Genomic DNA, 288,358 nt, shown 5'->3' on the forward strand with positions numbered 1-288,358 from the left:
TCCCAGTTACACTTTGGTTAAGGCAACAGTAAGACACATAGGGCAGAACTTTCCCCCCGGTTGGGGGGGAAGTTGAAGAGCAGGCATGCAGAGGTGCACCTCCGATTGGCACCTGCTGGGTGGGCAAGGGGTGCCTCAAGGTGTTTTGGGCAAGTGCCATCTGCTGGCATTGGCACCACACCTAGTTGCGCCTCCTTGCCATGGGCGCTAAGACCCGTGCGCTATTCAAATGTGTCCAAGGTGGCCATTGGGGGAGGGGGTTGGGACCAGCCGTACTATCTTCTGGGGACTGATCACCAGTAGTGTGGACAGGAGCTGCTGGAGGCCACAGATGAGCCACTGTGGTTGGGGTGCGATGTGCGTGTGCAGAGTACATGAGCGACCAGCCCCAATAAATCCTCTTCTCTGTTTTGCAGGCAAAAAGTCACCACAATGCCCGGGAGCACCAGAGGACTGGAGGTGGGCGCGCCCTCCTGCAGCGCCTCACGCCTTTTGAAAAGCAGGCCATGGAGCTGGGCAGGAGTCAGGAGGCCAGGGCGGCCAGGGGCGGCGAGGCTGGGGTCCAGCGGCCAGGTATTTGAGGTCCACAGTTCCATCCACTCTGTCTGCCCACCATTCAAACCATTGATGGTTGCTGCATTCGTTAATGCTAAAACAATGCTCATTCACAGACTGAGACATTCTGACATGTGGGTCATACAGAAGGGACCCTCGTCCCCTTGAGGAATCGCGTCTCCACCACCTTCCAAAGTCACCTTATCCCATTTGTGACCACAATCACCATGTTCTAACATGCCATTGGATTGCTGCTGCACAGCCAAAGACTTATTTCATCTTAGGGGGTTTGGGACCTCCAGCACCCTTTCAGCCAGTGCGCCCCACATTACTTTGTCCAAAAGGTCCTTAGCACCTCAGCTGTGGACCTCATGGCACTCAACTTAGATAAATGCCACCACGTTACTCATCCCTGCGCCAAGGGGAAATGTTGCCTTCTGCCCATCCGGTCTATGCCCCTCCTTATGGAATGAAGGCCAATAATGTGATCTCTCAAACTCCTGTGATCGACGGCAAATGTCGCAACTGGCTGCGATGTTTCCTCAGCCCCGCAACTATCCAGGCCACAATGCAACCAGGTCAGGTACCTCTGCACTCTCCCCACTCCTATGGTTCATAACATGCCATGTGGCATTCCTGAGGCCATCTGACCAGCCTGTCTGCATGTGCGTTTAATGGTTGGGGCTCGTCTTGACTCTTTTCCACCCCACCAATGTTCTTCTCCTTAGGGTCTTGAAGGGTGAGCGACTTATGAGGCTGGGGGGAAAAGGGATGAAAGGTTGAACTGAATGTACGCTAACTGATGCACTATCCTTGTTGTTAATTTCAGCATCACCACCAAAGCGACCCGCACGTCGACCCCGCAGCACCCCCTCCACACCTGAGGGCCAACATGTGCAACTTGCAACACATCATTTCAGCCAGCCAGGCACCAGCGCAGACACACACCTTGGTGGGGACTTTACCGTCGGCTAGTGTCCCGGGTCACAATGGAGAGGGCACATCACGATCGCTGGAGGAAATGGTAGGGGCAGAGAGTGCCAGTGGCGCCAGCAGCTGGAAGGCTGCAGGGGACAAGGCACATGCTGAGTCCAGCACTGATGTTGTGCCTCTGGAGTTGTCCCCAATGCAGCTGCTGCAGGACAGGCGGCAGGAAGTGCATTTGCATCTGGCAGGGATGCATGAGGGAATGCTTCAGTTGCTCTCTGTAGTGGAGGATTCCAGGCTGAGTGCACGTGGAGGTTTGGCCCTCAGGGCAGAGCTTCAGGTTTCCTCCAATGAGAGATTGGCGACTCTCATAGAGAGGAGCTTCAATCGAAAGGAACATTTTATGATTGGGATACGCTCTGACCTGCAAGCCCTCACAGCGGTACTGGCCACGGGTGGTCATTCCCAATGTGGGAGATGTTGTGGACACCAAGCGTCGGCACTCGGTGCCCATGCATCTACGGTGAGTAGGGAGGTCAAAAGGGACCTCACGTCAGCGCAGCAGCTGCCTGCCATTGCTGCGAGCTCCTCTCAGGGCGCTCCGGATGAGGGCAGCAGCTCCTCCGCCCATCTGCCAGTCAACGTTTCTTCCGTTGAGGCTGCGTCAACTGGGGAGGTGCCTGTTCTGGAACTGGCCACTCCCTCCCAGGTGGGGCCATCACAGGCTCCACGGGCCAGAGGACGCCCACCAAGGTCATCGAGGCCAATAGGACAGCAGAGTCAGCATGCTGTCTCACAAGCCACTCTGACCAATGAGATGGCACCTAGACACAGCACCCGAAAACGTAACCATAAGGCACCTTAGGCACTCCACGGGTATGTCACTGGTGATTTTGTGTTGGCCTTAGAATAGGGACCCATATTTTTGTGATGGCCAAAAAGTGCTGTGTGCTTTTCTTTTGGACACAATAAAGTCCACCTTTGTAACCATGGCTGAGGGTCTTTTGTTTATGGTGCATTTTTCTTTTTCACATATTTATCATGAGTGTTTGAGTGGACATTGATGTTTCTGTACTAAGCTCTTATTTGCAGCTGAACAGGTGGAAAATGTGGCACCTAAGTGCCACGTGTGGAAGTGCCAGGCAATGCTGTTCCTGCAGATCCATGTGTGTGGAGCTAGCTGAAGGTTCTTTGGATTAAATAGTCGCGGGTGTCCCTGCCTCCTTGGTGTAAATGCGGGTCATCGTTCTGCCCCTCATCATCGCCCTGTGCTTCCTCATCCTCTGAGGCACTACTGGATTCATCATGTGCAGCCTCATCCAGGGCATCAAGGTCTTCATCGTCAACTGCATCTCCCCTTTCCAGCGCAAGACTGTGCAGGGCTCAGCAGACTACCACTATTAGAGAGATGCGATCTGGGAGGTACTACAGTGCACCCCTGAGCGGTCCAGGCAATGGAAGCACATCTTGAGAAGACCGATGGTTCTCTCCACCACAGCCCTTGTGGTGCCTTGGCTCCTATTGTACCGCAGCTCAGCTTCTGTTCTTGGACAGCGTATTGGCGTCATGAGCCACCTTCGCAGGGGATAGCCCTTATCACCCACCAGCCAACCATCCAGCCAGGCCGGAGCACTGAAGAGCCCCGGCACCTGGGAGTGTCTGAGAATGTAGGCATCGTGGGAGCTGCCTGGTACCTTGCACAGACTTGTAGAATCATCATCCTATGATCACACACTATCTGCACGTTCATGGAGTGGAAGCCCTTCCTGTTGATGAAGGCACCGGGCTCACCTGCTGGCGCCTTGATGGCCACATGTGTGCAGTCCATTGCACCCTGGACATGGGGGAAGCCAGCAATGGCCGTGAAGCCTCTGGTTCGCTGTTCCTGACTTGCCTGGTCGCAGCAGAAGTGGATGAAGGTGGATACCCATCTGAACAGAGTGTCTGTAACCTGCTTGACACAAGTGTGGACAGCTGATTGGGAGACACTGCAAAGATCACCCACCGAGCCCTGGAAGGAGCCAGAGGCATAGAAGTGGAGGGCAAATGTGAGCTTCAGAGCCGCTGGCATGGGGTGTCCACCCACACAGTTAGGGGAGATCTCAGGGCCAATCATCTGACAGATATAGTTGACTGTCTCCCTTAAGAGTCGGAGCCTCCTTCGGCACTACACCTCAGTCATATTGAGGTAGCTGCTTCGCCGCCTGTATACCTTGGCGGCAGGATAGTGGCGTCTTCTGCGGCCCCTTGCACCTTGGACAACCTCTTGGCCCTGTGCCCCTTGTGCCTGCGCCTGGCCTCCCAAAGGTAGCTCCCCTGGAGGCTGATTGTCCTGTCCTTGCCTCCTCCTTATTCTATCCCTCTCTTCCTCCTCAGGGGAGCTGCCTCCAGTGGAGAGATCAGAACCCATATCCCCTGGCTAAATGGAGGCCTCCGGAAAGCTGCAGGCCCGAGAAAGATTACTGTCTGCAGACTGGTTTCAAAGTACACAAGAAGCTCTTGGAAATCGATGAGAACTGCTAACAATCACACAGGCAACTTTTAAACAGTTTCAGCAATTAAAACTTTGTGTAAAACATGAACAACCCCTCTGAGTCCATATATCCCGACATTGCATGAGTTTTCTTTAAAAATCTCCTACCCGCCTGCCCATTGGGCCTATGTGCCGACCCCGAGTTCGCACAGGCCCCTCAAAATCCTGGACAATTGGCAAGTTAAGGGCCTTAACGAGCCCTTCAATTAATTGCAGGCGAACGCCCCGCTGCTGAGCACGCCCGCCGACCGAAATATCGCGATGCCACGTGCTGACGTCGGCACGCTCGCGCGACATCAGCGCACAACATTTTAAGCACTGACGTGCGGGCTTTGCCACCTGCACGTCAGCCGGAAAATTCTGGCCATAGGGGGCGGGGCCCACTTGCCAATGTGAAAATGACCCCCAATGTCATCCCGCCCCATTTAAATATTCAGGAAGGCGGGCGGACAGCACAATCAGCTGTCTGCCCACCGACCTGTCAATGGCCAATTGAGGCCATTGACAGGGTAATTAAACCAATTAAAGGTCCTGCCCGTCCAACCTTAAGGCTGGCGGGCAGGCCAGGAGCCCCGGTGGGCTTCTGAAAAAACATGAAACCTCATCCACCGGCGGGATGTGGTTTCATGTCTATTTTTAAAAAGTTTAATAAAGTTTTCGTGATATTTATTAACATGTCCCATCTCGTATGACATTGTCACATGAGGGGGACATGTTAATAATTTTTTTATTTTTCTATTTTTAAAGTTTCAAACACTGTCAGTGATCTCCCTGAGACAGCACTTAGTCTCAGGGAGCAGTGCACTCTTTTGCACGCATGTGCAAAAGAGCTCACTCTGATAGTTGGGGAATCCCTCCCCCCCCCCGCAAAGTTAAGTGCACAGCGTGTCCCGTCAGGTGGCCCGCCCACTTAAAATGGCAGCGGGGCCCATTTCGGCAGCAGCGATGGGCTGCCCACCCGCTGCTGAGCCGGTGGGGCCTGCCCGCCCATCAAGGGCAAAATTCTGCCCATAGATTTTAAAAGAACCAGGCAAGGTGACTTTAAACTGATATCGTCCATCCAGCATCACAAAAGCCGACATCTCCTTTACTCTTTCCGATAACGGTACTTGCCAATATCTTCTCAGCAAGTCAATCTTTGTGATAAATTTTGATTGTCACACCTTCCCAATGCAATCTTCCAACTACCATAAGTCTGCTTTTGTCACCGCATTCACCTTTTGATAGTCCACACACAGTCTTTGTGCTTCATCCAGTTTTGGTACCAGTACAAAAGGTGAACTCCAATTCCTGCAACTAGACTCAATGATGTCATTTTGTAGCATGAATTCAATTTCTTTCTGTACTTGTGATAACTTTGCCGGATTTAATCAATAAGGATGTTGCCTTATCGAACATGAAACTTCTACACACATATCATGTAAATCTAAATTTGTTCTCCCCATCTTATTCCCACAAATAGCTTTGTGTGACTGCAAGAGCTTCTCCAAATCACTTTGACACTTGTTTGGAAGGTAACTCAATATTACATTTAAATTTTCAAGTACCCCTTCATTATCCAATTTGATTAGAGGAAAATCAATTTCAGAATCCTGCATTTCTACCTCTTTCTCTTTATCTACCACCACTAATACCTCCTTCAGGTCCTCTTCCCTGTCAAAGTACTTTTTAAGCATATTTACAAGGCACACCCTCTGCTTCTTTTTTCTATCTGGAGTATTTATTTAATAATTTACTTCACTCAGTTTCTTTTCAATCCTGTACGGCCCACTAAACCATGCCTTTAACAAGTCACCCGGTATTGGTAACAGAACTAGCACTTTTACCCCAGCAACAAAACTACAAGCTGTGGCTCTCCTATCCGCCTTCACTTTCATCACTTGCTGTGATATCTTTAAATGTTCCCTAGTCAACTCACATGCTCTGTCCAATCTTTCTCTGAATTTTGATACATAATCCAGGAGAGCAGTTTCTGAATTTTGATCCACTAATTTCACATGAATCAATTTCAGTGGTCCTATCTCATGACCATAAACTAGTTCAAAAGGACTAAAACCAGTTGATGCACTAGGAGCATCCATAATAACAAATAACAGGAATGCAATTCCCCTAACCCAATCCTGTGGATAATCCTGACAATACACCCTCATCATAGTTTTTAAAGTTTGATGCCATATATCCAAAGCCTCTTGTGACTCAGGATGGTAAGCTATTGACTGAAACTGTTTGATCCCCAAACTGTTCATTGCTCCCTTAAACAGCCATGACATGAAATTTGAACCCTGATCTGATTGTATTTCCCTTGTAAAATAGCGGCTGCGCACATGCCTGCGCCCACTCCTGCACAACTCCCCCAACAGGGAGAAAATTCTCCCCCATATCTTGTAAAAAGATTTTGTCAACTCTTCCACAATTCTCTTTGTTGTAATATTTCTCAAAGGTATCGCCTCAGGAAACCTTGTAGACACCTCCATTATTGTCAGTAAGTATTGATTTCCACTTTTAGTCTTAGGGAGGGGTCCTACAGAATCAATCATGACCCTAGTGAAGGGCTCTTCAAATGCTGAAATTGGAATTAAAGGTACCAGCTTAATCACTGCTTGCGGTTTTCCTATCACTTAATATGTGTGACATGTTCTACAGGATTTGACTACATCTCTATGCAATCCAGGCCAATAAAAATGTTTTTGTACTTTCGCCTGTGTCTTTCTAATTCCTAAATGTCCCCCCAGTTGGAATTCCATGAGCAATCCTTAGGATCTCATTTCTATATCCAAATGGTATAACAATCTGATGCACTTCCCTCCGGTTTTCATTGGCTGAAAGGTGATACAGCCACCATTTTCTCATTAAAATATTACCCTTAAAGTAATAACATTCTGGAATACATTCTGCCTCTGTTTCTGAGTAAGCTGTTTCATAAAACTGTCTTATTTGCATATCCTTTTTCTGTAACTCTACCAACTGCCTTCAGTTAAACACCTCAGCTGCATTGTCCTCTGCTCTTTCTTCCTGAACAATGTTATCAAAAGCAGTGCCAGCTAATTGGACTTCCACGCCTTCTCCCGGCCTTTTTGTTCCTGTTCTTCCAGTTTTAACCTGTGAGCCTGTGATTTTGTTATCACACTATTTGGAAACAATTCTGGATGCTCACTCTGCAACACTTCTGTTGAAGTCACCTCTATAGGCTGCTCAACTACCATAGGTATCATCCACATCTGTGACCCAGTTATATCATTACCTAAAATAAATGGAACCCCAGCAATGGGCATTTTTTCTACTACTCCTACAATCACCTCACCTGTTTTCCACTTACTCTTTAAATTTACCTTCCACAGTGGAATAGATTTAGCAAATCTATGAACCCCATTTATTGTCACCTATTCCTGCAATACTCCCTCTGAACAACAAATGTCACTATCCTACAACATTAAGGATTGACTAGCCTTTTGCCTCTTAAAATTTTAACATTTTTACCTACTCCATCCTGTACACATGGAACGACTTTCCCTTCAGATACAAAATCTTTAAACATCTCTGCAACCTGCTCCTCAGGACTCACTTGGGTAAATTGTGAACACATTCCCACTTTTTTACCTATCACTGATTCTTCCTGCTTTTCCTGTACACAAACCATTGGTTTTTCCTGTGCCTGAACCTCAGAACCCACAGTACTTTTACTTTCAGAACTTTTCCGCACCCCAACAATCCCAAATGCTTTTTCCTGTAATTTCCACTATTACACTTCGTGTGTCCAACTTTATTACAGTGAAACCACCTCAATTTTTGAGTGTCACTTCCACCCTCAGTACCTTCCTTTTTATTCTGAGAAAAAACTTCCTGGGAATTTCCACCTACTCCTTTTCCCTGACTACCCACCTTCCTTTCACCTTCCCACTTTCTATCCTCTGATTTAAAAGGGCGACGAGAAAAATGTTTAGCTCTATGGACTAACTCATAATCATCAGCTATGTCTGCTGCTTGTCCTATTGTTTGATCCCTCTATTCCTCCACATTAGTTCTCACTACCAAAGGAATTGAATCTTTAAACTCTTTCAAAAAATTTACTTTTCTAAGAGTTCTAACAGCACTGTGGGTGTACCTACACCACATGGACTGTAGCGGTTCAAGAAGGCAGCTCACCACCACCTTCTCAAGGGCAACTAGGGATGAGCAATAAATGTTGGCCCAGCCAACGAAGCCCACATGTCATGAATGAATTTTTAAAAAGCTGCATATCTCATCTCTATCTTCAATGCCCTTAACCACTGGTCAAAATTAATTTGTTTTACTCAAACTCAGTATAAGTTTGCCCTGGCTGTTTTCTCATATTCCTAAATTTCTGCCTGTATGCCTCAGGAATCAACTCATTTGCACTCAATATAGCCTTTTTTACCACATCACAGTTCACTGACATTTCTTCTGACAGTGAAATATAAACCTTATGCGCTCTACCCACCAGCCTGGATTGTAACAACAGTGTCCAGTTTTCCTGCAGCCATTTCATCTGTTTAGCTATCTTCTCAAATGAAATAAAGAATGTTTCAGCATCTCTTTCCTCAAACTTCGGAAGAGCTTGTACAAATTTAAATGTCTCCCCAATGAGTTTTAGGTTAAAGGTTTTTACATTATCAGAACTTTCCTCAGCATCTGATGTCTCATTTTTAAAATCCAGCTTTGTAAGCTGGTACTCTTTGTCTCTGTCCTTCATTCTCTCTTCGATTGCTAACTTTTCCCTCTGCAGATCAAGTTTTCATATTTCCATTTCTTTTTGAAATAATCTCTCTTTTTCCCTTTCTTTTTCTGCTACCTCAGTTCCAGCTTTTTCATTTCCATTTCTTTTTCCTTTTCATTTGCCTCCAATTCACGTTTTCTCAGTTCCTTTGCTTGTCCAAATTCAAGCCTCTTCATTTCTAACTGAAGTCTCACTATCTCCAGCTGTGATTCACTAGTGTCAGGTATCACTTCCGACTTTAAATGCTGTGCTATCACTTCACCTATGTCTGCTTTCTTTGCTCCTACAGGTAACCACAACTGCAACTTATCTACCCACTCTGTTAACTTACCCTTTGATACTTTTTCTAACCCAATCAGAGTTATATCTTCTACTTCCAAAAATGTTTTAGCCATGGATACAGCCAGTTTTGCAGTCTCACCACTTTAAAAATACCTCACACCAACTCCTGAATTCAAGGTGCTTCTCGTACTTGTAACCTTGAGATTCACCAACTCCAATTTCAAATATATCCCGCAAAGAGCCCACAATTTTGTTATGGCACTGTGGATGGTAAATGCTGAGCTGCCCAAATCCCAGAGGGAAACTTGAAACAGCTGATAACTGTTTTTTGCAATTTGTATTTTTATTTCAAAATGTGTACCTTGAGTTCAGTAGTAATAAGACCACTGAGTCTCAGAGGTTTTTTACAAAACTAACTTAAACTTTTATTAATAAAAGGAATGATTTTAAGCACATACATAGGGCTACAAATTACTACTATGATAACTCCTAAATTCCCTAATTAATCTAGCTCCCAGTTACACCTCTGTTAAGGCAACAATAAAACAACATAAATTTCAACAGACCCAGGTGAGGCACACAATGCCCTGGACAGCGTTATTTAAAATGAATTATCTTAGCTTTGGCTCCTGGACACAGCAGCTTGATACAAAGAAGCTGGGGGCTTTTCACATTTGTTAGATCTTAGAATGCCTCCTTTCCTTACACATAACCTCATCTCCTTTATACATATTTTACCCTTTTCAATGTAAATCCCATTGTTCCAACAATATGTCTTTGCAACTTTACTTTTTCCATAATATAAATCTTTCATAGCATTCAAATTATCAGTAATCTTTGGGAAAAATAAACACACTGGCTTAGCGTCTGTTGGCTAGGTGTAATATGTTACCATCTCTTTGAAATTCACGACTCTAGTTTAACTAAAAGTGCAAATGTTCTTCACACCTCACTTTCTAAAAGTTCAGCCATGTTTACGTATTTAGCATTTCAAACTTAGCTTCCCTTCTGATACATCAAAGCAGCCAGACCAGCTGCTTCCAATTCAATTAAAACCAACACACACACACCTACACACAAACTAATCCAAACCCTACTATTAACCTACCTTTACAATAAATAACAATGATATTATGAAAATTATTATATCTTTATGACAGGGCAGACATGTGGAAGATGAAACTTATTGCAGGGAAGTGTGAAGTGATACATTTTAGTAGGAAGAACAAGGAGAGGTAATGTAAAATAAAGGGTGCAATTCTAAACTGGATGCAGGAAAAGAGAGACCTCGATATGTGCACAAATCTTTGAAGGCAGCATGGCTGGTTGAGACAGCGGTTAAAAAAGCATACAAAATCCTGGGTTTTATAAAGAGGGGCATGGAGTACAAAAACAAAGCCATTATGATGAAACTTTATTGAGGTTCAACCTCAACTAGTGTTTTGTGCCCAGTTCTGGGCACCACACTTTAGGAATAATGTGAAGGCTTTAGAGAGGATATAGAAAAGATTTATGAGAATGGTTCCAGCAATGGGGAACTTTGGTTACTGGATAGATTGGTGAAGCTGGGGTTGTTCTGCTTAGAGAAGAGAAGGTTGAGAGAAGATTTGATGCAGGTGTTCAAAATCATCAGGGGGCTAGACAGAGTAGATGGAGACAAACGGTTCTTATTGGTGGAATGGCCAAGAATCAGAGGACACCGATTTGAGGACCGAAGGTGACATGAGGAGACTTTTTGATGCAGTGAGTGGTTAGAATCTGGAATGCATTGCCTGAGAGTGTGGTGCAGGCAGATTCAATCATGGTTTTCAAAAGAGAATTGGATCAGCACCTGAAGAGAAAAGTTTTTCAGGGCTATGAGGAAAGGGCTGGAGAATGGGACTAGCTGGTTTTCTCTTGCTGAGAATCAACATGAACATGACAGGCCAAATGGCCTCCTTCTGTGCTATAACTTTTTTATTCTATGCTACTAGAACACTTATCTCAATGCCTACTACTACCACCTTTGTGTTGCCAGATTTGTTGGTTAATATTCAGCTTTAGATGAGGTGCAATTTTCTCCAGTTAAACTCTGGGAAGAATGAAACCATTGTCTTCAGTTCCCACTATATACTCCATATCCTTGACACTGAATTTATCCTGCTCTCGAACCATTGTCTCAGGATAGAGAAGATTGTTTGCAATTTTAGCGTCCCATTTGATCCAGAGCTATTTGGCCTTTATAACATACACCTCAAAGATTGCCTAACTCCATTACATCACCCACCATCACCCTGCCTCAGTCCATCTGCCACTGAAACCTGATCTATACCTTTATTATGTTCAGACTCAATTATTTTAATGCTGTCCTGGCTGCCCTTCCATTGTTCATCCTCTATTAATTTCAATGCATCTGAAGCTCTGCTGCATGGATTCTTTTCCCCATCAAGTTCCACTCACCCTTTTCTCTTATGTTTGCTGAACTACATTAGCCCTGCCCCCTCGATCTCAAATTTTAAAAATCTTATCCTGTTGTTGTCATGGCCTTACCCCTCACTATTTCTGTAACCTGCTCCAAACACCAATCCTCCAAAAACCCTCAATTTCTCTGATTCTAGTATCTTGTCATCCTTCACTTTGTCTAAGTTTCAATAAGATCACCCTGCATTCTTCTAAATTTTAATGGATACAGGCCCAATTTGTCCAACCTTTCCTCATAAGACATCCTCTTCATCCCAGGAATCAGTCAAGTAAACCTTCTCTGCACTGCTTCCAATGCAATTATATCCTTTCTTAAACATGGAGGCTAAAGCTGTACACAGTATTCCAGATGTGGTCTCACCAACACCCTGCGCAACTGCAGCAAAACTTCCATACTTATACATTCCATTTCCCTTGCAATAAATGGTAACATTCCATTTGCCTTTCTAATCACTTGCTGTACCTGCATATTAACTTTTTGTGATTCATGTAGTAGGACACCCAGACTGTACCACAGAGTCCTGCAATCTCTCTCCATTTAAGTAAGGTGCTACTTTTCTATTCTTCCTGCCAAAGTGGACAATTTCACATTTTCCCACATTATACTCCATCTGCCAAATGTTTCTCCACTCATTTATCCTATCCATATCCCTTACAGACTCCTTATGTCTTCTTCACAAGTTAATTTCCTGCCTATCTTTGTGCCATCAGCAAATTTAGCAACCATACATTAGGTCCCTTCATCCAAGCCATTGATATAATTGAGAGAATCCAACCATCACCCCTTGATGTTCAATGGCATTACCATCACTGAATCCCCCACTATCAACATCCTGGGGTTTACCATTGACCAGAAACTGAACCGGACTGGCCATATAAATACTGTGGCTCCAAGAGCAGGTCAGAGACTAGGATTCCTGTGGCAAGTAACTCACCTCCTGACTCCCCAAAACTTGTCCACCATCTACAAGGCACAAGTCAGGAGTGTGATGGAATACTCCCCACTTGCCTGGATGAGTGCAGCTCCCACAACACTGAAGAAGCTGGACACCATCCAGGACAAAGCAGTCCGCTTGATTGGCACCACATCCACAAACATTCACTCCCTCTATCACCGACGCACAATAGCAGCAGTGTGTACCATCTACACGATGCACTGCAGGAATTCACCAAGGCTCCTTAGACAGCACCTTTCAAACCCATGACCATTACCACCTAGAAGGACAAGGGCAGCAGACAGATGGGAACACCACCACTTAGAAGTTCCCATCCAAGTCACTCGCTATCCTGACTTGGAAATATATCGCCGTTCCTTCACTGTCACCGAGTCAAAATCCTGGAACTCCCTTCCTAACAGCACAGTAGGTGTACCTACACCACATGGACTGCAATGGTTCAAGAAGGCAGCTCACCACCACCTTCTCAAACGCAACTAGGGATGGGCAATAAATGCTGGCCCAGCCAGCGAAGCCCACATCCTATGAATGAACAAAAAAAAGATTGTAAATAGTTGAGGCCCAGCACTCATCCCTGTGGCACTCCATTTGTTACATCTTGCCAACCTGAAAAAGACCCAGTTATGCCTACTCTGTTTCCTGCTAGCTAACCAATCCTCTGTCCATGCTAATATGTTACCCCTACTCTCTATGATCTTATTTTGTGTAGTAACCTTTGCTGCAGCATCTTGTCAAATGCTTTCTGGAAATCCAAGAATACCATATCTGCAGATTCCCCTTTATCCATGTTGCTTGTTACTTCCTCAAAAAACTCTAATAAATTAGTCAAACACGATTTCCCAATCGCAAAAACAGGTTGACTCTACCAGATTGCCTTAAGATGTTCTAAGTATCCTTTTATAACGTCTTTGATAATAGATTCCAGCAACTTCCCTATTGCAGATGTTAGGCTAAGTGGCCTGTAGTTTCCTGCTTTCTGTGTCCCTCCTTTCTTGAATAGAGGAGTTACATTCTCTATTTTCCAAACTGATGGGGCCTTTGGGAATTTTGGAAAATTAAAACCAATGCATTTAACATCTTCGCGGCCAGTTCTTTTAAGACCTGAGGATGAAGTCCGTCAGGACCTGGGAACTTGTCAGCCTTTAGTTCTAAGAATTTTCTCAATACCCTTTTCCTGGCGATTGTAATTGTTCTAAGTTCCTCCCTCTCACCTCTTGATTTACAATTATTTCTGGGATGTTATTTGTGTCTTCTACAGTGAAGACAGACACAAAATATCTGGTCAATGCATGCGCCATTTCCTTATTTCCCATTATTAATTCCCCAGACTCACGATCTAGATGACCAATGTTAACTTTAGTTATTCTTTTCCTTTTTAAATATCTGTAAAATTCTTACTGTTTTTATCTTTCTCTCATACTCTGGCCTGAATTTTTCAGCTGGCGGGCAGGCTTAGCGGGAGCGGGCAGGGGCATTCGGGAACCCAACCATCACCCGTGATCGGGTGCGCACCATGATTTTACGCAGGCGGGGCCAGCATAATGCGTGTCTCCCGAGATTAACAGGAAGGGCGGGCGGGGGTGGGAGGCAATGTCCGCCCGGTCTAACGGCGACCCGGCGGCCTATTCAAAAACGGCACAGGCAGCCGTGCTAAGGCTACCCTTGACTTTGCACATCAGCAATGGAGAATGTTGTCGGCGAGCAGGGCAGGCAGGAGGGCAGGTCAGCGGGACAGTCGGCCCCGAGGTTTTCCAATGAGTGGCTCCTCTCAGGGTGCTCCGGATGATGGCAGCAGCTCCTCCCCCATCTGCCAGTGACCATTGCATCCGATGAGGCTGCGGCGACTGGGGAGATGCCAGCCATGCCACTGGCCGCTCCCTCCCAGGCGGGGCCAGCACAGGTTCCATTAGCCAGAGGACGCCCGCCAAGGTCATCAAGGCCAACAGGACAGCAGAATGAGCAGGCTGCCTTCAATGCTGGTGCCAATGAGGGGGGAGCACCTAGATGTGGCACCTGCAAGTGTAAACATAAAGCACCTTAGGCTTATCACTAGTGTTTTTCTTTTGCCTCACTTTTAAGTTACTATTAAGTTGGTGTGATGTTGAACACCTTTTCATTTAGTTTGATTTCTGTATGCCAAGCTGCAAAGCAGTAAATGCGTTTGTGTTCAAGAAGCCTCTGGGGGCTTCATTAGTTCTGCAGGTGAAGGGGAACCCATGATGTTATAAGTGACTTGTTTGTTATTGAGCTTTATTGAAATGGCACATAGTTCATGTTGTTGACCAAGCAAATGTTGCTCTCAGGTGTCGAGTTTGGAGCCTGCAGCCCTGTCATGTGGTGGTGGTTCATCTTCGGTAGGCTAGCTGAAGGAGCATTGGATCAAAGCCTCACGGGTGTCCCTGCCTCCCTGGAGGTTGCCCAGGTCAGCGTCTATCCCCTCAGTGTTCTCCTGTGCGGGCTCGTCCTCGGACTCACTACTGGAGTCATCGTCTGCTGGCAGAGCAGCTGCAACAACATCTCCTTCCTCCATTGTATCCCCCCTTTCCAGCACCAGATTGTGGAGAGCGCTGCATGCAACCACTATCAGTGACACACGATCTGGGGGGTACTGGAGTGCGCCCACTGAACGGTCCAGGCATCGGAAGCGTATCTTGAGAAGTCTGATAGTTCTCTCTACCACCGCCCTTGTGAAGGTGTGACTCCTATTGTACAGCTGCTCGGCCTCTGTTCTTGGATGGTGGAGAGGCGTCATGAGCCACCTTTAGAGGTGATAGCCCTTGTCACCCAGCAGCCATTCATCAAGCCGGGCTGGAGCATGGAGGAGCCTCAGCACCTGGGAGTGTCTGAGGATGTAAGCGTCATGGGACCTGCTTAGGTATCTTGCACAGGTTTGTAGAATCAGCATCCTGTGGTCACAAACTATCTGCAGGTTCATGGAGTGGAAGCTCTTCCTGTTGACGAAGGCACCGGGCTCACCTGCTGGCGCCTTGATGGCCACATATGTTAAGTCGATTGCACCCTGGACGCGGGGGAAACCAGCAATCGCTGCAAAGCCTCTAGCTCGCTGTGCCTGGCTGGCCTCGTCCGTGGGAGAGTGAATGAAAGTCAATGCACGCCTGAACAGAGTGTCTGTCACCAGCTTGACATAACTGTGGACAACTGACTGGGAGAGATCACGCACCGACCCCTGGAAAGAGCTGGAGGCATAGAAGTTGAGGGCAACCATGACCTTCAGCGCCACTGGCATGTGGTGTCCACCCACACAGCTGGAGCTGATCTCAGAGCCAATCATCTGACAGATGGAGGTCATTGTCTCCCTTGAGAGGTGAAGTCTCCTTCAGCATTACACCTCAGACATATTGAGGCAGCTGCATTGCCGCCTGTAAACCCTGGCAGCAGGATAGTGGCGTCTTCTGCAGCCCCTTCTGCCTTGGACCTCCCATTGGCCCTGCGTCCTCGTGCCTGTGCCTGTCCTCCCAAAGGTGGCTCCCCTGGAGGCTGAATAGGGACACCTGGGCCTCCTCCCCCTCTGGCCCTCTCTTCCTCGTCAGAGGAGGTGCCTCCAGCGGAGACCACAATCCCCATTCCCAGGGTAAGGGAAGGCTGTCTGATACCTCGAAAGCCCCAAGTGTTCTGACTCCTCCGGAGTCCTGAACTGAAGCCTGTTATTTCTGTCAAACCAGCTCTGAAGCAAAATTAAGTCGTGCTGTTCACAGAAGCAAGTAGCAGTAAGTAATAACCCAAAGTTCTAACAACTCGCTAGCGAGCCCACTCACCCCTCTTATTCTGCCCATGAATGAGGTTTTTAAAAATGTGGCCTACCCACCTGACCATTGCACCCATGCAACGCCCTGAAAATCGCATGGACTGCGCAAAGTTGATTTCAATTGCTGCCTCAAGGGCCTTAACTGGCCCGTTAATTAACGGCGGGCGGCCTCGGAACTCATAGCGCCCGCCTTCCGAAAGATCGCGATGACACACGGTGACGTTGGGATGCACACCCGGTGTCATCACGCGTCATTTTACTCACATGCATGTTGGGCCCACCCCCGCATGCCAACTGTAAAATCTTGCCCTCTAATTTCTCACTCCTTTCTTTCAATCATTCTTTGTTGATTTTTCTATTCTGTACAATCTTCTGACCTACCACTAATCTTCACAGAATTGTACACTTTTCTTTCAATTTGATACCATCTTTAACTCCCTTAGTTAGCCACAAATTATACATGCTTCTCCTAGAGTCTTTCTTTTTCCCTGGCATGTATCTTTGCTGAATTTTATGAAATCTCTCCTAAATTGTCTTCCACTCTATCTCTATTGGCCTATCACTTAACCTAGGGCGGGTGGATGTGAGAAACGAAGTATTAACCACTGGCTGCAATGGTTGGTTTTTGCATCATATCATCCACTTCCCACCTCATTAATTATGCAGCCACAGGATACATGCCATCTCTAGTGGATATCTTCTAAATTACCTGCCACACTGTTACCTCACCATTTCCTCACTCTGGGTGCCATATCTAAACTGCAGCCATGCATGCATTTCTCAATGCTTACAGCCCAGGACTGCTCCAGGGAAGACATGGCCCTAAAAACCAAAAATAGTTCAGTGACCCGTCACTGGAATGTGTTTTGGTGGCCCGCTATGATGTCATCCACCCTCGCTCTGGCCACAGGAGGTCCAGCAATCTCACCAGTCTGGCTTGGGAGGCAGTGGCAGTGGTGCCAACGCTGCACAGAAGAGGTTGGCCATCCAGCACAGAAAGAACATAAGAACATTAGAAATAGGAGCAGGAGTAGGCCATTCGGCCCCTCAAGCCTGCCCCGCCATTCAATAAGATCACGGCTGTTCTGTCCCAGGCCTCAACTGCTCTTTAGTGCTGCCAGCTCCTCACAGCCCTCAAGAGGATGAATGATCTCAGCTGTGCCACCAGGGTAAGGCAACCATCTCATCACCCTAAACTCACACGGTCACAAGGCCATCACACATTCAGTGGCATCTCATTCACTGCCAGCTCAAGGGACGTCACCATCCACCCTCTCACACAGACCTCACATCTCTAACTGGTCTCATCTCCTCTAGAAACTGCATCCTCAGCCCTCACCACCTTGGGGCCACTTGCACAGTTCAACATGTGCCCCCCACACTCCCTGGGATAACCCCCTTCCCCAATACACTCTGCAGCCTCTTCCCTTGCCTGAGGCCACTTCTCCTTAGCAAGCCCTAACTTCTTCCTGCCTGAGGCCACTTCTTTCCTAAGCAAGCCCTAACCCTGCAGCTGTTGAAAAGCCACCCCCGCCTTACAGCTGATCTGGTAGGTAGAGACCTACCCGTGAGCCCCCCTAAAAGTGATGTGGTGCTGCCTGCGAAGCCCGGTGCTGATGACCATGAGTGCTGCCCGAAGCAAGGTAGGCAAACAAACCTTGTAGTCCTGAGAAAAGTGCAGCTCGCCAAGTGCATGTCGCTTATGTACAGCTGTGAAACACGTCGGTTTGCAATCATGCCAACGTGCCCAGATCATCTAGCGTGTGGGGATGATTCCAGTGAGGAGGGCTTATAATGTGATGCTCAAGTACTGAAATTAGATTCCTGGCCTGCGACAGCAGGAAACGCAGCCCGCCATCGACAGGTGGAGCAGACGATCGCAAACTGGTTTAACGACAGCGTAAAACCAATTTTTGGCCTTCTCACATGTTGTCTGCTCTCACCGTCCAACCTTGCCCGCAGCCAATGGCAGCGGAAAATTCGGGCCCTACTTTCCCAGTTTACTTTAGCCAGCTCTGTCTTCATGCCCTTGTAATTGTCTTTATCTAAATTTAAGACCTCATAGTACCTACCCTTCTCTCCTTCAAACTGAATGTGATCACTGCTACCTCAGGGGTCCTGTACTATGAGGTTATTAATTAATCCTGTCGCGTTGCATATTACCAGGTCTAGAATAGGCTGCTGTCTGGTTGGCTCTAGAATGTGCTGTTCTGAGAAACTGATCTGTAAACACTCCATGAAATCATCTTCCAAGCTGCCCTTGCCAATTTGATTCATCCAATCTATATGTGGGGTATAATCACCAGGATTATCACTGTGCATTTCTCACAAGCCCCCATTCTTTCTTCCCGTATACCCTGTCCTACAATATAGTTATTGTTGGGGACCTATAAACCACTCCCAGAAGTGCCCTCTTACCTTAATTATTCTTGATTCTAAAAATCGATTCTACATCTTGATCTTTAGAACTAAGGTCATCTTTCCCTATTGTACTAACGTCATCCTTAATTAACAGTATTACCTTGCCACCTTTTCCCAGCTTCCTGTCCTTCTGAAATGTCATGCACCCTTGAATATTCAGGTCCCAGCCTTGGTCAACTTGCAGCCATGACTCCGTATGGCTATCAGATCATACATATTTACTTTATTTGAGCTGACAATTCATTTGTTTTGTTACAAATTCTACATGCATTTAGACACAAAGCCTTTAGTTCTGTCCTTTTACTATTTTTGCAATCTCTAGCCTTATCTGCTGGCATATTCTTAAGTTTGTACACTCTGTCCTGTCCTGTCATGCTCTGATTATCATTATCCATATTGCTATCTTGCCCTCTTGTCTTGTCTTCTCCATTTAATTTATCCCAGTTTCCTTCACTTCCTCATCCCCCTCTATTTAGTTTAAAGCCATCTCTACCACTCTAGATAAATGGCTCATCAGAACACTGGTCTCAGCATGGCACTGGTGAAGACTGTCATTAGTTGCTGTACCTTCTATTGCTTAGAGCCTGCCTCTCCTCCTCCTTTCCTTCTTTAAGGACTTAATTAAAACCTACCTCTTTGACAAATCTTTTTATCGTCACCCTCCTCTTCTCTTCTCCTCTTCTATCTGGGACATTTTTGTCTGATTGCAACCCTGTGAGTTCTTATTTTTTTCTACATTAATCGTGTCATATAAATACAAATTCTTGTGGTTAACTTTACACAAAACAATGGTTAGCCTACAGCTATAAAACTATATGCAGGTTTTGGAACCATAATACAGGAAGAACATTAAAGCCATGGAGAACACGTTGCATAGATACTTCAGATTGATATAATGAATGGGAACTTGTTATGAGAAGAGATTTGATGTAGTAGTACTATTTCCAATTGAACAAAGAAGGCTGAGGGGATATTGAAAAATAAATGTTTAAAATGTTGAAGGGTCCTCATAAGATTAATGAGCAAAGACTATTTCCTCTAAGTTTGTGAATCAGTGAAGATTTAACATGAATTTAACATTGTGAGATGTTAGGAGAAATTCCTTTACTCAAATGGTCATTGTACCATAGGATGTTTTGCACAGGGAATAGTTGATGCTGAGAGCTTTGCTTCTTTTAAGGGAAGATTAGACAGACATTTGAAATAATGGAAGATACAAGGTTACAAAGGAGAGCAGGGCACTGGCATTAATTACAAAATGTTTTACTAAAGAGTCAGCACAAACAGATGACTGACTGGCTTAATTCCTTCAGTGCTGTAAACTTTGATGGTTCTATGGGATTTTACTATAAATTCAGTATATTAGTCATATCTCTTTTCCAGAGCTGCATTTGCCAATGATTTGCACATCTATAATTTAAAACTTATGAAAAAAATGCTACAAATTGTGACAAGTACAAATTATTTCAGAGCAGATCTCCATCCAAGTATATTGTTGTTTCAACTCCTTGAGCTGTATATGGTCATTCCTTGCCAAGTTTCCAGGCAGAAAAAAAAACTGCTTTTGGTGGAAAGCAGACTGAAAACATTCAAGTTGATTTATGAATATTAATTTGATAGTGTTAAACCACAGAGCGTTGTTAAAGACAACTTTATGTTTAAGCACTTTAGGCTGCACTAAACCAATACAAGCAATGCAGACGAAATCTTGCCCAAGTGCAATAGCTGTCTGCGGTAATCAACCACAGTTATTCAGCTTTTATTACCTACCACATTTACTATTCCCATCAGACAGCAGTGATGTGATACTCAATGTTACCAGAAAACCATATAGAGCACAATATTCTGATATTATTAAATTTGTGGACAATCCAGCAAGCCACCTTTCCCATCTAAATTGAGGACATCTTGGCATGACCCAATGTATCCCTAGAAGATCTGCTGTAGCTCCCTGCACTGATACTGGATTACATTGCAACCAGTTTGAAACAGTAATTTCTTCTGAATGCACCGACCAATATTTTAATGGAAATTTTAACTCTAAACCCATTATTTTTCAAGTGTGGGATATTAAGAATTGCTTTAAATGAAAGGCAAGGTCAATTTGACCAGCCTATCCCTAATTTCCTGAAAGACTACCACATTATCAAACATTATTACTTAAATATTAAGTCAATCAAAATCATGTATTATGTAGAAATATATTACCTTTGTATTTTTAATGTGAAACATTTCACAGCATATTGAGAACATATATTGTAGAAATAGAATCTAAAATTATATAAACAGTAAATACTTTGCTTGATTTTGACTAAATGAAACCTTAATGGTCATTAAATCTGAATCTGTAAAGATGATGGAGTCAGCGCTACAGATACTAGAGGCAATCAAACTGGCAGATGCAGCACTTCTGGCCACTTCTGGTATGTCTTGCATAGTGCCCAATGCTTGGAAGTACCCTAGTGTGGCCATGCCATGCATGCATGGGAAGGTTTGACAGTGGGCAGATTGTGACATCAAACAACCTCTCAGGCTCAGTTGATGCATGTTCGGCAAACTTAGATCATGCAGGTCTAGTGAATGCCCCCTTGTGAGCACTCATGTAATTCAGCTGCACAATCAGCCCCCAAGTAGTGTTCTTTAAAGGTCCAGCCAACCAACTTGTAGGTGAGGTGCTTTTGACTTACTTTTGCTCTTGCAATGTTTTGATGTATTCTTGGATGAGTTTTGGTGCCTTGTTGTTTTTGCAAAGAAGTGTTGCTGCATCCGAACAGGAAGGTCAGAAGGGTTTTGTGACCATTCCACACAAAGGCTGTTATGATTATGGGGGCTGTGTTTGCAGTCTCTCTTGGGCTGTGACATGACAGGGAGATAGAGTTGAGGCTGCAGAAATGGGGAGCTGTTCAGAGGCAGGTAGAGAGAGGCTCTCCACAGAAGGCCCTACCCTCAGTAAACACTTTTCCCACCTCAGTGTCAGTCAGGAGCAATGCCTGAGGTGCCTGCGATTAAGGTGCGGGTCACAGAACCGTGCCACCTCCTTTGATATGACCTTGAGTCTCACTGCAGGGGAGGGAAGTGCTGCTTGTCCCCATCACTCTCAACTTCTACATAACCAAGTTGTCTTGGGTGGGAGCAGGTGACATTGTCAACAGTTTCCAGTTGGCCATCCTTTGCTGCATTAAGGAGATGATGGAAGCCTTGTATGCCACGAGAGGGGATTTCGTCATCCTCTCACTAACCAGAGGAGGAGGAGCAGATGCATTGCTTTGGCAAGGTAGCAGGATTTCAGTGTGCTGGAAACCATCGACAACATGCAAATAGCCCAGTGGATTCCACATATAAATGAGGAGATGAGGAAGTGCAAAGTACAGTTGGTGTGTGACCATTTCAGACCATCATTTTGGTAATGCCCAATGTTCTGGCAGAAACCACAACATCTTCATCCTGAGGCATTTTGCTGTCTCTTCCATCTTCAGGCCACCAGGAAGAACCATAGGCTGGCTGCTTGGGGAAGAGGAATGCCCCCTACACATATGGCTCATAATTCCCCTCCGCCACCCAACCACATGAGGACAATACACCTACAATGAGAGCCATGCTGCCACCAGGAACATCATGGAACAGACCATTGGGATTCTCAAATAACTCTCCTTGGACTACTTGGGCAGATCTCTACAATACTCGTCAGAGGTATTTCCAAATTCATGGTGGTCTGCTAAGTGCTCCACATGCTATGGTGAACGTATATCCCTTGCCAACAGGTATCTGGAGGCCACCTTGAGAGCAGGAGGAGGAAGAAGAGACAGGGAAGAGGCATCCAGGGCCCTTCACTCTGTCTGTGAGCACCTACGGAGACTTTGTTTCTGTTAGGACATCATCCCATGACTACTTTTGCACCTTTAACCCAATCTGCAATGTTCCATCACAGCAGCTTCTTGGCCAAAACCCTGCAATAAAAGCTACCAACAAAAAGCTTTTTCATAAAAACTTTATCCAACAAAACATCCAATAATATGTACAAAAATAAACTATTCTCCCTAGTGTATCCCCTCAGTGCTTGTCTTGTGTGTGCCTTTGCCTGGCCTAGTGCTCCTACTCAGTGTTAGCCCAGTGGCTGCAGCATGGCTGGTGGAAGATATGAGTTTTCTTAAGATTGTTATGTTATAAACAGTCTTGTTAATTTAATGTAAAATAGAGTAGTTAAGAGAATCATGTGAGCTGCTATGAACCTGAAAAAAGCCTGTGTGGTTTGGTTACCATGGAGACTCGCAGCCCAGTTGACACTTACTGAGAGCAAGGTGCAAAATGTTCACAGCTAAAAACAAAGGCAGGAGCAGCTGGGCTGACTGTGGACAGACTTTCTATCTCAGCAATTTTGGACTAACGGAGAGAGAAGCCTCACAGACACAAATGCTGTATCTGCCGTGGTCAGCAGAGAGAAGAAGACTGCTTGTCTTCTGCGAGCTACCAGGTAGAATGCAGGAAGGAGTGCGGCCTCTGGTCAAAGAGACCCATCCTGTGGTAATCTAAAGACTCTGGAAGATTTGTCCTGGCGAGGCCGGGAGAAGATATCACTGGTGTGGGCCCTATTGTTGAAAGTCAGTTTGTGAATTCTCAGAGGACTGAGGAAGGCGACCTTCGATAATCACTGGACATTATGACTCAGTGAAATAGGAGACATTGGAAACTGGAAATGACGGTGAAATGCTCTCTGTAAAGATTATAATCCTTTGGAGAGAGTGCTGTAAAGTATATATGCACGGCATAGGGTTATCAATTGTATTAAGACATTAATAAGGGTTAGCATTTCTGTAGTTTAGAGTATTAGTTGACTAATAAGCAATGTTGCTTTTAGTTTGTTTGTTACAGTAAAGGTCTTAAAGCCTGAAATCTTGTTGTGTAATGCCTTTAAGTTCGTCACTGGGAATTCAAATCTGTTGTTTAAAATTATCAGTCACTACAGGGATTGTAACACTACTGATGGCCTTGTAGGTTGTTCTTAAGCAGCTCTGGGCATGAGGGTCCATCTTTGGACTGCACCACCTCAGCATGAAGGCAGCAGTCTGAGCTGATGTCTGAGAGGCAGCAGCAAGGGCACTGGTGGAACACTGACACCCTGAGAGAGGACAACAGGTTTGTACTCTGTGAAGCCTGCAACGTTTCCCAGGGGCTGTGCCTCAGCAATCTGAGTAATCTGTTGGAGGACAGGTTGCTAAACTGCTGTGATACCCTATAATCTCCTTTGCACACTGTAATCCACAGGCATGATGGCAGCAGTCTGAGTCTGCATGGCAGCTAGCATTGTTCTCATGACCTTTGCCTGAGCTTCTTCAACTGCAGTACTGGAACATTGATGGCTTCCTCCTGTGCTGCAATGGAAGCTGAGATAGTGGCCACCATACTCTGCATCGTAGCTGGGTCCACAAATGCTGACATAGAGTTGGCCATCAGTTCCATGCTGGAAAGGATAGGCTCCAAGCACTGAGCCAAGACCTGTGCCATGCTGGAGCTGTACACGTCCATGCTCCTTGACAGTGACAGGAAACTGTCTGGCACGCCTGCCAATGTATCAAGCGTCTTGGTATTTATGCTCATCAGCATTTTGCCATGATGTAGGTTGACGGCCAGGGAAGGGGAGTACAGTCTCCTCCAGTTTGCTTAGTCTTTATGTAGAAGAACCCCCCTACAGCCTCGCCCTCCATTGAGATGACACACAAACTGTCCTATCCTCCCTGGTGTAAAAACAGAAAGTGCTGGAAATACACAGCATGTCAGGCAGCATCCGTGCAGAGAGAAACAAAGTTAATGTTTCAAGTTGAATATGACTCTTCTTCAGAACCTATCCCCCCCCCTAGCCTGGCTACAGTCCACTTTATGTCAGGTGACTCATAACATGCAGATCTCAACTCTATACTACCCTCTAAGGTATGTGCTGTGCCAGTATATGAGCTGATGACAGCAAGTGTCAGATCAAGTGATGGTGCTTCTTCTTCAGGGGTCTGGAGCAGTTCTCACCCTTCCTCATGAGGCTTCCGTGGCTGGCTAGGGAGCAGTTCGTGGATAGCTGAAAGCAGAAAATCAGAAGGGAAGGGTTGGGATAAGCTGAGGGGCACGGGATAGAAAGCAAGTGGTCTGTGATCACATGATCTGCAGCTTGCACTTCATGCCGTAGAGCAGAATGAGAGTGAGGTAGTTTTCTCAGGAATATATCACCATTCTGAATGTTCTCAGCAGAACTAGCTGGTCAGGGTGGGGATTGATGCTGAGCACAGTGTCCTCCAGTGGGCTTAGATGCTGCCAGCATGCATATCTCCCTCCAGTTCTGCTCTGTTTCTTACTGTTATGGCCCACCTTGTCCTGCAAGATAGAGGGACGGATGCCAATGAGTGTGTTTCAATGTGTTTGTGTCATGTGCCTGCTATAGTTGAAAAGCTGGAAGTATGTGGAGGCTATGAGAGGTGTGTGTGTGAAACTGACAGCATTTGTATGTGTGTGAGGGTGAGGGGGAGTATCTAAATGTTAAGCCTGAGTCTTGGTGGTCTGGTGGGTAGAAGTTGTCATTTCAAGATGATTTACCTTGACCAAATGCGTGAGGTCATTGAACTTCTTGGTGCCAGGTTCTCAGGGCCAACTCTGGGAATAGACCTTCTTGGCCCCCTGCACCCATTCCCTTCTGAAGGTGTGCCTTAAGGGCCTTTTGGCCCTCCACCCCTGTGGAAACATGGCCTCTCTCCTCCTGGACTAAGACCTCCAGTGGCGCATCTGGGAACTGGGACCCATCTCTCTTGGCTGTTGCACCATTTGGTGTCCTATTCCTTATGGTCACTTGCATTATAGACAGTCAGAAGTGGCTTCTGTGTAGCTCCACTTTAAGAGGAGGCGACTGTGTTCAAAAGAAGTGCTGGCTAGCTGAAATACATGCTAGCCACACACATTACTGGGCCCCCTGCTCTGTGTTCAGCCAGTCAGCATCATGGGTCACATTCTGCTGAATGCTAAAACCTTTCAAATGAGATGATGGCATAAAGTTTGTATGCTGCTTACCTCAAAGGGACAGACTGCAGGCTAATCATGAATTGAAATGCCTGCACCCTTCCAATAGACTCTCTATGCATGCAAACAATATACACAGGAAGTCCGAACCAGGAGAGCAATTCAGTGAAGTGGAAGGGGTCTAAAATTCAATCCATGGAACAGCTCTGGAGGTGGTGTAAAGTGCCACAGTCATGATTCTCAGTCTTCTGAGGAAAGCCTTGAAAGACTCAGGTTCTTTAGCCTAGAATGGAAATGTCTGAGAGATGATCTTAAAGAAGTAAACAGCTAATTACCTTCAATTAAATTACGAGTAGGACAAAGGGTCACAACTTTAAATTAGGGTAAGATAAACTTATGACAGTTTTCAGGAAGTTTTTTTTCTTCACACAAAACATGGTTAATACACAGAATGGACTCTTGGATACAGTTCTGGAACAAATTTCAAGGAATTATTTAAAAAGTGCAAAAAGTACAAGGGAGAACTGAAAAAGGTGGAGGCAAAGAGAGTAGATGAGAATAAACTGATGAGTAACATAAAAGACAACATAGAAGTCTTTTATAAACATATAAATAGTAACCAAAATGCAGATCTTCATATTGAGGCAGAAGGCATGACTGAGGTACTAAATGAGTACTTTGCATCTTTCTTCACTAAAGAAGATTCTGCCAATGTAGCAGTAAAGGAGAGGGTAGAGAGGAACAAATAAACAGAGGAGGTACTTAAAAAGTTCTCAAATTAGAGAAGTTACCCAGTCAGAATAGGATACATCCTACATTGTGAGGGTGGAAATTGCAGAAGGCTTTGGCCGCAATCTCCCAATCCTCCTTAGATATGGGAATGGTGACAGAGGGCTGGAGGCTTATAAATATTACACCCCTGCTCAAAATAGGGGAGAGGGATAAACCCGGCAATTACAGGCCAATCAGCCTAATGCTTGTGATGGGGTAACTTTTGGAGATAATGACAAAATTAATTTGCACCTGGAAAAATATGAATTAATGAATGAAAACCAGCATGGATTTGTTAAAGGCAAATTGTATCTTTGATGAAGTAACGGAGAAAGTGGATGAGGGTCGTGCAGTTGACGTTGTGTATATGAGCTTTCAAAAGACGTTTGACAAAGTACCACACAATAAATTTGTTGGGAAAATTGAAGCCCATGGGATTAAAGGGGCAGTGGCTGTGCAGATAAAAAATTGGCTAAGGAACAGAAAGCAGAGGGTAGCGGTGAATGGTTGTTTTCCAAATTGAAAGATAGCATGCAGTGAGTGGTGTCACTCTAGAGGTAGGTGTTGCAACAACTGCTCTTTTTGATGTATATTAATGACCTGGACTTGGGTTTACAAAATATAATTTCAATGTTTGCCGATGACACAAACTCGGAAATATAGTAAATGGCAAGGATTATACTAACGGGGATCTGGTAAGACAGACAGAGTGGTGAAATGGGGAGACACATACCACTTAAAATTTTATAGAGATATGTGAAATGATTCATTTTGGTAATAAGAGTGAGGAACGGTAATATAAACTACATAGTACCTTTTAAAAGGAGATCCAGGAACAGCGAGATCTGGGGCTGTACATACACAAATCTTTGAAGGTGTCAGGAAAGGTTAAGAAAACTGTTAACAAGATAGATGGAATCCTCGGGTATATAAATTGCAGCATAGAGTACAAAAGCAAGAAAGTTATGCCAAACTTTTATAAAAGACTGGTTAGTCCCCATCTGGAATATTGTGGCCAATTCTGGGCACCACACTTAGGAAGGAAGTCAAGGCATTAAAGACGATGCAGAGGATATTTATTACAATACGTAGTATCATAGATGAAAGACTAACATGGAGGGACTAGAAAAACTGAAATTGTTCTCCTTAGAGCAGAAAAGGTCAAGGAGAGATTTGATAAAGGTGTTCAAAATCTTGAAAGGCTTTGATAGGGTAAATAAGGAGTAACCAGTTTCAGTAGCAGAAGGGTTAATAACTAGAGCACACAGATTTAAGGTAATTAGCAGAAGAACCAGAAGCAGCAAAAGGAAACACTGTTATGTTGTTATGATATAGAATGCATTTCGCGATAGAGTGGTGGAGGCTGGCTCAATAAGAACTTTCAAAAGGGATTTGGATAAATACTTTAAAAGGGAAAATATTGTTGAGCTACAGAGTACCAGCAGGTGAGTAGGACTTATTTGATAGCTCTTTCAAAGAACTGGCAAAGGCACAATGAGCCAAATGACCTCATTCTATAATTCTAAACAGTTGGAGACTGGAAAGTGTGGCCTTTAGGGCCAATCTACATTCAGATGGTCCAGAAGTCTCAGTCATCTGAAATTATCTTGTGAACCATACCTGATTGCATTGCAAAGGTATAGTTCATCTGCAACTATTAGATAAAATGTGAATGAATAATTATCTCAGCTAAGAAAAATTGAAGTAGGGCTATGAAGTAAGCAATGTCAAACTGCAATACAATCAAAAAGTCCAATGGCAAGCAAAGAAAAAGATATTTTAAATAGGTCAAATTTAACTTTTGTTGAATCAATTAAATAGTCAACGAATGCCCAAAAATCTAAATATAACAGTAGAACATGCAGTAAAGCTTAATAAAATGTTAAATTAACTCATCCAAAGCAGTATATTGCCAACACCTGAAATGTTAGGGAAAAAGTGTACAGCATTATACCTGTTTCGTGGCCTAAAATAAGTACAGATTGCCTTCACTCCCTTCCCCACCCCAGAATTATCTCTGACTATGGCAAAATTGGTAAGGCCCCGTAATTTGGGCTACGAATTTGAGAGATGGTGTGCTGTGGTATCCTAGCAAGAGGTAGCACCATCAAGAGAAGAGGGAAGAAAAATGGAGCACATAATTCTTTTTTTTGCTCCTATTGAATCCACACCTTCAATAATTCCAATGCCTTTAACAGAATAAGAAAACCCAAGGTGCATCATAGGAGCATCATTAAACAAATTATGACACTGAGCCACCTAAGGTGATATTAGGTTAGGTGACCAAAACCTTTCTCAAAGAAGCAGGTCTTAATGAGTGTCTTAAAGGAGGAAAGCAAAGCAGTGAGGCAGAGAGATTTAGGGACGGACTTCCAGAGCTTAGCACCCAGGCAGCTGCAAAAAAGGCCACCACTGGTGGAGCGATTAGAATTGGGGATGCTCACAAGGCCAGAATTAGATGAATGCAGATATTTCAGAAGGCTGTGCAGCTGGAGGAGGTGACAGAGAATGGAATGGGCTAAGCATGGAGGGTTATGAAAATTAAGATGACAATTTTAAAATAAGGGCCAGAATTTTCTCGTCGGTGTCGGGGGGCAGGCTCCGCACACTGACGCATAAAATGACATGTGGTGACGTCGGGCGAGCCTCCCAACGTCACCGTGCGCCATCGTGATATTTTGGTGGGCGGGCGCGCAATGGTCTCCGATGCATGCCCGCCATTAATTAACGGGCCACTTAAGGCCCTTGAGGCAGCAATTGATGCCGATTTTTCAGGGCCCGTGCGATCTTCAGGTTGTCGCACGGGCGCAACGGGCAGGCGGGTAGGCCACATTTTTATAAATAAAAGCAAAATACTGCGGATGCTGGAAATCTAGAACAAAAACAAAAATACCTGGAAAAACTCAGCAAGCCTGACAGCATCTGCGGAGAGGGATACAGTTGATGTTTCGAGTCCATATGACCCTTCATCAAAACTAAGACTTAGTTCACATTTTTATAAACCTCATCCACAGGCGGGATAAGAGGGGTGAGTGGGGTTGTGAGTGTTATTTGTCAGACATTTAATGCTTAAAGTTACTGATACTTGCCTGTGTAAGCAGGAATACTTTATAATTCTTCACAGCTGCTTGGACAGGAGGAAGTCCCAGGCGGAAGGGGCCACAGAAGATGCTACTATCCTGCTACCAGGGTTTACAGGTAGCAAAACAGCAACCTCATTATGTCTGCGGTGCAGTGCCAAAAAAGGCTCCATCTCTCAAGGGAAACAGTGACCTCCATTTGTCAGGTGATAGGCCCTGAGATCTGCACCAACTGTGTGAGTGGGCACCCCATGGCTGCCTCAACTTCTATGCCTCCGGTTCTTTCCAAGGGTTGGTGGGTGATCTTTGCGGAATCTCCCAGTCAGCTGTCCACACTTGTGTCAAGCAGGTGACAGACGCTCTGTTCAGGCATGCATTGACTTTCGTTCACTACCGCTGGGACGAGGCCAGCCAGACAGAGCGAGCCAGAGGCTTCGCAGCGATTGCTGGCTTCCCCCACATCCAGGGTGCAATCCACTGCACACATGTGGCCATCAAGGCGCCAGCAGGTGAGCCCGGTGCCTTTGCCAACAGGAAGGGCTTCCACTCCTTATGGCTGCTGGGCAACAAGGGCTATCCCCTCAAAAACTGTCTCATGACGCTCCTCTGCCATCCAAGAACAGAGGCTGAACAGCAGTACAATAGGAGCCACGCCTCCACAAGGGCAGTGGTAGAGAGAACCATCGATCTTCTCAAGATGCGCTTCCAATGCCTGGACTGTTTAGGGGGCGCACACCAGTACCCCCCAGATCGTGTGTCGCTGATAGTGGTTGCATGGTGCGTTCTCCACAATCTGGCGCTGGAAAGGGGGTCGCTGTGGAGGAAAAAGATGTAGACGCAGTTGCTCCGGATGCACACGATGAGTACAGTAGTGAGTCCGAGGATGACCATGCACAGGAGAACGCTGAAGGGGCAGACGCTGTCTCGGGCATCTTCCAGGGAGGCAGGAGCACCCGGGAAGCTTTAATCCAATGAAACTTCAGCTAGCCCACCATAGACGGACCTCTAACACAAGCCAGGGCTGCAGGCTCCATACTTGATACCTGACAGCAACATCTGCCTGATTAGGAACATTAACTATGTGCCTTGTCAATAAAGCTCAATGACAAACAAGTCACTCATATCATGGGTTCCCGTCCACCTGCAGAAGTAAGGAATCACCCTGAGCCATCCTCACATATCAAAATTTAATGAGTTAACAAAATGAAGCAGAAAATAAAATGAATGCAAAGGTGTCACGCATCACACCAACTTGTCATCAACTAATAGCGGGGCAACATAAAACACCAGTGAGAAGCCCGTGGTGTGCCTAAGTTTATGTTTATGGGTACTATGTCTAGGTGCTCCCCTCTCGCTGGCACTGGCACCTGAGACAGCCTGCTCACTGTGCTGTCCTGTTGGCCTCAATGACCTTGGCAGGTGTCCTCTGGCCCGTGCAGCCTTTGATGGCCCTGCCTGGAAGGGAGCAGCCAGTTCTACAGCTGGCATCTCCCCAGTCGCTGCAGCCTCATCAGATCCCATGATCACTGGCAGAGGGGCGAAGGAGCTGCTACCCTCATCTGGAGCACCCTGAGAGGAGACCGCAGAGACAATAGGCTGCTCTTGCACCGACGTGAGGTCTCTTCGGACCTCCCTGCTCACCATTGATGGATGGGCACCCAGCTGGGATACTTGGTGCCCAATCCAACTCCCACACTGGTACTGACCAGCTGAGGTCAATGCCACTGTGAGGGCTTGTAGGTCCGAGCACAACCCCAGGAGGCCCTGATTGTTCTCCTGGAGGAACCTCGCCACGAGAGTCGCCACTCTCTCCATGGAGGAAGTATGGCGCTTGGCCATGAGGCTCATTGCATCGGTGATGCTCCGTGTGGACTCCTCCAGCACAGGCACCATGCCACACATTGCCTCATGTATCTCCGCCAAATGCTCCCGCACACCGTGTTGGACGTCCAGGGTCTGCTGCCTCATGGACAACTCCAGAGGCACATCATCAGCCACCGACCGAGCATGTGCCAGTCCCCAGCAGTCCTCCGACTGCTGGCACCATGGGCACTCTCTGTCTCCACTTGCACCTCAAGCGAGTGTGAAGTGCCCTCACCGCAGTACCCCGGGAAACTAGCCAACGATCTAATTCCCACCGAGGTGCTAGCATCTGCGCTGGTGCCTGCCTGGCAGACTTGGTGTGATGCTGGTGATTCCATTTGTTCAGGGCCCTCAGGTGTCAGAGGTGGCTCCTCTGCCTCCTCCTCCCAGCCCTGCTCTGGTGATGTTGAAAGGAAGAACAAGGACATTTGATTAGTTCAAGTGGAGACAATGTCAATGTGTATGCCTGGCCCCCGGATCAGTGTGTGCTCATCCTTCCATAATCAATGGTCAACCTATGTTGCAAGCTTCAATCACTGAACATTCAGCAGTGGCATGGCTGCTGGGACACACATGGTGACCTCAGTGTACGGCAATCTTACTTCCCCGTGGCACCCCAACCTCACTGCCACTGGTGGACCTGGGCACATGGCACATCTCCAGATCCATTGCCCCCTGCTCGTATCTGGTGATTATGGCCAGCTGGGCCTGGCTTCCACCAGTCTGCATCCGCTCGGCGGCATTGTGTGTGGTCTTCTCCTGAAAAGGAGAGAGGAGCATTGATTAGTCCACCCTGTACCTGGATTCCCATCGCATCCCTGCCACCCCAACCTAAGTGAGACATTGTAGGGCTCCAGTGATTTGTTAGCCCACAGCTGCCGCACACTCACACCAAGAAGCCAGGGCTGACCACCCCTTGCCCACATGCTGCCCCCATCACATTTGCCACCACATGGTCTAACCTTGCAAAGCAAGGATGCACAAACACGTGGAATGCCAAGGGCAGCAGATGGATTGGTGCCCCACCAGCTGAAAGCTCCCCTCCCAGCATATCAGCAGCCTGACTTTGACATGTTTTGTAGTTCCAGCACTGCGCCTAGGTGCAGATCCTTGAGGTTGCCCCCAAAACAGTACTCTGAGTGTCAGTCTAACACATGCTGCTGGTACATAACCCTCTCAGGGTGAACTAGGCATGGGCAGTATCTGCTGGCCCACCCAGAGAGGGAAACATGCCGTGAAGGATTCAATGCTGTAACTGCACTCAGAGTTTGGGAGAGGGGGCACTGGGGGGAAAGTCTACTGCTGTGTTAAATGACCTCTGCCAACATGGTACTCACCCTTCCCGAGCGCAAGAGGTCGTTGAATCGCTTGTGGCACTGGACCCACCTGTGTCGCACCACGTCATGGCACATTTGGTCAGGTGTGTGGGGCCTCCACCTCCCGTCCCTCAGAACGAGGACCTCCCGCTGCGCTGCCACCCCCTCTGGGAGGGCAGCTGGGCACTCATCAGAAAACCGGTGGGGAACAGTGCCCCGCTCCCCTATCCTCCTGCCTGGCCTGCTCTCCAGCAGCGCTCTGATGAACAGCATTTGCAAGGCTGCCTGCGCTCTATTTGAACAGGCTGCCGGGTCACCATTGGACCCGCTGGTCATTACACTCCCACCTCTACCTGCCCACTCCCGCTATTATCAGGAGCTGTGCTTCACGCTGGGCAGGCCTTAATTGGACCACCCACATAAAATGGTGGCACGGAGCCGATCAGCGGCGGTGATCGGCACCGCGCCCACCCATGCCCGCTCCCGAACGGCCCACACGACAGGGAGAAAATTCTCCCCAAGGTGTTGTTCAACTGGGAACCAATGTAGGTTATCAGTGAGCACAGGGGTGATGGGTGAGAGATGCAGATTAGGACATGGGCAGCAGGGTTTTGGATGATGTCAAGTTTACAGAGTGCAGAATTTTACCCTTGGCCGTAGTGCTCGACAGGGGCGGGTGGGAAACCGACCGCTACCTGTGATCAGCAGGACACTGTGGGGTGGAGGGGGGTGCGGGGACTTAATGTCCACCAGGTCCAATGGCAACCCGGCGGCCAATTCAAATGCAGCCTCGGCAGCCCCTGGAAGGCTGCCACCGAAGGATGTGGAAGTCCTGTGAATGGAGACCGTAGCAGGTGGACATGGCAGGCGGGGAGGGCAGGTTGGTGAGGCAGTCGGCCCTGCGTTTCTCAGATGAGTGGCTTGTTGCCCTCCTGGAGGAGGTGGCGGTGAGGAGAGAAATACTGGTCCCCGGGGATGGGAGGAGGAGGCCCCCACCTCACCAAAAAGGCCTGGGAGGAGGTGGCATCCAGGGTCAGCAGCCACGATGTGGTGAGGCGCACATGGGTCCAGCACTGAAAGCACTTTAACGATCTCCTGCGATTGGGAAGAGTGTGTACTGTGTGGGCATGGGTCACTTTGCAGAACAGTTAAGAGCTGCCAATCCTCCCGTGGACCTCAGAGGTGTTAGAGTGTGAGTGCCAAATGTCAATGATGCAGGAGCCGTCCAAGGTGGTGAGCCCTGGCTGCTTGGACTGAGTGCCTACCGGCTCCAGGGTCATGAACTGGCTGAGCCCTACAAGGTGCTCCTCAGGTGGAGTTGGCCAAGTTGCAATGGCAATGCAAGTAGAGGGTGGACTAATCAATGCTCCTCTGTCCTTTCAGGAGAAAACATCCCATAACAATGCTGAGAAGTTGTGGACTGGCAGGGTACCCCCACACCACCTAATCCTCAGTCGATACGAGCAGGAGGCCCTGGAGCTGGAGAGGCACCATGCACCATGGTCAAGCGGCCGTGGTGAGGCTGGGATGCCAGAGGGAGGTGAAAGTGCAGTGCACTGAGGTGAGAATGTGGGTTTTTGCAACCAATCCAGTGTAGTGTCTATATTGATGTGAGCCTCGAACCTGGAATTCCCATTGACAATGGAAAGATGAGGGCACTATGATGCAGATCTCTGTCTCATCAGGGTGCCAGGCATGCATACTGACAGTCTAATGAATTAAACTAATGACATGTCCTTCTTGTCCCTTTTAGGCTCACCAGCAGGCGGTCGCAATGAGGAGCCTGAAGGCCCACCCCTGACCCCGGAGGAGCACCATGCTGAGCATTCATCAGCGTCACACCCTCTCTGTCAAGCAGACACCAGCGCAGATAACAGCACCTTGGTGGGCATAAGATCGCCATCTAGTATCTCGGTGCACATTGGTGAGGACACTTCACACTCGCTTGAGGTCCATGCAGAGGCAGAGAGTGCCCAGGGTGCCAGCAGTCAGAGGACTGCTGGGGACCTGATGATGGGCCTCTGGGGTTGTCCACGAGGCAGCAGATGCTGGAATTCCAGCAGGGTGTGCGGGAGGATTTGGCGCCGATACATGAGGGAATGTGTGACACGGAATCCGTTGTGGAGGAGTCCATGCGGAGCATAAGCACTGTGTTGACCCTCATGGCCAAGCGCAATGCCTCCTCCATGGAGAGAGTGATGACTCTCATGGAGAGGCTCCTACAGGGAATCAATCAGGGGTTCCTGGGGTTGCCCTTGGACCTGCAAGCTCTCACACTGGCAATGACCTCAACTGGTCAGTGTCAGTGTGGGAGGTGGATTGGGCACCCAGTATCCCCGCTAGGTGACCATCCATCAGTGGTGAGCAGGGAGGTCCAACGTGACTTCATGTTGGCGCACGAGCTGCCTATCATCTCTGTGGGCTCCTCTCAGGGCGCTCTGGATGACGGCAGCAGCTCCTCTGCCCCTCTGCCAGTGACCGTCGCATCTGATGAAGCTGCAGCGACTAGGGAGATGCCAGCTGTGACACTGGCCGCTTCCTCCCAGGTGGCGCCAGCACAGGCTCCATGGGCTAGAGGATGCCTGTCATCAAGGCTAACAAGACAGCAGAGTGTGCAGGCTGTCTCCAATGCCGGTGCCAGTGAGGTGAGAGCACTTAGACATAGCACCAGCAAGCGAAAACTTAAAGCACCTTAAACACAACATGGCCTGATCATGGGTGATATTTGTTTCTTCCATTTTTCTGTTCTTTTTTTAATGGTGTGATCTAAAACACTGGTCAATGTTAATTTCTGCAATGTTTGTCAGTCAGCAGTAAATGAGAGGTTTTTTTTTGTTGCAACTGGCCTCTAGATGCTTCATTTGTTCTGTAGGTGCAGGGTAAGCCATGATGTTATGATGGGTGTGTGACTCCTTACACTATGTGCCATTGCAATAAAGTTTATGTTCTTGACCAAGGAACTGGTCTTGTCAGGGAGCGAGTATGGAGCCTGCAGCCCTGGCATGCAGTGATGGTTTTTATTTGGTAGGCTAGCCAGCATTGGATCAAAGTGTCCCAGGTGTCCCTGCCTCCCTGGAGGTTACCCAGGTCAGCATCTATGCCCTCAGCATTCCCCTGAGCATATTCGTCCTTGGACTCACTACTGGACTCATCTTCTGTTGCCCGTGCAGCTGCGTCAAGATTTCCTTCCTCCACTGCGTCCCCCCTTTCCAGTGCCAGATTGCGTAGAGTGCAGCATGCAACCACTATCAGTGACACACGATCTGGGGTATTGCAGTGTGCCCCCTGAATGGACCAGGCATCAGAAGCGCATCTTGAGAAGACCGATGGTTCTCTCTACTTCTGCCCTTGTGGAGGTGTGGCTCCTGTTGTACCACTGCTCGGCCTCTGTTCTTGGATGGCGGAGAGGCATCATGAGCCACCTTTTGAGGAGATAGCCCTTGTCACCCAGCAGCCATCCATCCAGCTGGGCTGGAACACTGAAGAGCCTTGGGATATGGGAGTGTCTCAGGATGTAAGCGTCATGAGAGCTGCACAGACTTGCAGAATTTGCATCCTGTGGTCACACATTATCTGTATGTTCACGAAGTGGAATCCCTTCCTGTTGATGAATGATCCTGGCTCACCTGCTGGTGCAGCCTCTGGCTCACTCAGCCTGGCTGGCCTTGTCTGTATGGTAGTGAATGAAAGTCACTACCTGCCTGATCAGAGCGTCTGTCACCAGTTTGATGCAACTATGGAAAACCGATTGGGAGAGTCCACGCAGATCCCCTACTAACCCCTGGAAAGAACCGGAGGCATAGAAGTTTAGGGCCACCGTGACCTTCAGTGCCACTGGCATAGGGTGTCCACCCACACAGTCAGAGCTGATCTCAGGCCCGACCCTCTGACAGATGGAGGTCACTGTCTCCCTTGAGAGACGGAGCCTCCTTCGGCATTGCACCTCAGACATATTGAGGTAGATGCATCGCCGCCTGTAAACCCTGGCAGCAGGATTTTGGCGCCATTGCAGCCCCTTCTGCCTTGGCCTTCCTGTTGGCCCTGCGCCCCTTTTGCCTGCACTTCTCCTCCCACAGCTGGCTCCCCTGGATGCTGAATAGAAACACCTGGCCTCCTCCCACTTCTGGCTCTCTCTTCCTCATCAGAGGAGGTGCCTCCAGCGGAGACCACAATCCCCATTCCCAGGGTAAGGGAAGGCTGTCTGATACCTGGAAGACCCAATCTTCCAGGGGCTTGGAAGACAACTCTGAGTCCTGACCTGAACCCTCTAAATGCTCTGAATGCAGCTCTGAAGCGAAATGATACTGTCTTGTTTACAGAAGCAAGCAGCAGCAAGTGATATCCAAAACTACTCACTAATTGTTTTGTCAAGGCCACTGACCCCTCTTATCCTGCCTGTGGATGAAGTTTTGCAAATTGTGGCCTGCCCGCCTGCCCGTTTTGTCCGTGTGATGGCCTGAAAATCACATGGGCTACATAAAGTCAAAGACAATTGGTCTCTCAAGGGCCTTAACTGGCTACTTAATTAATGGCGGGCACACCTCCATCTTCATTGGGGGCCTAGCAAAATATCGTGAGAGTACGCGTTGACATCGGCACACTCGGCCGACATCAACACGTTTTATTTTATACTCAGGCATGTACCCAGAGGGTAGAATGTGGGAGGTTGGCCAGGAATGAGTTAGAATAGTCAGGTCTAGAAGTAACAAAAGCATGCATGTATTTCATCAGAAGATGAGCTGAGGCAGGGGTGAAGTCAAGCAACGTTGCAAAGGTGGAAATGTGCAATCTTAGTGATGCCACAGACATTGCTCAAAAACGTATCTCGGGGTTAAATACGATGCCAAGGTTATGAACAGTCTAATTCAGTCTCAGAGGGTTGCCAGCTGGAGAGGGATGGAATTGGTGGCTAGGGAGAAAAGAGTATGGGGGGGCACCAAAAAGAATGGCTTTGGTTTTTCCAATAACTAATTGGAGGAAATTTCTGTTCCTCCAGTACTGTATGGAGAACAAGCAGCCTGACAATTTAGAGACACTGGAGGGGTTGAGAGAGGTAGTGGTGAGGTAGAGCTGAGTATCATCAGGGTTCATGTGGAAATTGGTGTGTTTTCTAATGATGTCACTGAGGGACAGCACGTGGATGGGAACAAAAATGGGGGCAAAGAAAGGTCCTTGGGTGGTACCAGAGGTAACAGTGCTGGAGTGGAAAGAGAAGCCATTGCATGACATTATGGCTATGATTAGATAGATAAGAATGGAACCAGGCCACAGCAATGCCCCCCATGCAGATGACAATGGAGAGGTGTTGGGAAGAGGCTGGTGTGATTAACACCATTGAAGGCTATAGCCTGGTCAAGAGGATGAGGAGGGATAGTTTAGCTTTGTCACATAGGATGCCATTTGTGATTTTGATGCATTCAGTACTGTAACGAGGCAGAACCTGATTGGAGGGATTCAAACATGGTGTTCCAGGAAAGATGGGCAGGGATTTGGGAGGTGACTACATGTTCAAGGGCTTTGGAGAGGAATGGGAGGTTGGAGATGGGATGGTAGTTTGAAAAGAAGGAAGGATCATGCGGTCAGTTTTGAGGATGGGGCAATGATGCCAGATTTAAAGGAGGGTGATAGCAGCCAAGGAAAAAGAACCACTAACAATATCAACAAGTGAACAGGGTACTCAGTCGAGTGCATACATCTGCCTTGCTGTGTTAACTCAATGTTATTACAATTACATAGATCTTCCTTGATGCTTTTCCCTGTCCGGTTAATGCTTTGTAACAACAGAGCTGAGAAAAGAAATCTTTTTATTAAGAGCTTCCATCTCGCTGTGGAAGCTTCGGGCCAATCCACATCCAGCAACCTGCTCTGAAAGCTCTACTTACATTTTGACAGCTGTGACAAGTTCCACAACATTCTTAAACAACTAACAACATTCTAAAAAAATGTCAAGTTCGCTCTATCTCCCAATGTTAATGGATCCTTTAAAAGAATTCCAGGGTACAAATCTATACCTTCACCAAAAATTAATCAGTTCTTCATTGGGCCATACCCTATCTGTGTACCAAGTTTTGTTGAAATCCATCCATTATTTTTTGAGATATATTGTTTACAAACAGAGAAATAGACTAACTAACAGGGGCGGATGCATTACCTCTGCCCACCTTCAGTGGTGGAGGTAACTAACATGGGAGACAGGAAGGAAAGATAAGTGGTCAATAGTTTAGTAGAAATAAGTTCAAGGGAGAAGGAGGTGTGACTTAAGGACAAGATGAGCTCAGAGAGTGCATGAGGGGAGATAGGAGAGAAACTAGAGAAAGGTACAAGTTCAGGGCTAGGGCAAGAGGGAACCTTAGAGAATGTTTGGTCTTGTGAACAAGGAGGATGGAGGGAAATGGTAGAGGCAGCTGATCAGATGGTCATAATCTTACAGACAAAGAAGTCTGTGATCTCCTTGCTCTTGTTGGAGATGAGGGTGGAAGAGACAGAAGAGGAATTTAAGAGGACAACTGCAGTAAAGGAAAGAAGTCAGGAGTTAACTTTGCATTCCAGGATGATCCTAGAATAGTAAACACCTTTCGCAGACAAGAGCAGGACTCAAACTTGTTCTATATGGTCCAATCAGATCAGGTTGTAGATGACTAAACAATTGTTCACCATATTCATTCAAACCTGCATCCCTTGGACCTAAGGGAGCTGAGATGAGGGCCTGCTGGGGGAAACAGCCAAGTTGGAGAGAGTGATAGTTGTAAAGGGGACTAGGCACTGAAAATGGAGCTGAAAGTGAGATCAGTAGCTGCAAAAATGGTGTGGTGAACAAAAGGCCAAATGCTGGACAGTCAGGATTTTAAAAATACAGTTGTAAGTGAATTGGGAGAGAGCTTTTTCCAAGGGCTGATACAGAAGGATGTTGCGTTGGAAGGAGGAAGGGGATGGGAGGATGGAGAGCAATACAAGTAAGGGATCAGAGATTGCCTTATCTGTAATTGATGCTATGGAAGTACCAAGGCCACATGTGATGATAATGTATGATTGAGGGTGGCTGTGACTATAGGTTGGGGATTTTACATAGAGGGAAAGATTAAGAGAGGATAGGACGGCAGTGATTTCAGAGGACAGAGAACATGATGAATTGAGATGGAGGTTGAAATCCCGACAATGCAGAACTGATCAGTGGAGAGACTGCTGTAGAAAACAGAGAAGGTATCTCAGGAAAAAAAAATGACATGTACTTGGTTGAGCAGTAGAGATTGAAGGTTTTAAATTAAAGGTGAGGGGATAAGTCAAGGTGAGATACCCTAAGAAGGAGAAAGTGCCAGAGGAGTAAGAGAACATACCAAGGTGTGATTTTGCAATAAGAACCGCACTGCCTCCATGGTGGTCTGAGCGAGGCAAGTGGTGAAAGGTATAGCCAGGTGAGGGCTTCATTTAGGGGGAAAGTGACATTACCCCTCAGCTAGGTTACTGTCAAGGCCATGATGTTGATGCAATAAACCACAATTCCAACCTGTACCTCAAGGTTATTAGTCATCCATAGTGAATTAAAAAGCAGCTATCATTACACATAAGAGCATGCAGTATGTGGAAGATGCATGGGGATACATGGTGGTGATGATGCCCGGTAGTCCATTAGATATAGTCATGCAGCCTTGCTCTCTAGTAAACTGGGGACATGTGTGCGTGAGGCTGGATAATCAAGAATAGTCTTTAGAATTGAGTCTGCAAAGACCTGTATATTTAGACTACTAAATCGGTGTCAAATTTCAGTGCTCATTTTTTTTTTAATTCACAAACTTGTCACAACGTTGTAATTACAATGAATTATGGACAATTATGGGCCTGGGTTGCAGCGAGAACATTTAGTATCCATAAATAGAGGAATGTGTGGAATTAGAATGTGTTGAAAATGGGAAGGTATTCTCTGAATGGGAATTTCAGTTGGGTGAAAGTATCAAAAGTATTAGCCAAGGTAAACTTTATTAGGAATAAATAGGAATGAGGGGTGGAGTGGGCAACCATTTGATAATAGGTGCTTATGAACTTGAGCCTCCTAGAAATCTTCCAAAAACAGATTCTAAAAATTAGATCTAACTTTAACCATAGAACACATCAGATTGTTTCCAGTCATAATACCTCATAACCTGAAACCAAAGAAATGTGGCATTGGATGAGGAAATCAGATTGTCTGGCTTTCTTCATGAATCAGAATCACATCTTTAACCTACCAGACACTTTTAGCAGTGGTTCCCTCCCCTTCAAATTTGACCACTAAAGCTTAACAAAAAGCTACCACCACCACCCTCCTAGGCTTTGTATTTTTATAGTCTTGTTGTTATTCATTATCTATAACAAAGCTACCCAACTATAAAAGGAGTTAAAGAACTGTGCAGAGAGGGCATTGTTTGCGAGAGTGGCTTGTTTACATCAAGACACCCTAGTTTTGAAGAGAAAATTCCTGAGCATAAATAAACTAATTGCTCTGCACTTCCTTTCCTTTTTTTGTAAGCTATCTGTATTTGCTCTCATTCGCTGCAGCATGAATCATCTTCTAGATAAACCAGCAGGCAGGCAAACCAATCTCAGGCTTCTAATAACTTTGACTCTGTAACTAATCATTTGGAGGCTTGATTTTTCTTGTCCTCCTTTTCCATCTGCTTTCATCTCAGTACTTTCACCTGATGTTTGTGGCTGAAATCAGGAATGCATGATGTGGGGAATCCCAAGAACAAACTAATATCTTACCATTCACTGACTATACTTCAAAAAAGTACGTCATTGGCTGCAAAGCATTTTGAGATGACCACTGGTAGTGAAAAAGCACTCTTTAATTGCAAGTCTTCTCTTCCATTCCATTGTGCTTCAAAATGCAACACATTTTGTGATATTCGCTTCTTTCCTCCAATGTTCTCTTATCCTGCTTCCTGAGGTCACTTACACAGCTGAAATTTGGTTTTATTCATTACTGAATTAATTACTTCACTTAAAGGGCTGTGAATCTTTGGAATTTTCTACCCCAGAGGGCTGTGGATGCTCTGTCGTTGAATATATTTAAGGCTGGGATAGACAAATTTTTGGCCTGTCAGGGAATTAAGGGATATGGGGTGTGGGTGGGAAAATGGAGTTGGGGCCCAAGATCAGCCATGATATTATTGAATAATGGAGCTGGCTTGATAGGCCAGATGGTCTACTCCTACCCTTATCTCTTGTGTTCTTGTCTTCATGCTGGTGGCTCTCCAGTATCTCATCCAGACAAAAGTTCCTCACATTGGTTTAGAGTTATGAGTGTTGAAAAGTTATTTTTCCATGGAGGGTATTACAGCTGAACCTGATTCAACATTAACCTGACACCCACATAGTTCAGAAGCGGAACCGCAATTATTTTTTCTCCTGTACCCAGGTTGGTGGTCGAGTGCGGTTTTTTTTCCCCGAGGGGCCATTAGCCTCTGGAACAAGTTGTTGCATTGTGTGGTGAGTGTGGATTTTCAGTAAGTGTTCAAATGTAGCTCGGTGAGTTCCTGAATCTGGCTGATATCACAGAGTACAAAGGGTAGGTGGGGTTGGGGGGGTGGTGGTGGCGGTGGCGGTGGGGTATGTCTCATGGCCATTGTGGTCTCTTAGAACTTGTCTGAAGTGCACAAGTATTCTGTGTTGAATCAAGAAGAAAATTGCAATGAAACTGCTTCAAGTTTGAGACTGCTTTGAATTAATGAAACCAAGGTCTAAACTACCACCCAGATCCACTTACAGCATTTGGTCCAGAGGTTCAAAAAATAGAAGGTACTTTAAGTCCAAATGAATACATGGGAGGTTTGATCCCTAATCTGTGTTAAAAGTTTTCCCAGCGGAAAGCTGGAACTTGTTTTGATCGCTTTCAAGGTCAGAGAGGAACTTTCCACTGTTTTTTCATTTGAGTTGGCCGAGCTTTTTTTGGCTCTTCTGTAAGATTATGTAGCTGCTGGTGGGTGGACAGCATTGATAATCAAGTTAATCAATTGCAACTGTATGAGATAGATTTGGTGGATCAGCAGGTCTTTTGCTGCCTGTCATTTTCATATGTACCTTTCTGCTGAGGTCAACACATTTAACGCAGATTAGGGATTAAATCTCCCAAGTATTTATTTGGATTTAAAACGCCTTATATCTTCTGAACCACTTGGCCAAATGCTGAAATGTATGTGTGATTATTCAGACCTCGGTTTCATTAATTCAGAGCAGTCTTAAATTTGAAACAGTTTTACAGCAATTTTCTTCTTGATTCAACGTTGAAAGCAAACGCATTTCAGATACGAAATAATGTATATTTGCCTGGCAACACAAACTGTATAGGATTGGAGTCCCACACCCTTAACCTGGGAAGAAATCATAACTTTCATTCATGTTCAGACTTAATAGTTCTGAATGAGCGAGCTTAACTGATTCTGGGTTGGCCACATGAGAGGTGAGGCAGACTGCCCCTCCTGTCGATACAGTGCAGCTGTGAAAATGAGTCAGACTGGCCTGTTCCCACGCACATAGCAGAGATTACGATTGAGAAACAGACATTTTCCCCTCAAAAATAAGAAACGAATAGATATGGGAAAGAAGTTGGATTTGTAACGGACTCAGGCTGACTAATCACTGAAGCACGAGAGGACAGCAAAATTGACCTCCACTCCGCTTTCTGCCGGGGAAAACACAGTACAAAGTGAGCGTGACCCTGCAGCAAAATAATCTGACCAATGAAAAAAAATATCAAACCAATAAAAAAAACTAAAAGTTTGTTTTTTAAAGAATCACAAATCATTTACTCTCATGTACATCAAACGGTAAATGGCGCAAAACATTAACAATGAGAAGTAGCTGAGCCAATGGCTAATGTCACAGCAGCGATGGAACCTGTGACTCAAACTCTATTTCCTCGTTAGTCACATCTTCAAGATTCTCTCACTTCCCATGAATGGGCTTTCCCCAGGCTCCGCCCACTCGCGCTCCTATTGGACCTCCGGAGGAGCGTGAGGAAGTGACGCAGCCCAATGGCACTTCAGCTGGGGGCGGGTGGGGAATGAGAGAGGATCTGTGTCTCTGTGTGTGTGTCCGGGCTGGGGGAGGGGGCCTGGAGTCAGAATGAAGAGCGGGTCCAGGCAACGGTGCTGGGGCAGCTCACACGCAGCGTTCGGCGCCCTCGGAAGGAATCAACCGTCGCGATAACGGTGCGTAGCGCACACTTCTTCTGCACCCCCCCCCCCCCCCCCCAAATCCATCCATCTACTTATCCACCCACCTACCTCCACGCCCGCGAAGACACGAACAACGGATCCGCTTTTCTTTCGGATGAAAAAAAAGCGGTGCCTTCATTACTCTACATTCTGTGCGGTGCCGTCCCACAGGCGGTGCATTGGCAGAGGGGCTGCTGCGGGCGCGAGCGCTGGAGTTGGAACGCCGGAGCAAGAGTGGAGGCGCGCGGACAGAAGGGATAGAACGCGACGGGATTCTAGAACGCGCCGGTCCCGCATTCTGTCCCCGGCGCGCGGTCTGTTACTGGGCGGAGGAGGAGGCGGCGGCGGCGGCTGCTGCTGCTTCTGCTGCTGCATCTTTAAATGCCTCACAGTAACCGTAGCAGTCGTGGTGGGGGGAGCTAGTTATTAAAAATCGCCCACATGCGCTGGAATAACAGGATCTGGGAAAAGAAGAAGAAGAAGGTGTTGAAGTTTTTTCAGTCGGTGTGCAGCTCTGTGGCTGGGGGAAGATGGCGGACTGGAGGTGATCGGCGAGGCTCGGGCTCGGATTTAGTCTCTTCTCCCGGTTCTCCTCCCGTGCGGCGAGCCTTCTGCGGCCGGACACATGCAGGCCAAAAAACGCTACCTCCTGCTCTCAGCCGGCGCCGGTCTCTTGTTGCTCATCTACCTGGCGGGAGTGCGCTTCGGGCAGCTGTCTTCAGCCAGGCGGCAGAACCGGCGGTGGGCTGCGGACGATGGCTCCCCGCCGGCTTCCGATCGCTGGCCCGAGTGGTCCAATTCATTGCAGAGTTTCTCCGCCGGGGACCAGCTCGAGAATGAGGAGTTCAGTCAGCGCGGCTCTCCCCGGCACAAGAGGGAAATTAACACCAGTGTTTACAAGGGCAAGAAATGCCGCATGGACTCTTGCTTCGACTTTTCTCTGTGCCACAGGAACGGTTTCAAAGTCTACGTCTACCCACAGCAGAAAGGAGAGAAAATGTCCGAAAGTTACCAAAACATCCTGGCAGCCATCGAGAACTCCAAGTTTTATACCTCGGATCCGAGACAGGCTTGTCTCTTCGTGCTAAGTTTGGACACTTTAGATCGGGATCAGCTTTCGCCTCAGTACGTACATAACCTAAAAAGTAAAGTTCAGAGCCTCTACTTGTGGAACAATGGCAGGAACCATTTGATTTTTAATCTTTATTCGGGGACCTGGCCCGATTACACAGAGGACCTGGGCTTCGATATCGGCCAGGCGATGTTAGCCAAAGCCAGCATCAGTACTGAAAACTTTAGGAGCAATTTTGACGTTTCCATACCGCTCTTTTCGAAAGAGCACCCAAGGACCGGAGGAGAGAAGGGATACATGCTTTTCAATAACATCCCTCCCCTAAGAAAGTACTTGCTAGTATTTAAAGGGAAAAGATATTTGACTGGCATAGGCTCTGATACCAGGAATGCCTTATATCATGTCCACAATGCAGAGGATATTGTCCTCTTAACGACCTGTAAACATGGAAAAGACTGGCAGAAACATAAGGACGCCCGCTGTGACAAAGACAACGATGAATATGAAAGGTCAGTGTTAGCTTTAGAAAAATGATTGTTTTCCCCCCTATGAGAACGGTAGGTATGGGTTTAGAAGCTGAGTGACAGAGACACAGTGCATTTTTTTTGGGGGGAGGGGGGTGGGGTGGGGCGCTTATCACCTTTTCTACTTGTTGGTTGAGGAATGGTGTGGAAATGTGCTGGTTCAACAGCAGAAAAAGGTGAGTCCAAACAAAAACAAATGTATTGTGTGCCCTACAGGAGCAAGATTTCCCTTCCTTCAGGTGGTGGGTTTAATTGATATGACATGGATTTTTAGCTTTAGCTTGATGTTTTGGAAGGCATGTGATATCATGAAACATTGATGTCACTCAGTTGCCTGGTTCCTTGCATGGACGAATGGGCCAAGTATTCAGAAATAATCAGTTTCTTTCAGGAGAGTGTACGATCTATAGCACAAAGCACCATGCATAATCTTATGTGAACTGTAATTTTCAAATTTGAGATTTTGGAAATGGAGATCATGCAGCACTTACACTCCTTTATTTTAGAATTTCTATTTGATCTGCCTTCCATTGTAAAAAAAAAAATCAATCTATACAAGTTTTTCCACCCTCCTGGCAGTGATTTCATTTTCTTTTTTGCTAACCTGTTTGGTTTTGTAATGAACTTTACCAGAATTATTTTTATCATGCCCTCAGAACTGATTTGTTTCCACTCAGAGAGCAATTAAACAAGTTAGTTCAATTTGGAATCTGGTTTGTGAGTGAAGTCTCTACAGAAACATTGTAATTTTATGGAAGTTGTAATATCATGAGTTTTAAAAGAAAATATTTTGTAAATGTTAACAGTTTTGTAGATTTTTTTGCTTGAGATATCAAGTTATTTTGTGATACGGTAGAATTACATTAATAATATTGTTCTATCCTTGTAAGTGAAATATTGTGTTTCCTGAAGCTCTTGGCTTTATACTTTCCTGTAGTTGTGGAGCTTTTATTGATTGTAAGTTAGCCAGGAGGTGTCAGGAATTCCTTCCATTGCATTCTAGCTGTTACCAAGTTCTTACAAAGTGATTTTTATTCCTGAAGAAATGCTGGAAATTTGTGCTTCTAAATAACTTGCATGTCCATAAATAATTGCTTAAATGTGTCCCATTTTTTCTATCTACACTTTAAAAAGACTCAAATTGGCACATACAGTGCATAGTCTTTTATAAGACTAATGCTTTTGCCTTAACATCAAATTTGCATGTTGCAAAGAGTTAATGGGTAATTTCTTTAGTACTGTGAAGCTGGATGCTATAGGTTTGGCTGGAGTTTTGCTGTTCTATTTTGTGTATAGTCTTGTTTTCTTTGTTACCATGGAAATGCTAACCTTTCGCAAGCCTTAAGTTGGAAGCATTCTTCTCCTAAACATTTCACAATACTTATTCAGATTTGCAGAAAATGATTTATATCAAGGATTGAAGGGTTAAACATTTCTGGTCTTGTGCAATGAGTGAGTGGTTAATGGAATAAGACCTGCAATCTGTTTGACCTTTTATTGCCTCGTTTTAATTTTGCATTTGTAACATTTATGATTGACTGCTATAATGCAGTCATGACACATGGCAGTATATAACCAATTTGCTGAAGTTGTAAAAGTGCAAAAGGTTTTTGCTGAGTATGTGCTAAATTTCTGAATTAATGTCCAAATGCTGACAGGTGAACAGCAGTGAATGCTGTTGCTCCTCCTTGCATGATCCCATTATGAGCTCTCAGGCCCATTAACAGATTAGATACCACGACTAATATTTCAGTATGGCACTTTTAAAAATTAACCCCTGATGTAACTTCATGAATTTAGGCTGTAACAAAGCTTTAGTGCATTAACATCTAAATCGTTTTTAATTTGATTTCGTATGCATTAATACCAGCTTCCCAATCCCTGCTGCTCCCAAGAAATGAGTGTGCGCACATTGCCTTGGAATATTTTGTATATTTCAATTATTTTACAGTTCATTCTAGCCATGCTGTTCTGAACCAGAGTTGGTCTAATTTTTGCCTACATTTGGACAGCAGTAAATGAACTTTTGTGATTCTTGCAATTTGGGAACTAATTTTGTAAACAGGTCTGTATCCAAATGTACGCTATAATTTAAGGTTCTCTTAAGCTGAATTCTCTCGTGCATATAGACCATATTCACAATGTCAAGACCACCCCTTTATGTAGCTGAGGTATACATACTAACAAGGTTCCAAGTTTGATCCATGATTTTGGTCCTTAGTCTGTGCTGGATATCAGGCTGAGTTTGGCCAGCGATCCTACTCCTGATTTCTATCTAGAGGCTGCGGGTGGAAGTTTGCACCAGTGGATATTAGATGAGGACAGTGCATGTATGAATGTCTAATGAGGACAGGATTAATTTAGCTCTGGGTTTTCCCCATGTGGTCAAATAGCTTATCAGTGTTTAATGTCGAAGCTCACACGTGATGATTATGTGGGCCAAGTACCAGTGGGTGACTGGTGCCTGTGGATCCATATAGCAGCAGGGAGAAGCAAGGCGAAAAGTAAAGTAGTGAGCTGGGAAAGAGATTGCTCTGAAATATAAATGTCAGATTTGACTCACTAGCATTTTTGGCACGGAGTCAGAAGGTTGAGAGTTCAAGCTCCACTCCAGAGACTTGAGCATGTAATGTAGCTGGCACTTCAGTGCGACACTTGGGAAACGTTGTACTGTCAGGGGTGATATCTTTTATTAAAACATTAAAATGAGGACCCTGTCTGCTTTCTTAAGTGGATGTAAATGATCCCATGTCACATATCAAACAAAAGCAGTGGAATTATTCCAGTGTCACTAAAATTCATTACCTGGTCATTTGTGTCATTGCTGTTTGTGGAACCTTGTTGTGCATAAATTAACTACCATGCTCCTTGCATTGTAAAGTGACTACACCTTCAAATGTACTTCATTGACTGTGAAACACTTTAGAATATGTTGATGTTGCTATAAGTGTTATCAGAAAATGTAGTGAACTTGCATTTATATATGTGGAGGAGGGGGCTCTACAATAGATACCATAAAGCAGGGGACTCTGAAATTGGTGAGTTCCTAGTTACATGGCATGCATAGCAGATGCTAAGTTGAGATTAGGTATTTCTCACATGGTGGTATAAATATAGGAATGGTTCAATCTGGTACAATGACATTGACAAAGGCCTAAATGTAAATTCCCTTACTTGTGTGCTCTGTCAGGGGTTGAATTCATATAAGGAAAATACATTTGGTGCATTATTTTACTACTTTCAGGAGGCTATTTATTTTTATTGGTGCTTCTGGAAATAAAAAAAGAACGGTGGGAGCAAATAAGATTTTACCCATAATAGCTATGTATGGATGCTTATAATTACAGTGGAGGCCACTTCATTGTGATGTAAATATTACTTCCTTGCCAAAATGCATAAATTCCTTTGTGGCAAACTGTAATCCTTCAATTGTATGGTGTTAGTGGTTCATTTATGGCAGTTTCTCACTTATACATAAGCACAATAACATGGGCCGTGTAGCCAATAAAAGGGTCGCTGTACGGTTGAATAATTAGTCCGCATACATTTTAATAAGAATGTGTTTATCTGACAGATACTCTGCAACTGATACAAACTTGCAGCTGGAATTGAGCTGGTTGATCAAAGTTTGGGAACTGCACAGGCTGGGTAATTTAATGACCTTTAACCTGTGGCATAGGCTAATGTAACTTCCAGTTTTTACATAAAATATGCATTTGTGGGAGCCCAGAGATTTCATATGAAGCTTTGCTGTGGAAAGAAAGAAGCTGTGCACTCATTGCAAATTGTGTGTGTGTGTGTGTGTGTGTGTGTGTGTGTGTGTGTGTGTGTGTGTAATATCAATTGTAGCAATAGTGGAGGGATTAAATATTGCCTGGGGTTGTTAATGAAATTGATTTATTTTTAGATAAATACCTAATATTTAGCTTTCTCCAAAGGAATGGAAAGGGAGATATAGATCAAAATTGTAGGAACTAACTGTGAGAGACTTTCCTAATGCTGCATTTATATCTTCAGCTCACCAGACTCTGATGGAGTATTGGCTCTCACCAGACAGTAGCCCCATTTATACTCCCTAACTTAAACTGTCGAAGGGAAAGCACTGCATGTATGGTTACATATGCACAATGCTCTCTAACCAGCAGTCGAGATTTAAATATTTGGAGAGCAAGGGCTGTAATGTCTGCATTCTCTATGCATTTGTAAGGCATACAGGACTTCACTGCTACATTTTTTTTGTTGGATCCTGACTCGATGTATACTGCAAGTTTAACATGGTTTTAAAGTGGAAACTGTTTCAAATGACTTCAGTTTCTGTTCAAAAGCCCCTTAAGAAAACTGTGCTAAACTTGATTATTTGCAATCCCCACCCCTAATTTTCAGAAATTTGTTTGTAAAAGTGTAGTATGTATCTTGTCTCAAATACTTTTCTTTTTACAAAGGAACAAGTGGGCTGCCCCTTCCTTTGAAGAAAGTACTGACACAGTTTTTACCAGCTCTGCCTTTTTGCGTGGTGTTTTGCTTTCTTCCTAGAAGCAGGTTGCCAGATGCCAACCAAACAAGAGATTATTTTCGAATGAGCCTTGATATGAAGGCAAATTCGATCAATAGTTGCGTTGTGTTGGTAAATGACTTCTAAAATGTATTTACTGTCAAACTTGGGAGCCACTGTAATATCTGAGACAGTATGTCCTGAAATTGCATTGGGGCAATATATTGTACATGTGAAACTGGTGTGAAATTAGTATAAAGCGAACTGAGTACACCAAAATCAAATATTCCTGTCTGGAATTAGTTTGATCCTAAGTAACCATTCTCCGTACATGCAAACTTTTTTATTGTACGGTCCATTTTATTTGAGTTCACTTTAAGTCGTCATAGTTTATTTCATAAAAATGTGGAACAAAGATTTCTTATCTATTTAAAATGTTCTTGAAGTCCGAACTACTTGGAAAGGGTTGCTTGAATAAACCTTTGAACATGAGTATTCAAGTTGTCCAATGGTAAAACTTTGTTCCTGATGAGACAAAATGTATTCAAATCGATTGAAAGCAAAAAATATTGACGCTAGTCACTAGCTTACACACAGCAAATAGAATATGTAATGTTACAGTTATATCAACACCAGTGATTCTAAAATTTCTATTGAAATATGTTGAATGCTCCTTGAGAAATGGTCTATACTATACATGGTATCCAAAATACATGGTATAGTTGTGGTGTGATCAGTTAATTTGATAATTTTGGTGTAAAGGAGATCATGTTAGTGTTGGGTAAACTTTTTCTGTTTCTTGAAAAATTCTGATGCCTACATCCCTAAATGAATGGAGGAATTAATTTTGATTTTATTGGTACTGCCCATTACCCGTGAACTGAAAGCACCCTTAATACATGCAAGAAAGTTGACTTCTGTGTGCACAGTGCACCTTTTCTGATTTGTTTTAATTACTTGAACATTGAAATTTGATTTATTGGAAGTCTATATTTTATGCTATTAAAGATCTTCCATCTGCATACATTTCCTGTCACCTTATTTTAACTTGTTATGTCCATATTTATAATGGGAACTGCCTTTGTAAATTGCCGCACTGTAGCTGCACCCTATTTTGCAGTGCCTCCATTGGCAGGAAGGTGCAAATACAGTGTGATCATTTACATGGAATCCGTCTATTATAAATGTGGGCTTAGTTCTATTTCTGTAATAAATTTCTAAACTCTTAAGCATCTAACTTTAAAATAGTGGTTGAATTATGTCTGTGTGACTTAGCCCATTACTCCCCCATCCATTAATTAGGCTTCACTAGGAGGCTGTACTTTGGTCTTGTGGACGAGACCACATGATTAGGCTAGTACACTATAAAGATAATAAGATTATGATTTGTTTTATTTTCCTCTTTTAAAATGCTCTAGAAAGTTGCTCCTTTGAGTGCAGTAACTGTACTGAAAACATAATCTTTGTTTTATTTGCACAGACTTAATAGTCAAGTTTTGTATGAGTGCGAGGTGAGAGCACATTTTCTCCCAAAAATAAAAGGCAAATACTACTCTAGTTTTGAAGTGGCAGCAATTGTTTATATAAAAATTGGAGAAGGTGAATTTTTGCATGTCATGATAACAGTATATTCAATTTGGTGTTTATGCTTTGAAATTAAGCATTGATTAAATTGCCAGATTTCTCCAAATTTGCTGCAGTTTTTACCAGTTGCTGTTTGGTTGTGGTTTCTCTTGTGAGTGGGTACGTTAGATTCTTCTCTCATAGAAATAGATTTTGAGTTCTGGACCTGCATAGGTGAACTTTTGAAATGGCTCAGTATTTTAAGTGTGTCCATAAGTTTGGAACTAAGCTATTACACGATAAAAATTTTCCCTTTGTATTGTGTCTTTGTGATTGAACAAAATTAATATTTTCTTCACATCTGATTTTTTTTTTCTTGACCTAGTTAAACGAAGGGACGTTTTTGTTGAAGTGTTGGCAGCATTTGAAAGATTTAGCCTGTGTCAGAGAAAATGGGTAACTCCACAGGCTATGTTTGCAACATTTTAGTAAAATAATTTACTTTTAATCATCCTTTGTTTGACAGATTGAATGTTAACAACCTGCCAAATTTAATTAAAAGTACTGGCTGAATATAATTAAATCCATTTCATGTAAATTTGACATTTATAGGTCTTTGATGGATTATAATGAAACGTGAATCAGTTCCACTGGGTGAAGTTCAAGTAATTCATATGTTCTGCTGTCTTAATAATTCCTGGTCACGTTTAGACTGTTCTGTTTTGATTGATTAAAAGCATTCTGACATTCCCTGCTTCTCCTCGTCTTCTCCCGCTCTCAAAATCAAGTTTGGTAATGAGCATATCTGGATAATTATTATTTACACAAAGCATTTAGTATTTCATTTAAATCTGATTAAATTGATCCGCCAAGAAGTTGGGCCTTAAATAGTGTAAGTGTTAACAGACTGACTATTACCAGCAGCCACTCTACCTTGCCACAGATCCTGTTGTCTTGCAACTGTACAATTCATATTGTTTACATAAAAATGTAATTCTTTCCCACTTTGCAGCTGCTAAGCTTTCCCATGAAAGTTTTCAAAATGGAGTCTCCTAAACTTGACTTCATCCCTTTTGTATTCTTGAACAAGATGGATAATTCATTAAGGTTTCTTGTGTGCCAGATACGTCCTGTTAATATTGTGTGGTGAATTTGACAGCAGGGAACTACTGAGACATGTGATTCGTGCATATGTAGATGCTCAAAAGTAGTGACCATTGCTTTAATGTTACTGCATGTATGCAATTCAGACTGTCATTTATGACTTTGTGTGTCTGCTGTGAGCCTTCATTCCCTCAAGAAAAAGCCCCTAGAAGCACAGGATTTGCCTTCTATGGGTTGGATGAAATGACCACCTACACTAAACACAAAATAGCCATCAAACAGCAAATACTGGTAGTTGGAATATTTATAATTTTATCACTGTTTGAAAATTTCGCTGCTTCTGATGTCAAAGTTTGGGTCCTTTATGCTACAGGGTTGTCTTTGTCTGTCTTGGTGTCAGAAACAATTATGCATTAAAGGCAGGCAGTCAGCTACTACTCCTTCTTTGATTTGAGAGGTGAAAAACCTGCCGATTTTTATTTTGTAACCTCGTTCCAGAAAGTCAAAAGGTTTCTGAAGTTTAAAAAGATCACCTTTCATCTTCTACCAAATTGGGAAGTACTTTAATTTCTCTTGACAGAATTAGCCTGAGATCAGAAACACACTACAAGCGAGAATAAAGGAATGTTTTGGAGCATATGGATGCACCTGTATTTGATAATTATGACTGTTCTCAACTTTTGCTAAAAATGAGAATTGCATTTCGGTGCCGTTTCATGCTCCGGTCTGGATCTGGAAAAATTTATTAATTTTGCTTCCAGTGTCCACCCCTCCATCATTTTCACATGGTCCATCTCTGACACTTCCCTTCCCTTCCTTGATCTCTCAGTCTCAATTTCTGGTGATAGACTGTTCACCAATATTCATTACAAGCCTACTGACTCCCACAGCTACCTCGACTACAGTTCCTCACACCCCGCTTCCTGTAAGGGACTCCATCTCATTCTCTCAGTTCCTTCGCCTCCGCCGCATCTGTTCTGATGATGCCACTTTCAAAAACAGTTCCTCTGACATGTCTTCCTTCTTCCTTAACGGAGGTTTTCCACCCATGGTGGTTGACAGGGCCCTTAACCGTGTCCGGCCCATCTCCCGCGCATCCGCCCTCACACCTTCCTCTCCCTCCCGGAACCATGATAAGGTCCCCCTTGTCCTTACTTATCACCCCACCAGCCGTTGCATTCAAAGGATCATCCTCCGCCATTTCCGCCAACTCCAGCATAATGCCACCACCAAACACATCTTCCCTTCACCACCCTGGCGGCATTTCATAGGGATCGTTCCCTCCGTGACACCCTGGTCCACTCCTCCATCACCCCCTACACCTCAACCCCCTCCCACGGCACCTTCCCATGCAACCACAGAAGATGCAACGCCTGCCCCTTTACTTCCCCCCCTCTTCTCACCGTCCAAGGGCCCAAACACTCCTTTCAAATGAAGCAGCATTTCACTTGCACTTCCCTCAATTTAGTCTACTGCATTCGCTGCTCCCAATGTGGTTTCCTCTACATTGGAGAGACCAAACGCAGACTGGGTGACCGCTTTGCGGAACACCTTCGGTCTGTCCACAAGCATTACCCAGACCTCCCTGTCGCTTGCCATTTCAACACAGCACCCTGCTCTCATGCCTACATGTCCGTCCTTGGCCTGCTGCAATGTTCCAGTGAAGCTCAACGCAAACTGGAGGAACAGCACCTCATCTTCTGACTGGGTACTTTACAGCCTTCTGGACTTAATATTGAGTTCAACAACTTTAGATCATGAACTCTCTCCTCCTTTCCGATCCCCCCCTTTTCCAATAACTTATATATGTTTTTCTTTTCCCACCTATTTCCATTATTTTTAAATGTATTTCCATCCATTGTTTTATCTCTATCTTTTAGCCTAGTTCGATTTCCCCCCTCCCCACCCCACCCCCACTAGGGCTATCTGCCCCTTGCTCGTCCTGCTTTCCAGCCTTAAAGTTCCCATTAGCACATTTCTTAGCTAATATCACCACCGTCAACACCTCTTTGTCCTTTTGTCTATGACATCTTTTGGTAATCTCCACCTATCACTGGCCCTCTATCCAGCTCTACCTGTCCCACCCCCCCCCCTTAAACCAGTTTATATTTCACCTCTCTTCTATTTTTTCTTAGTTTTGATGAAGAGTCACTTGGACTCAACGTTAACTGTATCCCTCTCCGCAGATGCTGTCAGACCTGCTGAGTTTTTCCAGGTATTTTTGTTTTTGTTTTAGATTTCCAGCATCTGCAGTATTTTGCTTTTATCTGAGAATTGCATTTGTTAAATTATTTTGTCCACTGCTTTAATTGTCCATACTCCTTTCCTAAGCTGCAGGAGTTTCCGCTGTCCAGCTAAAGCCAGCTGGGGAAACTCCAGTGTTGAGAAACCCATGCTGCAGTAGTTTGCATAATTTTCATTTCGGATAGCCGAGCCAAATGCTGTACTTCACTAACCGAATGCTCTGTAGCCCGCTTCTACAGAAGGGCAAATGTATGTGAAGATATTTTTTTTCCAAAACAGTACCTTTGTAGTGGAATTGGCAGAGAAGTACAATTGGCAGAGATGTGGGAGCAGGTTGCCCACCCTTGTTTGGGAGGCGGTGGTGTATGATTGGAGGAATGCCCAGATCTAGCTTGAAATAAATCCCATCGGTTGGGATGACTGCCAAAAAAAACTGTGGTGCATTATTCAAAATCTTCTGTGACCTCTTTCCAAAAGTAGGCAAATATGCAGATGATATGTTAGGTGTATGGTATAGATTTAATATACTCACCTAGTTGAAAAGTGAAATTGTTAGCTGACTGGGAGCAGGTCAGTTGCCATCAATCTTGGGTGGTGTGTGATATGGGGAACTAGTGAAGCAGTTAATGCGAATTTAAACGTTAGCTTCAAGTGTTTGATGTTTGTTATGAACAGCATGTTTATATTATTGTATTTTTAGAACATGTGTACCTTGTGCCTTCAAGTGCACGTATGCTTTATAAAATTGAAATTACAAAGATATTTTGAGTTAACAGTGCAGCAGGTACCCTCTCTATTTTTTATTACTCCATAAAAGTGCAATATCATTTTGAAAAAAATATGCTGCAAAAATGATGAGCCTAGTTGAATTACATAGAATATACAGCACAGAAATGGGCCATTTAGTCATCACAAACCACCTCCCCACCCATTTTCATCTAACCGTATCAGCATAATTTTCTATTCTTTGTCCACCGTGTTTATCTAGCCTTCCTCTCAAATCTATCTATGCTATTCACCTCAACTGCTCCTTGTGGTATTGAACTCAGTGTTCTCTCTACCCTCTGGATAAAGAAGCTTTTCCTGAATCCTTAATTGGATTTATTAATGCCTATCTTATATTTATGACCTCCTAGCTTTGGTCTCCCCCACAAGTGGAAACAGCTTCTCAACGTTTACCCTATCAAAACCTTTCATAATTTTAAAGACCTCTATCAGATCACCCTCGGCCTTTTCTTTTACAAAGAAAGGAATCTGAAACCTGTTCAGTCTTTCTTGATAGTTACTTCCTCTCAGTTCTGATACCTATTTAGTGGTAGGTGATGGATTAACAAAAGTGAAAACTTGTTTGACTTGGAAGAAATTCAACAGCAGTTTAAAAAAGAAAACCTTTCCTTTTTTTCAGTGCAGCTGTCACTCTTGACCTTAACAGCTGATCATAAAAATAAAACTGTATAGATGCTGTGGTCACGGCCTAGGCACTTCAGAGCCACCAGTCAACAATCTGCTGACATTACGTGATTGATTACATAGAAGAACCAACTTTATAAATGTGCAGCCCTTAGTGCTTTAAAGAATGTTCTATCCTTGCAAATTAACTGGAAACATGAGAATTAACTGAGTTTTCCTATTTAATGCATGTTTTGTTGAGATGGGGGGAACCTATGCCTGTTCAAGCATCAGTTGAGCATTGATGAGTATTGGGCCACGAGGTGCGGTTCCCCTCACTAACCTCCTTCACCTTCTGCAATTTGATACCATTGTAGAAGTACATCTGAAAACAGGAACTTGCTGTTTTTTGCAGGGAATGGCATGTGCTAAACTGTGATCTCAGCACCTTGAAAGAGCTTCTGGAATCTGCAACATCTTGCATTTTGGATCAATGCACTGGATCTATGCACCCCCGAGAGGCCTGCATATATTTGAAGTGCTTTTAAGGCTAGCAAAATCCTGATTAAGCGTCATGTTCAATACCTGGTCTGTTTTGTATTGCTTAGAGTCTTTTAATCGCAAAAAGATTGCATGAAGAAAGAATGGTAGAGGGGCATCCTGAGAATGGTAGAGGACCATCCTGAGATGCCAGTAATGCCCTTCCATGCAAAGTAATTCATTTTCTAGTAACCTGGCTACCCAAAAGCCAAGTGCCACACTGTCAACTTCTGGTTCTTTCACAGTCTGCAGAAAACCCCATTGCAGCCAAGAGGAGGGTCAAAATTAATTCAGTTGACAACAGTAAATTACTTTGGAAAACAGAAATATAAACTATTCCCAACTCCCAACCTCTCTCGCACCTGATTGCTTCCTTCATGAGAATTTTTTCCAACAGCTTTGTTAACCAGATCATATTAGTAATAAATTGCAGACTTGTTTTGTAGCACCTAAGTTGCCTTTATTTTGCAGTCCTCCTCTTATCTTAGCACGCCTCTGAATTTTTAAGGGATGCTTTGGTTCCGTCACTACTACTAGGATGTGCTGGCCAAGATTTCGTGGCATCCTTCTTTACACTCCCTGTGCAGAGTCACAGATTAATGCCGTCAGTGGAAATCATTACTTTCTGGAAAGGCAGATGTTAGAAACGATCTACCAGTGGGCAATGATAGATATGCAACCTCACTGCTGAGCTCCCACTTTCCACTCCTTGCAGTACTTTATATCCCACCAGGACACCCCCCCCGCCCTCCCCCAACCCCCGCCAATGCCCAAGCAATCCAGTTTCAACCTGCAGCATTATAGATTCCTTTGCAGATCCTGAACGAAGTCTGGAGAAGGGTGCGACAGCAAGCGAGAGGTGTGGATGGCACTTTATAAAAGTAATGTACTCAGTTAATACCGCTACACCTTTTTAAAACTAGAATTTCTAGTGTTCCAAAAGTGTTCAGTTCTGTTCCAGAATTAAGACCGGCAGCTGCAGTCCAGAAACTTAGATTCAGTCATTCTAAATTTACTATCCATCTACTTTCAAGGCAAAATGATTTTAAAAATTCCCTTCAAAGTTTAGCCTAACAGTTATGCACCAATTAGCATTTCCTTCCAGTCAGGTTTAAAGGCTGTTCTGATTGCAGAAGCATTGCTGGCAGTCAGTCTGCCAGATTCCCTCACTTTAGCCTGCATGTATCTTCAGCTGCTCATGTTATGAATTTTTCATGTGGTGTTCCCTTATTTCTGTCTGTCACAGGCTGCTGTGTTGAATTTAAATAAGTTATAAATGGTATGTGTTGAGAGGAGGAGGAGAGGCAGAGCAACAGCTCTTTTGAATAGCTTGACCCTCCAGTTCAGTGCCTGGTTTTCCCTTGTAGTAGTTTTGCTGTGAGAAAGTTTGTTGAAATGCCGCTGCAGCTTGGCTAGGCCTTGAGCTTTTTCAGTTGAACTAGTCTGGAGTAGAGTCACTGTCAGTTTGCTTTTGAACTTCACAAGCGCATAAAGCCCATCCAGTTACTTTACTGGGGCTCATTTAAATGAATTCATGACACTTCATGGGTCGTTGGTGCTACTTTCAGAAAGAGAAATTTGAATGTCTGGCCAAGAAACTTGCCATCTTTTTGAGGGTATTTAGACACTGTTTGAGCTGCCAAACTCTGTTCTCTGAACCTTGCTAGCAACAATAGTTTTCCCTTTTTTATAACTTGGCCGGGCAATTTGTTATCTGCCAATGTGATTTTGTTTTACAGTGACTTTATTTTCAATTTGGTATTGAATACTGATGATCAGATTCATTTTGAAAATGGTTCTAGCCCTGGAGTGCATTTATTTTTCTATTTAGCTTCTTTCTAAATGTGCAGAAGTAGTAACTTACGTCAATCATTAGTATGTAGCTGAGCTGCATGGAAAACGAGGTTTGTATTTCTGAACGGCCCTATGTTCTCTGGATTGTGGTGAGGTCAAGGAAGTGAAGATTTCATAAGCACAGCTAGGGGTTTAAAGAAAATAATGCTGAATTTGCCTGAGTGTTGATATTTACCCTGAAATAACGCAGATCAGTAACTTTGTTTTAAAAAAAATAGTTTATTTAGAAATGGTAAATTACTGTTGGCCATTTTGTCCATTATAGGTTTACATCCTGAAGTTGGTAAAATGTAGGGCCTAGCTTTGTAACAGTATGTAGCATGCATGTTGATCTGCATAGTCTGGATAGCTGGAGGGCCAAAGGGTCTGCCACAGTTGCTCAGTATTATATCCAGCCTGTGAAATTGTGATTGCCATGGTTCACTGCCCTGCATGTCGGTGCAATTCACCAGGTCTTACAACCTGCATTGAGATCAGCACTGGGCAGGATGCAGAGATTTTACAAGCTTGTTCATGCAGACTTTTATTGCTGCTTCACAGAATGAAGTTAAACCAATAAAAAAGGAAATGAAGCACACTGTTTGCATGCTTACCATTCTGTTACATGTAAATGTGTTATTGAATGTATTTTGTGTATCCTGTCAGATTACATGAATTGTGTGAGATGTTTGCGTTTTTTAAGAAAGTGGTTATTTTCCTGTTATTTTATGAGCTGCCCAATTTTCAATGCTGAATAAAAAATCAGGGAAGAGGAATATTTTGTGTTCCAAAAACTCTTGCTCATCTATTTTTGTTCTAGTTTTGTTTCATTTCTTTAAGCTATCTATATATATATATATATATATATATATATATATATATATATATTTTTATTATTTTGTGGTGTGCTGGAATTAAAGTGAAAGAAATGTTTGCTGGTTACACCAGTAGCTAAGCCATCACCTGTGTGTGCAGAGGTGCCAAAAAGTATATATCTGAAAAGTCGTGTTTCTTTGGAATTTATAAGAAATAGCAAGTTGGTCAATTTTATGATGAAAATAGGCAATATTCGAAATAGCAAAGACCATTCAAGGGGGGAAAGTCAGGGAGGAGGAGTGGCGGTGGGGGCAAATGCTTTCTATTGGAAAGTATCCTCTGTAAACTTCAGCTCGTTCAAAACTATGTATCTTATCCTGCACCAAGCCCTTCTCAACCATTATCCTGTCCTAAATGATTTGTTTTGATTGTCGGACCCCAGAGGATAAAATTTAAAACTCTTATCCTTGAGTTTAAATTCCTTTTATGGGCTTGCTTCTCCTATCTCTTTAGCCTTCTCCAAACCACAACCCCACCCCCATAATACACACTTCCTATGATTTTCATTTCTTGTGTATCCACCCTCTCTGTCCCATGAATGGAAAATGGTATCTTCAGCTGCCTAGGCTTCTCTGGGGTTCCTTCCTTGGCATCCTTTGTTCCTCAATCTCTCTCTCTGATTTAGCAACCTACTAAAAACCGACCTTTTTGACCAAGCTTCCAAAGGTGCTATCTAAATGCAGGTTGTTCCCCGGTCTCTCTCTCCACCCCAGTATAGTGTAAAATAAGCACAGCAGAATTTTTTTTTGAAGTTTCAGAAAGATAATTTACCAGAATAGAAATCCTTAAGTTGGATCTCCCTCTCTGGTAGATAAACAAGGGGTATGCTTTGTGAAGCATTGCTTCACATAAAGGGCAGTGGAAGTCTGGAACTGCTCCCCCCCGTAAGCCTGTGGACGTTGGGACAATTACGTTTTCAAGGCTGAGATCGATCAGATTTTGTTAGATCAGGGTATTGAGGGGCTTGGTGCAAAGGCAAATGGAATTGAGGTGCAGATCAGGCATAATCTAACTGAATGATGGAACAAACACAAGGGGCTGATTGGCCTGCTATGCTCCCTTTTAAGTTATTGTTGGAACACTGATCATTTAAAAAAAAATGTTTTAATTAAAATATTAAACAAAATCTCTCTCACTCTTGTGCTCCCACGTGTTCGTGCACTCCCTTGCATTTGCATTCCAGTTTTCTTTCTTAATGGGTGGACGACTGCTCGGGACAAAAAAAAAACCTCCCCATTTCTTTCAACGTATTTCAGGAATTTCTAGGGAATGTGTAGAACAACCATAACTTTCATATGTGTATCCTGATTTTATAAGTGGTTATGCCTCTGGCTATAATTGACATTTATGAATGGATTTTTAAAATCATTAATTTTATGCATATTTAATGTGATATCAGTTTTGTCGCTCAGACCCCTATTTTGAAATTTTGTCCAAAAAAATTACATATTTATATCTAACTAAAAATTAATAACTTGCATTTTTGATTCATTCTTCCTGATATGAGCAAAGAGAGAAAATTAAAATACAGTTTTTACTGAAAGGTATTTCTTTGTCAGCAGCCTCAGCTCTCTTGCCTGGTCATGTTTAGCAGCTGGATGCAGAAATCCACTTCATTTTTCAAGGCTTTGGTAATTGTAGTCAAGGCAACTTGGTGACCTTAGTTAAAGAGCTGTTCTCCTGGAAGGGCAGAGAGCTGTTGGCATTTTCAGAACTGTGATCCTGGCTTCCAGCTTACTGTCAACAAGGGACAATGGTAGCAAGGAAACCTTAGAATTAGCTAATACTTTGATCCAGTCTTTTTGGTTTCACGGGGAAACTGTAACAAAGTGCGGAAAGAAACACCTTTACTGTGGAGTGCTAGTTTTTCCAGCTGTATTGTCTAAAGGAAAAATGTATTTAGATTTGTTGTATTGACCCTTTTGATTTGTTGAACTTGATAAACAAAGTTTGCATGCTGAAAGTTGTACTTTGAGTACTCCTCAAGATAATTAATTTGGCCCTCAAATTTGGCCCAGTTTAATTTCAGTTCAGAAAAAAACATAATGTATAGATAACCTTTATGAATTTTTAACATTATAAATGCAGATAACTCAACATTTTTCAGAGAATTTAAAGATATTGTTTTAAAATATAATCTTCAAATCCTGACCATAGTTTGATTGTCAGATAATATTTTATTATGGCCCAAGGAGAAGGTTCTGGCATATATCAAATGTCAGACCCTTCAGACTTATCTACTGCTTCTAACTGTTTCATCAGTGCCTGTGGTCTATCTCAGCTTGCTCTGAATGTACAGCCCAGAGGCATAAGGTAAAACAAATAGTAGAGGACTATATCATGGATTCAGAGCAAAAACAATAAGTAATTTTGGCAAGTTGCGAAACCAGGTTTTCCTAGCATCTACACCATTGACTTATATTTTGTTTCTGGTTTGGGTGTTACAACATGGAGGAAGGTGGAAATTCATGTTGAAGTGCTTAATGGAAATTGGCTAGCTAACTCCACAGCAACAAGCATTGTTGCAAATAAATTTTGTTCTCCTATATGTGTTTATGGGATGTGAGCGTTGCTGGCAAGGTCAGCATTTACTGCCTTTATGAAGATTGTGGTGTTGGTGAGTCATCATCTTGAACTGCTGCAGTCAATGCTGTGTAGGAACACTCAACGTGCTGTTGGGGAAGGAGTTCCAGGATTTTGACACATCTTTTATTTTTTACTAAATGTTAAGTGACCATATTTGTTAACACTTTTGTCAAGCATCAGGGTATTCTTTTAAAATTGTTTCTTCTTTTACAGTAGTCATTTGGGGTAAAAATAACCCAAAGAATTCATGTAGCAGGAGCAAGCCTCCAAAATCAGTGCTATCTTGGGGCATGGCAAACAACAGTACCATTTTTATGTAGGAATGATCACTGTTTTAGTAGATGATTTCCCCAGTAGCTCCTTATTTTACATCTTTGCTTTTCCTTTTCCATGTCACCACTTTATTACCCTCTTGAAGACTGTTAAGATTTTAAAATTAAACCCAGCCATTTTCACAACTGTTGTAAAGTGGGTAACTTAAACACTTTCCATTGATTCAATGCTTTTATATGAGATAGTTCAAACAGTAATAAAATTGCAGTGTTTCATTTTATCACCCCACTATTTATTTACTTGAGTATGTAATCCAATCAGTACTGAGGGGGTGCTGATTGTCATAAGTTCCTTTAGGATGGGGTGTTTAAAAACTGATGAGACTTTCTGCTTCAGTAGACATTAAAATATTGTGTGACACTATGTATGCGAACATACAAATTAGAAGGAGTAGGCCACTCGGTCCCTCAAGCCTGCTCTGCCTTTCAATAAGGTCATGGCTGATCTGATTCTAACTTCAACTCCACATTCCCACCCCCGATAACCTTCCACCCACCCTTGCTTATCAAGAATCTATCTGGCTCAGCCATAAAAATATTCAAAGTCTCTGCTTCCAGTGTCTTTTGAGGAAGTGTTCCAAAGACACTCACCCTCAGAAAAAAATTCTTCTCATCTGTCTTAAATGTGCGACCCCTTATTTTTAAACAGTGACCCCTAGTTCTAGATTTTCCCACACGAGGAAACAAAAGTAAAGAGGAGGAGGGAGTTCCCCTAGTGTCTTTGGTCTACGTTCCTTCCCTGGCCATTACCAAAACGGAACAACTAGTCATTTATCTTGCTTGCTGTTTTGGGGATGTAGTGGAGTTTGCTCAGTGCCCAGGCTTTAGTGCAGGAGAAGGGAAAAACAAAAATTGCCCCGGATTTCTTCTATCCAGCCCATCAAATCAAGGTTGTTATACTTTAGCTACTCATTGAGCCATTGTGGGGAGCTACTACTTTAGTGTATGTTTATGTTGAGACCTCCTGCTCAAATCAATTTTTAGCTATCAAATATGTGGGTGCAGCTTTAGTGGAGATGTGCTGTTAAGTAGCTGAATTAGTGTTTGTATGTACTTTTCATTTCCAAGCCAAGTATGGGTGCCAGATGGTGCATTTGTGTATGTATTTTTTATGAACGGGTTTTCGTGATTGGGAATGTAAATTTTTGGGCAGGATTTTTGTTTTGGGTTCGGGACTATGTGAGTAATGTAAACTTAATTTGGTTACTGTACTATTCACAGGTAATTAATTTTGTTTGCTTTTGTGGAAAATATGTAAAACACTGTTTTTCTTGGTGAAACTTACATAAAATTCCATAACAAGCAAAGCCTTATCAGATTGACATTGGTGAATATACTTGGTGTGCAAGTTTGCATTGCCTTTGGTGACTGTGCTAAGGTTACCAAATACTGATCACTTAAAATTTAATGTTTAGTTGGTTATCACCGAGGGAACAAATAAGGAAAGCCAGCCAGCTAAACAAATGGGGCAGTGGTGATTTTTTTAGACTGTAGATACAGAGCCTGTACAGCCTTGTCCAGGATTCTGAACTAATAAGGTTGTCAACAAAGCTGGTGTTTATCCAGCATCGTTTAATTCCAAAGTGCCAAGTAGTAACTGATATTCTGAGTTGCAGTGCTGTTGATGCAGATCCCAGTCAAGATTTGAGCGCTTAATTCCAGTTTAAAGCACTGAGGAATTGCTGCACTGCTGAAACGCTCATCTTTTGGATGAAACTTTAAACCAAGGCCCCAAATGCCTCCTCGGATGGTGAAAGATCCCATGCCACTATTTGAGGAAGAGCCCTTGCTGATATTTATCCTTGAACCAGCATCACAAAATCAGATTATTGGGTCATGCATCTCATCACTGTTTTGGGATCTTACTGTGCAGAGTTTAATTAGACAATGGAAATTGTGTTTGTACAAAATGCATTAGTGATTCACCGTGATGGATGTCTAAATTAACTTATTTCCTTTACATACTGAATGATAGACTCAGATTTTATATTTTCTACCAATATTTTAGAGGAAAGTTGAAAGGTTTTACCAACTGTACCCATCTGGAATGCAGAAGTTTTTATTAAAAGTCCTTAAAATCTTAGTGAGAGGGCAGGCTGCAAATGGACGTGGAGCTGGGGTGTTCTATTCAGATTCACCCTCAAAGAAAGAAATGTTTTATTCACAGTTGTTCTTTAAAGGCTTCTCAGGAAGGGCAGCATTTACATTTGAATGTGCTATATAGTTGTCATGTAAATCACCCGTAAATCACTGTCAGTCATTTGCTAATGAGTCATTTATACTCCTCCATCAGCAAGGTTTGAAATCTAATACTGCAGTTTACAAACTGGATCCGTAGTGGAAATGGTTCTCCTTTTAAATTTGACCCATTTATGTTCGATAGGTTCATAGCATTATTGAGGACATTAAAGTTTGTGCAATTGCTTAAAAGGTGCATTTGTAGAAATATGTTCCTGACCACAGACCTGCCCTGAGATTGAGATGGTGTGTAAAGACCAGCAATATGCATATTATACTGGAGACTTGCACAGGTGAGCTGTGCAAACAGCCTGTTCATGCCATAACAAAATGCTAGTCCAGAAACATACATCATGTTGCACTCTGAGGTGCTTCAATACAATTATAATACAATTAGTATTCAATGCATACATTTATTGTGTGCCGTATAGCCCGAGGGGTCTATACCTTTCCCAGCCCCTCAGTGCACTATGGCAGAAAGGTCTTAGACAGCGAACTTCCCCATTGGGCCTTTGCGGCGGCTGCCCCAAACTTTACTGTGTCCCTCAGCACATAGTCCTGGACCTTGGAATGTGCCAGTCTGCAACACTCGGTTGGGGACAACTCATTCCATTGGAAGACCAGGCAGACAAAAGAGCGTCTTTCACTGAGTTGCTGATCCTCCAGCTGCAGTTGATGTTTGTCTTGGTGTGTCCCTGGGAACAGCCCGTAGAGCACAGAGTCCTGTGTCACAGCAATGCTCGGGATGAACCTCGACAGAAACCACTGCATCTCTCTCCAGACCTTCTTTGCAAAGGCGCATTCCACAAGGAGGTGAACAACAGTCTCTTCCCCACCACAGCCACCTCGAGGGCAGTGTGCAGAGGGGGTAAGACTCCTGGTGTGTTGGAAGGATCTGACGGGGAGGGCCTTTCTCACCACCAGCCAAGCTACATCTTGGTGCTTGTTGGAAAGTTCTGGTGATGAGGCTTCTGCCAAATGACTTTGACAGTCTGCTCGGGGAACCATCCGACAGGATCCACCATCTCCTTTTCCCTCAGGGCCTCTAAGACGTTGCGTGCCGACCACTGCCTGATGGACTTGTAGTCAAAGGTGTTTCTCTGCCTAAATTTTTCCACGAGGCACAGATGGTACGGCACGGCCCAACTACTTGGAGTGTCTGTAATGACCATGTTGAAATGACTGTAATATTCATTGGTTGTATTGAAGCAACTCATGATCCATGTATAAAAGTTGAATCTGATTGCACTTTTTGTGATGGCAATTTAGAAATGTTTTATGTTCTTTCAGATATTTTATGAATAAAGTATATTTTTCAAAAAAAATGCTAGTACAGAAACACTTCTTCCAGAGGCATGTAAGGGGCTGCCCTGTGAGGTGGCAATGTGTGCCTCCAGATGCATGTGTGTTATCTTATTAGGGTTAGGAGTGTTCTGTCCATGAATTTTTCATTGTCATAAGTATTCACTATAAAAATGTAATAACCCCATTTGTTTCCATTTTGGATGTTTTGGTACTTGAGGTTATTCTTTACAGTTTGATTTCATTGTCATTCGCTGCGCCCTCATTTAACTGGTGAATTGTAAGAAGTGAACACTTGCTCCTTGACAGCATTTGAAAAATAATATTAGTGATACAGAATTAACAAATTGGTTGTCCGTCCTTCTGTTTCTGGACGAGAACCACAGGCTATTGATGGCATGTCAGCCCAATTTTATATTACATTCTACTAAAGCTTCAACTAAAGATTGGTTGCCGCTTTTCTCCTTGTTTTGATAATCTTGCAAAATTGTGCTCTCCATGTTTGAGCTATTTCATAGAATGTCATTTGCAAAACATGGTCAGGGAAATTGTTTCATTTTCATATTTTCATCAATCGTGGGATTAAGTTTAGATTGCTCGGTGGGGGCTGGTGGAGTGTTGTGGTGGAGGGTATCATTTTGAGTCACTGGATTCCATGACATCTTGATTTTACTAATTTAGCCTTTCCCTTCATAGTCCAATGCAAAAGTGCAACAACCCCACCCCACCTCAGCTACAAACTTCCATTTGTTTGACAGCAGTTCCTTTCTGCTGCCGTCCCTTTTGTCAGTTTCTACTTAAATACATTTAGAATGTCTGTATATCTTTTCCAGAAAGTCAAATTTCAAGAATGCTATGAAGCATAGTTAAATATTTTGCAATGAGACATGATCTCTCTAAATGTTTTAAGACACCTCTTGAAAGCATGATGTGGCCTTTTGTAACATCTCCGAATGAGCCTGTTGATTCCGGAGCACTGTTGGCAGGCATAGCTTGGCGTGCCTCGATGAGTTCTTAAAGTTTAGTTCGAGATCCTAATGGGTGCAAATGGACAACACTAAACCGTAAGTAATTGATGCTAAATTTGAAGTCGTTTTTGGAGGCCACGAGGATAGATCTTGTGGGAAGGGAAAATATCTATTGCAACTAAATTGATGTCATCAGTTCGAAGAGGCATTCCAGTTTTTTTCAATGTTTTGAGAAACTGAAATACTTGACCTCTTCCATACTGCAAAATAATGTATTTATGGAAAATAAAACACTCGTGAACATCAAACATTTTGGCCTGAGTTTTAGTTGCTTAATATCATTCATTAGTTTATCTCTGCATTAGTTTTGTAGTTGACATCCTGCTGTTCTCTAACCTTGCACGCACAGCAGTCAAGATGCATCTACTGCAACTAAAGCTAATCCTCAGAAAGCTAGCCAAGTGCAATCATCATGTACAGAGGAACACTTCAAGTAGATAATTGCCTAAAAATGAACACATTTTCCCAGGGAATCCTGTCTGTTATTTAAAGAAATTGTGAGGGAACCACATGGTACAATTAAAGCTAGGTGTGTAAAAGTTTCCTGTGGCCTATGATGCATGAAATTCTAATGACTAGGTGATAACCTCAGTACAGAGAGTTTATTTGTTACTTTGCGCTTGTTATTTTCATAACTAACTTTGTACAGGATAAGATTTCAGCAATTTGGCAAAATTGCTATTGTTAGGCAGTAAAGCAAAATGAAAATATGGGCCAAGTATTAGAGGCTATTGATGTCAGTGGAATTTTACCTTAATGTATGCTAGTGCCTTCAGAAGAGGAGGAGAGAAAACTGAAGTCAGGAAGGAAACATAGCAATACGCTATTTTTATATTGCCATATGCATTTAGCCTGCAGAGGATAACATACCTGGAAGGTTGTGTTTATTCGTGCCACAACACTAGGGGGAGCACTTCCTACACATGCGTAGGTACAGTGTCAGTCGCAGTGCTTCAGTCTGTGACGTAATCAAATGCAACTAGACAGATATCCTAAATTGAGCTTTAAGCTGCAAACTGAAACCTGGTAAGAATCATGTCAGGATTGACTATTACCAAAATGTTCTGCTGCCGAACAGAAAGGTGGCAGAGTCAGCTGCATATGCACTGGAGGCTACAGCCCGGGCCAAATGCGCTTGAGCAACCCATTGCTGGTGCTTTTCCAGTTAGCATCAGAAGTTACAATGATCTGGAATTCTTTTCAAAGTGATTTGCTTTAGCCCTGGAATTTTGCTTGCTTGTATACAATTTAGAACCATAGAAAAATTAAGATGCAGAAAGAGGCCATTCAGTCCATCATGTCTGTGCTGGCCAGAAAAAGATGTGAAAGAAACTAGCCGCTCATTTTAATCCCAATTTCCAGCACTTTGTCCGTAGCTTTGCAAGTTACAGCACTTCAGATGCAGATCCCAAGTACCTTTTAAAATGAGTTGAGCATTTCAGCCTCAACCACTGATTTAGGCAGTGAATCCCAGACGCCCACCACCCTCTGTGTGAAAATCTTTTTCCTCATGACCCCTCTAATCCTTCTACCAATAGCCTTAAATCTATGCCCCCTGGGTAATTCACCCCTCAGCTGGAGGAAGCAAGTCTTTACTGTCTACTCTATCTAGGCCCCTCATAATTTTGTACACCTCAATTAGGTCACCTCTCAGCCTCTTCTGTTCAAAGGAAAACAACCCTAGCCTATCCAACCTTTCCTCAGCTGCAATTTTCAAGCCCTGGCAGCATTCTTGTAAATCTTCTCTGTGCTCTCTCTCTCTCCAGAGCAATTATATCCTTCCTGTAATGTGGCGACCATAAAATTCCAGCTGTGGCCTAACCAGCATTTCATACAGTTCCATCATTACATCCCTGTTTTTGTATTTAATACCTCTTCCAATAAAGAAAGCGTTCCATATGCTTTCTTTACCACCTTATCCACTCTCCTGCCCCCTTCAGGGACCTGTGGACATGCACTCCAAGGTCTCTCACTTCCTCAGCCCCTCTCAATATCCTCCTGTTTATTGAGTATTCCCTTGCTTTGTTTGCTCTCCTCATATGCATTACCTCACACTTTTCCAGATTGAATTGCATTTGCCACATTTCTGTCCACTAACCAAACCATCGCTATCACTCTGAAGACAACAGCTAATCCTCTTCGCTGTCAGCTACATGGCCAATTTTTGTGTCATCTGCAAATTTCCTAATCATACCTCCTTTATGTCCAAATCATTAATATATACAACAAACAGCAAAGGACCCCAACACTTGAGCCCTGTGGAACACCACTGGAAACTCTTTTCCATTCGCAAAAAATTTGAACAAACTGCAGAAACATTTTTCATCCTCGCAATAAATACAATTCTCTTCATTATCAGGTTTGGTTTTCTAGTTACATAAGTGAAAACAATGGCTCAGATTTTCCTCTGAAGTTTCTGCGTTTGCTTCTGACTGCCCAAAAGGAACCAAATTTACCTTGTCCGTGGACTGGAGTGGGAGCTTGCTGCCCTGGCTGCAGCAGGTTATGCCCAAGTCCTAGTGGCCATGTGTGTTCTCAGCCAAGCCACACTCCTATTGACATCGCAACTTGGAAGTCGGGCAGTCAGTCACTCAGGTTGGTACTTTATACTTTATAATGATCGTAAGTAGTTTGCACTTTTTAAAACTTGAGTATAAATAAACTTGAAAGACCCTGAGGGGTCTTAACAGGATCAATATGGAGAGGATGTTTTCTCTTGTGGAATCTAGTAGTAGGGGCCACTGTTTTAAAAATAAGGGGTCTCCCATTTAGGGCAGAGATTAGAATTTTTTCCTGAGGGTTGTTTTTGGAACACACTTGCACAAAAGGAGGTAGAAGCAGAATCTTTGCATATTTTTAAGGCAGAGGTAGATAGATTCTTGATAAGCAAGGGGATGAAAGGCTATTGGGGGTAGGTGGAAATGTGGAGTTGAGGCCACAACCAAATCAGCCATGATCTCATTGAATAGCGGAGCAGGCTTGAGGGGCTGAGTGGCCTACTCCCCCTAATTTGTATATTCATATATATTAAATGCTTCTAATCACTTTGGGGCACCCTGTGAAAGGTCAAATAAAAATTTAGGATATGTGCAGCAGAGGTTTGGGTGAGTTCAAGTTCATTGAAGGTGGAAGATGACAGGCTGACCAGGAGAATTTTGGAATGATCAATGTTGATAGGAACACTGAGTATGCTCTCATTTAAAAAGAAATTCATTCTTAAGATACAGGCAAGGCCAGTGTTTATTGCCCATTCTTAATTGAAAGGATGTTAGTGAGCTGCCTTCTTGGAGTGTTGCAGTCTGTGTGGTAATGTGCTGCCACAGAAATTTGACCCAGTGATGATGAAGGAATGGTAGGTAATGTCTGCCCCATTTAGAATGGTTGACTGGGAGAGGAACTTGCAGTTGATGGTGTTCCTACGTACCTGCTGCCCTTGTCCTATAAGGCAGCAGAGGCCACTGGTTTGGAAGGTGCTGCCAAAGAAACTTGAGTGAGTTACTGTAATGCATTTTGTAACTAGTGTACACCATAGTTTTGGTGTGTCAATGGTGGAGAATGTAGTATATTTAAGTTGATTGAGGATGGGCCACCAATCAAGCAGGCTGCTTTGTTCTGGAAGGTTTTGAGCTTGAGTGCTGGAGCTGTATTCCATTCGCACTCCTAACTTCTGCCTTGTAGATGGTGAAAAGATTTTGAATCACTGCACAATACCCAGCCTGTGACCATTTCTTAATAGCCAATTTAGTCTTGCCCTGCTCTTTCTCCATAGTCTGCAAATGTTTTCAACTATTTATCTGGTTCCCTTTTGAATGTGACAATTGAACCTGCTTCCACCACCCTTTCAGGCAGTGTTTCCAGATCACAGTAACTTGCTGTGTGAAGAAATGTTTCTTCCTGTCTTTAGCCAATCATTTTAAATCTCTGTCCTCTGATTACCAGCCTGTCTGCCAGTGGAAATAGTTATTCCTTGCTTACTTTATGGAAACGCTTCAAAACTTTGTGTCCCTGTCAAATCTCTCCTTAATGTTCTCTACTGTAAGAACAGCAGCCGCAGTTTCTCCAGTCTCTCTGCACAACTAAAGTTTTTCATTCCTGTTGCTATTTTAGCAATCTGTTCTGCACCCTCCATCCTTCCCCAGTTGTTGTGCCAAGAATTAAACACAATCCTGCAGCAGATGCCCAGCCAGTATTCTATAGACCTTCTTTGCATTTGCACTTGATGCCTCTATTCATAAAACCAAGGACCCTGTGTGCTTTTTAACTACCATCTCAATTTGCCCTGCTGCTTTCTCAGGCTTGAGTATGTGCAGCCCCAGAGCTCTGTTCTTGAACACCTTTAAGATGGTGCCATTTACTTTATATTGCGCCTCATTCTACCCACCAAAACAAATGACTTCATACTTGTGTTCAATTTCATCTACCATGTGCTTATCCGTTTTGCCAGTTTGTCAATCTCCTCCTGAAGTCTCTTCTGCTCCTCAGTGTTTACTGCATTTTCAACTTCTGTATAATTTTCAGGAAATTTTGAAATTTATGCCCTGGGTATAGCCAAGTTCAGGCCGTTTGTATCAAAGGACAGTGCTTTAGTTCTGGCCCCTGGGTGACAAGTATATACTCTCTTTCTTTCTTTCTCTCCCCTCCCTTTTAGCCCCATTGACTTCAATTTTCTTATTGAGTCTTATCATGTGGCACCTTCTCAGAACAACTTTTGGAAGTCCATATACACACCAACAGCACTACCCTCATCAAATCTGTTATTGCATCAAATAATTCAATTGAGTTGGTCAAACATGTTTTGCCTTTTTACAAATTTGTACCGGCTTTCATTTATGAGCCCATAATTTTCCAAATGCAAATTAATTTTTTGTCCTGGATTATTATCTCTCAGACTTTCCCCACCACTGGTGTTAGGTTGACTGGTCTGGATTTATAGGGCTTATACCTCACCTTTTTAAAAAAATGGACAATTACTTCCAAGGGTTCAATCCAAATTCAATGGCTATAGCAAAGGCTATATCCAAAGCAGTTGTAATATCAAGTTCAGAAAACCCATGCATTGTAGCCAAGGCCAAGCTGCTACATTGAACCCGTGATGTTGACATTTGCCTTTTAAATGTTACTTTTGAGTCAGTGGAACGATGGTTGGAATGGTGACTGCCAGTGTGTATTGCACTCTGACCTCCGAGAAGGGAGTGGAATATATCTGTGGAGAGGTGGGAAAGTAACAGCTAAGTAGACGAGAGGGTTGCCATCCAGTACTACTTTTCAGGAGCCGTAAGGAGAAATGTGATTTTCGTTTGGGAAGTCCCAGCAGCCCTATAATTCAAGAGCAAGAATTTGAAGGGAGGGTAAGGAGCTGAGCTGTCCATGTGTCTATCTTAGTTGTTAGGCTTACGTTATGTCTAAGCTGCAGTCCAGCTGAATATTCACTCCATGGTCTACAAATTTAACAGTCGTTGCACCCATGATAAACTGCAAAGCAACGTGAGTTGGAATTCAAAATTATATTAATGCAGGATTTACAAAACAGACAACAGGCACAGCAGGAATTTTACTGATGTAGGATTCATGACACTGTCTCATGAAATTTATTGTCACAGGGCTCAAATACAAATAAGTGACATTGTAGAACTTTAATGAATTCAATGGATAATGTTGACAGAACTCTCACCATTCACCCTAATGGCATGTACCAGCTAGGTACCACGTCTCTCTTCTGGAGGAGGCAAAACCCCAGAGGGAATGCCACTGTCCAACTTGAGGAATAACTGAAAAAATCCTCCCTAGCTCCCAAGGTAATCGAGCAAAGCTGCAGGATACTGGTCAGCCACGATATATTGCCAAAACAAGATGTAGTGATAGCAGACTAAACATGCTGGCTGAGAGAGGACTGGTTCTCAGCGTATTGAGCATATGTGGTATATAATATAATAGCTATGTCCTCATATTTGTACATCGCTAAGACACCTATTTCCACCTCTGTAACATTGCCCCGTCTCAGCTCGTCTGCTGCTGAAGCCCTCATTTGTGCCTTTGTTACCTCTCGACTTGACTATTCCAATGGACGCCTGGCTTGTCTCCCACATTCTACTGTCTGTAAACTTGAGGCCATCTAAAACTCTGCCTGAGCCTTAACTCACAGCAAGTCCTGTTTCCCTATCATCCTCATGCTTGTTGACCTACATTGGCTTCCATCAAGCAATGCCTTGATTTTAAAACTCTCATACTTGTTTTCAGATCACTCTGTTGCCTTGCTCTTCCCTATCTCTGTAATCCCCTCTAGACCTACAATCTTCCAAGATAGCTGTATTCCCCTAATTCTAGCCTCTTGTGCATCTCCAATTTAAATCACTCCACTGTTGGTGGCTGTGCTTTCAGTTGCTTAGGCTCTAAGCTCTTGATTATCCTCTCTAAACCTCTGCCTCTCTACCTCACTTCTATTTTAAGACGCTCCTTAAAACCTACCTGCTTGACCAAGTTTTTGATCATCTGGCCTAATATCTCCTTACATGGCTCGATGTCATACTTTGTTTGACACCGTCACATGCTTTGGGACATTTCATTATGTTAAAGGAGCTATGTAAGGTGTGTGTATGGAAAGTACCTGTCCATATTGCACCCATAAAAGCTCAGGTTTGGTACTCAAGTGACTGGGTGGGGTCCTTCAAGTGATAAAAGTGCAACAAGCTGGGGCAGCATTTCACAATGTCGCAAGCCTTTTAACTTCCTTGGATGGCCTCCTTGCTAACAGATATAATTGGCAACTTTTAAGCACCTGGAAGCTGAATTAGACCTAGTTCTTGGGGCTACTCATAGGAGAGTGGGGGCTGTTCAGTAGCTGCGACTGTCTCTTGTGCTGGGCCCAGGTGACATATTGCTGTCAAGACTGCTTGGATATGAGAGGCCAAGTGGTACGCTGGCATACGTTTCTGGAGCCCTCGGCAGGAGGCTTGGGGATAGGAGCTCAGTCAGCCATGGATGGTCGGGCAGTGATGCCCTCCCCACTGTGGAGGGAAACACTAGGGAGAACAATTTAGCAATAGCAGCTGAACAGCAGGACCAGCATCCTCATATGGCAGTACCATGAAGCTGAATGAGCTGTTGTTTGGCTCAGCAGCCCCCACAGTTTTCCACACAAGATACCTCTCCTTGCTGCTGCCTGTGGCTACTGCTTCATTCCATGGTCACCATGAAGCACTCCATTCAACAGATGGTGCAATATGACAGAAGCAGGTTGGTACTTCTCAGTGGTTTTGAAGGGGGCTTGGACGGGCTTCCATTATGACAACATTAGAGCTTGCGACAGCTTGCACATGAGTTTGCCATGAATGTCAATCTTCAAGGAGGCAAGTTTTCCAGTGGTGACCCAGAAACACCTGGACTACATATGCAGATTTGAAAAGGAGTGATTGGTGAAGCCAGAAAGTGCAGTTGCAGATAGCTTGGCCATTAAGTATCTTCAGATTATGTTGCTTGAAACCAGAGGTCTCCATGACTGTATCAGCTTCCTGCTGTTTAATACTCATGTGATCCATGTGCTATTGGTGATTGTACCAGTTCTTTGCAGTGTACCCTATGAATTCTGCATACAAAAAGTGTAAATCTGCTGGCAATTCTCTGAACCACCTGAATGGGGAATGTTGCAGGAACATAGCATAGATGCTTCTCATCTAGGATGTTATTGTGGTGTAACATGTACTTGGTCTGTGCAGCTACACAATCATATCCATGCATTTGTGCAGTTTCTCCTCTTACCGTGCAGATTTGGAAATTTTCTTTTTGATCAAGTTGTGCAGTAAGTAGCTGCTAATCTTTAGGTTTGTCATAACATGGAACAGGCATAGCAAAATGGTGGCGTCAAGCAAATTCTTCCTGTCTGCATTAATTTCCTTAATGTCTTCAATGATAGATTTCACGCAAGCGATGCTCGATGCCATCAGCTTTATGAATGCTTCAGGATATTCATTTCTCAGATGTCTCATTCTCTCCAAAGGTGAGGAAAGCAGCCCAACTCTGCATGGCTGACCTGCACCATGATTTGATATAGGAGACAGCCATGCTTGTTTATCATGCAGGTGCTGTCGCTGAACGAAATCTCAAGGCCTCAAACCAAGACAGCTTTGAAGTTGTTGCAAAGGCAGTGAAGTTGATATTATCTCTGCCAAGGTCAACATGCCTGACTTCAGACATGCTCAAGTGCAACTGTTGGAGCAACCATGGTATCACCCTAGCTTTGAACTGTGCCTTGATGTTCCTGATATTGTTCAAGGTTGCAATTATGTTAAATTTCTGCTGGATGTGTTCCTTCAATTGCTTGTTTTTAGGCTGGAACTTGGCCAAATCCTCTCTTTCACTTTCTGTGGACTGAGGCGCCACCAGCTAGGATAAAATGGAAAGATTTCCTTCAGTACATGTTGTGTGATGTGAATTGCATTTTAACTTTCTTCTTTCCGTAGGCCAAAGTAAATGTGGTCTTGTATCCCATTGAGATACCTGAAACAAAATGGAACCGGGGTCAGGGTTACCAGTTGAACACAATCGATTCATGCATACTCTCAGTTGTAGTAGATCACGAGTATTGTGTCCAAAAACTATTAGTGCTCAATGTGGATCACTTGTTGCAGTATTTGCCTGCAAAATTTGTTCAAGTTTAGGAGAGAACTGAGTGCATTTACATGAAATGACTGCTGTTGGAAATACAAGCCTATGCCATCAGTTTGAGGAATGAGGTCCAGTAGTTCATGGTGGAGGAACTGAAGATGCCAGAGATGGTGGCTGGAACGCATGCAGCCAGCCAAATCTTGATCCAGATGTGGCAACTAAATGCACACAGAATGACCCCTGCACCAGGAAGTAAGAAAACAACTCTCTGCTGCATTAGGAATTAAATGGCAATACTAGGAAAATCACATGAAGGACAACTAACCCTCGTGCAACCTCCGAGAAATGGCAACAGGATGTTATTATACAGTGAACAACAGGGAGCATGTGATGGAATCCTGTTGTATAATGGACAGTGGAGAGCACATGGATCTCATCAAGTGTACTGCAGTTTAAGAGCACCTGATGAAAGGCACAGAGGAAAACGTGGAATAAAACACAACAAACAAATAACATTGGCAGTTTCGCATGGAGCATACCAAATGCATGGAACACGATATGTGGCTTATAGTGAACTACACTCAAACTTTCACACAGCGAAGATAAGACTTGAAGTGTACCTCAAGATGAATTGGGATAATGTACCATACCCATGAATGCGTCAGCCGTGGTTCAGTTGCTAACTCTGTAGCCTCTGAGTCAAGAGGTTGTGGGTTCCCGTTTCACTCCAGGACTTGAGCTCAAAAATCAAGGCTGATACTTCAATGCAGTACTGAGAGTGTTGCACTGTCTGAGTTACCATCTTTTGGATGACATGTAAAACTAAGCTTTGAGCTTTCATGGACATAGAAAATCCTATGGCACTATTTAGAAGAGTAGAGAAGTCATTTCTCATATCCTGGCCAATATTTATCCCTCATTCAATATCACAAAAACAAATTACCTGTTCATTATCACATTGCTATTTATGGGCGTTTGCAAACTGGCTGCAGCCATTCCTACATCACAGCAATAACCATATCTAAAGTATTTCATTAGCTGTAATGTGCTTTGGGATGCCTGGTGGTCATGAGAGGTGTTATACAAATGCAAGCCTTTTTCGAATGCAGTAAAGAAATGAGAGGCCACACAGAGCAAAGCTCTAGTCTGAACACTATGATTAATGCAGCCGTTAGTGATATTTACCACAAGCATTACTGAGGTTAAGGTGCAACTATTTAGGAAGCCACGAATCACTACCGTGATTCAAGCAGTGATCAATCCACAATCGGCTCATGTAGCACTACAAATTGCCAGCAGCTAGCTCACCTACTGTACTACAGGTCGAAAGTCCTTGATCCGTACAGCCAAAAGCCGAACACATCCAAAAACCAAACTTTTTTTGAACGTCAATGCAGTTAATTTGTGTGTTAATAAAGCAATGTAATATTATACCACAGATGTAATAAGTGTTAATAGGTAAGAAGTAGGGTGTGAGAAAGTTGGCAAATGGAGAAACAACCTATAGTATTTGTAGACTATAGCTAGCCTAGGCTTAGGCTATTGTAATGTAAGTAGGCCTATTTTATATACGGTAGATCCAAAACCACTTCACGCAACCAGCAGTTTCAAGCTCCACACACTTCAGACTCCAGGCATGATGAGCAGCTTCAGGCCCAGGAACCACACTTCCTCGGAACTGGCACTCCGGAGTCGGCTTAGGTGCATGCACAGTGGGTGACTGAGAAAGCATTGGTGGTCCCAACACTCTTCAGACTCATCCTCAGAGGGTAAGACTCTGTCCCCATAGAGTGTGCATATACAGAATGCCTCAAACTTCTTTGTGCCAGCAATTATTCCCATAAAAATGCGATATTTTTTCTTCATAAAATAGCCCATGACACCACTTGAAGAATAATGGGGAGTTCTGGTATTTTCACCAACATCCCTCCCAAATTACCACAAGGAAAACATTAACTGGTCAATTATCCTAATGCTGTTTGTGGAACATTCTTGCATAAAACAGCTGCTATGTTCGTATTTCACAAATAACTAATTGTGTGAACCACTTTGAAAATATGTGATAAGCGCTCATAAATGAGAACATTTCCTTCTTTCAAGGGCACTGGGCAGTTATTATCAGCTAACTTTACACAGACTAGGGAATGAGCCCTAGGATGTTGGTCTGCATAAATCAAAACCACAGGAGGTTTTTGTTTTCCTTTTTTTTTTTCACCCTTACCCCAACCCTAGCCATCCTTTATCTGCCAGAATACATAGCTACTCAGAGTTTGTGGAATTAGTGATGGCGAATGTGTTAGCCATTCACTGCCATCACTCTTCTGAAACTAGCAACACCATTTAGAGTCTGCACATGCACAGTTAAGTGTGGAAATCCAGACCCTGCAGTTGGTGATTGTATTCTCCTTCATAGGATGCGCTGTTGAAGTATTCACCCAGCACCACCACCCCTCTCTTCCACCCCCCCCACCACTTAGAAATTACTGAAGAGAACTTGAGAAGGTTGCACTTTGTTGAACCAAGTGTTACTGAGTCTTGAAAGGCATACCAAGTCCATAATTACTGCTGAAAAACTTCTGGCCCTGGGAAACTAATTTTATAATTATGGAATGTCAAATTTCCCCACTTATGATAAAAGTTCTGCATTTTTAAACATTTCTTTTGAGACATGTCTCTGCTTTTTCAGCTTCATTTTGTTCTCTCTACAGTTTAATTAAAAGTGAAGGGTAACCATAGCATTTTATTTCCTGGCTTGCTGTCTGAGATTACTTCAATATGATTGGCTACTTAACCCGCTTGATAACATCATTGTTGCTGGACACGGGGACCCAATTGATTTGGCAACAGATTCAGACGAAAGTCAGGAAAGGGGAATTCCATGCCGCTTAGTTCTGAATAGTGCTCTGCACATGTGTACATACTATACAACCTGATTGCACAATCATTTGACACTGCAATTATCAAAATATTGCACTTGCATTTAGGTGAACCGTTCAGTGTTGTGAATTAATGAAATGTCAAAAGGGCTATAAGATGTATAACATGCACAGGGTTAGTAACATATATCAGTAAAGAAAACTTTTAGGAACAGATGGTCTGGTCTACAGTTTGAGAGTTTTTTTCTTTCCAATTACAGCTACATTTATTGCAGAAAGAATTTAATTTGTAGTCCCAGCTGTGACCTTTGTTAAACTTGTACATCACTGTTGTAAAATGAGTATTATTTTCCCCAGTTAGTTTAGTTAAGGCTGAGGGCTAATAGATGAAAAAAGCAGGAAGGGAAAGTGGTTGTGAAATCCCACTCAGAGTTCTGTAATCCTTTTCTAATAATCGTGACCCAGTCTAAATTGTTATGCACTATTCTCTCAGATAAACATAGCATAGGAAACTTTAGGGAAGTCCAAAAAAGTTAGCCTGGGAAAAGGAGAGCTAGAACAAAATAACTGACCAAATAGCCTTGGTAAACATAAAATACGTAGGAACAAAGGAACAGGAGTAGACCATTCAGCCTGTCGAGCTTGCCCCGCCATTAAATTAGGTCATGGCTGACATCTACCTTAATGCCACTTCCTCGCACTATCTCCATGTCCCTTGATGTCATTAGTCTCCAGAAATCTATTGATTTCTGTTTTGAACATGCCCAGTGGTTGAGCTTCCACTGCCATCTGGGGTAGAGAATTCCAAAGACTCACCACACTCTGAGTGAACAAATGTCTCCTCACCTCAGTCCCCTGGTTTTAAACTCACCAGCCAGGGGAAACATCTTATCTACATCCATCCTGACATGACCTGTAAGAATTTTGTAAGTTTCAATGAGGTCACCCCTCATTCTTTGAAACTTTAAGGAAACACAGACCCAGTCTCCTAATCTCTCTGCAAAAGACAATCTCGCCATCCCAGACATTAATCTGATGAACCTCTGTTGCACTCCCTCAATGGCAAGTAGTTTCTATAAATTGTTTTCATTATCATCTGTCTTGTTAATGCACTCTGAGCTATAATGTTTTTGATCAAAGCATAATGCATATGTGGGTGACAAGATTTTGGATTTGCAAATCTCAGGCAAGATGCTCGATTTCCTGGAATGTACTTTTTATGTGGAAGCCCTTAGTAAAGCTTTGAAACAATAGCTTTGAAATCAATGCACAGAGGGTGATGAAGATTTGAAAGGAGAGGAGTAAAAGAAGAAGAACGTGCATTTATTTGGCACCTTCTCACATCCTAAGGATGTCCTTAGATGCTTCATGGCCATGACAGTTTGGGATGAGATATGCATGGTAAAGTTTGGAAGTAATTGGGTTTCATTGTAAAATGGCATTTAGGTAAACCAGAGAGGTCATTAGGGAAATAGAATTTGACAATAATAGCTGTGGGTGAGATTTTGAGCACTGGCAGGAAATATTAGAGGTTGAAATAGGCAATGTTGTTGACCTGATGTGGAGTTCAATTCAGAATTCATCCTTTTTGGAATTAACTACAAGGTAAATTTTGTACCTTCTCAAAAAGTATAAATATTTTTTAAAAGGTGAGAAGGATAGGCAGGGCAATGAAACCAAGCAGCCTGAATGGCCTCCTACTCTTATGTAAAATTCTGTGATTCTTGCTAAAAGTGTATTTACATTATTTGCCTGGTGTATTAGTGCTTTTTATTTTAATCCTGCTGTGATAACCTTAGGAAAGGTCCATTTGCATTGCTGGCGGTTGGCAAGAGGAATCAGACTTCAAAATAGTTGTCTGGTGAATTTGCACAACAGCATTTTGCTTGGGTACCTGTGATGGTTCATTTTACCTCTGCACGGTTTACATTGCTCATTTTATTCCAGTGGTATCTTTTTTGAAAAAAGGGTATCCCTGGTAGGGCCAGCATTTATTGTTAGTTGTCCTTGTGAAGGTGGTGGTGAGCGGCTGCCTTGAACTAAGTCATTGTGGTGAAGCTACTCCCATAATACAGTTGGATAGGAAGTTCCAGGATTTTGATCCAGTAACTTTAAGGAGCGGCAATATATATCCTAAGCCAGGGTGGTGTGTGACTTGGAATTTGTGGCCTTCCCATGCGCCTGCTACCCTTATCCTACTGGGTGGTAGAAATCATGTATTTGGGAGGTGCTGTTGAAGAAGCCTTGGTGAGTTTCTACAGTGCATCTTGTAGACGGTACATACTACATTAACTGCAGCAGTGGTGGAGGAAATGAATGTTTAAGGTGATGCATATTCCAGAATTAAAGTCCTGTAACTACCATTCATGTTGACACAGTGATACCGGACAGTACATTTATTTGCACTCGTCTTTTCTGACCAAGAACGCCCCAGGGTCAGCTCTTGATGCGTGCTGAGTTAACTGAGCTCCCTGGTATAATGGTGCTTGAAAGTACTTGGCATCCTTGGCCTTGAATGGGGGACATCATTTGCTATGTGATTCCACTCCTGGTCACTGTCCAGTGGCTTTTCTTAATGGAATAGCGGTTAGCTGGAGCCCTGTTGTGATATCCAATTGGCTCCCCACCATGAGGAAATAGTCTGCCAAACCTTTCTTGGACTCTCATGTAAAGAATAGCTGCATAATGAGTTATCACAGGGCAGCCAGCACATTTTGTAGAGTACTTCACTGAAACTTGTTATTTTAAGGAAAGTATGGCAGAAAGTTATGGAAGAAGTGAGCAAATTCCGCTACTGGGACAGATTAGGGCTGTCATTCTTGCAGAGCTAAATTACTTCCAGGTGCATTAAGTTTTCGCTTTTGATTATTAAAGCATGACTAAATCACAAATTCGTAGATAAATATCTGCAACTTACCAAGTTATCAAAATACAGTGGTTCACGATCCCACTGGTAAGCGTTGGAAGCACCTGTTTCGGGTGTTCAATAAAATTAGCTGTTCCTTGACCCTCGTCTGCACAAGGTGGTGTGACAATTCTGGTGTCCAGGTGGAATTTGTTTTTCTTGCTGATTTCCTCGCAGTCAGATACTGGTAGGAATCCAGGAAGAGTTATTAGTAGCATTGAGTCTGTGTTTAATTTGTAGATGTAATGACAGTTAGTAGGACTGTTACTGTTAATTTTTAAAATCTGATCTGGTGCCATAGGTACCAGAGTTAATTCTGTGGTGTCAAAGAATATTTTTACACTGAGCAGAGAAGTCACATTTACAGCTAGAAGGTTCAATAAGTATAGAATTATATATAGGAAGTTTTGCACCTTCTAAGGTTAGCAATATGCCTAGTGTTGTATTAGTTTCTCGTTGATATTCCGTAATTTTTTTAATCATTGCATGCTTCTTTCGTTTTTTTTCCTTCTGGCAGTGCTTTAGCTATTAACCCTTTCACAAGTACAGATTCTGGAGAGATGGTGTTGACTTGTATTTCTGTTTGGCCTGTTTATAACTCTGTCATATGTCCACTGATTGCCACTTAAGTTAAAGGTGGAATTTTTCTTTTTACATTAGCCAAATGATGTAGTGTAACATGTTTAAATTAAGCAGATTTGAACAGTGTGACAGTAACTGTCCTAGGGATGAGATTAAAAAGTCGCAACTTAACAAATATTTTGGCCAAAGCCAATGAAAAGTGAACTTTGCCGCAACTGGCCAGTGAAATGGCTAATCAAAGTACTAATATCTTCCCAAAGATTCTAAGTAATTGTGAATTCAAAAAGGGAGGGAGACAGAAAGCAGGAAACTACAGGCCAGCTAGCTTAACACCTGACAAAGGGAAAATGTTAGAAGCTATTATTAAAGATGTTATAGCAGGACACTTTAGATAAATTCAAGGCAATCGGGCAGAGTCAACATGGTTTTGTGAAAGGGGAATCTTGTTTAACCAAAGAAGTAACATGCTGTGGATAAAGGTGAACCAGTGGATGTACTGTACTTAGATTTCTAGAAGGCATTGTTAAGGTGCCACGTCAAAGGTTATTGCGAAAAATAAAAACTCATGGTGTAGGGGATAACATATTGCTATGGACAGAAGATGGGCTAGCTAACAGGCAACAGAGTAGGCATAAATGGGTCATTTTCTGGTTGGCAAGGCGTAAAGAATGGTGTGCCACAGGGATCAGTGCAGGGGCCTCAACTTTTTACAATTTATAGAAATGACTTTGATGAAGGGACGGAGGTATGGTTGCTAAATTTGCTGATGACACAAAGATAGGAAAGTAAATTGTAAAGAGGACATGGCACAAAGGGATATAAATAGGTTGAGTGGGTGGGCAAAGATCTTGCAAATGGAGTATAATGTGGACAACGGTGAAATTGTCCATTTTGACAGGAAGAATAAAAAAGAAGCATATCTAAATGGCGAGAGATGCCTCTTACTCTTCGAAGCTCCAGCGGATACAAGCCTAACCTGTCCAACCCTTCCTTATAAGACAATTCACCCATTCCAGGTATTAGTCTAGTAATCTTCTCCTGAACTGCTTTCAATACATTTACATCCTTCCTTAAAAAAGGAGACCAGTACTGTAGATAGTACTCCAGATACTGTCTCGCCAATGCCCTGATCACTGAAGCATAACTTTTGTATTCAATTCCCTCACAATAAATGATAACATTCTACTAACTGCATACTAACTTTTTGCAATTCATGCACTAGGACACCCAGGTCCCTCTGAATCTGAGTTTAGAAGAGTGAGAAGCTACTTAGTTGAAACATATAAGATCCTGAGGGGTCTTGCCAGGGTTGATGTGGAGAAGATGTTTCCTCTTGTGGGAGGATCTAGAACCAGGGGTCATTGTTTAAAAATAAGGTGTCATGCATTTAAGACAGATGAGAATTTTTTTCTGTGGATCGTGAGTCTTTAGAACTCTCTTCCTCAAAAGGCGATGGAAGCAGAGCCTTTGAATATTTTTAAGGCAGAGCTAGATAGATTTTTGATAAGCAAGATGTGGGGGTTGGGGTAGGTGAAAGGTTGTCGGGGGTAGTTGGAAATGTGGAATTGAGGTTACAATCAGATCAGCTATGATCTTACTGAATGGCGGAGCAGACTCAAGCGGCCGAGCGGCTGAATTCTCCGAATTCGTATGTTCCTTTTTTTATATATATAAGCTGACAGGTTACAACATGTGAAGAATCAAAGGTTTTCATACAGCACTAATCATGTATTTTGGGAAGTGTATCAATGTAAAGGCAGTGGTTGGTTACCATTTCTGAAATGTTTTAACACAAATTTGCTTATGCAGTGTCAATCAACTCATATTTTTAATTTTGAGCTTATGAGAATTGTACTTTCAAATACGATTGGTTCAATTACCTATTGGGTGATATTTCAGTCACAGCCTATTTGTAAGTTTTAGAAATCCCATAAATCAGTCCCGTCCCCACCCCCCAAGCTCTGTATCCTTCCAGATCATAAAAAAAAACTTCTAATGCATGGAGTTGTAATGAATCTTCACCCTTTGTAAATGCTTTAAAAAGCAGTGGCCCATAGAGTTCTCTTGTCGGCATAGGTATTTACCTAAGCTGCCTCAGCTCAATCACCCTTTTCAGTGAGGACCTAAGTAATGCTCACCCAAACAAAACTGACTTGTGGATACTATAGGGAAATATACAAGACAATGGAGACAAAACATCAAATATTGAACCAGAAACCATACTGAATTTCAGTGATTTGTTTCTTTTTCCTTTCCTCCACCTCCTCTCCCAACAATGTATCATTTCCTAGGTAAGGTAGTGAGGCAATTTGTTTCTTTGTATCTGAGTTTTTAATCTCGATTACATAACAAACCACCTGATGCTTTTTCAAAAGTCTCGCATTGCTCTTTTCTTTTTGCAAAAGTGAAATTGAGCTAATTGACATGATTTAAACTATATTTAACCTGTATCTTGAAGAAACTTGTAACTACAATGTAAGACTGGAATGATTATTTGGCATTCCTTATAATTTTGATTAAATGAGTAGCTTTTGTTTTCCCCATAAGGCTGTTCTGCTGCCAAAAGCCATGCTTTTATCGCGTTTTAAATTAAAATTTTCCAATATCCTTCTTGCCAGCCTCCTACCTTCACTCTCTGTGCATTCCAAATAATTTGAATTCTTGCTATCATGTTCTGTCCAGTAACTTGCATTTCTGTAGCACCTTTATTGTAGAAAAATGTCCCAGGGCATTTCACTGAGTTGTAACTTTTTAATCATGCCTACTGTCATGAGCAGATTAATGTCTATAATTTTAATGGAAATTATTTTTTAAAAATAGGGTTTAGTTGTGTCTATTTCTTAATTGGATTAAAGCCAGCTGGTCTAGAACTTTGATGTATAGAAAGAAGTAGGTTTGAAATGGTAATTAGATAAACATAGGGAAGCTTAGAAACATAGGTGTCAAGAGGGTACCTTTGTATTTGTTGAATAAACCATTCAAGACTGTGGGTGAAATCTTGCACCTAACTAGAAGACATCAAGCACTGTGTTTATTTTTTTCAGCTTACTCATAAAATTGGTGGAATCAAAGGATGTTATTATTAGAAGAGGTAAAATTAAAAGCCTACTGATACAATGGAAAATTCACATTCAAAGATGTGTATAAAGGAGAAAGGTTGTGTGTAAGGCAGAGGCATTTTAAGATCCACCAGGCATGAGAAGCCTCCAGCCTGTAAATCTCAAGTCTATCTGCAAGGACCCAGAGCTGAAAGAAACTCCTTTTTGAATGTGACTGTCCAGGGTGTGCTCTGCCAGGTGTGTCTTTAAATCTGAGTTTTACTGTTGCCTTACTGGGGGGTGTAACTGAGGGGGATTAATTAGGAGATTTTTGTAGTTAATATAGTAGTAATTTTGTAGACATATGTATGTGCTTACAAGTTTTCTTGTATTAGTAAAAGTTTAATTTAGTTTTATAAAAACGTCTTGTGACTCGGTGGTCTTATTACTACTGAATTCAAAATCTGCATCTCGAAACATACAAATTGCAAAAATGGGTTATGACAGTTATTTCAAGTTTCCCCTCTGGGTTTTGAACAACTCAGTCGTTACCATCGGCTGTGTCGTAATATTACTAAACCTCATCTCACTATCTTGCTGAAGCTCAGTGGCTTCATGCCCCTCAACATATCAGATGTAATGTCACCGTCGTCATCATCACCATCATCACCATTACCATCACCACTCTACCTACTTCTGCATCCTTGCTCCCTCCCTCCCTTTCACTCTCTCCAGTCCCCTGTCTCTGGCCTCCTGTATATTCCACCTCCCTTTGCACTGCTGGTAATAGTGCTTCCAGTTTCATTGACTCTACTCTGGCACTTCCTCTGTAAACCCTTATGTCTACTTGCACTCCTGTCCCTCTCTTAAAACATCTTAAGACACTTCTCTTCAGTCAGGTCTTTGGAAATTCCTCTGAACCTTCTCACAAAGACTTTTGCACCTTTTCCTCTTTCTGTTAAGCTTTTACTGATTTTGTTTTAACATCAGTGGCACTATATAAATTACTGTGAAGATGGATGTTGTATTAATATTTTTGGGAGTATTATATTCTGTAAAGAAGGTTGTGGGTGTGTAATTAAACTGGGGGAAGGTTAGTAAAGTCTGTGGGAGCAGAGAGATGAAAGCTAAAGGTTCTAAATGCATGCATTTGTAATGGAAGGCTATGGTGAAGTTGAATGTACAAGTAAAGGTTTGAAATTTGCATTATAAGGTAAGTAGGAATTTGACCTTTTAGCTGTTAAATTTCAAAGGGAGTTTAGAAGTGACAGGGGACTTTCGCAACATACAAGGATTTCATAGGTAAACAAGGGAAGGTTATTAAATTTTATTTGACCTGAAAGTGGAGGCAATAGGAAAACATGAAAGATTTTTATATTTTGGAAAATTGAGTTCAAAGACGTGCTTAGAACAATGGATTCGAAGAACAAAGTGGAAGAAGATATTTAAAGGAAGATGATTAGTTGAGTTGAGGTGGCTGTGTGGGTACGATGTCCTGAGACCAGCCCTGTGCTGAGAAAAATTATGAATATGAAGCAGCCAAAGGCTTCAAGCCAGAAAAGTCTTTGTTTCCAGAAAGCTGTCTGTTTCTGAACTTCCTTTGGTTTTCCACAGCAGAGTGGAAGAGTGAGAAGTCATGTGGTATACTTTATTAAAGTAGCAGCAGTTTTTGCCTTTGGTAATATTACTCTATTTTTATGGTTAAAAATCTGTAAGGGAACTGTTGCCAAGTAGTTTACCTGTGTGGGATTTTTGCCGGTGGGGGGAGGGGAGAAATGTTTTGTAAGACTGTTTTAACTGTGTAACTTTTAATCTTGTGCGTTTTAAAGTTTTTCTTCTTGTTAAAATGCCTCTTAATTTTAGAATCATAAGTGTTACTGGGATTCTGTGCTTCTGGGGTCAGTAGTTTTCCCCTCGTCTTCAAAATACAAAAAAAGTTATGATTAGTAAGACAAGTTTTCCTCTGGGATTTGGCTTGCTCAGCGAATAACATCAGCTGCAGTCGTAGCACTGCGCTATTGTCTTTGTCATCCATGCTCACCGACACTGATAATATTCAATAAGTCTTAATTGTACCAGGCAAGATATATACCAATCGTGTATGTTGGGTGTTCTCAATCCTTCAACAATACCACCAACAACTTGCATTTATATAGCACCCAAAAGATCCCAAGCCGCTTCACAGGAGGGATTATCGGACAACAATTTGACTCAGCCACATAAGGAGATATTGGGTCACGTGAGCAAAACTTCTACAAGGATGTAGGTTTTAATGAATGGCTTAGAAGAGAGAGAGGGAGGTAAAGAAGCTTGGGGAGAAAATTCCAGAACTTGAGTCAAGGCAGCTGAAGGCATGGCTGTCATTGATAGAGTGATTAAAATCGGGGATGCACTAAGAGCAATTAAAATCAGGGATGCACTAAAGGCCAAAATTAGAGGAGCGCACAGATTGTGAAGGCTTGAAGAGCTGGAGGATCCAACAGAAATAGGGAGCGGCAAGGCTGTTGAGGGATTTGAAAGTCAGGATGAGAATTTCTAATTGAGGCTATGCCAGAGGGGGAGCCAGTGTCGGTCAATGAGCACAGGAATGATGGGCAAACAGAATTTGGTGTGACTTAGGATATGGCAAGCAGAGTTTTGGATCTGCTCAAGTTTAAGGAGGAAGATGGAAGGCTTACTGGGATAGCATCAGAATAATCAGACCTACATGTTATAAAAGGCATGAATCAGGACTTTAACAGCAGATGAGCTAAGATGGGCAGAAGTGGGCAATATTTGAGGTAGAAGTACACTGCCTTTGGGGTGGAGTGGATATATGTGCAGAAGCTTAGCAAAAATGGCACCAAGGTTCAGCATCAGACAGTTGTAGGGAAAAGGGATGGAGTCAATGGCTAAGGAACAGATTTGTGTTAGGGACTACTGTTTTATTCGTTCTTAGGTGATGAGTGTTGCTGGCAAGGCAAGCATTTATTGCCCATCTTTAATTGACCTTGGGCAGGTGGTGGTGAGCTGCCTAAAACTGAGTGGTTTGCTAGGTCATTTTGGAGGGCTTTTAAGAGTCAGCCACATTGTAGGCCAGGCTGGGTAAGGATGACAGGTTTCCTCCCCCAAGGACATAAGTGAGCTGGATGGATTCTTCGAAAATCTGGGAGTTTCCTGACCATTATAAATGAGACTAGCATTTTATTCCAGATTTAGACCATAAGACATAGGAGCAGAAGTAGGCCATTTGCCCCTTCGAGTCTGCTCTGCCATTCAATGAGATCATGGCTGATCTGATAATCCTCAACTCCACTTTCCTGCCTTTTCCTGACACTCCTTGATTCCCTTACTGATTGAAAATCTGCCTAATTAATTAATGACACTGGCTTTGATTTTAATATTTAATTGGATGAAATTTCTATTTATCCAGCACTGGATGCCAGACGAGCAGTGTAATAAATCAAACAATGGAGGAGCTGTCGGAGGTGGCTGTGAAGTTTAGCTTTGTGTCCTCAGAATAATGTGGAAACTGTTATGTTTACAGATGAAGGGCAGCATATAGATGAGAAGTAGGAGGGGTCCAAGGATAGATCCACGGGGACTCTAGAGGAAAGTGTAGGAATGAAAATAGAAGCCATTGCAGGTGATTCAAAGGGAACAGTACTAATATGTAAACTCCTTGGCTAACTCACTTGGCATGCACACATCATTCATACTCTCTGCTGTTTTGTCTATTAATCCAAGGAGTCAGATTTCATTGATGAAATGAAAGACGTTTTGAGTGATGAACAAAACTTGGTAACTTGATATGGTACTGTACAGCTCAATAAATTGATGGAATATTTCATTAAAACATTATGTATGCACACGTTTGCCCATTATATTTGAGACATTGTACACTGCCCAAGGTATTTTGTAGAGGGCGGGAAGAATGCTAAGAAAGAGTACAAAGAAGCAAAAGCAGTCACTTGGAATGTACATACAAAAACACCATTGGAAAATACTGAACTATAGCTCCTGCAACTATTTTATTGATGCGTATAAGAATCCACACAGTTAAAGATCAGTTAGATTTTGCAGCTTAAAGTGATGCACAGAATAATGCATTGTTTTGCAGGTTGTAGTCTTTCAGTCCATATAGTACAATGTATTCTCTGATTTACTAGAAATAGGATTGCAGAAGACCGCATAGGATTTGAAATGGGAAAATGAAGTGCATGCATATATAAGATTTTAATGAAATATGTAGATATATAATATATATATCTGTTGAGTCTTTCAGGCCCGTGTGTATTGCATCTAAAACATGACATGTATGTTACAATTATAACTTAGTGGTTCAGTATAATTTCTGGATGATGGAACCAAAGGAAGTAGCCGGAAAGTGTAGAATGAATAATTTAGCAGGCTGAACAATGGCAGATGAAATATAATACAGATAAGTATAAAATATCGGACAAAGGAAGGAAAATTGGATAACAAACCTGAAATATTTTACAATGAAGTTGAAAGATGTTGGAGTCTTTGTAGAGTTAATACTTAATGTGCCAGCCAATACAGAACAGCAGTTAGTGATGTCAGTAGAATGTTGAATATATCCAAAAAAGTATAATACAAGTTAGAAGAAGGAGTCCTCAAACTGCATGTTGCTAGTCAGGCTGTACCTCTTGGGTACTGTGTCCAGTTCTGGTCACTGACAAATTAGGAAGACAGTCAAGTGTTGGAGGCAGCACAGAGAATGCTGAGTCCTAGTATCAGGAGCCTGAGATATGAGCACAGATTGAAGAGTCTTGGGCTTTACAGCCTGGAAAGTGGATGATTAAGCAATAATTTTATAAATAGTAAACAGTATGGAGCATAGTAGCTTGAAAGATTACTCAATTATGGAAGAAGGGCAGTGGAACACAGGTTTACACTAGTAAAAGATAGCTTTAAGGGCAAAGTCCTTTATCTCAGTTTGTGCAAAACGCTTTGGATAGAATAGAGCAGTGGAGGCAGAAATAGTTAGATGTATCAGTGGGTGGAATGTAGTATTTGCTCTGAATGGATAGTTTAAGATGGATCGATTGGCTTTTGTCTGCTATACTTAACTAGTGAGCTTGTTTGTTTGTAATCTGAGGATATATTAAAAAGTAACATTTCTATCAAAATTTTAAACACATAACTTAAGTAATTCGGGGAAAAAATATCCACATTTACCCATGTACTTCCAAATACTGGTTGAATTAATTTTTGCTGAATTAAGAATGTCATATGATAAATCCCCTCTGGAATAGTGATACCAATGTAAATAAGCCCAGTGACATCAGAGTAATTATCATAAACCGCAAATACAGTCTCTACCCATATGGATAAGAGGTAGATTTGAACGCTAGGAAAAAATGTTTCACCTGAATGTAGTTCACAATGTTTCTGTGGATTGAGATCAAGTAGCTTGTTGAACGTAAATTGAAATGCTCACCACTGACCTCGCAATCTTTAAATTAGGTTGTGTTGACTCAGTGGTCATTTATGTGCGAGTCTTGGTACCCACTTCAACATAGGGGGACAGAGATTTTCTCTGCATCTCATTGCTCTGTTGTTGATGATGGCAACAGAGACATTAGGCTGCTTACAAATCCATATGGCTTTAAAAGGATGCTTACTATTGAAAGAAACATTTGATCATTGTTGTCAGAATTTGGTGAGTGTTATGCATCCTTTAAATCCTGAATTTGCTTCAGGATAATATGTGGAGTTAGAATGTAAAGGTATGAACAAATTTGCACTAATTTAGTTCGAATACCAGCATTCCAAACTTATTGAACATCTAAGTGTAAGGCTCAGAAAGCTTAAAGGAGTGATACAATTTTAAAAATATTTTCACAAGTTCAAATGTGTAATTTTTATTATTCCACATTAGCAATTCATCATCCGTGCTGCTCATATTATCGCACCCATCCTTTAAGGAAGCCCTGGTATGTTGCCCGAGCAGCCATTCACTGTGTGAGTGGAAAAACGGATTAGAGAGAGACTTACAATTTGAAGGGGAAAGGATGGATGTCAAACCATATCCTTCACCTAATATTCACACAGTTGCCTTTTGCCAATGGAGTCATTTTACTAATGAATCCTCTTGCTTGTTATTTCCTTTCCAATCTGGCAACAATGAGAAAGATTCCCAATCAAGTTGTGTTTTGCAATCTACTAACTTAGAATCCAACCTGAAACTTTCCTGCTTTCTGTGACTCAGTAGCACATCATATGTTGGAGCTGAGCCTTTTCTTCCTTGCCTTCTATTCAAGGTTAAATGTAGGTATTTGGTGAGTTCAACCAGAATTTGGTGAGTTCTGAGAGATTCTGGTTGCATGGTGCAGTTTTATTGGTGTAATTGTGCCCCTTAACCATCTGCTGCCTAGAAGACTTGAGGCATCCCTGGACTGATACTTGTGCCGAATGACAAGCCATTAAACTTCTTGTTTAAAGCTTATTCTCTCTCAACTTGGTTCTTACAATCCCATTCAAGGTCACAACATAAAACCTTGCTTCACAACATAACGTAAATGCTTTGATGGTATGTGTAAATTGTTATTCATCAGAGCTTATGTTCCTGTGTATGTTTTTTTTAAGTTAGCAAGTTTGACGGTTTTCATTGCCAGCTAGTTCTAGTCTGCGCAGAATCCTGTCTCACTTCAGCTGAAATATTTTGATGCCTTATTGCTAAGCAAGTGAATTGAGACAGTTATTTTAATTTGAAATACTGAAATAGTATTTCCTCGTGGGTTCTAATTTTCCAAGCCTGCATTAAATCTCTCTCAGCCTTCTCAGTATAAATAACCCTAGTATCTTGAGTCATCTCATGACTATAGTTTCCTATCCCTGGTATTAACCTCGTGAATCCACGTTGCATTTTATTATATGATTTTATTGTCCATTCTGTTATGGGACATGGTATTCTAACTGTGGCTTAACCACTGTTATTTACAAATTTATCATTTTTTTTACATTTGAATTTTGCATGTGCATAATTATGAAACCCAAAGCTTCTTTGACTTTACCTGCACTTGAACTTCAGAAAATTATGCATTAAGTCTCATGCTCTTCAGCACCTTTCAAAATATCTCCATTGAGTGTATACTCCAGTTCCTTGTTTTTCTACATACACAATTACCTACATATTGCCTCACCCTTAACCACATTAAATTATATTAGTATATACTTTTGTTGAATTTCAGTGAATGATTTTTATATGTCGCCACAGTTTGTAATTACATTGATATAGGACGTTTTCGTTAGGAATACGGACAGTACATTCACAAAATTATTCATTGATTCTAGATCATAGGACCTGTGATTTGGGGGTGCAGGAGTTAAAGGGACCATCATGAAAGTAATTCATTTTTTTATAATGAAGCAAAATATTTCAAACATTTTACCATTCTACCGTGTTTTTCTTTGGAAAGCTTGTTTGTAAAATGCAAGAATGTAAGGCACCATCCTGCTTCTCCTTTTGTTCCTTTGCCACCAGACTCTCCAAGACATTTGCCAGCTGCGGGATTTAAGCATCAGCCAATTTTTAAAAAGCTATGGGTGTTGTTTCTGGGTTGGACATGGTTTCTGCTGCTTTTTATTCTGGCTTTTTTCCTCCTTCACTGCAGGCACATACTCAGCCTTTTTTAAATGTCTCCCCATAGGCAACTTGGAAGGGAATTTTAGTGCTTCCCCACATTCCAGCTCAGACAGGCAACTTAGCAGAACAGAATTTGTGCTTATCACTGCATAATCTAGTATTTTTGTTTTGTATTTCATTTTTAGTATTGGTAATTTAAACAAAAATTTTGTTTGCGCTATATTGCTGCCCACAGAATGTGATTGGATTTATCTGTAGATTTTAAATTATTTTCTCTGTAGAATACAGATTTGAGTTGCAGTTCATTGATTTTAAGGGAGGCGTTTAATAACATGCTATGGTCTTTTTCTATAAGAGTTCATAAGCTCACAAGACAGACAAGGTGATGTAGGGCATTTGTCTCTTCATAGTTATCCATCCGGAAGGACTGAATAGTTCTCCCCTCTTCATTGCAGTATTGAATGGCTTTGTAAATTATTTGGCGCTTTTACCTCCACGGTTGCACCTGAATTCTATTCTTGATCACTGTTTACGTGAAGAAGCTGCATAAAGCCCTCACCATTCTAATCTAATCTTCAATGCACATTTTCCTATGGCGGATTTGATTGTTGACCCTGTGAACACGGAGCTTTCAGGTTTAGATCAGAGACCAAGTTAGGGTCACTTTAATGCCCTAAATAGATGTTGAATCTAGCATTGTTCGTTCATGGATTTAAACTTTCTGGAATATCAATATTTAAGGGATACTTTATTGATTCATATTAAAAATAATAGTGCAAATTTTTGTTGCTGGGTTTAATCAAAAGACTAGTTATCCTGCAGGGAATCTTTTTGGACTGACCTGAGCTATTGCGCAACATAGGATTCTAGTATTGAAGTTAATACCGCCCTGGAAATTGTTTGCTCACATGCATGTTAAACTATCATAAAGGATTTTGTCCCCTCTTAATTTCTGTGAAACTGTCACAACTTTTCAGGAAATTGTCCTGTGGTATTTGTGAATCAACAGAAATTTACATGATCCAGGGGCATCACTGAAAAAATGAAAGAGCTTCTTATAATGCAAAGATAATTGAAGTCAAAGAAGGATTGCGCTTGGAATATTATGAAATATAGACTCTTCAAAGAGCTGATTAATTTACCAGCAAGTAAGAGTATTTTTTAGCAATTATTGGCTTGTTAATTTCTGGCTAATGGTTATAAACCAGAATAATGACTTGCAATTCCACTCAACAGGTTTCTGAAATGATTGTTCACTTGCTTTCTTGGGCTGTTCTGATAATACTTATGGTATGATGATACAAATGGATGGGGCTAAGGAAAGGGAAAAACCTAAAGTATCCAATGTGAAATAGCCTAGAGCAATTATGGGAGCATAACAGTTTCTTTATAAATATAATTTCTACAGATTGCCTAAATCCTGTCCACTTTTGGGAACACTAAACAGTACGTGGATCTTTAAAACCCAGGTTTCTTAACTTTGTCTGCATTGGACTGCACCCCGTAATGGGGACAGTCTTTTGTAACCGTTTTACCTCTTCGGAGCTGCGCTTGTTAACATGTATCCAAAAAGTTGCAATTTCTCTATTTTCACTGTTGCGTTTGTGTGACAAGTAACTCACCTCCTGACTCCCCAAAGCCTGTCTACCATCTACAAGGCACAAGTCAGGAGTGTGATGGAATACTCCCCACTTGCTTGGATGAGTGCAGCTCCCAAAACACTCAAGATGCTTGACACCATCCAAGCCAAAGCAACCCGCTTGATTGGCACCCCATCCACAAACATTCTCTCCCTCCACCACCAACGCACAGTAGCAGCAGTGTATACCATCTACAAGGTGCACTGCAGGAATTCACCAAGGCTCCTTCGACTGCACTTTCCAAACCCACGACCACTACCATCTAGAAGGACAAGGGCAACAGATAAATGGGAACACCACCACCTAGAAGTTCCCCTCCAAGTCACTCACCACCCTGACTTGGAAATATAGCACCGTTCCTTCACTGTCACTGGATCAAAATCCTGGAACCCCCTCCTTAACAGCACTGTGGGTGTACCTAAACCACGTGGACTGCAACAGTTCAAGAAGGCAGCTCGCCACCAACTTCTCAAGAGCAACTAGGGATGCGCAATGAATGCTGGCCCAGCCAGCGAAGCCCACATCCTGAGTGAATTAAAAAAAAATTGTTTGGAGGTTTGCATTTTTCTTTTTAAAAAACATCCTTCATTAGTGGAGTTAAGATTTGTACATTATACGTTGTCAAATACAAGCTGTGATTTTTTTATTGTATTGTCTTGCCTCAGGATTTGAGAATGAAATCATGTTTTATTAGTCATGTGCTGTAAAGCCCACCAGTTGTTTGAAATCACTTTTGTTGGTTGATAGGTAGTCACTTGAATAATTAGCGGTTATTAGCAGTTCCCTTTCCATCTTTGAAATTCTTTTTGTGGTACTTTAATATGTTAAAGGTACTACATAAATACAAGTTGCCATTATTGTGGAATACAGAAGGATGTTACAAGTCTCGTCATGTGAACTATCACCAAAATGATATGAACTGTTTTAAGTGGTTACTTAGTATGATGTGGCTTTGGAACCTCATAGACCCTGTGATTATGTTGTGCAAACCCTTAAGATGAACCACATCATTCCCTAGTGAAGGGAACAAATGAAACCTGGGTACTGAGCAAATTGTCGTCTACTTGGTTTATTGTCCCTTCCTGATTATCAAAGAAGGAGAGACAAATGACTCAATTTATTAATTGCCGCTCCCTTGCACTGGATCTACTGAAATCCTTAACGGTTTGAGCACAAAATAACACCAAACTTCAGTAGCATTGGTTGGTTAAAATATTACACTGTCCACAGATACAAATCTTTCAGCAACCTCAACAAAACATTTTTTCCTTTCTAGTTCTAATGTACAACGTACCTCCTTTGAGCTGCTTTACCCCAGAGCTTATAGTTTGTTTTAGCCAGGAGAGCAACATCATCTGTGCATGAGGACTAATCTGTGGTTGTCTTCAGAGTTTAAGCAGCGGCTCCTGCAAACATCTGATTGTATATTTAGTATGACTATTTGAGGCCCAGAAATACTCATCATTAGGCCCTCTACCAGAAGAGCATAAGAGATAAGAGAAGGAATAGGCCATTTGGCCCCTCAAGCCTGCTCCGCCATTCAATAAGATCATGGCTGATCTGCTTGTGTTTTGAATTCCACATTCCCATTTACCCCGATAACCTCTGATTACCTTGCCTAACAAGAGTCTATCTACCTTCGCCTTAAAAATACTCAATGACCCTGCCTCCACCTCCTTCTGAGGCAGAGTTCCAAAGTTGCACAACCCTCAGAAGAAAAATTCTCCTCATCTCCATCCTGAAACGGTGTGCCCTAGTTCTGGACTCACCCACAAGAGGAAACATCCTTTTCACATTCACCTTGTCAAGATCTTTCAGGGTCTTATGTACTTCAATCAAGTCACCCCTCACTCTTTTAAACTCCAGTGGAAACGAGCCCAGGCTGTCCAACCTTTCCTCATAAGACAAACCCGCTCATTCCAGGTATCAATCTAGTAAACCTTCTCTGAACCGCTTCCAACGCATTTACATCCTTCCTTAAATAAGGGGACCAAGACTACACACAATATGTGAGATGCTGTCTCACCAGTGCCCTGTATAACTGAAGTATAACATCCTTACTTTTATGTTCAATTCCTCTGGTAATAAAGGATAGCATTCCATTAGCCTTCTTGATTACATACTGTACCTGCATACTAACTTTTTGTGACTCATGCACGAAATCACCTAGATCCCTATGCACCTTGGAATTCTGCAATCGTTCTCCATTTAAGTAATACTCTTTTTTTTTCTTTCTTGCTGCTAAAATTAACAACTTAACATTTTCCCACATTATACTCCATCTGCCAGATTTTTGCCCACTCACTCAACCTATCTATATCCATCTGCAAACTCCCTATATAAAAGCAAAATACTGCAGATGCTGGCAATCTGAAATAAACACCGAAAATGCTGAGATTTTCCAGTATTTTCTGTTTTTATTGCAAACTCCATAGGTTGTCTTCACAACATACTTTCTTACCTATTTTGCGTCCACTGCAAATTTAGCTACCATGCCTTTGCTCCGCTCACCTAAGTCATTGATGTAATTTATAAAATGTTGAGGCCCCAGTACAGACCCCTGTGGGGACTCCACTAGTCGCATCCTGCTAATCAGACAAAAACCCATTTAAGCGTACTCCGTTTTCTGCCAGCCAGCCAATCTTCTATCCAGGGCCAATATGTTACCCCTTACACCATCAGCTTTTATGTTCTGCAATAACCTTTGATGTGGCAACTTAGCAAATGTCTTCTGGAAATCCAAGTACAACACATCTACAGGCTTTCCTTTATCCACAGCGCATGTTACTCCAAGGAACTCCAATAAATTTGTTTAAAATGATTTCCCTTTCATCAAAACCATGCCGACTCTTCCCGATTACCTTGTTTTTCCAAGTGATCAGCTATAACCTCTTTAATGGTCGACTCTAGCATCTTCCCCACGACAGACGTCAAGCTAACTGGCCTATAGTTTCCTGTTTTCTGCCTCCCTCTCCTCTTGAATTAGAGGGGTTATACTTACTACTATCCAGTCTGATGGAACCTTTCCAGAATCTAGGGAATTTTGGAAAATTAACACCAACGCTTCTCCTACCTCATCATCCACCTCTTTTAAGACGGATGAAGTCCATCTGGACCCAGAAACTTGTCAGCCTGCCGCTCCATCGGTTTGCTCAGTACCGCTTCACTAGTGATTGTAATTTCACCAAGTTCCTTCTCCCCTTCACCACCTGATTTACAGCTATTACTGGAATGTTTTTAATATTCTGTTGTGAAGACAGAAGCAAAATATTTATTCATTTCACCCGCCATTTCCTCCTTATCTACTATTAACTCCCCATTCTCACTCTCTAGAGGACTAACACTCACTTTACCTACTCTTTACCTGTTTAAATACCTGTAGAAACAGGCATTTCTTCCCCTTGTACTTTGTGGTTAATCAAGAGAAAAAAATTGGTCAGAATATAAAGAACAGCAGAGAATGACTAATCATCTGACCAGCTGCTCATCTTTGCGCAGTTATATGCTTTTTTTTCTGAAGTTTGATGCTTTCCCTAACTTTAGTTAGTTAACTTCAGCTAGCTCAGTTTTCATGCCCACATAGTTACTCTTATTTAAGTTTAAAATACTAGTTAGACCCATTCTTCTCTGTTTCAAACTGGATGTAAAATTCAATATTGTGGTCACTGCTACCATGGGGTGCCTTTACCCTAAGGTCATTAATTAATCCTGTCACGTTACACAATACCAAGTCTAATATAACCTGCTCTCTGGCTGATTCCAGAACATGCTGCTCTAAGAAACTATCTCGAAAGCATTTTATGAACTCCTCATCCAGGCTACTACTGCCAATCTGATTTTTCCAGTTTATATGTAGATTAAGGTCACCTATGATTATTGCCATGCCGCCCCTTTATCACAAACACCCAATGTTGTATATTTTGTCCTACGTTGTGGATACTATTAGGGGGCCTGTAGACCACTCCCACTAGTGACTTTTTTCCCCTACTATTCCTCATCTCCACCCAAACTAATTCTACATCCTGACCTCCTGAACCAAGGTCATCTCTAACTATTGCACAAATGGCATCCTTGTTTAACAGTGCTATCCCTTCCTGTCCTCCTTGAAGGTCATATACTCCTCAATATTCAGGACCCAATCCTTGTCATCCTGCAGCCACGCCTCTGTAATGGCTGTAACCAGATTATTTATTTTCTTCAATATGCGCTATCAATTTGGTTATGAACTTGGTTATGAATGCTACATGCATTAGATACAGAGTCTACAGTTTATTCTTTGTTATCTTTGTGACTTCTAGCCTTGATTCTTGGTGCATTCTTAGGTTTTTTCCCTCTGCCCCTTCCTGCCATTTTCCAACCCTCATTTCCCATATTAATATTTTCCTCTCTTACTATGCCTCTGCTCTTTGATATACCACATATTTCCACACTTAATCCCTTGGCCCCACTATGTAGTTTAAAACCCTCTATTTGGTTAGGTCCAGGTACATCATTAAAATGTCATCGGGTACAGAAAGCAATCAAATTGGCTAATGGAATGATGGACTTTATATTGCAGAGTAGAATACGATGGGGCAGAAGTCATGTTTCATGTGAAGGCCTGCTTAGATCACACCTGGAGTATAGTGAACAATTCTGAGCACTACACCTTACGAAGGATACATTGGCCTTGGAGAGGGTGCAGCGTAGGTTTACTAGAACTGGACTTCAAAGGTTAAGTTACAAGAAGAGATTATACAAATTAAGGTTGTATATTCCCTGAAATTTTTAAGGTTACAGGGTGATTTATTTGAAGTTTTCAAGATATTAAGGGGAATAAATAGGGCAGAAAGAGAGAAATTATTTTTGTTGGTTGGGGAGTCTAGTACTGGAGGCACGGTTTAAATATTAGACTCAGACCTACAGGATTGAAATTAAGGAATGCCTCTGTGCACAAAGGGTGGTAGAAGTTTGGAACTTTCTGCAAATGGCAGATCAGTAGCTAAATTGTAATCTGAAATTGATAGAATTTAGTTATCCAAAGGTATTAAGGGATATGGGGCCAAGGCGGGTATCTGGAGTTAGGTTGCTGATCGGTCATGATCTTATTGAATGGCAGAACCTGCTTGAGGGGCTAAATGGTCAACTTCTGTTCCTATAAACCCTGATGAATTATTTGTTGAGTTGTCGTGCTTTGATTAGGACATGTCATCATACACATTTGCTTGCATACAAGTTCTTATAATTAGGTTTGGTACATTAATATTCTATGCTTCAGTCTGAGGTTTGGTGTGCCCTTAACTGTTGTAACTGAAGAATGTACGAAAGTTTGAGAGGCCCATGGGCCCCTTGGAATGGGAGGAGAAAGGAAGGGAGAGTGGATTTTCTCTCCCATTTCTTTGCTTCAGGGGACAAAAGAATTCTTCATAGCACCAGTCCCCCCATGTGTTACTTTGGATCAGTGTAGCAAGCAAGTATGACATGCAGAAAAGGTTCATTCTTAATTATTGGTATTGTTACTCAGTGCACCTGATTCTTTTCACATTTACTTGGATTGCCAAAAAAAAAGCCAGTTTTGTGCTTTAGCTTAAAAGCTTAATTATGAAATTTAACAATGATATATCTGACGGATTATTTTAGGACTGCTTTAAAGAAATGATTGTTGGATAGACTTCAGTGAATTGTTAAGTTATGTTGTTATAGAGCCATAGTCATTATGGCACAGAAGGAGGTCTTTCAACCCATTGAGTCGTGCTGCCTCTGTGGAGCAATCTAGTCAGTCCCATTCCCCTTTCACCATAGCCCTGCAAGTTTATTTCCCTAAAGTCCTTATCCAAGTTGGTGTGGCAAAACTGTAAGCACAAAAGAAACTAACCTTACAAAAGGAATGATCCTTGGTAAATAAGACAATCTAGAGTGAGATTTGATTCATTAAGCTCCTTCTATCCAGATCTCATGTACAATTATGGGTTTCTCTCTTTACACCACATGCTGATCCTTTAGGGATATTAAGGACAGGATTTTGGTGAACAAACCGTGCCAGCCACTTGTTATATGGCTCACAGACTTTCTACAGAATTTTGCATTGGAATGTAGTGCGATTAGAAACCCATTTTGGTGTAGCACCTTCTTGAACAAGGGCTTCACTAGTCCCCATCCAACACCGCATGTCTTCCACCTGGTTGAATGTGTTCTTGCATTGAATAACTTCTCCCTTGACTCCATTCACTTTCTCCAAATATGGGAACTCGTATGGGTTCCACCTATGCCTGTCGTCTTGTGGGATATGTGGAACGTTTTTTGTTTAACTCCTACTCATGCATGCTCCCTTACTACTTTTTCCAGCACTGTCACTATTGTTTATATTTCTTAACCCAAACTGAAAATTTTCCTCAACTTTGCTTCCAGTTTCCATCCTTCACTTATCTTCATGGTTCATCTCTGACTCTTCCTTTCCCTTCCTTGACTTTTCTTCATTTTCGGAGATAGGCTGTCGACTGATGTCTACCATAAGCCCACCTATTTCCAGAACTACCTTGACTACACTTCCTCCCATCCTGCTTCTTCCATTCTCTCGATTTTTCTATCTGTTCTATTTGCTTGGCGATTCCATCTTCCATACCAGTGTTTCTGACATGTCTTTTTCCTCAACTGAGGATTTGCATTGTGCCATGGTTCACAGAGCCCTTAACTGCGTCCATCTCATTTTTCACACTTCTCTCACCCCTTCCCTTGCCTCCCAGAACTATGATAGGGTTCCCTTTGTCCTTACCTTCCACCCTACAAGCTTCCATATTGAACTGATGTATTTTCTGTCATTTCCACCACCTCCAGTGTGATGCCACCACCAAGCACATTTTCCCTTCCAGCATTCTGAAGAAATAGTTCCTGCTGCAACACCCTGGTCCAGTCCTTAATCACCCACAACACCACCTGCCCTTTCCATACCACCCTTCTATGCAAGTGCAGGTTTTGCAACATCTGCCTTTTTACCACTACCTTTTCAGTTCCAGGGCCCCAAACATTCCTCCTTCCAGATAAAACAGGGATCTAGTTGGTACTCCTTTCAATTCAGTATATCACCTTTGCTTTGCAGAACACCTCCGTTCAGTCCACCAGCATGACACTGAGCTTCTGGCCGCCTGCCATTTTAATTCCTGATCCCACACTGATTTGGAAGCCTCTGTCCTTGACTGCCAATGAAGCGCAACGTAAACTCAATTAGGCACTTTACAACTTTCTGGACTTAATATCGAGTTCAACAATTTCAGGTGATAACCTCTGCTCCCATTTTTTGAGGGGGGGGGACACAATTCCCTAAACAAGGATTGGGCAGTTTACCAGCTGCTGCTATTATACTTCCTTGATCTGCTTTAGAATTAGTTGTTGAACGTGCTCATTTAACTTGGTCTGTTGAATTATTCTCTCTGGTGATGTGCTTCACCTATGTAAGACACCTTCCCTCACACAGCCCAGCTGAGATCACTAGCCCGTGGTGTGGGAAATTGTGTGTAAACCCGTGTTCTAGCACTTTAGTTCAGTGTTGATATGCCAGCAGATGGTGTCACAGGGCCAGCTGTCACTAGTTTATTTTGGGGAAAGGTTCATCTTTACATATGAATTGGCAGCTCCTTTTTTTCCCCCAAGAGGACACTTTACATTTTTTGTTAATTTTAGTTCACTGAATGTAAATACTGTATGCTAAGATGTTTTTTTCTAATGCACACAAAGTATTAGTACTTATCAACTAAATTTTAATAGATTTGATTATCCCTCTTACCTGGTGGCGGGAACTTAAAATCATCTTTTGAGCTTCAGGTAATTGGGGTTCTATCCAATCAAGGAGTCTTTTTTTACCTGCCTGAAGCATTTTTGTTGCCCTCTCCCCATTTTTTCTTTTCCTCTTCCCTCACTGGGGGCGGAATGACCCATTCTATCCTGCAGGGGTGAAAAGGAAGCGAAAAGCACTGTGAAGCTAATGCCGTGTAGCTATTTCCTATTATTGCATGATTCTGTCTTTGGTATAAGTTTTTTTAAAAAATCCATTCTCTAAACTAAGCCTGAAAGCTTTTTGTTGTTTATTCTGCTTCCCCCCCAACGCACCATTCCATTGGTGGAAAATGCAACTTAGGCAGTGGTATAGCCTCTCTTTGTGGGATACTTTCTACTTCACTAATCCATAAAACAATATGTATAACTGAGTATCTTTCAATTGTATCTTTTGGTTAAATGGTGCCTTTTATGTAGGACTAGAAAATGAACCAATTGAGACTGTTGCAGGACAGGGCTAAACCTTTCTGAAATCAACTTGCTTTTTGCTTTCATGCCCCTTTTGTATCTTATGCCTGCAAGGAAGAGTGCTTCATGGAATTATCACAATAGAGTCATAGGTTTAAAGAAACCTAATCTAATTCTCTAGTATTGAGCTGCACACAGTGTTCTGGCGGGTAATATACTAACTTGGGTGCTGATGTTTACGTTGAAAATTAAAGTGCTGTATTTGAAGACAAACTGGTGGTGGTAAACATCAAGTCTCAATTATGTGGTGCAGTGACCTAGCCAAGACAGTAAGCTCCCGCTCTATCCACTTAGCTGTGCGTATCATATTACAATTGTCCCAGAAAATCAGGAGTTTTTATTAGCACTAATAAAGGGTCATGGTGACTGCTGCTTCCTCAGCCAGCTAGTTTTTAGAAGTAAAAGGAAGCTCCCAGCTGTGTAACTTCAAAGTAATTGAGTAGGTAAGATTTAGTTTTACATTTTTTAAAATCACCTGAATGACTTTTGAGAAGTCCCTGAGGTCCCTTTAGTTTTTTGCTATTAACCAATAAAACCTCAACAAATGCAAAATGTTGGCAGTGGTGTTTTACTTCATCAGTAAACACCAATGAAAATATAATGCTCCCAGTCCATAAGGATGATTTGTTAAAGAATATATTAAAAAATCTCTCATGCTCATTTCTGGATGATTTGCATGATAGCTACTTCCAATCTCTAAAACATTGCAAAATAATTGCATCAATCCTGTGTGTGAAGCTTTTCATAAACCTATCATACACCCATTTTAACTTTTAAAGCAAGATATAAACTGAAGGATCCCCGAATTTAGGAAATTGCTAAAAATACTGGACCTTAGGTCATTGGGTTGGATTGAAGAGGTAGAGAGAGGATGAAGCTTATGTTAAAACAAGGCTAATAGAGAGACAGAATTACACTTCAAGGACCACTTCCCTTCAGTGGTGAAGCTAATTTTATTTGTGGAGCATTTTCGTTTTTAGAAAAAGGTCTCTCTTTTTCTTGACACATCCATTTTCAGTTTAGGGTTGGTAATAAATTGCTAATACAAAAAGTTCAAAACATTTTTTGTTCAATAATTCAAACTTTTTAATTTTACGTAATTGTTATTTTCACGGCTATGTTAATAAAGGGGGAAAATGTTATTGGTAATTTGCAAAATAGTCATTTTTGCATATCTTACTATGTGTGAAATTGAAGTTTCTGGATTTTTTCTTTGATTTTTGTCTTTGCTGTCTTACACATTTTAAAACCATCTGTCTGCGCTATCTAGACTGGCTTTCAACAACTTTCCTTGACCCTTCCACTTTTGTTTACGTTTTTGTTACATTTGTGGAACTGTGTGGCCTAACATAAAGCAAAAATGGTTTTAAAAAAAAAAAATCCTTCAGAGTTTCTGTTCCAATTTCAACTGATAAATATTTTAATGTTCCATATCATCTCTCCCTCCTGCACCCACCAGATCTGTCATCAGTAGTTAATGGTGTAATGTTCTATCAGTGCTCATCGTGCTCAGGAAACTCATTTGTAGTCTTTCTTTACATACATAAAAGGATGCTATTGAATTATGGTGGATATGAGTACTGCTGCTGAGTCAGTTTTTCTTTTTCTCATTCCTAGAATTTGTACAATGGTACAGATTCCAATGGAATCGAGTGGATTTCTCCTCAAGTGTAGGTGTGACTGGAGAATAGATTTTAGCTCCTAGGTGACCAGCTGGCAGAGCATGTGATTTGGCCAACAAGAAACCTCGTTCATTTCATTACCGTGATGCCAGCAAGTTGGCACAAGCGGGTTCAATGACAATTCAATGCTTCCAAGAGATTGAACCTGGTACCTGACTGGGAATTCATTGGAGACACTGTCTAACAGACTTTGGATGTGTTCTAGGAAGTACAGTCACCTTAAAATTCCAATGCATTATTGTGTAGACACAGTATTCTGATTGCAACATTCCTGGGACTACTCGGTGCTTCTGGAATTCGGGAAATAATCCCAGGAAACATTAAGCCGAGGGACCCGCACACACGAAGCTGGGTTATGGGAGGAGGGTGTATCTTGGAAACCGATTGCCAGCGAGGTGCAAGCTCCTTGTATTTTGGGAATTTGAGCCCATCCTGTTCTTTGGCTCTTTTCTCAGCTCAAAGACACCAGATGGGCTGAAAGTCAAGCCAGTGACATCACCAGCAGAGGCTGGCTCCAGCATCTAGGGCCAGCATTAGCCACAGGAAAAGCGGTGGCTTGTGATGGCCAACAGCACAGTGTTCCTGCCGTGGCAGGTACAGACCCTGCAGCATCTCCAGGGCTTCCACCTCAACTGCACTTGGTGCAGCCTCTACGCCCAGTTCCAGTGTGACAGCATCTAAACTGGGGGTGGCCTGCTAGGACTACCTGGTCAGCGATACAGCATGGACCACATCTGCTAGGATCGCGACAGGTGAAAACACACTGAGGTCTCTGTTGAACCCACTGCAAAGGCTCACTTTACACCAGCTAAAACTTCCCATACAATTTGTCACTAATTCATTTCATATTGTTCTATTTTTGAAAAAAAAATCAGCTAAGGCTAAAATCAATGCTCCTTTTAACTTGGGTTTCAGTGGGAAAAAAAAGCTTTCTAGGCTCATATTTTTCTAGCCAGCAGCGCAGCACTTATTCCCTTTACGTCCTCACCTGGGGCCACTCCTGTATAGGTACCCCACTGACACTCACCAATTCGGCACTCACATAATGTTGAGCAGCCTTGGGGGCCAGCAGGAAGATGGATTTCGGGCTGGGAAGGGTTCAGCCTCTTCAGCGCCTGGTGCAAATATATGCAACGTGCAATGGGGATCCAGTTGCACTTTGTCATTCCAGCAGTCTACTATGTCCTGGTATAGCCTGATACAGGTAGGCACCACGTCTACCTAGCGAGAATGGGCAATAAGTTCACAAGTGATTTTAACTTCCACCTGTCACTGCTGAGCAGGGTGAATTATAATGGCCATAGATCTTCAACCCAAAATGTTCGCTTATTTGCAATAGTATGATAGTCACGTGGTGAAATCTGGTTCCTATCTTGTCTTATAAATCTCATTCGCGCTCTGTAGTATCAGATACCTTGCCCATGCCCATGTGCTAAAATGCGGTCAATGGTTGCACGCTGAAAGCATTAACAAATTTTCCATTTAGTTTCCACTGAATTTCTTTTTGTTCTTATCTGTTCGAAAATGTTCTTTTATTGTAAAAATATTATCATCACCATTCATAAAGGGGGGAGGGGGCAGGAAGAAAAAAAACGGAAGGTCTCTGATAGGATGGAGGGCAGGAGAGATTAAATGACCAAAGATTTCATGGTTGCTGACACTCTACAGCCTCCTGGACTCAATATTGAGTTCAACAATTTTAGATCATAACTTCTGCCTCCATCTTGTTCTGTATGTTTTTTTTTGCTGAGTCGGTCTTGCCTCGTTCCTTTCTTTATCCCCTCACACAGCCACCCGAATGCAGCATAGCCATTCATGCCTCATCTAGACAGTTTTTCTTTCCTATACCTATTACCACTCTCTTTGGCTTTTGCACTATGAAATCTTGCATTATTTAACCTATCCTGCCCTCCACCCTGTCACAGACTTGCTCTTTTGTTTTTCCTGCCCCTTCCCTGCTTCTACCGACTCAACCTATTTCATTTCTCTCTTTCTTCGGTTCAGATGACAGGTCATCTTGACCTGAAATGTTAACTCTGTTTCTCTCCATTGATTGCACCAATGTGGCCATCAAGACACCCATCGACTGGCCAATGAGATACATCAACAGGAATGCTTCCACTCCCTCAATGTTCAACTGGTCTGCAACCAGGCAAGAGCTTTCTCCTTGTGTGCATACTTTCCTGGCAGCTGCCATAAATGCTTGGATGGATTCTAGGGGACAAGGGAAACCCCTTGAGGTGTCTACTCACCCTTCTCTGGGAACCCCAGACAGAGTCATGGAGGCGATGCAATCAATGCCACCTGCTCATCAGGACAACCCTTGAGCAGGTGTTGGACTTCTGAAGATGCCACTTCGGTACCTTTACCAGCTGAGTGGTGCCACCCAAAACCATCCTGCAGGGGCCTCAGTCATTGGGGTCTGCTGTGTTCTTTGTAACATGGCCCTGCAGAGATCTTGAGGGTGAGGCCCTGGAAGGAGACACCTCATTGGGGGTGGGGAAGGAGGTAAGAGAGGAGAAGGAATTGGAGTAGGGTTGCCAATCCTCCTGGAATGACCAGGAGCCTCCAGGAATCAGCACCAACCTCCCAATAGCCAAAGAAGGCACACCGGGAGATTTTAAAGCATTATTTTAATAATGATAAAGTAATATGCACAACAATTCATATACAGAAACTCACTATTCATTGTGATGATCTGATGACATGAAACATTAACCATGCTGACACTGGTCGCGCACATGTATTGTGCTTGTGAATTTCGTTCCTTGTTCTTTCCCACCGAGCAGGAGTGACCCCAGGTGAGGACGTAAAGGGAATAAGTGCTGCGCTGCTGGTTGGAAAAATATGAGCCTAGAAAGCTTTTTTTCCCCACCGAGACCCAAGTTAAAAGGAGCACTGATTTTAGCCTTAGCTGATTTTTCTTTTTTCAAAAATAAAACAAAATGAAATGAATTAGTGACAAATTGTATAGGAAGTTTTAGCTGGTGTAAAGTGAGCCTTTGCAGTGGGTTCAACAGAGACCTGTGTGTTTTCCCCTGTCGCGCTCCTAGCAGATGTGGTCCATGCTGTATCGCTGACCAGGTAGTCCTAGCAGGCACCCCCAGTTTAGATGCTGTCACACTGGAACTGGGCGTAGAGGCTGCACCAAGTGCAGTTGAGGTGGAAGCCCTGGAGATGCTGCAGGGTCTGTACCTGCCACGGCAGGAACACTGTGCTGTTGGCCATCACAAGCAGCCGCTTTTCCTGTGGCTAATGCTGGCCCTAGATGCTGGAGCCAGCCTCTGCTGGTGATGTCAGTGGCTTGACTTTCAGCCCATCTGGTGTCTTTGAGCTGAGAAAAGAGCCAAAGAACAGGATGGGCTCAAATTCCCAAAATACAAGGAGCTTGCACCTCGCTGGCAATCGGTTTCCAAGATACACCCTCCTCCCATAACCCAGCTTCGTGTGTGCGGGTCCCTCGGCTTAATGTTTCCTGGGATTATTTCCCGAATTCCAGAAGCACCGAGTAGTCCCAGGAATGTTGCAATCAGAATACTGTGTCTACACAATAATGCATTAGAATTTTAAGGTGACTGTACTTCCCAGAACACATCCAAAGTCTGTTAGACAGTGTCTCCAATGAATTCCCAGTCAGGTACCAGGTTCAATCTCTTGGAAGCATTGAATTGTCATTGAACCCGCTTGTGCCACATTGCTGGCTTTCCGTGACGTTACTTTGGGTGACATCTCCCAGAATATGTCCATCCAGAGTTTGGGGGTTGGGGGGGGTGTGGAGAGGAACAGTGGTGAACAGAGAGATACCCCTGTTGCATGGTGAGGTGGCCTTTTTCTACCATCCTCCAGGAAGAGGACATCCCTCCTCTTTCTTTTAGCCTCCAACAATAAATTCAGGTCAGCAGCTATGAAGTGAGGTTCTGCCCTGCCCTGCCCTGGGTGCAGGCCACTGGCTCCCTTGTGACATATCAGTTCCCCCTCGGATTATTTCTCCCTCAGGACAACCAGCAGCTGCAGCGATGGTTGCCATATGTAGTCGAACTGAGTCTCACTTTACCTAATCCACCTCTGTCCCTCTGAAGTGGGCAGGAAACCCATCACCATAACAATGAAGAGCTCACCCCATGAAAATCTGAACTTTAATCAGTTTTTCAACAGAGGCGGGCTTCTGATCGAAAAACAGACCCAGCTCCTGATTCCTACCTCCGTGAGTAAAATTCAGCCTGAGGAATCTGAAGAGCCCTGGCCTGATGAGCATTCTCAAGGTTTGTGCATGTGCACACCTTTTTATTTTGTAAACCAATGCTTTTGATGACTAGGTTCCATTGTGTGGTTTTTCAGAAGTTGTGCTGCCATGTAAATTAAGCTGCCTGAGATTCATCAATATTGTGGAAAATTTGGGATGTGCTGTCTAAACTGACTTTCAGATGAATTCTGATAACGGCGATAAAAAAGCAGCCGACTGGCATTGTACAAATAAATCATTTGCCTTATACTTACTCAGTAACAAACTGCCATTCAGGTGAATAATCTGTCATGCTTCACTTTAATTTTGTTAAATATGGCCAACACATTTTTTTTTATCAGCATTACATTAATAACATCATAAATCATTTAATTATGCTAAGTGCCAGTGGCTGTGCATATCCACTACTGCATGGCTAATCAATAAAACAGGGCAAAAGCATTTGATTGAAAGATAACTAGGGACAGATTCCCCACCCCCACCGCCAACCCCACACCCACCACTGCCTTGTTGAAATTGTAGAGTTTTTGATTATGCTCACCTTAGTTTAAGCTTAATGAATGTGTTTTTTTATAAGGCGTGTTTCATTTTAGCTTTATGCTGTGCCTTTGGCTTTTATGTGCGCTGCATGTTACAATGCTGAGAAGCCCAGATATATTGCTGTGGTTTTGCAAAATTTTGGGTAGTTCGCATTTATTTTTAAAGTCCAACACAAGGACCTTGCCAATAATTAGTTTCTACGTTTCTATACAGAAGGCTGTGGAGGCCGGGCCACTGAGTATAATCAAGAGAGAAATTGATAAATTTTTGGACATTAGGGGCATCAAGGGGTATGGAGAGAAAGCGGGATTATGGCGTTGAGATAGAGGATCAGCCATGATCATAATGAATGGCAGAGCAGGCTCGAAGGGCTGAATGGCTTAGTCCTGCGCCTAGTTTCTATGTTTCTAAACTAAATTGCCCCATGTTAAGTATTTTATAAAAAATGCAGGACATCATTTATGTATGTAAATTTGAAGTATTTCTTCATCTGCACTCGCCCCGTTGCATTGGAGGAAATGTTGGGCTTTGAGGATAATGCACTAAACAATAAACCCTCATTACTTAGCAAATTGTAATTTTCTAATTGAAAATATCTGTCCAGTTTTAATTTGGTACTGTGTTTCTCCCATCATTTAATGCATCCCAAGCCCATTGGCCAGCTCTTGTAAGAAATAGGCATACGACAATTTTTTAGACACTTAACATATTCTGAGAGTGTAAAAAACAAGAGTTTAAATATTTAAAGAACACATGTTGCCTCATACCAATAAATCTTCATTTTGACATACCCCATTATGTATTGTTGAACAAAATTCATTGCACAAGCAAAACAACTTTTTTAAAAATACTTCTATTAACTCCATGAAATTACTATTCGCCCTGCAGCATGCTGCAGCAGCAGATTTGTACCATTTCAATAAAATGTTAAAGTCCTACCTCACTTAGCTCACTGTGAATAGTACAATACTTCACAAATATCTGCTGTTGTCTTTAATCACTGCTCAGCTTAATAGTTGCCAAAACAAGATTGTTGAGCAAACACTGTCATTTGAGTAAAAAAGAAACTTATTGCTTGAACAATTAATTTAATGTAATTAATTTTGAAAACTGTCTTCAGTACTTGTGCTTTGCTGAGCTGTAAATTGCTAAGAGCACCCATTCAGTTTGGCTTAACCGTAAATAACAGGCGTGATTTGAGAAAATTCACATATCAAACTTGCCAATAAATTTGGACCACTGCCAAACATTTTTTCTTGGTATTTTATCCACTTGTTTGCAAAGATGCTGAAGAAAACATGAGCATGCTGTAGTCAAACAGCAGCCACCCCAGTACCCTAGCTTTGTGATAAATTCTTTGCTAATTCTCTAATACAGTATCTTATTTTTTACATACGTGACTCTGAGGTTACGGAAACCAGATTAATGAGAATATTAATCAGTGACTGATGTTGTATATTTCAGAATATAACGCCTCATTTCCAGATACGTAAGCTAGGCAGTCTACATCTTGGTAGACATACCAGATAATGAAAAAAGTAATCCACTTTAAAACAACACTTTTATTATGTTAAAGCTGTCACCAACACTTTTTGTGTAATGACTTAACAGGAAATGGATTTTCTCATTTATTTTGACTCGCATTCTGGGAATTTTTCATTTCCCACCCCCTACCACCACCTCCCCAGCCACAACAGCTTGTATGCATTGAAAGTTAATTGAAAACTAACTATCCTTGTGCACAACATGAAAGAAAGAACTTGCAGTTAGAAATTGGAGATTCTGCATAACACTAAATCCTTGAAGATTAGCATATTCTGTTTGCCTATCTTATGATATGTAGGCAAATGTTAAAAAAATGTAATCAGTCAAATATTTTACTGTTTAATATTTTTGTAGATTATGGCCAATGGTTATTGCTAATAGCATCATGCTTGATTGAACCATGTGTTAAATTGGGGGAAAAACAAAAGCTGATTCAACAGAACATGTGATCCACAATTTAATCTGAGTATAAGCATCATAGTATAAAGTTTTGTTGAGAGGGACAGTGAATAATTGTCACATCAATGGTGCATTTGCACTAACAAATGTTTTCACCATTCCCAAGTGCTTTTGACTTAAAAGCTGTCAAAACTGACAGTAGTTCAAGCAGTGATCATTTGTATCCGTTAAATTGGATAGTTGTTTGAAACAAAGGAAGATATAACGTTATGAGAAGGGGTCAGGGCATGAATTTTGGGTTGCTCCAACAGATCAAATGATAGACCAAATAGCTTCTATTTGTACTGTAAATTTCTGAGGTTCTAAAGGCAGGAAAAAAACTGATCCAAAGTGAATTGTTTGAGACTGTGAGAACCATAAGTAGTTAATTGTGTATCCAGGGAAAGAAGCTCAACTGGCCAAAAGACTAGTGATAGATGAGCAGACTTAAGCTTTTATAAGTCCTGATGAGATCTATTAAATGGTTATGCATAACACTCCTTTCTGTACCCAAACTCATGACTCCCCATGCTAAAGCCAAGGCTGTTTTGTCTCCACCCTTGCCTACAGGCCATATCCCAGGTCATTACTTTGTGTCACTTTTTGAAACTTGTCTCTGGTCAGGACGAGAGTAAATACTTCAGCTGCCAGGAACACCCCACAATAAATACATTGCAGGAATTACCAACAATGGAATGTGGCACTGAAATCAACTGAAGCAAATCTAGTTATTAGGGAGAATTTTGTCCCCATTTATGTAAGCATTTTCATTTTGTGCACCTCCCCCTTCCCCCACCACCACCCTATCATAATGAAGTAGGTTGATTTTTGCCTCTTAAGTGTCGCCAGCATGTCCAGATGTGTCACAAAGGAAAGATATTTGTGTATGTCTGACAAATTTTGCTTTGTACTTTCCTTAGGAAAGTGTTCAGCTTTCAAACATCATTACTTTTGATTGTTAGCAGTGGCTTTACAGTGTTGTTAATGTGCACAGCTATTAGAGGAAAGGCGATTGATTGCCCTATTAAGTACTCTTTTTGGGTACTCCTGCTGCTGGATGGGTAGCTGTTACTGCTGAGAACCTGTCACATAAGAGGCAGAAATATGTCACAGAGCTGACCTGACGCAATTCCATTGAAATTTCCATGTCCCTCCACTTTCAAAGCCACCTCTGCGGGGCTGGGAAAGTTTAGCCCATTTCTTTGCCACTGTTGCCTCCCAAAGACACTGCCATTTCTCTGTGCCTTGCTGTAGTCCTGTATGGGCTTTGGTGGCAGGTTTGAAATCCTTGTCTGATGCACATGTGTGCACTTGGTACTGGCTTTTATCAAACTGATGGTCAAAACTTGAACCTCCCTTGTCTGTTCAGCTGACAGACTTCCTGGTAAAATATGATCTTTTGGAGGAATTGTTGACCAGCTGGATAGCCTGGGAGTTGGAACAAAAAAAGGGTTGTGGCAGTAATATCAGCAGCCATAGCGCCAATTTGAATTGCTTTCGTGCTCTTAAATTGCAAGAATATGCATCAAAATGCTTAATGTTAGGAGGACTAAATGGGGCATCAAGTAGGAAGGGAAAAACATAAAGGTTTGTGAGATGGAGAAAATCTAACCTGTTAGCGGGGAACGTGAACAGTTTAGCCAAACTGCATTCTATCCAGACCTGAAAATACACCCCTTCCTGCAAAACTACTGTGTGCTAAGCTCAGTTGCAAATTTCAGCTGAGTTGCACTTCATTTCCCATTGCCATGACCGTTTTCTTTTACCTCTGCAACATTGCCCACCTCCTCCTGCAGTGTCTTCCCCTCTCCCCTGTCACAAGCTTGAGTGCATGCCGTCTTCATCACGCCAAGGTTCAGCATTCCTAATGTACATTAATAATGCCCTGCTTCAGCCCTCAACGAGCTTCAACTCATTCAAAATGCTGCCGCAGCCTATGTACGAAGTTGCAAAAACTCGTCAATTCCATCCTCTCCAAGCTGCTCTGGCTCTCCATGCCCTAGCAAGTTAACTTCAAAACCCTTGTTCTCATTTCCAGATCTTACCATGACCATGCTCCGCTGTACCATAGATCATCTTCTGCCTTACAACCCACTTAATGCCGGGCTTCTCTTGTTTCCTACTCATTGTGCTCTAACATTTGTGGCTCTCTATTCAGCCAAGAAGCTCCTACTCTCTGCCCACCTACCTTTTTAAAAACCTCTCCGATCTCTTGTCTTCAATTGTAGCTTTAATAGATCCAGCTAGTTAGGTGCTAGACTGACTAGCCATGGTAGCAGGGGTTATCTGATTGGAAAAATCTGTTTCTTAGCTAAACTAAGTTGGGAAATTGACTTTTTTCCCACTCTGTTTCTACTGTTGGAGCTTTTGGGTGAATTTTCATCACATTACTTAAACAATAGTTCTCCAGAATATATTTTTCTGATTTTACACCACTTTCCTTCTGGTTCCTGTCCTTTCAGACCCTTCATAATAGCACTTGAATTTGAGTTAAATTTATTTGTGACTCTACTCATTCTGTCAGATTTGGCTGAAGGGGAATGTTTCCTTTCATCAACTTCTCACCCTTGCACTTGCCCCCTTCCCCTTAAATTACAAGATTAATTCATTTGATCAGTTAGAATTATTTAACTTGACATTTAAAAACCACATACTATAATTTTGATATGTACTTGGAAAAGAAAAAAATGTTATGGGGGATTTGGGAAAAGAGCAGGGGAGTGGGACTAATTGGCTAGCTTTCAGTGAGCCGTTGGGATGTTGGGCCAAATAGCATTTTTTTGTCCTATGAATCAGTACCTGTGTGCAATTAGACTTCAGAGGTGCCAAGAAATTTGTTAGAAATTATCCAAAGTTTTGTCATGATGTATTTTTGTTCCAAAATGTGTCACTGCTGAAGCAATTAACATGTAATTGAGCAAATTTTGAATCTTGTGTTAACAATGCGTAACTGAGAAAATAAATATTGAGATTGAAATGAAATTGCTAGTAGGAAAGTAATTCAGTCTTATTGAGGGGAAAAAACAGAATTATTCTAAAGTACATTTTTATAATATGAAAATGCTGATGTTGAATTATCATTGTTAGTTATTAGCCTACAGCTACAACTGTTATACTAAATCCATTAAAAGATTTGGTGCAGTAATGGTGAAATGATCCCATTTTACAGCTCAAGATGATCAGAAACAGATACCTCTGTATTTGAACCATTATCTTTTCATAGCCTAAATTATCCTATTCAGGTCGGCAGTTTGTTTTCAATTGAAGAAGCCCAATGAAGTTGAATGAGTTTATCACATGCATAGGCATCCAAAACACACTTGTCTTGGAAATACTTTCCTTGTGTTCAAAAATTGAATTGGCTATCAACTGATACACTAACCCACATTAATATTTAGTCACAATGCCAACCAGGACTTAGTGAATAGATCTTTTGCCGCTGAGTCAGAGATTATGTATTCAAGCCTCACTTCAGATACTTGAGCATAAAAATCTAGGGTGGCACTCCAGTGTAGTACTGAAGGAGCGCTGCGTTGCAGTAGGATGCTGTCATTTGGAAGAGATGGCAAATGAGGCCCCAGCTGGAAGCCATAAAAGATCCCATGGTGCTATTCAGAAGAGCAAGGGAATTCTCCCTGGTGTGCTGGCCAGTATTTATTCATCCAGCAGCATCAAAAACAGATGACCTGGTCATTACTTCATTGCTATTTGTGGGAGCTTACAATGCGCACATTGGATGCTGCACTTCCTGCATTACAGCAGTAACTTCACTTAAATACTTCATTCACTGTAAAACACTTAGGGATATCCTGTGATTGTGAAAGATGCTATGTAAATGCAAGTCTCTTTATATCCATTCATTTTATAACGTGTAATGATGTTTCTGCACTGGCTGGTTCAGCCAGACTTGTTGGACAATGTGTGTTGTGTTCTAACCTTGCTTCAAAGCATGGTATATTTAAACCTGTATGTGCATTTCTTTTTATTACCCAGTGTAGATGTAGGAATGAAGCCATTTAAGGGCAGGAATTCCATTAAGTTTGTGTATCCGTGGTATTTCTTACAGTTGCCAGTAGCTTCAGTAACACAGCCATTATTTATGGTTCCATGAGCAGTATCTTTTGCATCATTATTCTATTTTTCAGTGTCACTTTGTCTGCTCTGTAGAGCATACAACAGGAGGCCCAATAATTTCCAAGCCTTAGCCTAAATAAAATTGAAATCTTTATTAAAGTCATGTTAATAGTGTTCTCAAATTTTTGCCTACAAGTAAAATATTTGGTATTTAGATGAAAACTTACTTCTGTTATTAATTGTTAAACTTCCAAGAGCTGTTAAGTTCTGATCCTCTGCATATTTGTGCAATAGTGGTATGTATCAGAAAGTTCACTGGTTTGTGTACTCATGCCAACAGATCTTTGCTCCTAGCTTTTGGTTCTATAATTGGCAAGGAGCCAGAGGTGAAGAGTTGGAGGTCAGCACTGTGAAAATACAAAGCTGTTCATTCTTTAAGTTGATCTCTACTAGTAAAAGTTGAATATCTCCCAGTTGACACCAGGATGTGGGTGAGTGAGTGGGGTGGTGTTATAGCTCCTACATGTTTGTGGAGCACCACTGTGAAATTTGAACTCCTGAGACATTAGTGGTGATGTAGCATAACGATGTGTGAAAATGCACTCAACATCCAGGGGCTGAATATATATTCATGTTTGTTGTGGTACTATTTTTTTTGCTCCCACCTTCCAACTGAGCTACTGAAAGAAGAAATCTATTTAGTTTTATTCTTTTCTGCAGCCGGGGGCAAGAATTTAAACACCTTGTGATAGGTGGTTTTTTTTGTGTATCATTTATAAGGGCTGATTTTGTGTTCTAGACAAACCTTGATAGCAGTTCTCCCCACAGAGTGTGGATCATGCACAAGCTGTTTAAAGTATATTACGAAATGCCAAAACCATAACTATGGTTCTGTAATTTGAGGCTTTATAGTTTATTATCCTATGTTTTCCTCAGATACTTTGAGAACTCACTCCTGAAGCGAGCTTTGCAAACAGTTGTGTGGAATAATTCGGTAAAAGCTTGAATTACTGGTTGTACACATCACGTTGGTCAGCATCTTTAAAGAGAAAAGGCGACCGATGACGTTTTTTGATGTGTATCCTTCATTAGTTCTCTTTACAAATGCTGGCTGGTCTGCTGTGTATTTCCAGCACTTGAGTTGCAGAATTTTCCATTTTTCTTTTTTAAAGAATAATTCATATAAGTTTTACTTTTACCTACTGTATAAGATGTAAATTAACACTTGTAGGGCTATCAAGATTGACTATGCAGAGCTCTATTTGCTGTTCTCAAATTGTAAAATGCTCCAATGTGGTTAAGCAGCAACCGTTTTCCTTTGATATTCTCAGTCAAACCAAAGTGTGTAACTTTTTTCCCGTATATGCCTGAGACTGCCACTAATGAGCAGAGGCTGCCACAGCTTCACGTATACCCAGGTCTGCAGGTATTGCTGTTTGAGTTTTCTTCTTCATGCATCTCCTCCTAACCCTTGATCTGAGAACTTTGTGTGATCTTTTCTTACCTCACTTTCACTGAGCAGCAACTCAATCCAAACCTGATTATTAATATTCTGTCGGCCAAAGTGACCGCATGTTTTTATATCATGAACTCTTTAATGATGCCTCAGAAGGATATAGGACAGCTTACAGCTTTTCACAAACCTTGGGTAGCTTACTGAGCTATAAAAATGCATTATCCAGAAAGTGCAGGTGTAATAAGTGTACAATGCTGTGATGTGAGATAATCTTACACCCCAAATGTTTTGCATCTCATGCCTTTCAAATAAACTTAGGGATTATCTCCCTCCAGGGGAATTTGAATGTTAAGATACATTTATGTTCTGAGACAGCTTCTGTGGCATTACTTATGTGCTTTTTTTGGTTTTAAAAAAAAAACGGATAAACTTTACTGTTGCATGTTTCTACCTTGGCTGATCCTTTAAGGTAGAACCATACTTGGGAACTAACACTTTGAAGATTCAAACTGAATACACCATTTTACCATGTGTAGAATTTAATTTTAATGTGTCCAAATGTTGATTTACCACAAATGGAAGTATTTCCTCTTTTAAATTAGTCAATTGAGGTAATGATTATCATGGTGGGGGGAGTGATGTTTAATCACACTAAGAGGTGGTTTTAGCACAAACTTAAGCCAGTAGCTTTACCAGTTGTAGCCTTGATTTTTTTTAAAAATGCAGAGATTGTTTCATCATTCTCATTAGATACTGAGATAATTATACTGTGTATTAAAATGTCATTGTGTTTGTAAAAGGTTCAGTCAGAGTTTGAAAATATTCTATAATGAAGTGTTACAGGTCTGCAGTAGCCAATTATAACATTTGTACCTTTTTTTCTTATGTCATGTTGATCATTTTACAGTTAAAAGCAGTGTTATACTGAATAAAATGTGCTATGCTCAATTAAAACTTCAACAAATAACTATCAATCACAGTGTCAATAGTTATATGAAGGGGAAAAAAATAATTACTTTGAGGTGTCGTCTTTATCCTCAAAATCTGGATTTTTAAATAAGCTCCTTTGTAGAGTTAATGTTAATTGAATTTCTTCCTACGACTGAGGTTTCTTTCTGTTTGAATTATTTTATCCTAAGCAGTTCTACATCAGCATAAGTTTTCACAAAATTTGGACTTAAATAAGATAATTTCACCATTTTAAGATGGAATCCCAAGTTGGAAATCTGTCAGAAAAAATGAGATGCTGAGAACCCCATTGAAACCTGCAGATAAGTCTGAATTCTTTGTTCAGTAATTAAATAAATTAACCTCAGGTCAAGCTGGTTTCCTTTACCCCCAGCTAGTCATTCTGCTGATGTGAGTTAAATATTTTGAATTCCTTTTGAACGGGTACAAATGAGATCAGAAAAGGGCACTACTTGTCATTGAATTCATATGATGGTTCTTGAGAGGCATATGGTCACAGGAAAAGAAAATGTTTGTCTTTCCAAGCATTATTACTTCATATGTCGACCAAGCTGACAATTGTACATTAATTGATAACGTAACCTATGACTCCCAAAACTCTACCAGTGGGGGTTTTCCTTCCATCGTGTCTGGGCCTTTTGTAAACAAGTTGATAGAGGTTGATCGCTGTGGTTAGTTAACAACTCTATTATCATTTTATCATGTGACTACCAGGATAATAGATGGCAAACTAGATGGGCTTTGGTCTATTTTAGTCTAGAAGTTCTAATATTCCTAAATTGTGTCAAGGAGGCAGCCATTTCAATTTATATGTCATTGTTTTTAAAATTGCTATTTGCAGTAAGTATCTTGAAAGGTTGCCTGAGTTCAGGAGAGGCGGAGCACAGTGAAACGAATGCAACTTAGCAACTTTGGTGCACATAGGAGGCTCTTTACTCAAAATGTGAGTTTATTTAAGGAAATGTACCGGATTGGTTAGGCTTGTATTTTAGGCTTTTCTGGGTCAATTATTAAGTACCCACTTGCAAGGAGAACACTGAACACCTAGACAAATGCCTTCTCTTTCATATGTAGAATATCGCAAATGCCCATGTGAAACTGAGAGTTTGAAACAAACAGTATCCACATAAATTTCAGCAATTAGTTCAAGGGCAAGTAAGCAACCAATGTCATGGGAGATTATTCCAGAGCATGTAATGCAGGAAGAGTCCTGTTAGACTTTGACTATTTTGCACTTCTGGAACTGACTGGGATGTTTAGCTGAGGTCTAGTTTCAAAAATGTAGATTTGACTATAGGTTTTCTCCCACATACAACAACATGAGAACAAACTAAACCAGAACAGTGGTTTTGCTCAGTGTTAGTATAATTGCTTTGGGGTTTTAAGTTTCACAATCCAGGTGGAATTTTCAGTGATGTAGATTATATTACCCTGTTTTACTTTTTAAAAACATACAATCAGGACAAGTATTAACTAGCTCAAAATAGAGATTGTACAGTATAATTTTGTTTTCCCTTCTACTTAAATAAGTACATTTTTAATTGGCTTGTTTGTTTCTTAGATCATTCTCTCTTTTTTCTCCCCAAAATGCATTATAAAAATTAACATTTGCATTGACTTAGCTGTGGTTTGCATACCTTTGCATATATTTTTATTTTAAGCCTATTTTACTCACTTTGGGATTTTTAATTCCTTCATGGGACGTGGGCTTCGCTGGTTGGGCCAGCATTTATTGCCTATCCCTAGTTGCCCTTGAGAAGGTGGTGGTGAGCTGCTTTCTTGAACCACTGCAGTCCATGTGGTGTAGGTACACCTACAGTGCTGTTAAGAAGAGAGTTCCAGGATTTTGACCCAGCGACAGTGAAGGAACGGCGATATGTTTCCAAGGCAGGATGGTGAGTGACTTGGAGGAGGACTTTCAGGTGGCGGTGATCCCATTTATCTGCTACAACAACAACAAAAACAGAATTACCTGGAAAAACTCAGCAGGTCTGGCAGAATCGGTGGTCGGTGGAGAAGAAAAGGGTCGACGTTTCGGGTCCACACGACCCTTCAACATTTATCTGCTGCCCTTGTCATTCTAGATCGTAGCGGTTGTGGGTTTCGAAGATACTGTCTAAGGAGTCTTGGTGAATTCCTGTTTCTTGTAGATGGTACACACTGCTGCTACTGTATGTCAATGGTGGAGGGAGTGAATGTTTGTGGATGTGGTGCTAATCAAGCAGACTGCTTTGCCCTGGATGGTGTCAAGCTTCTTGAGTGTTGTGGGAGCTGCACTCATCCAGGGAAGTGGAGAGTATTCCATCACACTCCTGACTTGTTCCTTGTAGATGGTGGACAGGCTTTGGGGAGTCTGGAGGTGAGTTACTTGTCGCAGGATTCCTAGCCTCTGACCTGCTCTTGTAGCCACAGTATTTATAAGGCTAGTCCAGTTCAGTTTCTGGTCAGTGGTAACCCCCAGGATGTTGTTAGTGGGGGATTCAGTGATGGTAATGCCATTGAACATCATGGGGCGATGGTTAGATTCTCTCTTGTTGCAGATGGTCATTGCCTGGCACTTGTCTGGCTCAAATGTTACTTGCCACTTGTCAGCCCAAGCCTGGATATCGTCCAGATCTTGCTGTATTTGGACATGGACTGCATCAGTATCTGAGGAGTCACGAATGGTTTCTGTATGACCTTTGTGCCTGCCCCTCAGTTCGATTTTCTGGTGGCTTTCATTTTAAATAATGTTTCTAAAAGCATAAACTTGTCCAATATTTCTGGTGCAGTACTTCAAATAAAATACGCACTTGACTTTTGTGTATCAGGTTGAATGGTGTTTACATGTTGTCAACAAGGTCTATGGTTCTGATTTCAGAATACTTGGAAGTGCATGGTAAAATAGGGCAAAGTCAGCATGGTTTCATCAAGGGGAGGTCATGCCTCACAAATCTGTTAGAATTCTTTGAGGAGGTAACGAGTATGTTAGACAAAGGAGAGCCAATAGATGTTATCTAAAAGAAGGCCTTTAACAAGGTGCCGCACAGGAGGCTGCTCAGTAAGATAAGAGCCCATGGTGTTAGAGGCAAGGAACTAGCATGGATAGAAGATTGGCTGTCTGGCAGGAGGCAGAGAGTGGGGTTAAGGGGGTCCTTCTCAGGATAGCGGCCGATGACTAGTGGAGTTCCGCAGGGGTCAGTGTTGGGACCACAACTTTTCACTTTATACATTAATGATCTAGATGAAGGAACTGAGGGCATCCTGGCTAAGTTTGCAGATGATACAAAGATAGGTGGAGGGACAGGTAGTTTTGAGAAGGTGGGGAGGCTGCAGAAGTATTTGGACAGGTTAGGAGAATGGGCAAAGAAGTGGCAGATGGAATACAACGTGGGGAAGTGTGAGGTCATGCACTTTGATAGGAAGAATAGAGGCATAGACTATTTTCTAAATGGGGAGAGAATTCAGAAATCTGGAGTGCAAAGGGACTTGGGAGTCCTAGTCCAGGATTCTCTTAAGGTTAACTTGCAGGTTGAGTCGGTAGTTAGGAAGGCAAATGCAATGTTGGCATTTATTTCGAGAGGAGTAGAATATAAAAGCAGGGATGTGCTGCTGAGGCTTTATAAGGCTCTGGTCATACCACATTTAGAATATTGTGAGCAATTTTGGGCCCCGTATCTCAGGAAGGATGTTCTGGCCCTGAAGAGGGTCCAGAGGAGGTTCACGAGAATGATCCCAGGAATGAAAGGCTAGAAAAGCTATGAGGAACGTTTGAGGACTCTGGGTCTATACTTGATGGAGTTTAGAAGGATGAGGGGGGATCTGATTGAAACTTACAGAATACTGAAAGGCCTGGATAGAGTGGACGTGGGGAAGATGTTTCCATTAGTAGGAGAGACTAGGACCCGAGGGCACAGCCTCAGAGTAAAGGGAAGATCTTTTAGAACAGATGAGGAGAAACTTCTTTAGCCAGAGAGTGGTGAATCTATGGAATTCATTGCCACAGAAGGCTGTGGAGGCCAGGTCATTGAGTGTATTTAAGACCGAGATAGATAGGTTCTTGATTGGTAAGGGGATCAAAGGTTATGGGGAGAAGGCGGAAGAATGGGGTTGAGAAACTTATCAGCCATGATTGAATGGCGGAGCAGACTCGATGGGCCGAATGGCCTAATTTCTGCTCCTATGTTTTATGGTCTTATAACGCTAACGTGTATTTTCTACTGGATAGTTGGAAATAGTACTGTTTTGTAACAAAAGGCCAGCTGATATGGAATTAATTTGCATTTTTTGTAATTTTAAGGAATGTTGTGAATTTGAAATGAGCAATTACATCTGCAATTCATGACTATAAAATTGTGTATTTTGGGTTTTGTGGCATTTTTCTCCAGTTTACAGTGAACTTTTCCATGTTTTTCCTCAAATAGTAATGGAATCAGAATTTTTGTCCCCTTCTATTCTCGAGTCATTTGTGCGTTTTAAACATGTCTTGCCTGTTGATTGAAGGATTTCATTTGTCCCTGTGTTTTGTTTAACCCCTTAATGTGCACTTGTGTCTAAAATCTTTCAAACGGTGGCATTAATCTGGAGAGTATTTTTTCTGGTCATACTTGGACCTGAGAGTTTGGCTTTGTAGAAGAAAATAGGGTATTAATCAGCTTTACTCAGACATTGCAGTTTCTAGAAAGGCCCAGCTGGTGTTTTAACATTCATATTTGTTCTTTAAGCTGTCAGAACTTTGGCTAGCAGGAATTGGCAAATTACTGCAATAATAGTTGCTGGAAGTCTGCAAATCTTTTCAAGCAGGTGTGGCGTTGACATAACATTGGAGCAAATGCTAGAGTTGGTGTTATCAGAGGAAAGTAAAATGCTCTGCTATGGATTTCTGTTGATCTAATTAGGGCAATCCATTTGTGTAGTTCCAGAAAATAGCACAAAAGTCTTGAAATGGCAAGTCATTGATCTGCCTGTAAATTGCTCTGTCGCATTCAAGTTCTAAATTTCAAAGAAAATAAGCCTTGGTGATATAGTGAGAAGCCATGCACAGGTGCATGGTCATAGCAGCTTTGATAACTGAAGTTCTGATTCTGTTAGAATTTTTTGAGTAGCGTAGGTGTGTGGCCTGGTGGAGTAGCTGCAAGACTGAATAGGGGACTGTGAATGAAGATGCTTTCTTGATGAATTTCCTCTTTCAGAAGAATTATATGCTCCATTTCCAACTGGGAATTCTGTGAAGGTTTGCTGACTAACTGGGTCAGGAGAAACCTATGCTTGAGTATAGTCATCATCTGGTTTTATCATCCCTTTTCCTGTCTTAAGCATTAAGCCACAAGTCGTGCAAGTTGATCAATTTCTCCTAAAGTTATACCAAACCAAATTATACTCAGTTATACCAAGTCATTATAACAGATCATAATGAGAATAAAACTGGATGACCACCTGGCATTGACTTCGGATTTGACAAAGGCACACCCCCTGGTCACCCTTCCTCACAACCAGCTGGGGCTTGTGCCAAAGTTGGGGGAGCGGCCCCCCAGGTTACTGGAGCAACAGCCTAACAATAGTAATACTCACAGAATTATACCTTTCAACCTGTGTTCTAGACTATTCCATTGCCATCCCTGCTAATGTCCTGTCCTAGCAAAATGGACCCACCAGAGGTGGTATACAGTAGGGATGGAGCAGCCCTGGGAGCCCTTAATAATTTTGAACACCTTGAAGTCTCATGGCATCAGGTTAAACATCGGTGAGGAACCCTCTTGACCATTACTACTTACTGCCCTTCCTCAACTGATAAATCCATGTTCCTCCATATTGGACCATTCAACACTTCAAAGAAACACCGAGGGTAGCAAAGGTACAGAATGTTCTCGGACTGGGGAACTTTGATGTCCTTCACTGAGTGGCTTGGTAGCTTATATGACTGTTCAAACTGCCATGTCCTGAAGAACAGAGCTGCCAGACTGGGTGTGTCTGCAGCAGGTGGTGAGGAAACCAAACGTGAGCAAAATAAAACCTAGCTGACCTCGTCCTCTCCAGCCTACACATCGCAGATGCATCAGTCCATATCAGTATTGATAGGAGTGACCACAGCAGTTTTGTGGTGGTAAAGTCCTGTCTTCACCCTGAAACCACCCTCCATTTGTCAGGTGACACTGCCACCATGCTAAGTGGGATACATTCAGAAGAGACCTAGCTGCTTAAAACTAAGCACATGTGAATGCTGTGAGCCATCAGCAGCAATAGAATTGAATTCCATCATGAGCTGTAACCACATGGCCTACCAGCTCCCTCACTCTACCATTATAATCTACCCAGAGGATCAAATCTGGTTCAACAAGGAGTGTAGAAGAGCGTACCAGGAATTGTACCAGGCATACTTTGCTCTGGGGTCTTCTGTCTCTCTTGATCTGGTGTCTTCTGTCTCCCTCACTCTGGTGTCTTCTGTCTCCCTCACTCTGGTGTCTTCTGTCTCCCTCACTCTGGTGTCTTCTGTCTCCCTCACTCTGGTGTCTTCTGTTGCCCTTGCTCTGGGGTCTTTTGTCTCCCAGTGTGCTTTATTAGGGGTGTTCTAGACCTATTTTTTAAGGTCTGCGCTCTCCACAACTTGAACTTACAACACAGGACCATATGCATACTAAACAGTGAAATGGCATGCTATAGCCAGAACCAAGTGATCTGACATCAAACAAATCCGATCAAAGCTCTGCAGTCCTGCCACATCCAGTCATGAATGGCGGTGGACAAGTAAACAAATGGATGGAGGAGGAGGAAACTCCATGAACATCTGCATCCTCAATGATGGTGGGCCCCAGGACATTTTTTTTTAACCCATTCATGGGATGTGGGCATCGCTGGCTGGCCAGCATTTATTGCCCATCCCTAATTGCCCTTGAGGTGGTCAGCTGTTGTCTTGAACCACTGCATTCTATCTGGTGTAGGTACACCCACAGTGCTATTAAGGAGGGAGTTTGGGATTTTGACCCAGCAACAGTGAAAGAACGATGATATATTTCCAAGTCGGGATGATGAGTGGCTTGGAAGGGAGCTTGCAGGGGGTGATGTTCCCATGTGTCTACTGCCCTTGTCCTTCTAGATGGTAGTGGTCGTAGGTTTGGAAGGTGCTGTCTAAGGAGGCTTGGTGAGTTCCTGTAGTGCATCTTGTAGATGGTACTGCTACTGTGCACTGGTGGTGAAGGGAGTGAATGTTTGTGGATGTGGTGCCAATCAAGCGGGCTGCTTTCCCCTGGATGGTATCAAGATTCTTGAGTGTTGGAGCTGCATTCATCCAGGCAAGTGGGGAGTATACCATCACACTCCTGACTTGTGCCTTGTAGATGGTGGATAGGCTTTGGGGAGTCAGGAGGTGAGTTACTTGTCACAGGACTCCGAGCCACTGACCTGCTCTAGTAGCCACAGTATTTATAAGGCTAGTTCAGTTCAGTTTCAGGTCAATGGTTAACTGCCAGGATGTTGATAGTGGGAATTCAGCGATGGTAATGCCATTGAATGTCAAAAGATGATGGTTAGATTCTCTCTTGTTGGAGATGCCTGGCACTTGTGTGGCACAATAAAAGCATTTGCAAGCATCTTTAGAGAGAACTGCTGAGCTAGCTCTGCCTCCTCCTGGGGCCTCCACCATCACAGAAGCCAGTCTTCAGTCAGTTCGATTCACTCCACATAATATCATGAAACAGCAAAGTACACTGGATATGGAAAAGACTGAGAGTTCCAGCAACAGCCTCCATAATTATTGTGCCCCTAGTCAAACTGTTCCAGTACAGCTGCAACACTAGCATCTACCTGACGTAGTGGAAAGTTGCCCAGGTATGTCCTGTCCACAAAATGAGGCAAATCCAATCAGGATAGCTACCACCCCATTAATCTACTGTAAATCTGTGATAAAAGGAATTGTTGACAGTGCTGTGAAGTGGCATTTGCTCTTTAACCTGCTTACTGATGCTCAGCTTGTGTTCCACCAGGAACACTTTGCTGCAGACCTCATTGATCTTCCCTCCACCATAAGATCAGAAATGGGGATGTTTGTTGATGATTGTGAGTATGGTGTCCAGTTTCATTTGCACCTCTTCAGGTAATGAAGCAGTCCGTGCCTGCATGCACCAAGACCTGGACAACATTCAGCACTGGGCTGAGGAGTGTCGAGTAATATTCATGCCACAAGTGCCAGGCAATGCCCATCCCCAATGAGAGGGACTAACCACTGCCTCTTGACATTCAATGGCATTAGCATTGAACCTCCCATCATTCTGAGGTCACCATTGACAAGAAACTTAACTGGACCAACCACCTAAAGAGCAGATCAGAGCATGAGTTTTCTTTGGCAAGTGACTCGCCTCCTGACTCTCCAGAGACTGTCCGACATCTGCGAAGCACAAGTCGGAAGCGTGATTGAATACCCTCCACCTACCTGAATGCATGCAGCTCCAACAGAACTCATGAAGTTTGACACCATCCAGAACAAAGCAGCCAGCTTGATTGGACCCTTTTAATATTCACTTGCTCCACCACCAGTGTATTGTGGCTGTAGTATGTACCATCTGCAAGATGCACTGCAGTAACACCTTCCAAATCCACAACCATCACCATCCAGAAGGGCAAGAGCAGCAGGCACATGGGCACAATACCAGCTGCAGGTTCTCCTCCAAGCCCCATCATGAATTGGAAATATGTTGGTGTTCCTTCATCGCCAATGGATCAAAATCCTGGAACTTCCTCCCTACACCAGACTGCCTGCAGCAGTTCAAGGCAGATCACCACCCACTAGCTTCTTGGGCAGTTAGGGATGTGCAATAAATGCTGGCAGCCTAAGAACGAATAAAAAGAAGTTCCTATCTTCCCTTGCCCAAACACAAGTTGTGCTGCAAGCAAAAACAAAAATACCTCGCAAAACTCAGCAGGTCTGACAGCATCTGCGGAGAGGAATACAGTTAACATTTCAAGTCTGTATGACCCTTCATCAGAACTAAGGAAATAGAGAAATGAGGTGAAATATAAGCTGGTAGAGGGGGGTGGGACAGGTAGAGCTGGGTAGGGGGCCAGTGATAGGTGGAGGCAAAGAAGGGATTGCCAAAGATGTCATAGACAAAAGGACAAAGGGGCGTTGATGGTGGTGATATTATCTAAGGAATGTGCTAATGGGGACATTAAGAGTAGCAAGCAGGACAAGCTAGTGGCAGGTGGCCCTAGTGGGGGTGGGGTGGGGGGAAGGGATCAAATGGGCTAAAAGGTGGAGATAATAAATAAATAAATATATTTGTTGGAGGAGAGAGTTCATGATCTGAAATTGTTGAACTCAATATTAAGTCTGGAAGGCTGTAAAGTGCCTAGTCGGAAGATGAGGTGCTGTTCCTACAGTTTGCGTTGAGCTTCACTGCAACATTGCAGCAGGCCAAGGATGGACATGTGGGCATGAGAGCAGGGTGGAGTGTTGAAATGGCAAGCGACAGGGAGGTCTGGGTCATGCTTGCGGAAAGACCAAAGGTGTTCCGCAAAGCAGCCACCCAGTCTGCGTTTGGTCTCTGCAATGTAAAGGAGACCGCATTGGGAGCAGTGAATGCAGTAGACTAAATTGAGGGAAGTGCAAGTGAAGTGCTGCTTCACTTGAAAGGAGTGTTTGGGCCCTTGGACGCTGAAGAGGGGGGAAGTAAAGGGGCAGGTGTTGCACCTTCTGCTGTTGCATGGGAAGATGCCGTGGGAGGGGGTTGAGGTATAGGGGGTGATGGAGGAGTGGACCAGGGTGTCTCGGAGGGAACAATCACTGCGGAAAGCCGCTGGGGGTGGTGAGGGAAGATGTTTGGTGGTGGCATCATGCTGGAGTTGGCGGAAATGGCGGAGGACGATCTTTTGAATGCGGAGGCTGGTGGGGTGATAAATGAGGACAAGGGGGACTCTATCATGGTTCTGGGAGGGAGAGGAAGGTGTGAGGGCGGATGGGCGGGAGATGGGCCAGACACGGTTGAGGGCCCTGTCTGTGAGCATTCTGGATGTATGGCAAGGCGATGTGACTTCATTTTAACTGCTTTCTTTTTGAATTGAAACCAGGATTGTAATTGGACTAACTTTACAGCAAAGGTGAGGGGATGGGGGCTGATTATTTCTGAAATTTCTCTGCACTTCTACTGTTACTGTATGCATTTGATTCAACTGCTACCTTAGTAATGAACTGTCAGATGACATTCTATGAATGAGAATTGTGTAAAACAGAAGTGCTTGAACAGATTGTGTAAAATATTTGTCTGTTGACGCAAAGGGGAAGTGAGGCTATATTCAATGAGAGCATCATAAATAAAGCAGCTTTTTATATCAGAGGTGTTAGTTTGAATTCAGGAGATGTTTACAGCGCTAAAACTGGCTACCAATGGCAGATTAGCTTTGAGACTAACACTGGGTAAGGGGAGTCGGATTTAGCAGTCTAGGTTCCAGGAACTGGCAAGTGCTGATCTCCTGCATTTAGAATGGAAACAACTTATACGGTGCAACCTCTTTTTAGAAAAGCAATTATTTTCAAATATTTAGCAAATAACTTTTTTCGTAAGTTGCTAAAACTAATGACACACCACATGCACTTAATTTTGAGTAGGTTGTGAGAGGGTCAAATTTGGTTGTGGTCATTCTTTTTTTCCACCCTCTGTTAAACAATCCACAGCATTCAAATCAATAAGACAGCCTGGATGGCAGCAAGCCTTTTCTTAATGGGTATTATTTTATTGAACGTGGATAACCCTGTTATCTCAAACGTTAAGTTCATTTTACAGCATATACAATTTATTTTAAGTGTATTGTCACAACTACTATTAAATCTGCCTACAGCGCTACCAGAACCATGGTGTCATGCATTCGGTTTGCACTTGTAAAAATTACTTCCTTGCCACAGTTCCCTGTTCTCTATGATACCTCACTTAACCTACACTATCTGCACTTCACCATTATGCATTTAGTTGCTTGGTAGTGCAGAAATTGTTTGGACTCTCATCTCAGTTTATCTTCCCCAAGATTGCTTATTTACACGGGAGACTTTGAGAGAAAATTGGGATGTTTAGTCAGGCCATACACTGACCATCCAGTAATGAGTTCAGACTTCATTGGGTAGCCTAAGAGTGGCCACCCTTTTGGGTGAGAAATAGTATGGAGCAAGAATTTGAAGAGTGGGGAGTAAGGTAATTTATAACAAGCTAAGTACAGAAATATTTTTTCCCCAGATGGGAAAGTAGGGTAACAACTACATTTGTGGCCAAGTTATTTTGTCCTTGTTCATACTTATTCATCGTATGCTCAAGTGAAATGGAAAAATCATTACTCAATTAAAACTATTCATTAAATATCGAATTGTCATCTCTTTATTTTTCTGCCTACTTAGTAGCACCTCTTGCCCGAGTCAGACGGTGATTGATTTAAGTCTCATGCAAAGACATTTTGCACGTAATTGAGGCTAACACTTTAAATCCAGTGCAGAAGAAACATTTCTTTATTGGTGAGGCCTACAAGTGAATGGAGAAAATTCCATGACAGAGTGTTCTTCTATTTTCCTGGCTAGTAATAAACCTTCAAACAATATTGTCAAATCAGATTCATTGGCTACTAAACTCAGTGCATTTTAAGGAACCTTGCTATGCACAATCAGCTTCCACGTTAGCCTAAAAAGTAATTCTGACTATAGTTCCGACAAAAAGTCATCGACCTGCCACGTTAAGAGCTTTGTTCTTTGCTCACTGTTCCTTTACTCTTGCCCCTTGGCTCTTTTCTGCTCTTTCTTTGCTCTTTGTTCCCACTCTCTTCTCCTCTCTCTCAAGTTCTCATTTACTGGGTGCTCTTTCTTGCTCTTGTCTAACTTGCCTTTTCCATATTATTGAGCTGCATTTACATTTTACCTGTTGGTAGAGAAACAAGAATATTGCATATTTCAGTCAGCTTCATTGTGTATATATTTCTTTTTGAGCACAATAAGTACTTAGCATGGAATGAAAGGTATGTTCTGCTTCAATGCACAGGCAGTGCACCTGGAATTATTAACTTATTGCCTGCTGCCACTTTCACTCTTGTGATATACGCTGTATTGGTACAGCTGCATTAGCCTGTGATGTTTTATGATGAAGTGCGTTGAACCTTTATTAACTACTTCATTACTAAATAATCTATTTGATAAGCAGCCAATATGATGCCTGGTCTGAGCAAAAATCCACATGGCACTGTCTGTTGATGTATCCTCGAATGGATGCTGTAAGAGCCTTTCCCTTTATTTCATTGTAACCACAGTTGCTTTGATTGCACTATGAATGTCGTTTCTTTGGTCAAAAAGCTAGAGCAAGTGCTCCCACTGTGATAATGTCAGGCTGTTCAATGCCTTGACATTTATTACAGGTTTTGTCATCCTACTGGAACTGATTGTGGTGTTTCACCACACATGTAATTGTCAGTGATTAGACCTAACAATATAGGTATTGACATTCCAAGCACTCGGTCATAGAGGGGACAAGTGGTTGTCACTTGGCAATAAGCAGCTTGTAATGGTCAGTTCATAATATTATTTCTCAATTGCTTTGCTATATGTTTTTAACAAAGGTCCAAATGCGTCTTGTAATTTTTGCATTAGCGCATTGACGAATTCAGTTGAGTTGGGACATAGGGCACTTTATAATGGGGCTTATATAATTTAATATCTTGTGGTACTCATGGATAAAAACATTACTCAGAATTTTGCAGCACAAAAACAGGCCTTTCAGCCCAACAGGTCTATCCTGATGCTTATGCTTCACATGACTCTTCTCCAATGTTACTTTGCCTCACTCTATCATCATCCTTCTATTCCTTTTTCCCTCATGTACTTAGCTAACCTCTTAAATGAACCTGTGCTATTTGCCTCAACTACTCAGTGAGGTAATGAGTTCCATATTCTATACTAATCTCTCTTACTGCAAATCACACTGTTCTTTTCCCATTGTTTCACTCTTGTCTTCCTTCTAGTGTTTGTGTTGTGTTCTTACTCTTTCACTCTCCCTTCCCCACCCTACCATCATCACTGCATCATTTTTATTGTACATTCCTATTCTGCCCTACCTTTTTCTCTCTTTTTGTGAATTGTTTCTTCTATCTGTTTCCCTTCTGTAAATCTCTGATGGTATCCACTTGGTTCTCATGCATCTTTTATGCTTATGTGCTAAATTGTTTTGTCTTATTTTTGTCAAGGCATAATGGCAGCCATCATGTAGTGGGTATCGTGGTCAGGTGGCAATAAACTGCATAATCATAGAATGGTTATGGCACAGGAGGGCATTCGGCCCACCATATCCATGTTGGCTCTCTGTAAGAACAACTCTGCCAATCCCACTTCTTTGCTTGTTCCCCATAGCCCTGCAACATTTTTCTCTTCAGATGTTTATCCAATTCCCTTTTGAAAACCAGGATCAAATCTTCCTACACCACATCCTCAGGCAATGCATTCCAGATCCTAACCACTCGCTGCATAAAAAATGTTTTCCTCATGTCGCCATTACTTCTTTCACCAGTCACTTTAAATCAGCGTCTTCTGGTTCTCAACCTTCTACCAATGGAAGTAGTTTCTCACTATCTCCTATATGTTGACACCTAATGATTTTGAACACTTCTATCAAATCTCCTCTCAACCTCTTTTAAGGAGAACAGTCCTGGCTTTTCCTATCTATGTAACTGAAGTGTCTCATTTCTGGAACCCTTCTCGTAACCCTTTTCTTCACTTTTTCTAATGCCTTCACATCCTTTCTAAGGTGCATGCTCAGAATTAGATACTATATTCCAATTGAAGTTGAGCCAGTGTTTAATAATGGTTCACCATAGCTTCCCTGTTTTTGTACTCTGCGCTTCTATTTGTTAATGCCCAGGATCCTATATGCCTTTTAAGCTACTTTCTCAACCTGCCCTGTCACCTTCAATGATTTGTGCACATGCATGTACCCTCAGATCTTGCTATTTCTGCACACCCTTTAGAATTGTACCCTTTATTTTTTTTGCCTTTCTTCGTTCTTCCTACCAAAACGTATCTGTTCACACCTCTCTACATTAACTTTCATCTGCCATGTATTCACCCAATCCACCAGCTTGTCTCTGTCCTCTTTAAGTTCATCACTACCCTCACAGTACTTCCAAGTTTTGTGTCATCTGCAAATTTTGATATTGAGCTCTGGACACCCAAGTCTAGGTCATTAATGTATATCAAGAGAAGCAGTGGCCCTGGTTCCAAATCCTGGGAACTGCACTGTAAAACCTTCCTGCAGCCTGAAAACTAAACTTTGTATCCATGCTGCACCGGCTTTTTTATTCCATGGGTTTCAATCTTTTTCAACCCCTTTGTTACTTAGTCAAAAAAAAAACCTCAATTAAGTTAGTTGAACATTAGTTGCTGTCAACAAATCCATGCTGACTTTCTTTAATTAATCCACACTAGTGCAAGTTGCTGTTAATTTTGCTGCATTTTTGCTTCATTCTGAAAAGCATTCCCACCACTGAGGTTAAACTGACTGGCCTGTATTGCTGGCTTTATCCCTACACCCTTCTTCAAAAAAAGGGCGTAACATTTGCAATTCTCCAGTGCTCTGGCACAACCCACGCACATAAGGATGATTAGAAGATTATGGCCAGTACCTCTGCAATTTCCACCTTTACTTCCCTTAGCATCTTCTGATGTACCCCATCTGGCCTTGGTGACTTATCAACTTGAAATACAACCAACCTATCGAATACCACCTCTATCAATAGTTAGCCCATCCAGCATCTCAACTACTTCCTCTTACTATGCCTTCAACGGTGTTGTCTTCCTTGGTGACAGCAGATGCACCTTAGTCATGTCCCCTACTTTTGTGCCTAGGTCCTCTTTTTGGTCTCTAATTGTCCCCACCCCTCCATTAGCTACCCTTTTCCCATTTATTTGCTTATTAAAAAATTTAGATTCCCTTTTATGCTAGCTATCAGTCAGTCTCTTCTCAAACTCCTTCTTTGCCTCCGTTTTTTCCTTTTCCACTTCCCCTCTGAATTCTATTCTTTTCATATGTATTATCAACCTGACATCTTTAATGTGCCTCCTTTTTCTGCTTCACCTTATTCTCTCTCTTTCTTTCATCACCCAGGTAGCTCAGTCTTTGGTTGCCCTGTCTTTTCCCTCATGGGAATATACCCAAACCATCTCCTCTCAGCCCAGGTCCCTGTTATCATCACACCATCATATTCCCTTGTGGTTATCTGCACCTGCAGCTCACAAGTCTAATGTGCAGGAGAGGCTGAAAACATTGAAGGTTGGGCCCTGTTCAGAACTGTGGAATAGAGTGTATTGCAATAACACGGGATTCTTACAGAAAGAACAAAGTAGAATTTGTGTAGCGCCTTCAGTGTTTCAAGTGTGTTCCAAAGCACTTTGCAGCAATTGAATTACTTCTGAAACGCAATGCTACATCGGTAAACACTGCTACCAGTCTGCACATAGCAAATGAAATAAATGAGCTATCAGTATGTCTTAGTGGTTTGATTGAGGGATGACTGCTGACCAGGACACTGGCAGAACTCCTGTGCTGCTCTTTGAATAGTGCTATGGGATTTCTGGTGCATCTGAACAGGGAGAAGGGCTCCAACTTAATGCCGCATCCAGCAATGCAACTGTTCTTAACCTTATTTGACTTTTCAGTGAAATTCTTATGTGCACAGCAGCTGGGGTGGGGCTTGAATCCCTGACTTGTTCAGGGGAAAGGATGCAAACCCTGAGCAAAGCTGACACTAGCTGGTCATAAGTGCACAGCCTGTAGCTGGAATGTGTCTGGTATGTAGCACTTGAGAGGCTTGGGGTTGCAAAATTTGGATAGGGGAGGGAGGAGGAGAGCTGATTTTTGAAATTAATGAGCGTGGGTGGGTGATGTTGGTTTGGCAGGTTGTCAGCAGAAGGGTGTAAGGAAGCAAACTCCAGACCAAGACATTGTGGCTGATTTGGAACCCAGGGTAGACCAGCAGAATTGCAAGGATTGTTACTAAATATCCAGAAGCCAGTCAGTAGAAAGGTCTGATACTAATTTTGTAGAGATTGGGAGCATAGCAAGAATGTATGCTGCCTGAGAGAGTTCAGTGAAACACTGGACAAGATGGAACCCAGGTTTTGTATGTGCAGATCGGCACCAAGTGACCATGAATGCTCAGAGGCTCCAAAAGAGGCATTGAGAGCATTGACCTTCCATATGTATGGAGTGTTCGAAGTATTAGCAAGGGGCTCGACAGTTCATTCCAAGAATGTGACGCAATTATGAATACTTGGGAAAGGGTCGGGTGTGAAGTTAGTGCCAGGAGCTCCAATGTAGAAAGGAAGCATTTCTGGGTGAGGTGTAATTTTTCATGTATTTATTCTACTTCAAATTTAATTATTAAGGATATAACTAAGGTGGACTGGAAAGCAAGTGAATGTTGAAATAACCTTGAAAAATTTGTGGCCAGTTTGGGGTTTAATTTGATTTCTGGTTGAAAGCTTTTCCGTGCTGTTTAGTGAATGGAAGCTTTTTTAAATTCCTTCACAATTAGTCAATGGAGCATTTGTATTGCTCGCCAACAACAGCTTATAATCTTTTGTTTAAAAAGTCAATACAGTATTTGAGCCAATTACAATTTTCTTGTCTTAGGACCTTCTCACCTCTATGGATATGTGCTAAATGCAGAATTATTAATTGCGTCTTTAGATAAATGTTCTTAACGCTGAAGTTACCAGAGGCAGATATTTACTGCAGTCACTTTTTTTTTCTTGATATGAAACCAGTGCAGAGGAAGTGCTGTATTATCAGATTAAATGTCGAACCAAAGCACATGTATCTAGCCCTGTGGCTACATTCCCCTCAAGTCCACATGCCATTACATTTGCTGCAACAGAAAGAACTGGATTTACATTTTGTCCTAAGAAATGGTTCTTAAATTTTTGCTTGTTACATGTAACATGGCTTGGAAATTGGTCATCTGATTCTCCTCTTATATTTTGTATTACTGTAGCAATTTGCCATACAAGCCTTTCACAAGCTGGATCTGTCTAGTGTAACCCTTCATTTCTGAAAGCCACCCGTTCATGTATTTTTTGCTTGGTCCTAAACTGCTCAATCTGAATATAGCATTGCAGCCTCCAAGTACATGGCATAATTTAGTGTTTTATATGACGTACAGAGTGCTGTTGGTACTGGATGTCAGCTGTGGCTCAGTGGTAGCATTCTTGCCCAATTTAGTTGTGAATTCAAGAACTACTTCAGACACACAGGGCTGGATTTTAACTGAGTTGATGCACTAGGAATCGTGGAGGAAGGCTAGAATGCAGGAACCCGGACATTGGGACTCCTTTCCTCTTCTCTCTCGCTCTCGCTACCCCCCCCCCCCCCCCCCCCCCACCCCCCAAGTACTATCGAGCTTTAATCAACAGGTTCCTTGTCCAGAAGCCAGCCAGTTTACCAGGTTTACCTTCCAGTTGGGCAGGAAATATTCTAAGGAGACTGCAGGCCCAGTGAAGTCTCACTCTGGGTGGGAGATGTCAAGGTGGGATGGGGCGTGGTGGGCATGCAGAGGTCTGGTGATGGGAGTTGGACACCTGGGGTGGGTGGGAGTTGGAAAAGAGTGGGGGAAATCAGAAGCCTTGGGGTGGGGTCAAAGGTATTGGAGGGCTGGAAAGGTCAGGATGAGTCTCTGATCATGGTGGGTACATGGGGTGGGGTGAGGCTGTTGTCCAGCAAGTAGCTGGAAAGAAGTTATCTCCTGGATCCGACCCAAGATCCGGGGAACCCCAACATCCCACCATTAAATTGAAAATGATGAATACAAGTGAGACCTGCTGCCTCGTTATAATGTTTATAAGTACCAACTCTGCTTCTGTGAGTGAGTTGATCGCACACTAATCCTCATCCTTCCTCTGTTAGGACCAAAAGTGGGTGGGTTGAAGGACATTTGGGTTTGGGATTCAGATTTTTACATCTTAACCTTCCACCCAAATCAAACCCATCAGTATTTTTTAGATTAAAATTTCTCCTCTTAATCTCAGTTGGCACTTCAATGCACTATTGAAGGTGTACTGTATTGTTGGAGGTGCTGTCTTTGAGACATTAAACTGAGCCCTTGCTACCTCTTGGGTGATGTAAAAAATGATGTGGCACTGCAGGAGGAATGGCTGGGGGCTTCTCCATGCCCTGGGCAACATTTATTCCTGAGCCAGCATCACAGAAACAGATTACCCAGTCATTATCGCATTGCTATTTGTGAAATCTAGCTTGGCACAAATTGACTGCCGATTTTCCCTACTTTACAAAAGTGAATAGACTTCAAAAGTACTTAATTGACTGTGAAACGCTTTGGAATGTCCTGAGGTTGTGAAAGATACTATATAAATGCAAGTTCCTGCTTGTCTTCCTATCAGCTTGAACCATGTACAGTAATGAGTTCCATGAGCATGACTCACTTTAATAGTTTGCAACATGTTTTCAGGTTCTGCATATTAACTTTTGAAAGTCTGGTTATTTTAACTTTGAAAAATTTCAAGGTAATTTTGTATTTTTTTTTAACCAAAAGGGGAGAAAAAGAACATCTTGCTGTTTATCTCTCTACCACTTTGAACAAAAAAGCATCTAAATTCAGTACAACTCAATAAAGATTAGCCCAGAAATTATTTAAAATGAAGAATGCAAAATTTAATTCACATTATTAAGGTTGCTTTTTTAATGTCAGTTGGTATTTGTCATATCATAAAACTTGAAGATACTAATTTGAAAATTGAAGTTATCATTGAGAACTTAGAGTTATACTTGATTAGACCAGTCACGTATTGGAGCAGTGAAGTGGATTGTAACTTTTGTATTGGAAAATGTTCTAAAAGCCAGTATTTTGCTTGGACTAGGGACCACAACAGTACTGCAAAGAATCAGGATTTTCCTTTTTAGTCGAAAATTCATGCATCTTTTTACAAAGATCTTCTTTTCCCAATAGCATGAAACTGCTGCAGAATTCCACCAGGCTTCCAATAATTTGAATAACCAATGTTACAAAGTTCCACTAAGTGTTTGATTTAAAAAGTCAAAATGTCACTGTTCACTAAATTTAAAGAAAAATCATGCGTTTAATACAGTAAAGCATCACACAAGAGTAATCTACTTGTCCAAGAGTGGTTCCTAATGCGTAACTAAAATCTACATTCCTGGAATAAGCTCAATTGTTATAGCTCAGCAAATGAGTCGCAGTTTTTTTAAATCTGCTAGTTACCGTGAATGGTCCAGCATATTTTGTTGTGGGCTGGAGGATGTTGAGGTGATTAAAGTACCACCTGTGCCTCATGCTTTTAATTAGTTTTCATTCTATTTTCCAGCATAAAGCAAGCTGGACAGAGCAATATCGCCATGATATTTCCAAATTCCTCCATGTCCTTGCCTCTCACCACCTCTGTAATCTTCCCCAATCCCACAACCCTCCAAGATATCTGTGCTCCTTTAATTCTGGCCTCTTGTGTAATCCCAAGTATAATTGCTCCACCTTTACTTGCCTGGACTCCAGCTCAGAAATTCCCTCCTGACACCTCTTTTCCTCTCTACCTCACTTTCCTCCTTTAAGGCACTTCTTAAAACCTACATCTTTGACCATGCTTTTGGTCATCTGACCTAACATCATCTATTTGGCTTGGTGTCATACTTAGTTTTATAATGCTCCTGTGAAGCTCCTTGGGACATTTCGTTACGTTAAAGGTGCTGTATAAATATAAGTTGTGATGGTGCTGATAAAATGACACGAGTTCATGTTTGTATTGTGGCTTATGGATCTGTTGCTTAATCACCTAGAGAGAATTAACTGGCAAGTTTATTCTTTGTGCTTCCATGTTATTGAGGCTCTTATTTGGAATGCTGTCTGTAGAACTGGCTAGCAGCAGTGGCTTGTTTTAAGTCTCACTGCATTTGTGCTCATGAAGGGTAGTTCTAAGCACAACTGTAGATATATTGAAGTCACACTTTTGTCACTAATGCTGTTGTGTTTTTGTACTAAGTTACTGTACATTATATCTTCAGTTTACATCTGTCAGCACAAAGCCTTGGCCTATTGTACACTAATTAGCTACTTCATTTGTTTAGCACACAGTATCCACAAGATTTCAATCAAAATGTCTGCATCAATCAACAAATCTCAGTTCTATGATGTACAAGCCTTCTTAATTGCATTAATCCTGTTGTTCTCTTACAATCACTCATGCATAGCCTGTTTAGGAGCTTTTTGATGAGTTTGGGCAGCCTGTTTCAAAGAAATGATTTTATTGGATTCTATACAGGTTATAAAATTATCTGTTACAAAAAATTGGTGTATGTTAATTTAATAATTGTTGATCAAATATCCCTCTTGTTACACAATCTCAAGATTGTTGAGAGTGATTGAAGTAATGTTACTGTTGGAATGATTTAATTGCCAAGACAATTGCTTCTGGTTTTGCTATATAACTTGAGGTCAGTTGATTCTGTATTTTCCAATTATCCCTTTTCCCTTCATGGTAATTCAACTCTATTTGACTTACCAATTCCTCATTCCTTTTGAATTCTTAGTTCATCAGAATTCTTCCTGAGATCAGACTGATACTTGATCAGTACAGTAATGTATGCTCCTTACAGGGGAGATTACAATGTTGTTCACCTTTGTAAAAGGCATTTTGTCTAAAATAAGTAAATAATTATTGTGTTTTCAAAAACTTAACTGAAAGGCACACAATAGGCAAAGAAGCGATAGCGAAGTGGTATTGTCGCTGGACTAGTAATCCAGAGACTTGGTAATGCTCTGGGGACCCGGGTTTGAATCCCAGCATGGCAAAGTATAATGATGACCATGAAACCATTGTCGATTGTTGTAAAAATCCATCTTGTTCACGAATGCCCTTTAGGGAAGGAAATCTGCTGTCCTGGTCTGGCCTACATGTGACTTCAGAGCCACAGCAATGTGATTGACTCTTAAATGCGCTCTGAACAAGGGCAATTAAGGCCTAGCCAGCGATGCCCACAACCCATGAATGAATATAAAAAATAAAGCATAGCTATCTAATGACCATTTCCATAACAATTCATATACAACTATTCATTCTTCATGATTGTGAATTTTATGGCTTGCTTATCAGTAAACTTCTTCCCATTATCTACACACAAACTGTATTTGCTACAAAATATGACCATCTCTTTTTATTGTGAGGGCACTTCAGTTTTTAATTATCCATGGTTAAACATTTGTGTAGAAATGGCCAATAAGTTGTGGAAATGAATCAGTTGGGGAAGATTCTGTTTTTAGTTGAAGAAAGGTATCTGCTGCTGTTCAGATACATTACATTAACAGTTCAACTGCCTTGGATATTTTTCCCATTCCTGCTCCTGTCTGGAATAATTTGCTATGCAAACTCTGTTAACTTTTTGTTTGGAATAAATTTGACCACGAAACTGTTATCAAGTTCCTACATTTGCAATTACCACAATCTAATACTTTAGCTTACACCTTAACACTCCAGTAAAGTACCAAGGGAATGCTGCATTGTTGGAGGCTCTGTTTTTCAAATGAGACGTTAAACTAAGGCCCTATTTGCTTGCTTGGGTGGATGTAAAAGATCTCCTAGCACTATTTCTAAAAAGAGAAGGGAGTTACCTCGGCTGTCCTGGCCAAATTTTATCCATCAATCAACATCATAATAAAAAAAATCTGGTCATCATCATGTTACTGCTTGTGGGAGTGTGTGTGTACAAATTCGCTGCTCTGTTTCTTACATTGCAACAGTAACTGCACTTCATAAGTACTTCATTGGCTGTAAAGCACTTTGAGACATCCAGGGATCATGAAAAATGCTATGTAGATGCAAGTTTTGCATTCATGCTTTATTTAAAAGCAAACTGCAAATTGATTAAATGTAGTACTGGAAAGATTTGTGAGATAACCAATGCTTCAGAAAATTCTGAACAAGGCATAAGAGGGTAACTATTTTCATTTGGAAATGTACTTTGTTTATTTGCAGCATCTCTCCTCTTGAGTCAAGAAGTTGTGGCTTCACGTTCCACTTTAGAAATTTGAGCACGTAACCCAGGCTGACAGTCCAGTGCAGTACTGAAGGAATGCTGCATTGTCAGGGGTGGATGAGAAGTTAAACTAACTCTGCCCTGTCATTTGGATGTTAAAACTCCCATGGCAGTATGTGAAGAAGAGCGGGGGAGATCTTCCAGTGTCCTGGCCAACGTTTATCCATCAACCAACATCGTAAATAAATTATCAGATCATTATCACATTGCTGTTTGTGACACCTTTTGGTTGCAAATTGGCTGCAATGTTTCCTACATGACAACAGTGGCTATACTTCAAAAGTACTTAACTGGATGTAAAGTACTTGGGGCATCCTAAGATTGTGAAGAGTTATATATAAATGCAAGTTTGTTATCTCTTTTTCCTTTATCCTTCAAGGTTTAAACCTGGGATAGTGGTAGGAGAGTAGGAATGTAGTGGAATGGGTTGGGCAGGGTGAAGTACCTGAGAGGGGAGAAATTAAAGGTTGCGTGGGGGTAAGGGAGAAGGATTCATAGGGACCGAGGGATAGGGATGGAGGAAGGGGAGCTGGAAGTAATGAATTTGAGTCCAAAACAGCAGCAAAAAATGTGCACACAGGTAGACTCGTGGAGTTTGGATTTCACAGGCATGATAGAGATTGGGTCGTAAATGGAAAATAGAGAGGAGATTATATGAGAGCAAATTTCTAATGTGGAAATCTCTCTTAACAGCACAGCAGATATCAAGACCCCATGGCTGATGGTCACAAGTTAGTGTTGTATAATATTACCAGAATAAATCTCAATTGACTGCATTTCTTAAATCTTTTCATAAAGAAATTAAGCAAACGTGAGAGCTGAAATACCACTCTTCAGTCACACTGTGGCCAGTCATTTTCCAGCTTATCGAAGCATCAGTCGTTATCCATTTGCTTCATGCAGTTCTTAATTATTCCACTGACCATCTCCTAATTGATAGCTCTATCTTCTAGAATTGAACTTCAAGTGAAAATTAAGGCAGATTCGAAAGTGCCTGTCAAAAGGCATGAAGTCGTTTTGAAACCCTTTTCTAATACTCCAGACAGAACATGTCCTCTGCAATAAATATAACTGATGAAATACAAAACCCAATTTGGATCACAGTAGTGCATGCCAAATTTTCTTAATTGCTTTTTGCTTCTTGTTATGCATTTCTTTGAAAGATTTTGATTCAAAAAATAGTTTTTCTGAGGCACTTAAATACCACCCCCCTCGAGTGTACCACCTCCAAATTTGCATAATGTTATCTGGCTCTATGTGTTTCACACATTCTGTCATTTATATAGGACCTTTGGGGAAAACTAGTTCTTTTTGATTGAGTTCTTGAACTCTCATATGTAAAGCTGGTATTTTTTAAGTCATTATCCAAATGTAGAATGTAATTAAATGAGTAAATACAGCAATTAATCATGCCCAGAAGGCATAGAGCAAGTTTTGACAAGATGAGCAGTTTTGAGAGAGATTACCTAGACATGTTGTACTTAAAAAGAAGCTGAACCACTCTACTGTGAATAGCAGAGTAAAGATGATGCATGGAATTTACAAATGTACTTGACTATTTAAAATTAGTATATCCTAATGGATGTCCAGTGGCAACAAGTTATAAAGTGAAGCAAGTTCAAATCAATTTGATGGCATCAGTAAATTATGCTTTCATTCCTCCAATTCCAAAGTCTAGAATATTCATGTGTTAATAGATAAAAATAGCTCTGATACTGACTCTTCTGAAACACCATATTTTCTGTGTCCAAAATATTTCCTTTTACCTTTCCCTATCACTTTATGCCTTTTGACCATCTCTTCACCCATGTCACAACATTTCCCTTCGTCACATGTGCCATTGTCCTTTCTGTAAGTTTCTTATTTGTTACCTTATCACAAATCCTTGTAAATCATATTTGATTATACTAAATTTATCAGTTAGAGAATTGGTTAAGCGCAATCTTTTTTATTTGAAACCATTGCCTACTGGCAATGATTTATTCACATTTCCCAAATCGGGTGTTTTCAGACTAGTATGGCCATAGGCAGAGGGAGGGGGTGATGTCGTGGTGTTGTGACTGGACCGGTAATCTACAAACCCAGGGGTAATACTCTGGGGACCCGGGTTCGAAACCCACTGCGGCTTAGAATTTTTTTTTTTAAATCTGGAATTAAAAATCTAACGATGTCTCTGAAACCATTGCCAGTTGTCATAAAAACCCATCTGGTTCACTAATGTCCATTAAGGAGGGAAATCTGCCATCCTTGTGACATGTGACTCTACATGTGACCGCAGACCCACAGCAATGTGGTTGACTCTTAAATGCCCACCAAACAAGGGCAATTGGGGCTGGGCAATAAATGCTGGCTGAGCCAGTATTGCCCACATCCCATGAACAAATAAAAAATAATGCTTTACAATTTCATCTCATGCTATAGATCACAGCAGCTGGTTAACAGCCAAAGTAAAACTAGCCGATTCTCCAATATCCTGGCACAATTATCTTTTTCCACATTGTTTTGGTAAATTATCATGAGTGTTTGTTACTTCATCCTTGGCTTCCCACAGGATCCTTGAGTGTAAATAATCAGATCCCATCTTTGAAGTTCTGCTGCTTAATTTACCTCCTAGCTCCCAGTACTGTTTTGGTAAAACCTGAATATTGTTCCTTTCTGCAGTGATCAACAGCTTTCAACTGATTTTTTGCCTTTGTCTCTCTCCGCCACCCCCAAAGTGCTCTGCTAGGTCCCTTATCCTGATGCCCGGGAAAGCAAGTTACAGTTCCAAATTCCAGAATTGAAAAAAATTGGGTGCTTTTATTCAAATTTAACCTTTTTAGAAGATTCTTTATTAAAAGAAAAGTATAACTAGGTCACCAGATATGTCTTTAAACATATCTAATATTTGTTTTAAGATAAATATCATTCTTAATTGATACAAACCCTGTTGACTAAACTTATTGCTTTGAATGAAGTTAACTCTAATTGATTGTCTGCTCATCATTCATGTAGTTTTACAGATTCTTTTATAGCCTTTTCATTTAAATTTTGACAAGTAACTGACGGTTTCTCTGTGAAGGAGCAACGCAATAGCTATTGTTCACTTTGGTTTATGTTGTTAAGCTGATCTCTGTTCAGGGAATGAATAAATAATAGCCTATTTAGAAACCTGTGATAAGCTCAAAGTAAAAAAAAACTTTGTTTTATCTTTACAGTGCATTACTCGGAGCATCCGTTTTGATTTCAAATGGGCTTACAATGGGTTGGCAAAATAATAAATCATTTCTGTGGATGTTTGGACTCCTATCAATATGTCACTCAAAGGCTTGTGTAATTTACCACTAAGAATTCCAGTGCTAGCAGTCAGGGTAACTGTCCAGAGGCTGCAGCATTTGTACTGTTGTGAACCGTAGATCTATTTTCACTAAGTACTTGTGTAGGAAGCATGCATTTAGAGTCTCCATCAACCAGTTTTAACACGAGAACAATTTTAAATTCTGTCAAGTTGCTTTTAAAAAAAAATTAATCTAAATGTTGCCGTTGACTATTATATGAAGACTTCAAAAGTGACTGAGCACAGAATAAATCTAGTGTCCATGGTGAAAATTATTCTACATGTGGTTCAACAGGTGTGATGCACAAATGGCTTTAAATCTACATTTTAAAAATGTGGGTGTTAAACATGGGAAATTAAGTAGAGCAGATTAACTTTTTTCTGAGTGCCAACTGTCTTTTGAAACTTACATGTTTGTTAACTGCTAAAATGAACAAATATTTCAGATCGAAAAACAGAAAATGCTGGAAAAACTCAGCAGGCCTGACAGCATCTGTGGAGAGAAAAACAGAGTTGACGTTTCGAGTCCATATGACCCTTCAGAGCATTTCAGATCATCAGCCAGCAACAAGCTAATATACTGCCTGATCATGAGTCAATGAAAGGTTAAAATATAACTTGTTAGAGCCACTGGTATATGCTAAGGCAGATACAGTATCTCAATGGCTAAACCAGAATTGTTGAGGTTTGAAGGAAGGATTAATGATGAGCTGTCAGTATTTTTTTTACATGGTTAGGGATTCAGCAACAGTAGTGCATTTTGCTGTCACTTAAGCCGTCGTACTCTGGATTTAAGCTTTTGCTCTGCAGAATGCAAAATACGAATTAGGAGCAGGAGTAGACCACTGCCCCTCGAGCCTGGTCCGCCATTCAATAAGATCACGGCTGACCTGAATGCAACCTCAAACCCACATTCCTGCCTACCCCCGGTTACCTTTCACCCCCTTGTTAATCAAGAGTCTATCTAGCTCTGCCTTAAAAAATATTCAAAGACTCTGCTTTCACCGTCTTTTGAGGAAGAGAGTTCCAAATCTAGCCTTTATTCAGAACACTTGCTGAGTAAAGTTTAATTGAAATTAAAAGCCTTCCAACAAATTTAATAGTCAAATCCAGAACTGATAAAAACATACAGGATCTGCTTCTAGATCATGCTGCAGGACCTGAAATGAATTTGATTTTTTTTAAAAATATATACTTTATTCATAAAATGTCTGAAAACATTTCTAAATGGCTATCACAAAAAGTGTGTAATCAGATTCAACTTTTACACATGTATCACGAGGTGCTTCAATACAATCAATGAACATAACAGTCAGACAGTGCAATGATATTGGAGTTATCAGCATACATCATGTTGCACTCTGAGGTACTTCAATACAATTATAATACAAATAGTATTCAATGCATACTTTTATTGAGAGTTGTACAGCCCGAGGGGTCTATACTTTTCCCAGCCCCTTGGTGCACTATGGCAGAAAGGCCTTAGACAGCGACCAATCTGAATTGAATTTGATTATTTGGAAGCGCCCTCCTGATGCCAAAAAAGACTCGGAATTCTCAACTTTTATCCTTTTTTTTGATAGTCTCTGGTTCCTTGTTAGGGCAAAGTCAGAATTAACCCTTTCCATTGGTTAAGATTAAGGGTCGCCTTGTGGCACCCCACCCCCGTAGCCCCTGCCATGTGGATCTCACAGGCTGAGGCAAGTGTCCATCTCCTGTTCCTAGGCACCCAGTGTTTACATTCCATTGTGAACAAATGATATCCTTTTAGATACAGATTGCAATTATACAGTGTGACTTCCCCTTTTTGATAGTACAGACTGTTGTAGGCAGTTCGCATAAACCAACCTAATCTCGCAGATACTAAAGAAATTCAGAGCAGATGTTACTAGTGAGTCGTAGCAGGATGTCATGAAAGGGTGCCTTTTTAAAACATACATGTTCTATACTAGATATGATTAATCGATCAAAACAGTTAATAGGCTAAAACCTAATTAAAATACATGGTTCTTGTTTAACAAATATAGAGATATGGTGTCATGCTGAGTTCAAGCTGTTGGCGAGAAACTGCTTATTTCTTTAAGGCTGGTATAAAGAAGCCTTGAAGGAACAGGACATAATTGAAGTAGATTTTTGACACCTTTAAGGCCATTAAGTTGTCAAGAAGAACAGTTTCTCAGCTGCTTTTCTGTTCTTAAGCTATTTTTAATGGTGTTAATGTCTCACTCAGGTAAGAATTCAATCTAAACTATTAAAAGGTGGTTAGAGTAAAATCCATAAATGTTCGTTCAAACCAATATAAAACCCTAAAAATTCAGTATTGTTATCACAATCTTATAACTTTAAGACCTGACCCTAGTCTGATCAATCTCAGAAGTGAACTTGGATCATATGCTAACCTCCCATGACTGCCAGAAGGTGGTGTCCACTGTGGCAAAGACAAGGGTTAACTGGTCCAAAAACTAGCAAACACAAGCTGGGAATCATCATCAATGCTTCAGAGATTTGCAATGGCCCTTGTGTACCCTGCAGCCAAGGACTATGCATTGGTATGGACTAGTCACATTTGACTTGATGTCCAGCTGAACACTAGAATGCAATGTATCATTGTCACGTGTCATTCCCCTATCCATTATTCCCCTATCCATTCCCATGGTGCCACAACCCTCCAGGAAGTCCAGTAGATCAAGGAAGATGTATGTGTCCCCATCCATCAGGATCTCAACGTCGTCCCTCAACACTTTGAAGTTGTGCATGCACAAGGTAAAGTGGGAGTGACTGCCCTTGACATCAAGGCAGCATATGACCAAGTGTGGCATCAAGGAGCCCTAACAAAACTGGAGTCAATGGGATTCTTGGGGGGGGTGGGGAGGAAATACTCTCCGCTGGTTGGAATCATACCTAGCACAAAGGAAGATGGTGGTTGGAAGTCAATTATCTCAGTTCCAGGACATCACTGTGGGAATTCCTCAGGGTAGTGTCCTAGGCCCAACCATCTTCAGCTGTTTCATCAATGGCCTTCCTTCCATCATAAGGTCAGAAATGGGGATGTTTGCTGCTGATTGCACAATTTTCAGCACCATTTGTAACCCATGGGATACTGAAACAGTCCATGTCCAAATGCAGGAAGACCTGGACAATATCCAGGCTTGGGCTGACAAGTGGCAAGTAACATTTGCACCATACAAGTGCCGAACAATGACCATCTCCAAGAGAGAATCTAACCACCGCCCCTTGACATTCAGTGGCATTACCATCATTGAATCCCCCACTATCAACATCCTGGGGGTTACCATTGACTAGAAACTGAACTGGACTAGCCATATAAATACTGTGATTACAAGAGCAGGTCAGAGGCCAGGAATCCTGCGACGAGTAACTTGCCACCTGACTCCCCTAAGCCTGTCTACCATCTACAAGGCACAAGTCAGGAGTGATGGAACACTGTCTACTTGCCTGGATGAGTGCAACTCCCACAAACCTCAAGAAGCTTGACACTGTCCAGGACAAAGCAGCCCACTTGATTGGCACCCCCTTCACAAACATTCACTCCCTCCACCATTGATGCACAGTAGCAGCACTACTAGATGCACTGCAGGAATTCACCAAGGCTGCTTAGACAGCACCTTCCAAACCCATGACCACTACCATCTAGAAGGACAAGGGCAACAGACACATGGGAACACCACCACCTGGAAGTTCCCCTCCAAGCCACTCACCATCGTGACTTGAGAACATATCACCATTTCTTCACTGTCGCTAGGTCAAAATCCTGGAACTCCCTAATGTGTACCTACACCACATGGACTGCAGCGGTTCAGGAAGGCAGCTCACCACCACCTTCCCGAGGGCAATTAGGGATGGGCAATAAATGCTGGCCTAGCCAGCTATGCCCACGTCCCACGAAAACTTTTTTTTTTAAAAAAACCCTTTTGGGCTCGTGCACTTAACCTTTGACAATGTGACTTCAACTCTGAGGAAGTTTGAAAGCCAAATGAAGTTCACAAGAAGTCACATACATCTCATGAAAAACCTGATGCAGAAAATCCCTGGCTTTTGCAAAGCTTGTGGGCAACTCTAAATCACGCCGGTGTAAATCATGCCAGAAGTGGATACTTGGTGCACAAATAGAAAATTTAAAAATTCCAGTGTGCAACTGTGATCACCCAGAGCATGGAACATATAACAACTCAGTACCTGGTTCATGAATATAAAAGAGGTATCATAGCGAAACGCTCCACTACTGATGCAGTTAACTGGCTTAACCACATAAATATAAAATTATAGTTTTTGCTCTACATCTGCAACAGCCAGATGAACGAAGAACTGTAAGCAATCATGATGAATGGCTGCTTTGTTGATGAAAGTCACTCGTGTACCCAAACTGATCGTCCCAGTAATATACTCTAAATTCATTGGTCTTGTAGCATATACTTTTATACTCCTGTTTATAGGATCATTCGGCTGCAAGCAAGTTTGAATTTTGTGTTTATAACCAACTGTTAGTATTTTTAGGATGTTAACTAAATAGTTTCAAGACTGTTAATTCTAATTCCGCCAAGTTATACATTGGAGTCTGCCATACTTGTCAATAACTAGGCTATAATGCTTTAATCATCTGAACTGCACCGCCTGAGGATCTTTTTAACTCTGTTGAATTGCTGACCAGGTGTAATCTATGTATTGTATATTTTCATATTCTAGTCTATAGTTTTGCAAGCTATGTCAATGGCATTTTATTTCCTCTATTTTAAATCATTGTCTGGTTACATTTATGGTCCTTTTTTATAGTGTGGGGGCATCCTTTAATTAATGAAAAAGTACCTTGAAATAACAGTTCAGTGCTTAACTCCAATATCTTTTAAAACTTTCTTTGATAATGTGAATCAAGCCATTGTTTTTGTCCTTTCCTCTGTGTAGGTCTTTGCCAGGATTACTGCATACCTATGCTACCGTTTTTGAAAATGTTGCTTAGTTACGAGTGGACTGAACATGACCTTTCACATAGCTGAGATGTTTCCCATTGTGATTTGTTTCAATCCAGGCGCTGCTATATAAAATTAGTCTTTGAGTTGAGATTTACTTTTCATGCTTTATTTTCCTTGTGGCCACTTCGGAAAATCGTTTCCATTTGCTACTAAGATTTATCCTTCATACTTCATAACAAGACAATCCAATGTACACAAATGTTTTTCAAAAGCCAAAAAGACAGTTAATAAGGGATTTACAGCAAGAATAGTCAATCCGTGACTTTGGCAATCTGCAGTATTGCTTGCATTCCAGTTCCTTGTGTTAAAATTGAGGCTTATAAGATTATGATGTTTTGGGACTGTATGTTTAAATTTAGGGTAAAATGAAGGGGATCAAGTGACTTGTTTTTTTTTATTCATTCATGGGATGTGGGCTTCGCTGGCTGGGCCAGCATTTATTGTCCATCCCTAGTTTGCCTTGAGAAGGTGGTGGTGAGCTGCCACCTTGAACTGCTGCAGTCCATGTGGTGTGGGCACACCCATGTTGCTGTTAGGAAGGGAGTTCCAGGATTTTGACCCAGCGACAGTGAGATAGTTCCAAGTCAGGATGGTGAGTGACTTGGAGGGGAACTCCTAGTTGGTGGCTTTCCCACCTATATGCTGCCCTTTTCCTTCTAGGTGGCACTGGTTGCAGTTCTGAAGTCTGTCTGACAGTAAGTCTGGGTGGTTTGATTGTTGGCGATCAAAATAAAGCTTAGATTGTTTTACTAGGAAGAAGTTGCATGATATTTACACTTGGAGGCAAATACAGCAGCCTGTGCATTCACAGTGAAGACTGAGCCTCAAAATCCCAGAAAAATGTTGAGAATGTCAAGATGTAAACAGCTGTGGTTTAAACTGTCCATTTAGTTCCAAGGTGAAAGGGTTAGGCCCTGAAGGATAGCTGATAGGCTTTGTATCTAGGTAGAAATGTTTATGTGATTCACATTGCCATGGTGAAAGATGCAGAGGAAGCCGTTGTAAAGATCAGGTTACAGGCTTTCCTAGAATTTAACATTGAATATCACAGACAATGTTTTTAATCTGCCTGGACCTGGGAGAGAGGAAGCAGCTAGCGACCAAAGCAGTCTCTATGATTCGCCAAACAGGAATGCAGTGGAAGCTCGCGTGTGATTGAAAAGACCAAATTTGTGGGGAGTTAAGACATGGCTGGAAGAGTCAGCTAGCTTGAACTAGAGGGAGAGTCTCCAGGCTAGGAAAATCTCAGTGCGAAAGACAGTTCTGGGATTGCAAGTTACCAGCCTAAGGAAAGAAAAGAACAGGAATAAACCCTTTGGAGCTAAGAATCATTTTGGATTGGTTCTGGGAACATTGAATGCCTACGGAAAGGTCAGTGTGAAGTATATTTGCGAAGTGTTTTTTATTTGCTTGGGCTAAGAATAGAAGGGGGTATTCCATTCTGTGACTTAAAGTTATCATGATGATGTGATTTCTACATGCGTGACATTAATCTCTAATTTGATCAGCTGGTCAAATATATAGCGAACTGTTTAAAAAGGACTTTTAAAAAAGCAAGTAAAGATACTGACTTAAAATGGCTGCCATAGTCATCTGACATCTGGTTTTACAAGTTGACTAGTTTTCTGGAAGGTTCCAATGTGGAATACAATTGAGACATGCCAAGACATGCTCCTATGGAATTTTACAACTGCTGATGTCAAAAACTACTTCAGAGGCTCTACTGAAACTGTACTGGACCTCACATTTGTATTTCTGTAAGGCTACCTTTCAAGTGGAGACAGAAAAGTCTACCAGGACAATAGCTAAATGGAAAGGTGTTTTACCTATCTTCATCGAGATGGATAATTAATCATTGCGAAGTTGATGGCTGGGACATTACAGAATCTAATTGCCTCGGCCATGAGCTAAGCATATACCTTCTGAAATCATTGTGGGGAGAGAGGTCATGTAACTGGAGTAACCATTTTCTGAATGTCTTTTATTCCAGCGCGCAAACTACTAAACAGCCTGGAAGAAACTGCCAATGGGGCAGTAACACTCTCTCCCCTTCTCTCCTAAGTTAAGACCCTATCTCGGTTACATTTTGAAATCCAGCAAAGAAATTTAATTTTGGCCAAGAAAGTAACTTCCTAATAGATAACTTATAATTCTGCATGCTTGTGCATGGGATGTGTGTTGCAAAGGTCAAGACACGGGGTTTACCTTTTTAAAATATTTTTATATCTTTACCTGGGTGGATTTTTAACTCAATAAAAACTAACCCTTTTTGCTTTAAATGCAAGAAAGCCTGCCAGATAGTTTCTTTGCAATCAGCACATAAATAGTTAAGCACAGTGAGTGAGTAAATACCTTCATCCTTACAAATTCTCAAAAAACCCTATTACGGTCAAACTTGGAGTGGTAGGATAAGGGAGTCATTTTTCCCCCTGCTCGCCTGGCTGTAACAAAGTATATGTTTCCTACAAAGATGGTGTTTAGTTAATAGTGTTTAAGTCAATTGCTACAGTAAATGGCTCAAATGTGAAATCTTGACGTTCTTTCATTCCTTCAGCTATTAACTGGAAGTTCGAATTTCTTTTTTAAATGTTATCAGTCTCTACAGAGATCATAGCAAAATTGGGTGTTCCTTGCAGGAGTTAGAATCCTCAGGCTGAGACGAGTACACTGGGTTTGCCAGAGTTTACACGTACAAGATTTCAGTGACTTTTGCTGTATTTATTGAAGAGTCAAAAATACCTACATCTATTGCAGAAGCTTTTCTCAAAAGAGAAGATTTGTCTTTGGGTGTTTTGCAGCAGCTAACAAAGGTTGATTTCAAAGTTATCAGTCTCTACAGGGATTGTAACACTAGACCATGACAATGAATAAAGTAATTTTTACCATGAGCACAATGTATTTTTTATTGTTAAAACTACAGGATTTCCAGATGACCTTGGAGTCAAATGGGGGGTAGTCAACACTGAGGAGGACCGTAAACATTAATAGCCTTATAGAATTGGCATATAATTGGAAAATGAATTTCAGCACAGATGAATGAGGTGTTACATTTTGGTAAGAAAATTAAGGAGGTCACATATTACTGGGAAACTAAGAATGTAAATGGGGTAGAGGAACAAAGGGATCTTGAAGTATCATTACAGGCCGCAAGGCAAACTGAACACTAGGATTCATTTCAAGATGAATTAAATTGAAAAGTACTGTTGTCATATTATAAAAACAATATAGATCCATTGGCGAGGCTTTGAATGTTTTCAAGATTAGCAAAATAGGCCAGTTAACATAAGGTATTATCAGTGACCAAGTGTGCACACAGTAGCATCAATGTTTCTGGTTATAGTCTTGAGTGCAGTGACGAGCTGCTTGCTGAATGTGCAGTAGCTAGTAATTTTTGTTTACAATAAAACTAATATTGATGCTATGTGAGTAATTTAATGGGACTGCCATCCATCACTACAATGGCTTGAGTGGTAGTGCTGCGGTCATGTGATAAAATCTAAATATTTAATTCCTTTTGGTTCAAGATTAAAAGTACTTGGTCAGGTTCTCCTGAATTACTTAAATAAATTCCTGGGTATGCTCCTTTGCAATATTGAGAATTATTGCCTCTTCATAGTTAGGGCTACCATTGTGCATTGCACAAGTGTGGCTGTCTAGGCTTGCCATTTAGGCCTCTCAGCAGTCATGTAAAAAGCTTATGTTTTGCAAAAACAAACTTGCAGCAGTGCTTGAAGCTATGTGACATGCCACTCGACATTGAGACCTGTTTGTTAATTTCAGATGGCTTATTTTACCTTCCATTGCTGAAGAATATTTACAAAAAAGCTTGTTTGCATATTAATCGACAAATTAATTTAAACATGTTGAAGGGACCTTTACACAACACATACTTAAGCTCCTGGTGGATTTTAATTGGTTATCTATCTGTACCACCTTGGCAGACCTTGTAGTTTTCATAAAATTACACAGACATCTAAGTGACAAGTGTTGATTAAGTGCAGGTGACCTAGCTCATGAGTAAAGCATGTGAATGAATTAGAACTTTTTTCATGTGATCAGTGAAAACAAAACTTGTTTTATCAGTGCTTTTCCTGCCTCCTCCCATCCCCATCAAAATCTATACATTAAAAAAGTACATTGAGGTTACAATATGGAAATAAGGCTATTTTGCCCATTCAGCTGGTTGAAAGACAAAGCCGCAAGTGGGGCAAAAGGTAGCTTTTCAGAGTGACAGAAGGTGGAAAGTGGGGTCCCACAAGAATCGATGCTGGGAGCAATGTTGCTTACAGTTACTATTAACAGTTTATACTTTGGAATCAAAAACAATTTCTAAGCTTGTGGAAGACACCAAATTGTGGGATAGTCAATACTGAGGAGGACTGTATACCATAATCTTACAAAATTGGCATATAATTGGAAAATGAATTTTAACACAGATTAATGTGTAAGGCATTACATTTGGTAAGAAAATTAAGGAGGCCACATATTACTTGGAAACTAAGAATTTAAATGGAGCAGGGGAACAGAGGGATCTTGAAGTACAAACACATAAATCACCAGAAGCATCAACACAGGTCCTAAAAAGGCAAACCAAACACTAGGATTAATTTCAAGATGGATAAAATTGAAAAGTAGAGAAATTATGCTAAACTTGTATCAAACCTAGGTTAGATCACATTTGAAGTACTGTGTACAATTTTGGTTGTCATATAAAAGATATAGATGCCATGGAGAGGCTGTTTAAAAAGAAAATTACAAGATAATACCAGGAGTTGTACAGTATACCAATCAGGAGAGGACAAACAGGCCGGCTCTCTCTTTTCTTGAACAAGGAATGTTAAGGGGTGATGTAATAGAGGTCTTTAAAATTATGAAAGATTTTTGATAAGAGTAGACAGGGAAAGTGTTTCCTCTTGTGGGAAAAGCCAAACTAGAGGTTATCAATAGAAGATAGTCATCAAAAAATCAAACAGTGCATTCAGAAGAAACCTCTAGTGGGGAAAATGTGAAACTTGCTACCGTGGAATGTTTGACACAATAATATAGATGCATTTAAGGGGGATGCTAGATAAGCACATGAGGGAGAAGGCAGTAGACAAGCAGTGCTGAACATATATAAGGAAAGATAGGACATAAACATTAACATAGACTGGTTGGGCCAAATGGCTGTTTCAATGCTGTAATCTTTGTTATTCCACCAATGATTTCCATCTACTTTTTATCTCATTTCCTGGCTTATCAATATTTTTGTGGCTTTCCTGTCCTTCTAAAGAATTACCTATAACTCTGAATTTGGCATCTTCTGAAAATTTGGACACCACTCCCGCAAGGCCTAAATCCAAATAATTGATATATGCAGTGAACAGAAGTGGCCCCAGAGCTGAACCCCAGGGAACACAAGAACCAGCTACTCTAGGAAAACTGCCTTTAATTCCTGTTTTATCTCTCCTAGCCAATTTTAAAAATAGCTTGCTATCTGCCCCTAATTTCGTACCCCATAATCTTCTCCAGTAATTTCCCATGTGGCACCTTGCAAAATGCATTTCACCCACTGCCTTTCCTTCTCAACCACGTCTGCTTGCTTAAAGAATTTCGAGGTTTATCAAGCACGCTCATCCTTTTGAAATCTCTGCTGGCTATTTCTATTTTCTCCTCTTCTAGACACAATTTCCTTAATTAAAGACTTTTTTTTAAAAAAAGGAAAATATCCCTACCACAGATGTTAAGCTAACTAGCCTGTAATTACCTGGATTAATCCTGTCTCATTTTTTAAAAAGTAGGTTCTACATTAGCCACTCTCCAGTCCTCTAGCATGCATTCACACTCAGTGAAGCCCTGCAATTTATTTCCCAGTGTTGCTGCAGTTTCCTCCCTTATATCCCTCAGGATCCAGTCAGGCCCTGGAGCTATGCTTTTTTAACTGTAACTAAGCAATCTAAAATGTTCCTTTTATCCATCACAACTCTCTTCATTCTTGCTCTCCATGACGACAGAATTCATCTCTGTTCAAGCATTCATTCATCCCTTTGGTAAAGATTGATGAAAAGTACTTAATAAATACCTTATCCATTTTGGGATATTCATTTCAATTTTGACAATTCTATTCTTACAGTACTGATACTTTAATACTCCTATTGATTTTTTTTACAAAAATTCTTCAGACCCTAGTCTGCTCATAACCTCTTATTTTCTCATTCCTTTAAAAAATTCATTATTGCTCTTAGGTTCTCTTTTTCAATTTTCCTTGGTTTCCAACCTCTTAATCCATAATGTTCTAAAAATACTAGTAGTTTCCTTTGTGCACGGAATATACTAATACTGTACCTTTTTGAATCACTTTTTAAAACATCCTACTGTTGTTCCTGAACTCTCCACCAATTTCTACCTCCTCCTCTTTCCATAATCTGCCCAAACTAATAAGGTGTTCTAGTTTTTGTACTGACCTTTGTTTCCAGTTAAATCTTAAATTGTATCATAAGTTGCACTACCCCCAAGGCACGCTTCACATTTAGCTCTTCTACCTGATCCATTTTATTATCCATAAACCAATTTGGTATTACTTCCACCCTTGTGGACCTATTAAAAAACCTATTTGAGGAAGGAGTTCTTTACACATTTTGGGAATTCCAATCCCCTTGATACTTTACTCGGTACTTGAATAACTGGCTAATTGATCTTAGTGGTCTTGCATTGTTAAAATTCTAGATAGACTGTCATTCTCAGGTTGCATCAGTGATTCAAAGTAAACTTGAATTCCTAATGACCAGTAATTTAGTCTGATTGTATAGAATTGTGCTAAGAAAAAGTAGAAAATCTGGCTAGTGGCAACCTTATTTATAGTTATGGAATTTGCAATGACACATTCAGTGGATAAGGGGAAGAATGTTTCACGCATGTTAGTTGGTGTATCCTTTGTAGAGTTTTAGTCTCCTTATTTGAAAAAGGATATAATTGCATTAGAAGCAGTACAGAGAAAATTCACTTGACTCATTCCTGAGATAAAGAAAGATTGAAAAAGTTGGGCCTATACCCACTGGAGTTTTGAATGAGACGTGATTTTTTTTATTCGCTCGTGGAATGTGGGTGTTACTGGCTAGGCTAGCATTTATTGCCCATCCCTAATTGCCCTTGTTCAGAGGGCATTTTTAAGAGTCAACCACATTGCTGTGGGTCTGGAGTCACTTATAGGCCAGACCAGGTGAGGATGGCAGATTTCCTTCCCTAAAGGATATTAGTGAACCAGATGTTTTTTTTTAAAACAACAATCGACAGTGGTTTCATGGTCATCAGACTTTTTAATTCCAGATATTTATTGAATTCAAATTCCACATTCTGCCGTGGTGGGATTTGAACCCAGGTCCACCAGAGCATTAACCTGGGTCTCTGGAATACCAGTCCAGTGGTAATACCACTACGCCACCCTCTCCCCGTCTTACTGAGAGGACTTACTAGGGTGGATAGCGAGAGGATGTTTCCTTTTATGGGAGAGACTAGGCCTAGGGGACTCAGTTTTAAAAATAAGAGGCCTCCCTTTTAAGATGGAGATGAGGAATAATTTTTTTCTCTTGGAGATCTGTTAATTTATCGAATTCTCTTCCGCAGTAAGTCATGGTTGCTGGGCCCTTGTCTATCAAAAATCAAAATTCAAAGGAGTCGAGGGTTACAGGGGAAAGACAAAGTGGAGTTGAGACCAGAGTGAGATCAGCCATGACCTTATCGAATGGCAGTGCAGGCTTGAAGGCCCGAATGGCCTACTCCTCCCAAGTCCTATGTTCCTATAAACATCACATTCTTCTGCAGCTCTTAATGGGTCTCATTCTTGCAAAATAGTTATAAATCAACAGTGAGAGAATTTATTAAGGAAGTTGAAGATTTAACGCAAGCTAATGGAGGAGCTGAGCGTGAAGTTATTCTCATTTATATTCAACATTGTCCAGTCAGATGACGCCATCACTCAGAAGCTGTGGAGAAGTGTCTGGGAAGGATGTACACATAGCAGAAATCAGTACTTGTGCTCGATTCTCCTCCATTCTGAGTAACTAGTTCCTAAATGGTGCTTTATCATTTGTGAAGTTTGGAACGTTTAACTATGTTAACTGTGCTATACAAATCAAAGTTGTTATTGAGGGGTACTGAGTAGAACACCATTCTTTTAGTGGGTGAAGAGAAAGAGATGGATGGGTCCGCATGGCAAGCTGCAGTATCTGGTTACAGGCTTGAAGTGGTAGTGGCTTGAAGATTGTCCTCTCAGCAGCATAATGGTGGATGATGAAACCATGGGAAATAAAAGGGATTTTTATGGTAAAAGATGAGCAGTGAGGGGAGGATAAGAAATTTAGAAACAGCTTATGCTAAATTGTGATATTGTAGTCAGACTTGTATATTCATTTATTTGGGAGCAACTTGATTTTCTACCAGAAGGCTGTCCCTGTTAATTTTGTGCACTTGACTGCTATTCAATTTGTTGAGTTTAAAAGTTTGTACCTGAAGAATATATATTTAGTTTTGGCCCACAGCAAAGAGATACGTGAACTGGCTGGCCAAAAAAAAATGATGCTATTACACACAATGGAGTTTCTCCTAGCTGCAATATGCACAATCCTGTGCAGGTTGCATTAAATTGTGGAATTCTTGACCAATCCAGAAGCACTTGTTATGGGTGAAGTCAGAATGTTCAGTACTATAAACTAAAATGAGGCCTAGAAACAGATCACTGGTCGGGCAGCATCTGTGGAGAGAGAAATAAACTTAACATTTCACCAATGAACTCTCGTCAGAAGTGATGTTCCCAGCATTTTTGTTTTTGTTTCAAATTTCCAACATCTACAGTATTCTGCTCTTGTCTAAAAAGGAGTCTGTTGTCCATCGTGGAACCTTTTTTGTGCTTCGAGTACTTTCATAATTAGTATTCATGTTTTACTACATTATAGGTGCTTCATAACTGCAAGTTGTGTCTGATTTCAGGTAGGGAAAAGTGTTGAACAGGTTGACTTTGCCAATTCTGCAGATGCATGCTAGCTTCTACAGCTGTTTGCAGATTACTTCATCCAGTTTAGCGACCATCCATATTTAATACCGATTTTCCTTTATCATTGCTTTCACCACCCTCACCCACATCCTCACCCACGTGATAGCAAATGCCTGAAATGTATTGCTACAATCAGGTGAGGGGGAGCAGAATGGCTCTCCTCCTCTCTCCTCATTTGACCACAACAGGTTTATTTGGTTTGGGAGAGGATATATTTGCCAATTTTTAGTGAATGCTTAATTGTTTATTTGTTGTCAGACCTGAGTTTTTCCAGCTATTTTTGTTTTTGTTTATTTGCTGTGATCATTAAAGAATGAATCGGGCAGGTTTTCTTAAGTTTAACGAAGAAAGGGCTTGGCTTTATTATACTTAAACTGATCTAAGTAAAAGAATAAATTTCCCCTGACAGCCACGTGCACACACTCGAAGTTCACACAAGCACACATACAGATTAGAGTGGGGAAGGAGAGGTTGGCCAAATTAGTCTACAAAAAAAGGGATGTACAGTCTGTAGTTTGGTACCTCGGCTGGCTTCAGGCTGTATTTGGTATTCTCAATGCTTCCTATTCAAAGAAGTAGACGACTGAGTTGGTTGTTCTTCTGGAGATGGTAGTGCTGGGTTGAATTCTTTGAAAAAAATCTGTCTGCAGCAAGGGTGACCCTGGCTGTTCATAGTCAGCAAACAGGGCTGGAAGCTTGCCAGGTGGGTTGGAGAGAGAGGGGAGGCAGGAGGGACTCCACTTTGTAGGATTGCCAACTCTAGCTGGACGTATTCTGGGAGACATCCGTGAAAGTGACGTCGTGGAAAGCCAGTGGCGTGGCCTAAGCGGGTTACAAAAAAGCGCAAGATCTCCAGGATTGCTTTCTTTGGCCGCCAGGAAATTGATGCCAATTTCTGCATTCTGGGAGTATTGGCAAACTTACCATTTGGCTTTTCTCTCTCAGCTTGTTAGCTGCTTGTCCTCAGCTGTGCTGAGAAAATATGTGCTTAAAAAGTACGAAGGGTTAGCTTGCCATGTGACCTTCCTTCTGCAATTGATGGGGGCGGAGGGAGATCCAAATTAGGTAATTGACTAAATTGATTAGCTTATGACTGGAAAACCATCTTAACAAGGGCCCATTGTCCAAGTGATTAGTCTTAATGGTCTGTCTCCAACAGTTGAATAATAGGATGGGCATGACATGAGAGGGGGAAATGAGCTGGAATGGGGAATTATTGAAGCATTGTTACAATAAAGATACTAAATTCACCGCAGATGCTTTGTGGGTGGCTGCTGGTTTAAATATTAATGAAAACAAGTGAGGATGATGTCCAGGCAGGTGGTCGGGAGTGGGAAATGGGGCAGGCCTGCTGTCCAAAGGGTGGGGGTGGGTGGGTGCAGCATGTGCAGGGGAAGGATAGGTGCGGGCCTCAATTTCCTGTGCTGGAAGTTCCCACCATTTGGGTTCAAATTAATGGATAAGTAATGTCAGCAAGGGGAGGTCTGGGGTGTGCGTATCCCAACATTTGCACAAGGTTGTGTCTCCCTTACTCTTTCCCATGGAGGATTGTTGGCCCATAATCAATTGTTAAATATTAACGTTTCCACTAGTAATAATGCCACCTAGGTCTGTGGGTTCATGCCACATTCTAGAAATGACCTAGAGCCTACTGGAGGGTTAGGATTTCATCAGAATCCAGACATTTGTTTTCCCCTTATGCATTTTTTTTTAAAAAAGGATGCAAAATGGAGACAATCCTTCCCATTAAATTCCAAATGGAAGATGTATACTCTGAGTTAATAGCTAGCTGGTGCAGAATTCATTTAGAAGGCCGGAGGACCGGTTTCAACAGTTTGAAGTCAACAAGATGGGATTAATTGGGAAGCATCTACTTGAATCAAATGTCCAATGATTGCTAAGGTATTTGGAAACCTATTTTAAATCATAAAATAGTAATTGGCATAATTGTTACCAGGTAAGATGACATTGTTCTGTTAATTCACACAAAACTGACAATCCTCAACAGTTGAGCTACTACATCAAAGAAAAGACTGCCTTATCAGCCAGGGATAAATCTGTGTGAATGTGACGCAGCCATCTGAAAAAGGATCTATTGGTGCCTTACCAACTGATCCAGTTTTGTTGTGTGCATGCGATGCAGTGTTGTCTGATGTACTTTTACTTTATGGAAATACAATTGAACTTCCACTATAACAAACCCCCTAAGGACTGACCCAAAAGATTATGTTGAGGTGTTCACAATAGTGGAGTTTGCTGATTTTGCTGCATAGAAAAATAAATAAATTACCAATTTGAATTGAACATGTTCTTTTTAAAAAAAATAAAATTAAGAATGTACATTGCTTCATGTCATTTGTGCTTTTCTCAATGGACACTGTTTCCAACTCATTAGCCAATTCAAAAATATCCTCAGTTCCAGGTAATGACTAAAATTTTGTATAGTTGTAATTGCCTTCTATCCAGTGAAGGGGTAAGTGGTTCTGTACCTTCAAGTCCTACACACCAGAAGTTTCCTAATTTTTTCCCAATCAACGTCACTGATTTAGTAATGTCCTCATTTCTTATAGTTGTTGATCCAGGGGTTTGCTTTACTTCAAATTCAATTTCCTTTAATTATGTTTCTGCAATTCCCAGCATATCACATTCCTCTCTAACAAATCCTCCTTTTGATCACCATTTTCTGCAGACCATCCAGCATGTTTAAAGCTGTTCAAAAAACATATTTCTCACAACTGCTACCCATCTTTACATTTTAAAGCACCTTGAATTAGTTGTTTTACCAGTGAAAATAAGGGAAAAGCAACATGTTCCATTTTGCTTGCAGACATCACCAACATCATCCAGAATTTTACTGAGAAAAAGCTGATTTGAAAAGAAATCCAATTATATTGACATTATAACTGTCCCTTGGACTGAAATTCTGTAAGAAATAGCAGATCATCCATCATTCATTCACTAGTTACCTCCATTTTAACCCACCCTTTCTGTTGACAGCTGTCATAAATTTTAATTCATACCACAGCTTAAAGCAATTCAACAATCCATTTGAAAGTTTGAAATTTACAGTGCCTAAAGAACAAGCAGATTTTTGACCAATTGTGCATGGCCGAACACTACAATGTTACTCTCTCTGGCTATTTTAAGCCAGTGATGACCTTTGCTACCAAGATGTACATGAGCCGCAGTACGGATTTGTTTTCTCTGAATCAAGGTTTCATCTTAGATGATAGCAGAGTTGATTTTTACCTCTGTTGGCCCTTACAGCTGCAACAATGCCCTTTGCTGAACCGTGATTTTTTTAGATTGAGGCGTAAAATTTTTCTTTACAGTCCAGTTGAAGCAATTAATGGGCCTATTAAAACCCCTCTTCCTTGATGAATTTCTGCCACCAAAATAGCCATTTTTATTTTCAAAAGGCACCCTCTCTCCCTTACCTGCATTGGCGGGTTTCCACACTCTCTCTGCTGGAGGGCCGGCTTATGGTCCTTCAGTGTCAGGAATCCATCTACCATTTGTGATGAAACTTAAATACTTACCACCTTTAGTTCATAGATCAAACCCTGGGCCTCCTATGCATATGCCGGCTGGGAAATGGCTGCACCGTTCGGTGATTTTGCGTTCTTCAGGCTGGGGACTGGCCTTGCGTGTCTGCGCAGAAGAAGATAAACAGAATGATGCAAAATTGCAGCTCAGATGATCTGGAACAGAGTGCCATTATCTTGTAGATGCCCCAGGGACCAGGACATAGGAGGGGGAAAGGGAGGAGGTCCTAAACCAGGGGGGTGGGGGGACAGGGTGAAGCCCCAAAAGGATGTCCCTGGGCTTCCCTGTATCAGTAGCTGATAAAGACTTTGGATTTGATTTTTAAGAAGCTTAGAACTATTTATGAAAACCGTAGGCAAAGCATGAATGCAAGAAGAGGGGGGAACTTAAACCGTGAGAGCTACCACACCCAAAACGATTTTCTTGTACTGAATGCTCGTCATTTATTTACACAGGTGAAACGTAACATTTCCCCAGCAGGTTAGACTGGGAGCATTGCTGCGCTGGCCGCAATGAATAGCATATTAAGAAAGAGATCAACAAGGTGGGAGGATTCAACCATGTATTTATTGTACGACATAACGTCCAATCTCTCTCCTGAAATTATGCATCATTCTTGACAGAATATCAAGTTGTGTAGCACAGTAGTAATGCAAAAATCAAAGTGCCAAAATAATTGCAGCACGTGATAAATTGCTGTATAAAATATAAATACTGTAAAATCTATTTCAATGGTAGTAAAAATCAGTGTTTATTGTTTTTGAACCTTTGGTTTTTACGGCAATTATGTCCATAGGAGCTGCAATATCAAATACTGTGATTCTTTCTCTTGTAAGCAAATATAAATTTTAAAATATTGTTCAAGATGGGATTCAAATGCTAAGATTTCCATTTACACTCATGACAGTAATACTAAAGCTGTTAGATCATCTTGCTTGTGGATCAATATTTGAAATGTTCCCCAGTTATGACAGAGGCCTACATAAAACATTTTCTGAATTAATTTATTTCTTTATATGAACCAATGCTAGAATCATATCGAAATTATGCTTTCATACAAGGAATTTGAAAAAGAATCAAGGCCTGGATTTCCTGTAGCTTGACATCAATTGTCATTTTATGGTCCTGCATTTACATAGTGCCTTTCACTTCCTCCAGATAACCCAGGGTACTGCACAGTAAATTAATAACTTTTGAAGTATACACTTTGTTATGTAGGCAACATTGCAATGAATTTAAATATACACAGTGAGCAATGAGATAAATGACCAGTTTGCCTATTGTGTGAGGGATAATTGTCGGCCAAGGCACTGTTGTTGGAATAGTGCCACAAATGATGGCACCTATGGCAGTCTAGCATGCTAGCACTCCATCATGGAGTGTCATCCTGGATAGCGTAAAAAATTTGAATTAGTGGCAATTTTGCAAAAACACACTACTGGCAGGGAGTATCGGGAAATCTTGAGCCTGGTGCCCATGGTTTTCTGATACTTGTAGCTGGTGGACGTGGTAAAGATGGAGAAGTTAGAGTGAAATTGGAAAGAGTGGTGGAGGCGAGGTCCAAACCACCATTTCTACTGTTTTTGACGCAACTTCTGTTAACATTTAGGAATTCATTTTCAGTTATGTTCAGGTCAGAAACAAAATCTTATGGCAGTGTTATTTATAAACTTTATTGGCGGCTGGAATCTGGAGCATTGTGTTGCTTAAGGACTATTCTAGGGAATGCTGCCTCACACTGTCACCGAGCAATGGTACCAAGTTGGTGCCTTTTGATTTCAAATGAACTACCTAATCAATAGCTAGTCAAGGTCAGGCATTTGCTCACAAGAACCAAGGTGGGAGAGAAACTCTTAAGTTCATTCTTATTCTAGTCCTAATTTTAATGGTTCCTGTAGTTTTAAGAGCCTTTTCAATTATTCAGTAGTTGCTTTAATGAATTGCCCTCCTGATTTAGAATTCACAATACAAGTATGGATAAAAAAGGTCATTTGGCCCATTTTTGCTTCTTATTTAGAATTATTTTTAAATCCCTTCTATTGTAACATCCAGTTGGTGGTTCATTGAATTCCAGGAGTCTATTCCATCTGCTGATCTCTTCCTTTGAAGAAAAACTTACTGATACCAGCCCTAAAATTATCTTTTTATAGGTTTAAACCTATGGCCGCTTGTGCAACTCAATTTGTACCTCTAAAATCAACTCGCAGGCATTCCCTCTCAAGAATGAAGTACCAGGCTTCCTTCGTAAATGAGATCTCTTAAGACTGGGAATCATTTTCTCGGCTCTTCTTTGCGACACCTCCAAGTCTTGAATGTTTCCTTGGCACCTGACCAGCATTGGATGTAGTGTATATAAGTATCTTATTTTAAGCGCCGCTGCTCAAAGGAAAGCAACAAGTGAATTTAAATATCTTCACCGATAAGAACTCTGAAAATAAATGAGAAATATGTTGCAAATCTAACGTGTTAGGTATATTCATATTATATATTACATTTGCTAGGTGGGTCAAAATGTTCTATATAATACCTGTTAATGTCTGCTGGCCCTGTGATAGGTAGTAGCAATAATGAGAAGTAACATAATGGCCCGGATTTTGCAGAGGGAATAACAGTGAGGCTATCAGCGCTCGCTGTTATTGGGAATAAATTGGATGACAAGTTCTAACCTTAGGTGAGCAGTTAAATGCAGAAATCAGGAAGTTGCTGTCCAAGTGGGCCTGCTGCTCCCTCAAGCTTCACTACACTGATATCTTGCAAAGAGGAAACATAAGAAATAGGAGCAGGAGTAGGCCATTAATTCTCTTGAGCCTGCTCCGCCATTCAATTAGATAATGGCTGATCTACCTCAACTCCATATGCCTGCACTATTCCCATATCCCTTGATATCTAGAAATTATCGATCTCTGTTTTGAAAATACTGACTGAGCCTCCACAGCCATCTGAGGTAGAGAATGCCAAAAATCTACCATCCTCCTCAACTCAATCCTAAATGGCCTACCCCTTATTGTGAGAGTGTTCCCTGGTTCCAGACCTCGCCCTCCCCCCACTACTCACCCAAGCCAGGGGAGACATCCTTCCTGCATCTTGCTTTTCAGGCCCTGTAAGAATTTTGTATGCTTTAATGAGACCTTCTCTCATTCTTCTAAACTGTAGAGAATACAGGCCAAGACTTCTCAATCTCTCCTCGTTGGATAATCCTACCATTCCCAGGACGAACCTTTATTGCACTCCCTCTATGGCAAGTATATCCTTCCTTTGGTAAGGAGACCAATACTGTTTGCAATACTTCAGGTGTGGTCTCACCAAGGTTCTATACAATTACAGCAAGACATCTTTACTCCTGTACTCAAATCCTCTTGCAATAAAGGCCAACATACCATTTGCTTTCTTAATTGTTTGCTGTACCTACATGCTAGCTTTCAGAGACTCTGGTCCCTTTGGACATCAACTCTTCCCAATCCCTCACTATCTAAAAAATATTCTGCGTTTCTGTTTTTCCTAACAAAGTGGATAACTTCCCTTTTGTCACATTTTTATCAATTTTCCATGCCCTAGCCTGTCTAAATCCCCTTGAAACCTCTTTGCATCCTCCTCACAACTTGCCTTGCAAAAGGTCCCCTCATGCAGACTATGATTCACAACAATTCTGAGGTGCTGTGAACCATAACCCATTCAAAATCTGGCCCGATTCCATGAAAGCTGTGGTGGATTAGGCATTGCCTATTCCTGCAATGGAGCCAGCCAGGTTAGGAGTGCAGGAGAAATCAGTTAACGTTTCGAGCCTTCATGGCCCTTCGGCAGAACTTAAGCATAGTTAGAAGAAGGGAGAAATATAAATTGGTTTAAATATAATATTAAATATATTTATATATTTAAATATATTTATATATTTCTCCCTTCTTCTAACTATGCTTCAGTTCTGCCGAAGGGCCATGAAGGCTCGAAACGTTAACTGATTTCTTCTCCGCCGATGCTGCCAGACCTGCTGAGTTTTTCCAGGTAATTCTGTTTTTGTTTTGGATTTCCAGCATCCGCAGTAGCTTTTAGCTTTTTGTTTTTATCTTAGGAGTGCAGGGGCTGGCTTTTGACCCAAACAAGCCCACGCCCTTAAAAGGCACTCCTGAAATTCGGAAACCCCGGGAATGGGGTCGGGAATCCCAAAATTGAGACCCTCCTGCCATTTTTAAAGTGCTCCTGAGTTATCCCCGACTCGGTGAAAATCCGGCCTCTCAGTGTCTCAGTAAAGATTCTTCAATCTGATTAGTTAAGGGGACATAGTTGCATTGCTGTACTCAGGTTCAAGACCCCTCAGAAGGTGCTGCGCTGCTTTGACTCTAATTACTGCAAACCACAGTGCATAAGCCCACAAGAAACCTGTGCACTGAATGGCTAGTGCCTTTCATTATCACTGACCACCTAATCTGAGCTAGTGTTACCAGGCAAAAAGATATACAGCTCAGCCTGGCAATTCCAAAACCTGTGCAGTTTTGTGCTCTGACCACTAGGGGGAGCAGCGGTGCCCATCCTGCAGGAAATGCAGGATGACCTAGTTCTAATGACTATTCTGAAAGGATACTCTATTTTAATTTGCAAAATAGCTCTACTTTCCTGATATGAAATATTTAAGTCTATAAAGTATATAACAATTTTTTTCCAGGTATGGGAGAGAATGGTTGGCAGAATCCATGTTGACTTTGTGTCTGAGGTGCAGAGGGATCTGAGTGTCCTGGTACATGAATCACAAAAGGTATGCAGGTACAAGAAGTGATTAGGAAGGCAAATAGAATGTTGTCTACTGCAAGGGGAATGGAATATAGAAGTAAGGATGTTTTCCTACAGTTGTAAAGGGGGTTGATGAGATCACATCTAGAGTACTGTGTAAAGTTTTGGTCTCATTTAAGAAAGGAATAAATGCGTTAGAAGCAGTTCAGAGAAGGTTCACTCGACTGATACCTAGGATGTGGGAGGGAAGGGGTTATCTTATGAGGAAAGGCTGAACAGGCTGAGCCTGTATCCATTGGAGTTTCAAAGAATGAGGGGTGATCTTATTGAGACATATAAGCTCCTGAGGGGATTTGACAAGGTTGATGCTGAAAGGATGTTTCCCCTTGTGAGACAGTCTAGAACTAGGGGACACCGTTTGTTAAAAAAAAAAATGTCTCCCATTCAAGACTGAAATGAGATTTTTTTTTCTGAGGGTCGTTAATGCTGAGTAAGTACTGGTGCGCACAAATCTTTCAGCTCTGTTGACTATCCTAATTGACTATGACTAAAGTAAATATTCAGTTATACATCAAGCTTAGATGTCAATTTTACCTCCTAAAAGTAATGGCCAAAATGTGGAACTTTTCACAGCTCCTGGAGTTGCTCTCAGTTTCATGTAGTGCTGAAGGGAAAACCATCCGCATTGTGTGAAATAATGGACTTGGAACAGCTCTGAGGAAAAGCACTATTTCAGTAGCAAAGATTCCTTGATTTTCTTTTGCATAACAAGGGTGCTTCCATCTCTGTTGCTGACACTGTTAGAAGCATTTTATTTGAAAAGCTGAGCTGTGCAATTTTTTTTCCCCAAAACCAGATGGAATGCTTAAACATAAAATTGCTAAACATCTGTTTAAAGCTACAAAAGGGAAACTAGTAAACTGATTTAACATTTTCAGAAACCTAGAGTATTAGAAAATGTATTTTGATTGAAATAGTGATTATTTGATACATTTTATGACAATAAGGTAAAAAGAGCCCTTTCTAATGAAATCATAAAATGCAAGTCCACTGTTAACAAGGATGTAATAGCAATTGGAATATGTCCAATAAAACCTTTTCTAAACTGGAGAGATTAGTTGTGAACAATATTATGCTGTAGTTTGGTAGTACAGAACTTGAGTATTACTGCGAAAAGAGACGTTACTAAACTTTTCGTCTTGCACTCATCAGGGCACTCTCTCAAACTCATGAACAGGTCCTAGGCTGTCACTTTCAGCCCTGAAAAGTGCCCAGTCTACTTCAGATTACCCTGGAAGAGCAAGGTATCTCAAAAATTTGAGCACCAGGCGAAGCTAGCTGTTTCACGCTGCTCATATGCAGTAGCGACATAAGTGGTATTTGCCACTAACAGAATGCTGCCGTCAAGCCAAATAGATGTTCTGCCTATCACACAAAGGAGTAATGTGGTATATGAATTTCAGTACCAGCGTGATGCCAAGTATGTAGGCCATACATCCCAAAGTCTGGCAAATTGTATCAAGCAACCACTGTTCACAACAGGCAGGGTACAGATCATACCCAACCAGCTTGTGCTTGCAAAATTCAAAACATAGTGTCCAAAATTCCCACAATTGGACAACATTTGCTAAATAATCCTCAGTGTGCTAAGAATTACAATGACAGCCAATTTAAGATTCAGTGGGGCGCTCAATGTGGCGCATTTGCATGGACTGGAAGCTACACATTAATACACAGGGTCCTGTTCTTTGCAGACAGACAGACACAACGTGTACATACATTGCGCTTGTTTCAGCTAAACAAAATAAGTGACGGCCATTCACTGACTCATTCCTCAGGGCAATGCCTTGACCGATTAGGGTCGAGCTGCCTGGTTTAAATTTCAAACCATGATTGGCAGTTAACTGTCATTCACCATGCATTCTCCATGGCAGCGCCACTTGCCAACCCATCACACTCTTCACATACAGTATAAATTGTTGTTTTCCCCTTATATTGGTATTCTTGTGAGTGCCTTGATGAGCGCAAGAGGAAAAGCTTAGACATGTCTCTCTTTTCAGCAATATTATACTCATTCAATTGATAGCAGAAAGAATTGGTTGAATGCACGGGACCTCCAGTAATGAAGCAGGGCCATTGTTGAGGAAGTCAAAATGCAGAATGGAACAGTCATTTCTTAAATTGTAGTGTAACTCCATCTATTGCAGAGTTAATTCATACTAAGATGCAGCTGAAGAGCTCAAGCTTTCGGGGTGAATTCTCAGTTTAAATCACCATTCTTGTAATCGGGTTCAATCCATTCCATACTTTATATATAATAGACTCAAAGCCCTAAATTGGGTTTAAGCATGCTTTTTGTCTGTGTAAATGTTCAAATGGTAATGACTGATTACTGCAAGTGGTACTTGTTCACAACTGAAGTGTGTTACGACCGGTCCCCAGACAAGGTCCCCCAATTTATGATTCCGGACAAGATACCCCAAATTGTTAACTTTTTGAACGGGACCCCAATTTTGTTATGATCCAGGGCGAGGAGGAATGAGCTGGCTCCCCTTCTTTATTCAACCTCCTCGGATGGTTGCAACAGGTTAATTTAAAAGAGAAAGGCAAAATACTGCAGATGCTGGAAACTGAAACAAAAATCTGAGGAGTCATACGGATTCGAAACATTAACTCTGCCTTTCTCTGCACAGATGCTGTCAGACCTGCTGAGTTTTACCAGCATTTTTTATTTTTGTTAACTTAAGAGAAGTCCCTCGAGAATACCTTTTCCCAGTCCAAATGTATATATTTTTTAGAAGGAGCCAATTTAACCAGACTTTCTTGAGTCAAAGAAAGAGTAAGTTTATTAGTTATTAAAAAAACCCCAGGAAAAAGTAATAGAAACGCAACACACAAAAATATAGATCAGAAATGAGAAGTTGAGTCCAAATAAAAATATGAATCAGTCTTTGACTTGTCCGTAAGGCATAGATGGCAAAATGTTGAGATTGTTAAGTTGGGTGATTTAGTAGAGCTGACTTTGGCAGTTTAACAGTAAGTTTGGAGACACTTGGTTTTTGCAGATTAGCAGAAGAAGCTGTCCTATTTCCTTTTTTGACTGTGGCTTTGTGGACTTGCCATCCCCCGCCCCCAGCCACAGAGAGCAAGGAAAGAGCCTCTGCCTACAAGCTGCAAAGGGGTGCCTAGTCGACCTTCTTTGCGACTCTTACTAGCACACCAGAACTAGAATACACAGATCAAGTTGGCAACTAACTTTTTAACCCCTCTCTTAGTATATTTCAGGAATGGAAAAAGCAAATGTCTTGTTCCTAGTGTTCATTTTCTTTTTACTTGCATCATTTCCACATTCTGAAATACAACTCAGAATGCTGAGTTTCTGCTGAGATGTGGTAATCAGTCTCCATTGTCTCCACAACCACAGGAGATTAAAGTTCAGTCTTCTGCATTCACCTCTTCTTCTCAAGTGTCTCTGCCTGAAGCAGGCCTTTATATCTTTTTATGTGCGACATTCCATGGTCTCTCTGGACTAGTCAGTCAAGTATAATCCACAGGAATTTTCCAGAAAGTGATTACCTTCTCAGCCAGCTTTTGTTTGTATGTCTTTTTGCAAAAAAAACACATCTTCCTTAAAAATGCAATATGCCTGTAAGTAATGTGAGACTGTGATCCATGATCATGACCAATGTGAATTTATTGGTTAGTGAAGTGACATTGTATTTGATGATTATTTGTATATAAAGTATATTAGCCTTGGACAGAATCTAATTCTTGCTTCTACTAGCAATGAGCCCGAATCACTAAGTATCCCTAATTGCCTCACTGAGGTCACAAAATAGCTGGTTTGAGAAGTGGGACACATGCACAACGCTGCTTCCACCCCTGTCGAGTGAGGCATGGCTGGCCGCAGCGTATCCTATTCGTAACTTGATCAATGATGTGTCAGAAATAACAGTGAAAAAAAAACAGGCCAGGAGTACCTTGTACCATAGCAGTATTGCAGCATTCATTTTTGCTCATGATACATTGTTGGGAAGGCCACTTCAGGATCTAGTCCACCCTGCTTAACCACTTAGCTCATTTTCCAAGAAAGTTATGTTTCTAGTTGGTACCGAGGGACCCGGATCAGCATGGACGCTGTCTTTTGACACTTCTTTTCAATCAACACTGTCAGGAACAGAGTAATTGGTCATTTATACCCATACTATTTGTAAACCTTTGATTTATACAAAATGGCTGGCATGTTTAATCACCTAATTATAACAATGCTATGATTTATTCCATATCAAACAGGTTAGGATGCTTCTGAGGGACACAATGAGGCCCTATATAAATGCAAGTTTGTCTTTTTCTTTTCCTGCAAACTGAATTATGAAGGTCATTCTTTCTAAAATAGGCCAACTACCAATAGTTTTAAGTTTTAAAATATAAATGCACAAGTGCCTGATTTGTGCCTCTTTCTTTGATTTTCTCCATCTGTGCTGTGATCAATAGGAACAGATTACTTATTTTAAAATAAAATGACTTCATTCTCTAGCTCTGTGCACACCAAGTGGATTTTTTACTTGAAGTAGAGGTGAATAGTGATATCACCAACAACCACTTCTCTATGCTTGGCTCTAATATTTAGCAAATTGCATTAGGGCTCAGTCTGAATATTTGCATATAGTAGTTTTATATGAATCAGTGAGTTTTTGAGGGGTTAGACAGAAGAGAGGAAGCGAAGAAAAGGACCAAGCTGATACATTCTTACAATAATCCAACAGAGGTGCAGTGGAGAAAATAGATTTTCTTGTTTATTTGGTCGTTAGTGTAAATGCCACACACAATGTGAAGTATCGTTTGCTCAAACATTGCAAATCAGTTTGAGTCCATATAAAGGTCGATACCATACAATCTAATAGACCTCCTGTCCAGAAACAAATTGAGTTTTATGATACTAAATGGATAAATGTAAAGTATTTCTTTTCATTGCAGTGCAAAGGCTCAGTTGTGCTGTAAGCAGATTTCTTTGTTTAATTGGATGCTTTGGATCCTAGTTTGAAACTTTTCCCTGGAGAATCTAGAAGCTTTTGGCCTTAACGCCGCATTGGGCTAATAGTATTGGGTAAAATGGTTAAGAAAATCTTGTGCTTTAATTTGGAAAGGAATGCATGCAATTGCAGATTACTAACTACACTTACATATTGCCGACATACAGGAATGCTAGACATGAGCAAAGTATTGGCAGAGGGGGAGATGTGAGAGAAATGTGTGTTTTAACTCTTAAAATCATAGCCAGCATACATTGACCAACATTCCTGATTGTTAGTAGACTTAGTAATTCTGATTCATTTCCATATATTGAAACATCACATACTACCTTTTAGCTTATGCACCAAAAGTACTGAGTTAAGCAGATGGTCTAACTTTATTTATTTTTAAAATGTCATAGCATAAGTTCAGTTACCACACAATATTTTTATGAAGCCACCGTTAACCAGCCGGCTAGAATCGTTGGAGAATATCTTGGGATTAATGCATCTTTCTATTTCCCACCCCTCCCACTCTTTCTTCCTTTACTATTAGAGATTTGCCTGGCATCCATTCAGCACCACCACCTGACAGCTGATGGAAATGGAGAGTTTGCTGTGTCAGTCCAGTCTCTTCCACTTTTAGTCCATGGTGGTGCACTTTTTGTTGCTAAGTTTTTATTTCCTATATTTGGAAAGACTGAGAGTCGATCCAAATGAACAATGATAGTGGTGAATAGAGAACAGTTTTTATTCTTTTACATCGAGTTTCAGCATTAAGTGTTCCTAAGTCTGTTACCGTGAGAGCTAGATAAAGAGGAAAGCTGCTTCTGCTTAGCTCCAACTTCATGAGTGGCCCTTCCTGCAAGAATGTCCAACCACAATTAAGCTTTCTAGTCCACATAGAGTTTGAAGTAATGCCACTATTAATTTGAATATGTCTCATGCTGATAGTATCTTGGTGTTGGTCACAGCAAATGCTTTTCTGTCTTCTAGGACTGTGAAATTCCCTTCTTTGTTTTCTGTTTCCTGCAGTCACCACCCTTATGGTATCTCTTAATATGACAGTTTTCTTAGACCAAATTAATGAATAATTTTATGCTGAGGGTCTGTGCCACGAAAGCTTGTTTAAGACTGTCTTTACTCATCACACGTACAACTCCTGTGCTTTTGGCATGTTAGTCTAGAGCTGGATTCTAACTTAAGTAGAGATAAAAACAAACAGTCCAAGGGCCCAAACACTCCTTTCAAGTGAAGCAGCATTTCACTTGCATTTCCCCTAACTTAGTCTACTGCATTCGTTGCTCCCAATGCGGTCTCCTCTACATTGGAGAGACCAAACGCAAACTGGGCGACCGCTTTGCAGAACACTTGCGGTCTGTCCGCAAGAAAGACCCAAACCTCCCTGTTGCTTGCCATTTTAACACTCCACCCTGCTCTCTTGCCCACATGTCTGTCCTTGGCTTGCTGCATTGTTCCAGTGAAGCCCAACGCAAACCGGAGGAACAGCACCTCATCTTCCGACTAGGCACTTTACAGCCTTCCGGGCTGAATATTGAATTCAACAACTTTAGATCTTAAACTCCCTCCCCCCATCCCCACCCCGTTTCTTCCCCCTCCCTTTTGTTTTTTTCAATAATTTATATAGATTTTTCTTTTCCCACCTATTTCCATTATTTTAAAATCTACAACTAATACTGTGTCAGTCTTTCCACCCCACCCCCACTAGAGCTGTACCTTGAGTGTCCTGCCATCCATTCTTAATTAGCACATTTTCTTAGATAATATCACCACCTTCAACACCTCTTTGATCCTTTTGTCTGTGACATCTTTTGATTATCTGCTCCTATCACTGCTTGCTTGTCCCTACAACCACCCCCCCTCAACTTCTCTCTTCCCGCCCCCCACCACCACCTTAAACCAGTTTATATTTCACCCCTCTCCTAACTATACTCAGTTCTGTTGAAGGGTCGTGAAGACTCGAAACGTCGACTCTTTTCTTCTCCACCGATGCTGCCAGACCTGCTGAGTTTTTCCAGGTAATTCTGTTTTTGTTTCTAACTTAAGTAGGTCTGTAGACAGTGCACTAACCAAGAGCCAACCGTGACTTTGTCCTTAGTTTATCCATCCCAGTTTATTACAAAATTACAAAGTATTCACATCACAGAACCGGGCTGTTTGACCAAATATTGTGTTTATGCTCCATACTGGTCTGCTCCCAAATCTCTTCAAATAATGCCATCTAGCCCTACTGCTGATTTATGTTTGCTTATGGTCCGATGGGAGCCAAAGGCCCTTCACTACTTCATTGAAAGTGGTCATGCGTCAGCCTTCATATTGTGTTGTTTGATGTGGGGCTGGGGTGGTGGGGAGGGTGCAGGGGGTGGTGGGGAAGAGGATGTCTTCTGAGCAAAGCCCAATCCCGCCCTTACCTAACCTCCTTGCAGGTACGCTCTCTACCTGGGTTCATTAAGAAAAGATTGGGGACCACAACCCTGTTTTTTTTTAAACTCCTACCCCACTCCATCAGTATGTGATCATTTGTAGTGTCAGTACTGCTGCCTCAGCTGTCAGCAAATAACGGTACAGATTAAGGGTTAGATTTGAGGGCACCCTGCTCAGAATTCTGCTCTGCTCACCTATCCTTGGGTGTTTTTTTTTTGGATCATGATATTGTAGCCTTGTATTGAGGCATACTGCATCTGAAGGAGTTTTTGTTTAAAGGTCATGATCTTGACCTTTCCACCTTTCTTAAGGATAGTCATTAATCATGGTGCAAAGCTGCCAAAAATTTGGCATGTTGTCAATATTTTCTTGACTCTTGGGTTAATACTAGGAACGCAGTCTGAAGGTGTCTGCATTGCAACTGGCATACTTCCTGATACCATAGGCATCTAAAAGGTCTGCACCTGATGATCGAAATGATTGATCGAAAGGTTTGCACCATGACCTTTTGAGTGTGCAAATGTGGGTCATAATTTCAGCTTGTTGCGCAAGGGGTTTAAATCATAATGCATACTATATATGTATTTCTGTGGGTTCTCAATAAAATGCCTGGCTAGGTTTGAATTTATTGTTCTTATCCTGAGCCATAGGGAGTTATTTTGGTGAAAGGTGAGAGCAGATGCTGAATGGGTCCTGTGCTAATAAAACGCACCTATCTCAAAATGTGGTTTTAGCATGCACTTTTGGTCCTAATTGATGATTGTCATAATTTAAACTTACTTGGAGGTGCTAAAAGAGATACCTGTAGGTTTAGTACTCAGATATTGGTTAGAAGCAATTTTCTTAGTGATATGTGTGTGTTGCATTCTCTCATTTCCACTGGAGGTATGGACTGGGGTAGCTGAAATATAGTGGCAGGTTTCAGGATGACCCAGGGATCAAGTGAGTGTGCGCACAGGTTATCGAAGGTCCAGAGGAGGAAGGATGTCTTTACTTGCTCTGCCTGGCCTCATCTCCTGCTCCCATTTTCCTAATGGCAGACCAAAGAGGTTAGGGAGACCCCTAGAAGGATTCCAATGACCAGACATTCCCTTTCTCCCACTAAAATGTCCAATAACTTAGAGCATTACAGCACTTAATCTTTTTAGTGAGGTGCTCAGATAATTTCTGGAATAAATATTTATAGAATGCTGGTGAAGTCTTGAAGTGACTCCCAATGTGTTTTTAAAAATCCTCTTTAAACCTCCCTTGGCAAGTGAACAGAAAAACAATATATACTTTTTAAGTAGTGCTCCAAAACCTCTGCAACTAGTCTACTCCAAATAAAAAAAAGACTCGCATTTATATAAACACCTTTCATGACGACCAGATGTCTTAAAGGGCTTTATAGCCAAAGAGGCACTTTTTTATTTGCAGCATAGTCATTGTAGTGTAGTAAACACAGCATCTAATTTGTGCACAGCAAGCTCCCACAAACAGCAGTGATGACCAAATCATCTGTTTTTGTGATATTGATTGGCAGATAAATATTGGCCAGGACACCAGGGATAACTCCCCTGCTCTTCTTCACAATAGCGCCATAGTATCTTTTACATCCTCCTGAGAGAGTAGACCTCTGTCTCATCTGAAAGACAGCACCTCTGACAGAGCAACACTGTCTCAGTAGGAGAGTAAGGAGAGGACATTAGATAAAGTGCCAGCCATCAAAATGCCAGGCAGCCTCCTTAGGAACATGAGAAGGCAAGTTAAGTGGCAATCAACCTTAATCTTCTGGGAGGCTGTTCCTAGCGGAAGCTTCAAACCTTTTACCAAGGTGGTGTCTAGCACTAAACACAGGCTAAAACAGCACTCTAGCTTAAGGCCACATCTTGGCCACCCTGGAGGCTCTTTAGAGCTTTAATTGTGGAGGGAAAATTGTGCCTCTCCCCACTCCACTTAGTTTTTTATTACCTAACCAGCCCCCACTGACAAACTGAAGGTGTAGGTGGATAATAAAAATATTGCGTGCATGCTTTTTTTTAACACTAATTTGTCAGATGAGCTTGCTTTCCAGAATTACAGAATGGGTGAAATAGTTTTTGACTTTGATCTTCATTCTTGACATCCATTCCAAATGCACTTGTCACTGATGACCGTACAATGTTTGAAGAAAGGGAGGCAGGTGGTTGTGGGGGGTGGGGTTGTTACTAGATGTGATCAATCCAAATGGAGGCTGTATATGGGCTCTTCTTTATGAGGATATATGGGTTTTCTGATGTGTATTTATAGAATTCGGTAGCATGCCTGGAGAGGGGTAAAGTGCCTGGTGGGCAGTAGAGGGGATAGAGTGCCGAGGGAAGGGGTGGAGGGAGTAGTATGCCTGAGGAGTGTGATGGAGGTGGGGAGGGTGTTGGAGTGGGCAAGTGGCTCTAAACTGGAAAATGGGATGGGAGAGGGGGCAGGAGAAGTGTGACTGTTAAGATAATCTTTGGGGGAAGTAATTGGTTGACCGGTTAAATATCAATAAGCCATTGTCAATTATATTTAATCTTCTTTGAATTGAAGGTCTATCAATATTGTTGTTTAAAAGTGTTCAGAATTAATCAGAATGCGCATTTTTAATGTAAGGTCTAAATCTTTCAGAAAAGGAACCAGACCACACCCTACCACAACCCAGGATGGGAATTTCAAATGGCAATAAAATTCTAGATTTGCTGACTGCAACCCTCTGGTAATTTTCTGCACAAACCTTCATTCCCAAATGAGAGACAGGAATAACAAATAGAAAAGCCTAAAGTAATAAAGTTCTTTTAATGTGTAGTTAATTTTATTGTACCTTGCAATGTGGCACTTTCTTGGGGCTCTTACATGAAGTCAACATCTCCACTGATTTCCCAGGAGTTACTATAGGTCAGGGATCAGCACTGGCAGCACAGAAGGAATCATAGACATTGTAGTAAAGCTCAGACCATCATCTCTGTGCCAGTGCTAACTGCTCAACTGGTACTAAGCAATTCAATTTTATTGTCCTTTTTGTGAAATTGGGATGAAAAGCATAATTTTAGCCTGGAATAAGTTTCTGAGCCTGACCTCTATTTGTATGAATTATGGAAATATTGGAATTTGCATGATTAATATAATTGTTGGAATGCTTTATAATAAGTAATGGGTAAGTTTACATTTAAGTATCAAGTATGCTTTATTTCACCTTTCTAATAAGATCATGCCTTTTTTGCTAGGCCGCCTAGTGCTAATTTAAAATAATTATAAATATGGACCTTTCCAAATTAGTTTTTAACCAATTTCCACCAATTAAATTCACAAATTTATTTTGGGTGCTAAATTAGTAAAAAGAATTTACTCCCAAGTTGGAGAATTTTTTTCCCCATGAATTGCAACAGTGATGTCGCCAAAAGTGGTGTATGCTGTATGTGCAGTGGCATAGTTACCACACTGAAAGCATTGCTTACTAAAAGTAAGATTACAACTGATTTTCTCTATATAGCATCCAACAATTCTGAATATCATACCATCACCGTATTAGGTAAGGAGCTAGAGGCAGGACAACAAACATAAGGAAGTTGTTTTTCCACTTTGAGCGTAGTCAGCAATTTTGGTGCACATTGTGCCTGTTCTGAAAAGTGGTTCTTCCCCTCCCTACCACCCTCTGAGTTTCCACGAAAATATTTCCACATAGCCAAATGCAAAATCTGTCGTAAGCCAGTGCAATCAGGCAGCATTTTAGAATATATCTTGAAGAATATTTTTAAAGCAATCTTTTTTTATGTTTGAGTGGTAACTTGAAGTTTGATTAATACAGCTGAAAATGGAATTGCCACAAAAATAAGCAGTTTTAAATAGTGTCAATCCACTACCTGTGTGTGACCCAACTTTACATTACTGACTTTAAAAAAAAATGCGGGAAACTATTAGCTGTATTTGTATGCAGTAGTCAGTTCCTTTAGTATTTTAAAAATTACATTCAAAACTTTTTGAAATGCACATATTAAATATGCTTGTACCCATAAGACCCAGCTTAATTTTTGGAGCCCCCGTGCAATTAGCTCCCAATGATGATTAATTCGAACTTGGAACATGGCCATTTAGTGTGCATGGTCACTTTGTGAGCGGGACCTGCTTCTAACACATGGTTTTTGGAGCTAATGCAAAAGATCACAGAAACTCAATTTGCACTCTTTTCTCAATTCTGCAATCTTTTGCGCTAGTAGCACCAATTTTGGGTGAATTGCACCAGTAAACAGTATAATTGAGTGGAAACTCCAGGTCTAGTTGTAAGTTCCTTTCTTAATATCTTGAGTTCTAGCAATGTTCAAAATAAAATGTAATTTTTACTGATTTTCTCCAAATTTACCCAATTTGTTGAAGTCTAATTTCAACCCATTTATTAGCACTAAATGTAAAGTTGAAATAGCATGGTGTTTTAAATTGGCAATAAAATCTAACATTAAAGGGCCTTGTTGTAACTTTGATAGCTCTTCAGAAAGGTTTGGTCCAAAATGATGATTATATTTAAAAAGAACCTGTGTTCTAGGAACAACAACTCTTGGCAGATATACATAGTTGAAACATTAAAAAAAAAAGCATCCTAATTTTGAAAAAGCTGTTTTGTAATATTATTTATATGTGACACAGAGGAGCTGATCAGATCAGCTGTAAGCTCCAGTCTTCATAAACCCTTTTATTTCAAATTTTATTTGAAAGCAGTTTCATCCTTGATGGGATGAGCGTTGCGCTAAGTGGAGTGGAGCTTAATAAGACTCTTTATAGTAGATATCTTTGTTGTGTAAATTTGAGGATTTGTTGATCTTTAGTAATTTTGGGATGCATTATATGCATTTAGCAAAAATTCCTTAGGCCAGCACTAGATGTTGTCCAATCTATGTAAAAACAAAGCTCTATTCTTGTTGAGGTTCACTTTCTCTACAAGGGACGTGGTGGCATTAGTGGTATTGTCACTGGACTAGTAATCCAGAGACCCAGGGTAATGTCCAGGGGACCCGGATTCTAATCTGGCAGGTGGTTGAATAATAATCAACCATTATTGATTGTCGTAATAACAAACCCACCTTACCTGGTCTGTGACTCCAGACCCACAGCAACCAGTAAACCTAAAAGGAGTGAAACCGGATGGACCATACATAGACTGCTCGGTCACCTGCCCACCACCTTCTCGAGGACAATTAAGGATGGGCTATAAATGCTGGCCTAGCCAACAATGCTCACATCCCCTGAACGAATAATAAAAGCCTGTTTGTTTAGTAGTTTAGGCTAATGTTAATGTGAGACCAGCAGCACTATTTGCTGTGGCCCCTTTCCTCCTTCAACTAATACCACATCAAATTCGATTAATTGGCCATTGACCTCCTTGCTATTTTTGGCTTGTTGCTGGTACAGAATAGCTGCAGTATTTGTTTATATATATGTCTGTGGACTTCATAAGTAATTAGTTGTGTGAAGCACCTTGTTCTTTTTGAATGTGATAAGGTACTTTAAAAATGTAAGTACAAGCTTCATTCTCTCCCCATCAGGAAAATAAGTGAACAGTTTTGTGGTAACCTAGCCGCCAGTATTATTGTAATTAGCATCTCCAAGCCAATATAATCACATCATAAAGATAACCAGACTTTGCTTTTAATTGTTTTTTTCAACTACAGGATGTTTAAGACAAAGTAAAATCAGTGGCTTGCATTTATATACCTCGGTCTTCACAAGAATACCTTCACACAAAAATTGCCATCAAGCCAAAGTATATTAGAATGTGTGATCAAAAGTTTGGTTAAAGAGGTAGATTTTAAGGAGGAGCGAAAGAAATGGAAAGGTTTAAGGAGGAAATTTCAGAGCTTAAGGCTTATACATCTGAAGGCATTCCTGCCAATGCTGAGCAATGTCAGGGGATTGCAAAGCTGGAGAGGATTGCAGATTTAGGGAGGGTGAGTCAAGGCTATAGATGGATGTGAACACTGGGGTCTGAATTTTCGCATGACGGAAAGGGTCACTGGCTTTGTCAAAATTGTGCTGGTGCCCAGATTCCGCAAGTTATGCCCCCGAACCCGGTGTGCAGCATTTTCACTGGGGGGTGGAGGTGAAAGGGGCCGGGTTGTCGTTTGCACACTCGTGGTTCACAGAGGCAGCTGCACGTGTAAAAGTGCAGCTGCCTTCAAACAGATTTTCATTAGTGGGGTGTCCAAAACATAATCCCGGCAACTTTAGACCTTTTTCTCAAAGGTTCAAAGCCCACGAGTCATTTGGAGAGGTAGAATACCCCTTTGGGCTAGGCCCAGGTGCCCCTCTGAGATTGTTAAGGTATGAATGTGCACAAAAACTGGATAAACTCAATGTAACTGTCAAGACATTTAAATTCCATTGGAAAGGCCAAGCTGTTAAGGCATTTAAATCTCTTGCCCTTGAAATGTAAAAAAGTCTGCAGGTTTAAAAAATTCAGTGCTTGCTATTTCACTGTATGTTGTCATAAGCCTGAGGGCTATAATTATAGGATTTGTGCTACACAACTGATTTCGCAATCTATCAACACAGCGAAGCGCCTGTCGGTTCAGTTTGATCGGCAACTCCGAGTAGTTATAAAGCCTTTGATGTGGGGCTATGAATACAAATGCTTGTTTTTATGAGGGCGTAAGCACTTGAAAGAAATGTTCACTTTTATAAAGAGATTATGTAGTTAAAGGAATTAAATATAGTTTTTTTTTAAGAATGAGCATTCTATTAAAAAATAAAGTCTGCAGCAGACGCTTAGAACTTTACTTAACCTCAGCATGGCTCCTGAGTCTACTTATGTTAGATACGGGGTGAGTTGGCATGGATGGTGTAAGGGCAAAGGGTGGTGAGTGAGGGCATGGGTTGACATGAATTGGCACTAAATTGACATAGGGGCTGTAAAGAGCTATGGGTATAGGGACATGAGTTGGCAAGGATGAGGCATGGGGAATTGTGGCAGGTGAGGGAGTTTGAGGGGGCGGGGTGAGTGCTAGGGGGCTGTTTTATGTTTTCCTTTCTTTTGCAGCTGAGACAGTCTGGATCACTGGGGCCGGCCTTATACACGGTCCGCCTCTGCACCTTGCTGCCCCTGGGACTGCCTCCACACTGTTTCTGGGGCTATCCAACTCTTATTAACATTCTCTCCTCTCCTCCTCTCCTCCCCCCCCCCCCCCCCCCCCCCCCCCCCCCAACCAACCACCACCACCACCACCAAAATGGGGAACGGAATCCTGATCATCCAGGACATTTTCTCCCTAGTTAGGTCTGTAGAGCCTGGACTTTCCCTGACTCTGTGCTCCTAACTCAAGAGTGAAAATCCAAACCTGGGATACTGATAGATGGAGAGTGTTAAGAGCAAGTGGTCTTTGTGATAGAGAGGATGTAGTGGTGGAAACTCAACTCGTGGCCAAATAGTACACCACAGTTGTGAACAGTTTGGTTCAGCCTAAACCTAAGTTCAGGGAGGGAGCTAGAATTGGTGGTGGAGGCTGGGATATCAAAAACAATCAGTTTGGTTCTCCTAATACTTCATAAATGAAGGTGAAAAGAACTACAGAGTGTTTATCTTAGTCTTTACTGAACTGCAATCTTTGAAGGATCCTATATAGTATCAGATTAGGGGAAGGCATGGTGGGACAGGACAACAAGAAGTGTTGCCCGCGCATGTATGTCAAGAGGCAGCAGGGAAGGAAGAGGCTCAAGTGGTTGAAGGTGGGAAGCAGTGAATGAAGGAAAATTATTCCTCTATCTCAGCTATAAGATGTAAAAGCCTATAGGGCTTTCCAATACTACCCTGAAAAAAATAAAAACAAAAAAATGCTGGAAATACTCAGAACAAAAGGTCCTTGACCTGAAACGTTAACTGTTTCTCTCCCCACAGATGCTGCTAGACCTGCTGAGTATTTCCAGCATCTTCTGATTTTTTTTTTTCAGTATTCCAGCATCTACAGTATTTTGCTTTTGTTTTGCTAATCTACAAAACCCTGTTTTTAATCAATAAATAGTGCTCTTTTTAGTAAAAGGCCTGTTGGTCAAACACAGAGGTAGATACACATGGTTTTGGTTAGTGTGGAATGAAATTTGCTACAGGGGTTTCCCACATTCTGACATCAAGGAGTCCCAGCAAAATTCAAGTCAATGGGAATCGGGAAAACTTGCCACTTGTTGGAGTCATAGCTAGAAGATCGTTGTAGTTGTTGGAGACCGATCATCTCAGTCCCAGGACATTGCTACAGGAGTTTTCAGGGTAGTGTCCTCAGCCGAATCTGTCATTTGCTTCATCAGTGACCTTTCTTCCAACATAAGGTCAGAACTGGGGGTGTTTATTGACAACTGAACAGTGATCAGTATCATTCGGAACTCCTCACATACTGAAGCAAGCTGTGTCGATACACAGTGAGACTTGAGCAACATTCAGGCTTAGGCTGATCAGTGGCAAGTAACATTGGTGTCACAATAAGTGCCTGGCAATGACTATCTCCAACAAGAGAGAATCTAACCATCTCCCCATGACATTCAACAGCATTAACATTACTGCATCCCCCAGCACCAAGTTCCTGGGGATTACCATTGATCAGAAACTTAACTGGAACAGCCATATAAGTACTGTGGCTACAAGAGCAAGTCAGAGGCTGAGTATTATGTGGTGAGTAACTCACCTCCTGACTCCTCAAACCTGTCCACAATCTACAAGGCGCAAATTACTAGTGTGTTGCAATACTTCCCACTTGCCTGGATAATTGCAGTTCCTACAACACTCAAGATAAAATAGCCTGCTTGATTTGTACACCATCCACCACCTTAAAACATTCATTCCCTCCACCACTGGCTCACAGTGGTAGCCATGTACAAAACACAAGGAACACTGCAGCAATTTGCCAAGGGTCTTTGACAGCATCTTTCAAACCCGTAACCTCTACCGCCCAGAAGAACAACGGCAGCATACGCATGGGAACACCATCACCTACAAATTCCCCTCCAAGAATTGACTCATAGTCTTGGCGCATATGACCACATAAGTTGGCTCCAAAGTACTACGGAACCCCGGAGCCCAGAAAATGATGCTCTCAGCACACCATGCTTGGATGGAGGTCAGCTTGGGTGTACTGTGTGTGAGCCAGAAGCATTGAATAGTTGCTTGATCATTGTGTCAAATATTGCTGAGTGCAATTTTGGCACTCAAGCTGCCATTTTGAATCTCACCAGTCTTGTTACCACCCTCTCTTTCATGCTCCCAGCTAAACGTATATTCAGTTGCATGAGGGATTTTCTCTTTCTGCTGCAGAATGAGTGGAAGTACTGTATTCTATGGCTTGGGAGAAATTCTGTAAAGCTGTTGGAGTCAGAAGGGCACAATGCTGGCTTTTGTCAAGGAGATCAGAGGACTTGAGGCCTGTCAACAGAAAGCCTGGGGCTATAGTTGCAGTCACTCTTGGACTCGAGCATGACCAGGACATGGTATACAGGCAAGAGAGGGGAAACTGTGCAGAGGAAGTAAGAGGAGAGATCTCAATAGAAAGCTCCACCCAACGAAGATCTAAGGGGAGTACTTCTCCTACCTCCAGAAGCGCTATTTTTCACCAAGAAGTTGATCACTGAACTATTCTGTCTCCTCCAACCAGACCTGCAGTTGCACAGGATGAATTGGCACTGTCAGTGGCTGTGAAGATCACCATTGCTCTCATCTTTTATGGAAGCAGATCCTTCCAGGCTGATGTCAGCGACACAGCCAACATATCATAGTTCATGCATCAGGGAGGTGACAGGAGGCCCTGTTTGCCAGGGGACGGGGGGGCTAGAGGGGGCCTTCGTAGTCTTCTATCAAACCATAGAAGAACAGGAGGAGCAGGCAAGTGACTTTTTCAGACTTGTGGGATTCCCAGTACTGCATGGAGCCATCTACTCTGTGGGTGCCACATATTAGCAAGGAGATTACTGCAACTACGAGGGCTACCGCCTGGACTAAAGCTTCCAGTGCCACATTTGAGATCTTGGGGTCCCTCTCTCCTGACTGTTGCTCCAGCGGTGGTAGCCTTCCTTCCCTCAAAGACTCAGAAAATTCCCATTAAAAGGGCCATGCTGCATTTAGTAAGTGCAATATAGCTGTATGTCGTGTTAGCCATGCATGTAGCTGGGCCCCCTGCTATGCATGCAGCCTGTAGGCAGCTTGTTTCGTGCTGGGCTGCATGTCACAGTTATTGAGGTGAAAAGGCAACATGAAGTTTGTATGCTGCCTGCGTCACTTTGAAAGGGAGCAGAGAAATAGTGCATTGTGATCGCATTGTGTCTGCTGACAGGCCGAATTCAATTTTTAGCCCTTTATCATTTAAATGCTTCTGCAGTAGGGCTGCTGTTCTTTTTAAGCATTGCCATGCCACTCCCATACCCTTCTCTTCCCCCTCTTTAACTCTGCCCAAACTTACAGTATTGATGTTATTGACTACGCAGTGTGGCTGCTTCCTCTTGGGTCCAGTTTTACGCTGATGTCAAGTCATTTTCCTTTCTCTCTGACCTGCCAGCTCTCCTCCATTCACTAATCCTGTTCTACCTTACACCCCACCCCTCACCCACAACCTCTAAACCTTCATGCTCTATCCTTCCAGTCTATATCCCTATTCTATCTTACCCCAAACTTATAACTCTGCTACACTTTTCTCCCTGTACTCTCTACTTTTCTCTTTCCACCCCACAAACATGCAGGCTCTACTTACCCTTTCTGGTCTCTTGCTCAGCCCTGGTTCAATTACCCCTTCCATTTCACCCTAGTTGACCTGGAGACTGCAATTAGTATTGAATCCTTGTTCAAAATGTCAACTAATATTCTTGGAAAAGCCTTGCAGAAGGAAATTTGATTAATTTTTTTCCACAAAGTGACAAGATTCAGGATGGTCTACCAGAAACAGTGGTGAAATACATATTAGCCTTTATTTGCCAAATATAGTTGAAAGACATCTAGCAGCATGTTCTTGCTTTCAAAATTATATCTGAAAATAATTGGAAAGAGTTCATGCTTTACATAAAGATGCTGTTTAATGTAAAAGAACATTGGTTAAATCTAAAATAGTTTGTGGTTGTGGGGTTCAGTGTGGAAATGATTTTGTGGGTAAGTTTACATATTTTCTTGGAAATTTTGTAATTTTATGCCCTATGTTGCAAGCTTTACAAAGTGCTCAGCTTTGTGAAGAACCCAAGATGGTGACTGAAAGGATGAACAAAATATATTTTGAAGAATTTGGTTTGCTTTTTCCTTTTTCCTTTTTCATTAGAAGCTGTTACTGCTGCCCATTTTTGATTTATCAAATTTCAAGTTCCAAGCTTCTTGAATTTAGCTGTTGAGTTGTGATTGGCTCAAATATGTATATGTCAAACGCAAAAAATTTGTGTATATGAACATTTGGCACCCGACGTGTAATATTGAAACCACTTCCCACCACCCCATGAATCGTCTAATAACATGAAAAGTAGAGAATGGATGTATTCTTTCTAACTCTTAGCACTAGGCTTTGTTCCATTGTGTAAGGGGGGAACAAGCGCATTATGCCATGGATGCCCTCTAGCTACATTGTTCATGTTGCTCTTTTCTGATGCTTGAAAGAGATGGCTATGATGAAATGAACACATTCTCTATGTTACATGTAATCATACTTTAATGGGCAATATGAAAAGGGACCATAAGTAGCTGTGGAAGGTAGTTAACTGCTGCTGGTTTGGGTCCAAATGTCTTGGAAATAACCTGTTGGGTTGTGACTGTCTCATTGTGGAATCAGCTGAATGTTTCCAAAATAAACATGTGCTGCTGCTGTAGATTTTATTCAGCAAATTATTGAATCTGAAATGTCAGACCAGTCAATTTACTGACTTCTCTCATTGAATTTGCCAGATGAATAAAATTCAGAGTGAAACTTGATTTAGAAATAACTCTATCCAGTTCCAGGCCATGAACTTTCTGCTTGTAACTATGACTGAAGTCATCAGAGTCTGTACTTTCAATTATTTTTGAGCCCATATTTTTAAAAAGAGTATTTCTACTTTGAAGTCAATTTTGGTATTTAATTAACACAGCATGGTTCTTTTTGTATGTTTAAACTGTGCAGGGACACCCTTAATCCATTCACCGTGACCTTTTCTCCTGCAAATTAGCTCTACAGGGTTGTGCCAGCAAATGGTTCTTAAGCAGTGCATTCGCACAAATTATTAGGTATTCTAAATAGAAAATTGGCTTACTCCCTTGTGCCTATCCTGTGTGAACCTAAAATAGTTTTACCTTTTTTTTAAAAAAAAGTTTGCTTTTCCTTGCCCGTGGGCTAGGATTAAATCGGTGCTGGGAAGAGCAAAGCTCCAAACTCTATCGGGAATGCCAGGGAGTGGGACAGAAAAGCAGCTTACCTCTCAGAGCAGTGTGAAGCTCATAAAATTGACAACGTTTCATCCTGCATTTCTTTGAAGCTCGAACAGTTAGGTAGGATCAATATGAAGCCTTCTTGGTGACTAGCAAGCTGGAGTTAATGCTCCAGACTGAACTAGATACCCTGGTTTACACTGCACTCCGACGTGGATTCCTGGACTATTATTTTATACTTTCTCCTCTCTAACCCAGGGGTACCCAGGATCATTGTACCTCTACCAATGCCATGTCTGAAGCCAGGTAACTCAGCCGGACAGGGAATTGAACTGGCACCGTATTGTTCGGAATTGCTAGGCAATTCACTGGGTAAATTTCCTGAGCCATTTGGGGGGGGGTGCAGCGTTACCCATTTTTCAAGAGCTCAAGGACAGGTTTAGTAGTGTAGTGGCTGTTTTACTGGGCTAGCAGTCAGAGAATATAAAGCCTGCCATGACAGTCTGAGGATTTGAATTCAGTTTCAAACAAATCTGGAAATGAGAAGCTGATATCAGTAAAGTGACCTTGAAGCTACTGGATTGTTGTCATAACCCAACTGGTTTGCAAATGTCATCTTAGAGAAGGAAATCTACCACACCTATCTGGTCTGGCCTGTGAATCCTGTTCCAAAATAGTGTGACTCTTAATTGCCCTTTGAACTGGCCTTGCAATCCGCTTGGTTAAGGCGTCTAGGGATTGGCAGTAAATGTCAGCCTTGCCTTATCCTGAGAATGAAACTTGAAATGATTAACCACTTTTGTTCATTGAGTTGATAGAATATGATTTCGTTTTTTAAACTATTCACTCCCATTTATTCTTTCCTAGATATGATTATCGTGAGATGTTGCACAATTCCACCTTCTGTTTGGTTCCACGAGGCCGTAGACTGGGATCTTTCCGGTTTCTGGAGGCTTTACAGGTAATTGATGTACAAAGGATATAGATGATGCTGTGCTTTTTTGTTAATGTAAACTTACGGTGAAAAATATGCAGCGCTATTGGCATTTTTCTTCGTTGCTGTGTGTATTTTTAGCATTTACACAAACAATATCTGGTTGCTATCACATTGCTAATTGATGGAACTTGCAATGCACAAGTTGGCTGTCATGTTTTCTTCATTATAGCAGTGACCATGCTTCAAAAGTGCTTTGGGATGTCCTGTCATTGTGAAGGAGCTATTGAAATGCAAGTCTGTCTTGACGCTCAGTCGTGATGCTCACTTTCATTTAAGGATTCGTGGAGGGTTGGGAGGTGGAAACAAAAGCCAATTCTAAACCTATTATACTCGAAGGCAGTTGTATTTGCCTTTTTACTTCAGCCAGACTAAGTGCGCATTGCTTTTAGTGAGAAGTTGACCTAGAAGTTTTTCTGCTTCTCCCCCACTCCACACACAACAGTAATCCTATTAACCGTGACCCTGACGTTGAGCAATCCAGTCCTTAAACCCAAGAAATTCAGGGCTATTTGTACTTGTTTTATAATATCTGGTTTTATCCTGTTTGAATTTTGTGGTTTGGAAAGAACAATTATTAACGCTGTGTCACTGATGAATAAATCCTAAATTAATTGCATCATATTCTGTTAGTTCTAATAACTTATGGTGCATATTAATGACAACATGGACTTAACCTCTATATATGGCCTCTGAAATTCCCTGATACACATCCATGCAATCCAGGAAGCCTGAAAAGGGTGGACACTCTTACAAAAGTGAATTGGATCGGTCTAGTTATGAACTTATTCCATGTGAGGTCTGACCACATTAGAACATCTCAAATGTGACCTTGTTAGATTTACACTCAGCTGTTCTGGCACCTCAATTTCTTAATTATATTTTATAATTTTTAGCATGAAGTAATTGAAATATGATTAGCAAAAGCCTGAAGGATGCTACAATTAAATTTAAATTTTAGATTTACACCCACTTTGGAGTTAGTTCTGGCCAGTTTTAAGTCTGGGTGAAATGTAGAACATTGAAGACCAGTAAATAAGTAAACCTAGAACATTCAAATCTTTCCATTGTTAACCAGAATTTCAATGTGAGCGAGCATCTTTTAGAGCTACAGATCAATTGACTACTTTGTGTACTTAAGGTAGAGGCAATTGGAAATACAGGAGGTACAGGTAAAGGCTTGGCAGTTGAACGGCATTAGACAAGCAAGAAAGTTGATGGAGGTCCATTTCTAATGATCCAAAATCAGTACTTTACTGAGAGCTATCTTTCTAAGGGAACCCACTTACTAGTTTATGATACGCTGAACTTCAGATGATGGCAGATGGTTTATGGTTCATGGCTTATTTTTGTAACTATTTTTAGACCTCTTCTGAGTCCTTCCCCTCCACTCCTATCTCCATTATAGATCTAATCACTGCTACCTGTTCCTTTCTGTATCTAATAAATGGAAAGTGGAACATTGCATTGTTACAGGTTCTTAATATTAAACGTTAGAATTAAATATTTAAAGTGTTGATGAGTCACAGAACTACCATGGGGTGTTCGGCTAGCGTCTGTGTTATGGCACAGCGGATGGTAAATGCTGAGCTGCTCAAATCCCAGATGGAAACTTGAAACAGCTGCAACAACTGCTTTTGCAGTTTGTATTTTTATTTTGAGATGCGTGCCTTGAATTCAGTAGTAATGAGTCCACCGAGTCTTAAGTTAGCTTTGTAAAAAAATCTCTTATTATTTCTTTTATTAATAGATGTTTTTTAAGCACATAGGTCTACAAATAATTCCTAGCTCCCCTAGTTAATCTGACCCCCAGTTACACCCCCGTTAAGTAAAACAACATAGATTTCAACAGACCCAGGCAAAGCACACAATACCCTGGACAGGGATATTTACTGAGTTTTCTTAGCTTTGGTTCCTCGAGACATCACCTTGGTACATAGAGGCTTGGAGGCTTTTCACACTTGTTGGATCTTAGAATACCTTCGGCTTATATATAACCTCAGCTCCTTTATACATATTTCTCCATTTTTAATGTAAATTCCACTACCCCAATATGTCTTTGCATCTTTACTTTTTCCATAATATAAATCTTCCATAGTACTTATATTAGCAGTAATCTTTAGGGAAAAATAAACATACTGTTTGACTTAGCCTCTTGTGTCTAAGTGCCACATCTTACCATCTCTTTGAAATTCACGACTCTGGTTTACCAAAAAATGCAAATGTTCTTCACATCTCATATTCTGAAGCTTCAACCTTGTTTAAGTATTTAGCATTTCAAACCTAGCTTCCCTTCCGGTAACTCAAAACTCCAGACTAGCTGTCTGCAATTCAATTAAACCCCACCACCACCCCACCCCCCCCCCCTCCCCCCACATGCAACCTCACAAAGAGGACAGAATTTTGCCCTTGGCATGCAGGGGCGGGTGGGGGCAGGCGAGCCGGAAAGGCAATTTCACACTGGAGGGCCAATTAAAGCCCGCCCAGCCTGAAATGCAAGCGGCAGCACTAATGGTGGCCTATGCGGGCGGGGGGAGAAGTGCGAGCCAGGTGAGCGCGCTACATAATCTCTGAGGTAGAGCGCTGTCTCAGGGAGATGAACTGATTTGAAAACAAAAATTAAAGATTTGATAAATGTTATGAAACATGCCCCTTCATGTGACTGTCACATGAACAGAGACCTGTTATTTATAAAAAATTAGTTTTTATTTAATTTTTATTGGCTTTTGGAAACCTCATCCCGCCCATGGATGAGGCTTCCAAAAAAGTTCAAAGGCCGCTTGGCCTTTCTGCCTAAGCGAAAAATTGACTTCAATTGCCTTTTTAATGGCCTTAATAGGCCTTTTAATTGTCGGCGGGCGTGCTGCCAACTCCGGTGCATGCCTGCCGACCAAAATATCACGAATGCGCGCAATGATGCCGGAACGCACACCAGACATCATCACGCATCATTCATTATATGCTCGGTGGGGTCGGGTGCGCACCCGCCCGCCAAGCTAAAAATTTTATCCAGAGAAACTAATCCAGACCCGACTATTAACCTACCTTTACAATAAATCATCATAATATTGTGAAAGTTATTATATTTTCATGGTAGTCTGTCTCTTCAGGCGAAGTATCCTAAGGTACTATTGAAAGAAGATCACACAGTTCTTCCTATGCCCTGGCCAACAGTTGTTGCTCAACCAAAATCACTGAAGCAGATTAAGTGGTCATTTATCACATTTGCTATTTGTGGGGCCTTACTATGCCAAATTGGGTGCCACATGCCCTTACATAATAGTGATTATACTTTAAAGTAATTCATTGGCTGTGCAGCACTTGGTATGCCTTGCAGGTGTGAGAAGGTGCAATATAAAAGTAAGTTTTTTTCTTTCTTAAGCTGATGGTGATAACTAAATATTTTCAGGGCGGTGAGTGCAGTAGTTAATAAGAAAGGAAAGAGTGAACATTATTTTTAGCACCAACAAATGGTGTCATGCTGCGGTTAAGATATGAGTTTGAGCCAGGGATCTCCCACACGAAGTTCCCCATCGCAGCAGTGTTGCTGTTGAGAAGTGGAAACGTCTCACCGGGGAAACAACAAAATCAGGAGTACTGCTCAACTTACACTCAAGTCCTAAATGTTGGTTTTAAACCAGCAGCTTGGATGTAAGATGCCAATGGATGGTGTAAGGTACATCGTCATATTTACTTTTTCTTTCCCTTAAAAAAAAATATAGCTGATAGCTGCTGTTCATTTCGTTGACACTTAATAAAAGTAAATGAAAACAGAATTTTGCAAAACTTTAAAATTATGGCCGGGATTTTCCGGCCTCGTTGCGGGTGGGACCTGCCGCGGGGGAGGCGGCGCCTCAGCCAGAAGTCCATTGACTTGCGGCAGGCCCGGACGATCCCAGTGGCGGGTGGGTGCAGAAAATCCCACCCAATATAAAATAAAATGAAGGAACTTGCACACCTTTATCATTTTATCTCATTGCGTTTTGCCAAGTTCCTGTTTTCTTTTGCTTACGCAAGTTACTTCAGTGATGGAAGTTTTGTTACTGAATTGTTTGGTGGATACTTTTAGTTCTGCTTTTACCTGAATGTTAACAGTTCACAAATTATCAGAATGTTTGCATTTTCAATATTATGTATCTTGTGACAGGGTTTTCTTCCTTTTTAACACCCTCTGGAATTTAACTATAGTTTTTCAATATACTGGTCATACTGATGATGCATTTTGGTTTTTAAAAAAAACACAGCAGTAATTATACGTTAAATAGAATTAGATTTGGTGCTGTGGAAGAGCAAAGGGACTTGGGGAAAGAGGTTCACAGAACAATAAAGGTAGCATCTCAGGTTTTTTTTAAAAAACTAATAGAATTCTAGATTTATCTCAAGAGGCATAGGGTATAAGAGATAATGATGAGCCTAGTATATGACCTTACTAGGACTGTGGTACACTATTAGGCTCCACGCTATAAGATCAATATTGAGGCTTTAGAGACGGTACAACGCAGACTTACTAAGAAATTTCCCAGTACAAGGAAATGCAAATACAAAGACTTGGAAAAATTGAACTATTTTTCATTGGAACAAGGCAGATTGTGGTGTAATATGTGTTTGAAATTCTGAAAGAATGGGACAGAGTTGGGTAGAAACACTGTTTTCAGTAGTTGAAGTTGCTAAAATAAGGGGCCACAGACACGGGATTAAATGTAAAAGAATATAGAACAGAGGGCATGAGAAACTTCTTCTAGACAGCTGTGAGGTGGTGGAATTCACTTCTTGAGGTTAGTGTTTGAGGCAGAAACTATGAAAACATTGAAAGTTAGAATCAATAGGTGAATTTAATACGAGAGAATGAAAGGATATGAGTCAGAGTAAGTAACAGATTTAGAACAATTTACTTGTATGCTAAATGATGATACAGACTGGCTGTGTGCAATGACCTGTTTCCATGTTATTTCCAAATGTTTTTTGTGTTTCAATGGGTATGGTAGTGTAGTGGTTAGTAACCTGACCAGAAACCCTGACCAATAGCCCACAGAACGAGCCCCATACCTATTTGACTCTTAACTGCCATCTGAAGTATCCAAGGAAACCAAACAGTTGTGCCAGACCTGCAGAGGCTTAAGAAGGCCCCCACCACCATCTTGTTCTTGGGACAACTTAGGGGCAATATATGCTGACCTTGAAAGCAATGCCTGCATCCTGAAAGTGCAGTTAAAAACCTGTAGTCTTTAATGTTGTGAATTGTTCTAATGTTCAAACATAAATCTGTTTCTTCCCTATTTTGTCCTCCAGAAGAGGAAGACATGGTTTCTCACGTAATGAATAAGGGCTATGTATATATTAGACAGGGTGCTTTATGCAAAATGTTCCCAGGTCTAAAATCTTACCATAGATGCAATGAATGTTCCTTGAATTTTTCATACTTATAAATTACATTTTTATCTTTGATCTATATTTGTACATTTTCTATTATAACTATCACAGGCTGCATGTATTCCAGTGATGCTAAGTAACGGATGGGAGCTGCCATTTTCAGAAGTCATTGACTGGAACCAAGCTATTGTCGTTGGAGATGAAAGGTTGTTACTGCAGGTAGGAGAGCTGTATTGTAGCAATATGGATTTAATTCAGTAATCATTCATTAGTTTTAGATCGATATTAAACTGTTTTGAAGAGGTTTCTGAGCAATGAGAGTGGTGGAGGGTGGCGATTGTAGGTGAATGGTACACAATCTCTAGGTTTTTATTTATATCATCTGTGATTGTAGAGCAAATACTAAAGACCCTTGCAATAGCAAAATGTTAAATTCAAAAGATCCATGCCCTGCACTCCAGTTCCACAACGATGCAGTGCTGGGGTTCAAGTCTGCTCCATGTTGCAGGCACCCTACAATTGGCCATAATGTCTCCAGGTCAGAAGAAGAATACAGCCAGGGTGAGTGTTATCTGATTGTCCTCGCTGAACAATAAAGGCCAGATGATGAACAACTTGGGCCCAGCTGTGATGACCTCATGATCAAATTGTCTGTGAACATTCATTGCCTGGGCTGATTGGATACTTTGTTGAAGTACCAGAAGGATACTCTCTTCATAGAACCATAGTCTACCTTGCATCACAGAAAAGTTATGGAGAATTAAGCCTCCAGGTTTTGCTGTATTAGAATAATTTGAAGTTGAGGAAACTGCTAGAGAATTGACATGCAGATAAGGATAAAGGTTCTGCTGAATGTAGTTGTGTGCTGGGGGGCTGGTGAGTGGTCAATGATAACCCTTTTCAAAAAGGGAGACAGACCTAACCTGGGTAATTACAGGTCAGTTAATTAGGGAAAGCTTTGGATTTTAAATATGAAATTGCTAATTATTTAGATGAGAAAATAATTAGAAGTACCCTGTACAAATTTCAGAAAGAAAGATTGTGCTTAACTGACCTAATTAATCGAGGAAGTTTCCCATCGGTTGGATAACAAAGCACTGGCCATAAAGGCCCTTGAACTTTTTAAGATTAATGTAAAACCATGTATTTGGACTTTTATAAAGCCCTTTATAAGGCACCACACAAGACTATTGGTGAAGATCAAGTGGTATGATATTATGGAAAAGGCAAAAGATTGGATTAAAAGCTAGATAGAAGGGAGGAAGCAGAGGAATTGAATTCAGTTTTCAGAGTGGCTGGAAGTGGGTATTGGAACCAACAGGTTTCTGTTCATTATAATCTGCCAGGGCCACATGGCTCCTGACTTCATTAAGGCGTTGGTCCTGAAGTGAGGTGAGAGTGGAATCAAGGCCACATTGACCGAGTGTGGCATTGAGGAACCCAAGCAAAATTGAAGTCAATGTGAATCAGTGGGAAAACTCTCACTGGTTTGAGTCATCCCTAGCACAAAGGAAGATGGTTGTGGTTGTTATATGCCAATAGCTCCCAGACATGGCTGCAGGAATTCCTTAGGGTAGTGACCTAGGCCCAACCAGCTTCAGCTGCTTCATCAGTGATTTTCCCTCCATCCAATTGCAACTCCTCAGAAACTGAAGCAACCCATTGCTACATGCAGCAAGACCTGGGCAACATTCAGACTTGAGTTGATGTGACAAGTAACATTCACGCCACATTCAACAAGAGAGAATCTAACTATCTTCTCTTGACATTCAATGGCATTACCATTGCAGAATCGCCCACTATCTCTTCCTGGGGGTTACCATTGACCAGAAACTGAAAGGACCAGCCATATAAATACTGTGGCTACAACAGCTGGTCAGAGGCAAGGGGTTCACTTCCTGACTCCCCAAAGCCTGTCCATCATCTACAAAGCACAAGTCAGGAGCATGATGGAATACTTTCCACTTGCTTGGCTGTGTGCAGCTGCAGCAATACTCATAAGCTCAACACCATTCAAGACAAAGCAGCCCACTTGCTTTGCACCCCGTTCAGCAGATCAAGCATTCATTCCCTTCACCACTGGCACACAAGGACAGCAGTATGTGCCATCTGCAAGATGCTCTGCAGCAACTCACCAAGGCCCTTTGATAGCACCTTCCTAACCCATGACCTCTACCACGCAGAAGAACAAGGGCAGCAGAAATGTGGGAACGCCATCACCTGCAAGTTTCCCTACAAGTCACAGACACCATTCTGACTTGGAACTATTTAACCAATCCCTTCATTGTTCTTGAGTCAAAATCTTGGCACCCCCCTCCCTGACAACACGCTGGGTGTACCTATATGACAAGGACTGCAGTGGTTCAAGATGGTGGTTCACTACCACCACCTTATCAAGGGCAATTTGGAAGGGGCAATAAATGCTCGTCTGGCCGGCGATGCTCATACCCATGAATGAATAAAAAGTACATTAATAAGTTTAATATAAGACCAGATTTGCAAGCTAGCACTAAAATAGGAGACGTGGTAAATAAATGACCAAAAAGAATGATATGGAACATTGATAAGATGGTAGAATATGCAAAAACATGGCAGATGAAATTCAGTGTCATTAAGTGTAAGGTGGTATATTTTGGTTTTAAAAAAATTAAATTTAACAGTTATACTTGGGTGTAGGGTATTGGATTTTGTGGAAGAGCAGAGGGATTTGGAGTTTGAGTTCACAAAACATTAGTTCTAATGGTTAAAACGATGAAACAAGGTGATGGAATACTGGATTTCATAGCAAGAAATGTAGAATTTAAAAGTTCAGCTGGAATGGTGAACATATATATAGATAGATATAGATATAAACCATAATAAGATCACGTACGCAGTTTTGAGCCCCATGTCATAGGGAGGATGTTACATTAATAAAGAGGGTACCGTGCAGGTTCACTAGGGTGCTGTCTAGTATCAGTAAGTACAGAGACATGGAAAATTGGTGCTATTTTTGTTAAAAATGTAGGATATTAAAGGGTTTGATAGATGTTTCAAATTATGAAGGGTTGGTATATGGTAAATAGGAACAGGCTGTTTCTAATGGTATTGGGAGGGTATCAAGAATAAAGGGGCATAGATACAAGGTTAAATGTAAAATGTACAAGAATAGTAGAAATCTTTGAGCTGTGAGACTGTGGAATGCGCTACTGGATTTACTGATTGAAGGAGAGACTTTGTCAATGAATAAGAAGATAGTTGAAAGAATGAGAGATAAAAGGATATGGGAACAGGTTACATCATAACAGGCACTTGGGGTTAGGACTGCTGCTCGTGTGGAGGACAAACAGAAGCATGAACTGATGGGCTGTTTCCTTGATGTAAATTGCTATATAGATGGTCTTCATTGTCAAAGATATGCAGCACTTAGCTATAGCATAATTGAACATTGTGATGTTGATTCAGAACAAAATGCGAGCATAGGATATTCACAGTTATTTGTCCCCTGTCCCCATACCTTGTACTCCCTCTAAGTGTATGGCTAGGGCCTTGCTTTGCCGGTGCACATGTGGCATAGGATGTCTCCTACCAAAGTTTCACTACTGTTTTCTTTGGCATTTGTAGCACTTTTGTGGTTCAGCTGGGTATATTTCAAGATGTTTCAAATTTGTATTGAGAATTGCTCAAATGAGCCATCATATTGCCATTGCACTGATGTAACAAGAGGCGTACAATAGCGTGATGTCTGCAAATTGCATTTGTTTCAGACATTCAGTGCTGAATATTTGTCTGATGTCTCTTTTACAGTTTTTGATCCAATTTTAGAGGTTGAAAATTAATTCCTTTTGTCTCATGGCTTATAAAATGTAATTTGAATTAAAATGAAGTGGACTTTTGGTGTATTCTCCTCATCACGTTATATGTTAAATGGGATATTGATTTCCAGCCAATAAAAGTTAATAAAATAATGTTTTTAAGACTAAGTTAACACCTAGCTACTCTACAAATAGTCAGAGGAAAGTAACTAAGGGCTTAAAAACTTTGAATTAGAAAGATAAAGGCTTACTTGAAGAGTAATTACTGTTGTATTTCCTGTGGTGGATAACAAATATTTGTAATAGAATCATAGAATATTATAGTAAGAAGAACAGGCGAAGTTCCCCATCATGTTTGCTTCATTGGGCATTTGTGATGAAGGTGAAAATGAATTATTGTCAATTACGTATAAGTTGCAGATAAGAAATTGTGAAAGTGCATTCAAAGGAGTGCAAAATTCTTAGTTCTGTTTCATTTCCCGCTGATGCATTGCTTTTGACAAACACGTCAATGTCCTATGATATCAGTATTTGTCACTGATAGCAGCACCCTATGGTTAGCTCTGCAGTCAGTCACTGTTGTATTAGGAAAACAGTTGTCTCTGCTCTACCTACATAACTTGAGTCTGACATCTTTAGCTACATATTTAGTAAGATTGTATTAAGACTAGTTTTAAAATTTGACATTACAGCTTTGTGTTAACTATTTAAAATCTAGCATGGTACGAGTCTGAACTACATATTTCTAAATTGATTTGTAAATGGGATGTATCAGGTCACACAAGTACACATGTAAGCTATTTTGCACTCAATAAAGGAGCATGGGTATTCTAACTCTCTCTCCGGAATTAATAATGCTCTATAATTATTTGGAGAATTCTGTTGTGCTTTTTTGGTGGGAATAGCTCACAAACCAATTCTTTCCCAGTAATTACATTTAATGCAGGTTAGCACACAGATTTTTCTATATTGCATTGCTTCAGTTGATTCAATTCCCAGCTGGAATTTTATTTCATGCTTTGATTAGTTTGGATCTACAGTTCACACAAACATGTTACTGCAGGAGACCAATTATAGACTTCCTGTGATTCATCAAAGGTTTTTTTAATTTTATTAAGTGCTGTTAAATATTAAACAGTCAACTTTTTGCATACCAGATGATTATACATTTTTCATAATTATTGTACTCTTCAAAACATCTAGATCAAATACATTTCGTCATTGACTTGGATCCCAAATATCAATCTACAGTTTTTAAAATTTGTTTTGTGAAAATCTCCATATATTGTTGAGATAAAAAAGTAGTTGTGAAATCCAACCTCTGACAATACTACTGTATACCAGTCATTTGGTTGTGGGTATCATCCAGATTGACGTACCTTCTTTTCTTCACTCACCATTACTCTGTCCTAATGAAGTGCTAGATCAGGATCCATCTGAATGGGGAATTGTAGCCCTAAGTCTGGATGATACATTCAGTACAGCTTTTAAAAATTTACGTCTTGTTTTAATCTCTATGTATGTTAATTGAGTTTTGCTGCCCCCGAACAGAACATGTCAATAGATGTATGCCAGCATCTAATGCTATCATACTTGCACAGTTCTGCATATTAACCTGAACCTTTTGTGTTGTGCTGGTTAAAGGTCTAGGTTGCATGTGACTGTTGCACAAGCTCCTTGCAAATTCGTTACTGTAATGAAGCAATAAATTGGCAGATTTTCTCACTGAATGTTATGTAGATTTATTCATCAATTAGTGGATTTAATTAAAAGGTGCACATTTGCAGTTATTGCTTATTGTTCATTGTCTTGTCTTACAGATACCTTCAACAATAAGGTCTATTAATCAGGACAAAATCCTAGCACTTAGGCAACAGACGCAGTTCTTATGGGAGGCTTATTTTTCTTCCGTTGAGAGGATAGTATTGACTACATTAGAAGTGAGTATGACTTGGGGTAATACATGCCAATTTGTCCTTTTAATCCAACAATGAACTGTTTCTATGCCTTATTCTGAAACCTTAAGACTAAAATAATTTCCAAATGGGTTTTAACACCCACCAAACACCTACAGGCGCTTAGAATTGATTCAGAATGTCCAAATCCTCTATTACTCATTGCTTGAAAGATTTCAGAATCATGTGGATATGTGGGACTGATTTTTAAATTAATTTCTGCTCATCGTGATCAAGTTGTGTCTATAATGAAGTTTTGACTTAATCAATGTAACAGCAATGTCAACAGTAAATGTGGAAGGCTTATCCAATTCAACATAATTTCATCACTTATCTATACACGGTGCAAATAATTGACTGTTTAGATTATTTTGTGTGTGGGGCTTGAATGGTGGCGTTTGTGCTCCATATAAAATCTAGAAAACAGTGATACTACAAATGCAAGGGTTGGATCCAAGAAGATTTGCAGCTGAATACATTTTCTGCACTGTGCTAAACTTAATCACAAACAACCCACTGAATGGAAGAGAGCATTGAATATTTTAACTTCTGATTCTTCAGAAATCCTTTGTATTTATTGGCTTGCCATTTAGAAACCAAAATGAACATATCAACATAAAATCATGGTGTGAGACACCTATTTCACATTCCCATTCACTTTAATCAGATAATTTCACAAAATTTTGAAGTTTGTATAAAACAGGTCTTAAGATGACTTTGAAAACCCCTTTAAAAAGCTGATTTTAAATTAATGTTTTAATTATGAATAATTATGCTGTTTCTTGCCAACTTTCTCTACTGGTAATGCTATTTTGGTGGGGTACACTGTACAAATATCAGCAGCCCCTCTGTACCATGCCCAAGTATTTTACCGTACAAGATTGGACAGAGTGTATTCATCAGGGGCCATGTAACAAGAATGTACTTTGGTCTTCTGAAGTTTTTGATGTGTATTCTTTAAGGTTAGAATCAGGATTTAAGGAGTTAAAATCTTACATTTCTTAATGTAATGTAATGCTAATTCTTAACCGAAAGACCATTACCTCAGGACCCAAACAGGCTGGCTGTAGGGGGTTCACAAGGTGAAAGTTCCTAAGGCAACCTCATTGGTTGCCTAATGTGTAAACTAATTTTCCCTTCTTACTGTCCAGGCCCAAACACTCCTTCCAGGTGCAGCAACAATTTATTTGTACTAGTTTCAATTTGGTATACTGTATTTGCTATTCATGATGTAGTCTCCTCAGTGGGGAGACCAAATGCAGGTTGCAAGAGGGCTTTGTGGAACACTTTGTTCAGTTTGTATGCATGACACTAATCTTCCAATCACCAGTCATAAATTTCCAACCCGCTCCCACTTTGACCTCTCTGCCCTTGGCCTCCCACACTATTGTAATAAACCTCAAGGTGCAAAACCTCATCTTTCAATTAGGCACTTTACAGCTTTCAGACTCAACATGGAGTTCTATAATTTCATATCATAACCATTGCTCCCATTTTGTTGAACAGCAGCTGTTGACAAAGATTTTGCCATTGCCATTTACGCTTCCTCTAGAACCATCGTTTGTTTCTTGTTCCATTACCATCCACTTTTGCCTTACACCATCATCCCTTTTGTCAACTGATCTCTCCCACCTTCCACCCTGTCACAGCTCTTTCCTTTTGTTCTTAACTCCACTACCACCCTCTTCCCTGCTTCTATATCTCCTTAAACTCTGTTACATCTCTAACTCTTTCCAGTTCTGATGAAACATCATTGACCTGAAACATTAATTTTGTTTCTCTCTCCACCGATGCTCCCTGACATGCTGAGTGTTTCCAGCATTTTCTGTTTTTCTTTCAGATTTCCAGCATCTTCTGTATTTTGCTTTTGTAAGCTGTTTTAGATGACCTAAGCTCCAATTAAGTATTTAATCACCCAAATAACCTACACCACACAGACTGCAGTGGTGCAAGAAAATTGCTCACCACCTTGAGAGCAATTAGGGATGGCAACAAATGCTGACCTTGCTTGCGATGCCTACACCCCTTGAAAGAACAAAAAAAAGCCCAGAGACATTACGGAGCATCATAGCTTTCTAACCTGCGTAACTGGATAGCAATCAACAGTGAGACGCATGGTTTATCTCTTCCCTTACTTCATCCACACTTTAGCCTACAGCCAAATAGTTGCATTTCAATTATTTCTCTAGCTGGGATAACAAATTATGCCTGAACTGGGAATCAAGTCTGGAAATTTCTGGTTCAGTGTGACTTTGTGCTTTTCTCATTAGGTTGTTGAATCTCATTAGATTGTATCATGACCGCTTAAAACACTGGATTAAGTTGTTAATTCATTTTTTTAAATTAAAGCTTATATATTACCTTTATAAATCATCTCTTTTGCAACTTGACTGTAGATTTTATTGTAGTGTATTTTTATCTTAAAGTTTTAATTACATCTTCAAGCAATGTTTAAATGTGATGTTGCAACATTTATTGCAGCTGCATAGAAATTAAATATATTTGTGTCACCGCTCAACCCGAAAACATTTTGTACAGAGTTGTTCTAGAAACTAAACAGATAGCAATCGCTGAATAGATTATGAAAAATAAATTATTGTTGACTCTTCAGTGTTTACGAATTATCCATACCCAAGGTCAAAGGATCAGTCTATATTAAGAAGTCACTAGCATCGTTAACTATATTTTTTATAGATAATTCAAGACAGAATCCTGAACCATATATCTCGCAATGGCTTAATTTGGAATAAACCTCCGGGAGGATTATTTAGTCAGCCACAGTATTCTTCACATCTAGGAGATTTTCCTTTTTATTATTCTTATCTAGGTAAGTAGAAGGCAAAGTAATTCAAGCTTATATGAAAGCATTGATGAATCTTAATATGTTGGTAATCCTTTACATGTTGAATCCTTTTCTTATACAAAATATAATGACAGCATATTTATGGTACAAAATTTATAATGCAATGCTTTAATCATATATTATAGGAAAATAAAATTGAATCTGAATGTTAGATTACTTCCTTGTATGGTAATGATAGGGTAGGCAAACATGCCAAAATGAAATTTCACTGTTCACTGATGGCCTGAACTGAGGTAGTTGCAAAAAAATTTTATGAATGTAGCAATAATTAGAGTCGCAATCTTATGCTTCTACTCATTTTTGATGTTTTAGGATATCTCCATATGATTAAATATAGTAGAAGCCAACTTCTGCATTATAAAATAATTATTGATTCAAACTTATGGAATGACCACTGCAAAGTTGAATTCCTTTTTATTTTATTTCCAAAATGAAGCTACAGTAATGCAGATAAGTGATTTTATGATCTTTGTGTTCTTTCACAGTTGCATTTACCTAGAACTTCAATGGAACATAACAAAGGGTTTAATGTACACACTACTGGATGATTTACACATTAGTAGTAATTTGTGGCTTGGGAGAGATACCCCATGAGTTGCGAATTGGCACAAATTGCTGGACAATTTGCGCTGCTATGCCATTAGCCTTGCAAAAACAGGAACTTGCAGTCAACCTCCCCATGAGTTTCAAGAAATTGCTGCATTTGTGCGTTATTTAAGAATTAAATTTGCCCCAGTTGATTAGGGCTGGCACTTAACCACGTAAGAACCCTCTTAATAATGATATTTATGTTCCTGTAGTGTCACTGAACTTTTCTGGCCCAGAAAGACAATAGTTGAAACTCTGGAGTTTCATTACTACAGAAAATAAAGGCTTATTTTCTTTTCCTTTCTGTCCCTCTTTCCCCTCTCTTTCAATCCAGTTTTTCTTTCCCTCCGTTTCTCCTCTTGAAGCTGATTTCACCCTATTTTCTTTTCTGTTTCCTTTCCTCTGTTTCTTTCTCAACCCCATAACCTCATGAATCCTATTATTCATCAGGGCCCCAAATTCCCCATTGACCTCAAAGCATCATTGTCAGCTCCACCTTAGCAACTTGCGGTTCACAAAGTTCCCTCAGCCTTCAACTCAAAAATAAGCCTAATTAATAAAGCATGCTGCAAAATGCCCCACTCAAAATTGTGGGATATTGGATTGGATTTTCTGATGTAGTTAACCAGCATTCACAAGATCTAGTGACCTGTAACGTATATATGTCAAACACATTGGTTAAGTTGATGCCTTAGATTTCTGTGCAAGAGTTGGCAGCTTAGGTTATTTGAATTGTTTTGTGAGTTCAGGCACTGATCTTTAAGCTTCTATGTTTTTGGTTTCAGGTATAAAGTCTTCATCCAAGTTTACTGCCGTTATCCACGTAGTGACTCCGCTGGTTTCGCAGTCACAGCCAATATTAAAACTCCTAGTAGCAGTAGCGAAGTCCCAATATTGTGCCCAGGTAGATTGACCATTTTGCTGTTAGAGAAAAAAAAATTGTTTTTTAGAGGCTGGGGTGGAGATTTGTGTTTTGTTAAAAATCCTTGTCAATTTTCTTTCCTGCCCTTCTGGAAGGCATCTTTGCTGCAGTCCAGTTTTACAGGCGTGAAGTGCCTTACTGGTACCTCATCAAATTGATCGTTATTTATGTATGAGTTTTGATGTCAAATGTGTCAACAACTGTTTGTCTATGGTGTTCCCACAGTTGTTTTACCACAGAAGTCTATCTCCCCCATTGTGCGAACACACCCCATCTAGTCAGTGTGGTTAGAAAGTAATCAAGAGTTGGAATAGGTCTGATTTGGTATTTTCCCACCTTCATTCCAAACTTGTGGCTGTCTCGTGAATTATCATGCCCCTGCCATTGCAGCAGTTGAAATCAGCTAACTCAGCACTGACTGGGGGGGTTGAACCTTGACCTTCCTGCTTTTGTGGGGCTTGGCTGCTTCCTGGATAAACACCCTGTCTGTTTGTGATGTGTAAACCATTAATATGGTGATGCACATTTTTATGGAAAAGCTGTGTTGCTCCAAACACCACAGTATCCGGATGTAAATTGATGATGGCAGACCTGCAAAGAAAATACTTACTACTTTCATCGTGGTTCACAATGTTTTGGTTCTCTCCATATGTTCATACACGCATACATTCGCACTTTCCGTGTGCTTTTTTTTGTTGCCCCTTTTGAATTGTAATATTTTACCCAAGATTTATAGCTCTATGATCATGAAACTATTGTCAAGATATGTTTTACAAATCAAAGGCTGAGAAATATTCAAGTATTTTAAAAATTAATGACTATAATTTTGAAGTATGTAACTCTGTTGTCAATGAATAATGTGGAACAGAGTATTTTAATTGACACTAACTTAGTGGCAATGTAAATACTGTATATTAATCACAGTGGTGCTTGGCTGTTTGCAGGTTATTGTGTTATGGGACTGTGACAAACCTTTGCCAGCCAAACACCGGTGGCCCTCCACTGCTGTCCCTGTACTGGTAATCGAAGGGGAAAATAAAGTAAGTTTTCTTTTTCATAGAATGCTTATCTTCAATTCACTTTGCCCTGTGAGTTGACAGAGTGGGGAGATTGCTTATATAGGATTTGCTGACTTTGTGTACTTCTGAATATAATCTTTGATATCTTGCCAGGAAAAGATGATTTAAGGGGACAAAAAAGACTTGCAACATGCACCAGAAACTATCAAGTGGCATTGGGCCCAGTAATTTGACCCCAGTAATATTTGTGGTTTCTATGGTCTGCATCCTGGTTAATTTGTTATAACTAGAATCTTCATTGCAAATATAAGGCTTTTTTAAAAAAAACTAAAAACTTTACATAGACTTTCATGAATTCTACTTGTAGGTGAATCTTTTTTGTCATTTTGTGCAGTGGCCATATCAAATGGCTTGGTTCATTAGGACTTTCATTGAAAAGTAGTTCAAGCTGTGGCTCACATGAAAGTATGTAAATCAGTGGATTGAATCAGTAACAGTAAAGCTGTGGTATCAACCAGACAATCCAGTTCAAATTCCTAACCTAGACTGCCATTGATAGTAGCTCTCATATTGTAAAGTAAAGACTGTTAAACATGCCGTCATTTTTTTGCTCTTTCTCCTGCCTCATGATGATGATCTACTGGTACATGTAGGAAGTTCTAACCCCTGCTAGAAAAGTATATATAAATTCTAATTTATGATGCAAGTGTATGTAGGATACGGTCAAGTTATGTAAACACTTCAGTGTGTCCAAAATTAAATCCATATTTGACATTTAAAATTATTTAATTTTCCAAAACGATGTTTGAGTTTAATGTTTAGGACATCTCTACACTTCATGCCATGGCCTTCATGTGTCTCTCCAATAACACCCTGCAGCTGTAATTTCTGTAGGAATCTATATAGAACTCTATAGTGGTTTCCATTGTTCCTTTATTTCAGTTCAGCTGAGATGTTTCTCTTTGGAGCACATTGGGTTTTCACTTTTAAAAATGGCCAATTTCAAAGAGTCCACGTTGGATGAAGCTTGTACCTTGAAGGTTAGGAACTTTGACTTTAATTTTTCAGGCCGGTTAAATTGACTTGTCTTCTAAAATAAGCACTTGGAGATCTTAAGCTATGCTGTACGCTATATGCGTGTCCTCTCCACCCCTTCCACTTCCATGACACTGTTCATCTCTGCCCCACCTCGGCTTCTCTGCCTCATCGATGCCCTGTTTGCCTCTCTACGCAACTATTCCAATGCTCCTGGCTGGCCTCCCACCTTGCATCCGTTCTGAATTTCACATCCTAAACTCCGCCCTCATCCTAACTCGCACCAGCTCCATTCACCCATTGCCCCTGTGCCCACTGACCTACATTGGCATCTTGTCCAGGAACAACACCGTTTAAAATTCACATCCTTGTTTTCAAATCCCAACAATGCTTCACCCCTTGCTGTCTTTGTAGCCTCATTCAGCCCTACAACCCTTAAACATTTTTGCACTCTTCCAATTCTGTGCTATTGGGCATCCCTGATTTTCTTTTCCCTCACCATTCATTGGTGGCTGTGCCTTCAACCTTCCAGGCCCAAAGCTCTAGAATTCACTCCCTTAAACTGCTCAACTTTTCTCCTCCTTTAAGCCTCTTAACACCTACCTCTTGACCAACATTATGGTAACCTCATTGTCACGTCCAGCAAAGACATAACCTCAAACTTTACTCAATGTAATTACTCTTTGTAATTAGCCATTTTTAAAAAAAGAAAAGCCAATGTACTGCAAAGATGTTTGCCAAACGTCAGATGACCTGGCTTGTGTATTAAAAAATTGCTTCACTGTCCAGCTGCCTCACTGTTTATCAGGGACAAAAGGTGTTAACTACACATATCCTGAGACCATCAAGAGACATTCCTGAACTGAATGGATATTTTTTTTTTTTGAAACAATGAAGGTGATCATCTTAACTCCCCCCTCAGGATGTGTCTTAAAACAATCAACCAAAATGTGGCTAATCAACCTAAAACATCCACCATATTTGGAAGAGGTACTGCCATTGTGAGGCATCACATTGTAAGGCAGCCATGTTTGTCCCTTTGTAATCTTTAAAATGCTGACTGCAGAAAGTAGGAGCAGTAGCAGTAACAGCAGTAACACCTATGCCCTAAAAGAACCTGAGGCCGTAACATGACAAGGCCTCCAAACCTGTTCCTTTTTGGGTGTACCAATATATGAAACTGACCTCCTAGTAATGAGACTGCAAGCAACTAACTTTGTGACCTGCAGAAAGTCCATCTTTTTGTGAGAATCCTGAAATGACTTTGGCATACGACTTCAGCTTTTGAATTTATCAGAACTACCCTTCATGATTGAAAACGTCTTCTGTATCAGGCCTGCACCGTGTGTTTTCGAGAACAAGTCAATCATGTGAATTATGAACTATTCGTTTGCTTACAGCCTGTAAAAGTGCACTATTCTCTTCAACTGTACTTTCCTTGAGTATATCTGTGTGGTTGTGTGACTGAGTGAGTGCCGTAGCATTAGATTTCAGAGTCAGCGTGTAAATAAACAATCATTTTTATTTAAACCCACAAAAAGATTGTTGCTGGTTCTTCAAATTGTTCACACGCTCGGGTTTAAAAAAACACACGCACATCTTCCTCTCAAAAGCTTACCAATTGCGAATAGTTGGGAAGGGAACAGGGATTTCAACAGTTCTCCCTCACCCTGTCCCTAACATCAGTTGTGTCAGATTTTGTTTGACGATCATTCCTGTGAAGTGGCCTGGGACAATCCAAAAGGTGTTTGTTTGTTGTAGCACAAAGCATCTTTTTGACCAACGAGTGCTCTTTAAAAATTATGCCTGTGTATTCTCTGTAAAAAAAAAAACAATGAACATTAGCCCCATTTGTCCTGGAGTATACACACTTCCTGCTGCTAGGAATGGCATGGGTGGATAAGTGTTTTTGTCCTTCATTCGTTTGCTTTCTATTATAATAAGTAAATGATCATGTTTTCCTTTCTCCCTAGAGTATTTTTAATACTGTACCATTTTATGTGGTACTTCTTTTCACTAAAGGAATCTTTGTTGAATGATACCTTGACAGTTAATTAGAATTTACAGTCTGACCTGGTAGACAAAAGGCGTTGTATTATAAACCCTAGAAAATGAAACACCACTGAGCGAGCTGAGTTAATGGACCTTGGCATAGCCAGAAATTGAATTGCTTCAATGGTCTGTGTTCCTCAGGAAGTTGGAAAATGAGGGATGTTCCCACTCTTTATATGGAACAGAACAGAATTAGACTGGTTTTCAACAGTCATAAGCCCATTTATACCCACCATCTAAGCATGCACATGATCAGAGGATCAGCAACTGGGTGGTTGCTGCTGACTGAACAACTATACTCCAGCAAAAGTCAGTTTCTTTAGGAGCCACATTGAGGAAAGTTGGTGAAAATTGCACAGTGAGTTCCTCACTCACTGAGCTTTCTGGCTAGACTCTTATTTTTAAAAAAACATAACTTTAAAAACCTGAGAAATATCAAGAATAACCATTTCCCAGTTTGCACCAGAGCATGTCTGGTGGACACCCAAATTTGTGTCCCTCTTGTCCCTCAATTTGAGCTTGATGTTGCCAAGACTAAACTTTATTTTCAGTGCAGTATACATTGCACCAGGAGTCCTGTATTTTATGGAGAATTAAATTTAAAGAATGTTTGCTTGTATTTGATGTATACATTTTAAAATTTGGAAATAATGCTAAACGTTTAAAGATTCCCAAAATTATGTAGCTTAATGGGACACAGCAATTGTAATTCAACTGTTGTTATTTGTAGAAGTGAATGGCTTCCTCCGTGAAGAGGATGAACAAGAAGAAACATAAAAGCCTTTCAGTAGTCCTATGTGCAATTTCCTATGATTGCCAACTTTTACTGAACCTTGATTTTGTGACTAAGTCAAATAATGTTGCATGTTACCTCTTGTTTAGAATAATTTGGCAATGTTTTGTAGAGTCTGTTATTGCATTTCGTGTGAAGGAGGTACCTTTTGGAGATATGGGAGGAACGCACAGCTGTGTTTGAATTAGAACCGTCAGTGCCGGAATGTGTTAATGTAGATTCAGCAGTGATGTTATCTAATGCATGTGATAAATATCAATTTAGCAACAAACATTTATCAGGACTTTCTGTAAGACCACACTGGTCTTGTGTTTACCACCCATGAAGATGCGAAACTAGTTATCTGCTTTTTTTCTGCATTATGTACAGGTTATGAGTAGCCGTTTTCTTCCATATGATGCCATCAATACACATGCAGTACTTAGCCTTGATGAAGACACTGTTCTTTCTACCACAGAGGTAAGGATATTTAATGTACACCGGCTTTCCCTATTAGCTCAGTTTGTAAATGCAATGTCGAGTTTGGAAAGTCTTGCAGTTCAAGAAGGTGCTAGATTTGATCCCTGTCTGTACAGAGTTAGTAGATTTCAGTCAGGATAGAGATGGGGGTGCTGCAATTGGCTTCAGTGCAGTTGGGCTAAGTAGACAACAATTCAGCTAGGATTCCTGTTCCTGATTGTTATTAGGTGTCCTGTGCTAGAGAGCACTTGTGCAGATGTTAAACAAGGTCAGGATTAGGCTTAGTTGAGATGTTTACAATTATCTGCTGACATTTGTTGCCCATGCACATACAAACAATGGTGGATAAGAAAGAGCCCTTCCGCCCATCCCGCCTGTCACACAACTGCAATGCCTTGTGCGTCACAATATAAACGAGTGCCAGTGCAATAAATTGTCATTACAGACAAGATTTGTTAAATGTTCTATATTTAAAGTTATATTTAGGAATTATAACTTATATTCATTTGTATTAATTTAATACATTTCTAGGGAGTGTAGTGAATGGTTTGCGAATATGTTGGGTCAAAGACCAACTCATGGTAGCCATGTTGCATACATCCATTTATGGTTATGGTGTTCATTCTCCTCCGAACACAAGTGGACTCAACTATTGATGAGCTTTATTTAAATCACAGTGGAGTTTTGATAGCAAATTTGGAACAATTCACTATAGATTTATTTTGATTCTGCATCACGCTTGCAGGGAAACCCACTAAATGGATAATGTACTTGATAAATGACATCCTGCTCAAAGAATTTTCTTTAGATCTCCTACAGAGTGAGATTAGGAGAAACATTTTATGTAGAGAGCTGTTGGAGCATGCTTTATCACAGAGAGCAATCAAGGCAGAGATCTTTGCATGTTTTAAGGGAAAAGTGGGAAAATATCTGAAACGAGAAAATATATGGAAAAGGCTAGTTATGGGATTGGTTTTGGATAGCTTTGGCAAAAAGCCAGCACACATGTGGGCCTGGATTTTCGATGAGTCAGGTTGACTCCAGAGGTGTTTAAAAATGACAGGCCTGACTCCATCTTGCCCCACCTCCCTTAACGAAAATATGGCGAGCGAGGGCCCTTTTAAAGGAGACGGATCTGCCAAGTTGAGAGATTTCCCAACTTGAGCTTCCCACCTCTGGCAAAATCTGGCCCATGATCTCCTTATGTGCCATAAACTTATATGATTATGATATACAGACTGAGAGCCAAGTGGAGGCAAAACAGGATGTGCTGACTGAGACACATGCAGAAGAAGAGGGTCAGGTAAAAATGAGGCCCATAAGTGAAGAGCAACCGTGCTTCTTTGGTGGTGGTCAGTGGAAGATTATCAAGCTTTTGTGTTTCAAGGGCTGCTTGTTTTGATCAGTAACTGAACCTTGTAATTGTGTGTGGATTAGGGTTCCCAACCCTCCCAGAATGACTGGGAGATTTCAGGAATTGAATGGGGTTGGTGGGGTGGTGGTGTTGTACTACTTCCAAGCTGTATCTCAAGCAACCTGGGAGATTGGCTACTTAAATTTCCCTGCTGTATGCACCACCCCAGATCCTGAGTTGGCACTGCATTGTGCATACCTTAGATCAATGCTGTCCAGTGGAAATCACTGATTTGCCGCAGATGTGGCTACGGCATCGTGCTTTTAACCGCATGCAGTAATTTCAGTAGAAAATGCCTTGCACACACTCGCTCATTGCAGGTAAATATATTTCATGTGTATAATTACTTAACAAACATCGACCATCATTCAGTAACCAAGAAAGTAAAACACTGGGTAGAGAAAATACTCGCACACTCTGCTTTTTTTGTCTTGCCATTTTACTGAAAAATGGAGAAAAGGGTTAAAGTTCACATATATAGCTGTGTGGATATGAGTGTTGAGATCACATGCCTAACAACATTTTTCATTTGATCGTTATTTATCAAAAATGCAATTAGCCATGTCTGGATTCCCAATTAGCCATATGTGGCCATTGGCTAGCATATTGAACAACACTGGACTTTGGGCAAATGGGGACTTTGTGGAGTAACCTACAGGAGAGAAGGCTGCTGGGTGCACATGTAGAAATGCTTGGTGCATTGGGAAACCTGCCAAAGAGCCTGTTGACACTGTCAAGGAACTTGGAGAAATCCAACTCCAACTTGGTACAGGGCTTTGCAATGAGCTAGGAGCCCATCCTTTCCAGAATGGCAGACCCAACTGTGGTGCAGCGTCTGATGGCAGATGCCTCTGTTCCATTGCAGTACAGGCATAAGTCACCCAGTGCTACAGTGGAAGCTCAGACAGAGGTCATGAGATTTCTGCTTGTTGACGTGCAAGCCAAGCTTGGTGCCATGCAGACTTAGACTACTGCCATTATAGCTATGGATATCTGTGCTCAATGGGGCATGCAGAGTCTCACAGCAGTCCACCTGTCTGTGCTCCAATACATTGCTAAGTTTGCTGAGGGTGTCCTGCAAGACCATTTGCACTCTTTCCCCCATTAAAAGTCAGCACCAGGCCAACAAAGGCAACCCACAAGGGTGAATAGTTAAGAATTTTGTGTATTATTGGATGCCTTGTTGAATAATGTTAGCATGGAACTGGTGTTTTGTGGTGTCTTATCGTTCAGGAGTTTGATCAAGAGGACACTGTAATGGTCTATAAGAGGGATGATAAGGTGGGGAAGTGTGGACCAGTGGTGATCTGGGTATTTTCCATGGGAATTGGAGCCTGATGTGATGCTCATCGACAGCCCATCCAGAGCAATAATTTCCCAGATGCCTCCTCCCTTCCTGTTGAGGTGGTCCCTACAGCCCTGGTGGCAGGGCTGCGCCCTTATAATGGCCAGGTTGTGGAGGATTTGGCAGACCACAATCAATCAGGAAACGTGCTCTGGCAAGTACTGGAGGACTCCCCTAAGCAGTCCAGGCAGCAGAACCATTGTTTCAGGATGCCAGTGATCTGCTTCATGACAACCTTAGTTGCTGCATGACTCATTGTAGGAGTGCTATCCATGTGTAGTCGGCTGACAGAAGGCAGTCATCAGCAATGTGTACAGTGAGTAGTCACTGAGCAGCCACTCTTTAGTTTGATGTGACCTGAAGATGGCTGAGAATGGAAGCGTCATGACTGCTGCCAGGATAGCAGGCATTCACCAATTTGAAGGTCTGACCATGGTTGCACACCAGCTGCACATTCAGGGAGTGGAACCATTTGTGGTTGCGGTACATCCCCTCATGGAATTGAGTTTCCTGCAGAGCCATGCGATTGCAGTCCATACCTTCCCACACCATGGGGGAGTCCACTATCCTGGCAAAGCCATATGTCCACCTCTCTCTGCTTGGAGAGATGACAGTGAGGCCTTTCCTTCTGACGTACAGAGCCTTGGTGATCTCCTAGCGCAGGGATGGATGATGAACTAAAGTATGTTGGCGATGTCACCAGCTCCAACCTGGAAGAATCCACTGGTGTAGAAATTGTGGACCAAGGTTTCCTTGAGACCACTGGTAATGCCATCCTCATCCTGCTCTGCAGCGTTGGGTCCAGTTGGAAGAGGGGGCATTGTTCTATGACCATGTCTTGACTGAAGTTTAGCTGCCACAGACACTGCTCCTTGCTGAGATGCAGATAGGACAAGTGCTCTCCAAAGACCCTCTGTGATTATGGCCACCTGCTGAGAGGCCTCCTTCTCCCCTTCCTTCAGGGGTCAACTTCTCCTCTCTGATGCCACTGTTCTATTTCCCTGTATTACTGCAACCATAGCCCCCATGACTGAGAGCAAATGGTGCACTGAGATTTTTCAAAAGCACACCACTCCTTCCAAAGGTCCAGCACCACTCCCTTCTCACTGAAAGACTTTCCGTCAACTGCTCAAATAACAATAGTACGTGACCTGGATGGTGATGTCTTTATATAGTGCTGGTGGAGGATCTCTCATGCAGCTAAGTATATGGATGTAGTATATTATCATGGATAGAGGATTGGCTAGCTAACAGGAAACAAAGAGTAGGGATAAATGGGTCATTTATGGGTTGGCAAGCTATAACTAGTGGAGTGCCACAGGAATCAATGCTTAGGCCTCAACTATTTACAATCTATATCAATCACATGGATGAAGGGACTGAAGGTATGGTTTGCTGATAACACAAAGTTAGGTAAAAAAGTAAGTTGTATTGAGGACAGAAAAGGTTACAAACAGATATAGCTAGGTGCAAAAAAAGATGTTGAAGCTTTTTGTCTTGCACTCATCAGGACACTTTGCAAGAATACCAATATAGGGGGAAAAGAACAATTTATATAATGAGAAGAGAGTGCTGATTGGTTGGCAAGTGGACTCTGATAGAGGCGTTGCCGTGGAGAATGCACCAATTGATGCAGGCAGGGTCATTTGGTGCATTCTCCATTGGTATTCTTGCCAAGTGTCCTGATGAATGCAAGACAAAAAGCTTCAATATGTCTCTTTTTCAGCAATACTCAAGTTCTGTACTACCAAATGACTATTTTGATATAGATAGGGTTAAGTGAGTGGGCACAAATTTGGCAGATGGAATATAATGTGGTAAAATGTGAACTTGTCTGTTTTGGAAAGAAGAATAGAAAAGAAGTTTATTATTTAAGTGGAGGGAGATCACAACTATGAGGTACAAAGGGATCTGGGTGTCCTGGTACATGAATCACATAAAGTTAATATGCAGGCACAGCAAGTGATTAGGAAGGCAAATGAAATGTTTATTGTAAGGGTTTTGAAATATATAAGTTTTGCTACGGTTGTACAGGGCATTGGTGAGATCACATCTGGAGAGCTGTGTACTGTTTTGGTCTCCTTACTTAAAGGATATAATTGCATTAGAAGCAGGTTCACTCAACTGATTCCTGATGAAGAGGTTATCTTATGAGGAAAGGGTGGACAGGTTGGGCCTGTATCCACTAAAATTTAGAAGAATGAGATGTGGTCTTATTGAAACAATTAAGATCCTCCGGGTGGATGCTGAGAGGATGTTTCCCCTTATGAGAGAATGAGGAGAGACAGTTTAAAAATAAAAGGTCTCCCATTTAAGACGGAGGTGAGGAGTAATATTTTCTGAGGGTCTTGAATCTGTGGAATTCTCTTCCCCAGAGAGCAGTGCAGGCAATTTAATATTTTTAAGGCTGAGTTAGACAGATTCTTGATTGACAAGGGAGCCAAAAGGTAAAAGAGTAGACAGGAAAGTGGAGTTGAAGCCACAACCAGATCAACCATGGCCTTATCAAATGGCAGAGCAGGCTTGAGGGGCTGAATGGCCTACTCCTCCTAATTCATATGGTCAGATGTGCTTGCTTAAGGGAGGGCATTAACATGACAGCGAAGTTCAAAATGGTAGGTCAGGCGCCAAAGCAGCATTAAACACTGATTAACATCACAGTCTGTTTGGAGTGCTTCCAATGTGCTCATGAGACCACCATGCTGTCACCCTCCACAGCATATTGATTGGCATGGACAGTGTCAGAAGGTCGTCGGGAGCGGGCCACCACCATTTTTTTCCTAGCTGACTTCCATAGCACCGAAACCAGCGTGCTATGGAGTTGAATTTTGCAGCCTAAATGTTTTCTGATGCTCTGATGCGGAAAGCAGGAGTTTCATGGATTTTCGAGGAGTATTTGCATTTTGGAAAATTGCACACCAGTATTATGTATGTGTTCTTTTTCAAGTTTTCACCACTCCTATCCTATCAGCTAAAGATGTAAAGTTAAGCCCCGAGTTAAATCACTGAGAGTCAGCAAGCTTTTCAATCATGGAAAGCCACAGAACTGAGCCCAGCCCTGCTCCCACTTGCGTCTGCCTACACATTTTTCACCAGTGGATCACTGAACTGTAATTATCAGGAATCATGGATGTATTTTTCTGTCCCTTTTCAGGAGCTCTAAGGGCCAATTATAATCCAACTGTTGACCCGGTGGACATTGGCACTTTGGGGAAAAAATGCGACTTTGTACTCTGTTAGACCATTACTGCAACATGCAATATATGTGTTCATTAGTTTATCCAGCAGCCTCTTTATCCTTCTGTTTTTTGGAAGTTGCCATTCTTATTTTTAAAACTTGGGCATGTTTTTTGCTCAGTACCAAGCTGCAGCTGACTGTTTGCAAACTGGATTGCTGCTGCCAAAAGGATGGAACAAAAATTATGGCAAGTTTCATTCTACTGAGTGGATAACCATCATACACAGTAATATAGTCAGTGCAACAAAAATAATTTAATTGTAGTTTCAACTCTGTGAAAACTGTTTTTAAAAGCAAAGCCAATAAGAAGAAGAGTATTTGGTTTAGCCAAAAAGCTGTTTTCAAGCATGTTAATACACTTCTATCGCCATGTTGTAGTAATGGTCTAACAGACTACAAAGTCGCATTTTTTCCCCAAAGTGCCAATGTCCACCTGGTCAACAGTTGGATTACAATTGGCCCTTAGAGCACCTGAAAAGGGACAGAAAAATACGTCCATTATTCCTGATAATTACAGTTCAGTGATCCATCAGAAGATTAATTTTGAAAACTTTTTGAAGGGAAGAGTCAAATACAAAAAGAAAACTTTTCCATTTGAATTTAGTTGTGCTGAGTTATCTGGGTAATTAATTATTGGGATTTTAGCAACCATTTTATTATATAACATTTACAACAAAAAGTCAACCAGTAATCCATAATCATCTTTCCTTATCTTAATTACGATGTCTGCTGCCAGGATAGCTTTGAGGATAGCTCATTTGAGTGACATTATCATGTAGATAAAATTGGTTGGATTTTAGCAATGGGAGGAATATTGTTAATTAAAATCCTATTACTGATCTATCGACAATATCTGTAGGGTGTGGGCAGATTATGCAATGGTAATAAGGTCATTTGATCATTTTGTCCTTAATTACTTTGGTGTTTTAATTATGCAGAAGAATCAATTTTCCTTACACCTCCCCAGCTCTTCCATGAGATTTCAATACTATTATTAAAATCCTAAATCTGAACGTGTTATTCATTTTTGTTTTAAATATTGAAATTGCTAGATTAAAGTGCCATGCATTATGAATGATGAAATATATCTTGTCCCAGGACAGTGTTTTGTGAACTTAGTTTTTCCATAAAACACTATATTCAAATATATCTATAATGGTTATTGTTTGCACACAAGTTTGAATAAAATGCACTGTTATTAGCCCTTGGTATATCAGCGAGGAGGCTGCAGTTGTGCATCACTACAGTAAGCGACCTGCCAGCATCTTTTATTCCAGTATAAACCATATGTAGTGTTTAAAATTCCCTATAGTTTAGCTGAGAATGGTTTTTCGTGAAAAAGTATTTTTATAAAATAGGACGTAGTCAGGAATTATAAAAGGATTGATAAATTGTATTTATATGTTGCCTTTAATTTAATAGAACAGTCTCCAGGCACTTCACAGAGCCATCATAAAGCAAAATATGACAAAAGGGGACAGTAGGGCAAATGACAAAAAACTTGGTTAGAGTTAGGGTTTAAGGAGTAGGGAAGGGAAAGCAAACTAGAGAGATGGAGAGGTTTAGGAAGTGAATTCCAGAGCTTAGAGCATAGGCACCTGAAGGCGCAGCCACCAGTAATAGAGTGATTAAAATCTGGTTGCTGAAGAGGCTGGAATTAGAGGAGCACAGATATCTCAGAAGGTTTTAGGGCTGGAAGAGATTACAGAGGTACGGAGGGACCAAGCCTTAGAGGGATTTAAAAACGAGGATGAGAATTTTAAAAATCAAGGCATTGCTTAACCCGGAGCCAGTGTAGGTCAGCGAGCACTGGGGTGATGGGTGAATGGAATTTGGTGCAAGTTAGGAAATGGGCAGGAGACCTTTGGATGGCCTCAAGCTTACAAGGGTAGAATGTGGGAGGGCTTCCAGGAGTGCATTGGAATAGTAAAGTCTGGAGGTAACAAAGATGAGGGTTTCAATAGCAGTAAAGCTAAGACAGGGTGGAGTCAGGCGATGTTACGGAGGTGGAAACGGGCACTCTTGGTGACAGCATGGATATTTGCTTGAAAACCCATCTCGGGGTCAAAATGACCCCAGGTTTGAAATAGTCTGGTTCAGCTTCAGACATTTTGCCAGAGAGAAGAATGGAGTTAGTGGCAGGGTCCAAAGCTTCTGTCTTCCCAATATTTAATTGGAGGAAATTTCTGCTCATCCAATACTCAATGTCAGACTTGTCTGACAATTTAGAGACAGTGGAGGGATCACAAGGTAAAACTGATAAAGGTAAAGTGAGGATGTCATCAGCGTATATGTGGAAACTGACATCTTATGATATCGTCGAGGGGCATCCTGTGGATGAGAAATAGGAGGGGGTCAAAAATAGACCCTTGGAGGACACCAGAGGTAACTATCCGAGAATGGGAAGAGATCCACAATGGAGATTCTCTGGCTACGATTGGATAGATAAGAATAGAACCAGGCGAGTGCAGTCCCATCCAGCTGGACAATGGTGGAGAGGTACTGGAGAAGAATAGTGTGATCAGCTGTGTAAAAGGCTGCAGACAGGTCAAAAAGGATGAGGAAGGATAGTTTGCCTTTGTACAGTCACACAGGGTATTGATTGTAAATTTGATAAAGAGCCATTTCAATACTGTGATAGGTGAAAGCCTGTTTGGAGGGATATAAACATGAAATCCCAGGAACGATGGACTCTAATTTGGGAGGCAACCACATATCCAAGGATTTTGGAGAGGATTGGGAGGTTGGCAATAGGATGGTAGTTTGCTAGAATGGAATGGTCAGAGATTGTTTTTGTGGAAAAAGGGGTGAAGACGGCAGAGTTGAAAGAGAGAGGAACAAAGTCAGATAATAAACTGTTAAGTGTCATTTAGCATTGCGAGCCAGGAAGAGAAGCTATTGGTCAGTAGTTTAGTGGAAATAGGGTCAAGAGAGCAGGAGATGGGTCTCATGGATAAGATGAGCTCAGAGAGAGCATCAGAGGAGATGGGAGAGAAACGAGAGAGATAAAAATTCAAGGTTGAGGTAAGAAGCAGCCTTAAAGAATTTTGGGCTAGGTAAAGGGAGGCGACAAAGAAATTCAGGAGCTCCTCGAACTCGTTTTTTTTTTTAATTGCCATAGGTATCCCACATTGTTTTTGAACAGGGATTGTGGATATATTTCTAAACTGGACATAAGCCCTTAATGTTTTTGACCTAGAACAGCATGAAACAAAACGGTCTCCCACATCATTCTGTGAAACCTTGCCTTAAATCTTACGTAAGTACGTAAATAGGAGCAGCAGTATGCCTTACGACACCTAGTTTTCTCTGTCATTCAATAAAATCATGGCTTAACTTCTACATCAACTTCATTTTCCTACACTACCCTCGTCATCCCTCGATTCCCTTAGTGCCTTAAAAATCTATCGACCTCAGCCTTGAATATACTCAATGACTGAGCATCCACAGCCATTTGGACTGGAGAATTCCAAAGATTACAACCCTCTGAGTGATGTAATTTCTCCTTATCTCAGTCCTAAACGGATGACCCTTTATCCTGAGACTATGACCTCCTAGGTCTAGGCTTTCTAGCCAGAGGAAGCAACCTCTGAGAATCTGCAGCCTGCTGTCTTAAGAATTCTGTGTTTCAATGAAATCACTTCTCATTCTTCTAAACTTCTCCAAAGACAGGCCTGTTCTACTCATCTGTGTTGGAGCAGTTAAAAATAAACATTACTGTAGTTCAAGGAAACCTGAATAAATGCCCCATGCTTTGTACTCTGTTATGCTATTTTATATAATTCGGGTTTACAGTTGTGCTTCGAAAGTTTTGTATTTGCACTATGTCTTGAAAATATTAACTATCAAATGTCATCCAATCCCCTCCATGTATCATAAGAGAACAGATTTTGCAGAAATAGATTGATAAGGTATTCAACCTTAGAAGAGAAGATGCTTCACCTAAATTTTGACATAGCTTATAGTCTAGGAAAAAAAACTGTTGAAATATGTTCTACAGATTTATTTCCCTGGGAATTGAATGTTTTTTTTTATTTTAACACCCCTGCTAAGTGACAGTTATCTTTGTCTATTTCACAGTTTTTAAAAACAAAGATTATAGCCCTCATGAACCACCTGCACATGAATTTAGCATTTCCTCTTCTATCATTATTATGAAGGTTGATTAATCTTAATTTTTAATAAATTGACTTTGGCTTCATCTTTTTTTAGGTGGATTTTGCCTTCATCGTGTGGCAAAGCTTCCCTGAGAGAATTGTAGGATACCCAGCTCGCAGTCATTTCTGGGACAGCACAAAGGAAAGATGGGGGTACACATCTAAATGGACCAATGATTACTCCATGGTCCTAACAGGCGCTGCTATCTACCACAGGTATGTACATAGGCAGGCAGCAAAACATTGCTTACAAACTCCCTCTCTTATACAATAAACATTTGTATGTTTTTCCACAAAGCTGAATTCTACCATTTGGGGAATCCAGCAAGTCATTATCCAACTAATCTGTGGCACAGTGTTTTATATCTTTCTTTTAATGCACATAGTCATATATTCATAAATCTTTGAAGGTTGCATGGCAAGTTGATAAGCAGTTAAGGAAGCACAGGAGATGCATGGATTTTTTAATAGTGCCATTGAATACAAAACCAAAAAAGTCATGCTAAACCTTTACAAATCTCAGTTCAGCCTCAGCTGAAGTATTGTGTACAATTCTGGGCGCACTACCCTTTAGGAAGGATATCAAAGCCTTGGAGAGAGTAGAGAGGAAGTATACCAAAATAAGAGACTTCAGTTATGTGAAGAGGTTGAATAAGCTGAAATTGTTCTCTTCAGAGTGGAGAATGTTAAGGGAAGACCTAACGGAGATATTCAATATTAAGCTTTAATAATGTGGGTCGGTAACTAGAGGGTCATAAATTTAAAACCCTGTGCAAAAGAACTAGAGGAGAAGTAAGGAGATATTATTTTATGATCTGGAATGCACAATCTGGAAAGGTGTTGGAATCAGATACTCTAGGACACGTAACTAGTCTTAATAAATTTTAAAGTCAAGATTTTATACATAAAAACTGGAAGCTATAAATTGCCCTTTGCTCAAACCAGAGATAATGGGCAGAATCTTCTGGCTGGCGTGCGAGTGGTGGAGCCCATACGCCAACGCTTAAAATGTTGCACGAGCGTTCCGACGTCAGCATGCGGCATCGCGATATTTCGGTCGGCGGGCGCGCACAGCAGTGGGACGCACGCGCGCCTTTAACTAAAGGCCTCATTAAGGCCCTTAACTTGCCAATTGTCGACGATTTTGAAGGGCCCGTGCGAACTTAGGCTCGGCGCACGGGCCCAACGGGCAGGCGGGTAGGTGATTTTTTTACAAACCTGATCCAGTGGCGGGATGAGGTTTGATATCGGTTTTAAAAACATTTAATATAGTTTTTGTTTATTTCATTAACATGTCCCATCTCGTCTGACATTTTCATTTAATGAATTTTTTATTGCTCTATTTTTTACATTTGCCAGCCTTTCAGCGATCTCCCTGAGACAGCACTTTGCCTCAGGGAGATGTGTGCTCTTTCACGCGCATGTGCAAAAGAGCTCACTCTGACAGTTGGGGAATTCCCCCCCGCCCGCATAGGAAGCGCATAGCGCTTCCCGTCGGACAGCCCGCTGGATGGGCTTTAATTGGCCCGCCCACTTAAAATGGCGGCGGGACCCATTTCGGCGGCGGCGATCGGCTGTCCGCCCGCCGCCAAGTCAGTCGGGCCCGCCCGCCCATCAAGGGCAAAATTCTGCCCAATGAAAGGGAGCCCTATCAGAACGTTGTAGGATCTGAAGTTTTTCTTCAGAGGATGCAGCAGAAAAGTTTACGTTTACATTTTTTGCAAGGTCAATGATCGGAATATTTTTCGCATAGCTTCCCTTTTGATGCCAATTGAAGTTTAATTGAGAATTTTATAATCTGCTGGGCACTGGGTGGGAAACTGACAAAACTTGAATAACAATCCATATAAATTCCTTACAGCTTTTCCCATGAAATCTGATGAGGGAAAGAGTGTTACAAGGGGTTGATTTCTTTAAGACCAATCAATCATTAAAAGTTGCCTTTTGAGCCAGAATCATTATAAACTTAATTACAAAGAATGAACTGGAGATTGCTCTTTTAAATATGCCTGTTGCTTTCACTTGCAATGCTTTAGGTTTAGGGAATAGATCAAATGAAGCCCACTGTAACAGCAGACAAATTCACGAACAGCCCTTAATGGCAGGCGATCACACTTTAACAAGGTGCAAACAGCTGCTGGTTCAAAATAGCCAGTACGCTTAATATGGTTTATGCCGTGCCTTTGTAATTGACAAGAATCATAATGAGAAATGGTTTGCCCACTGTAGGCAGCTGTCCAGGGTAAACGGGAATGGCTGAAGTTGTGGGGGTCTGTAATGGTATCCACCTCAATGCTCCATTACAGATGGGACTAATACAAGACCTGGGCTATAATCACAAATGCAAGCTGCAACCAAGTCTTGATACTGCTTGATTTCTATAGTGCCTTTTATGATGAAAGACAAGATTTTGGTTGTTTTTGTTAACTTCAGTGTATGTGCATCACAAATCTAAATGTTGAATGCAGCAGCTAGGAAGTTCCCACTGATTTTGTCAGAGTTAAATAAGCATTGCAAATCCCCATGCCTGTACGACGGTAGTATAAATAAGCATATGTAGGATTTATTATAGTTGGGCAACATTTGTGCTGACTTTCTGTTACTCTGCAGAGCTTCGAGTTAGCATTACAGTTACACTTTAAATCAAGTGACATTCCTGTGTCCCTTTCAGCTAGTGTATTGATGAGAATTTAAGTTAAAATATAATTCTGTCTCATAGCTCACATTTCAAATTAAGTATTTTTTTAAAATGAAAACTTCTATTTCAAGTCTACTTAAGAGGTAGAGTTTTGAAATTCTATTGCAATTTCCTATTAACTAAATCAACCTCTTAACAATGTTAACCACACAACATGAATTTCATGTTTCTCTTCTACACTTGTGAATTATCCAGTGACCATGTTACTCAGATTGGTTTCTGCTTTGCACTTTTAAATTCTACACTTCGGTAAAAACTTTTCAGTCTTAAACTTTGAGCAACTAAGTTATCATTAATATTCTTCACCATTCACCCCTTCTCCTGCCTCTTCCTCCCTCTACCCCATGAGTAACTTTGATGTTTTCTTTCATTGATTTTTCTGCTTAAATAGTTCTTAACTAAGCAACCTAGTGTCGGTGAAATTGCTCTAACACAATTTTATCAATGATTATGGACCTCTGGTGTCAAGGAAACAGTCTTGAGTATGCTCCCTTTTCACCAATTAATTTTGCAGTTCAGCCAGATTATCGAGTTGTACTTAAGTAAAGTACATGAATTATGAATCATTTTACTTCTTTATATAAAAAAGAAACAAGATGTTCACAGTTGTAAAGTTTTAAAAGTAATTGTATGGATTTTAGATATTTATGATTAATTCCATGGCATATGCTTTTATTGTTGTAGGTACTACCATTACCTGTATACATATTACCTGCCTTCCAGTATAAAAAACATGGTGGACCAACTGGCCAACTGTGAAGACATCCTAATGAACTTCTTGGTTTCAGCTGTTACCAAGCTGCCTCCTGTTAAAGTCACTCAGAAAAAGCAGTATAAAGAAACAATGATGCAGCAGGTAACGTAATTGTGTGAAAAGTGAAGGAATTCAGGCATCATGGATTTTATGGTCTGAGAGTTGGATTTGTTGAATTTCAAGCCTGATGCAATACCTAGGTTTAGAGGTTGAAAGAAAGACTTGCATTTATATAGTGCTTTTCAGAAGAACACAAGAAATAGGAGCAGGAGTAGACCATTTGGCCTGTCAAGCCTGCTCCGCCATTCAGTATGATCATGGCTGATCTTGCGCTTCAACTCCACTTTCCTGCCATCTCCCCATGTCCCTTGCTTCCCTGAGAAACCAAAAATCTACCTAGCCTAGCCTTAAATGTATTCAACAATGGAGCATCCTTGAACACCGGATGTCTCAAAGTGCTTCACAACCAATGAAGTACTTTTGAAGTTTAGTAACTATGGTAATGTAGGATATGCGGCTACCTATATGTGCACAGCAAACTTCCGCCAACAGTAATGTGATGATAACCAGACAATCTCTCTTTGCGATGTTGAGAGATGAACATTGACCAGGGCACCAGGGATAATTCCCTTGCTCTTCTATGAAATAGTGCCAAGGGATCTTTTATATCGACCTGATCAGGCAGATTGGCCTGATCCAAAAGCGCAGCGCTCCCTCAATATTGCACTAAAGTGTTAGTCTTGACTTTTGCACTCGAGCCCTGGAATGGGACTGTGACCCGGAGGTGAGAGGGCTACCCACTGAGCCACAGGTGACACGTTGGATGGATATTATAAAATAAAACCCAAGTTTGTGGCTTTTGTGAAAAATAAGAACAGGAGTAGACCATTCAGCCCCTCGAACGTGCTCTGCCATTTAATAAGATCATGCTGATCCCCTTGTGTTTCAACTTCCACAATCCCATCTAAATCCGATAACCTTAGATTCTTGTTAGGCAAGGGAATCAATCTACCTCTGTCTTAAAAATATTCAATGACCCCGCCTCCACCACCTCCTGAGGCAGAGTGTTCCAAAGTCGCACAACCCTCTGAGAAAAAAAAATTCTCCTCATTTCTGTCCTAAAAGGGTGACCCCTAATTTTAAAATAGTGCCCCCTAGTTCTGGACTCACCCAGAAGAGGAAACATCCTTTGGACGTCTACCTTGTCAAGGCCGTTCAGGATCTTGTATACCTCAATCAAATCACCCCTCGCTCTTCTAAACTCCAGTGGAAACAGCCCAGTCTGCCCAACGTTTCCTCATAAGACAACCCACTCATTCCAGGTATCAATCTAGTAAATCCCCTTTGAACCACCTCCAATGCATTTACATCCTTCCTTAAATAAGGAAACCAAAACTGCGCACACTATTCAAGGTGCGGTCTCACCAATGCCTTGTATAACTGAAGCATATTTTATGTTCAATTCCTCTTGTAATAAAGGATGGCATTTCATTAGCCTTTTTAATTACTTGCTGTACCTGCATACTAATTTTTTGTGACTCATGTACTAGAACACCTAGATTCCCCCCTCCGCCCCCATCGCACCTCCGAATTATGTAGCCATTTTCCATTTAAGTAATACTCTGCTTTTTTGTTCTTCCTGCCAGAGTGAACATCACATTTTCCCACATTAAACTCTATTTGCTAGATCTTTTCTCACCCACTCTATTTATCTATATCCATCTGCAACCTCCTCATGTCCTCTTCACAACATACTTTCCTACCTATCTTTGTGTCATCTGCAAATTTAGCTACCATGTCTTCAGTCTCCTCATCTATGTCATTGATGTAAATTGTAAAAAGTTGAGGCCTCAGTACAGACCCTTGTGGGACGCCACTCGTCACATCCTGCCAGTCAGAAAAAGACCCATTTATGCACACACTCTGCTTTTTGCCAGCCAATCTTCTATCCAGGCTAATATGTTACCCCCTATACTATGCGCTTTTATTTTCCATAATAATCTTTGATGTGGCACCTTATCAAATGCCTTCTGGAAATCCAAGTACAGTACATCTACAGGCTTCACTGTGCGTGTTACTCCTTCAAAATGTTTTGAATTCAAGGTTTTTTTTTAATATTGTCAATTGTCTTCTCTCTTGAAGATAATGGCCATAAAATTAATTCAAGTAGCGCTATTTCTCGCTATGCAGACTCACCTTGATTCCTTGTGGGGCAAGTGGCACCACAGGCCACTACTCGCACAGCTGGCGCAGCATTTATCTTTGATATTGCCACACACAAGTAACACCTGGAAGCAGCAATATCCTGACATCACAGGCAAATGGTGTGATGCAAAATTGGACAACACAGGTCCTGGAAATGCCTGCTTTGTCCACAGCAAGATGGACCCTGCAGCAGCATTTCCTAAAGACCCAGGCAACCTGATTGTAGACGAGTAAAATTTATGGAACAGCTTCTATTGGAAAGTGTCTGATGGCACTCGAGTGTTTTTGGAGGTGTTTTAATGCATTTCCCAAAGAATGTTGTTTCATCTGCACAGGGATGGCAGAACGTTAGGTGGCATGCCCATACAAAGGCTGCAACAGCAGGTATGGGAGCAGTAATGGCAGTATTGCTGGGTCTGTAGCATTGCAGGGGAAATGAGCACAGGCTGGAGAGAGGGCAAGATCCACGTCATACCCTCTGCCAAACTGGAAGCAGAGTCCTCTATGCTCCTTGACAATGACAGGAGGTTGTCAATGCCTTCAACATCTTGATGTGCATGTCCATTCGGCGTGCTCCTGTATGCCGCCCCATTAATGTCCTCATCTGAGTTCTGTGCAGCAGTACTTGCCTGTTGTCTGCCACTTTGCACTCTGGTGGGCTGGTAAATAAACCATCCTTTACGACTGGCCTGGCTCCAGCCCACTGCTGCTCAGTGACTACAGTGTGCTGATTTCAGCTCTATACTAGCCTCCAAGGTAAGTGGAGTACCAATGTCTGAGCTGGTGGCTGTAAGTATCAGATCAAGTGATGGGGCCTCTTCAGTGCAGTGCTGTTGTTCTCTCCTTTTTACCTTGGGCTCCTGTGGCTACACAGGCAGCAGTTCTTGCATATCTGAAAGCAGGAACTCAGAATGGGGAGGATGGGATGGGAGGCAAGCAACCCAGAGCGACACCATCAGCTCGCTTAGCATGCCAGACAGTAGGATGAGAATGTGCTGGGAGTTGAGAAGGAGCATAAGGCTGGAAGTTGCCATTAGTTCTCGGCGATATCGAATGCCATGGGCTTGTCACAACCAGCACCATGATAGAGCCATAGAATGTTTACAGCGCAGAAGGAGACCATTTGGCCTGTCGTGTCTGTGCCAGCTCTCTGCAACAACTCATCTAGTGCCACTCCCTGCCTTTTACTATTTAGATGCCTATGAGAAAACTTTTGGATTCCCTTATATGTTAGCTGCCAGTCTCTTCTCATACTCTTTGCTTCTCATTTTTTTTCCAATTCCCTTCTGAGCCTTCTATATCAATTCTGATTCTCAGTTGTATTATTCACCTGACATCTGTCATATGCATCCTTTTTCTGCTCCATCTTACTCTATCTCTTTCATCATCCAAGGGAGCTCTGGGTTTTTTTTTTGCCCTACTTTTCCCCCTTGTGGGAATGTACCTTTAAAGGCAACCTGTTGTTCAATTAGTTTTGTCTGCCAATCTTTGATTCAAGTTTACTTGATCTAGACCCATTCTCACCCATTGAAGATGGCCCTCCCTCAACTATTCTTACTCTGGATTGCTCCTTGTCCTTTTCCATAGCCAACCTAAACCTTATGATACTATAATCACTGTCCCCTAAATGTTCCCCTGCTGACACTTGATCCACTTGACCTCATTTCCCAAGAAACAGATTCAGTAATGCCTCCTTTCTCGTTGGACTGGAAACATGCTGCTGTAGAAAATTCTCCTGGACACACTCTAGGAACTCTTGACCCTCTCTGCCCTTTGCACTACTATTACCCCAGTCTATATTCAGATAATTAAAGTCCCCCATTCTAACAACTCTACAATTCCTGCACTTCTCTGTAATTTCCTCGCAAATTTGTTTCTCTATATCTTCCACACTAGTTGGTGGCCTATAGAACGCACCCAGTGGCATAATGGCAGCCCTATTGTTTCTTAGCTCTTAACCAGATAGACTCTATCCTTGACCCCTATAGGACATCCCCTCTCTCCAGTACTGTAGTGCTCTGGGTAATCAATACTGATACCTCTCCATCTTCCTGTCATTCCCAATCTTTCCTGAGCACCTTGTATTCAGGAATATGTAGTACCCAATCCTGTCCTTTGAGCCAGGTTTCCGTTATCGTTGCATCATATTTCCACACGGCTATGTGCACGTGCAGCTCACCAACCTCATTTACCACACTCCAAATGTTCATATACATGGACAGTAACCTCAATTTAGACATCATTACTCTGACCCCCAACTAATACCTTCCTATTTCCTGCTTTAGTGCTGTCTCTCCCAATTCTTTGTGTACATTAGCTCTTGGTTCCCCCACACCTGCCGAATTAGTTATATCCCTCCTGAAGAGCACTTCTGCAAGGAAATTGGTCCTGGCTCTAGTTGGGTACAACCCTTTCTGGCCTGTACGGGTTCCATCTCCCCAGAGCTGGTCCCAATGTTCCAGCAATCTAAAGTACCCCCTCCTGCATCATCTCTTCAACCATACATTCATATGCACGATCCTCCTATTTCTATATTTGCTTTATTTGATGTTGAGAGTCATCTCTTTTGGGCTTAGGAAATGCAGGTATCCTTGTTTCCACTTGCTCTCCCCAACCCCCTATTTCTGCTGAGCTCCTTTCTATTGTGTGCCACCTTGCCCTGCAAGAAAAAGGGCAGAATGCCAATAGTTATTTAACACAAAAACAAAAATACCTGGAAAAACTCAGCAGGTCTGACAGCATCTGCGGAGAGGGTTACAGTTGACGTTTTGAGTCCGTATGAACCTTCATCAGAAATAAGACATATAGAAATGAGATGAAATATAAGCTGGTAGAAGGGGGTGGGACAGGAGAGCTCGATAGGGGGCCAGTGATAGGTGGAGGCCAAGAAGAGACTGCCAAAGATGTCTTGTCCCACCCCCCTTCTACCAGCTTATATTTCATCTCATTTCTATATGTCTTAGTTCTGATGAAGGGTCATATGGACTCGAAACATCAACTGTATCCCTCTCCGCAGATGCTGTTAGGCCTGCTGAGTTTTTCCAGGTGTTTTTGTTCTAGATTTCCAGCATCTGCATTATTTTGCTTTTATCTTAATAGTTATTTAACCTTTGACTGATGTGCCTGCCATTGCTGAAATAGTTGGAGGTATGTGCAGACAGTGGGAGGTGGGTGTGAGGCTGGCAGTGTTGGGAGGTTTGTGAGGGTGAGGTGAAGTACCTAATTGTTAGGCATAATCATGACTGTCTGGAAGTGCTGCAGGGTGAATGATGGGGATATGGCACATTGAGTGGTGTGAGAGGCTGGGGTTGTTGTAATTAGGAGATATCATGTAACGATGCATTCAGTGACATTGACCATGCAGATGAGGTCATTAGACTTCGTGGCATTACTGCGAGGTAAGTCCAGACTCTGGGGAGTTGACACTTCCTGGTCACCTGCTCCCATTTCCTTCTGAGGGTGGTCCTTGAGGGTTTCCTGGTCTCCTGCAGGACCATGGCATCGTCCATAGTGCTCATCTGCACCACTATTGCCTCCAGAACCACATCACTATGTCTACGCTAGCATTCAGTTTGAAAGAGTTTACATTGCATCAATCCTTGTTTCTCCCTTCCCTTTATGAGACAACTTGCCCTTTAAGATTTACCCACCTCAATCTGAACAGGTGTAAGCATGCCATAAGCTGCGCCCCCATGACCAGAAATTGGGACAGATGAATTTATAGCCCTTTTTCTCTGTCTCTGTGCTGGCAAATTGTCATTGATCCTTCCTTGTGTGGGAATCTTAACAGTGACTATATCTGGTTACTGAACTGCAAAGGTCTCCAGAGCCAAGCCAGTCCTGCACAAACAAATAGATTTCCATCAGTCCTCACTGCATTATGTTCAGAAGAAATCACTGTGGCCAATTCTCTCTGGATCCTCCTGCACTCCTTTGCAACTCACGGGTCCAATTGTAACACCTTTACCATCACCCCAGTTGAGATGAGCTAACTCAGCACAGATATGCAATTGAATCTGAGACGCTCCTTATTTGCATGTTTTACTTCGCAAAGACAAATAAGTACAAATGAGAGGGGCAATTCTGCTGCCTCTTTTCTTAGAAACTTGAAATCCATCCTCTTGGCATCTAATTACAGCTTTCATCCAGTGACTGCTGATGGGAAGTGTATGTCTGGACATAAAATGAGTACAAGATCAGGCTTGACTGTGATGCCCTCTATGATGGGATAATCTGTTATACAGATTGATACTGTCGAGATTCGGTACCTCCTAGCAAGAAAGGGGGAAATTGGAAACAAAATGTAAAAATCTTGACATGGTAGATGAACAACTTTATTTTTAAAAAAAAAAAGGAAATGAAAACAAAAAATACAAATTCCGCAGTCATTCAATCAACACCCAAAAATGAAATACAAGTTAACAATTTTGGCATAGTCCTTTAATTAGAGATCATTTAGCAAGTTGTCATGAAAAATATAATAATTTTCATAATATTATTGTGATTTATTGTAAAGGTAGGTTAATAGTGGGGTTTGAATTAGTTTATCTGTGTGGGAGGATTTAATTGAATTGGAGGCAGCTGGTCTGGAGCTTTTGAGTTATCAAAAGGGAAGCTAGGTTTGAAATGCTAAATACATAAACATGGCTGAAGTTTTAGAATGTGAGGTGTGAGGAACATTTGCATTTTTAGATGAATTAGGTTAGTTTCAATTTCAAAGAGATGATAAGGCGTTACACCCAGCCATAAGAAGCTAAGCCAAATAGTGTGTTTATTTTTCCCAAAGTTTACTGATATTATGAGTACTATGAAAGATTTATATTATGGAAAAAGTAGTTGCAAAAACATATTGGAACAATGGAATTTACATTAAAAAGGGAGAAACATGTATAAAGGAGATGAGGCTATGTGTAAGGAGGAAGGCATTCTAAGATCTAATACAAGTATGAAAAGTCTCCAGGCTCTGTGCATCAAGTTGCAGTCTACAGGAACCGAAGCTAAAGAAACTCACTTTGAATATCATTGTCCAGGGTGTTGTGTGCTTTGCCTGGGTCTGTTGAAATTTGTTCGTTTTTACTGTTGCCTTAACAGAGATGTAACTGGGAGTCAGATTAATTAGGGGATTTAGGAGTTATTATAGTAGTAATTTGTAGACCTGTATATGTGCTTAAAATCTTTTAATGTTTAATTTAGTTTTGTAAAAAAAACCTCATATCTCGGTGGACTCATTACTACTCAATTCTAGGCATGTATCTCAAAATAAAATAAAAATTGCAAAGCAGTTGTGGCAGCTCTTTCAAGTTTCCTTCTGGGATTTGAACAGCTCAGCACTTACCATCCGCCATGCCATAACAAGGAGAAGAGAGCATTGATGGGGAATGTAAAACAATAGCTCACATTTACATATAGCCCCTTAAATATATTAAAATGTCCCAAAGAGCTTAGCAGTAACAATGTGAAACAAAATTTAACATTGAACTATATAAGGAGCTATTGAGATAGGCTTTAAGGAAAGCCATAAAGGGGTAGAGACAGTTGGGAGAGGCTTAGGGAGAGAGTTCCAGAGCTTAGGTTCTGGACAGATGAAAGCACATAACCAATTGTGAAGGGATTAAAATTGGGGATGTTCAGGAGTCCAAAATGGAAGCAGTGCAGACATCGGAATGTTCTGTGTCTAGAGTTGGATGGAGAGATAGAAACTGCAAAGCTATGGAGAGATTTCAAAACAAGGATGAAAATTTTAAAATGAAGGCATTGCCAAACTGGGAACCAGTGTAAGTCAGCGAGTACATAGGCAATGTGTGAATGGGATTTGGTGCAATTTAGAATATGGGCAGCTTAAGGTTATGCAGGATGGAAGATGAGAGGCTCAACAGGAATACATTGGAATGTGTGTTTCAACAGCAGATGAGCTGATGCAAGGGTGGAGTCAGGTGATGGTACAGAGGTGGAGGTTGGCAGTCTTGGAGATGAAGACGATACATGAACGTTCATCTTAGGGTCATGTAGAACCCCAAGGCATAGTCTGGTTCTACCTCAGACAATGAAGGAGAGGAATGGAGTCATTATCTAGGGAATGAAGTTTATGGCAGGGAGCGAAGAGAATAGTCTTCCCAATACTTAGTTGGAGTAAATTTATGCTCATCCAGGACTGGATATTGGACAAGCATCATGGCAAATCAGAGACAGTGGAGGGATTGATGGCGGTTGTGCTGAAGTAAAGCTGGGTATTATCAGCATACATGTGGACCGTTACGTGTCCTGGATGATGTCAGTGACAGCAGGTATATGTGGAGGACGTCTAGGATAGAACCCAGGGGTTTGGGGGCCAGAAGGGAAGCCATTGCAGATCATTTCCTGGCTTCAACTGGTAAGATAAGAATGGAACCAGGCAAAATTATTCCCCAACCCAGCTGGAAAACAGAAACAAACATGAAGGAGAACAATGTATTTTTAATACTAACAGTCTGAGAAGAAAAGTGATTGTGAGGAAGGAGTAAAGATAAAAAGGATGTGTTGACAGAGCCGATGCCTGAAAGATTAACCTGCCTTTTCTCTCTTCAGATGTTGATGGGCCTACTGTTTTTTCTTTTCTCCTCTTCTATCAAGCTGAATGCCTATTGTGTATATTGTTTTTTAATTGTAACATGTAGATGACAACTCGGTTTACACCCTACATTTGAGTCCAGGTAAATATGTGATTCATCTTTTACTTTTTAGTCCTCCAGAGCTTCCCGATGGGCTGATCCTGATCACTTTGCTCAGCGGCAGACCTGCATGAACACGTTTGCAAGTTGGTTTGGATCCATGCCATTGATCCACTCCCAGATGAGACTTGACCCAGTTCTCTTCAAAGACCAGGTCTCCATACTGAGAAAGAAGTATCGGGACATTGAGCGACTCTAACAAACACACAGTCATTGATTGTTGGACAGCATTACGATTAAAACCAGCCTACAGAATGTCCATCCTGAGCTCAGTAAATAACACTCTGTGCAAGGTGACTCTTGGCTATTACCCTTTGTTGCACCCGACAGACTTTCCTGACTCGAGAGGATTTCGGCTGTCGGCTTATTGACTGACTGAGATCTATATGACCATTAGGATTTAATTTTTTTATCGGTTTATCAATCCTGAGTGACAGGCCTGATACTCTGACAGGCGAAACATAAATCAGAAGTCCATAAATTGAAAGTGTGAAGATCAATGAACAATTAATTTCATCAGCACTGTGAAGAACAAAGTGAAACACTATTCAGTTAATCACAATCGAGTGTCTTAAATTTTGGCCTACACTTAATTTAAGGCTAATTTATACCACTTAAGCTGAGTTTGCATTAGGAAAAGTGAACAATGTTTGGAGTGGGTAGCCATCAGGCTTGTATAGGAACGGGCACTGGGGCTGTCATGACTGAGCGTGTGGTTGCCATGTTTACTGTTAGCATGCAAAAGTTTTTTTTTAAAAAAACAACCATACTCACTACAGGATAACCCTTTACTGTGTATGTAGGAACTCCATCCTCATCAGCTAAGGGGGCGGGGGGGAGGGGTGCGGGGGAATCTGCCACGCAAATAGAAATTGCTAATTGAAATATGTGCACATATCTGCATGTTAATATGCCTTACAGATGACTTCCTGTATGGCTTTTACAGGGTCACTGGGCTGACCTTTGGAGTTAAAACATTGGCTGTGTGTATTTTAAAGTGAATGGCACATATGGTGCTCATGCAAGGGGTAGATCCTTGTTTCTAAATAAAGTTCTATTTTTTAAATGGCAGGGCTATGTTAGCCTTTGCTCACAGGTACTTGAATGTCTGAAGACTTGAAGGAGTGCTGAGTGTGGCCTTTTAATCACTTTATTTTGGTTAATAATGGTTCAGCCTAGTTTTTATATCTGTAATTCATTTATTTTAATAGAAATCCCAGTTCATCTCGCGTGCTGAATCTCCAATCAACATTTAGACATTTCATAATTAAGGATGTGAAAAATGGGCCTTGTTATAATGTACATAATCTTGTATATTTATTAATCTGACAGAATTATGTATAGTGTACGGTTCTAAACTGATCGACAAAGCAACGTGGGAATAATTAGATGGTTAACTGTAAAGCAAAACAAAAAATTATTTTGTATAAGATGTACATTTCTGAGGTTTTCTAACATATTTCCAATGTTTTTCATAGTGTCTCATTGCTTTATATATAAAAAAAAAATTTCCCTACTGGTTGGAATAACACAACTACACACAGTTAGTGGGATTAAACCTACGGAGGAGTGGAGAGAATACAAAGCCATATATTGTGATTTACTGCATTAGCTTTCAAACCGTTATAGTTCCATCAAAAGTAGCCTTTGTATAGATAGTATCACCAAAGACTCTTCCATCTGATACACAGATATCTTCGTTAATTTAATTGTATTCTTAGAAACTTTTGCAAGTTAAATATGTCTGTGCTATTGAACATGAATATCGTAAAATGGATTTTTGTTTTTTCACTACATTTCTGCTGCTTTTCTGTTTTTCATTTTTTTGTGTAGCTTGGGAGCTTTTGCACACTTCCTTTTGGCTACTATTCTTTGTGTACATTTACAAATGTAAACTGATGTAATTGTATGTCACAATTATTGCTAGCTAGCTCTGGTAAAGGAGAGTTTACATGCTGGACTGCAGTCACTCCAGAGGCATTACAGTTGCAGTTTTCTTTCCCCCACATAATCCCTTTGCTATTTGTTGATCCATTTTATGCATTTGGAATGTCTATTTTTCTTCTGTGCTTTGGACTAATACAATAAAATTTACAAACAAAGCAGAGAGGAAAGTAGAGTTGCAAAAAAGCTGGCAAAATTGAGGACTGATTGTTATAAATTCAAGAAAGAGAGCAGCTTTAGATATCAAATCCCTAGATTATTTTATTACCTATTAACTAATTTTCCATATTTAATTCTTTTACATTTCCTGCAAGTTATTGGTTGCATAAGTGACAGGTGGTGGTTATCTGTGGTATAAAAATATGAATCTTCAATTAAATAATCAGTGCAATTGAAGAAATTCTGGCAAGTAAATGTGATTTTTTTTTAAAAAAGCACTGAAAGGTACTGTAAATTATATTCAAAAGTTGTAGATTTAATTTGTTTGAACTTTAAACCAACCTTTTAGAATTTTACATTTTTAGGTTTAAGGAGTAAACATTTATCAGGTTATCTGCTGAAGTGGGTTGAGGTTGCTGTTACCAAGTTTGGAATAACTTCAGTTATGAAAAAAATATTAATTCCGATATATTTAAATGTAAGGGCCCTAATAAAATGGCTTCCTACTGTTATTGTTGAGCAAAGTTGAAATCTTTTAAATTTTTCGGTGTTGTGGGAAGGAGCTAGGACTTGATTTTTTTTAAAATAAATAGTCATATGAATCATTTCGCTCAGTGAATTGCAATCAAAGATTTGGGTTTGAATGTGGCCCTTTTCACTGTACAGAAAACTGGAACTGTATCTCTCTGGAGCCACTCCAGTGACGCAAAAGCTATTTAAGACCTCCATAGCACATACAGAAAAAACTTTCTATGTAAACCTTCAATCCAGTCCCACCGTGTTTTCAAGTCTTACCCAGAGGCAGAAATGGCTATATTAGGGCGATTCAGAATGTTGTGTCGTTAGTTCTTTTTCCCTAAGATGGACCTTTTGCTTCAAGAGCACTGGAATAATTATTAGATGATTACTGACATTCCTGGGGTGTTTTTCTTTTCAGTCCCAAGGGTACAGGTTCTAGTGCTGCATGTTTCTTTACGGTTATTAATTTTGCCTATTTATAATGAGTTTGTCCACACACAAAGTATTCCATTAACCCTCATACCCCACATACCCCAAGTTTCTGCCTCTGTAATTAGTAGTATTACATTGGTTCACTTTTATAGATATAAATGATTAAAAAAAAACTAGAAAATAAGTGGAAATTTTGTAAGATTTGTTTTTGTTAAAAATAAATGATATTTGATAATACTCTGTGATTTGATATTTTAATTTTCTTAGTCACTATTGAGGATTAGTTACTATTTTCTTTGGACCTCACTTATGCTTCATGTGGTTTTCTAGTAACTTGTAAGCAAATATTCCCCTTGTTCATTTTGTTCTTCAGGCATTGTCTTTTATAGGTGGATCTGGGAAGACTAATCATATGGTTTGTTTATTTTGTCTCCTCAGGTTGCAGAAATGACTGACAACCTCCTTTTCTGATGCAATAGTTCCATATTTCAACTTTTTGTTTCCCCTTAGTTTCTTGTGGAAAATTATAAATGTCAGTTTAACACCTGTATTGCTAAAGAGATGACACTCTTTTGGCTGTTTGTCAAGCATCCTAATAAACTTATTGCAGGCTGAGGGATAGATTATATGGAAGGTAAGCAGCTAACTTGTTAAAATGGAATCATACAATACAGCACAGAAGGGGGCTTTCAATCCATCGAGGCTGCGCTAGTTCTTTCAGTTAGAAATCCAGTCAGTCCCACTGCCTGCCCTTTCCCCATATCCCTTTAAATTATTTTCTCTTTCAAGTATTTATCCAATCTATTTTTGAACGCTACTATTTAGTCTGTCGGGCAGTGCATTCCAAATCCTAGCTATTCATTGCATAAAAAAGATTTCGCTCAAGTCGACTCTGGTTCTTTCGTCAATTACTTTGTCTGCCTGGTTATTGGCCTCTTTATTTACTCTTATCTTGCACAGTAAAGGCAAGTCATTTTCATAACTTTAAATGTGGTCTCTATTCAATATAGAATTTTTGGGAATTGCCTTCTTTAAAAAAAAAATGGAAATCAAAAGGCTGTTGAGACGGCTGCCAAGAGTCAGGTGACTTGCAATTTCTGCACAGGCTACCTCAAGTCACCGGAAAGTTCCTAATTGATTGACCATGGGTGGAGTTCCCCCCTGAATGGACATGATGGATTCTCCCATTGCTTCGACAGATGAGTATTCAACAAAGAAAAAGACCGGTTTACAGTCTAGGTTGATGTCGTCTCATGTGACATTAGGCCCAATTTGTGCAACCGGTTGCAAATACTGCACATGAAGTCAGTGTCGGAGGAATGGAAGGAAGCATTGGCTTTGTCAATGAAGGCACTGGGCTCTGTTGTCCTCAAATGTCAAAATCTCTTGATGACGGTCCTTTCCATTTGGGTCTGTCCAAGGTTATTTCTTTAGCATGTATTGAGATCCAGCTTGCAAGCTCTGAAGATGGCTTTCAGATTGTCTTTATTTCTAAGTTTGGACGTCCTGTGCTGCAGGTTCCTGTGCTCAGCTCGCTGTACAGAATGGCCTTTAGTATGTGGGAATCCTCCGTGCAAACCACATGACCAACCTGGTGAAGCTGAGCTCTGAGCATGCTCTCAATGCCAGGTATGCAGCACTTTACAAGAACCTCAGTGTTAGGGATTTGGTCCTGCCACCTGATGTTGCAAATCAATCTCAGATAGCGAATTTGGAATGTTTCTGGTTGTTTTATGTGATGCCAGTAGGGTACCCAAGTGTCTCCCACAAAGAAGTGATGTATGAACCACTGCCTGGTAGACTTTGATCTTTAATCTGAGACAAACTCCATGCTTTTTCAAAAATCTGTGAGTGAACCTGCCAAATGCTGAGCTTGCTTGTACCAGACGACAATTGATTTCATCATCCAGCGTGGCGTTATTGGAGAGGATATTCCCAAGATAGCAAAAGGCAAGTCATATTCATAACTTTAAACATGGTCTCTATTCAATATAGAATTTTTGGGAATTGCCTTTTTAAAAAAAAATGGAAATCGAAAGGCTGCTGAGATGGCTGCCGAGAGTCAGGTGACTTGCAATTTCTGCACAGGCTACCTCAAGTCTCCGGAAAATTCCTAATTGACCATGGGTGGAGTACTGAAGAGCGGTGTGTTGATGGTGACTGTGGAATCTTGGAGTATGTGGCCAGGGGCAGGTTGATACCAGACCTGTTTTTTTTTTTCAGACTTATTGTCAGGCCAAGTGTTCTGAGGCTAGGGCAGAGTGATCAACAAGCAGCTGAATGTCCTCAGGAAAATGTGTCATGAGAACGCAATTGTCCGCAAGAGTTCATTCAGTGGCTGTTTGTATGAACATATGAATTAGGAGCAGGAGGAGGCCACTCAGCCCTTCGAACCTGCTCTGCCATTCAATCAAATAAATGGCTGATATTATTGTAACTTCAACTCAACATTCCTGCCTAACCTTGATAACCTTTCCCTCCCTTATCAAGAATCTAGCACTGTCTTAAAAATATTCAAAGACTCTGCTTCCACCACCTCTTGAGGAAGAGAGTTCTAAAGATTCCCAACCCTCAGTGAAAATATTTCCCCATCTCTGTCCTAAATGGCCACCCCCTATTTTTAAACTTTGGTTCCAGTACTAGATTCTCCCAAAGAAACAATATACTCTCTACATCGGCTCTGTCAAGACCCCTCAGGATCTTATGTTTCAATCAAGTCACCTCTTACTCTCCTAAACTCCAGCAGATACAAGCATAGCCTGTCCAATCTTTCCTCATAAGACAGCCCACCCAATCCAGGTATTAGTTTAGTAAACCTCTGAACTGCTTCCAACGCATTTACATCCTTCCTTAAATAAGGAGATCAATACTGTACAGAGCACTCCAGATATGGTCTCACTAGTGCCTTGTATAACTGAAGCATAACCTCCCTACATATGTTTTCAATTCCCCTCGCAATAAATAATAACATTGTTAGCTTTCTTAATTATTTGCTGTAACCTGCATACTAGCCTTTTGCGATTCATGCACTGCAACACCCAGATCCCTCTGCATCTCAGAGCTCTGCAATCTCCCACCGTATAGATAATATGCTTTTTTATTTTTCCCGCCAAAATGGACAATTTCACACTTTCCCACGTTATACTCCATTAACCAGGTGTTTGCCCACTCATTTAACCTATCTATATCCCTTTGTAGCCTCCTTGTGTCCTTTTCACATATTACTATCCTATCTATCTTTGTGTCATCAGCAAATTTGGCAACCATACCTTCGGTCCGTTCATCCAAGTTATTTATATAAATTGTAAAAAGCTGAGGCCACAGCACTGATCCCAGTGGCACACCACTCTACATCTTGCCAACCAGAAAAAGACCCATTTATACCTACCCTCTGTTTCCTGTTAGCTATCCCATCTTCTATCCAAAGCAATATGTTATCCCCTACACCATGAGCTTTTATTTTTCACAATAACCTTTGATGTGGCACCTTATCAAATGCTTTTTGGAAATCGAAGTACAGTACATCCATCAGTTCCCCTTTATCCACAGCAGATGTTACTTCAAAGAACTCCAATAAATTGGTTAAACATGATTTCCATTCCATGAAACTATGTTGACTCTGTCTGATTACCTTGAATTTTTCCAAGTGCCCTGCTATAAGGTCCTTTAATAATTGCTCCTAACATTTTCCCTATGACAGATGTTAAGCTAACTGCCCTGTAGATTCCTGCTTTCTGTCTGTCTCCCAATTTGGATAGAGGAGTTATATTCACTATTTTCCAATCTAATGGAACCTTACCCAAATCTAGGGAATTTTGGAACATTGAAGCAGATGCATCAACTATCCCACGAGCAACTTCTTTTAAGAGCCTAGGATGAAGCCCATCAGGACCGGGGGATTTGTCAGCCCGTAGCTCCAACAATTTGCTCAGTAGCACTTCCCTGGTGATTGTAATTTTTCTGAGTTCCTCCCTGCCTTCCATTAGTTGAGTTACAGCTATTTCTGAGATGTTACTTGTACCCCCTACAGTGAAGACTGGTGCAAGATACCAGTTCAATTAATCTGCCATATCCTTATTTTCCATTATTAATTCCCCAGACTCACGGACCAACGCTCACTTTAACTTTTTTTTCTTTTTAAAAATATCTATAGAAACTCTTACTATCTGTCTTTCTATTTCTAACTAACTTTCTCTCATATTCTACTTTTGGTCATTTTTTTGCTGTTTTTTATATTCTGCCCAATCTTCTGACCTGCCACCCATCTTTGCACAATTATATGCTTTTTCTTTAAGTTTGATACTATCTTTAATTTTTTTAGTTAGCCATGGATGGTGGGTCCTCCCTTTGGAATTTTTCTTTCTGGCTGGAATGTATCTTTTCTGTGTATTCTGAAATATCCCCTTAAATGTCCACCACAGCATCACTATTGACCTATCCCTTAGCTAAAGGGAGCTGGCAAATTAGGTTAACTGCTTTCATGCCCTCATAATTGCTCGCTCTTAAGTTTAAAGTACTAGTCTTGGGCCCACTCTTCTCTCCCTCAAAATAAATGTAAAATTCAATCATATTATGATCACTGCTACCTCGGGATGCCTTCACTGAGGTCATTAATTAACCCCATCTCGTTGCACAATACCAGGTCTAGTATAGCCTGCTCAATGGTTGACACCAGAACATGCTATTCTAAGAAATTATCCCAAAAACATTCTGAATTCCTCATTTAGGCTACCTTTTCCCATCTGATTTTCCCAGTTTATATGCAGATTAAAATCCCCCATGATTATCGCCGTACCTTTCTGACAAACTCCCTTCATTTCTTCCTTTATACCCTGTCCTGCCATATGGTTACTGTTAGGAGGCCTGTACGCCACTCACACAAGTGACTTTTTGCCTTTATCGTTTCTCATCTCAACCCAAACTGCTTCTACATCCTGGTTTCCTGAACTTAGGTCATCCCTCTCTAATGTGCTAAAACCATTGTTAATTAACAGAGCCATCCCTCCACCTTTTCCTAGCTTCCCATCCTTCCTAAATGTCACGTACCCTTCAATATTCAGGTCCCAATCTGTCATCCTGTAGCCATGTCTCTGTAATGGCTATCAGAACATACTTATTTTTATTTGCTCTATCAGTTCATCTGTTTCATTTCAAATGCTACATGTATTCAGATACAGAGCCTTTAGTTTGTCCTTTCATTATTTTTGTAATCTCTAGCCTTATCTACTGATTTGCTCTTAGATTTGCACTCCCTGTACTCTGTCCCCTCCTATCATGGTCTGTTTATCATTTTCCAACATTAATATCTTTCTCTCTTGCCTTTTCTCTACTCTTTGATTTACCACATATTCTCAAACTTGATCCCTTGGCCCCACTATTTTGTTTACCCTCTCTTCTTCCCTAGTTGTGCAGCGCACGAGAACACTAGTCCCAGCACAGTTCAAGTGTAGACCGTCCCAACGGTACAGCCTCCACTTTCCCCCATGAACCAGAACCCACTTCTCCTGCACCGTTCTTTGAGCCACATATTCATCTCTCTAACTGTATGTACCCTATGCCAATTTGCAAGAGGCTCAGGCAATAATCCAGGGATTATTAGCTTTGAGGTTTGGCATTTTAATTTAGTGCCTAGCTTCTCAAACGCTGTGTAGAATCTCTTTCTACCTATATTATAGGTACCTACATGGCATGATAACTGGATCCTCTCCCTCCAACTGCAAGTTCTTCTCCAGCTCTGAGCAGATGGCCCAAACCCTTGCACCAGGCAGACAATACAACCATCTGGATTCTTGCTCTTTGCTGTGGAAAACAGTATAAATCCCCTCAGTAATCTTTGTGCAAGCCTCGAGCTTCTGCAAGTTGAAGAGGTTGCCATTTGCCAAGAATTGAATGTGTACTCCTATGTCAAGATCTTTGCATACAAGAAGTCGAGAAGTAAATAGCAAAAAGTTGGAGCCAATACACAGCCTTATTTGATGCAATTGCTGACAGGAAAGGCATCAGATGATGTACTTTGCATGATGACCAGTACGATGCAATCGTGAAATGAGCAAATGACACTGATCACCTTTTCAGGGCAGCCATATTTTCACAAGTATTCCCAGTTTATTGTGTCAAAAGCCTTAGTCAGGTCAATGAACCATAGAGAGGTCCTTATTCTGTTTGTGGGACTTTCTTGAATTTAACATGCTGCAAAGATCATGTCTACTGTTCCCTGCCCTGCTCGGAAGCCACATTATAACTCTGGGTACACAGAGTCGATGAGGTGAATGACAATCAGATTAAGAATAACACTTGCAAACAATTTTCCTGCTGTTGAAAAGAGTGATATTCCATGATGATTGCCACAGGTGGATTTGCTCCCTTTTTATTTGTAGTGATGAGTTATGGAGCACATCACCCTGATTCCAGATTAGGCAGAAGAGTCTAGTGAGTTTCCTAACAATGAGTCCCTTTGTACTTGGATACTTCAGGTGGGATGCCATCAGCCCCTGGCGACTTGCCCATAGAAAGCTACTTTAGGGCCGCCTGCTTGAGAAGGATCAAGAGTAGGCTGTTCCAGAGTGTGCTGTTGTGGAAGTGACCCAATAGTATAATGGCACACTATGGTTTGTTGGTTTAGAAGACTGCTGAAATGTTCTGCCCAATGAGAGAGAATCTCACGCCTATTTGTTAGGAGCTGAGCAGATGGGTGCCACACCATTGGTTTTGGGGCCATAAACTAGTTGCAGACCTTTGTGTAGAGTCTTCAAGTCATTTTTATTGACAACTGCTTGAAGCTCATCAGCCCTGTTTTCCCACCATCGGTTCTTCATCTCTCTTGGTTTGGCCCACAGCATGTGTTTTTGTGCGATGGTGTCTGGCGTTCCTTGCTGGTGATTTCTTATCAGATATTTAAAATCTGAGAACTTCGTGCACATTGTCTAGGAGTTTCTCCATGTCTTGGGGGTTGTTGTCGAACCAGTCTTAGTACTTCCGTTTAACGAATCCTAGGACCTCAGATGCCATGCTGTAAGTGACATCCTTTAACTTTTTCCAAGAATCTTCAATGGCAATATTGTCCTCCGGGATATCGGCAATTCCTGTGGCTAGTTTGTGTTCCAGTCCTTGCCTCTTGGCCTTGTCTTTAAAGACAGTTACATCAAGCTTCCTTTGTGGCTTGACTCTATGCCGAAGTGCCTTAGATTTAGTCTTCAAAGGCACAATGCTCCTGACAAGCCAATGGTCAGACCAGCATTCTGCACCTCCTTGAGACCTCTGTCGTACAATAACATAGTCCAATGTATGCCAGTGTTTGGATCTGGGGTGCATCCATGTTGTTTCCAGCTTGCCTGCTTGCTGAAAGACTGTTTGTGATGGTTAGGTCAAACTCACCGCACTAAAAGAGTAGGAACTGACCATTGGAGTTTGCTTTGCCAATACAATGGTGTCCTATTGCTCCTCTCCATGTATTACAGTATGTTCCGCCCTAATTACCTTGCTGAGGCCATCAGAGAATGACCTTGCCTGTATGTGTCACTGTTGGAGCATACGTGCTAATAAGAGTTGCATGCTGGTTACTGGCAAGAGTTTAACAGAGAGCCATGAGTTGATCACTGATCCCTGCAGGAAGCTTACATGCCAGTTTAGATTGAATCACAAAGCACACACCTGAATGACTAGGCTGGCCCTTGGACTTGCCAATCCAGCACAATGCGTAGCCTGCACAACCACCTCAAGTTGAGACTCCTCAGCACTTAGGTCCACTATGTTATACGGTGTTGTACCTGCCCAGCATTCTGGCTATGAGGGCTGTTCTGCACTCTGGTCTCATATTGTTGCCTAGAAATTTTCTAACATTCCATGAACCGAGCTTCATACAATGACTAGTAGTCTTGTTCTTTACATTTTGATCGCAGTGAATGGATGACCAGCCAGGAGTGGTAACTTGGCAGGTGCAGGTAGAGCAGGCTGTATTTAGGATTTCCTTTCATCCCCTTCCCCGGATTGGGGAGAGCAGTTCTGTACCTGAAAGGTCTGCTTTGTTGCCTCACAAGGACCTGAACTTCACATCTGACCCAATCTGTGGAGACCAACTGTTGCCCTGAGGCCATATGGGTGCAGGGTTATTAAAGAGGACTTGCTAGTAACATCCACTACCTGTCCCTATCGTAACTTCCCCAACACCAGGAGACTTGGTATGTTTGATGTTTTGGTTGATAGCTGAACAATCTGCACTTTGAGCATACTTAAATGGGTGGGGTGTGTGCAGAGCTTGTCCCCCATTCCCTCATCCAAGGCAGTTAATACTACGCTGGTGCACTGCACAGCAGCTGAAAGGATGCAGGTTTGACTTTGGAGTTGTTGTTCTCCCAGATGAGCTGCTGAGCATGCTGAAGAGCCTCATCCTGTATGAATGTGCAAACCGAGACAAAAACCAAATGTGGAATTAATATCTTCTACTTTTTGTGGACTTATTCAGAACTCAAGTCCAGACTTCATGTCTCCAAGTTCGAAGCTTAAAGAGAGCTGTGCAGCAATTAGTTCTTCATAAGTAAATGAGAATAACCCATCCATTTCCCTATTGTGTAGCAATGGCTTTGGACTTCCAAATCATCCTGGATGGATGAGAGAAGAATTGGTCATGTGATTGAAACCGTCTTCAGATAACAAATCTTTTACCCTAAAAGCCAGGGGGGAAACCAGTCAACAACTGCAGAGACAGCAACAGAAAAGGGCAGCAACATTTTTGCCTTTTAAAACCAATGGACTGCAATATCTTAAAGTCTCCCAGATTGTCATTTTCAAATCCACCAGTACAGAAACTTGACCTACTGGTAAGAAGACTTCAAATAACTAACTCCATGACCTGCTGAACAATCCATCTCTTCGAGGGAATCCTTCAATATAGCCAGCAATGTGAAAAATTGCCCAGGCATGTCCTGTACACAAAAAGCAGGACAAATCCAAACAGGCCAATTACCACCCCATCAGTCTATTCTCAGTCATCAGTAAAGTGATTGAATGGGTCATCAACTATGCTATCAAGCGGCACGAGCTTAGCAATAACCTGCTCACTGACACACAGTTTGGGTTCCGCTAGGGCCACTCGGCTCCTGACAGGCTGGGCTTGTATCCATTGGAGTTTAGAAGAGCCTTGTTAATAAAGCTGAATGTCCCACAAAACACTCATTACATTATTGGAAACCATCCACCTGCGGGAGAAAAGAGGCACCCTTAGCCAAGGTGACATGTCTGAATTTAATATTGCAACCAAAGAAGCTTAATGAAACAAAATGACAAAAGTGTTAAACAATCACACCAACTCATAAAGACTTCATTGCGGGCCAACACAAAGGCACCAGTGATAAACCCGTTTTTGGGTGCTACTGCTGACCCCTCGCTGGGAGTGGCATCTGAGACAGCCTGCTGTCCTGTTGGCCTCGATGACCTTGGCAGTCGTCCTCTGGCCCGTGAAGCCTGTGCTGGCCCCACCTGGGAGGGATTTGCCAGTTCCACAGCTGGCATCTCCCCAGTCGTCGCTGGCATCTCCCCAGTTGTCACTGGCAGAGGGGCAGTGGAGCTGCCACCCTCATCCAGAGCTCCTCAGAGGAACCCGCAGAGACAACAGGCAGCTGCTGCACCGACATGGCTTCAGACCTCCCTGCTCACCATGGATGGATGGGAACCGAACTGGGAAACTTGGTGCCCAAACATCTCCCACACTGGCACTGACCAGCTGAGGTCAATGCCAATGTGAGGACTTGCTGCTCAGAGCACATCCCCAGGAAGCCCCAATGGGTCTTCTGGAGGAGCATCTCCACGAGAGTTGCCACTGTCTCCTTGGGGGACGCATGGCACTTGGCCATGATGCTCATTGCATCGGTGATAGTCCGCATAGACTCCTGCACCACACACACTAAGCCAAGCATAGCCTCACGTATCTCCCCCAGACACTCCCACACACCCAGCCGCACTTCCTGCGTTTGCTGCATCGCGAACGACTCCAGAGGTACTTCATCAGGCAACGACTGAGCATATGTCTGGTCCCCTGCAGTCCTCCAACTGCTGGCGCCATGGGCACTGACTATCTCTGCCCGCTGTTCCAGCGACTGTGAAGTGCCCTCACCGCTGTGCCCTGGGACACTAGCCAATGTTCTAATTCCCACTGAGGTGCTAGTATCTGCACTGGTGCCTGCCTGGCAGAGATGGCGTTATGTTGGTGAGACTTCAGGACCCTCAGGTGTGAGAGGGGGTCTCTGCTGCTCCTTCTCCCGGCCCTGCTCCGCTGATGCTGAAAGGAAGAACAAGGACATTGACATTGTCTCCACGTTAACTGATCCAATGTGCATCCCTGTCCCCCGGATCATTATGTGCTCATCCTTCCATAAGCAATGGTCAAGCCATGTTGCAAACTTCAATTACTGAACATTCTGCACTGCCGTGGTTGTTGGGAGAACAATGGTGATCTCACTGCTGGGCAAACATACCTGCCCGTGGCACCCCACCCTCACCAACACCGGTGGACCTGGGCACATGGCGCCTCTCCAAATCTAGGGCCTCCTACTCAAAGTGGCTGAGAATCGCCAACTGGGCCAGCCCTCTGCCAGTCTTCACCCGCTCGGCGGCATTATGTGCATTCTTCTCCTGAAAAGGAGAGAAGAGCATTGATTAGTGCTGCTTGTACCTGGATTCTCTTCGCGGACAGCCCACTGCCACCCACCTCGAGGAGGGCAGCAAGGCAATCATTGGAAAAATGAGGGGCACAGTGCCCCCCTGCCCTACCCTCCTGCCAGGCCTGCTCACCAGCAGCGCTCTGGGGGAGCCCTTCCACTGGCCATGATTCATAGCCTTTCAAAGGCTGCAGCAGCTTTTTAAAACAGGCCGCCGGGTCGCCATTGGACCCGGTGGTCATAGCAGTCTCACCGCCGCCCGCCCACTCCCACTGTCCTCTGGAGCCATGACTCATGCTGGGCAGGCCTTTATTGGCCCACACTCGTAAAATGGCGGCACGGACCTGATCGCAGGCAGCGATTGGGTCCGTGCGCGCCCATGCCTGATCCGCCCCCCTGCCAGCCAGAAAATTCTGCCCCAAGGCTCCTTAGGCAGCACCTTCCAAACCCATGACTGCTACCATCTTAAGGACAAGGGCAGCAGATACATGGGAAGTTCACCTCCAAGCCATCCACCACCCTGATTTGGAAATATATTGCAGTTCCTTCACTGTCATTGGGAACTGCCTAACAGCACTGTGGGTGTACCTACACCATGTGGACTGCAGTGGTTGGAGAAGGCAGCTCACCACTTAAGCGCAATGCTAGCCTAGCCAATGACACCCACATCCCATAAGTGATTTTTTTTTAAAATGCTGACATGACTCCAGCTATTTGAATGCATCTAGACTACATTTCAGGAGTGAAAACTCCTCCTTTAATGGGCCTGTAAAATATGCTTCTTTCCTAGGACAAGCCAAACACATGAATTACAAACTGTTCCTTTGTTTGTAATTGGTAAAAGTGCACTATCCTCTTGAACTGTATTTTTCTCGAGTGCATGTGCGTGTATGAGAGTGATTGATGTAGCATCAGATTTATGGGGTGAATAAATGAATAAATAATCCTCTTCATTTGAACACACAAATATATGCAGGTGGCTATTCCAATTGACCCTACACTCTGGAGCTGACAATCACGCACACATCTTTTTCACACACTGATTACAGACAATAAAGGAAGGGAATTTGGGTTTCAGTTCTCCCTCATCCCTGTCTATAATACTATCTAAACCATTCAGTTTTTTTAAACACCACTATTGAATCTCTTCTTGGCCTTCTGTGCACTAAGGAAAACAACACCAGCTTCTCCAACTTACCCACATAAAGCCATAAAGGAACATTTTGAGGGTTAGGAAAGAGGCAAACATTAGGTAGGAAAAATAATGGAATCCTTACTAAAGGAGGGAATAGAAAAACATCTAGAAATCAGAAATATAATACTGAACAGTCAGCACGGATTTCAAAAATGAAAATCTTGCTTGTTTTTTTTTGAGAAGTTAACAGAGAGTGGACTATGGTAATGTAGCAGATGTAATCTATCTGGATTTTCAGAAGGCCTTCAATAAAATGGTCCATAATAAACTAATGAATAAGGTCAGAGAATGTGGAGCTGGGTATAAGTAGTGAAATGGATTGCTAGTTAGAAAGTGGGAATGAGTGTAAGCGGTAGTTATTCAGAGTGGCAGATGATGGAAGTGGTGTTCCACAAGGATCCATGTTGGGGCCATTGCTGCTCACAATCTTTATTAACGCTTCGCACTTTAGAAACAAAAATATCATTTCTAAAATTGCCGATGACCCCAAATTGTGGGGATAGTCAATACTGAGGAGGGCTCCAATGAATTACAGGAGGACAATAATAAACTTGCAGAATGGGCAAATCAACACAGATACATGTGAGATAGGACATTTTGATTGGAAGAATAAGGATGCCATGTTACTTGGAAGGTACAAGTCTAAGTGGGGTAGAAGAAAGAAGGGATATTGGAATACAAATACACCAATCACTAAAATTTGCACACAGGTTAGCAAGGCTATAAAAAAAAGGCAAACCAAGCATTAGGCTTTATTTTTAAGTAGGGAAGTTATGCTAAACCTGCATCAAACCTTGGTTAAACCATACTTAAGAGTAGTGTGTACAATTTTGTTTACCATATTGGAGAGGGTACAGAGAAGATTTACAATGATGGTACCAGAAATGTGCAGGCATGCATAGGAGGAAAATTGATTAAAAAAAAGAGGAAAAAAAAGAATGAGAGGAAACTACCCAGCAATTAAAAATACATTGTAAGAACTTATACAAGTATATAAAAAGGAAGAGAGTAGCTAAAGTAAACATTGGTCCTTTAGAAACAGACAGGAGAAATTATCATGAGGAATGAGGAAATGGCAGAAATGTTGAGCAAATATTTTGTGTCAGCCTTCTTGGATTCCTGCAATATGAGAAGAACTCACAACACCATCTATTTAAAACTTTATCCTTATCGCTACTTTTAAAAATGGATGGTTTGCTGAGCCAAAAAGATGGCTGCTACACGTCACCTTACCACAGGTTTGGCCCTTTGTCTGAGATCCACCACCAGGAGTTTCAAAAACAAATGAATTCTTTGCTCAGCTTCTGCAATCTCACACCTCATTGTATAGGCCCATTGTAATTACAAAAGACCAGGAGATATGCACATCAGGACTCATTATGCCTGCAAAGCTGCTAACAGACTCATATCACACCTGGGACTGATCAGGTCCATTTCAAAAGGGATATCATTTTGCATCTAATAAGTTCACCTTGCTAGTGGAGTCAGTGGGTCTGCCTAGACAATGGCTCCCAAACACCAGACCCTCAACATAGATGGTATCTTTCTCAACAACAAATGACTGGGACATTATCAACCCTGAAATTGGAGCCAATTCCAGGTGCTAGATAAACGTCCCTTTTGAAGTCATTGTGGAAAAGGGAGGCTATATGACTCAAGTGACCATTTTGAAATTCACGTATGCCTTTAAGAACTGAGAACGAGTCAGTCTACTGTAACATCCAGCTGGGGAATCACCAAGAAGCAGAGCCCTCCGAGCAGAACAGCAGCCTGCACCTCAAAACCTGTCTCTGCTGGAAGATTTTGTACCATCACCTACAGAACTGGCCAGGTCATTGCATATTTACTTCATCTTGTGGTCAGCACAAGCTGAAAAGTGAACTGTCCAACTCCAGACTTCAGCCATCTAAACTCAAACTCCTACGTGAAAGAATTGTTCATTGGACTCTGACTTGGGACTCTGGAACTGATGTGAACTAATATTAATTTTTGCAGTTCTTGTACTGTAAAACTCCTTCTTTCTATCCCCCCCACCCACCACCACCTTTATTGTGTGAGCATGGAGTGGGGTGTTGCAGACACTCCTCCCCTAGGTTTTAGAAAGTGAAATAAACTTAACCTCTGAGTTTAATCCTAACTTGAGTTTGCTGCGGTTTATTAATAAATTGGATCACAAAAATCGAGGGATTGGGAAAACACGCCACTGCATATCTTTAAAGACTAAAAAAAAATTTAAAACACCTTCTGCATATGGACAGATGGTAAAAGGAAATAGGTACAGTTTTCCTGTCTCTCTTGTCCGCAACAGAAATTAGGAGCTTAGGCCTGGAATAGAGCCATTTGAACTAAGAATTGATCAAACGAGATAAGATGAGCCAAATCTGTTTTAAAAAAAAACTAATTGGAAGCCAAGACAGAAAAATTCAGCAGCTAGAACAATTTTTTAAACACAATAAGATTATTGCAGGAAATTCTTTTGCCTTAACACTGAGAAAATGGCAACTTTCAATACGCAGATGTGGGTAAAGCAAGGAGACCTAAACAACAAAACACTAAGCACGGAACGACTGAGAGCTGTAGCCGGTGAGGGGAAAGGAAGCAAACTGACCCGGTTGCTGGCCCAGAGCAGGTAGATGAGGGGTTCAACCCTGACTCCGAATCCCTTCCCATAGCCAAATTTGAGCTGGAAAAGCTCAGAATGCAGCTAGACTTTCAGGAGAGAGAAAGAGAAGCTCAGGAAAGAGGAAGAAGGGGAAAAGAATTCCAGCTGCAAAAATTGGAAATGGAGTTAGCATCCCAAAGGGAGAGAGAGAGACCATACAACTGGCAGCTGTGAGGGAAAATCTCTCTCTATCCGGTAACAGCCCCTATCTCCCTACCCTACCACTCTCTGAGGCCCTTAAGTACACTAGGTTCATTCCCTAATTTGAAAGAGTGACATGGAATCCTTTCTCACCACTTTTGAGAAAGTAGCAGGGCAGCTAGAATGGCCACCTGGGCATTTTTAATTTAAGGGCAGTTGTCAGGGAGAGCCTGAGAGGTTTACATGCTGGCTCCTGATGTGTCTTCTAATTATAAACAGACCATGGCTGCCACCCTCAGTGCCTGTGAGTTAGTCCCAGATGAATATCGCTTGCAATTCTGGAACACTTGTAAAAACCCATGCAGACCTACATTGAGTTCGAACAGCTGAAACAAATTGCGTTCGACGGGTGTGTCCGCTCTTTAAAAATCGTGCGCACCTACGAGGGATTGCGTGGTTTGATATTGTTGGAGGAATTCAAAAATTGCTTATCCTCCAAACTACGGATGCACTCAGGGGAGCAGAGAATCCTCACAGCCCGGGATGCAGCTGTCACAGCAGACAGCTACGATCTCACCCATAAGCCTGGACATCAGGCAGACCCATTCCAAACTATCCCCGTGACCATTGGAAAGATAAGCAGGGTGACATAGATAGGAAAGGTCCTCCACCCCAGAAAGGAAAATGCAAATGTGGGTGCGAGAACCCCTCCCGCAGCCTGAAAGGAGAACACCCAGCGACCGGTGTGGTCTCATTGTAAGAAAATAGGCCACTCCAGTCCTGAGTGCTGGAGGTTGAGAGGGAAGCTTAATTAGGCTCCATAAGAGTAGTTCCCTGGTGGGCGTCCCAAAGGGCAGTGCAGCAGAGCAGGCAGGGACCCTTGCTGCAGAAATTTACCACTTGGAGGGCATAGCCCTATGTGTGGCCGAGACGGACAAACTCCCACCGAACTTTCGGAGTTTTGTCTTTTCGGGGACAGTATCCTAGTACCCATCCCAGGATGTGAGCAAGTCCATGGTACTGTTCCAGGGCAACAGGGGCCTCTCAATCCTTAGTGTTGGAGGGAAGCTTACTGTCCCTGTCCCCCCCAACTGAGTCCTCCCTGAAGGCCAAGGCATGATCAGTGGAGCGGGGGGAGGATCCATGTCTGTCCTCCTCCATAGGGTCCGCCTACAGTGTGACGTAGCCTCCAGCCTCCTAACAGTGGGAATTGTCCCCGAACTACCAGTAGCAGGAATCGATTTCCTCCTCAGAAACGATTTGGCTGGCTGCAAAGTGGTAGCTAGCAAAAGAGGCCAACATCAACCAGCAGGAATCTGCAGGAGTGCTGGGAGCTGTAGAATGTTCTGAGGCCCTAAAGGATGAAATAGAACCTGTAGCAATTGAGAGAGAGGGCTTCGTGGATTTAACAAGGCTGAAGTTAGGCCAGTAGAGTTAGAGGTCCGGAAAGGAGCAGTAGAATTTAAAACAGACCCACAGAATATCCCAGGATTTGGGTTGGGAGGTACATCCGTCCCAGAATTAAACAGGGACCAGAGAAGTCCCAGAGCAGGAAAAGAGATCGTGAAGGAGATGCCCCACATTGTTGAAGAGCCTGAGGGAAGGCAAATTATTAAAACGGGAAAGATAAAGGCAGAAGAATTGTTTGAAGTATGGCTGGTAGAAACTTTCTTTCCAGAGTAGAATCCCAGGAATAAAGGGAGTTCCCAAACCGACAAGCAGATAGTGAGTGAGATGCCTCACTCAGCTGAAGAGCCACAAGGGCTGAACCTCCATTTGAGGACAGAAGTGTTCCAGGGGACATGGAACAAGTTAGGGGAATGCCCCTTCCCAAGCCAAAGGAACGAGCTAATGAGCCAATGATTGGTTTAGTCAATAACTTCATGGCAGATTTGAATGGGGACCAGGGAAGTTCTCAAATCGGCCGAGAAAGAGTGAGGGTGATGCCTCACTTTGTTGAAAAGCCACAGGGGAGTACAGTAGGAACTGAACATCACCAGAGGGCAGTAGTGTTCCAGAACACATGGAACAGCTAAGGGGAAAACCCATTCCTGAAACCAGAGGGTAACAGTAAGGATGAGTTGCAGGAAGGCCTAGGTGAAGCCCACATTGAGCCCCCTACTATCCGACTAACCATTGGAGAAATTCCAAAGAGATTGGAACTGTCTCTTTAAAGGCTGCCCATTGTTCATTACCTTTTTGCCTCCTGCTCTTTGACTTCAATTTACCTGGGCCAGATCTTCCTCAAATCACTGAAATTAGCACTCCATCAGTTTTAAGTATTGAAGATTTATATCTCTGACCCCTTGGTGTCTTTCCATAAGGATTTGTTAGTGTCAGCTGCTATTTTATGCCAAGAGATTATAGATCCATACAGCAAAATAGGAGGCCATTCAGCCCATCTTGGCTGTTCTGGATCAATCCTAAGGTTGCTATTATCAAGTTTTGAATAAATTGTATTATGGGAAAATATTAATTTGCCATATATTTAAGTGCAAATGCTCTATTAAGACATGATCAGACAAATAGCTTCTCACAGTTGTTGTTACAGACTAAACCCTAAAATTTTTAAGTTTTAAGAAAAATGTATTACTTTGCTTATATTGCTTGCATTTAAGTCATTAGACAATTCAGATGGCAATGCAGATGAAATACTCAGTGCTAAGAAATCTTGAACTTGAATTTTCACCAGGCCTAACCTTGCAGCTACTTGGTTAAATGGCGTCACAACTCTTTGGCCTGAGCAGCATCATATTCGAGTTCCATGTGAGCCCAAAGTAATGCAACTTTCAGTGCATACATACCTCATTGCAGAAATGATGCTTATGGCTTTATGAGGCATAATTGATTCATTATTATTTCTTTTTTTGCATTTCATTGATGTATTTTCATGCTTGTCAAACAGAAATGGTGCAAGGAAATTAATCAGTAAATTATGTATTGTCCACCTTGGAAATACTATGCAACCAGAGCTTTCATTTTTGGTGATATTTGAACGAGTGCCTGATTGAGGTCAATGAAACAAAAATTGGAAGAGGTGTATAATGTCTAGGCCTATTGATGACATCCTATAGCACTGCTTTACATGGAAATTAACGTATCCGGATTTCACCCCTGCCACAGCTCATCTGCTGCTGAAATTCTCATTCATGCCTTTGTTATCTTTAAGGTTGATTATTTCAACACATTCCTGGCTGGCCTCCCATCTCCCACCCTCCCTAAATTGGAGGTCATCCAAAATTCTGGTGCCCGTGACTTAACTTGCACTAAATTCCATTCACCTACCATGCCTGTGTTTGCTGACCTACATTGGCTCCCGGTCAAGCAACACATAATTGTAAAATTCTCATCCTTGTTTTTAAATCGCTCCATGGACTTGTCAATCCCTGTGTCTGTAATCTCCTCCAGTCCCACAAGCCTCTGAGATACCTGCGCTCCTCTAATTATGGCATCTTGAGCATCCCCGATTTTAATTGCTCCATTGGTGGCTGTGTCTTCAGTTGCTTAGGCCCTAAGTCCTGGAGCGCCCTTCCATAAACCTCGCCAACTGTCTACCTCTCTCTCTTCCTTTTAAAGTGCTCCTTAAAGCCTATCTCTTTGACCAAGTTTTTGGCCATCTGTCCTAATTATCTTATGTGGCTCATTGGCTCTTAACTTTATAACGCTCCTGTGAAGCGCCTTGGGATGTTTATTATGTTAAAAGCACTATATAATTATAATTTGTTATTAAGTAACCAATAAACCTAATTTCCTCTGGCACCTTTAAGTAATAATGTGGGCAATGTTACCAGCTCTGGATTTGTAGCTCATCTTCCTACACTTGTTTACAATATTGTTTACAATATTTACAGAATTATGAGTTAAAAAATATCCAAACTGGTGAAAGGTAACAGAATTCACATGCACTGAAGTGGGGGAGGGGGTGGAAATCAATTGAGTTGCTACTCAAAGGGTTGCTATGGTAAGAAAATAAGTGCTATCTCTTGCAATCTTTGGTACAATTTGTGTGAATTGATTTCAGTACTTTTTTTGTTAGATAAGCATGAGCTATATTTATGGAACGCCTGGAGACTGGGGAGGGGGTCAATATGCATATTTTTTTCTCTAGTAAATAATGGAAGCCATGGGTTGGCAAAGGTTGTTTCCTTTGAGACAGTAAGAATGCAATTTAATATAGTCCTCCTTGTTTTGTTTTGTGAAAATTGTAAATTTTGCAGCAGCTGACAATTTGAAGCTGCTTCACTATTATCAACACGAGGCAGAATTAGTGCATTGTACGCTGGTAATTGTTATTCTTTATAGGCCTTCTAATTGCATGTTTCTCTTTCAGAAAATCCTATTATCCCCAGTGGACTTTGTTTCTTGAGGTAAGCTGTTGTGTACCAACATTTTCAGAAACTGGAAAACTGTAATTCAAAATCTGATATTTATCAAAAATAGAATTTAAATATATTTCACTGCTGTGGGGGGGAATCCTTGAAGGACAGTGTTCCTCTCTAATTGCATTATACTCCTCACCATCTGTTGAATGAGGGGAGATAAAAAAAACTCCCTCAGGCAAATGAGCATTTTCAAAGCATATAAAAAATTCTTGTCTTGAATCATTTACAAAATGCTTCATGATTCATACCAGAGACCGTGCAATGCTTGCCTATTTTCCCCCCACCATTCTTCTCCCTTTGCTTCCTTTCCTGAAGATATTAACACTTGTTAATTCCACAGTTGGCAGTCACTATTCTGTACTTTCCCCAAGGGGCCTTTATTCTTGTGTGAGCGGGCTATTTTGCCAAGTGGGAGGCCATTTGCAGCTGAGTATCGACACACTTGCACTTTCAATTGAGGCTATTGAATAATGTTCAGGATTGGAACCTGACTGATTTTCTGTTCCCTAGCCCAGGGATGCTGACACCAATTGTAAATCCCTATTACTGTGACAACTGAAGTTATCTAATTCAGCATAAACTAGGAAATGAACCTGGAACCTTGATCTTTATGGCTTAGATACTTTATTTTAACATTTGTTCTTGGCATATGGGTGATACTGACAAGGCTGCATTTATCCTGAGTAACCATGAAGAGGGCAGTGGGTTTTGTCTTTGAGTCACTGCAGTTCTAATGATGTTATTCCCATGATGATTTTAAGTAGAGATTTCACTCAATAACATTGAAAGAAAATTGATAAATGTTCAAATCAAGATTGTATGAACTTGGAGGTTTACAAATGTGAGGCTTTATAACATGGTTATGTTTTAAACTGTCTTTTTTAATTTAAAGTAAAACAATAGAGTGCCCTGGAATGAGGGAATTGTGTGACGATTTACCGAACTCTGTCCAGTGACAGATCCATGTGACAGGGTTGCCATAAAGATAGGGGGCCCAGGTCAAGCCCTATTGAAAATAAGGTGCGAGCTTTAACAACTGAATGCAAAGGGTGAAGCAGCTGGCCTTGCTTCCCATAAACTCTTAGAATCAGTCATATTGGAGGAGTTGGGAAAATAGAGCCTATAACAGATGCTGCTAAACCAAGTTGAAGAAAAGGACAGCTTTTGGGTTCATCACCAAGCAGAGTGCTGGTGAGGATGGAACTCTCTTCGTAGGAATGAAGCTTATTGTGGAGAACTGAAGAAAAAGTCCATTCAAGCATGCTCAGGTGATTGAGTGAAGGGTCCTGTGGTTAGAAGGACACTGGAAGATTCACCCAGGTGGGGCAGAGAGAAGAGAGCCTGTTGAATCACTGGAAGACATTTGGGACATTTAATACAAGGCTACTTATCTGCTGAGAATATACTGTAATGTATAAATATGGCATGGGCTTTTCAGTTGTGTTAAGAAGCCACTGGGGATACCTTTTCAGTAGTTTAGCATAATAGTTGCCTAACAAGTAATATTAGTCAATGTTGATTTTAGGTTGTTTGTCACAGTAAAAATCTTAAAACTTGAACTCTTGACATACGATTCCTTTGCGTTGGTCACTGGGAAATGATGCTCCTTATTATGATCTCCATAGAGACTGATAACATTTAAAAAGAAATTTGAACTTCCAGTTAAGAGCTGAAAGGATGACATGATGAGATTTCATGTTTAAGACTTCCTGTGCAACAAAAGACTAAAAACACTATTGAGTAAACACTATCTTTGTAGGCAACTTATACTTTAAACCACAAAATAGAGCATTCCCCTTTTTCTCTTAGCACAACTGAAAACACACTTCACTGATATACTTTGCACCATCCTTTAAGTAGGCATTTAATTCTCCTGGAACCAGTCCAAGGTCATTCTTAGCTCCAGAGGGTTTACTTCTTTCTTCTCAATCAAACGTAAACACCCACCTGCTTACCTGCATGGTGAATCAGAGAGACTTAAGGCCTCTAGTTGCTCTCTCTCTCTCTCCTGGACCCTGACAGACTACCCTTATTATGAGTTCTCAGGGATACTTTAGAAACCCTTCATCTCTCAAAGCTCATCTCTATGTCAACATGAATCACATGGGCTTTGTATCTATGTAGAAATGCTGATTAACTATCCCTGAGACCCCAACTCTCTTTTATCTTCGAAAGAAATGGACAGTTTTAGGCACAACTGTTTAGAACTCAACATTCTCAACATTTTTCTGGGACTCTGAAGGTTCACAGTATATCCACTGTTTGCACACAGACTGCTTCAATTGTCTCCAAGTATGAACACCATGCACCTTCTTCCCAGTAAAACAATCTGGGCCCTCTTAATCTCTAACAATCACACCACCTAGGCTTGCTGTTAGGAAAAGTTCAGAACAGATCATATGGCCCCCTTCATTTTACCTTAAATTAAAGACACAGTTCCAAACGTAAACCTCATAATTGTAACATTTTTTAAAAAAAGTTGTCAGTCTCTACTGGGATCATATCAGTATGGCCTGGTGGTAAAGGTCACAGGGGAAAGAGGTGCTGCAGTGCGTCGTTGTAATACTGCAGCCAAAGTGTACCTGTTGTGTAGAGGATGGTAGGGGTGCTGACAGGTGAACTGCTTTGTTCTGGTTGGTGTTGAGCTTTTTATGTGTTGCTGCGGTTGCATTCATCCAGGTGAGTGGTAACTATTCCATCATACTCCTGATTTGCACTTTGTAGGTTATGGAGAGATTTTATTGGTTCAGGAAGTGAACCACTTTCCAAGAAGATCAGTTAATCTGCTGGTCAATATTGACCCCAAGCTTTTGATGGTTGCAAGTGGTGGTGTCATTGAACACCAGAAAGTTGGCTCAACTTTCTAATAGAGACATCTGGAAGCTGCACACAATTTTTCAAGCCATTTCTCATGACATATCCACTTAAAGCTTAGAAAATCATGATAACTTCTGTTAGGCATTTGTTTTCCAAGTTAATGATACAAAAATAATTTTTAACCAAGTATTCAAATTATACTTTAACCTCAGGAATGTCAATTTTGTCAAACATTTAAGTTATTTTCAATTGCTATTAAAAGGATTTTTGGCATGTTGCCAGGATGAACCAAACATTTATAATCTTCTGGAAAATATTTCACCCTTTTTCCTCAACGAATTCTCTTTCGATGGATTTAACTCATTTCTGATGGCGAGTATATTAAGACTGTTCAAGTGTATTATGAAAGGATGGGCACATCTTATGGATATCATTATTTCAACAAACAGGTAGTAAAGGTCCAAAAACAGACCCTGCAGAATAAAATTCAACTTGTTTTAAATTACGTCTTTTTGAATAGAATTCATTTTGAGGTACATCTGAACCACCAGACCAAGCTCCCCCCGACCCCCAGCCCTATCCCTGAACACCCATTGTCCTCTAGCTTTTCTCTTATGTCCTCTCCAAGCTCAGCTTGTCCATGAGACACGCCTCCTGGTTCCTCGACCCTATTCCCACTTGACCGTCCCCAATGTCCCTTCCTAGCTCTCATGTTAGCTGATATTGTTAATGGTTCTGCCTCCTCATGTGTTGTCCCTCTCCCCCTCAAATCTGCCTTTATCACTCCTCTCCTCAAAAAAAACAATTTTTGACTCCCTTGCCCTTGCAAACTACTACCCCATCTCCAACTTCCCTTTCCTCTCCAAAGTCCTTGAATATGCTGTCGCCTCCCCAAGTCCATACCCAACTTTCCAGGAACTGCATGTTTGGATCCCTTCAGCCATGTCTCCACTCCATTATATTACTGAAAAGACTCGTAATAAAGTTACAAATGACATCCTATGTGACTGCGACAAATGGAAACTATCCTTCCTCCTTGGCCTATCAGCAGCCTTTGGCACAGTTGACCACACTATCCTCCTCCAACACCTCTCTGCTGTTGTCCTGCTGGGTCGGACTGCCCCCATGCCTGGCTCCATTCTTATCTATTTAATCATAGTTAGAGTAACACTTGCAGTAGCTTCTCTTATCACCGCAACACTATTTTTTCTGTTGTCCACAAAGGACCTATCCTCAACTTCCTCCTGTTTCTCATCTACATGCTGTCCCTTGACAATGACAAAGGAAAATACAGTATCAGTCTCCACATATGTACTGATGGCACCCAGCTCTACCTCACCAGCATGTCTCTTGACCCTTTCACTGTCTCAAAATTGCCAGAGTTCTTACATAAGAACATAAGAAATAGGAGCCGAAATTGGCCCTTTGAACGTGCTCTGCCATTTATAAGATCAAAGCTGAATTTCTACTTCAACTCCATCTTCCCACACTATTCCCATATCCCTTTAAGCCTTTAGTACCAAAAAAATGTACTGACCTCTGAGTTGAATATACGCAATGACTGAGCATCCACGGTTCTGAGGTAGAGAGTTCCAAAGACCCAAAACCATTCGAGTGAAGAAGTTTCTCCTCATCTCAGTCCTAAATCTTATGCTGAGTCTGTGACCTCGAACACAAAGCTGCCCAGCCAGAAGAAATATCCTCCCGGCACTTAGCCTACCAAGCCCCAGAAGAATTTTATATGTTTCAATTGGTTCACCTCTCATTCTTCTAAATTGTGCAGCAACAAACTGACTTGTATTTATATGGTGCCTTTAATTTAGTAAAACGTCCCAAGGTTCTACACAGGGACATTATAAGACATGATACCAACCCATGTAAGGCCTTTAGGGCAGCTGATGAAACTATTGGTCAAAGAGACAGTGCCTTAAAAGAGGAAAGTGAGGTAGAGAAGTGGCGCAAGGACAAGAGCCAGAATTAGAGGAACACGAGATATCTTGGAGGTTTGTAGGGCTGCTGGAAAATACAAAGATAGGGAGAAGTGAGGCCATGGAGGGATTTGAGCACAAGGATGAGAATTTTCAAATCAAGTCATTGCTTGACTGGAAGCCAGTATAGATCAGTGAGTACAGGGGTGATAGCGAAACAGGACTTGGCGTGAGTTGAGTCATGGGTAGTAGAGTTTTGAAAGACCTCAAGTTTATGGGGGATAGAATACGGGAGTCTAGGCAGGAATGCGTTGGAATAGTCAAGTCTGGAAGGAACAATGGCATGGGTGAGGTTTTCAGCAGCAGATGAGCTGAGGCAAAGGCAGATCAATCTGTGTTCCAGAGGTGGGAAATAGGCTTAGCAGTGGTGCAGATAGGCAGCTGGAAGCTCATCTCAGGGTTGAGTATGATACCAAGGTTGCAAACAGTCTGGTTCAGCCTCAGAAAGCTGCAAGAGAGAAGGATGGAATTTGTGGCTCGGGTGCAAGGATTGTGGTGACCACTGAAGACAATGGTTTTGGTATTCCAAATGTTAATTGGAGGAAATTTCTGCTCATCCAGTGCTGGATGTCAGGCAAGCAGTATGATAACTTATAATTGTAAATTCTAAATTCTAGGGAATATGGGCCTATTCTACTCAATCTCTCCTCATGACAATCCTTTCACCCCAGGAATTACTCTAATGAACCTAATGAATGCTTATCTGACTTCCAAAAGTCACAACCTCTGACTATTCTCGAGTTATTTTTCTCACATCACCAAGAGCAATTCTTTGCAATAGATGAAACAGTCTCTGATCTTTCCTGCTTTGGAGTCAGTCCATTGATTCTAATTTGTAGCTTTGGTAATCTTCACCTCAACTCACCATTCTGCTGAAAATGTATACTTTTCATCACAAGAAAATAATTTATTTTACTTTAAATTTAAAAATACCTTGCCATGTTACTGTACTAAGTTTAGGATTGCCAACTCTGGCTGGACATATTCTGGGAGATGTTGGTGGAAATGACATTACTGAAAACCGGCAGCATGATGGTTGACACCTCTGGGGAGTATGCAGGAGAAATTGTTTAATAGTGAATTTAAGGTATAATGCAAACAATGAACCATTTTCTTCCTTGTTGATATTTTTAATTCATTATATTCTCATTGTAAGCAATATAAAAAATAAAAAGTTAGGATGCTTCCTGGTGAATGTTTGCTCTGCCTGTTTTATTTTCCCCAAATATAAGAGCATGCAGTACCCTCCTGAGATAGGCTAGTGGGCTTGTCCCAGGGGACAGACCTCTGTGCCATTTAATCAGCAGCAACTCCTCAGCCCACTCTTTGAGCTTCCTAGAGGAGGTCAAAGTTCACCAGGGAGGACTCATCCTCTGCCAGACTACTTGGACCTTACAGGGTCACCTGGAACAATGCACCTTTCAGGAGGGGAAGATGTCCATCACCCTCTTTTTCCTGGCCTTTTACCTGGAAGAGTGAGACAAGTCACTAACTGCTAATGGTTTCCTGACAGTGTGAGACTCCGGGCTGGAGATGGACTTGTGGATTTTGGAAGAGCGGGGCCTATCAACTGCTCCAGACCATTGATCTCAGGAGACCCCCATGTCTCCAGACTAGTTCTCCAGAGAAGGAGGAGCACATCGTTTGCCCCCTCGGGGAGTCTCTACAGGGACCTGTTCCTCTTCTGATTGGGCGGCGCTGCTGGATGTGATGTCACAGAGTGGAAATGCCTCATAAAGGGAGTTTTTCCTTTTTGGTGGTTGCCGATGGAATTATGGGACTGATTTGTTTAAAATAATATTTTAAAACCTCCCAGATTGCTTTCTTTGGCTACTAGGAGATTGATGCTGATTCTGATAGACTCGGCCATTCCAGGAGGGTTGACAACCCAAACTAACTTTTGAATATCCTATTGCCCTTTTTAGAAACTGATGGATTACAATAGAACTTTACTCTTTTTGATGTACAACATCAAGGATGACGCATACAGTATAGTTCTGTGCAGTAGAAGCCAATGTTTCACACCTAAATTTCTAAAGAAGCAAAAATATTCCAGATGAAAAGGGCATTTGTTTAGCCTGACAGCGTCATAGATTGTCAAATTCGTTACAAGGGCCGTGATCCCATATGCCCCAAAGGAGCATGAGGCTCTTCTGTGCTCTAACAGAAGTTAGATCCAATTGCAAGAATTTTCTGCCTGTCGGGCGGGTGGGCCCGTCCCAATCTCCAGTGGGTGGGGAGCCGATCCCCGCCGGAGAAGCAGGCCCCGCCGCCATTTTACGTGAGCGGGCCAATTAAGGCCCGCCCAGCGTGGCGTCCGGCGGGAAGCGCTATGCGCTTCCTGTGCGGGAGGGGGGGATTCCCCAAAAGCGAGAGTGCGCTCTTTCACGCATGCGCACGAAAGAGCGCACTTCTACCTGACGCTAAGTGCTGCCCCAGGGAGATCACTTCCACTTTGAATAATATTAAAAATGGGAAAAAAAAAATTCCTAACATGTCGCCCTCATGTGACAATGTCACATGAGATGGGACATGTTCATAATTTACAGATTAACTTGATTAAAATTTTTAACACCCTGCATGAAACCTCATCCCGCCTGTGGATGAGGTTTCATGTTTTCTCTATTTGCCGCTGGGGCTCCTGGCCTGCCTGCCAACCTTAAGGTTGGACGGGCAGGTCCTTTAATTGTTTAAATGATCCTGTCAATGGCCGCAATTGGTCACTGACAGGTCGGCGGGCCCGCAGCTGATTTTGCTGTGACCCCGCCTTCCTGAAAATTTAAATGGGGCGGGATGACATCGGGGGTTCCACCTAACGTCATCCCGCATCATTTTATGCGTCAGCGAGCGGGCCCCGCTCCCTGATCGCTGACCGCAAAATTCTGCCCAATATGTTTCTTTCAGCTCTTGAAGGCCTTAGCAAGTGCTAAAAATAGGGTTTCTGTCTCAATGGTTTCTGGAATCAGGATACAAATGTCCTCCTAAAGTTGCTCTGACAATATTATTCACCCATAGAAGTTAGAGCTGTCCCCAGTATGATGTATGATTTATGACCCCAGGTAGTTGAAAGTTCTTGATTAATGTATCTATTCTGCTGACATAAAGACACAACAACAATTTACATTTAGTGTCTTTAACAATACCTTCCGAACTGCTTTACATAAGGAAAACATGCTCAGGTGGAAAAAGGAGAGAGGTCGAACCAATGAATTTAGATGTTTTTAAGACGGTATGGCGCATCGGCTTATGGAAGGAATTCAACAGCAGACGCCAGCACCTAGAGACTGTGCTCCCAATGCTGGGATGGAGGAAGGCTACTCAAGAGATGACTTCGAGGAATGGAGAATTCGGAAGGAATATAGTGCTGGAGGAAGTTGCAGAGAGAGAGTGGAGAAGGGCATGGAGGATGGGGATTATAAAATTACAGTGTTGAGGGCAGGAAGCCAATTTAAGTCAACAAGGACTTAGATAATGGGCAATTAAACTGGGTGTTGTAAAGTTTTGGAAAAGTTGCTAATGTGCATCCAACTTTGTCATTCTGAGTAAAGCATCATTCTGCATAGCACTCCGAAGCCATGCAGATCTAAAATTAGTTTTCCTAAATGCTCTGCTGAAGATCGTCCAAAAGAGAATTCCCTCATCGTGGTAATTAGCTTGAGATAGTTTATGTGCTGTTTCAAATGGCCAAGGGGAAAACATCAGAAGATTCTATGATTTAAAAGGAGGGCCTAATAACTTCCATTCATTTCTTGCTTCAGAGACTTGGCATGTTCCATGCAATGTTGGTGAATTGCCCAGCAGGTAATGGATGCACTTTGATATTAACATCTATTAATGATGTAAACTCCAAGATAGATTTTTCTTTGTTTATTCATTCATGGAATGTGGGCATCTCTTGCTAGGCCCGCATTTACTGTCCATCCCTAATTGCCCTTGAGAAGGTGGTGATGAACAGCCTTCTTGAAACGTGGCAGTCCATGTGGTGTAGGTACACCCACAGTGCTGTTAGGGAGGGAGTTCCAGGATTTTGACCCAGCGACAGTGAAGGAACGGCGATATATTTCCAAGTCAGGATGATGAGTGGCTTGGAGAGGAACTTCCACGAGATGATGTTCCCATCTATCTGCTACCCTTGTCCTTCTAGATGGCAGTGGTTGTGCATTTGGAAGATGCAGCCTAAGGAGGCTTGGTAAGTTCCAGCAGTGCATCTTGCAGATGGTACACATGCTGCCACTGTGCATTGGTGGTGGAGGGAGTGAATGTTTGTGGATGTGGTGCCAATCAAGCGGGCTGCTTTGTACTGGATGGTGTGAAGCTTCTTGAGTGTTGCACTCATCCAGGCAAGTGGGGAGTATTCCATCACACTCCTGACTTGTGCCTTGTAGATGGTGGACAGGCTTTGGGGAGTCAGGAGGTAGGTTACTCGTTGCACGATTCCTAGCCTCTGATCTGCACTTAGTAGCCACAATATTTATATGGCTAGTCCAGTTCAGTTTCTGGTCAATGGTAACCCCCAGGATGTTGATAGTGGGTGATTCAGTGATGATAATGCCATTGAACATCAAGTGGCGATGGTTAGATTCTCTCTTGTTGGAGATGGTCATTGCCTGAGACTTGTGTGGAACGAGTGTTACTTGCCACTTGTCAGCCCAAGCTTGGATATTGTCCAGGTCTTGCTGCATTTGGACATGGACTGCTTCAGTATCAGAGGAGTCATGAATGGTGCTGAACATTGTGCAATCATCAGCGAACATCGCCACTTCTGCCCTTATGATGGAAGGAAGGTCATTGATGAAGCAGCTGAAGAATGTTGGGCTGAGGACACTATCCTGAGGAACTCCTGTGGTGATGTCCTGAAGCTGAGGTGACTGACCTCCAACAACCACAACCATCTTCCTTTGTGTTAGGTATGACTCCAACCAGCGGAGAGTTTTCCCCCTGATTCCCATTGACTCCAGTTTTGGTAGGGCTCCTTGATGCTATACTCTGTCAAATGCTGCCTTGACGTCAAGAGCAGTCACTCTCACCTCACCTCGGAAGTTCAGCTCTTTTGTCCATGTTTGAACCAAGGCTGTAATGAGGTCAGGAGCTGAGTACCCCGGCGGAACCCAAACTGGGTGTCAGTGAGCAAGTTATTGCTAAGCAAGTGCCGCTTGATAACACTGTTGATGACCCCTTCCGTTACTTTACTGATGATGGACAGTAAACTGATGGGGCAGTATTTGGCCGGGTTGGATTTGTCCTGCTTTTTGTGCACAGGACGTACCTGGGCAATTTATCAGATAGCCAGTTAGATGCCAGTGTTGTAGCTGTACTGGAGTAGCTTGACTAGGGGCTCAGCAAGTTCTGGAGCACAAGGCTTCAGTACTATTGCCAGAATATTGTTAGGGCCCTTAGCCTTTGCACTATCCAGCACCTTCAGCCGTTTCTTGATATCACGTGGAGTGAATCAAATTGGCTGAAGACTGGCATCTGTGATGCTGGGGACCTCAGGAAGAGGCCGAGATGGATCATCCACTCGGCACTTCTGGCTGAAGATTGTAGCAAATGCTCCAGCATTAACTTTAAGGATGGGGATATTTGTGGAGCCTCTTCCTCATGTGAGTTGTTCAATTGTCCACCAAAATTCACGACTTGACGTAGCAGGACTGCTGAGCTTAGATCTGATCTGTTGGTTATGGGATCGCTTAGCTCTGTCTATCACTTGCTGCTTATGCTGTTAGGCACGCCAGTAGTCCTGCATTATAGCTTCACCAGGATGACACCTCATTTTTAGATATGCCTGGTGCTGCTCTTGGCATGCCCTCCTGCACTCTTCATTGAACCAGGGTTGATCCCCTGGCTTGATAGTAATGGGAGAGTGGAGGATATGTTGAGCCATGAGGTTACAGATTGTGTTTGAGTACAATTGGCCCACAGCGCCTCATGGATGCCCAGTCTTGAGAGCTAGATCTGTTCGAAATCTATCCCATTTAGCACAATGGTAGTGCCACACAACACGATAGAGCGTATCCTCAATGTGAAGGTGGGACTTCATCTCCACGAGGGCTGTGCAGTTCTCATTCCTACCGATACTGTCATGGACAGATGCATGTGTGGCAGGCAGGTTGGTGAGGATGAGGTCAAGTATGTTTTTCCCTCTTGTTGATTCCCTCACCACTTGCCGCAGATGTAGTCTAGCAGCTATGTCATTTAGGACTCAGCCAGCTCGGTCAGTAGTGGTGCTACTGAGCCACTCTAGGTGATGGACAGTTCTTGCAAATGCTTCAGCCTTATCTTTTGCACTGATGTGCTGGACTCCCCCATCATTGAGAATGGGGATATTTGTGAAGCCTCCTCCTCCAGTGATTTGTTTAATTGTCCACCACCATTCACGATTGAATGTAGCAGGACTGCAGAGCTTAGATCTGATCCATTGGTTGTGGCATCGCTTAGCTCTGTCTATCGCTTGCTGCTTATGCTGTGTTGTAGCTTCATCAGGTTGACACCTCATTTTTAGGTATGCCCGGTGCTGCTCTTGGCATGCCCTCCTGCATCCTTCATTGAACCAGAGTTGATCCAATGGCTTGGTGGAAATGGTAGAGTGGAGGATATGCCAGGCCATGAGGTTACAGATTGTGGTTGAGTACAATTCTGCTGTTGCTGATATCCCACAGTGCCTCATGGTTGCCCAGAATTGAATTGCTAGATCTGTTCAAAATCTATCTCATTTAGCACGGTGGTAGTGCCACACAACACAATGGAGGGTATCCTCAAAGTGAAGGCGGGACTTTGTCTCCAGGAGGACTGTGCAGTTCTCACTCCCACCGATACTGTCATGGACAGATGCATCTGCTGCAGATGCGTTGGTGAGGATGAGGTTGAGAATGTTTTTCCCTCTTCTTGGTTCCCTCACCACCTGCCGTAAACCCAGTCTAGTAGCTATGTCCTTTAGGACTCGGCCACTTCGGTCAGTAGTGGTGCTACCGATCCACTCTAGATGATGGACATTGAAGTCCTCCACCCAGAGTACATTCTGTGCCCTTGCCACCCTCAGTGCTTCCTTCAAGTGGTGTTCAACATGGAGGAGCACTGATTCATTAGCTGAGGGTGGATGGGGGAGTGAGTGGTGTGGTGTGGGGGTGGTTGCAGTACCTGGTAATAAGCAGGAAGTTTCCTTGCCCATGTTTGACCTGGTGCCATGACACTTCATGGAATCGATGTTGAGGACTCCCAGGGCAATTCCCTCCCAACTGGACACCACTGTGCTGCCACCTCTGCTGGGTCTGTCCTGCTGGTGAGGCAGGACATACCCAGCGATGCTGATGGTGATGTCTGGGACATTATCTGTAAGATATGATTCCATGAGTATGACTATGTCAGGCTGTTGCTTGAGTAGTCTGTGAGACAGCTCTCCCACTTTTGGCACCAGCTGCCAGATGTTAGTAAGGAGGACATTGCAGGGGTGGCAGGGCTGAGTTTGCTGTTGTCGTTTCCGGTGCATCGGTCGATGCTGGGTGGTCCATCTAGTTTCATTCCTTTGTAGACTTTTTAGTGGTTTGATACAACTGAGTGGCCTGCTAGGCCATTTCAGAGGGCATTTAAGAGTCAACCACATTGCTGTGGGTCTGTAGTCACATGTAGACCAGACCAGATAAGGACGGCAGATTTCTTTCCCTAAAGGGCATTCATGAAGCAGAAGGATTTTTATGACAATCCACAGTGGTTTCATGGTCATCATCAGACTTTTAATTCCAGATTTTTATTGAATTCAAACATTACTGGTATCACTTTTGGCTTTAAATTTTGTTCCATTTCTGCTGCACAGCTTTACTGCATCTAGACTTGACAAATCTAATGCACTCCTAGCTGAATTCCACTCTCCATAAACTGAAGTTCATCGAATACTCTGCTGCTTGCTCCTAAACTCACACCAAGTCCCCTGTTCTCACTGTCCTACATTGGCTCCAGCTTAAGTATCACCTCAATTTTAATATTTTCATTCTTAGTTTCAAATCCCTCCACAGCCTTGCTCCCCGCCCCCTATCTCTGTAACCACCTGCACTCTCCAAGATATCTGCATTCCTCTAATTCCGACCTCTTGCACATCCGGTCCAGCACTGCCGGTGGGCCCTTTAGCTGCCTGGGCTGCAAACTCTGAAATTTCCTCCCTAAATCTCTCTGCCTCATTACCTCAATTTCCTCTTTTAGGACACTCCTTAAAACCTATTTGACCTGCCTTCTGCCTCATGTCTTCTGTGGGTCGATGTGCAACTTTGGTTGATAACATTCCTGTAAAGAACCTTGGGATATTTGACTATGTTACAGGTGCTATATAAATGCAAGTTTTTGCTGCTGCTGCGGGCTCTGCTTCTGTATGCCTTCAATGATGTATTTGTAAGTCTAGCAATGCCAACTTTAATCCTATTTCCCTTCCCTTACCCATTCTCTACTTTTTAAATATTTAATCCAATTCCCTTTTAAATGATGTTATACTCTCTACTTCAATAGTTATTTGTGGTAAAGCATTAAAGCTCTAATAACCTTCTGTGTAAATATATCCTTCTAGCTTCCCACTTAATTCTTCTTGTGACAACTCAGAATCTGAGCTGAATTTTCCAAGCGCAATGGCCACAGGTTGGGAGGTGGGAGGGCTAGTAATATGACAGGAGAAGGCACCGGGAAGGGAGCCTGACATCTTCCTGCAGTGGGTACCTCAGTGGCATGGCTGCCCACAGGGCCACTCCCCACCTCTGCCAACATTTTGCCCGTGCCCAGAGGGTCCACTGCTGCAAGGGGAGGCTGCTTGTGAACCCTGGTGGCCTCCCAGTAGCTTTCAGGTTGGGTGGGGGGGCGGTGCTTTATGGCTGCTCCATGGCCATCTGAGGGTTCCCTGGTGGCAATTGGCTAAGGCACCAGCTGGTGCCCTCCCCAGATTGCCAGGGCCTCCTTGCCTAGCCCTAGCTCTTTAAAAACCTGTTTTTGAGCACACCCCAACATTGAGGCACCCTCTCCCTCATGTTGCAGCCTCAGCAGTAGCCTCCTGTAATGATGGAACTGCCGAGGCTGCCGACCTTTGATTGAGCTGGCAATTCTAGGAGGTGGGCCACCATCCTCAATTGGACAGCGTTCATGGCAGCAGCCTTTGTTTATTATCCCACTGCTGGGCCATGCAGGGTCGGATCCCGCTTTCAGTTCCAACGGCGCGACTTCACAACTTGCAAGAAAACTCAGCCCTATGTCTGCTTGTTACCTTTTGGTCAATCCTGGGAACAATAACCACCCTTTCCAAATCTTTTACAGTTTTGAAATTTTATTTTGATGAGTTCAATGGTGTACCAGTAACAACTATCTATAATACAACAAGCCATGATTCAGTACTGGATTTTATGTTCATTGATTTGGACTTGGATTTCTATTCCACCTCTTTTGTGATCTATTACAAGCTCAGCTGTGAAAAGCCTGAAACAACTTCCCATGCTCCTGCCAGATCAGACAGCCCTGATGACCCTGTGCACCACATGTCATATGGTACTAAAGAAACCACCAAGATATGAAGTTAAATCCTTCAGTGTTAATGATGTTAAGATTCTTTGTTGGTGTGCAACTGGAACAATTACAATAATAATGACCAGTGATTGAGGGAGGATAAAGAATGGCTATAATTCGTGTTGCTTGTGACTCTTGCTGGAAGTGCATGTATAAAGACAACAAGGGAAGAATCTCCTCACTGCATTCATTGGAGCAAAATCCTAAACTTGTCCTTTGTAAATGCCCATACAACCTTGGTGCACCTGGCACACAGTGAAAATGGTCCCGCAAATCAGAATAGCATGCAAACACTCAATGTTCACCCTCATTTGTAAAGAATGACTACTTGGAGATGTACTGCAGGGCTGCTGATACTCATGAAACTATATCCCATGTGAGTCATCACCTTCAGGAGAGAAAGTAAAGGATAAGATTGCGGGAAAGAAAAGAGAGCACCTATAACCCAGCAAGAGAGCACCTATAACCCAGCAAGAGAGCATCCATAATCCAGCAAGAGAGCACCCATAACCCAGCAAGAGAGTACCCATAATCCAGCAAGAGAGCACCTATAACCCAGCAAGAGAGCATCTATAACCCAGCAAGAGAGCACCAATGGCCCAGCAAGAAAGCACCTATAACCCAGCAAGAGAGCACCTATAACCCAGCAAGAGAGCACCTATAACCCAGCAAGAGAGCAACTATAACCCAGCAAGAAAGCACCTATAACCCAGCAAGAGAGCAACTATAATCCAGCAAGAAAGCACCTATAATCCAGCAAGAGTGCTGCCTCAACTTCTCTGTTGTGGATCACTTGGTAATGTAACAAAGTGATAACAACAAAGCCCATGTTTCTTGAGGTTGAATGCTTGAGTTGAAGAAGTATATTTGCAATAAATATAGCCTTGCCTGTGTTTCCCATAGCCTGACAACAAATTTAAAAATAGCCTTGATTGCAGGCTGAATTTATAGCTAAACTGACCTGTGCGGGATTATAGCAATAATTATATGAAGACTTCAAGCATCCCCCCATTTCTACTTAACCACAGTGATGCAAAAAAAGAACACTAAGGTATTTTAATTTAAAATTAGGCACAGAAACATGTAAAGAAATGCACATTAGTATAGTGTTGCATTACACCAAATTAATCAGTTAGGATGCAGTCAACATTTGTCACTTATGCCTGCTGTATTCATGAGTTATATGGCTCCATGTTCTCTAATGAGTTACTTTCCATAATCTGTCACTTGCTGACATATCTCTAGGTATTTAGAGACAGATTTCTGAAGTGTGTCATTAGGCTTTAAATGACTGAGACAGTAACTTGGTATCAACCTGGTCTGTGTAAATTGTGGTGTCTGCAAAAAGCTTCAGAAAATGCTGTGGAGGAAGAGAAATGTGATTTTGTAAAAGTTGAAATAATCCACATAAAGATCTCAAATGCATTTTAACTAGTGTTGTGAGAGTCGGGTTCATGGTTCATGCTACTATTTTAAGGGATGATTTTTAGTCCTGGGAAGAATAAAGTTGGAAAGGAAAGGTAATTAAAATTCTGGGCTTTAGAGACTGCCGAAACTTCTCAAGAAATGACAGTTTAAAAGGTGGCCCATGATTATTTAATGAAGTCAGAATAGAAGCAATAGAGCAGGGGGGCTTATTTAGCTAAAGAGCTAGAGATGTGATGCCTGCAATGCTTGCAAAGAAGGGCATTCCAGAGAGATGCTTTGTTTTGGAAGTTAGGGCTAAATTAGTTTAAAAGCATTTTGAAAACACTGAGAGGTTATAATACCAATTTACTTAACCAGATCAAAAAAGAAAATTGCAAATGAGTGACAATTAACTCAAAGGTCAGTTTGAGGACAGCCCAGAGCAGACTATGCAACATGAAGATGGGTTGAGATTTGGAAGGTTCTCGGGTTTCAATTTATCTGGGTGATTTCTGAGAGCATTTTTAGTTGCAGTGGACCTCATGCTGTTTGCAGCTCACTGAGAGAAGTTAGCCAGAGTAAATGACACTTAGCTAGACCTGCACTCTAAACAGATAAAGAAATAATGTCATAATTGGCCATGTGGAACATGGATGAGGCTTAATCTCAGCTTGAACCTTGTGTGGGAACAGAATTGAAGCTAGTGGGAGAATCTACAATGGGCCTCATGGTGTTTTATTGCAAAAGAAAGTAATCAGCTCAATTAGCTTGGAAGTATTGAGAAGTAACCAGAACAAGGGACTGTCAAGAGATTGTAAATGGCAGTTATACCTCTGAGAATAGCTGGAGCTGAGGAGAATTGTCTGTTATGCATTGTCTTCCATCCTGATAACATGGTAATCAAAAGATTAGAGATAGAGGATAGACCTGTCATCCAGACCTTACATTCCAATATTTTTATATATTTTACATTGCGGATTGTTACATAGTGAGAATTATTTGCAAAGAAAGACACCAAGATGGCCAGTTCTTGTGTTTCTGTCTCATAATGCATAGTCTAAGAATGTGCCAAAGTTGCAATGTAATGATAAATTCTTCAGTGCTACAATGTACTGACCAACTGTTCTGTTCCTTTCCTGGTTTCCGGTTCCAAATTTAGCCTTCCGCTATCTCTAGTGGTTTAGGATTGAAATGTTTCTCCAACTTGGTGATGATTGCTTTGAATGGCACATCATTTGTTTTGCTGCAATAAGGTTTGTTAGCCTGCCATATACACCTGGGCTAATCTCCATTTGTAAAATTGTTTTCTTGCGCTCAAGAATTGCCTTATTCAGAGTCTGAACCACGACACTTTCACAGCCTAGGTATAACAAACTCACCCAAAGCCAGTCTAGTCAGTAGTTCAATCCAAAGGGCACTAGGACCCTGCAGTAGCCTGTCTGGCTGAGTGTGGCCCTGCGATTTAAGGAAGAGTGAAGCTCAGCACAATCTAGTCAAAATCCCTGTCACCCAAGCAGGTTGGTCACCAGGAGTCAGCTGATCTTGTTCATCACAGTCTCTACTGCCATTTGCTGCAATATTGTTGTACTTTCATCCCTCATCACCAAAATCTATTACACCTAGCTGAGCAGTTCACGTGTTAATAACCTCATTTCAGGAGGGCAAACTGTAACTAGTAGAGCAGCGCAGGGATCAATGCTGGACCTTAATTTACTATTTACAATCTACAATAATGACTTGGATGAAGGGACTGAATGTATTGTAGCCAAATTTGCTGATGATACAAAGATAAGTAGGAAAGCGAGTTGTGAAGAGGATACAAAGAATCTGCAGAGAGATATCGATGGGTTAAGTGAGTGAGCCAAAATTTGGCATATGGTGTATAACATGGGAAAATGTGAGGTTGTCCAATTTAGCAGGAAGAGCAGCAGTACAAAATATTATTTAAATGGAGAGAGACTGCAGAATGCTTAAGTACAGAGGGACCTGGGTATCCTTCTACATGAATCACAAAATGTTAGTATGCAGGAATAGCAAGCAGTTAGTAAGGCAAACAGAATGTTGACTTTAGTTGCAAGGGATTGGAGTATAAAAGAATATAAAAGTATATAACTGTGCATGGCATTGGTGAGACCACACCTCTCTTTACTTAACATACTTGCATTGGAAGCAGTTCAGAGAAGGCTCACTAGGCTGATTCCTGGGATGAGGGGTTTGTCTCCTGAGGAAAGGTTGGGCAGGTTGGGCCTATACTGATTGGAGTTTAGAAGAATGAGAGGTGATCCTATTGAAACATATAAGATTCTGAGGGGGTTTCACAGGCTAGATGCTGAGAGGATGTTTCCCCTCGTGGGAGAATCTAGAAATAGAGGGCACAGTTTAAAAATAGGGGGTCTCCCATTTAAGATAGAGATTAGGAGGAATTTCTTCTCTCAGAGGGCTATGAGTGTTTGAAATTCTCTTCCCCAGTGAGCAGTGGAAGTTGAGACATTGAATGTATCCAAGACTGAGTTAGACAGATTTTGATTGACAAGGGAATTAAGGGTTATGGGGGGACAGGCAAGAAAGTGTAGTTAAGGCCACAATCAGATCAGCCTTGATCTTATTGACTGGCGGAGTAGGTTTGTGAGGCCGAATGGCCTTATCCTGTTCCTATTTCTTGTGTTCTTATAGTGCACTGTACATGCTCATTACATTTATATACATTACAGGGATGCAGATTATTGCATGATAAACTTAGAGTAACAATGTCCTGATCATTAGTCCTCTTGCAGCAGTATCATGGAGCACACTGACTGTTACTGCTAGTATAAAATCAATCAAAAATAGAATAAAACATAATGGCCTGGATCTCCTATAAAGGAGGAATCATTGTCAAATTGTCGCTCTGCTCACACTTTTCAACACCTGATGGTGCTCTGTATTTGTGGCTAGGTCTTCTGAACTCAGCTTCTTTAGAAATGTGGAGCGTGCATTCCCATGAAGAACTCCATCGCACCACTGTAGCGTTAGGGGGGAGGAGAGCGGGAACAAGCCACTCCCCCTTTTTAGGCCACTGGCTGCCGTATGGTAAGTTTAAATGTCCAGTGTGAATGTTATTGAATGTGTGAGTGGATGAGTAGATGAATGAGTGAATGGCAGGGAGGTAGGATGGGTAGGTGGGTGAGGCAAGTGGGTGGGGTGGCAGGTGGGTGAGATGATCTGTGGGTAGGATGGTAGGTGGGTAGAGTGGCAGGTGGGTGAAATAGTAGGTGGGTAGGGTTGCAGGTGGGAAGGGTGGCAGCTGGGTGAGGTGGCAAGTAGGTGAGGTGGTAGGTGGATAGGGTGGCAGGGATGTAGGGATAGAGTGGCAGGTGGGTAGGTTTACAGGTGGATAGGGTGGCAGTTGGATGAGTGGGCCAGGGGGTAACTGGGCCTAGTCGGGAGAGATAGTCAGGTCAGGGGATAGTCAGGTCGGATTGGGGGTGTGGGTGTAGTCGGGTGGTTGGGGGCAAGCATGGGGTCCCAATATGCATCTTGGGTCACACGGAGACTGGAGGATCTGGGCCATTATAAAAACAAATATATTTATCATAAACAATTGGTGCCAATTAATGTTTGCAATGCCAAGAGTTCATATGCTCCCGAATGCTGCTCAGACTCAATTAATTGTTGAGAAGATCTGGTTAAGAATTATATTAATTATGTTTTTTATGGGTTCCCAGAATTGTAAGTACAGAACCATAGAACTGAATAATACAAACTCTGGTGTGATTTGTGGCCAGTGTTGTGCGAACTGATCCCAAATGGCGCACTGATGGGATCCTGTTAATTAGTCCACAAACCCCTGGACGAGGCAGTGGAAAAGTCAGCAAGGGCTCCTGGTTCTGATGCCACCTGTTGGAAAGTGTGTTTGTGTTTGACAGGTAAGAGCTGATTGGGTTCAGTTATCAGGGATCTCATTCATGATTACTCTGCTGAAATTTAATGTCTGAGCTGAAGAATGAAGAACAGAGTTTCAATAAACTGGTACCCACGGATTCATCTTCCGCTATTGGTCAGCCTCTTTATAAGGATGGGAAAATCAGAAGTTGTGGTGCTGCTGAACTCTTTAAAATATTCCGATCATTATTTGGTAAATTTGCTCTCTGATCTCTTCTCAACAGAAAGCAATCGTCATGACCTCCACATATTTCTTATATTATTGACACAGGAAGGATTTCAGACTCCTCTCCCATCACAGGCCCCACCCCCCCCTCCCAATGAAAGGCCAGTTTGATGCTAGTCGGAGCTCTGCTCCTGACAGAATAATTATCTCTGACAGATAATAATCAGTTTATTGTTGGAATTAGATCAGAAGGAAACCTCCAGAGCACAAAAATCAGACAGTCTGCTGATGTTCAGGAGATTGTGACGTGTTGTCTGACTTCAGTAACAGCTGAGTAAGCCATTTCATGATGTCAAACAATTGGTTTATACACATAAGACTAAAGGTTGATGGAGCCAGTGGTAAAAATGTTTACATAACCTTCGAAGCTTTGAATTCCTGCTGCACAAAGCATTAGAGCTGGAATATCCCCATATCGTTTAAATGACTTTATATTGTCAGTGTAGAAAGAAGTAGAAGAATGTTTGATTTCAGATTGGTTTCTTTATATACCACAATGTGAAACATTTAAAGAAACATTTTTAATTCACTTTCTACCTCTAAATCTTTAAAGATGGTTCAAATGAAAGATTTCCAAAAAGCTATTGTAACCTTAGCAAATGGCTTAATAGACCTGTCTGATTCTTAGTTGGGGAATGGGGCAAAGAAAGGGAAGAGAAAAAAGTGACTTTTAGTGAAGCTGCTTTATGCCTGGATGCATGTGTGTGTGTGCCTGGGTGCATGTGTGTGCATGCAGACATATGTGTATGTATAGGGGAGAAAAATGTACATGAGAAAGAAAAGTATTTTATCATATCAGTCATGGTGTTTTACATGCTTCTGTGGCTAGATTGCTAATGCTGTGAAGTGAGTCCACTTTTTTGAGAGCATTTGTCCAAGTTACAGAAATCTGGTTTAGATGTTGGCCATATGAGCAAATTTTGCCAATTATCTAATTGTTCAGGCCTCAAATATAAGAATATTGCGACTTTCATCACCTTGGTGAAGAATCATTAGATCACAAGATAACTAAAGATGAGGAAGACCATTTTTAGGTAGTATAGAGCAGAAAGTTGCAAAGGGACATTGATAAATTGAGTGAGCAGACAAAACTGTGATAGATGGTATTCAATGTGCGCAAGTGTGAGATCAGTCACTTTGAACCTAAGGAAGATCAATCAGAGCATTTCCTGAATGGTGAGAAATGTGGTGGAGCAGAACGATTTATGGGTTCAAGAAATCACCAAAAGCTAATAGGTACAACAATAATTTATAAAGCTAATGGAATGTTAACCCTTATCTCAAGGGGGCTAGAATAAAAAGAATTGGAAGTTCTGTGACAATTATATATAGTTCTAGTTAGACCCCACCTGGACTACAGCATGCATCTCTGAGGCACTGCACCTCAGGGAGGATATATGGACCTTGGAGGAGCCGCAGTACAGATTCACCAGAGTGTTACCAGAACTAAAAGGGTTAAATTATGAGGAAAGATTGCATAAGCTTGTATTCTCTTGAGTTATTGAGTATAGAAGAATAAGAGGTGATCTAATTGAGGTGTTTAAAATAAAAAAGATTTGATAGGATAAATAGAAACTATTTCCTTTGGTTGGGAGTGCAGCCAAATGCAGAACAAAACTGCACAACCTTAAAATTAGAGCTAAGCAGGTCAGAGGTGTCATCAGGAACTTCTTCAAACAAAGGGCCGTGGAAATCTGAAACTCTGTCCCCCAGAAACCTGAAGAGACTATTTGAAAATTTCAAAATTAAGTAGATTTTTGTTGGTTAAGGGCATTATAGGATAGGGAACTGTGGTAACTGAGGGTATAGCCCCTCCTGCTGTCTATCCAGGGTCATGTGATGTTCTGGGCGACTCCGACCAATGAGCCTTAAGCACGGGCGATCTGGGCAGGGCGGGGGTTGGAGCTTCCTGATGAGAGTCCTGATCGAGCATGTAGCACCTGAAAAGCTCTCTGCAATAAAGTTTATCTGTTTCTCGTTGAAACCTGTCCACTCCGTCGAGTCATTACAGTTGGCAATGAGGATAAAATAGCTCCTATGCTGCACCTTGCCCTGTTACCATGAGTACATCGAATCTTAAGAAAAAGAAAAGACTATTCACCAGTCATGCCACTCTTCGGCAGAATCGACCCTTATGATGCGACTATGGAAAACTGAAGCTAGTATGTAGAACGCCTCGGATTTTATTTTATAGTGAATGAAATTACCGCGGAGGAAAAGCAGAAAGCTTGAATGTATGTAGCAGTAAGACATACAATCTCATTTTCAACCTGACGGACCCGAGTGCGCCCAATTCTAAGTCCTATAATGAATTGGTGGACCTCGTGAAAACGCACTTCCAGCCAAAGCCATTTGTAATAATGCAGCTTTTTAAATTTAATTCCAGTGTTAAGGCACCGGAAGAGTCCATCACAGCCTATGTAGCAAACCTTAAGCAATTGAAAGAACACTGTGACTTCGGGGACACATTAAATGAGATGCTGCGGGACCGATTAGTTTGTGAAGTTCAGGACGACACCATTCAGCACCTTTTATTCACTGAGGTCGACGTCGACTTTAAACGCATCCTAGAAATCTCCCTTGCCATGGAAAGTGCAGTGAGAGACTCGCAGGCTTTGCAACACATACAACATGGTGCCGTTCTTCATGTGGGGCAGGAACCTAACACCGACCGTGGTGTGAAAACCAGGCCCACAGCATCGAAACGAGATACAATGTCCACTGTTAGAAACATGAAAAGATCCAGTAGGAACACTTCAGCATCGATTTCAAGGTTAAGTTATTATAAATGTGGAGGTGACCACGGACCGGACACCTATAAATTCAAGGAGGCAGAATGCTATTACTGTCATAAGAAAGGTCACGTAGTAAGGCAACACTGGGCAAAGTTGAAACAGCCCGTAAAGCAGCAAATCAACATGATTGAACTAAAGAATGCAGCAGAACCTGAAGCTGCCAACTCTGACATTTATTCTCTGTGTATCGCAACCGCTGTAAAAATTGAACCTATCACTGTCACAATCCAAGTTAATGAGAAGCCATGAATAATGGAGGTGGATACGGGTGCCTCGAAGACAGTGGTGGGAGGCCATGCTTTCAAATACCTTAATGAAGGTAGACAGCCAATAAACCTGGAGTGGACAACCGCTAAATTAAAGACATACAAGGGGAAACTATTCAGATAAAGGGCATCGCCATAGTCCCAGTGTCTTACAGGCAACAGACAGCCCAGCTGCCTGTGATAACAGTGAAAGGAGAAGGACTCGGTCTTTTAGGCTGAGACTGGTTACAGAAGATCAAGCTTGACTAGTCTGAGATATTTCACCTGAAAACAGGAGGAGTTCCTGAACTGCTAAGGAAATATGACATGGTATTTCGGGTTGAACTAGGGAAGTTAGAAGGCGTGCAGGCCAAGATATATGTGGATCCTCAGGCGACACCACGTTTCTTTAAGGCCAGACCTGTGTCTTATACGTTGAAGGAGAAGGTGAATGCAGAACTGTACTGATTAGAAATGCTGGGCATCATCCAACCTGTCCAATTCTCAGAATGTGCAGCACCCATAGTTCCAGTGGTTAAGCCAGACCAAATGATACACATTTGTGGGGACTATAAATTGACCGTAAATAAGGCAACAAAACAAGACAAGTACCCCATTCCAAGGATAGACGACTTATATGCAAAGCTGTCTGGAGTCAAATCCTATACAAAATTGGATATGAGCCACGCCTACCAACAATTAGAACAGAATAGCATGCCGAGAGAATACGTGACTATTAACACACACAAGGGTCTTTATCAGTACACTCACATACCCTTTGGAATACCGTCTGCATATGCTATCTTCAAGAGAACAATGGAGAGTCTTTTGCAAGGACTCCCCCGAGTGGTAATATACCTAGATGATGTTCTAATCACAGGGTCAACCGAGACCGAACACTTGGCCAACCTGGAGGAGGTGCTAAGAAGGTTCGTGGAAGCTGGTGTGCAGTTAAAGAAATAAAAATGCACATTTCAGGTACCAGAAGTTACTTACCTGGGTCACAGGGTGGAAGCCATGGGTTTGCATCCAGTAGAAGAGAAAGTTTGGGCAATAAAAGATGCACCCTCACTGACCAATGTAACTGAACTCATACTCTTCCTAGGTATGATCAACTACTATACCCACTTCTTGCCTAACTTATCAACTGAGTTAGCACCATTACACTTGCTGTTAAAAAAGAATCACCATTGGTTGTGGAATTCACAACAGGAAGAAGCCTTTGTGAAAGTAAAGAAGCTGTTGCATTTGTCTTGTTTATTGGTAACCTATGACCCATTGAAAGAGTTGGTATTAACATGTGATGCCTCTCCTTATGGTGTAGGAGCCATATTATCACATAGAATGGAAGATGGATCAGAAAGGCCCATTGGCTATGTCTTGAGAACCCTCTCCACAGCCGAGAAGGGTTATTCCCAGCCTGAAAAGGAAGGTTTATTGGTGGTATTCAGGGTAGAAAAATTCCACCAGTACCTACATGGATGACATTTCACCATAGTGTCAGACCACAAACCATTAAAGGGTTTATTCAGTGAGGATAAGGCCATTCTGCCAATAGCATCAGCAAGAATACAACGTTAGGCTCTGATATTACCTGTGTATGAGTATACTTTTATGTACCACCCTGGCTTACACATTATAAATGTGGATGCACTCAGTCGTCTCCCGTTACTAGATAGCAATGTACATGCTCCTGTTCTGCAATAATTAGTGCTATTACTGAATTTCTTGGACTCTTCTCCTGTGTGTGCGAAGCAAATTAGAAATTGGATGAACAGAGATCCAATATTGTTGAAAGTCAGAGACTTTGTTTTGCAAGGATGGTTAAATTCACCTGTATCTGAAGATTTGAGCCATTCCATGCCAAAAACACAAGAGTTAAGCTGTCAAGATGGAATTTTGTTTTGGGGATCAAGAATTGTGGTCCCATCACAAGGTAGAGAACCACTCTTGACAGAGCTTCTTAGTGCGCATCCAGGCATATCAAAGATGAAGATGCTTGCTATGTCTGGTTGGCCAGGCATTGACAGTGACATTGAAAGAATGGTCAAGTACTGTCTCCACTGTCAGCAACAACAGAAGTTGCCTGTTTCAGCTCCCCTGCATCCGTGGAAGTGGCCTGGTCGACCCTGGGTTAGACTATATATTGATTATGTAGGACCATTCTTAGGTACCATGTTTTTATTGATTGTCGATGCACATTCTAAATGGATGGACGTATACAAAGTCAAATTGCCAACATTGAGTGTAACTATCGAGAAGTTGTGTCACTGTTTAACCATAAACGGCCTACCTGAAATTGTCGTTTCTGATAACAGTACAGCCTTTACCAGCACAGAGTTTCAGAAATTCATGAATCTGAATGGAATCAGACATATTAAAACAGCCCCTTACCATCCCTCATCGAATGGTTTAGCCGAGAGAGCTGCACAAACTTTCAAGTCTGGTAAGAAGAGGTTATCAGAAAGTGCTCTAGAATCTCGACTTTCCCGCTTTCTTCTCAGTTACCGTACAAGGTCACAACCAACTACAGGTTCAACATCGTCTGAATTATTGATGAAACACTGCCTACGTACACGATTAAGCCTGGTGTTTCTAAATTTAGAGGGGAAGGTAGAGCGGAATCAGAGTGATCAAAAATTTAACCACGACATACAAAGCAAAGCTCGCACATTCAGTGTAGGTCAAACGGTATTCATGCAAAATTTCGGAAGTGGACCTTGTTGGGCTCCTGGAACCATTATCGCAGAGACTGGCCCATTATCTTTCCAAGTACAAGTGGAAGATAGAATCGTCTGTAAAACATAGATCATACTCGTGCCAGAGACAAATTCCAACAACCAACTATTCTGCCTGTGATTAAGGTTAAACCGTCAATTCCTGAGGTGAACGATCGACCTGGAATGGATATGCCCAATGTCTCTCTACAGTTGTCAAGCCCTGAACTGCCACTTTCTGATGACGTGTCTCATGCTGCAGTTCCTGATCCTGTTGAGGAACCTCAAGTGGTAGAGCTACGCCGCTCAAGCCAAATAAGGAGAGCACCTCAGAGACTTGATCTTTAATCACCTGAAGTTGTATATATGTATATGTTGTTGGATATTCAAATGTTTCTCTGTAAATGGAAAGTGTAAAAAAAAACTAAAGGGGGAGGAAATGCATTAACTGAAGGTTTGGCCCCTCCTGCTGTCTATCCAGGGTCATGTGATGTTCTGGGGGGCTCCGAACAATGTGCGGGAAATCTGGGTGATGGGGCTTCCTGATGAGAGTCCTGGTTGAGCATGTAGCACCTGAAAAGCTCTCGGTAATGAAGTTTATGTTTCTTGTTGAAACCTGTCTGCTCCGTCAAGTCATTACAGGAACTAAGTCAGTTAAATGGTGTTAAGTTAATGGCCTACTCCTGTTTCTATGTATTTTCCCTATTTTAATTTATCCATCCAGAAAGATCCTAAAGTCCTTCATTTTCAACATCCAATTGTATTTTAACCGATTCCTGGGGCAGGGTTCCCTGCAGGCGGGCAGGCGGACACACCAGAGCATGAAATAGTGCACTATGACATCAGGCGAGCGTCCCAATGTCATTGTGCACTCGCACGATATTTCGGTCAGTGGGTGCGCGCGAGAGTCGGCAGTGCGCCCGCTGACAATTAAGGGACCTATTAAGGCCATTAAGCTAGGAATTGACCTGGATTTTTTGCTGCCCATTCAGCGTTATTGTTGGCGGGTGGGTGAATCAGCCAGGCGGCCTTTGGATTTTTGAGGAAACCTCATCCAAGGGTGGGATGAGGTTTCCGATATTAATTAAAAATAAACAAAAATGTTTGTGCAGAATTTTTATCATCAATATATTTGGGTGAATGATTCTTATGGGTGGAAATTTTTTTTGGAATTTCATAATCTTTATTTTTGGATTTAAAATTCTTCCTCTCCCTGAGGCAGCTCTCTGCCTTCAGGGAGCTTTCATTGCGTGGTCCCCCACGCCTGCGCTAACTTCAGCGCTCGCCCTCTTCCCTCATGCCAGCCAGCATGAAATTGTGGTAGGGGGCTGACCATGGGTGGCGGCCTGTCTCCCGGCTACTCCCTGGCCCGCCCACCGTGCCCGCCTGATGACCCGAAAATCCTGCCCCTGGATTTTCCCTCCACAATTCCATATGGAAGTTCCCTCCATGTGTGATTACTCATTGTGTGAGGAAGAGCTACCTAATATGGTTTGGCTTTTAATAAATTGAACTTGCGTCCCTTCAACTTGAACTTAGAATTTATTTTAAAGTAGTATTTGGATTTATCTTTTCCATTCCTTTAACTATTTTGTATACCTATAGGAAACATAAGACTTAGGAACGGGAGTGGGCATTTTGGCCCTTCGAGATTGTTTGCCATTCAGTAAGATGATGGCTGATCTGATTGTGGTCTTAACTCCGCTTTCCTGTCTATCCCCATAACCCTTGACCCCCTTGTCGGTCAAAAATCTTTCTAACTCTGCTTTGAATACATTCGATGACCCAGCCTCCACTACTTTCTGCTATCATATCCCCTCTAAAACGCCTCCTTTACGGGCAAAGCCCAAGTTTTTCCTCATAACTCAGAAAACAACTTTCATTTAAATAGCAACTACAAAAAATTTCTCAAGGCTCAACACAGGAGCATTGTCAAAAAAAAAATTGACATTAAGCTAAAGGAGGTGATATTGGGGCAGGCGACAAAAAGCATGGTCAAAGAAATAGGTTCTAAGAAGTGGCCTAAAGGAGAACAAGTAGTGAGGCAGAGGCAAGTCTAGTACTAGGGGACATAGTCTCAGGATAAGGGGTCAGCAATTTAGGACTGAGATGAGGAGAAATTTCTTCACTCGGAGGGTTATGAATCCCTCTATCCCAAAGGTCTGTAGATGCTCAGTCATTGATCAGATCAATGGATTATTGAATTCTAAGGGAGTCAAGGGATATGAAGTTTGGGAAGAAAGTGGAATTAAAGTTGAAGGTTGTCCATGATCTTATTGAATGGCGGAGCAGGCTGAAGGTCCATTATGGCCTATTCGTGCTCCTACTTCTTTGTTCTTATGTTAGCATTGGAAGAGCACAAAGATGTCAGAGGATTGTAAGGCTGGAGGAAGTTACAAAGATAGGGAATGTTTTGGCCATGGATGCTAGGGATCAGCCTCATTTATATCTCTTTCCTGCACCGCCTCCAGTGTTGAATGTATCATATTGAGGTGATTAGAGCATCACAGTTTGATCATAAAATGGGTAGAAGTCGGTCTCCATGTGCACAAAGCACACCAATTTAGCAGTGGGATGGTCTGTACCCAATCTACACAAATGTTGGGCTCATTGCTACATTTGTCAGGCCCAATTTGTAGGGATCTGGACAGTTAGACCCTTTCATGTGCTAACTAGAGACCTAAAAGCTGATGGAGCCCTTTACAAAATGTGTCACTCATAAGCAGGGTAGGCTTTGGCAGGGTGACCAACTGTTTTGCATTTTAAGGGGTTGTCTCTTATTATGACTGTTTCTCCCATGTCCCTTAAGGGTTGCCTTTTGTCCCTTATTTCTGTGGGGACTGAGCCCTGGGGCTTCTTTTGTTTGTGGGCGTGAGAACTGTGGCCGTTGGCTACCAAAGCAAGTTATGATCATCAGAACCCCACCTCCCCTTTCCAGCACCAAACCCCTACCCCCTCCAGTCCTATGGACAAAGTGTCCCTTGTTCTATTTCATAAGAGTTGGTCACCCTGTGCTTCAAGCTTGTGCTCCTCAGGATTCTGGGTGACTAAAAGTATTTTTTTACTTGAGTTTTTTTTTGTGAAAGCTCTTTGCCAAATAAGTGCAGGAATGTTCCCACGACACATGGTCCTTGCGATTATCCCCTTCCTGTTCTAAACCCATATCTGGAGCTTACTGGAGGGCCGCTACCAAGGAGGCAGGCAGTTTACAATTGATCCGTCATGTTGCGTAAGTCACCTATGGAGGCACAATTGTCAAATAGCTCATCCTGAATGTGTCGGTGTGGTCTGAGGACCATTTCTTTGTGATCCTTGGGCCTTCTGGTTTGGACACACACTGTCTGCACAGCACCAAGCCTAGTCAAATCTATTCCATTTTCTCCTGTTTTGGGTTTGCAGTTCATTCAAATTGATGTTTTGTTAATTCTGTTTATTTGTTCAAAAAAGATAAACTCTTAACTGCAAACCACTAACAAAATAGGAAAATAATATAGACTTTTTAAATGCAATACCATTTTATTAGCAGTTCAAAAAAATTGCGATCTGGCTCATCAAGCAGCAAATGGGCAGCTTAAATGGTGGGAAGTTTGTAAATCCAGCGGTAGAGTGTGGAACCCTTCGAGAAAAATGGCAATGTCACACAAGCCAAGGTCTGAGCCTACATTTTCCTCTTTGGTGCGATTGTCATATAAATAACTACAGTGAGCTTTAGACAGACTGAAATGTAAATAAATGATCTACTAACAATTTTCTAGATCAGCTTAATAGTGTAACTGAGGGGCAGATTTGGATGGATACAGGGAACAGTTATATATTGGAAGCACAAAATTAAACAGTATGTTAAGAGGATGAGAGGTATTAATGTTAAACACCTGATAGCCAGTTGGCAAAGAATGAAACTAGAGCCATTCACTTGGTTTAAATTTATTCACAGACTAAACATTACATGTATATATTTCCTAACTCAACCCTCACCTCAGTGTCAGTAAGTGTCTCTTTATATGTGCTCAAGTAACAACCCAATCAATGCCCTCCACCTGCACTTTAACCACAATTGATGTACAATTAACAATTAAAGGGGAAATCACAAGAATGGGATTGCAATTCTTAGAGTGGAGAGGTTTAGAAGACATCTGAACCTATTATTTCCCTTTTGACAAGGCTGAAGATGTAGTGAACTAAGAAAAAAAGTGAAGGGAAAGGTGACCCAAGATGCAAACATGAGTCTGCAGGCAAGTGATGGAGGCATCCAGCACTCAGCTCCTTATGTGATGATGGCTGAAGTAGATGTACAGCATGTGATGAATGTGAGGACATTTGCTCTTGATGCCAATCCAGCCTCATCGATCAAGACTTCAGCACATGCCTGCAAGGTGGAGCCAAATTTTAGGCCACAACTTACTGAATCTACCACCCTGTGCTGCATGGCAGCTGCATGGCAGATGTTGGCACTCTTGCAGCAGGTGGTACAGTGCTGCATCCATCACTTTGCTGACCCAGGCATTAAGAAAACAACACCTCATTGTCATTAACAGCTAGGTATGCTGGCCCTACAGAAATGGCTGCTGGCACTTTGGTAGGTATGGAAAATCCTCCAATACATACATACAAACATACGAATTAGGAGCAGGAATAGGCCACTTGGCCCTTCAAGCCTGTTCCACCATTCAATAAGATCATGACTTAACTGATTGTAACCTCCTGCCTGCCCCCGATAATCATTCACCTCCTTATTTATTAAGAATCGATCTACCCGCTGGCTTGTGATCACCCTGGCAGGTCTTCTTTCATGTAGAGCCACAGGAAGAATGACATACATGATTAAGGTGCTTCCAAACAAGCATCCAACATTGCAGTTAATTAAGTATTCGCATCTCTTAATAATGTCTCGGGGGTCTACTGCACCTACTTTCTTTGCGAAGAGGATTCACACCAACGCTAATCATCTTCCAAAGTGAGGGATGTTCATCTCTATCTGCAGGTGGACTGGGTTGAAAACTTTAAGAAGATTAAAGACAGCAATGCAAGTTGGTTTTCCTGAACCTTCCAATAATCCACGAATTCAAACAATGCTGCAATATGTCCTACATATTTCTCACAAGGGTAAAATTCAGTCTGGGATAGTTACTGAGAGCAGAATTAAAGCATTTGCTCTGCTCACCACAACAATCCAGGATGGTTCCTGGCAAAGATCCCCAAGATCCCTGCGATCCCCTTCCTGCCTTCCCTCTTTTCACTTTGTGAAGCAGGCAAATGTTGACAACAAAAACAAAAATACCTGGAAAAACTCAGCAGGTCCGGCAGCATCTGTGGAAGGGAGCACAGTTAACGTTTCGAGTCCGCATGACTCTTCAACAGAACTAAGGAAAAATAGAAAAGGGGTGAAATACAAGCTGGTTTAAGGGGGGGTTGGTTGGGACAAGAGACACATACACACAGAGAGGGAGAGAGACACATACACACACACACACACACACACACAGAGGAGAGAGACACACACACAGAGGGGGAGAGACACACACATAGAGAGGGAGAGACATACACACACAGAGGGGGAGAGAGCGAGACACACACAGAGGGGGAGAGAGAGAGACACACACACACAGAGGGAGAGAGAGAGAGACACATACACACAGAGGGGGAGAGAGAGAGACACACACACACGGAGGGGGAGACAACCCCCCCCCCCCTCTTAAACCAGCTTATATTTCACCCCTTTTCTATTTTTCCTTTGTTCTGTTGAAGAGTCATGCGGACTCGAAACGTTAACTGTGTTCCTCTCCACAGATGCTGCCGTACCTGCTGAGTTTGTCCAGGTATTTTTGTTTTTGTTTTCGATTTCCAGCATCTGCAGTTTTTTGCTTTTATCAGGCAAATGTTGACATTTGGCCCAACTGTAGCATTTCCTGTTTGTACTCTTTCAATCATTCTCTCCAGTATGTTCTAGGTCTCACTATTCAAAGTATTTCACATTAATCTCTGCTAGACATCACCCTTTGATATATTTGAGCTCATTTAGTCTCTCAGTTACAAAGCATATAAAACTTTACCACATAACTTTTCATGAAAAATTTGAAAATAGTACATGGGTATTCAGGTGTCATTTCACCATAAGCCAGTACAGGAAGCACCTGATCACCTATAGGTGTAAGTTGCAGCATTCTGGAGGGATGATTTTGGCAAGTAGTTGAAGTGTTCGAGTTTGTTCAGAGATTTGTCAGCAAGCACAGGCAAGTGGGCACAGGTCAGAAAACAGTTACTGTTAGCGAGGAATGCTGATAGTTGGCAGATGCTGATATCTCAGTTTAATCTCATTGTGGATACGTTCAGGTTTGGGGTGAAATCAGAGCAATGTTTTGGGACTGCACCGCATACTTTGGGTAAGAACATAGACACCAACTTGATTCCAACACCAGGGGAGCAAGATCGAAGCATGATAGATCATTTTATGAAAGACAACATGTCATGGGCTTAAATATTGTGACAGTACATGACCCATAAATGACTCTCAGAAATGATAATTAAATCATAACACATCCATCGCTGAAAACCTGTGCCTATGAAAGTGTTGCTTATTTTTTCAATGATGAGGCTGAGGTTTCTATTCCTGAATCCACCATATCCCCACTCTCCTAATTGTGGCCACAATCTAGTTGTCATGTTTTTACCCTGCATTTTTCCATTCAGATTGTTGTTAGGAATCCTCAATGCTCTGCACTAATGACATTGAGCCACCCATTTTGTGGATGGGCATAGCATCCTCTTGATTGTAACTGGACCATGGAATGGTACAAGCAGGAGCATTTTGCTAGGAATGAATCTAAGTCAGGGGAAGTTTTTTTTTCCCTGTTTACTTACCTTCATTTAGCACTGATTGCTTATTTTTTTCTGTTTGTGTTGTGCTTGCAGGGACAGAGCAGTGAAGGCTGCACTTCACCGGGCTATTGCTGGACCAGTCAGGTCCGGGGTGGAGGCGCATGCTGTGTCAGTGGTTGTTGAAGTCACCATCGTATTAGGATGTTCAGGGTCAAAAGGGGTAATGTGTGGGACTGGAGAAGCAGTACCGCCCACATGATGATGTAAGACACACATGACCGAGAGAAAATGCTCATGCCTTAGACTGAGTCATGTATATCTGTATATAGTTATGTTTATCCAATAAACCAATTATAGTTCAGACATCCCTATGTCTCCCTAATCATTCTTTAGTCTGTCACAACCACCATACAACATGGTGGCCGCAATGGTAGCGGCTGTGAAGGATCTTGAAATCTCCAAAAATCAACTTTAAATAAGTTTGCAAGTCTGACCTGAAACAAAGGGGCCAAGTCTTCGGTGAGACAATTGAAATTTCCAAAAGAGCTCCACCGAAGACGGTCTACTGTTCAATTTTAGTAAGGGCTGCACCACAGCACATGGTGGTGTGTTAAAATTCCCAATCCAGAGGTTGTCAGGGAACCTGGCGACGATGGAAGAAGGGTGAGCAACCCTTGAAAAAGGGTCAAAATCTTCAATTTAATGATGCAATAAGCTGGCAGCACTGGGCAATTTCCATTTTTAGTGAGCGCAGGTTTCGATACACCTGTGATCTGGGTCCGAGGTCGGCATCATTACATGTGGTGACCGCGAGGCAGCAATGGAAAAAAAAACTTGGCTGCTTAAACACGATTCCCCTGAAGGAGGAAAGCAGTGAACAGAGCTTAATATTAACTCCCAGCAATTAGTTTAAAAAAACTGCAAAGTTTAAGGAATGAATACCAAAAAAGGTCAGCAACCGCAGTGGGTATCAGTGGAAGACTGGTCAGCACGAGAAAACCACTTTACTGCAAGAGAAGATTAAAAAATTAAGACAATCCCCGTAGAAGCTTACAGTAACTATGGATTCCTCATACACATTACCTGAGAGATTTGGGCATATGGAAGGACCAAATCAAACTCAGAATTGGGGAGAATATGGGGGAAAAGATTTTTAAGATTCTGAATTGCTTCAGGATTGGACAATAAGTCTGAAACTGAACAAATCAATACATTACTGTACTCTATTGGAGCAATTGTGGATGATGTTATAGCAAGACAAGGTATTAATGATACATCAGACAAATTCGAAGAAGTCTTAAAAGCATTTGATAATTATTTTAACTTACGGAGTAACAAGATTTTAGAAAGGGCCAAGTTCAACAAAAAGATCCAGAAAAAAGGTAAACCAGTAGATGCCTTTATCAAAAACCGGCTGAAGGGTGTAAATGTGATGATCTTAAAACAGTGCTAACACAAGAATGTATTGTAGTTGGTGTTACTGATGACACCCTATTTGACCTACTGCAATCCAAAGAAGACTTAACTTTGGACAAGATGATATTTTTGGTGAGTCAAACGGAGGTCCGTCAACAGAATAGGGCCATACCCAGAGAAACTGAAAACCCGTGGATCAGAAAACCCCCAATGATGCTACAACTTATTAAACAAAAGAATGTTAAAGAAATTCCAGGGAAGAAGACACCATGTGGAACAAAAGTTCAAGACGCTATCAAACCATGCTAGCCCTGTGGCATCAAAAAGCTCCACAGGCATGAACAGTGTCCTGCAAGCAGTGTAGAATGCTTTCATTGCAAAAGGTTTGGACACTTTGGGAAGATATGCAGAATTAAAACCTTTAGATATACAGAGGGTAATGAGAGAAGCTTCACACAAGACCATCAATGAAATTGAGGATTCTCAACAAGAGAAGGAACAAAAATGTTCCCTAGGTGAGATCAAAAACCCCAGATACTGGAAAGCAGATATTTGTGCCCATGGACATATCACTAATTCAAATTACAGGAGCAACATGCCCATGTAACTGTCCTATCAGACAAAGAACTGTGGCTAGTAACACAACGGTTGAGGACAACTGAAACCCAGTCATATGGTCCAGGAGGGATCAAACTACAAGTCATAGGCATGTTGCAGGCAATGCTCCAATACAAGGCAAGAAAGATACTGGAAACATTATACATTCTTTGCAATCAGGAATTTTCTCTTCTAAGCTGAAACGCCTGTGTAGACTTCAACCTCATTAAGACAGTAGAGGACTGTCTGTCTTGAACATCACTCAACGGATGTTCAATAGTGATATCAAATTGGAGTCCCTCAAACTGTCCAACTGCACTGAATATCTGGATTGGATCTTCTGCACTGATTTTTGACACTCTTCATAGAGGCCGATAATCCAGCCCTTTTCGAGGAAGATGTCCAGGAGGGAGAGAATAAACTTGTTCTCACCCAAGACTTCATGAACCAATTAGACCAACGAGTACTTCAGTATGACCTTAACCCTCCATCACATTGTGCCTCTGCCAAAAAGGTGGAAGTTGAAACTCAAGCGATAGAATACATTGAGACAATACCTCATTCGTCCAACAGTGATGACCCCTTTGTAAATGCATCTGCACCTATCTATCCACCAAAAGTTATAGTCAAGGGTGCCAGCAGACAAACAAGTCCAAAATGGGGGACAGAAGCAAACCATGCAATGTGTCCACCTTAGAAGACAGTGACCTTATTGCTACATCAAGACTATTGGAATCTGAGAGTAATCAAGATGTTGATCAAGAGTCTTCTTCCTGGCTTCCTATCCTGCTTAAACAATTATTTCCAGAGGCAGCAGTCCAGGATTGCCTAAGAGTTCACAAACAGAAGGCTACAAGGAGTCATCACTCCAGAAATAAAGGAGAACAGACAAAACTGTCAAACGGACCCAGGGTGTACTCGACAGACAAGGATACGGAAGATATGAGATGCAAAGAAAGGGATAAACCCACCAAATCCAATCATGGGAGACAGACAACTGATCGAGAGAGGTATAACAGCAAAGAGAGAAAAAAGAGGGTCAAGTCTAGATCCAGATAAGAGACCAAGACTGAGGAGGAGTAATTGTCCAAAGGGATGACAATCAACAGAGATCCTACTTAGTACATACTCCAAAAGGCACCATAAGAAGGAACAGGAGAAATGTTATCCTCATTCCTCAAAGAGAACCATCCATCATATACTTGGAAGAACCAGATGTAGAATCACAAACTGACAATGCACCAGATGCTGCAACTCTTACCAAAGACCAACGAAGTCAAAGGAAAGAAGTCCAAAAAGAGACGACAGATCTTCAAAATCTGACAAGAACACTATCAGGGAGAGTCATGAAACCTCCTGGCCGATTGAATCTATGAAGTCAGAGAGCTGGGGGAAGATAGAGTAATATGTGAATATAGATGTGAAATATATATGGACAAAGACTTGGCAGGGAGATGTAGTATTAGGGTGTTCAGGGTTGAAAGGGTTAACATGTGGGAGTGGAGAAACAGTACCGCCCACATGATGATGTAAGACACACATAACCAAGAGTTAAGAGAGGGAATGCTCATGCCTTAGACTGAGTAACGCCTAGTCATGTATACATGTTTATAGTTATGTTTATCCAATAAACCAGTTATTGTTCAGACATCTCTACAACTCCACAATTGTTCCTTAGCCAGTCACAACCAACATACAACAGCTGGCACCCTTAACCTTCTTACCACTGATTCTTCTTCTACAGTGGACATAACCACAACTAAATGTAAAAGACACTTAAAAGCTTCATAAAGAGTGAAGCCTTTGCTCATTCTTTACAAGACCATAAGAGCAAGTAATGCCAGCAGTGTGAACTATGTTGGGAATTCCTATTTCCTCAGCCAACAAGGGATTCAGTGGGAGATTGTGGGCTGGTACCCCAGATAAGATGGCCCCCCTCATGTCCAGAGGTGAAGGGGGGAAGTTCATATTCTGGAAATATGTGCCAGAATTTTTTTTTTCCGCATCTCCTTTCAGAAGGAGAACAGAATGGGATCTTCAGGAAGGGAGTCCTAGGCAAATCCGCTGTATATTAGTAATGCCAGAGTTTCCTGTAGTATGGTGTATGCAGGACCTATGCAAATGAGATGCCTGAATATGAAACCAGTGTGATAAGTGCTGCCTTTCAGGATCACATCCCATGCATTTTCAAAACTTGAGTATCACTGTCAGCACCATTTCTAAAATCAATCAGTTATAAAGAATTATCATAGAATACTGAAATCATACATCATGGAAAGAAGCCATTCTGCTCATCACACTAATGTCATTCTTTAATAGAATTTAGCCTTTGAAAGATCTATCCATTTAGTCCCATTTCTCTGTTCTTTTCCCATAGCCCTGCAAATATTTCCATTCCAGTCCAATCCCCTTCTGAAAGTAATTATTGAACCAGCTTCCACCACACATTCAGGCAGTACATTCCAGATTACAACTTGCTGTGCAAAAATAGTTTCCTCATGTTGACTCCGCTTCTTTTACCAATTACCTTTCAATCTATCTCCTCTGGTTCCCAACCCTTACGCGAGTGGAAATGG

At 41.7% G+C, this 288,358-nt stretch overlaps 1 protein-coding gene across 1 annotated transcript; it reads left to right on the top strand.

The window, feature by feature from the left end:
* Positions 1-43,542: 43,542 nt before the first annotated feature.
* LOC144679617 (exostosin-1-like) lies at positions 43,543-232,514 on the top strand. Its single transcript, XM_078540186.1, has 11 exons — positions 43,543-45,431; positions 185,729-185,822; positions 191,337-191,444; positions 196,840-196,959; positions 199,669-199,801; positions 201,211-201,329; positions 202,292-202,387; positions 206,616-206,705; positions 216,915-217,075; positions 220,242-220,413; positions 229,237-232,514. The coding sequence occupies exons 1-11, from the start codon at positions 44,476-44,478 to the stop codon at positions 229,420-229,422; spliced, it is 2,235 nt and encodes a 744-aa protein (XP_078396312.1). The 5' UTR covers positions 43,543-44,475; the 3' UTR covers positions 229,423-232,514.
* Positions 232,515-288,358: the final 55,844 nt, after the last annotated feature.

This window comes from Cetorhinus maximus, chromosome 4, assembly GCF_964194155.1.
Source record: "Cetorhinus maximus chromosome 4, sCetMax3.hap1.1, whole genome shotgun sequence".
Lineage (NCBI taxonomy): Eukaryota > Metazoa > Chordata > Chondrichthyes > Lamniformes > Cetorhinidae > Cetorhinus > Cetorhinus maximus.

Bases quoted from the DNA above. Each gene is read 5' to 3' on its own strand.
- LOC144679617 (XM_078540186.1), top strand. From the start codon at position 44,476: ATGCAGGCCAAAAAACGCTACCTCCTGCTCTCAGCCGGCGCCGGTCTC. The intron at 201,330-202,291 runs GTAGATTGACCA...GGCTGTTTGCAG, and splicing joins AGTCCCAATATTGTGCCCAG to GTTATTGTGTTATGGGACTG. The intron at 220,414-229,236 runs GTAACGTAATTG...TTTACTTTTTAG, and splicing joins AAGAAACAATGATGCAGCAG to TCCTCCAGAGCTTCCCGATG.